At 40.1% G+C, this 246104-nt stretch overlaps 10 protein-coding genes, 2 long non-coding RNA genes and 1 other non-coding gene across 13 annotated transcripts; 9 read left to right on the top strand and 4 right to left on the bottom strand.

Moving 5' to 3' along the window:
* Positions 1-438: 438 nt before the first annotated feature.
* On the top strand, positions 439-997 carry LOC148591903 (uncharacterized). Its single transcript, XR_015913986.1, has 2 exons — positions 439-752; positions 819-997. It is a non-coding gene; the product is annotated as an uncharacterized LOC148591903 (long non-coding RNA).
* Positions 998-5086: 4089 nt separating this feature from the next.
* On the top strand, positions 5087-8254 carry NUDT19 (nudix hydrolase 19). Its single transcript, XM_088536483.1, has 3 exons — positions 5087-5790; positions 6448-6655; positions 7728-8254. The coding sequence occupies exons 1-3, from the start codon at positions 5089-5091 to the stop codon at positions 7949-7951; spliced, it is 1134 nt and encodes a 377-aa protein (XP_088392609.1). The 5' UTR covers positions 5087-5088; the 3' UTR covers positions 7952-8254.
* A 3594-nt stretch (positions 8255-11848) lies between these two features.
* On the top strand, positions 11849-36428 carry TDRD12 (tudor domain containing 12). Its single transcript, XM_088536472.1, has 28 exons — positions 11849-11893; positions 12509-12670; positions 13284-13420; positions 14776-14895; positions 16308-16363; positions 17763-17848; positions 18941-19142; positions 19713-19801; positions 22070-22173; positions 22544-22730; positions 23457-23613; positions 24831-24958; positions 25344-25535; positions 26639-26767; positions 28134-28239; positions 28736-28875; positions 28998-29218; positions 29991-30082; positions 30682-30865; positions 31141-31348; positions 32141-32233; positions 32656-32825; positions 33267-33379; positions 33995-34049; positions 35396-35509; positions 35602-35755; positions 35849-35915; positions 36273-36428. The coding sequence occupies exons 1-28, from the start codon at positions 11870-11872 to the stop codon at positions 36353-36355; spliced, it is 3573 nt and encodes a 1190-aa protein (XP_088392598.1). The 5' UTR covers positions 11849-11869; the 3' UTR covers positions 36356-36428.
* A 2553-nt stretch (positions 36429-38981) lies between these two features.
* Positions 38982-48622, bottom strand: SLC7A9 (solute carrier family 7 member 9). The gene is made up of 13 exons (XM_010213984.2): positions 48314-48622; positions 47076-47201; positions 46531-46678; positions 45571-45813; positions 44849-44974; positions 44334-44433; positions 43564-43608; positions 43131-43254; positions 42687-42790; positions 41803-41899; positions 40747-40896; positions 39945-40119; positions 38982-39141 (listed from the first exon to the last, which is right to left on the bottom strand). The coding sequence occupies exons 2-13, from the start codon at positions 47178-47180 to the stop codon at positions 39077-39079; spliced, it is 1482 nt and encodes a 493-aa protein (XP_010212286.1). The 5' UTR covers positions 47181-47201; positions 48314-48622; the 3' UTR covers positions 38982-39076.
* A 10076-nt stretch (positions 48623-58698) lies between these two features.
* CEP89 (centrosomal protein 89) lies at positions 58699-78638 on the bottom strand. Its single transcript, XM_088536442.1, has 19 exons — positions 78600-78638; positions 77497-77603; positions 76176-76331; positions 75341-75539; positions 74940-75045; positions 74792-74820; positions 73934-73988; positions 73490-73705; positions 72931-73073; positions 72647-72697; positions 70852-70935; positions 70134-70237; positions 68318-68433; positions 67363-67543; positions 66368-66535; positions 65540-65681; positions 64678-64767; positions 62879-63048; positions 58699-58995 (listed from the first exon to the last, which is right to left on the bottom strand). The coding sequence occupies exons 1-19, from the start codon at positions 78636-78638 to the stop codon at positions 58758-58760; spliced, it is 2394 nt and encodes a 797-aa protein (XP_088392568.1). The 3' UTR covers positions 58699-58757.
* Positions 78639-78922: 284 nt separating this feature from the next.
* Positions 78923-80992, top strand: FAAP24 (FA core complex associated protein 24). Its single transcript, XM_088536441.1, is given in 6 exon segments — positions 78923-78936; positions 79141-79283; positions 79655-79794; positions 80080-80169; positions 80171-80233; positions 80740-80992. Coding segments are annotated over 5 exon segments (654 nt in total). The 5' UTR covers positions 78923-78936; positions 79141-79171; the 3' UTR covers positions 80989-80992.
* A 1437-nt stretch (positions 80993-82429) lies between these two features.
* On the bottom strand, positions 82430-105692 carry RHPN2 (rhophilin Rho GTPase binding protein 2). Its single transcript, XM_010216299.2, has 15 exons — positions 105624-105692; positions 98419-98534; positions 95730-95858; positions 94917-94992; positions 94099-94176; positions 93286-93410; positions 92005-92171; positions 89601-89788; positions 88209-88365; positions 87653-87772; positions 87360-87554; positions 86902-86978; positions 86057-86203; positions 85007-85162; positions 82430-83817 (listed from the first exon to the last, which is right to left on the bottom strand). The coding sequence occupies exons 1-15, from the start codon at positions 105690-105692 to the stop codon at positions 83566-83568; spliced, it is 2052 nt and encodes a 683-aa protein (XP_010214601.2). The 3' UTR covers positions 82430-83565.
* On the top strand, positions 96857-97177 carry LOC148591902 (uncharacterized). The gene is made up of 2 exons (XR_015913987.1): positions 96857-96910; positions 96992-97177. It is a non-coding gene; the product is annotated as an uncharacterized LOC148591902 (long non-coding RNA).
* Positions 105693-110112: 4420 nt separating the features above from the next.
* On the top strand, positions 110113-121629 carry GPATCH1 (G-patch domain containing 1). The gene is made up of 20 exons (XM_088536512.1): positions 110113-110192; positions 111235-111369; positions 111636-111721; positions 111909-112069; positions 112389-112486; positions 112661-112719; positions 113039-113284; positions 113774-113921; positions 114642-114721; positions 115786-115990; positions 116367-116654; positions 116980-117161; positions 117424-117551; positions 117854-117987; positions 118318-118487; positions 118886-119090; positions 120031-120141; positions 120579-120703; positions 120991-121136; positions 121319-121629. Exons 1-20 carry the CDS (start codon positions 110123-110125, stop codon positions 121338-121340), a joined length of 2799 nt encoding a protein of 932 aa, XP_088392638.1. The 5' UTR covers positions 110113-110122; the 3' UTR covers positions 121341-121629.
* Positions 121630-121882: 253 nt separating this feature from the next.
* WDR88 (WD repeat domain 88) lies at positions 121883-135168 on the top strand. The gene is made up of 11 exons (XM_088536491.1): positions 121883-122035; positions 122675-122785; positions 125535-125623; positions 127346-127409; positions 127894-128032; positions 129011-129140; positions 130489-130673; positions 131805-131887; positions 132948-133016; positions 133399-133491; positions 134930-135168. Exons 1-11 carry the CDS (start codon positions 121883-121885, stop codon positions 135065-135067), a joined length of 1254 nt encoding a protein of 417 aa, XP_088392617.1. The 3' UTR covers positions 135068-135168.
* Positions 135169-136144: 976 nt separating this feature from the next.
* On the top strand, positions 136145-136218 carry TRNAT-AGU (transfer RNA threonine (anticodon AGU)). The gene has a single exon. It is a non-coding gene; the product is annotated as a tRNA-Thr (tRNA).
* A 10662-nt stretch (positions 136219-146880) lies between these two features.
* LRP3 (LDL receptor related protein 3) lies at positions 146881-168476 on the top strand. Its single transcript, XM_088536490.1, has 7 exons — positions 146881-146947; positions 151364-151411; positions 157022-157160; positions 164465-164673; positions 164950-166036; positions 166969-167101; positions 167620-168476. The coding sequence occupies exons 1-7, from the start codon at positions 146881-146883 to the stop codon at positions 168451-168453; spliced, it is 2517 nt and encodes an 838-aa protein (XP_088392616.1). The 3' UTR covers positions 168454-168476.
* Positions 168477-175894: 7418 nt separating this feature from the next.
* Positions 175895-212134, bottom strand: SLC7A10 (solute carrier family 7 member 10). Its single transcript, XM_088536489.1, has 11 exons — positions 212025-212134; positions 188330-188534; positions 182708-182859; positions 181887-182012; positions 180772-180925; positions 179035-179158; positions 178836-178939; positions 177639-177735; positions 176904-177053; positions 176261-176438; positions 175895-175998 (listed from the first exon to the last, which is right to left on the bottom strand). The coding sequence occupies exons 1-11, from the start codon at positions 212125-212127 to the stop codon at positions 175895-175897; spliced, it is 1497 nt and encodes a 498-aa protein (XP_088392615.1). The 5' UTR covers positions 212128-212134.
* Between the last annotated feature and the right edge of the window lie 33970 nt (positions 212135-246104).

The raw sequence follows: 246104 nt of genomic DNA, 5'->3' as shown, positions 1-246104 counted from the left end.
ACCTCAGGACTTCATGCAAGTAGCCTATAATTATGTAAATTGTACTTCATTATGAGTATGCATACACATTAGTATTTAAAGGACCAGACTTTGAAAAAATACATTCTTAATCTTCAAAGATGGCTGCAAATATATTCATCTTTGATTTGTTCCTAAGAATCTGTACCATCTTACATCCAGGCTATCTGAAATTAAAAGATTAATCAAAATTCTAACAGAGGATTGGCACCATCTCAATGGATAATGTTCCCGACACTAATCTCCTAAAAAAAACACTTGAAACAAGTGTACACTCAATGTGACAGAGCTCAGACACAGCAGTGAACAAATTCAAAATAACATGAAACCACCATTGCCCAGCAGTACTTTCCCTTGAATTAATTTTATTTTACTCTACTATAGTGACATGTCCCTTCTAAAGCGCACAGTTTTTGTTTTTGTTTTTCAAAATAAATAATTGCTAAGTATGATTCATGGCTACATTTTGGGCTACGCCGGGCGTGACGTGCTTTCTACCAAATGAAGTTTGTCTGTGCTTGAAGTGAGAGCAAAAACTGTCCTTACCTATTTTTCGCTATTATTGTTAGATAGATTTGAATCATTTCAGAATATTCTATTAAAAAGAATGCCATGAGGATGATGAGGCCTCCAAAATAAAAAGGATTAAATGTCTTTATCAATTTAGCTATGAAAACATTGCAATTGGCAATGAAACTCTCTTTCATGTGTTAGAAACTGCTGCTTCTTTTAAAGTAAGACATAAATAAATGTGCTAGATCTGCAGCTAAATATTTTTTATCACTGGAATGCATCAAGAGATTGTAAGCACTATTTTTGCAAGTGAAAAAATGTAAAAGTCATGCATCAAAATATTCTGTATTTACACTGTGTAATAAAAGTACCAATACTCTGATGCTGATCAGTGACTAAGAATATCACTGTCCTTTTCACTACAAGAGAAAATTCTCATCGCTTAATTTCAATCTTGTTCTGCTTCTATTCTTTTGTCTTTATTTCTGTTATAAATTAAATCTTACCACTGATTTATATCACAGACCCCTTTCAAACTACCAAACCAAACTACCAAACTTGAATGGAGTATATGTTGATATATACTGTAAGTAACTCAGTGGTCTTGACAAATCAAGAAATATTTGCCTTAGGAAACTGCTACCACTAGAATTCAGGAGAACGTATATGATGCCTTCAGCGCTGCTTGTTCAGTGTTGTTGCCTGGGGAAAAGGGGGTGTCTGCTTTGGAGAGTGAAAGCTGGACCAATGTACCAGCTTCTCACTGCGTCCAAACTCTCTACTCTTTCATTGAGCAAATATTCCATTCACTGCAACTAAAGATGTGCACAGTGTAAGGACTGTGAAACTTGGTTCTGTGATATTGATAGCAACAACTATCAATAGTTATATCAAGCAATCAAAACTGTTTCTGTTACATGCAACAATCTGCAATTTTATTCTGGGACTTCCAGAGTATGAGTATACATTTGTAGACTCATTTTTAATTTACTAACAAAACACAGAACTGGAATTAAAATTACTTTCCTCATCTTGTAAATTGAATGTAACATGAAGCTCACAGCACTATGAATATGAAATAAAAGTTTCAAAATTCTTCATGTAAACTTGTGACGTGTTTTTACATGAAAAAAATGAATAAACTGGCTGATGTGATTAACTTTTTGGATTAACAGTTAAACAAGTGCTTATTGCTTAGAGTCTGAAAGGATTGGTTATGGGCTTTTTTTTTTCCCTCTCATATAAGGTGTGTTTTGTTTGTACACATTTTCCAGAGAGAAAAAAAAGTGTTAATGGAACTCCTAGCCAGCATATTTACCCTTCACAGATTTTCATTATGTAAAAAGTCATTCAGGAAGACCAATGGATTATGCATCTCTAAATGCTTTCTCTCAATACGATTATGTAAGTCTTTTAATGCGGGAACAGATCGGGACAAAATAGTGTCCATGTGAGCAGCATTTGCTATGGTAAGCATACAGTAAAAGTGGGATTAGGCAAGAGTGCCTTTTTTCTCATACAGAATTATCAGCCTTCAGAGAAGAACAAGAAAAGCAAAGTCGACGTATGCACATGTGTACATACAAAGATGTATGCAGATATATCTAAATCTTATACCAGAGTATGCTTTTTATCAAATACAGAACACCAGTACCAGAATGTTAGGCTATGGCTTCCCAGTAAGACATAGTGTCTTATATCCAGTGTGACAAAGAATATAGCATCTCTGAAACTGTCTACCTAAGAGTAAAAATATCTTGACTTATCACAAGTTAAGTCAATGTTATTTGAAAGGCAACTCTTTTCTCTCTATTTTCACAGCACAAGATACTTTCTATTAGAAGAAGGTGGTCCCAGACGGCTAGATTCTATCATCCATTCTGACACCTTGTTTGTGGAATATTGTGAGGCAGATGGAAATGTAATTTAATCAGTTACCATTGATTAAGCCTTTCGAAAGGTGAAAAGTCACATGGCCTCTAACTGATGTAACTGTTCTTCATCTCCGTACTAAGCCAAGCACAAACAACACAAGCTTTTTTTTTATAAAAGCAGCAACCATAAGGTCATACTGCTACATTAGGAAAAAATAATATTTCAAATGTAATTTCTTTACATGATCTTGAAGCAGCTATATATAGACAGCATAATCCTTTGAGGAAAAAAATCTAGTATATTAACTGCCTTGTAACTATATACATACATATATTTGAGAGAGACAGAGAGAGATACACAAGAGAGACAGTCAGACATATTTCTGAGTGCTGGATCCTAAAGGAAACAGTCTGAATCTTTATTCATACAAACCATTGCTCAGTATAGCAGGAAATTAAATGTGTAAAGACTAGTCATGTAATTAAAGGCTGCCGAATTAGTACCATAATTTCAGTTTGCATGAAAGCTGTAATCCACTATGCGTCTGTTGGAAGCAGAAATTTCCACTGTTGTTAATACTATCTGTAACCTAGTTTTCTGATCTGCTTTGATCTCTTGCAATGTTATTTTATATGAAGGTGGCTATAAATTTATTTCGTTTTAGTCAGTCTTGATGCTATAATTAAAACCTGCATTTTCTAGAGTTTACATTTTGGAAACAATACTTGATAGAATGTACAATGAGTACAATGAATTTGTTTTGCTTTATTTTCTTCTAGTTTTTTTTTTTGCTATTTGCTTTTTATTATTCATTACCTCTGGCTATTTATTGTATGACATGAGCTAATCAATCTAAAAGCTTTAAATCTGCTATTTTGAAACAAGCCAGTTTAAGAAATAGTATATATGCTCATTAAACTGTTCCTTTTTGATACTTGATAGTTGTGGCGATAACATTTTGTTAGTAGGCACTATATCTGCATGGAGATGGAAAGAGATGCAAACAAATTAAAACCAAGAACTGACCTACCATAACTGTGTGCAATTCACAGAAAACCATTTAAGCCAAATTAAATTGTGAAATAATGGTGGATCTTGTTTTTCATCTAAAATTAATTATTACAATGGTATGATCTGGATTGATCTGTCACGCAGCAGACATACACGATAATTTATGCAGTGATACACCATAAATTAAGTGGTTTAACTGCTATGTATTCTAGACGTGAAGAAAAACAAAACAAAAACCAGAAAGCTAGTTTTATAATCATTTCTACACCTCTAGTGACCCGAATCCTTTTTCTTTAAAGGAATCGATGTTTTTCATTTTTCAAAAGTCTCACAAGCAGTAGTTGACATGGAGAGAAAAACACTTAGGTAATCCACATTGCTGAAATATGATCCCACAAAGAATCATTATCAGTTAAATAATCTTACAGTGTTTCATCTGATATAATTTTTGCATAGCTGCAGTGTGCTTTGCTTTTCAATACAGCACTGTCTGGTTTTGAAAACAACCAACTGAAACACAAACTTATTCAGGGTCCACTGACCTGAGGCAATTGTGTGCTCTGGCATAAAGGTACAAGAAAGACAGTTTGAATTCTTATTTTTTAGCAAAAACACTTTTTAAAAATGATTTGTATCTAACAAAACTGACTCTCCAGCCTTCTTTTATCTCTTACTAAGTGTTAGGAGTAGTTATTAATATCTCTAATTAACTCTTGCTATGGGGAGACTTTTCTCCAAGGTAGTCTCCCATATTCCTGGTCTACACACAGGCACTTGAGGTACAGTGCAGAAGAGCCCAAATGAATACAGAACGCCCTTGTGCTGGCATATTTATGCCGCAGTGATGGAATAGACCAGTATTCTTTTTTTAAGGTCAACATTCCTGAGGAATAGAGCATCTGACATTTTCCAGTCCTCCTGAAATCACTCTTGACACTATACAAGTTTTAAGCAATCTTAAAAAATAAATATAAATAAGAATTTAAGATCTGCATTTTAGCAGAATAAATTTAAGGAAGTTTGAAATTGAAAAGTCTTCTGTTGAGCATTTAATTATACTCTTCACATTATGTAGTAGGAAAAGGTACATGACTTCTCTTACTACATGACTACTTTTTTGAGATTTGCATCAAACACCTTCCGGACAAGAATTAAAAAATCTTCAACTTGTTTAATTGAATTAGGAAGAATAATTATATTTGTTATTAACATTGTGTTCATTTGGAATTGAAGTAAACATTCTGTGCCCAGCCCGTGGGTCAAAGGAGCTGCCTATATTGGCACAGCAAATCCGAGCTCCTGGCCCTGCCTGCATTTTTGGGGCACAATCCTGCAGTGCTAGCTGTGAAGACTTTGAAGTCATTTGACATTTACATCTCTTCTATTGCACCATAGCAAACTTGGTGCTTGGAAACCTTGGGAAGTGTCAAGTGGCTTCGGGAGTGACAGCGACTGCCATGCAGAAGTTGAGCGCCTGTAAACCCCGTGCGATCACCTTAGCTTTTGCCCTCTAGGACACCGTTTAGGGGATTACGGGTACTGCCGCGATTGGGGCATTACGGCCTGTTCCTGATACGCCTCCGCGGCGCCGAGGCCAAGCCCCTCTGCGGCGCCTGCAGTGGCTCCTCCGGGAGCGCAGGCGGCGGTGGCGCCGGGGCGGCCCCGGCCGCGATGAACCCGCGGCTGCGGCACTGGCGGGAGGCGGCGACGCTGCTGCTGGCGGCGGGGGCGCCGCCGCGGCCGCCGCGCTCCGCGCTCGGCGCCTTCAACTACGAGCTGCTGCTGCTGCAGCGCGGGCCGCGCAGCGGCTTCCTGCCCGGCGCGCACGTCTTCCCGGGGGGGCTGCTGGAGCCGGCCGACTTCTCGGCCGAGTGGCTGGAGCTGCTGCCCGCCGCGCCGCAATGCGGCCTGGGCCTCGTGAAGCCTCCGCCGCCGGGCAGCAGCCGGGCGCCGCTCTTCGCCACCGACCGGCAGTGCCTGGGCTCGCCGCTGCCGGCGGAGGTCGCCTTCCGCATCTGCGCCATCCGCGAGACCTTCGAGGAGGCGGGGATCCTGCTGGCGGTGCCGGGGCGCGGGCCGCCGCCGGGGGCCGGCCCGGCGCGCCCGCTGTCCGCGGAGCGGCTGCCGCCGCCGGCCGAGCTGGACGCGTGGCGGCGGCGCGTGCAGCGGGACGCGAGCTGCTTCGCGCGGCTCTGCCGCCACCTCGGCTGCGCCCCCGACATCTGGGCGCTGCACGAGTGGAGCAACTGGCTCACGCCCGCGGGCAACGCGGCCCGCGGCGGCCGCCGCTACGACACGGCCTTCTACGTGTGCTGCCTGGAGCGGCGCCCGCCGCGCGCCGCGCACGACGGCTGCGAGGTGACGGCCTCGCAGGTAGCGGCGCCACCCGCTCCCGGGTTGGCCCCTCGGGGAGCTAGGGGGATGTCTGAGGGTTTCAAGGCCCCTGAGATCCGGCCTTCGAAGTGCACGTGCTCCTTATTTGTTGGTAACGGCAGAAATCCACGGTGTTTATTCACACTTTTCACATCATCGAAGTCATCGTATGAGATGAGAGCAAGATTAGGAATAGCTTAAACACCTAAAAGAGCTCCAAGTTTATTTATGATAAGTTGGATATTCTTGATCTAAAAACTGTGTGTAGGAAGCAGCCATTAAGAGATAATATTAAGTTAATTAATTGCTGAAGTATTGGCAGCAAAGTGTTAACTGAGTTTACACTGAGGTTCTGCTTTTTCTGTTTATTACAATAGCTGGAATGCCTACATGTAAAATGAAGGAAAAAAATGTTACGTTAACAGGTTTTATTACATTTTTCAATCTTTTTTTTTTTTTGTTTGAAATCACTTTTTGTTATTTTGTTGCTTTTATTTTGGTATAGTTTATGGGTGGCTTTTGTATTCAGAAAACATAGGCTGTTTCATGCTCTTACTCTGTGAAGGCTTTCTTGTTAAGGCTGAGGACTTTAAAGTTACTTTCAGTAACTGCTGATGAAGCTATTATTTCAAGGTATGTTTTCCTTTCCTTTTACAGTGGTTATCACCTCCAGAAGCCATTGAACACTTTAAATCTCAGGAAATACGGTTTGCTCCTCCTCAGTTCTACGAATTGTGTAGGTTATGCAACTTTTCTTCACTTCAAGAGCTGCATAAGTTCAGCTCTGAGCGTGCTTTAGAGGGATGTGAACGTTGGATGCCAGTGATTTTAACTGCCTCAGATGGCTACATGCAGCTATTACCAGGTAAGAAAGCAAGTGAAAGGTGTTTTTTTAAAAAATATAATAGAAGCTTAGGTTTATGCCACATGGTATAAATAACCGTGAAGAAAAACTAGGAATCAAGCTATCTCTGCTGTTTGTCTTTCTTTTCTGATACACTTCGTGTTGGCCAGTCAGAGATAAGTTGTTGGACCATCTAGAAAGCTGTTACTTCTACACTTAATCATAATCTCGTTTAAACCTCAGCCATAATATTATGGATACTAATATCTTAATTCATAAAGAAATTTTGTCATTTCAACTTCCATTTTTATCTGCAGAATATCAGAGGTATTTGGTCCTTTATAATTGGAGTTCTCATTGAATTTCAGTTGTCCATTTGCCTGTAAGGGCAAGTAATGGAAGCATAGATGCAGCAGCAGTTTTCACAATTGTAGCAATTAATTCCTTTTTTTCCCACCCTTCCTATTACTTACACCTTCATTTCATTAATCAAATGCATTTTTGCCCTCTTTTCCTTCAATGTTCCAGCTTCTGCTGCAGCTTCAATAGTTTGCTTTTTTAAAAAAAAATACTTTCTCCTGGCCTCTTTTTTATTATTAGAATTGCTCTTTAAAGTTTTTGTCCTGTACTGCTATACTGGTTGTCATGTCGAGTCACATACATTTATATGGCAAAACACAATTCTTCAACTAAATGGAGTGAAATAACAGTTTCTATTCTTAATTCTAGTGTAGGTTACCTTTTATATATTTGGAGAAGTCTTTGTCTTGCTTTGTCCTGTAACAAATATTCCTATCTCACAAGACTGTGATTAAGGCATGTTAGTGTTAGTGAGAGCACTGGAGCATTTATTGTAACACCTAAAATGTACTGTGCGGTGTCACTGACAGATACCTTAGAAATCTGTGGCTGCATCATTAAATATGGACAAATTTGGAAGCAATTTACATTTATATTGTAAAATCTGTTCCCACTGAGTTTCATGTACTCATAAAGATTTTAAAATTGCTAGTACCATTCAGTCCAAAGGCTGAAAACTGGGCAATGCATATCTAAACTTGTTTTTTTTTAATATATTTTTTTTCTTCCCCAGGAGATGAGCTGTATCCAGAAGATCCAGATTATACCGGGGAGAAGAAGATAACTTTGTCAATAGATAAGAAAGTTGAAGATCTAATGAAAGAGGGCAGTATATTTCATAGGATTGTAAGAAAAAACAATGATCTTGCTGTTTATGTTAATGTTCAAGTAAAACATAAACATATAAATCCAGTGATGATAAACTCTAATAATTCAGATTTCCATAGCAGATTATAGTATGCATTTGGTTTGAAGTTATAATGTATTTACTTATATATGTATTCACTGTTAGTGTTTCTGGTACTTTCTACCAGTTACCAAATCGTCAGTTTTAATCAGGCACTAATGTATTTCATTGCCCCACCAAAGCATTTTATTTGGATATAGCTTTGAGATTTATTTGTATTTAATTCTTTGATTCTCTGAAACTGCACAGTTGTGCCAGTTACAATATACGTGACTACTGAAAACTTGACAAAACCATCAACTTTGTTACTTGATTAAACTTAGAAGTGATTAGATGGTAACTGAATGAAACCATTATTACTCACATACTGGTAGTAGTAGAATAAGCAGTAACACTGGTCCTTCGGGTCACACCTTTTTTTCTCACTGAAAATTAAACAGAACAAATATGTTTGTAATTCAGTATTTTACTGTGCTTTCCAGAGTTATCTTTTGAACAACTGTAATGTGTGTTTAGAAATACATAAAATACTTATTCTATTTTTCTTGAAGTCTTCCAGTCTCGATGGTCTCTCATGTTGGGGAAAGCCTATATATATGTGTATATATAATTCTGTTAGCTAAAATTAAATCTGTTTTCTGATCTTGATTTTTAAAGTTAATGTTTATATTTGATATACTTGTTTCTGCTAATGCTAATCTATGCAAAACTTGATGAATTTTCAGAAGTAGGAATGATTTGCACATAATCTAAGTCAGCTATCAGGTTGAGTGCAAGAATTCTCTCTGTTATCATAGTTATTTTAAAGTAAGTACGGCAATTTAAAAACAGGAAAAATAAATTGTTTAGCTGTGAGAAAGAAACCAAGAGCGTTAGGGTTACATCATGGAAACACCTGCTTGCGTATTTCAACATCCCACATTCTGCCTTGTAACTATTTTCCTAAATAAATCTTTTTATGAGGCTTGGAGACTTCCGAGGAAGTATTGGTGCTTGTTGGAGTCAGTATTTTTGATCTGTTTTATTTCTTTGCTGTTACAAATGGAACAAATGGGGGCAGTGATGTGGAATCTCTTCTATGTGGAAGAAGAATGAACGATTATATGAGCCAGCAGTTGGCCAGAAAGCTTTGTGTTCTGTTATTTCAGTTAAAATAAAATTTTCTACAAAGTTTTCATTATATTGAGTTGCTTTGCAGCATTCATTTCAACTGGAAAAGTGTTTCTATCTTCTTATGTCTGAAAAGGCTCAGACCATTCTTGGTATTGCAGACCCCCATTGACACTTCTATATCTCTGATAAATATTCCTGATCCAATGAAATAGTTTATTATGTGGTGTTCTACTAGTTCACTACTGCAGTAGAAAGTGGCTATTGGGAGAAAATCCTTTTAGAAAAGAAATGAGTCAGACACGTAAATAGAGGATATTTTCTTATGCAAGTTTTTACCCACCAACATGCTTTAAAATATTTCTCTATTAGCCTTTAACTCTTAAGTTAGCTTGTTCTATGTGTCAAAAAGTACAATAACAAATCTGTAATTTCTAAGTGAATATTCTACCTCTTTATCTTCATATTTTAATTTAAAATGTGTTCATTTTGCACTAATAAAGGCAACATGATCCACTAGAAGGAGCATCATGGTCAAAAGACAAAAAATAATGAAAAAGATGCTATATCTATGCAGAAAATGAAGGGAATCATTTAAGGGAACAAATATCTGGGTATATACATACAGTAAGCATCCTGGGGTCCTAAGTTAAACATACTGATACAGGCTGAAGTTTCAAAATACTGAGTCAGTTTCCACATAAGGGCTACTGACAGGATGGGTGTCTTTTACTTTCTCGGGCTTGGCGTGGTGTTTGCCTAGCAGTAGAAAGCAAGTTGAACTGAAAAAAAAAAAGCCCAAGCCAGAATAAGAAGGGGGATAGAAAACAGGGGAATGAGTAAACAGAGAGCTGCCTAACACAGAGAGCTCGCAATGGGGGAATTGAGATAACCTTTTTTCTAAAGCCTAGGTGTTAGAAGGCACTCACAGCAGATACTTTCTCTTGTAGTTGTTTTTTTTTTTTTTTTAAAGATCACCGTTGAACTTTAGCAGAAGAGTGCCAGCTGTTTTCTCACTGCCCAAGGACTGCAGCTCACCTCTGCGCTGTAACGGCCGCCGTGGCGGGCACTACCTTGTTGGTACTGAGACACCACCGGCACCGCACAGACACCTGTCCCCACGACAGCCGGGGACAGCAGGGACAACGCGACCTCGAGGCTCGCTCTCCTCTACGGCCCCTCCGAAGCGCTGAAGCGGCGCCAGGATGCAGCGCCCACCCCTCCCCACCGCTCCGCCCTCAGTGGCGCATGCGCCGCAGCGCGGGCAGCGCCTGCTCCCGGTGTGCGCCTGCGCGCTGCGCGGGGCGGGGTCGCGCGCGGGAAAATTGGCTGCTTCTGGAAACTTCTCGGGGACGGTGTGGGTTGGCTTGTGGTTGTGGCGGTGGTTAAAGGTTGAGGGATTTTTTTTTTTATTTTCTCTAAGGAGGCGTGTTGAGCAAAGGCAAGGAGTGAGGAAAGCTTGGGAGGTGAGAGCAATAAAGCAGGTTTTTTCCTTTTTTTTTTTTTTTAAGCTTCTCTTTCCTCCATCTGTTTGCTTTTCCCTTTGCCCTTTTTGAGATTTCCATTAGATGGTGTGAGGTTACGAGGAGAGAGAGGGAGATTGGGAAAAGAAGCCAGTTCTCTTTTCAGGTGTGTTTTTATCAGCATTACGTTATTATGGAGGTGAGCCTCCACGCAGGCCCACCCAGGTCTTGTGTTGAAGCAGTGGTATGGGGCACAGGGTGTAGTGAGTTCTTTTTGGAGTAAATACCCTTTATAGCATGGGGATGGTCCTGAAATTTCTGCAGACACTTTTTTTTTTAATTTCTTTCTTAGTACTGAGGTGGTTCCTACAGGTAGAACAGATAGCATTTGTTGTGGGTGTGCTTCATCTGAGATGCACCAATATTTCGTTTATATCTTCCGTGCTTCTCAGGCTAAGAGGATGAAAGAGAATTTTTGTGTCTCGTCTAATTCTTGAAATTAAAAACTCTATGGATGCCCAAGGGAGGGATACGTGTCTTCATATCACTATATTAAAGTGCTACAGATGTTGCTATACTTGTGCTATACTTGCTCCTCTGTTGTAGTGTTAAACTTAAGTCATTAGCACCATCTCAGCACAGGTCATGGATAATACAACCACAGTGCGACTGTATTGCTTTTGGTTCAGCAGTAATTTGTTCAATGCCAGCTTTGGAAGTGGATGCCTAATGTCTCGGCTTACTTCTCTCTAAATGTCTTAATAAGCTCCTGCTTCTAGCATAAATTCTGCTAAGTGGTAGGATAAATGTTGATCTGGTTGTGATGGGCAAATTGCTGTCTGTAGCCAGTTGAATTATACCTAGGAATTAAAAAAGAAGGATGTATTCTTTACAAACTAACTTGCATTTCATTTTGTCAATGTCAAATGTCAGTAAATTTTCCCTCGTGTTAAAATTAAGTTTGCAACTCCCTCATTTTTAGTGATGTAAGCACCTCCCTGCAGTCCGTTTAGTGAGATACCTAGAGTATTTCAATCCTATTTTCAATTGTAATATTTTTGTGGGCCCTCACGTGTTAGACAGCAACCTATATACTGAAAGTAGGCTGAAGATAATAAATAAGTTCTGGTTCACTGACAATTGGTGTGATTGTGAGTAAATGTGGTGACTCTTAATTAGACTTCAAAATAGGATCTTATCAAGAAAGCAGGTGTAAACCTTTTAATGTGTGTAAATTAGCTGTATTAGTATCTCATTCAAAAGTACCAAAAATATTTGGGCTTGGTGTATATATACGCTAATCTGATATATTTCAAAACTAATGGCAGCTTTCAAAATGATTAATCAAATGCTTATCAATTTCTTGCAGCAATGTTGAAGAAGACTCAGCTACAAATGGTGGAAGTCTTGATACTAGAGGTATACTGGTATTTTTAAATGTGGAAAGAACTGCTCTTTGCTTCAGCAGAACTGTGCAAGACATTTAGAAATAAGATGATGTTTCTGCGTTTCTATTTAGCAGGCATTTCTTATACATGCAAGGTCAAATATAGCATGTATGTTTTTCTCATTTTTCATAGAGGTTTATCTTGGTTTCATTTCAAAAGAGATCAGTAGCAGCTTTACATTACGCAGCAAATAGTTTTAAGTAATCTCAAATATAGCATGATACTAGTTTCTGTTGAGTTCTGTGGAACACTGGGAGTGGAGGTTAACTGAAATACTGGGATATAAATGTTTAGAAAACCTGAGCAGGAACCTATGACCACATTTTTTTTTTAAAAAAAAACGTTTTTTAAGCCTTCTGAAATAATTTATTGAACTACTGATCTGAAACTGAAAGATGTTTTGCTTGTTAACATCCTATTTGCCAAGTGTCAGTTGCCTAAATTTTTAAGGTGCCTATCTGTAAGCATTATTTTACTTTTTACTGCTCAGATGTTCTTAACAAAGTCTTATCATTTCAGTGGATGATAATACTATTTGTTATTTTAATTGACTTTTAATTCCTCGTGTGTTTCACTTTTTGATTAGGTTGAAGATCCGGGTTGCTTTTGGGTTACTTTAAAAGGAAGTGGGCCTTATGTAGCCAATGACATAGAATATATAAACATGAATGCTGAAATGAATCAGTTCTATAACAAATCTGGTCGAGATGCAGATGAAATAAAACCACTAATGTTAGAAGAAGGCCAGGTAAAATCATTGTTTTATTATGCACACAGTGACGGGACAAGGGATAATGGGTGCAAGTTGAAACCCAGGCAGTTCCACCTCCATGTGAGGAAGAACTTCTTCACTGTGAGGGTGACAGAGCCCTGGACCAGGCTGCCCAGAGAGGCTGTGGAGTCTCCTCTGGAGATCTTCAAACCCGCCTAGATGCCACCTTGTGCCACGTGCTCTGGGTGTCCCTGCTTGAGCAGGGAGGTTAGACTAGATGATTTCTAGAGGTCCCTTCCAACCTCAGCCATTCTGTGGTTCTGTGAGAGCAATTGCATTATGTACAAGAAATAATTGGCATTTCCATTGGTTTGGTAGTGAAGTATCCTGGATATGTGTTAATCTTTTTTTTTGAATATTGGCATGTAGTAAGGTAGAGAATGGCTTTCATGTAGCTATGAAACTTGCATTTAAGCATGTATAATGTATATCAGTCACAATGTTTGCAGATTTGAAAAAAAAAAAAAAAAAAAAAGTCTGTATAATAAAAAGTACATTCTTGCCTCTGGCAGGGGGGAAAAAAACAGGATAAAAAGCTGTATTTACAAGAAGTTACTGTCTTGGGGTTTTTTTTTTTTTTTCCTTTCAGATTTGTGTGGTTTTTAGCAAGGAACTAAAATGCTGGTGTAGAGCAATTATTAAGTCAATCATGTCCTGCACAGATTATTATCTAGTGGAATGTTTTCTTGTGGATTATGCCAAATATATCTACGTTAAATCAAAAGAGTAAGTGTTAGTCGTTTTTTTGATTCTGTCACTGTAATATATTTCTTCGTAATGTGCACAAAGTTTAGCTGACTTGGTTCAATTAAGGTATGGGTTGGGTCTATAAAAGACTGTTAGGTGTGTGATGGGCTGTTGTCTGGGTGGATGAAAATTCTTTGCTCTGCACTTTCCTATTGCAGTTTTTTCCTTGACAAACAAAATAAGGAGGCTGAGAAAATGGCAATTTATGTGCAAAATGTACGATTGCCTGTTACATTGTTTAGATATGTTTCTCTTTCTTATTAAGAGATTATAAACTACTGAAATTAAGAATGATAACCAGTGAAGATCACTGGCAAAAAATATGGAGATGAGGCTTTCAGTTGCTGAACATCTTTATGGCATCCACATATGGCAATGTTTTGTTGTTGTTTTTCAAATTCAATTTGTTAGCTTGTTTACTTTATTAAGTGCTTACAGTCTGACTTGGCATGATGCCAAAAGATGAGTTTTCCTTTTTCTGTTTCTGAATAAAGCAGTATGGAACCTACTGTTTCTAGACTCTTGAAATAAAACAGACAAGCCTGTTTCAGTTCTCAGTTTCAGATAGAGTTGATGTGTTTAAGATACACAGCTTTGAGTACTATTAGTTTGAATAATTGTCTTTCACAGTATTCATAAAATGAAGAAGGCTTATCTTAAGGAAAAGAAAAACTTATGAGTTAAATGATGGTTAGTACTGGATGTCCTTTTATGAAAGAGCAGCTTGACATTGCTGTGAGTTTAAAAGTGTGTTTTGATAGAGGAAGTTTATTGCTTTATTTACTGCTTAAAATGAAATGCAGATCTTAAAAACATGTTATATACGGTATCTTGCTGTTTGTTAAAAACCTCCCAGCAAACTGAGTCAAGAGATAATTACTTATCAATGAACATTTAACTGATAGCTTCACCAAGAGTGGTGTTTTTAGGAAAACAAATACAAATGAAGGAAGATGATTGTTTTAATACACTTATAGATCTTACTGAAATCTGGTTTCTCACTTGGAAGCAAGAATTTCCAAATGGTGTATGCGATATCAACATGATAGTGTGAGGGCTAAATATCATGAAAAGACAAAAATGTTGAGAATAAGTATCAGAAAACTTCCCAGCAAATGGAAAGTTACTGATATCCAGAGCAAAAGTATTCACTGATTGCTGCTGGTAGTACCTCTCTTGGAGAGAAGAAAAGAACAATGGTTTCAGGAAGTGCTCCAGTAGGAGCCAAAACCCTGCAAGAACAGGGTAATGGATAATGGAAAGAGGTGCATGAGGGATGTGACAAGAGTGAAATTTGCTCTGTAGAATGATGTTATTTCTGCTTTGTTTTTAAGCATTCGAATTGCAGAGGACAAATTTATGCAAATTCCATATAGAGCAAAGCAATGTGGACTGTATCGCACAAAGCCGGTGACTTTACATATCAACTTTTGTGAAGATACTGCAAAAATAATGTAAGTAGAGTTTAAGATAAAGTGTGCTATAATCATAAATCTTTTAGTTGCGATCTTTTATTCTGTTGCAGAATTTTCTTAGGCTTTGTTTTAGGAAGAATAAGAGATCCAATTTGGGAAACATGTTCTATTTCAGATGGTTGGTTCATTAACAAAACAAGCCCCACTTTGAAAAAACTGGATGAGCTTTCCTCAGTACCTGACTGGAGGGTCCCAGGATCTTTTAATGTTGATGGTTAGAATCATGTAACATTTTATAATTATATGATGCTCATTCTTGTGCCAGCAGTGTTGTTTAACATATTTCTTCTTTTCCTTTCCTTAGGATACTAAGAGGAACAATTTAGCCTTTATTTTGTTGAATCAAAACATTCCTAATTTTTGCCTCTGTAGTGCTTTTCTTCTTTCTTGTAATTGTTTTTCTATCACTTTTACAACTTGGTGAAATTTGAATTACTATTTTCCTGAACATGGGTGACTGGAACTGCTTGTGCAATTCAGAACTCTTCATAAAGGTCTGATATTATCTAGAAGTCTGAGAAGGGATCTGTCATCTTCCCCGTAGCTAAAATAATCGGTTACTAAAAGAAGTAGGAGGTTATGTTCAGCTTTCCATTTTTCTTCCTTTTTCTTCATGTTTTTAATGCATTCTTTCTTTCAAAACAAACAAGTATCTGTTCAATTGACATGGAGTCAAAGAAGTTTATAAACCTTCCAATTTATATTCCAGTTTCATCATCTCATGAATTTTGACTTTTTTTTAAACAAGTTGATATTTGCTGTTTCAGAATTTTGATATGCACCTTGTCTCCTTATTCCAGTTCGATTGCAGTAAGTTAATTAAGGATTGTGCAAGTTGTTTAATTCCTTATTGACTTGGGCTTTAGCATTGAGTGGTGTGAGCCTTTTAATGTTTATTTAGACACCGGAAAATTTTGACAAGCTTCTGTCAGTTTTCTTGTCCTTGCTCTGACATCTGGCTGAACTGATATCTAGCACAATATTAGCACATGAGTTTCTTTATCAGTCCATCCTTTTGTGCTATTTTTGCATGTAGGGGTTGTATTGTGTGTGGGGGCAGGGAGGATAGTAATTCTACTTGAGTTCTGCAATTGATTCCCCCCCCCACCACCACCACCAAATTGCTCAATGTAACATAGTAAAAATATGCGGGGAATAAAACAGGGCTCGATTAGAGTTGATTTTTAGTGATAAACTATGAGCGTGATTATAAAGACTTAACTTACACAATAAGTGATAAGTCTGCTGATACTGTTCTACTGCATGCAGTCTTTAAGACTTCTTACCATTTTGAGACAAATCATTTCTAATATGTGTCAATTTTCATAATACCATTTTAATTGTTGATGTTTTGGGGTAACTGGTTATGTTTATTACGTTTATTTTCTTAGACCAGCTAAAAGATGGGATTGTGCTGCTGCTCAATATTTTCAAAGCCTTCTCAAAGGTAAATAAAATATCCTCTCAGAATCATAATTGCCACTTTTCCTGCCAGAGCACTAGGTACTTGGCTTTATGTATTTGATTAATCGTCACAACATTCATGAGTATACAAATTAAAAATGAAGAGTAATGTACCCGTAATTTTTTTTCTTTTTTTTGATTGACTAAGCCAAAATTATGAATAGTCAGTCATCAGCTATGAACGAGTACAGACCTTCAGTGTGGTGGGCTTCCACACCATGGAAAGTTCAGTAGTTGGATAGATGGTGTCTGATTTGGGTGTTTCAGCCTGAATAATGTAGCACTGATTATACCACTGCTTTGGAGAGTGGGGCTTTTTTGTGCCTTAACCTCGACCTTTGATTCAGCATTACAGCCCTCTTAGCTATCTGCTTTTGTTGTTTAATCTTTTTATAGAAATGGGAGGGTCTGCCTTACCAGCTTAACCCTTCAGGTGTGTAACTTGATCATAGATATGTTGTTTAATAGATTGTACTTCAACTACATATTTAGTGAACTAGAACTACGTGTTTTCCAGTCTGTTCTTGTCCTTTTCCACATTTGATGTTTCAGTAATTCATCCAGTCTTTCTCATATCTAGCCTTTATTCTGGTATGAGATAGCTCTTAGTCTTTTTATAAAAAGACTTTTATACTAAAAGTGTCTTTCATCTTCTTAATAATGAGCTTCTAGCTGGAAAAAAACACCTGTTTTTTCTTATATGGAGTTTGTTCTACTTGTGAGTAAGCAGGTCATTGAATGGTAGAGGATGAATGTGAAAGTAATAAGGAGTCTTTACGTTGATAATGTTGCATACTGACTGGAACATAGTGCTTTTCATGATTTATACTATTTCTTCACACATCTTAATTATTACAGGTAATTATAAAAGTAAAGGTTAGAAGGGAGAAAGGGTAACATGAAACTTAATTTCAGAGATATCCCGAGACCCAACTGTTAAGAAATAATATAAACTTTTTTTTATTGGTACCTCATTAACATATGCTGAAGAACATTTCAGAATTTCCTCACAAGCATGATTTAATAGGAAAATTTACTGTTCAAATACACAGCATAACCCAAGTATATACAAATATGTCTTCTGTAAAGAAGAACAAATTTTGTATTTGGAAATCATACATTTTTATCAAAGATTATCTGAGGATAAAAAGTAAACTAAAACTTTTAATGTAGAAGTGAGTCTAGTTTGTGTTCTTGTTTTTTTTTATTGCTTTGTTAGACTCCTACTTCCTTAAAAAGTACTATATTTGTGCTAGTTTATCTTCAAAGAATTATGTTATTTAATTTTTTGTCGTAAAATTTTTGTCACAAGCAAAAATACTAATAATTTGGTAAGAGCTTAATATTTTCCTTGTTTTTGTGCTTTTTGTTACTACATTTAGCAACTACTGAAATCAAAGCCCAGTTATGTGCTGTCGAAGGTAACAAATTTGATGTTCTACTTTATGTGACAATAAAAAATGAAAAGGTAAGAATTTTTTTTTCGATCTACAGCACCTCACTATATAAAATAAAAAATTCTGGTGAAGTTAAGACCAAAGAAGAATTACTTCTAAATGAATATTTTTAATTTCTGTCAGGTACAATAGCAGCTAAATCATTTACTTAATAAAGGTTTGGCTTTGTGTTGGCATTGCTCTTAACCTTCTATACCTGTACCTGTTTTTAAGCACTGGAGTCTTTTTTTTTATTTTATTATTACTTTTTGTTTTTGTTGTTAGTGAAATACTGTCTGGAGAGTTTAAAGAAAGTTTTACAATTTTAACATTGAATTAGTCTACACCTCACATTAATATGTCACTTTAAAAATATGCAGTAATTCAAATGAAGAGCTATTGTGAATTATTTTTGCACAGCTTGTGTGGTGTCTTTCTCATTTTTATATTATGCAATTGTCTTAATGAAACATCTTTAAATATTCCACACTCTTTCTCTACATAAGACTGTGTCCTTTGGAAAAACTTGGCCCACATAAAACGAGTAACTTGACATAGAGCAACTACAGCAGAGATTTAACAAATGACTTGAGCAGTTCCTCAGTATATTTCAGTTAATTTCTTTAAACATAGCTTCTGAATTGAGATATATCAAGGCTTTTAATACTGAAACTGTGCAGACTGTGCTATAGACAATAACTTTGAAGGTACGTACTAATTCTAATCTCTGATCAGTTTAGAATCCCAAATGGCAGTAGTGTCATTGATCTTGCTTGAGTCGACAGGTTTTAGAGTTTAGGTATAGCAACACTTCGTCCTGATTTTTTTTCTGTTTTTACACTTATGCGGAATGAAAAAGATTTAAATTAGCTTGACTTCTTAAAAGTTTTAATTTTTTTAAGGGGTCACAGAAAGAGTTAATGAAATATAGAATTTCAGTGAGAAGAAGCTAAAGTTGCTTTAGAGAAGATGCATAAAGACAGTACTTCATTTTTTATTCTTCAGAAAGCATTCGCAGGCACCTTTTCAGTCTTGTTATTCAAAACTTCAAATACATCCTAAAAATGTATGTGATATAAGTTTATTGCCTGTAGATACTAGATAAGAAATATCTTCTTTTGTAGGTATGTGTTAATGATGATCTAGTCTCAAAGAATTTTGCTCATTTTGAAGAAAGTAAAGAGATTGCAGAGTGTCCTGCAAATGATGAAGAGAGCGAGACATCGTTAAATGCCAAGTATCCTCTTCCACTGAAAATTACTCATCCTTCACTTGCTTTCAACCCAGTACTATTTCAGGAGGAGGTAGCCAAGAACGTTGAAACAGGTGAGTAGCCTGTATATCAGGAAGTCATATATGCAATGTGTCATATATGTTTAATTGGATATATTGAACCTCGGCCTGGTGTCGTGGTTTGAGTCCAACAATTGGATAAAATGGTTTCCCCTTAACAAAAGATATTTATATATCAGAAGAGCAGTCAAATAATCAGATGAAGGAATAGTGTAATGTAGGAAAGCTAAGGATGAATTGATGTAAGCATTTGTTGATATGCCTAATATTATTAGATGTTGTTATTAAAATCACTCAGCTTTGATAAATAGTAGGTTGTTTTTTTTGAGTTTGGAGGGTTTGATTTGAATAGAGGTGCTTTTAAAACTATAAGTTGCTTATTGATTCATTTTTTTAAAAAAAAATGCAACTTTTCTGGTTTGATAAATATTTTAGTTGTCTGCTCAGTTATCTTTTAGAACTGTAAAGCTAACTATGTTTTTTGAGTAGAAAATTGCAAGAAGCTTGATGACAAAACAGGAGCAGCCCACTGTAAATAATACTGGAATGTTGGTTCTGTATGTGCTCAGATAGCTTAAACTCACACACTTACTTTCTTCCTAGGTCATACTGTCTCCAGTTCCTTTCCTTTCAAGAAAGGACTGAATAATCACCAAATGTCAAGCAGAGATCTAAATGGAAGCACCGAATCTGTAAGTATTATATTTCAGATTATATTATCAAAGTTGGATAATGACTACTGTAGTCATCTGTCTTGTTCCTCTGTGTAACCTAGGTGTCTGGGACTGCATGAATTCCTAGTGTATTTCAGAATTTTCTAGTGCACTTTCTTTAATTACAGAGGATAAAAATGCACTACGCCTTTCAAGAGTTACCCCTTCTTATCCAGTCCTTTCTTTATAATTTTATGAAGATGGTAGCTACCATATTAGGATTTTCAATTATTTGAATATATAGTGAGGTAATTTTGTAATGTTTTCCTGTAAGCAGATTAGTCCTTACATTATATTTTGGTAAATGCTCCTGGAGTCTCTTATTTGCCATGTCTTACAGCACATAAGTTTGGATGTTTAATCTTTTAATACTGGTGTATCCAGTTTTTCTCAAAGATCTTGTGGGCTGTCCTATGTCCTCTTCTGCAAAAGATTTAAAGGAAAGATTTGCCTTTTTTGATAGCAGCGGTACTAGCTCTTTCCTCAGCAACGAGGAAAAGATGTTTTACAGAAATTAATTTCTAGCTCTGCTGAGAATTGGGAGATGGCAACTGTTTTTGAAATTACCCTGGAATATCAAAAGATTTTGAAGACAGTCATGGTGAAAATGAATTATTACTGGAGCAGAGCAAGATTCCTGTTACACCCTTCCAAAAAGAGCTAGCGGAATTACCTTTTAAGGTACTTGGCGGATGCAGGTCTTTCTGCTCAAGTTGTACTTAATCAAGTTGCACCTATTTGATTGTTTGTGCTGTGTGATGAATGAAAGTAAATCCTCTTTTCCGTAACTAAAGATCTTTGAGGTGGTTGGGGGTTTAATACTTGCTTGTTTCCTTGAGGAGTTGCTCTGTCATGCAGCTTAATTCCATGAGCATTTACTTTGTAAATATGCATGTGGATGTCATTGCTGGATTTCAGAACAGGTTAACTTGTTCTATTTTTCTTGAGTTTGTGGTGTGCAAGCTTTTTTGTTTTTCTTTTGTTTTAAAGATACACTATATGTGTAAGAACTAATTAGTATATGTTCATACTGTAAGTCGTGCTGTTTTGGCTCCTCATTTACAGCAGTAGCCAGAGATATGGTCATAAACTGATTTTAACTTCGTGTGGGTAGTGGTCTTATATTGTTCTTGATTCTTAATAAAGATTTTACAACTTCCATGGAACAAATTAGACTTTTTTACCTGAAGATTTTCGTTCAAATTTTTGTTATAATCAAGCTTGCAGTTTTGTACAAAGAGATATCTAAATAGTTAGAGAATCCTGCAGTATGGTAAGAAATCCAGTTTAAACTCTGTACTTAACCTTTTTTCAAAAATGTTGGTCTTGAGGAGTATTTCAGTGTTTAAGTATTTGTTTGTATTTTTTTGTTAGATTGTCAAAGGAATGCCAGGTTTGCCTTTTGACGAAAACACAGCTATTCATGTTCACACAGACATGAATATGGTTCACACGGACAGGTATGGTTCGATGTGTAGAATATTTAAAATAGCAATGTAAGCAAATTTGCAGAAGCTGTAGTATGTTTTTGGTTATTGTTCTGAGGAAGAGGGGAATTTGAAATTGCAGACGTTCATCCATACTACACCAAAAATAACAATTCCTTCCTTTAATAAAAAAAAAAAAAGTCTAAAAAGCGTATTTTTAGGAAGTACTACCCTGTCTATTAAACATGTTGAGTTGCTCCTGTTGATTCTAGGCTTAAGCTATAATGTTTTCTAACATAAGGAAATGAGAGCATGAATTGATTTGTGCCATCGTTCGTTGCCCTGTGACATCTGACAGTTGAGTGAATTCTTGGGTGAGAAGATTTTGAAATACTAGTGGTATTAATCATTTATATTTTACTCTTTCATTTATATTGTTTCTCATGTCTGGACACTTCAGACTTCTGCAGTTCTTAAATTCTAATCCTCTGAAGACTCACCTCATTAAAGATGACCAACAGGTATTATACACATTAACTTTCATTTAATTTGTGCTATTAGACTGGTCGATTATTTTCTTTCTGTCTTGATGCTGTAGTTGAGAGCTAACTGCACACAGAACATACAATACATTCTTTTGAGAAGTCTGAGGCGTTGTTGTGTTATCACAGTCTTTAAATCTTTTTGAGAGAAAAGGATGCTAATTTGACATGCCAATTTCTTCAAAATACAAGAAATGCTATTGTGTCAATGTATACACTAAAATCTTTTTATTATGTATTGCCCTTAAAACTGTCTTCTGCTTGTCATACAGTTTCAGAATTTTCAAAATGTTAGTGCAGAAGGAAAGTTTGTTTTTCTTAGCAACAAAATTGAGCCATCTACAATTCTGGAAACAGCACCACTTTTTGATGAACTGAAAAAGGTAATACTAGTCTTTATAATTACACTGAATAAGGATAGTATTGTGTATCGTGCCCCAACATAGGTCTCGGATAACTCATCATTGTGGTAGTATGTGATCTTGAGTGTTTAGGAAGCTGTTTATATAACTGAATAATTAAAGAACTTTAGAAGGATTAGTTAGATTTTGGTACAGTTTCCCTTCTGGTAGATCAGCTACTGTCACACATCATAGGATTTGAATCTAATTTTAGTTTGTTAATTTTCATGGATGCTAAGGATGTTTATGAAAGTAGATCAACAGTCTAGAACATGCTTATTGTTTATCTTGTTTGTAAGTATTAACATTTAAATACCTCCTTTTCATGTGCAACTCTCCTTCTCTTTTTGTAGAACTTATTCGGAAAAACTTTTTAGGCCCTAACTTCACAGAATCTTATTGTTGGCCACCAATAGCTCGGGGATGTGATGTACTTGCCATCTCACATCAGGGAAATGATCCTCTGTTATATATTCCACCACTTCTTACGTTTTTGCAATCAGAAAGTTGCTACAAATCCTTGCCAAATAGGAGTGGAGTATGTATATATTAAAGAATGGTATCAGGTTTTCTGCTTTACAGTGCAGATGTAGAAGTACATGGTTAGAAAAGTCATCCAAAAAAGGCTGAATGTTTCATCCTAGACAGTCTTTGTATAGCTCTATAATGTTTAGCAGTTGATATACAAAATCCACTGCTTAAAGGGTTACAAACCGCATGAATCTGGAGGTCTAAAGCTCAGTTATCAAGTAATGTCTTAGAAGCGATTAATGTCATCACTCAGATATTCCATGAAGTTTTGTTCTCAAGGTGATAGTCTGTCCTCATTAAATTCAAATTTGTAATAACTGTTCAAAACAGCTGTTTAAAACATCTTTTAGCTGTTCCAAATATATGAATTTCTTCTGTAACTTTCATCAGATCATAGAAACATAGAATCATTGAGCCTGGAAGTGACCTCTGGAAATTCTCATACAACCTTAATAAAATAAGACACTGCAATTTCTATGTTCAAATTATTTTTGGACACTTTACTTATTGGTGCTTTATGCATCCTTCCTTATGTTTTCAGGTATCCTGACCTATGATTCCTTGCATCTAAAATATCTGCATTTAGGATATATTACAGTACTAAAAGCTTCAGTTTTAAAGTATTAAAACTCCTGTTTTGCCTATTTTATTTGCCTTAAATACTGACATAGCATGACTTAAGATTCTCGACTGTTGTCTAATACTGTATAAAATTGTCTGTGCATGAATGTAGCCACTGGCATTAATTGTATGTCCTGGATGGAAGAAGGCGCAACTTGTGTTTGAATTATTGAAAATATACAGCAGATTTTCCAGACCACTTCATCCCATGTTGATAATAGTTGGGCAAAAAAAAGAAGAAGCTAGGGACGTTAGAATTCATCGAGAATGTAAGAAACTTTTTTATATTTTCAGTTTTTTACTTAAATATTTTTGAAAACTGTATGGGTTGTCTTTTTTTAGGAAATGGTGAAAGAAGCATTTAGTAGTTTGTAGGTCTTTTATTCTATAAATTGATAGTTCTGTGTATTTGACGCTAATTTTGTATGGAGTTCTAGTAATGCTATTTAACTGTAAATGTTATTAAGCTAGTCTCTATGCTGTTCTGCCTCTGAATCTTAGCACCTGTACCCTCGATATTTTTGTTTTAAGCTCCATGACTATTAGTCTTGAGTCGGATTAATTTTAGAGATATGCTAAAGATAATGCTGAAGTAGGATTAATCCTGGCATTCATTGGTTTTGAACCAGATTTTGTAATAGCTTTGGTTGGTGTGTAAGTATCCATTCCTAACAAGGAAATGTATGTACACAAACAAACCCCCATGTATGTGAGGGTGTTCAGAAATTTATTGATAATTATTTGGGAGACTGGTCTGATGCTGCTTTACAGCACACAAACTGAATGCAGTTCTGCGCTATCCTTCGTACAAAAGGAAAAGAGAAGGTAAAAGGATGCTGAAAGAGGAAATGATTTAAAAGGAGATAATAGTTCACTGAAGACAACTGCATAAATTAGTAATCCTATATTCTTAGAAGCTGTTTTTATGACAGTTTCCTCCTTTTACTGCAGTATGCTTATTACAGTAACTTCCAAATAACTTGTGTATTTAACTGTAGTAGCATGAGGAGAATATAGTGAAGAGGTAGCATAAAGAGGCCAAGAAAAAAGCTATTGACTTGTCCTACTAAATCTTCATTTATTAAAAACATGTTATTTACTTTGGCTGTTCTTATGTGGACTTTCTGTTAAACCTTGACCAGCTCAGCTCTGAGATCAGATATGTTGCTCAGGGCTTTAATTGATCAGGTCTGGAAAATCTCTGAGGGTGGAGATGCACTAGAAAACCAAAATACTTACCAACAACACGTCAGACAATTGGGTCAGAGTGTATCTGCATATATGCACATGCACACGCGTGCGTGTGTATTTTTTAAACACCCCATGTGTGTACAGGTACACATATGTTTGAGTATATAAATAATCAAGATAATGCATCAGAAATGTGGATATGCCCTTTTTAATAAATGAGTATGGTTTGTTGCATTTTTCTGTGTTCTTTCAAGTTATGAGTTAAGAACATAACAATTTTTCTTCTAACATGTAGGTGAAGTTATCGTGACTACACCATACAGCCTCTTGAGACTGTTTGAACATCACAGTTTATTATTTCTTAGACTTTGCCATCTTATTTTTGATGAGATTGAGGTACTGTTCTCTGAAGCTAGTGAACAGGTAAATGGGCTCTACATTCAGATGGTGATGTGCTCTTTCTGTTCCGTGCCCGTAACAGTCTTAAAGGTGCAGGAAGATACTCAGAGAAACAACCCTTCTCAACTCCATTGCAGAGTATAAGTTGGGAAGAGAGTTATAAAACTAGTGTTTTTTTTTTTTTTTTAATTAGAAAACTAAGTTCTAGCAGAGTGAAATCCAGAGGTATGTGATTTGTTTATTTAATGGAATTAATTGCTCTGTTTTGTCCTGTTTCATGCTTCGATGGCTGCCTTTGACCTCCTAGGTCTGTTTTCACCTTGTTTGATCAGACAGTGTCCATTATGGTAATATATTTGCTGGGATAGAATAAAAGGATAGGAAAAAAAGTCCTTCTCTCTTTTGATAGGTTTTTACCATACTAGATTATTATAAGAAAACTATAACTATAGAAGAACGTCTGTATTCACCACATCAGATTGTTGCTGTTGGAACTTGTTGGAATAAACATATAACAGAATTACTGAAGGAATTCATGAATGATCCTTATATTGTAATAACTTCTATGGAGGAAGCTTCCATATATGGAAATGTCCAACAGGTAGGAGTTTGGGAATGCTGCAGCTGTTACATATTAACATATCTTACAGTTCAAGTGCTGATTAAGTTCATAATGCAAGTCTGCCGGTTGGTTGGTTTGCATTAAGTTTGATAATGCTGAACTCTGTTCATAATGCAGAACTCTGTTCAGATTTGTATCGGCTTGAGCTGATTCTTAGAAAACCCGTATAATATTAGTTGCTCAATGAATGGAAGGTCTTTTAATTTGGTTTGCAGAACCAAATTTGGTTTGCTATTTCATTATTAGTGAAAAGAGGTTTGGTTTTGGTGTGAAGCACTTTAAGTGGTATAGTTTGCAACAAAAAAAATATATTGGAGCATGTTTGGAGTCGTTAACTGTGAATGGTAGAACAAAAAGTAAGTTATTCCAAGACAGTGCTTGAAAATTTTGTGGCTCATTTTATGGCTCTGTGAAGCTTGTGCTGTGCAACGTGGAACCTTTTTTGTGGAAATGTTAGATCAAAGTCAAAAATGTTATTTCTCACTTAATTTCCAGGTAATATGCCTTAGTCCATAAGAATAGCACAAAATGTTGTAACTGTGACTTCTGTTATTTGTGTCATAAATTGGAACTTAAAATGTTGGGAAATCTGTATGACTTGAAGCATTGCACAGGCCTGAAAAAAATACCGGTCTTGTGATAAGTTGAATTTGTTGTTCGACAAGATTGAAAGATGTTAGCGTTTTAATGCGTCACTCATTAGCAGAGTATTTCAGACAGTGTGGGGTTTCTTTGCGTGTGTGTTTTTGGGGTGTTATTTTGGAATGATACTTGAAAACGTCAAGCTTGCATTGGTAGATTTTGATTTAAAAATAAATGAAAAAGATTGTTGGCAACTTTAACAGTTTTATTTAGGTGCTTAAATATGGGAGTTGGTTATGTTAAGTGAATATATGCTTTTGGAAACCATTCTAAATTGATGTCCTTTCTAAGAAGTGTATCTTAGCTAGCAAAAGAGCTAGGGTGTTTTTTATTTAGGTGATATTCTATAACAATGTGTAGTGCTTAGTAAAAAGAAGAATTACGTAGCAAAATCGGGTAATTACATGAGTTATCAGTCTTGTGCTTGTACTGACTTCTAGGTTGTGCAGCTTTGCTTGAACAGTGAGAGGATTGCCGTGTTGCTCAGAATACTGGATTTAACACCTAAGCATGTTGAAAAGACGCTCATATTCACTAGCACAACAAGTGAAACAGAAATGGTTCATCAGGTAACAGTTTACAGAGCTACATGCTATTTAAAATGTTAACATGACAAGTTAAATATCTTGGTCTCTATGAAGAAAGGGCTATGCATCTAGAAGGTGGCTATTTCTCTCTGTTAAGAGGTCCCAACGCCACCTTTTTGCCAGCTCTAGAAAAGCTTAGCTATGTAGGCATGTCCTACATGGAAAGCACCTGTTACTGAGTATATAACCAATACCTGACTGTTAAATGGAAACTTTTGATTTGGATCAAGGTGACTTTTTCTTTGTAAAAATTCTGATAGTGTGAGGATGTGTGCTTTTGTGTGTGGGGGGGGCGGTTTAACTGTTTAAAGAAGTGATTTGGGGAAAAAAAACAAGCCATGACGTTATGAAATGTTGTTCTGTTGCCTTTCTACTTTCGGAAGACTAAACTTGTAGAAGGCTATTGCCCTCATTTGCCCTCATAATTAAGCCAGGTTTGAAGTCCTGAGGATTTGAGAGGATAGCATGCTTGGTAGAAGTTTTCTTAGAAACTGACAGAAAATTTCTTCAAAAATTTTCCCAATAAATACTTTCCCATAGAACTTATTCTTAATTGGATTGTGTACTAAGTATTTAAGAGAGGAAGATTAAGGACTTGTCACTGCCCTTAGTCTTTCTGCAATGAACGATGGATAGTAATAGAGAATAGAAAGTAGCACAGAGAATAGAATAGAAAGAATAGGATACTAATAGAGAATAGAGATAAATCTTTGCTGCACTTAATTGGCTCTTTCCTGGTTCTCTGAAGGTATGAAGCAAGAATCATGTACAGTCTGATTTGGTGGTTAAGCAGGAAATGGGGAGCAGTGCTGTTAAGCCTGGACAGCGAGGTGTGTGCTAAGTGGGGCAGGCTGTGAGGATATTAAAATTAAAATCTCAAGAAATCTTGGAGATGGCTTCAAGGATGAGAGATTGAAAGGATGTATGGCTAACTGCTCAGGTGTAATAGGAATAGATGGTCAGAGATGCTGAAAAATGGGAATATATTGATTTAAAAATGCTGTAGTATATCATTAAGGATGCTTATAGTGTCAGTGTTAATGTATCTGGAATAAGTGTTAATTTAGTTCATTAGGCACTTGAGTTTTTAATGTACCCAGTGCTTTTGTATTTCACTTCTGATTTATGAGCCTTGAACTTGACAGAGGTGTAGAGCCTTTTGATGTAGGAAACGAATAAGTTTATTCTTAAGTAGATTTCACACAAACAACCTAAGAATTGCATAACCTCTTTATTGGCTCTCCTTTTATAGTAACTAGGGGCAGCTAGAGGCTAACAAGACATACTAAAACTAGAAGTATTAGAGCAGTTATTGTAGTATGTTAATGACACTTTCTTTTATCATCAGGCACTGAGAAGCAATTCGGTATTTTCTGTGGAAATACATAAAGAAAAAGAGTTTAGTTTTGAATATGCTTTACAGCACTGGAGTTCTGGCACTCGTGTTGTGTTAGGTGAGTATTTTCTGTTTTGTTATCAGTTTGCAATTGCTGCTTCTTGGTGAATTACTTTGTACCAGCTTATTTAGCTGTTGCAATCTTCAGAAAGTGTTAGGGAAAAGTCTGTTTTGTCAAATGTTAGCAGATGAGGTTCATCTGCTTCATTGAATTTATACTTGAATTTGACTTATTCCTAGCTAAATAATTACCAAGTAGTTTGCAGTAGCTATTTCTGGTTTTGTCTTGATACTGATTCAAGATACAGGATTACACAGGAGGAGACTAATGTATATTCCTGTATATCTGTATATCATGTATATCTGCCATAGGGCTATGAAATTTGACTGAAGAAACGTAATACTTTATGTGAGTGTATTTTAAAAAGATCTTTTTGTTGTTGTTCTTATAGCAATGAATGGGTAAAAGGAGACAGGTGTGACAAATATGATGTAATACTTAAGATAATTGTAGTACTACTTAAATACATTGTATGTATGAAACATGTTTTTAGTCTTAACAGATGACTGCATGCAGTCTTTGGGAATTACGGATGCAACTTGTGTGATACATTTCAGTTTTCCTTCTTCTCCAAGAATCTTTGGTCAACGACTACAGAACATGTCTGACAACTTCCATAATGTGATAGAGAAGGTTTGATCAAATCATGAGCAAGTTAATACTAACATTTGATACTTATGCAGCGGATAAGCAAATTTTGTGGGTTTTTTGTTTTTTTTTTTTGTTTGTTTGTTTGTTTGTTTGTTTGTTTTTAGGGTTCTTGTGTAGATCAGGAGCATACAAAGGCAAGGTCAGTCTTATTCTTGACAGAAAATGATGCTTGCCGTGCTCTTGGGGTCCTGCGCTATTTGGAGCGTGCTGAAACTGAAATCCCACGAGAACTTTATGATTTTACTGCCAGGGTGCTAGAAGCTGAAGAAGAGAAGAAGTTTGCAAGGCCACTTTGCACCTATCTTAAAACACTTGGGATTTGCAAGTAAGGAAATAATGCCTTGTTCTGGAAGTATGGGTATTGGGAAAACTTACTTCCTCTGAATTATTACTAGTATTTGATACTTGATCAGTTTTCCTGTGGAATACTCTCATTTGGGTCAGATTTTGCTCGTGGTTCGTTCTTTGCTGCTTTGCTTGTGCCATTTTTTATATACTTCTATAAAAACAAAAAACAAAACATTTTTCTGGAGATTAGTATGTAGCCTGGTGCCGTAATTGGTCCTAACACTTATTCAGATATACTTCAGCAAGCTTCAAGGCATCGATTGATTGTTACTCTAGGCATAGCTTCAAGCCACTGATAGATTATTATTCCAGGCATGGTTTCACTTGGCTGGTACATGCCTTTTCTCCCCTGTCCTCTCCTGTCCCTCAGAGGTGGGCAGGTAGATGGTAACTTATCTATGAGCTGTGTACAAATGGGCCATAAGTTGTGCCTGACAGAGGAAGCTAACATGTCAAGTATGGCTTCAGGGAAGATATTGTTAACGAGGAATGAAAAAAGTTAATTTTTAGTGTTTGTTTTTGTCTAAATTAAGGTGACATGTTTATTACAAACTTCACTCATTAAGATAGGCAGACAAAACCATCAAAACTATCTCCTTCAGTCATTGTTACTGTTCAGTAATCAATTTCTGTCCCATTTGGGACTCATGCAAACTTCTAGTTGTTAAAGTGTTTCAAATTGCATCAAAATATCTTACCACTGAAAATAAAGGGTTCTCTTCTAAACTGTTTTTTCTCCTAATATGTAGGAATAGGAGGGTGTGTGCAGATCGTCATCATATTAATGTACAAACAGATATGCCAGATAAAATTATACCAACGCTTGGGTGTGTGACAGTAAGTTATTAGTATTCATCTTGTTTTCAGGTACAGAGAACAGATCATAGGTAGCTATATTTGGCATGTTAATATTTTTCCTTTTAGATCTCACTAATATTGTATTATTTATCTCTGGGATGTTTTTCTTTTTTTTCTTTTTTTTTTTTTCTCTCCATCTTGGACTGGCAGGGGTTGCAGCATAAATAAGCAGTATAAAATATTTTCCTTATTACTTCTTACTAGGAGCTGAAAACGTTTTGCTGGTGATAAAGTTGCACTCTGACTATCTTCTGCCTTAATAATGAAGATTTTTCTAGCCTAGCTTTCTGTGGGCAGGAGACACATGTTCCATTTATTCCCTCATGTAAACTGAGACCATTGACCAAAATTAACAAAGGTTAGCAAGTTCCTATAGATTTTCATGATTAAAATACATTGCACAAGAGACGAGAATTAACATTCTAAAGGGGGAGAAGTTTATTTGGGAAAAAATGCATATTTTTTAGAAGTAAGGATTGAAAGACCTAGGTGATACTGAATATGGCAATTAACCTCAGAAATCAAATCATTTGGTCTCCCCCCCCCATTTTTTTTCCCTAATATATTCTGTGTTGCAGGTAGTGCCTCTCCATATTATAAATGCAACAAACTACTTTGGTCGCATAATAGATAAACAAAAGGACCAATATGCGATTCTTGCTGAAGAAATCAATGATTATTTTAAGAAACCAAGTAATAAGGTCTCTGTTGAAAAGGTGGAGAGGCTAGCATTATATGGATTGTATGAAGAAGCACTTTTTCACAGGTAAAAATGTTCAATTTTTTTTGACTTGTTTAATACAAAATAACTTGGTATTTAAGAAAGAAATTTCGAAGTATCCATATGGAAGCTAGAGTGAATAAGTGCATATGTGCATACATGCATTTCTATGTAATTTTATAATTGTAATGTTTTAATATGAAATACACTTTGTTTTGCTTACTGTGAAAATTACATTTCTGAAAGATTGAAAAAAGTAGATTAAAAAAGCTTTTTTACAATTGATGTTATAAATAATTTATTTTTTCCTCCTCATGAAGGGTTCAGGTAGTAGAGTTTTCCCCAAAAGAGGAAGAAAAATTCTTTAATGTTACAATTAAATACATAGATGAAGGCAGAATAAGTCAAGTTGAGAGCCATCAATTGCTTCAGTTACCTGCAAGATTTCAGTGTCTGCCACCTCAGGCTGTGGAATTCATAGTTTGTAGCGTGAAGCCCATTGATAATGAAATTGAATGGAACCCAAGGGTAATGTTAATCTTTTTTTCTTCCTCCTCCTTCCCCCCCATTTCCTTTTTTGTTTTGTTTTTTTCTTTGTTTTTTGGGTCAGTTTTCTTGGTTTCTTATCTCTTATGAAAAAACAGTTATCAAAGTGTAAACTTAGTTTTCAGTTTTCATTGCTTATTAATGCTACCAACAGATAGGCCCAGATAATTTGAAGTTAATTTTCTAGATTTTTATGCCTACAAAATAATGAAGTGAGATTATAGGATTTTTCTTCCTAATGATTTAATAAATGATATATTAGTCACACAACCATTCATATTTTCTTCAAATTGAAACTAAACTATGATCTTTAATACTCTGCCTTATCAGCTTCTTTGTCAGTAGGCAACTTTGGGCATTTCAGGAAGTGATGCTTGAGTCAGTACTGTTCAAGTGATAAATTTCATACTGTTTCTTTGGGAAAAGTCAGAGAAGGCAGAAAACATTTTTCCTTGTTTCTTCAGAAGTTACTCCAAGTGGAGGAAGAGCGCATATGGCCTTCCAAAATAAGTTATTGGTAGTCTTGAGTCTTTGGGGGGATATTCTCTGTGAAAGAATCTGTTTAAGTATCTTTCTGTTAAGGAAGCTCCTTCCTCAAGGAGAATACTGTTCGAATCTGTTAATACTTGGAGCATTTCATCAGTCAATTAAAAAATAATAATAATTTACTGAATACTCTTATCATTAACTTTAATGAAACAAGGTTCAGATCTTAAAATAACGGCAAAATTATTGTTGCACTTCTAAAACAGACTGAAAATTGTTTTTCTCTAGGTTACTAGCCACATTTATCACAAAATTAAAGGAAATCCCCATGAGGCAAAAATAGTGCTTACTTTGGGAAATACAGTTTGGGTTGAACCAATGGTAAGTATAAAATTATGGCATTAGGAGTTTAGATTAAAAAAATTAAAATATATAATTTCTTCTTTTCTTACTACTTATTTACTGTTTTGTTCTGCCCAGCATCTGCATAACACTACTTATCAATATTAATTTTTGAGTGGACAAAGTTTGTGATTGAGTGTATCTCGAACTGCAGAGTTGAATTTGAACCAGTAACAGTAGCAGATTAATTCATGATGTCATTCAGAGTATTCCAAAAACAGTTAATAACAAAAAATGTGTTTTGGAAATGGTGCCTTCCCCTCCTTCCCCTCACACATATGAGGATATGTTTCACATAAATGAATGGGATGTGTTTAATGTTTAATTTGAAGAACAGCCTAGAGGTGGTGAGAGACAGTCTATGAACTATTGTCTTCATGTATCATGTCCTGCAATTCAAGGTCCGGGTTACCAGGCTTTCAAATTTGAAGACGTCTGTCAATGAATACAATGTTCGATCTGAGATTTTGTCCATGGGGCTAGGAACAGACAATCCGGAACACATAGAACAACTTCAGAAGTTGTGCAGACGTGTGAAAGTACCAACTCATGAGAAGAACCTGGAGACTTTGTAAGTGTCTACAATTATTCTACAATCATACCCTTTTTAAAGCATGTATTTTAGTACAGGAAAAAAAATCATTGAATTACATATTTAGAAATGTAAATATTACTGAATATTAATATCAACTTTTCATTTAGACACAAAAATAATGGTACTTGTGATGTCTGCTTTTCTCTATGTTCTTTAGCGACAAAACTAGCCTTTGAGATAGGTAGTTTTGAGTTTGAACTCACTTTCTATTGTCTTTTTTAAGACCAGTTAGGTCTCTTTGGGTGCTTATCAGTCATTACATAACTCCAATAAAGTGCATGGTTTTTGTATGTACAATTGAGGTATTCAAGCTAAAAAAAAAAATTTAGTTAGAATTTCCAAATATGACTAGGAATACTTTAACTATTAAATGCATTTAAAACTTTTCTTTTAAAAGTATGCTTTTATGTCCAAAAGATTAAAGGAGGAAATGGCCAGTCCACAAAGTGTGTCCAGCTTGGAGAATATACAAGAAAACTCGATTGAAAGCTGTAGCTCTTCCAAAGTGACTATGGAGAATCATTCATATGGTAAATGTATTTTCTTTTACTGAGGAGGATTTGGGTGTTCTTCAGTAAAGAAACTTCAGAAAAATAATAGAGAAGTCTTTAATATTTAAAAAGGATGAAATTGCTCTGCCCTTAGCTTAAAAGGGGGATAGGTTATGTTATATCACCAATGTTTGACAGAATTCAGTTAAATACTCTCTACAGTCTCTTTCATTACTGAAAAAGAGCTTCAAAAGCACATAATTACATAGACTCTAACTCCTTTGCAATGTTGTATATCACTTTCAGACTGAAATGTAGCAATTAAAAGAATTTAAATGCTACCTATCAATTAAGTCTCAGACTGGCAAAACTTTTCCTGACAGAATAACATAATGGAAGGCATGAGTTGTTTTGTTTTAAATACCAAGTATAATAGAAATACCAAGTATAATAGTCACTTTTTAGTTAAATTTTTCAGACAACTTAGTAACTTTATGAAATAAGGTAGAATGGGGAGTACCCAGAATAATTACAAGTATATGCTTGCACTACTACTCTTGATGCTTACAAGTTATTTTTATCTACTATGATATTCTGAAACTGTCTGGTTTCTACAGTAGAGATAAGAAACAAAAAATATTTATTTATTTTCAGACAGCGTAGCAGAAATTAAGGAAGCAGAAGATTCTACCCTTCATCAGCGTAAATGGTACAAAAATTCAGAACGAGTAATTACTAAGTTTTTACTTTACCTTTTTGACCTATTTCTGTTTATTTCCATTTTTATTATACTTATCTTCCTATCTCTGAATATTGATACTTAATGACATGAAGTGTTCTTTTGTGTCTATCCGAGTTGTGATTTTCTTAAAAGAACAAAAAATCTGGTTTTATTTTGAAAGGGAGTGCTTGCAACATGGAATTATGATCCATTTTCTTTTTGTAATGTGGATCAAATAAATGTAGATTTGCAACTGTTGAAGATGCCTTTCAGAAAGAAAATGTAAGGTGGTTTGTGGATAAGGCAATCTGGGGAGTGTACAGTAGAAAGGAGTGCTAAGTGTTTTTCCTTTCTAGGCCAGACTGTTTGTCTTTATGAATATGCTGAAGGATATCTTACTTGCAGTTTGTAGGAAAGCTGGCACACAGTGGATTGTCGAACGTTCTTAAATTTCTTGCAGACTTTGGGAGCAGACAGAGCTGCTCTTGGATGGCTTTTTTTTCTGTTCTACCTATTATACTAGCTATGGATGATTAACATTTTTTTGTGCGTGTACTTGAATATTCATGTTGTATTTTAGCCTATTGAGAAAGTTCTTGGGGATAGGGGGAGGAAACAAAACAAAAAGGGTAATTGAAGATTGAATGTGCATTTATCTCCTTCTGCAGCTTTGCTGCCACATGGAGCAGAGTCTTTACCAGTAGTAAAGACCAGTAGTAACTTAAATTGAGGTGTGGCTCATCAGTTAGTTTTCTGAGGGCTTGCATGGGACTCAAGGTATCATAAGAGAAGCAGCTTGAATGAACTGCTGTCACATTCTTCTCATAATGGGGTTTATCTTCTGTCAGTTACAATATTTTAGAGTTGGGGAGAAATTTGAGATTAAACAGCAGTTGAGTATGCAGTTGAAAACCTTGTTGAGAAATGTGTGTCTGGCTTTTTAAAAAGTTTGCTCCCTTTTTAGAGGTTGGTCTTGTTACCATTACCTTTTCCATTGTCATTTCAAGATTAGACTATGGTAATATACTAAAATGAGGCAATATACTTAGAGTTTATGGATGCTCTGTGTTTTTTCTCACTTTAGTTAATAGATGTGCTCTTCCAAAGACTGAGACTGTAGTGCCTTTGTGGCAAGTTTGGCTGTCAGAATATCATGTGCTTTTCTGACATTGTACAGTGCAAAATTATTATGTCTGAGTACTTAATTCAAATGCTCAAGCTCAGTGGCTTGTCCCAGCTTACTGGGAGAGTTATGATTGTATTCAGGAGAACCTGTCTAGAAAGTAAATGAGTTTTGTTTTGGCTTAAGTTGTGTTTAATTTTGTTTATTTTAGCTTTTATCCAGAAATAAAATGGTTTCAAAATGAAGAGACTGTTACAGTGAAAGTTAAAATAGCAAGTATATCAGACTATAAATGCGAGTTCTCTAAAGAGAAGGTGGTTTTCAGGTAGGTTTAAGAAATACGAGTTCAATAAGCATTGAATTTGACTGTCAGCTTTTATTTAACTCTTTAATTTTTTTTTTTTTTTGATGACGTAGTGCTTGTTCAGGAGACAGATCTTATTTGGCTGACCTGGAACTGCAACAGCATATACTTGCAGAAAAATCTGCGTGTGTGATTAAGGATAAAGAGGCTGTTATTGTCCTTGCCAAAGAAGAGAGCGAGCTGTGGTGCAAGCTGCTGAAAAACAAGGTGAAATGAAAATGAATTTGGAAATTATTGAATATCCTGAACTTACTCATTATGAGGCACAGTTAATATTTCAAACGATGTTTTTGTTAATAGAATCCTCATGTGTCTTTTGATTTTGAACACTGGGAAGATTTTGAGGATGAAGGCCCATTTCCGACTGGTAAGAAATGAACCAAATGTTGGTGTTCATCATGCTTAAAATAAGCATACTAATTTTGTTTTGCATAGACTTTATCTGAAATACTCAGTTATTTCAGATATGTGGCAGTCCTAGCTGATTAACTGAAGTCTTCTGAAAGCAAAAGAAGGTATCTCAATTACATGGCTACATATAGGAAGGAATTTTTCTTTTAGAGAAGCATGTACAAAAAAAAATTGATCAAGTAGTTCATAGTGTTTTGGTCTGGTTTGTAGTTTACACAAGTCTATAGTGCATTTTTACATTTCTGCATATTATTTGTTGTGAAACTATTGATATTCTCACTTTATAATGTTATATTTCTGTCCTTACTTGTAGGTATTAAAAAATTGCATTATATTAATGTGGTAACAGAATGCATGGACTCTTCAGAAGACAGTGGAACAGAAAGTGATGATTAATTTGGAGATAAATTTCTTTCCTGTGTTAAGATCAATGCCTCAAAATACCATTTCTGTTCTATGAGAACTTCCAGTCAAGTTTGTAGAACTAATTACACAGGTTTCAGAACTGCCCTTAGTTAGGTAGGAGATAAATAGTAAATGAAGTTCTTGCCATTTGGCTTTCAAAATCTGAAGAAATGTTTCACAGAACAACACTATGTATATTTTTCAATGCCTTCACCTTAAAATACCATTTATTGATGGTGTGCATATATGTAAATGTGTGACTTCCAAACAGTAAAAATAAATGCAAACATTAAACTTAGTTTCTGAAGCATTTGTTTTGTTTGTACTTACAGAGCTTTTACTTTACTTACTTGAATGAATTTGCGGTATTAGCAATGGTTACGCTTTTTCTTTCCTTTTTAGATAAATTCTGGTGACCAATTGTTTCTGCTATGTCCCTTTCATGCTTACAATGTCACTTCTGTTAGTGATCATCACATTTGTCAGTTCTGCATCAAGGTGTCTCTTCAAGTGTTGATGCGGCCCGGTTTTTGTTACTTGGAGATGCATTGACGTGGTGCAAAATGCTGAACCCTGGAGCTTTCATGGAATGAGCACTGTGGAGGATTCAGTGTTCATCTCGGTGCCTTCACTTTTTGTGAATGCTCTTGCTTAAGTCATTCCATCTCAATTTATCTAAACCTCTTTTCTTATCTAGATAATTCTCATCTGACTAGCCCTGTCATATATCATCATCAGGACATTATGCTTTGCTGTTAGATTTGTACTCATCAAGAATATTTTATGGTGAATTTAAAAGCCATTCATAATACATGAACCTGGTATCAATCTCTCTGCATCCATAGATCTCAGTGCATTTTACAGTCCTCCCAACATAGTGATTTAGAATAGAAGTTTAAACTTGTCTTTTTAACAAGAGTGGGTGTACTTGTTTGGAAAGGATTATTCTTTCAAGAAATGCTGCATTTCTTTACTCGAAGAATGGGTGCAATATGTAGTAGTATGTTTGTGATGTTTTATATTTTTTGTAGTGTTCATAAATAAAGATTTTCTGTTCTTTGTGGGTATTTAAGAATATTGCTGATGCTGGTGGAAAACTGCAGTGCAATAGAAAAGCTTGCAATAGGTATTAATGTGTAGTTAAAGATTAATATTCACTACTGTGATCCTGATTATAGCTTTGCTTAATTATAATCTTCACTTGGGTATAGATATTTGCAAAGTTTAAATTGCTTTAGAAGTACTTTAATGGAAATTAACTAGATTTTGATCATGTTGTACCCTGTCATGCAAACTGAGAGCTGACCAGCATTGAATGACCAGCTTAAAAACTCTAGTGGAGCAGGATGTTTTCATGCCATGCGCATTTTGCCCTTCTTTGATTTGTCTGGTGCCTAAATACAATATCAAGTGCTTTGTCTGCCAGTAGATAAATCCAGTGGGATATTTAGCAGGCGTATAAAATTACTTTTGTTTGGAAGTAAGACTTCATATATGAGATGAAAGCAAAAACTCCCTCAACATTCTTAGCAGCTGCCAAGAGCCACTGTATAAAGAACAATGAAGAACAAGCTATAGCCAGAAAATATCCTTTAGCTGAATTGGATGCATCATTTTATATGTACCTTTGGGAGTGCTTTTCCATGTAGATAAATCAAGAGTGAAGTATATAGAAACATGTGGTTTTAGTTCTGTGTAGCTTTGGAAAAATAGAAAAAGCTCCTGTAACTGAGCTGTTAGGCTAGAGTCAGTGTGATCTTGGGATCTTGAGTTGCTTAATATTTTGTTTTGAAATGAATATACTTACAACTTGGTGTTGAAAGGACAGGTGTCTTCAGTACTCCAGACAGTCTTTCTCTAATTGGTTTAAAATTTTGGTAGGTGTCTTGAAGGTTTTGAGGTTTTTTTGTTGTTTGTTTTGTTTTTTATCCTTTTGCAGTGAGGGAGTATAAAAGTGAAAGATGTTACCCAGAATCTGTCTGTTTTTTGACAGGGAAAGCAGCAATTTATGCTTGGGGAGAACAAAAGCTGCTTACATTTGCCTGCAAGTCTACAAGCCAACTTTTTTATATTCAGCTACCACATGGAGCATATTTAGGATGTGCATTTACCTCTGTAAAGTCTCATGTGTGTTAAGGATAATTCATTACACTTTATGTAACTTAAATGGCATTTGAACAAATACATGAGAAGTTAGTCTTTTACTTATTACCTTGTAAGACTTTTTTTCTGTCTATTCCTGTCAGCTGGGCTCTTCATTTTTGCTTAATCGCCCTTTCCTCAATCTTGATTTACGACATCTGATATAAGAGAACAGAGTCACTTTGTCTTTATGTTATAATTATATGGCCTGTTGTAGATAATGTTGTGAATAGGGGCTACTCAGTTCTTTCAGCAGCAGAACACAAGGGGCATCTCGACAAAGTATTGGTGGTAAGTGTCTTCATAATTGAAAACATTCTGGTGTTTTTTTCTAAGTAATTTTAATGCAGAAAATGAGGTACCTTTTTGTATTAACAATAATAAAAAAAGCTCTGGCATCCACTGTAATCTGGTATATGAATCTTTGCATTTCTTGAATATATTTCAAATGCCAAATCCTGTTGCAAAAGGTGTCCACCAGGATGAACATACTAATTCAGAAAGCATAAATGTTGAAATTGAAACTCCTTCAACCAATATAGTACTTCATAGGAAACTAGTCAAATTATTTTATTCAGAAACTTGCTCTGCTGGAACAACTTCCAAAAGCATCTGAAGGTGCATAGTGACAGGTTCTGAGAAGAAGAAGTTATTGTTAAAGGTGTTATTTTATACTATTATAATATTTTTCTAAATGAGAAAGTTATTTTCCTTTTCTGTACTAATGCTGAAAACTTTAAGAAAAAGGGAAGAGGCAGCTTAAAATGATACTAAGATCCAAGCTGTCAAATTCTCTTTTTTTTCTTGATTTCCTACACTACACTGCTTCAAACTCTTAATTGCATAGTATGTAAAAACTGCAGGGGCTGAAGGGTAATGATAGATGACAGTATTTAATGTCATTAAAACTGCTAATTCTGTCAATTCTGTCTAGGCAGTTCTTTAATGGTATCTGTATCCTCTTAGTTCCCTGAGCAAATGGTTAATGTTTTTTAAGGTTATACAAAATGATTTTTATGAGTAGTCACATTTTTTTATTTTTCTTCTTTTGCTTCCCTCTGCAGCAATGTGATCATTTTTTGCCCTTAATGCTGTTAACATTCTCTGTATTAAAAATTAATAATTTGAGCTGACAGCAGAGTAGTTAGTGACATAAAATATCCATGCATGTCTGCTGATCTGTATTACTTCTCAAAACTTTTTGTAAAAACTTTTTTTTCTTTAGTCAGATGCAAATATGTTTTCAAAGGACAAAAATCAAGTCTATAATAAAGCTTACTGTGTGTTCTTGTGTTACCTGGAAAATTGCTTCTCTCCCTTCCCCTCATGCAGTCTAGATGGGATGGACCCATATAATGAGCTTTTATTAGGCTAAGGACTCTTTTCTCTTGCTTAATTATGTTCTATTGAATCTGTGGACTGGGTGTAGTATACTTACTTGATATTTTTTGAGCCCAGTGGAATTTAAAGTGAACAAAAAGTACATAAAATATAAGTCCACTAAGTATAAATAAGACACAGTATAAATATGCCAATTCAGGTGCAGTGATGATTGGTGCCAATACCAGCAAAAGGGAGATTAATGTCACTATGACTGGAATGACAATGGGTACCTGCAAGATAGAAAGCATAAAAATTCTTAGCAAATTCTTAAACTGTTTTTATTAATGTTATATGTGAAAGACATTCCATAACAAAAGCTAGTAGAAAGCTATTGTCATTGCATTTCTTTTCTTTCTTTGAAACATCTCTGGAATTAGATGAGGCAGTTGGAAGAAGCAAGAATATGGATAGGAAAAAAAGGCAAAATCAACATCCATTTGCCTATATTCCTAATAGTAGTGTAACACTGTACAGTTCGGTGACTGCAGGACTGGATTTGAGTGCAGTGAACCTTGGGGCTTATTTCAGATGCTCTTTCAGTATTAGTTCTCTGGCTGCAGATTTCCAGACCTTAGAATCTGCACCTACATTTCTGCCTGTGATCTGTAAAGTGAAAAACAGCACCGTCTGGCCCTTCCCCAGCCACCAAGAGCTTGTGTTGATGCGCCAGTGAAAAACTTGAGTAAAAAGTGGAGGCTCCAATGAATGGTTAGGTTTCCTGCTTCCCTTTTCCCATTTATTTATTCATTTTTAATCTAAAGATACAAGGTAAGATGGCTGCCTCACGTGCAAACTTTTAGGTTAAATGCATGCTTTGCATTTATGGAACTAGAGGAAAAAACAAATGTTGAACTTACCCTGATGGGTCTCTTGAGTTCTTTCCGTGTAAACCTCATAACAATGAGTGCAAATACAGTTAAACCATAAAATATCCAGACCGCGAAACTAAAATAGTTTATGAGAGTTTCAATGTCACCAGGGATAATATAAATAATAGCAATGGCTCCCTAAAATGAAAACAAAAATTAGTATAGCTATTATAAAAGAGGGTTGAACTTCACTGGTGTAGGTGTGGATGTATGTTTATAGTGTTCCCGAATGTGATCTGTGGGTGAGCCTCACTTACGCGTAGGTATGGATGTGTGTTTACGTTGCTATGTGATCTGTGCCTCCTTTTCTTTGCCTTTCAAATTTTGGGTGTGAGCCAATTGTAGCATCTTTAGTTGTAGTACCTGTATCCTGCTAAACGTGTTTTATTTAAGTCAAGCCACTTGCAAGTATGTGTGCATTAAAAGTATTAATGTTATGTTGATCTGTTTTGTTGTTGACTGACAATCTGCTCAACATAAGCAAGAGTTCATGCCTTGGGAAAGGGGGAAGTTAAGGTTATTATGGGCTGGGAGAGAAATTGATTTCTGAATTTTCCAAAATCGGAATTACTTTGTTTTATCCTGAAGACTAATAATAAATTATAAATAATTAACAAACAAGATATCGAAACATTTTCTACATTTAGTTTAAAATAAATATACTAAGGTGATTTTGTTTGCTTGTTTTTGTTAGGAGAAATATAAATGCATTCTTACAAGGAAGAAATAATAGTGATAACTTTCAACCACATCCTGGAGAATAAAGGTTTGCCCAGTATTAACAGTTCATTTAGTATTTGTTTTAATTTTGTTGTTGTGTTGTGAATAATTCTGGACTTTGAACTATATATCTTAAGTATATATTATTCTTTCCTAATACGTATTTGGAATTTTTTCTGTTTAGATATTCGTACATAGATCATAATCCTGCAGAGATACAGGGAGTTCTATATCAGCACTATGGTAAGCAAGTCTGAAAAGCATGTATCACTTCAGATTTGTTGTTGTCGTTGACAATTTTCTATACTTAGAATGCATACTTACATAAAATATGATAGCAGGTGCTGGTGTTAAACGCTTAACACTAATGTAAGATAGCACCTTTAGCATGTGCCCTTCACGACCTGCTACATAAACAAGTCTGACAAAACAAAAACAAGGTAATCTAGTTAGTGTGGTACTTAAAAGCTTAGCTGCCATTACTTTAAAAAGAAAAAAAAATCAGAAAATTTTAGTATTTTGAGTACTACTACTTTTCATATTTGTTTTAGTATGTGGCTACAATTGACTAGAATTTCTTGTGTGTACATTGGGCTTGCTTTGGAACACATTGGGTTTTAAGGAACAGCATAGCAATCAGCTGGAAACTGGATCTGTTTTTAGAATCATTAGTGTGTACATTTCTTTTCACCAAAAATATTTAGGAAAAATGTATTAGCTCCTCTTTTAACTGAGTATTTCCTTTTTAGCTTACTTCACATCAAAGCTCAGCAATCTTCTCTATCTTCTTATTTCAAAATAGTAGTTGGAAATGTTGGAACAATTGATCTTAAATAGCTTGTTTTCAATTCTGATCTTGACCATTGGTTATATAATCATGTTCTTACTGTTAAAATTTTTTTTCTTCTACTTTTGAGAGAGACTACTTCTACTACTTTTGAGAGACTTTTGCACCATGCATGCTCAGAGTTAAATTAGAAAATAAGGTCTCTGATTCTGAACTTGCATAGCCACTGCTTCCTTTTGAAGGTTAAACCAATAGAATTTGCAAGTTCTTTTTAACTAGTTTGCACATTTAGATTGGAAGAATGTATAAATCCATGTGTGTAGAGGTAGATAGATAAATGTACATATAGATATTTTTAGCTGTGTCTTTTTAAAAAATATATGTGTGTGTGTATATATATATATTTAGAATGGAAGCTTACCTGCCTGCAGTAAAACAGGTTCCATTGGCAGATCCAATTGTAGAAAAGGCAACAAAGAGAGGAACTAGCCAGGAGGCTGGATAAAGGACTCTATCCCCAAATGTCTGAGATATGGGATTAAAATGAGTTATTTTTACTACTAATAGACATCTTCAGTAATGCTGGAGGTTGTTAAAAACAAATACATAAATGCATAAGTAAATGCTTCACTTTTTATTATTAAATCTGTATGTGTTGTACATTTTGTTCTCCAAAAATACTTTGCTAAATGAACACCTGAGTTGATTCATGCATCACTTAAAAGGGGAATATTATTGTTTTGGTGTTTCAGATGCAGTATGTGTTGAAACCATTCATTGGAAGAGAGATTTTACTTGTACTGTTGCTGGAGATAAGTCAATGCTCAGTCTTTTACTAGATGCTTTATTACAAAAGAAAGCTTACCACAGCAACGGCCTGGGACTGCAGGAGTTCTGTTGAAGTCATTACGGTGAAATAGGAAATGTTCATCAGAACATAACAAACTGTAACCAAGGGGATTCCAATAATTATAGATAGTGGAAGATTTCTAAAGAATGCAAAAGTAATACAAAATCAGCATTACTATTTCAGTGGGAGCTTTAGGATAGTAAACAGGGTTCTAACTTTCTGTTCTCAATATGCTCCTTAGATAGATTTACAGTTTTTATTGCAGAGCCATGAAAATTGAGACAAAAAATAAAACACACAAGTGAAGAGATGCAAATAGCTCTTCCGTCTGCTACTGCTGAAAGCTTGGGAGTAACCATTGCTTTAAAAGGTAAGACAAGCATACTTGTATTAAACAAAACCTAAATGCTTGACTCATTACAAATACTGCTTTCCTAGATATTTTTACCTGTAAGGGTTTTTAAGCTCTTCCGTGATGTAATTAAGTTGATTCCTGGAAGGAAAGAAATCATACTGTTACTAGTAGTCAGATATTGAAATATTTTAAACTCAGGTTATTTCTGGTTGTGGTAATACTGCTACTTCAATTCTTTAAAAACAGAAGACTAGGTGAGGTCTTTGGTAAAGTGGCAAGGCTGAAACTATTTATTTTCATCCAGCTGTCAGCCTCTTGATTTACTATATGGCCCTTTTCCTCTGCCTTTGTAATTTGAAGTTTAAATGTCATCTAGAATTTGGCAGACATTTAACTGAAATTCATGAAGTTGCCTTTAAACTTTGTGTTTGAGTCCTCAATCAACATCACTAGCATATCTATTGCCAGAACTCAAGCAAGTCTGCAGACACTTCACGGTAATCTTGTAACTTGTATTGTCTATGAGGTGCACCTATGAGAACTATAAATTTCATGTCCTGTTTTTTGCTAGACTGTGTAGACCAGTTTGACCCCCCCTCCTTTTTTTAACACTCTTCCAGTTCCTCTAATATGTGTAGTAGTAGTTACAGTTCTGCAGGTTAGTTGCCAAATTTCAATGCCAGATAAATATTTCAAACAGCATCAGCTGTGGCTCCCTCCCACCCCAGGGTTCATTTAAGAGATTCTCAATAACAAGTCCGATGTTATTTTTTTCAGATCACATCTTTTTAGTACTACAGGGAGAGAATAAACCAGTTAAGATTGTTGAAGTGTGGCTGGTAACATTCAAAAAGATACCTTACCATCCATCGTATGCCCAGAGTCCATTATAAAATGCCAGAGAGATAGAACCAACAGAAACTTTACTGCCCTTGAAAGCATCTTTAAAATTATCAGTTTTTCCTGCAAGTAAAACAGACTGGTTATTGATCAGTGTTGAAATTATTATGTTTTTCTTAACCCTGGATAAAAAAAAAAAGAAAAAAAAAATTGAAACATCTTATTCTGAACGACTATTATTTACACTTTTTAACATTCTGATTTATAGTGTTGAACTCCCACTGGACATGCACACATACATCTGTATGTGCACACACAGAGAATGCTTTGTAACTTGAATTGTTTTTTCAGTCTCTGATCTTAAGAATTGAAAGCCCTTTGCAGAAGAAAATGCAGTGGTCTTAGCACAAAATCTAGCACTAAAATAGTGATTAAAAAAATAGCATTGTTCATGTGGTATTTCTGTCGGTGAAAGACCTTCTAAATAATCAGAGCAGAAACTAAAGTAACTGTTGCAACTTATTGTGTGTTTAATTACCTTGTGCAAGAAGAACAATTCCACTTACAATAATGATTGTGACAATGATCATTTTAGCAGCTGTGAGAAAGTTCTGAAGGTAGCTTCCCAGCTTCACACTCAGTGAATTCACTGTTGTAATTATCACTATAAGTAATAAATTCACATTTCTCACATTAGTTTGTCATAATTTAAACAAATCTTGCATTTAAAACCTTTTTTCCTTATTTACTGCACTGCTTTTTGCTTCCAGTCTGTTAATAATTACTCTTACAATATTTTTACCAAACTGACTTTGGAGAACTTGGAAAAAGTAGTGAGGAAAAACCTTTTCTAAAAGACATACATGCTTTGAGAATAATTTAAGCAGGACAAAAAAAGGGGCTAATGGTAAATATAGGAATTACAGAAATAACATCTCCACACCCGTAGCTTTTTCTGCTACAGGGAAGCATTTATCATGTGTTTGTGTTATTCTTAGTAAAATAAATACAGGCTAAATACAACCAGTTTTGAAATGTATGGTTTTTATATGTTGCTGAGCTGGCTATTATGGGGAAGACTCACTGTATTGTATTAGGAAGCTTCCTGACTTTTTCACTCTAAGGCTGCATATTGATATTGTCATAATGATTCATTCACAGAAGTCTCGTATACTGAAATGCATTTACTGGTGGAACTAAACAGAAATTACTCTGCAATTAGTGAACTTGTTGCTTCTTATAAAGCAGTGTAAATCTTACCAATGGCAGCTGCTGCAAGGCATTTGATGACAACTTGGGGTGGATCACAGCCAGGGTAAAAAGGAGCTGATGCATATTCCGCAAAGCTGAGACAAATGATTGCGAAAGAGCTGGGTTTTGTGACCAGTAGGCTGGTCCAAGAAAACAGGTATGCTGGAATCGGGCCAAATGCCTCCATAAGGTAAGGATATTCTCCCCCAGATTTTGTAATCATTGTGCCAAGCTCGGCAAAACAAAGTGCACCTGAACAACAAGAAACACAGTAATTACTGGTTATTTAGTTTATACGCTTTTTTAAAGAAACATCCAAATGACAATTGTGCAGTTGGAATCACAAAAGGGGGAAGAAAAAAGAAAAAAAGATCTTGCTGCACCATAATCAAAGTCAAATGTCTACAAAAGTCTGCTCAAAAGAGCAATGGCATTTTTGAATTTATTACTGTAGCTGGCATCTTGTCAAAGTGCTGTGTACCTGACATGATGCATAAAGAACTTCTTGTTTTATTTTCTGAAGTACTTGAAGAGGCTACTTAGCTGTAAATTTTAAGGTACTACAGTGGCTTGTACTTGAAAAGGTTTATGCAATTATATAGGTGGGAAACCAGCAGAAGTCTAGCCCACTGCTAGTAAATTTTGTACTATTTTGCCAGTGATTTAAGTGGAAATACATTCTATTTATTACGGTCAGCAGATGGAATAGTAAAACTAAAACCTCGTTCACAAATTAAATGAAAAAGAGCTTTACTATTTCAGAATTGAATTTATCTTCTATAAACAGCATTATGTATCTTAAATTTTTGTCTAAGCATTGTGTTGTTAGTGTATGATGGATTTGGGTCTCGGTACCATTATGTAATTTGTGAAATCAGAATGGTACATAAAAATGGCAAAAACAAAAACTTAAAGATTCAAAATCATTGCTGATTTTTTTTTATTATTATTATTTTTATTTTTATTTACCTAATGTTGCAAGAACTCCACAGGCTGCCCAGATGGTTAAACAAGGACCCACAGTTCCAACATTGGCAAGTACTGATTTTGGAGAAATAAAGATACCTGAGCCAATAATTGTACCAACAATCATACAGATTCCACTGATCAGGCCCACCTTTAAATAAAAGGAGACATTTTGATAATATGTAATAATTTAATAATTACTTTTGATTTAACGTAATGAGAGTAGTTGTCATTACAGATTCTCTTTCAGGCTTTCACATATAACTTCCACTAATAGATTAAACTGTTCTTCTTCCAGTATCATATTCTATGGCACAGTTACTTGAACTTCCCCTGCTTGAATGTATAGCTTGATTAAACCGTCTTTTGGATTACTTGGGTCTCAAAGGTAAGTTTGTACAGTGGAAATACCCTTCCATCAGTGCCAAATGGGGCATAAGTGCAATTTCTGTAAGATGATGCATGTGCACAGGCACTGCCCCTGCTGCCTCCCGCCTCAGCCCCATGCACCCGCGCACAGAGGAAAAGGGAGAAATGAAAAACTTTGCCTGTTTCTGTAGGTTCATAGTTTGGGGTTCATTGCTCTGGACAGATTGTCCATCCTCTTCTCTGGTCTCCTTGCCTTTTCTTTTCCTCACGTTTTCTTCATCCATTTGGGTTATTCGTTGAAATCTCTAAGAAAAAGAAAACCAAATTTCAGCTAGCTTATTTTGTTGGTGTTTTTGAAGGTTTGCTGATATATATGGCCCGTAACAAACAGTATGTTTTAGTATTACCAGAAGGTTGAAAGATGAATTGCAGAGGACCTGCACCTATCCTACTTACTTGAGATTTAAGCTGAAGAGGAGTAGTCTCTTGTTTACTTCATCAATCAGATGTGTGTAGATATTCCTGATGTACACCTAGTATTGATTCTGTGTATCAGGTTGCATTCATTGCAGAAAAACTTGCTAGGTTCGTTTACCAAGGCTGCTTTTAAACCCTCAGGCACAGGGGGTCCCAACAGATCTAATCTTTCTCCCAGAAAATGGTTTGTTTTCTTAATCAGGAGGCAATCTGTCTGATCTTGACTAAAGTAGGCCTCATCTCAATTCTTTGGAGATGCAAGTATCTGTTAGACCAAGTGTCATCTCCTGTAGCAGACTAATTAACAGCTCCTTGTAGCAGAAATGGGTATCACTCTTCCCAGTGTTGACTCAAGCTGAATCTCTACTCAACTTTGCATTCCAATTCTAACTGAAATGCAAAAGACGTTTGAAATTTAAATTCAGACTTCTGAATTCTCTTTTTGTCCTCAGCCCGTTGCTTGTTTCCCACAATCCTGGAATAAAGTACAGCTTGAGATAGTGAGGGAAGTTCAATTTAGTTCAGGTTAGTTCCCAGTTCTGATTCATTCAGAAGCCTCCTCTCTGCTCAGATGCTGTTCTTATGTTTCCTAGAATCAGAATATTGAAGATCCTTTTTGCAGTTACAGACAGTCACTGAGGAATGCTTTGTATTTAAGCAACTTCAGAAGCATTTAATAACTCAGCTTTAGTATGGCATTTTAAGTTAACAGGACATTTACCTTATCTTTAGAAATGTTTAGTCTATAAACACAACTGGTTTATGTTTTGTATTAAAGAGGGAAAAATCCATCGTGATTCAATAGAAATTTGTGCATATAAGGAATGCAGGGCTTGGGTCACTGAATTCTGCTAAAGCTTGGTGCCCAGCTTCTCTCCCAAAAATTCTCTATTCAGAATGTTTTAATCATTATCTTTCAGCAATTCGTACTTTTACTTACCTTGTTTGTTTATTTTGTTTGGTGCAAATCAGGATCCAGGAATCTTTGTACAGTGTATTTCTTTATTTCTCCATCCAGGTTTACCAGGCAGTTAGACAGTAAGACATGACCATGTCTGAAGCCAGAATACGCAGAAGCAACTTAAGTACAGAGGTTATAAAAGGTAATTATTAAACCCATTCTCAGTCAAGAAGCTTTGAGATAGGAACCACAGGTAAACCAACAGTCCAATTAGTTTATCTTTAAAAAAAAAAAAAAAAAGGCTTTTTTCCATTTGTGAGAATGTTTATCCAGAACCTAAGTATTATATTACAAGTGAGAGTGAACCTTAATTTGAAGAATTTATTCTGATGATTTTATGTTGCATTATTTCACATTCAGAATGGGAAGATATCTTGTGGGAAGATAACCTTGAAGAAACTACTGCATTGTTGTGGATGCATTAAAGAAGCTATCCAGATTTTAGTTGCATCCTATAGAAATAGCTGGTTTGTTTTTATGTTAAGAATGTAGAGAACTGTGAGCCGAAATCCTTGGCTTTGTTTTACATTAACCTGAAAGCGGCTGAGTAGGCGGGCTGTGTGCCCTCTACTTGCAGTTTCAATTGATTTTTCAGTTTTGTAGTGTTTAAAATCTTGCTTCAATGAAAAATGTCACCCTCTCTTTTTATAGCGTTGTGTATGTATATCTGTAGTGTTATCCTGAATGCTTCAGACTTCATTCATTCTTGGGAGTCATCTCTAAAATACTTAACAAATAGATGCCGTAGCCTGACAAGAGCCTTCCCTGCTCAGCAGACACCTGAAAACGTGCTCATGCACCTTGCTTGCTGTTAGTGCTCACGTAACATTCTAAACAGCCTTAAAAAGCAAAATCCACCTCTTAACTTTCCTGAACTCATCCATTTTAACTTTTCTTGTGCGAAAAATGTTACTGCCATCTGAATAATGGTTAGTCAGAAGTTTTTATTTTCCTACAGATAAAGGAAAAGAATACAGGATGCTAAAATGATAGTCTTATTTAAAGCATACTAAAAAGTAAAGTATTAAGTTTTTTCCTTTTTCTCTGACTCTTTGACAAGGGCTTTAGAATCAGAAATCAACTGTGGATATTTATAGAGTTTAGTATCATAAATGCTATATTTTTTATATATCTTACAGTCTCTAGGCCTGATTGTTTTGATGGTAGAAAGTTACAATTTTGTGATCACTCCTGTGATTTTTACTGAAGTGTCACAGATGCTATTACAATAGCTAATACAAAAAAGAAAATGTGAGGTGGGGAAAAAAGCATTGCAACTTCTTAGGTAACATTGGTGAAAAGGTAATGGGCTGTGTCATTTTTAATTTTGTATTAAGGAAGGTTTTGCATAGGAATTTTCTTAGATTAAGAAGAAAAATCTAAAATCTTTAGAGATGAGGGTTCATGTAATCTAGGATGCCTACAGTGATTTAGACAAGCTACAGTGATGAGTTTTTTGAGTGTTCCTCTAAATATAGGTGTTAGATCTCTGCCACTGGTTTGACCTCAACTAGCCCATTTCCTTATAGAAAAGTGTATTCATTTCTTGTCTAGTTTTGTTTTAGGGGTTAATCTTCTTGGGATGCTATAAGCTTGTTAAAGGATTTGCACTTCTACCAGCAATCCATCCTTTCCTAAGCCACTTAAGCAAAAGGTAAACAATGAGTTCAAGGATTCCCCTGCTGTGTTTTTGGTGAACAAGGGAATTCATGTTTCACAGCTGTGGAAGAATTCTCTCCTCTCAAATATATAGGTGGAGATCAAGGAGTTCAAATTCCAACGGGCTGCAGAAACAAACATTCTGTAGGTTGGTCCTGTCTAAGCAGTGTTAGTTTAAACCTTTTCAAATGTTATTTACCAATTAAATCATAAAAAGTAATTTTCAACTTTAATTCAGGAAATAACTAAGATGCTGTATAAATACAGCTTTTATTAGCATTAGTCACTAATAATAAAGGTTAATGTTTGTTAAGGTTGGTATTTATTGCTTGCTGTAATGCATGTATTCTGCTTTGCATTAACAAAACTTAAGCAAATTGTAACAACTCTTCGAACTTGTAGATTTTATTTCTAGTCTGAAGAATGTGTCTCAAAATGGGCACTTTCCATCCTAATCTTGCCACTTAACAGATGACTTAATTTTAACTGAGAGGATAACTTGTTTATTTGCACTTGGTCTACTCTGAATGCTAACAGTAATAGACAAGCGTTATGAAATTGTTTCTCTGCTGAGGTGGAATATGAGAACATAATCATCTTGAATAGCTGTACAAATTAGGTCATGGTTATAGCTTGCAAGATCTCTGACATCTTGTGGGCATTCAGTAGGAAAGATGGGGTAGCAATATAGCTCTAAATGTCCATAGCGTATGTTCTTCAGATACCTGCATTTATTTTCCTAGTTAAATTTTGGTTAAAATGTTGCCCCCTTAACAACAACAATAAACTAAAAAAAAAAAAAAAAAAAAAAAAAAGAGGAGGGAGGAATAAGGCTGTGGAAACATTCTCAGAGCTTGGGTAAAGTGTATATCATAGGAGGAATATAATGGATGTAGTTTCTTGTTTGATACACTTGTTCTTGCTGTAGCAAAGGCTCTCTTCCATGTTTGTTTTCATTCTTAAAGACACCATTTTACTAGTGTTATATTGACCACATGGGATGCTTAAAACATTACAACATGAATCTGCCAAGGCAACATTTCAAAGCAAGCAAGCAAAAAAAAAAAAAAAAATTTGCATTTTTACCAGTAGTTTTTTTTAGGTATCTTGCAGAATTAAGCAGTACATTTGTTAAAGGCTTTCTGCTCTGTTACAAAATAGGTAAATAAAGATGAGCAACATCTTTTTAGAGCAAGTAAAATGCTTAGAAGGTGTTACAACACAGTAAAGATAGTTTAAGACTAGCTGGAAGCAGTATCTCCTGAGTGTTATGTAATTGCTTATATAAATTTGAGTGTGGTGGTGTTTTATATTCTTTGGGGCCTGGGGATTTTTCATTTTTGTTAGTCTGATCCTCTTCTGATGCAGCCTTGCAGGATGGAGCTTTTCTTGCCAGCAGAATTTCTGGTAAATTTCAAAATAAGAGTTTAAAAGTTCTTGTACATAATGAAGTTTTTTATGAATCTGTGCTGCAATTCAGAATGTATTTAACCACCAACACCAATAAGTAGTAACGTATATTCTGTTTAGGAACTAAAATTATTTTCTGACATTTTGAGTATTTAACTTTTGAATTTAATTTTAAATTTACCAGTGCCAAATGCTTGATACTTAAATAAGATTAAAGTGCTACCATAGTATTTCAGCGCATGTAAACATGCTGAAATTAATTTAGCTGCAGAAAGAAAGAGCTAAAGAAACCTGGAGATGCTCAGCTTTTTAGAAACCACATTTTTACAAGTGAGGCCTTCAAAGTGCATCTGCTCTTTTAGATTTAAGCTGACGAATACCGTAGAAATTTTGTTGTATGTAATGCTGTTAGATTTGCAGGGTAGGATAAATGTTCAGAGCTCCTCTAAATGGAAGAATTGTGTCTGTCTATTTGGGGAGTTGCAGTCCCAGAGGAAAAGCTTGTAGAGCTCCTGCCAGTGCAGCAGCATTAAATTTTCATGGTTAAAAAACTGAGGAGTCTTTTCTCTTTGAGCTGATGAAGAGGAGTGTTCTGGCTAGAAAGTCACAGCATTCTCCTAGCTTAAAAACAAAAGAGGAGAAAAAGAAAATACCTCTTTTAAAATGACTGTCGCATATGTACAGTTATTCCAGGTATTCTTTGCTCTTGTTACATTGTTTACAAGATGTTTTCTGGTAATCATTACAAAAACACATAAAATATCTTCTCTTTCACCTTGATTTTCATGATAGGCATTTTAGAGCATCTGCAATCAACTCTGTAGATAATTTCTCTTATCTCTCTTTTTTTTTTTTGTTAAGCTAGAATTAGAGAAAACTGCTGACCCTCAATTCACAGTTCATTGTAGGACATCTAGTGTTTCTGAATAACAGAATCTTCCTGCTGTCTATGCAATAACTGAAGCTCAAAGTATGCGGCATTCTGCTCCAACAACACCCTAAGAGGTAATGCCAAGGTACTTTAACAGCAGTTGCAAAATACACCTGAATTACTGAGTTAATTCCAGAGTTCCCTTTCATTTCTCTTTCCTCTTCTTTTTCTGTTTCTCAGTTTCAAGTCACTCTCAATATATGCTGTAAATTGAATGATAAAACTAATTAGAACAAGTACATTTGTAACAATTCTAAATTGTTTTTCTGTTTCCTGATACGAGTTGAAACCCTTCCCCTGTTTTTAGGTTGTTTTGTGAAAGGAAGCTGTAACAGAATCTCATTGGTTCAGCTTACAGACTGGGAAATACTGTAAAAGGAGGAATCTGCCAAAAATTACCCTTTCATTGATGGTTGAATTAGAATTGTTGCAAATGTCAAATGAATAATGGAAAAAGGACAGATTGGCATGGATAAAGTTTTTGTAGCAGAATGAAACAATGAAATGCAGATGCATGATGGGAGAAGACATTCAATATTTCACCAAAAATGAATGATTATTATCACTGTGTTTTGTGAAAAAGATTAATACACTGTTACATGCGAATAGGAGTGGACTCTGCAAACACACACACACACACATACACACACACACACAAAAAATATTTATCTTTTGCCAGTTAGGGCTTCTAGTGGTAAACTGGGTTTAGTTTTGTACAAAAGTCAGCATTGTTTTAGCTACTTGAAACTTCTAGTTGGGAATACTCTGCTGGGTAGTAAGAGTGATCCCTGGTTTGCAAAGCTTGCGATCCAAAACTGTTAGATTGAAGCACTTTAGCTTAAAGAATACACTGAGTGGGTCCCTGGAGAAGATCAGTTGGACAAAAAAGGAAGTAATCATTTCTCCCTGTCCATGGTGGATAAGACTAAGAGTTCTTGCACCTGAATTGAAACAAGAAGTATTTAAGATAAACGCTTACGAGAACCATCCCAGTGGTAGGAATGGCAAAGACCTAGACTCTGACCAAAGGCATTAAAGAAATTCTATTGCAGAATGTGTTTAATGAAGAATTAAACTAACCCCAGCCAGCAGTGGCCCAGTTAATCCTCCTTCCGGAGACATTTTTCTGTGGTTCTAGAGCCTGCGCTGGAAACGACACCAAGTGTGAGAGTGGTTGAAACTCCTGCTGTGTCAGTGCTGCCTGATGAAGCTTCAGAGGTTCCCGGGCTGAATCAGGGCAAATTTGCTTGCTGGTGAGCCAGTGAGTGCAGAAAATATCTCTAAAGGTTTAAGTTCAGGCTTGTGGATATTGAGCAGGTTTCACAGCATGTGCTTTGGTATGTACAAAGTGATTTCTATGCAAATTATGCCAGCTGGAGAGAGAAAAACAGACCTTAGTTTGTCTATTTGGTTACTGCAGGTTCTGGGGTTCTCAATGGTTTATAATATCCATGTAATGATAATACTTAAAATTTAGGAAAAAATTACATGAATGTGCTGTGTAGCCTCTTATCAGCTTCAGGATTTTGACTTTCCGTAGCGGTTTATTTTTGAGCTTTTTTGTTTGCTTTTTCTTCAGAGTTCAAAAGATTTTTGCCTTTGATACTTCTTCCCAATGCAATATCCTTTTGGGAACTTCATCCCATTAGCTTAAAGGGACTTGGTTCAAAGATTACTTCAAGTAATTTACTTTGATCCTTGATGTTAACAGAAATGTGAAGAATGATTACAAATTTTGTCTTCCTTAGTTCTCACATGCTAATTAGAAATCTGTAACTTTGTGTTTTCCTGAAGCTCCCTCCAAAGCTGAACCTACCCTGAATCACAGAATCCTTAAGGTTGGAAGGGACCTCTAGGGATCATCTAGTCCAACCCCTGCACACGCAGGGTCACCCAGAGCACATGGCACAGGACTGTGTCTAGGCGGCCCTTGGAGATGTCCAAGACGGAGACTCCACAGCCTCTCTGGGCAGCCTGTTCCCGTGCTCCGTCCCCCTCACTGCTAATATGTTTTTCCTTAAGTTACTTGCTTGTGCTTTAGTGTCTTTGCACTTAATATTATCAGTGGAAAAAGAACTAACTTATCAATAGATAGTATTGTATAATTTTAGGTTGTTAAAGTAATAAATCATCAGGTTGAGAATCCTATTTCGCTCTGTGGTAAAAAGGTAAGATAACCAGACACTGGTAGTTAATTAAGTCATGTGTAGTTCTAATCTCTTCCAATTTCATAATTCTTCTAAGAATTATGTATAGTACAGTGTGTGATTTGTTTGCTTTTCACTGTTACCTACTTGTTTATTTAACTACTTGCTCTGCTGAAATAAGATGTTTGCAGAGTTTTCTATACTGCTGGTACAAGGCAGTTGATAGCTTCTAAGAGGTGCTAGCAGGATTTTTCCCACATATCAGTTATGGCCTGATAAATAACATAAATGAAAAGGGGATGAGTAGCAGGTGTCAGGTGCTCTGTGAGCACGTTCTCCCCAGGTAAAAGTGCATCATCCTCTCGTCACCAAGCAAGTTCAGTGTGCAAAGACAGTAAGCTCAGATTGCAAACAGCTCCTTCTTGATGTTGTAACTCTTACTCGTTTTCTGTGCTTTCTTGTGCTCATTTTCTCAGACTAGAAACTGTTCATATCTTGTAAGCTTATCATGTTGTAAAGAGAGAACCTGAGTGTACTGGGAAGTAATGGACTCGATCTTAAAGACCATTTAATGAATTACGATTACAGTTACTCAGGATCATTACAGTAGACTCGTCATTTTTATGCACTGTGCAACTAGCCATCCTGCTTTGATATCTCATTGCCCAAGCAGTCGACATTAGGAAAGTGCTGGTTTTCCTCGGAGCTCCAGCTGCGGTTGACGTTAATGCCTTAATGATATTTTTGTGTCGTTTGAACAGCGAGTGGTTGGGGGCACTGCATTCTGTCATTGCATTTCATTGCTGCATTTGGAAAGGCTCAGGAATTAATGTGAGCAAAATTTTACTGGACACTTTTCCATTTATAACCCCCGTTTTTAAATAGTACATGACTACATACCGATTTAAGTGTCATGATAAGTCCAAAGTGTTCGTGCTTGTTAAGCACATCTTGTGCTAGCATTAAGAGTTTCTTACTTATCTTGGGTGGCGTTTTCAGGTAACTGACTCCTGTACTGTTGGGGGAAGGGAGGGATTAATTAAAAATGCATGACATTTTTGAGCATTTTTGTGAAGTAGAGGTACTAATAAAGCAGTGTTGAATCCATATGTTTTTTACCACTTAAATAATACAATGAAAGTACTCCTAAATTGTACATTTTACAATTCCTTGTTTTCAGAATTCTGAAGCTAGGAAGACCTAGTAAATACTGAAACAGAAAGTATCTCTTAACTGAGTTTTAGTGCTTCGTTTTCATTTTTTAGTACTCAAAAAAGTGTGGTTTCTTTTAGTTTTCTTTTTGATCAGTTAAGCACAAAAATGGTAGTACGCTTAAACACTAGATAGCTATCTTCTAGATAGCTTTTGAGACGTGATTCTGTTTATTTTTTTAGTAGTAGTATTGCTTACAAGCTAATCTTAACACCTGTTATCAACTTTTTCTTCTGGATTTATATACCAATTTTAGATGTTCTATGACTGTTTTAATGAATAAATTAGTATTTGTGTTTTTTTTAAAGGATATAGTTATGTGTAACACCTGTCTTATACTTTTTCTAATACTAAGTGGTCTGTCAAAAATGTTATTTAGTGTACTTTTTCTACATAGAAAAATACTGGAAGTGTTTTAAAGGAAGTGTTTTAAAATGCAAGATGAAAAACGTGGAGCCTAATATTTATTTTTTATCTGAAAGAAAGTTAGGGGGAAGTCAGCTCTTTGGCTGTAGGCAGAGAAGAAAATGTGTTTCTCCTAACTCTCAGAAGGAAATGGAAAATAGTACTGTCAATCATTAATTCTATTTTTATAATACTTCACATGGTTGGAAATGTGTTTACTTTTGTTAATCTGAAACAATTCAGCATTTTACTTTCTAGAATGGCCAAATGGGAGATTTTAGTAAGCAAAAAAGAAAGGTTGAGCCACAAAAGGAAGACTTCATCCCTGTTTTCCCTCAATTTCCTTGCAAGTGCTATGCAAACAGAGTATGGATAACGTCCTAGTGATTTTGTTAAATGCTATCTTAAAGTTTAACACAGTGTTCTAATGATATGCAAATAAGGAAGCACGTGTAGCATTTCTGAGCGTGTTCAGTGTTAAAGTTCCCTTGTCAAGGTTCCTCTGAATCTGCTCTAAAAAGAGCTGTGAAAACAGAGTGGATGTAGAAGAAATGTAAGATAAAAATTTCCAATTTACTCTAGCTGGAGGAAGAGTGAAGCTAATATTGAGTGAATTTTTGAAAATCTCATTTCTGTTTCCAAGGATTTATGCACAAAAAGTTTTCCCTGCATATTTTTTTCTGTCTTGAAAATCCTGAGACCTATTCAAAAGGACAGTTAAGAACAGATACGTAAACCATTTTCATACGTAGATCCCGGGTTGCATTTGCACATCAGAAAGATACCAAGCTTAAAAATGAAGTCTATGTCATATTTTCAAATTTGATGTTGAAAACCATGAAAAACAATATGGGTACAACTGTGTTTCCCTGATGTTCTTTCAGGTTTACTGCCTCGGTATACATGGAAGCTGTAAATATTAAGATGGCGCTTGATGGAAACGGGCTGTAAGTGTCTATATTGTCTGCATGTGAGTTACCTTTTTATAGGTATTTCGGACCTCCCATTTCAGATTTAGTTGGGAGGATGACAGGAGGCAGGACTGGCTTAGCTAGAGGACTCGGTATACAAAATGAAAACAAAAAAGACACCCTGCACATATTGTTTGAATGGAAAGTGGTTTCTGATGTTTTATTTGCTGTTGTGAGGTGCTGAGTTCTAAAGTGATGAAGTTAAACCCAGGAGCACTAAATGAGTTAAAAGATCTGCTACTCATTAAGTACCTGGGAGAGGACAGTTCCAACTGTCCAACAGTTCCAATAGTTCCAACATTGTTAGAAAAAGTTTTCATGTGGCTGGTTGAAGATTTATTGTTCCTGAGCTAGTAAGACTGTTACACCTGTTTTATTCCCAGATCAGGAAATCAAAATGTGTGTTAAGCATGCACTGATTTCACAAGTGACATGTATTTATGACTTAGCTACGTTAGTGTTTTGTTTTGTCTTGTCTCCTATCAAGGTGAAACTTGAGTGCATTCCAGGTAAAACCCTGGATTTTGCAACTGCTGTGAGGTTTTGTAGATTCTTTGACTTTCCCCTGAATTGAGGAAGGTTGCTATAAAAGTACTTACACACAAACAGTTATTAAAAATGGTCACGTGGGGCAAGGTACTCTCTCCACCCTCAGCTCTGTAATACTGTTGTGCTGATTCATGACTGTGCTGGGAGGGGAACTGCCTCAGGAGAGCAGTAAACTTTCTAGTCCCCACCAGTAAGAGTATATAGTGGAATTTAAACTGTATTTTCTGCTCTCTTTTTGTTAACTTTTATCAAAGCAAAGGAGATGCTTCATTATTTCTAATATTATACAGCTGCTGTAGTGTTATAGATACTTTTATAACAATGTTTTTTCTGCTACTATTTACTTTGTGTTGTGGAAACAAAGCAACAATCAAAAAGCTGATTCAACAAATGAAAAGTTAACTCCAAAAAAAGCCCTTTATTTCATACTGATACATACTACTTCAACATTGAGATGCAATATTGTGCAAAATCATTGGTTATAACAGATACACATTGTGTTAATCTGAAGGCTGGCACTGCTGCAGGAAATGCCATGGGGAATTAAAAACAACCTTTCAGGTTTCCGGCAACGCAGTTGAATCTGAAGAGGGAAGGCCCCCTCAGTCTGGAGGGCTGCGTAATCTGCTGCCATCTTGTCCTGCGGTAGAGAACATGCTGACCGTTGCGCTCCCGTAAGTCTGCTTGCTGGACAGTTGTGCATTCAGCCAGCACCAGCTGTCATTAAGGCACTTGGTTTCAGGGAAGATCAAACTGAAACGTTTTTGTCCTGTTACACTATCAAAATTTTCCTCTATCCCTAAAACGGTAAGAAGAGGTTTTGGCAGGTAAGCCCATGTGAGGGTATTCTTGCATCACAGGCTGTCATGATACTTCATCACCAGCAAAGAACAAAGGACAGATTGTTGTGGTGGTGTTGTTTTCCCCTCAAAATTTCATCACACTTTGGTCATACTTTATTTGATAATTTTCTTGGATTTCTTGATATTAGGCCTTAGAATTCAGATATATAAGAGACTTTTGAAGAGAGTACATGCCATTCCATTGCATTTGTGGTGTTGAGAAAACAAAATTGAGCCATAGAATTCTTTCTCCAGAATAATCTTTTCTTGGATGAGATGCATAAGGCACACTTGTTCTTATCCCTGACATTCTTGTTGAGCTCCATTTGTAAGTGGTGATGGTTTCACATCACAATAACTAAAATCCTGTCCATAAACTAGCTCTTTCTGAGAGTTCTCATCAAAGTATGGCTCATGAACTCTGACAGTGCTCCACATGTTGTTTTTCTCCAGAGATTTATGCAAGAGTTCTCTCATTCTCCTGTTTTCTTTGGATGTAGATTCCCAGATGACTTCCAGTTCACCTTCCACTTGCCTAGGAAAAAAAGAAATTCTATTTTTAAAAACATTTTTCAGCAGTATGTAATTACAGTTTATTTCTTAGCAAATTATACAATGTACATATTCAAATACTTGTAAAGTTCTGAATTAAATAGTAATAATTCTTATTATATTTTTAAAATTCCAGTAAGTACCAAGTCAGAGAGGATACGAGGAGAAAATGGATGCATCTAGTAAGTTGGATTACATCTGCACCAAAAAAACCACTGCACACGAGATCTAAATATTGTGAATGCCACAGCCCCCTGAATCTGGATCTGTCATGACTGCAGCTCTGCTTCCTGTCCCAGGTAGGTCTCTAATACACATCCCCCCTTTTGGGAGTTTGGCCTCCATCCACTGAGAGGCTAAACAAGTTTGGTCCCACTGAATGTGGGTGTTGGCTGTGCCCAGCTAAAGCCTCTTTGGAGAGGGCTGAGGCCAAACTGAGAGGGGTTGTGTCAGGCTGGGAGGAAGATGAAGGACCCTTCTGACTGCCTTCTAACTTATTTCATGGGCTGATTTTCCTGACTGCGTAAACATAAGTGAATTCGTTGCTTGAATTTCTCTTAAGAAACAGGTTATTTTTCCAATGTAGCAGTTAACATCACTTAATGATGCAGTGTACTCCAGCTGCACACTTTTTAGTACATTATTTTTCACCAAGGTCAAACTCTTGTGTTTCTTTTAACTCATTTCTAGTATATACCAGGCTACTCAGAAATCTAAGATCATTTGATATGGAAAGTAAAGCCACTAAGCATGTAGAGAAATCTGTAGTCACATGATTTTGTGTAACACAGTAATTTCAGGGCATGACCTGAAGCACTTGCTAGAGCTGGTCCTTTATACAGATTCTCTGAAATACCACTTTCTAAAAATGGGGAGACCATTCAGTGCAAAACATAACAGTATTTAATCGCCAAACATTTATACTACACTTGTTGCAAAAGGTGGGAACTAGGAAATGTATCATCAGCACTTTTTGGTTGGTTGTGATCAATAACACTTCCTACTGAGAAAGAAGTGGTGAAAAGTATCCCTGACCTAGAAAACAAACAACAAGCTTAACGTTGTGATTGGATGTGCAGATGGAAGACAGGAACTTGGTCATTTATCTTCCTTAGAACATACAAGAATTATTTTAGGGCTGTTTGGAATGAACTTTTGGTGGAGGGAGGAGATCATTACATGGAATTACAGCCAGCAAAGACAGGTGAAAGCAGTACAGGTCTCAGAAGGACCTGCCAAGAACATGAAGCCACATTAATGAGTTTGTCCCTTTTTCATTCTGCTAAATTAAAAAAAAAAAAAAGTGAAGATTCCTTGCATTTTTGAAACACCAAAACTGTAGATGAAAAGACTTTGTTCCCATAAAGTATAATATGTCTCACTGAGGCAATGATAAGAATGACTGGTACTACCTGTTACTTAGTGTATGCTTCAAAATGCTTTACAAAGACCATTAGCGTTATCCTAGCTTACATCTTGGGAGACTAAAATGACATTATTGAATTCTCCTAAGAAGCGATCCTGAGATTCACCTACAAGGCCACTCTGCCTTGTGTCTTGTGATCTTGGAGCATTTACATTTTTTTTTTTTTAATTAACCTTCTTTTCTTGATAAACTCCTGTTCTTTACTGCCACTTCTTTCCAACTGGAGTCTGCATGCATACTCATGCATCCATATTCAAGTGTTACCCCTAATCAAGCAATTTAAAAAAAAAAAAAAAAAAAAAAAGTTTTATGTCTCATTGAGTGATAAACATGACCTGAATGAAGTGTTTTTTTCAGGATCAGGAAGTTAACAGGAGGAGAAAGTCTGAACCAGATTCTTCACAAAAGTCTCATCTATTTCATCTATTTGTTAAAATAAGCTTGTTATCAGGAAGAAAAACAATTTCCATTACTGTTGCATATATAGAGATTCTTCTACTGCTGTGTCTCTTCTAAGGTCAATATAAGGCAATTTTATTACTAAGGCTTTCAAAATGATATATAGCGTGCAAAGTACAGCAGCTGTAACTAGACTTAAATGATAAAACAGTTTGTGACCTAGAAAACAAACCAAGTGTTCTGTGACATAAATATGACATGATGGCACTTACAAATCTGATTTTCTACCCTGGAATCATATTAACTTTGTTTATATCTGAAACATGCAATGTGTTTCATTTAAGGAAGGTATGTGAAAGTGCTGATTCATTAGATTATTCTGTAAGCAATAAAAATATTATGATTATCACCTCTCTGAGAGCAGAAAATTATATCATTTTCTCACAAGCCCATCTGGAGGAAAGGTTGCTGTGGATTTCCAGTGTTCTTAAAAGGCATCCGTACTTAAGAGGTCTCAAAATGGCAACTCAAGGAAGGTGGAATTGAACAAAACTTTAGTATTACTGACTCTCCCAAAACTACAGGGTTGATTTTTTTTCTACTGCCTTGCATTTAGCGCTGTTACAAGAAGAAACAGTTATTCATGTTTCACAGATTTAACAAATGCACAGTGGAAAGAAGTGCAGTGGTGTCCTCCTGGGGGTCACCTAGTAAATGCTTCAGGTGAGGGACCAACTGAAGAAACAAGCTAGGAAACATAAGAGGGATGTCAGGAGTCCAGCAAGCCTGGTAATATGCTAGGACCTCCCACTGCTGCTGAATTCCTCCATGATGTGATGGGAGACCCTGGGAAAAACGATGGGCATTAAGCTGGAATTTGGGGGGGGGGCAGATAGGAAGACCACCCTAAAAACTACCCAAAAAAAAAAAAAAACCCTGAGGACACTTTTACAGAACTGTTTCCTACCAACAAACGTACATACACAATAAAGAACAAGACATAAAGAATCTCAGGGTCATAGCTAAGTCTGAACTGGTATGATTTTTTTTAACTCTGCTATTATAAAACTTAAAAGCAAAGGCCAAATACATGAAAAAAGTTTGCCCTCTTGACCTAAATACTAGGCTTTTGACTAGATTGATTATGGTCGATGCCTTTAAAATAGATTAACTTGTTTTATAGTCTTTTTGAAGTGAAATTATAACACTGATTTAAAAAAAAAAAAAAAAAAAAAAAGGAAACCATCCAAACAGTCAATATATACATTTAATGAAATATGCATATGATACTAAGTCCTGTTAAAGTCATTTTCTCACAAATGGCAGAGATTACTGGCAAAATGAGTGTTTAATTTAGCTCTTTTCAGGTTTAGTGGAAAGAGGTAATTATTTTTATGTATGCTGGTAAGTGCAATATGCTATGAAGTCTTTTATCACAAGTGGGAAAATTAAAGGATGTTTTATATTAAAAGATGTTATCAAATGACAGTGATCTTGTTTAAAAAAAAAAAAAAAAAAAGTTATCTCTCCTATTCAGCCTGTAGCCATCTATGTCACTCTTTAAAAGAACAGTAAAGTAACCTCAAAAGGAAACCCATCATATGTGTATTTATTAGATTCCTTTAAATTCCTACTAGTCTGAAAGCTGTGGGGGAAGGGGATTCTTCAGCCTTTAGCAAGAGATGCTATTAAATAATTAATGTATTGTGATGATTTATAGATCCCGAGATGATCAGAGACAAGGCTCAGGTTGGTATTTGTGAATTGATTCTTTCCTGAACTTTAGAAACTGTACAGATTCTACTGCAGTAGTCACCCAGAACAAATTCTTCCTTTGAAAGATGTTTTTCTGAAGGTGGGAAGGATGGAGTTAAGAAGAGTATTTACCATGTAGCTAAATATGGGAGAGCAGAGAGAAGTGGCATATACCAAAGGGGGCTGTGGTGGAAAGTGAGAGCCTGCAGCCGCTGTGCGCAGTTGCTTCCCGCCACCCCTTTCACCATCCAGTCTAATGGGATTCCTTCTCCTGTGCCTGATTCACCTTTTCTGCTGCAGCACTTCATCAAGGGTTTCCTGTTTGTCCTGCAGCAGCTGCTGAAGGTGTTTCATTTCTTGCTGGTACTGAGCAGTCTTCCCAGCAAATTCTCTCTTCTGCTCAGTCATCTTAAGACTGATGTCTCCCAGCTTTTCAGATGCTTTCTTTTTATATACCTTTAGAAGTTAAGGATCATAGAAAAAGTATGGTTATGGCAAAAATAAGACAATTGCAGGAAAAAGAAAAAACAGCTAAAGATGTTGGTTTGCTGCTCCATCTATACATCAGTGATTCCTTGCTTGTGGCAGTTAGGTTGTATTCAATACAGTCTTTTCTTAATATTTTCAAGTTAAGTTAGGTTATGCTTGTACTTTGTTCTATATAGACAAGGTGTATGGTGAATGCCATACAGTATGTTTGTCTTGTGACTGAAAAGAATTAGCGGCAAAATATTTTTCTTATTTTCCATGATGTAGAGCTATACTGTACAGCATATATTACATACCACTTGTCCAACAGTCAAATTTAACAACATACCATGCAAAAGTAATGATCATTTCTTAATTCTGTAGTTGTATTACTAAAAAAAAAAAAAAATAGTTTCACATTTTAAAGTATTTTGCTCCTGCATGTAGTTCCTTCAGTGACATGCTGAAATGACTTCTGCTCATTGACATAATAACCAAATGCATTGGTTTCCTCTTAAAAATGGATAAAAATTCTTTGTACAAAGTATCTTTGCTCTCTGAACTAACTCTTCAATTAAATTATGTAAGAATACAAGTAACTGAAAAATAGGGCTTGTCAGCATTTTACACATTTCTACCTGCTTGTTTTTATAAGAGCAGACAATATGCAGTCTTGGTTTTTTTTCCCACTCATTATTACAAAAAAAGTTTAAACTCTTCTCATATCTGTGCGGTGTGATGTTCGACGTAGGCTACAGATAGATTATTTTGAAGCATTAGAATTGGAAAGAAATAGAAGCCAATAAATTAGCTTTTAGGCTCCCAGAGAAGTCTCAAAACCCACTGCTAGATACTTATACACTTATAATGCTATGCACAAAGATGAACATGTTCCTCCAGAGCAGAAAGGCATCCAGAGCTAGCTGTAATTATTTACAAGAACTAGAGGACTTTCTCTTTTTTTCACCATACAAAATGCTGCAGGAAAAAAAATTAAAAAACACACATGGTTTTTGTTAAAATCCACCAAGACCCTACACAAGAAATACCTTCATGCCATTAGTGCAAAAAATTATATTTACAAAATGTAAGACTGAGATCTGTATGCATATTGTGTACTAGTCTGCCCTCTGAGAGCTTTTTTTTTTTTTCCTGTTTCATTCACATTATAGCCCTGTCCTAAATTCCACTAGTAACAGGGGAAAATCAATAAAAGCATTTAGTTTGTATGACTGAGTAGCACCGTATGAATTAAAATATTCTTAAAAGCGTTTGCAGGTGTATGTGTGTATATATATGAGATACAAACTAAATGTTAACTGTTTAAATGTTAATTGTAAATGGATGTCACTGAAACTAGAATAGCTCACGCTAAATACTGTCCTGCTTTCTCACTGCAGTTATTACTGTGTTCCTTGCAGATAGCAGAGGGGCTGCTTCCGATAGATGATTCTATATACTGAGACAACTCGGGAAAGAGTCTGAACTAATTTTGCTCTACTGCTGACTTTTTTTTTTTTTTTTAAACAGATAGAAACACAGACACAGATTACTGATTTTTCTAATTCAAGAGTAAGTGGTGTTTTATGTAATACTTAGCTTAGAAATACTGCTTACCTTGACTTTTTCTTCTAATCTTCCTAAGCGCAGACTGCCTTCAACTATTTTGTTGAGAACACCATGATTCTCACTTTCCAAACACTTGGCCTGCAAACATGCAGTATACATAGCTGAACCTAATCATTACTTTAGGGGGACAAAATATAAACACCAAAGAAGATTTAAATAATAAAAAAAAAGCCTCTGGGTCTCCAGTAGTCTTTAGAACCAAGACGGAGAAAGAGTCCTGAAAATGATTCTCATAAAGGCTAATAACTACTTTATCAATAGTTGGTGAATGCTAGTGGGCCAAAAAAACAACATTACATGAAGGAAATTCAAGTATGAGTGAATTATCTTTTCTGCATCTTGGGACAAGAGACAGATAAGTAACGATACAGATGCAAGACAGCTGCACAGGAGAAATTTTGAGTATCCGGGAAACGGAATTGTTCTGCACAGGCGAAGCCTACAGACTTCAAAATTGTCAGCTTCTGCTCAGTCTTGAGAAAGATGGGGAATTGTAATGGCTATACAGCAGGGATGGATTAACCTCAAGTAAAATATTTTACTTTATAATTTTTTTTTTGTCCTCTACTGATGAGAGATTATTTTGTTTGGAGTTTGCTTGGTTATTTCATTTGGGTATCTACAAGTAGGTGGACCAATCCTATCCTAAATAATACATAAGATCAAACATGCAATTTGGTACCATCTAACCTGGCAAAGTTCTGCTAGGTAATTCCAGTGCATGGAGACGGATTACATTTCAGAAGACAAGCAGCCAGAATAGGAGACGATTACAATACGATTGGAAGGGAACTTGATGAGTGGTTTGGGAATGGAAATGCAGCCACATTAAGTAATTAAAGGTAATTACCAAATATATAAGATGGTCACGTTCCTGAGCTGTCCTTTCCACCAAACCAATAAGGTTTTCTAGGTAGTGATGGGCTGCAACTTCTTTTTCTATAGCTTCTTCTAACTCTTGTTTCAAAAAACCTACCTTCTTCCTTAATTGCCTAAAAAACAATATAAAAAGAAAGATCTTCGGAATTAATAGTTGTATTATGTGTACAAATCAACTTGCACAACTCTCAAATGTAAATAATATTGCTGTCAAATCAAATATAATGTCAAAGATTTACTGCTTTCAGTATTTGCAATCCTGAAAGTATCACTGCCCATCAGTGGGCTTTTTTGATATTTTTTTTGTTGCACGCAGTGTGAATAACAATAATTCATAAGAACAATTTGTGTAATAGTTAAAAGCTCCTGTTTCTTAAATACTGTAACAATAACAGTGGTTTTAGTTTTTAAAATGCTTTGGGTCTACCTCTGAACCACATGGGTGCATGAGAAGGTCTGCAGGTACTGGAAAGCCATTTTTCAGGTCAGTATGCAAATTAATAATTACAATACTTAATTATCATTACAGATACAGTCTTACTTTGCCTCTGAAAGTGGAGAAGAGTATGAAAATACATCAAACTAAAGTTACTTAACAACGAGCACTGTTAGAGAGGTGTCTAAGGAGTAAGGAGGTGGTTAAGGAGATGTGTTTACTTTTTGGAGAGTAACTGCATTTCTTTAGAAATTGCACACTTGGGATGTGAAACAATAGTTTTACACATACTTTTGCTCTATTATTATTAGAAATGTAAGTACTGAGACACTGAGATATTATTAAGAAGTAGAAAAGAAAAACCTGCTTGTCTTTTGTTTCATTTCCAGTTCACTTTCTAGGATCTTGTTGTCAGCCATGAAGTTATTTTTCTCTAAAAGCAGTTTCTTGTTTTGAGCTTGTAATGATGTTATCTTTTCCATTAGATCTTTCATCTCGCAATGCTTTTTCTCCTGTTCCTGTTTTAAATGACTGCAAAGAAGTACAATGTTAAATATATACTTCACTAAAAGGACAAGCTTGGCAAGATATTCATGTGAAGATTAAACAAAAAAAAAGTTGGGAGGTTGGTAATTCTCAGTGGTGTCATAAAGAGGTACTGTAATAGGATTACACAAAAAATGGCGAAGCATAATATAAACAGTTATTCAGATAATTCTTTTTTCATCTTTTTTTAAAGATATTCCATGCAGTCCAAATATACTCCTTTTCTCCCCAAAGAAATTATTAGCAACACCCAAAAGAAGTCTGAGAATTTTTCAGGAAGATATTGCACCAAGAAACAAGCAATTCTGCTATTCTAGACTTGAAAACAAATTTACTGAATATTCTAAAACCTTTACTTTACAGAATATGCTGCATGATAGCATTTAGTAGCTTTTATCCATGTTACTCAGAATAAAGAAACTCCTCTTTTTAAATAAAAATTGGAGGATCATTCAGACCTTCTCCTAAAGGTGGGAGCAAAAGAATGAGACCTTTTCAGGTGCATCAGTGTTTCTGGAGTAATTAGTTTGATAAAAAGAATGTTTTAGTGCCTACTCCTTTAGGTATTCAAGAGCTACATATAGTATGTAGTCTACGGTAGAAACAATTCTACAGATCTCTCTAGAGGTGGGATTTGTTTCTATAACTGTTTATAAAAGCAAGATAACTTTTTTGAAATATTTCTTTATTGTTCTTTGTACTTTGCTACTTGGAAAAAATTGTGGTCACTTTCTACAAAACACTGTGTAAGCATGTAAGGATCTAAATGATCTGCAGAATTATGCCTCTGTAGAGCATATGCAGACACATACCTTTTTAAATCATTCACCAAAGCAAAGTGCTCCTCTGCTGCTACTCTACTATCCAGCTTGGCTTTCAGCTCTTCACAAGTGGTGCGCAAAGCTTCCAACTGCTTCTGGTACTCTGCTATTTCTTCATCTTGACTCCGTTTCTTATCTTCTAGGATTATCATCTGTTTAGTCAATTTTGAGACTTTTGGGGGGGCAGGAGAGAAGGAGGAAAATAAAAGAACAACATGACTAATTCAATTACCTAGTATAATTCCATCTTACCAGTAAGAACTTGTTTCATAGCTGTTCATAGTGTTACAAATGATTTGTCAGTTTTAAGTTTTATGCTTTTGCACAGTTTAGATCTTGCCACCAAGCACTTAGCTCAAGAGATAAAAAGAAGCAACCAGTTAAAAAAAAATAATAATAACTAGGGAAATAAATATTTGTCAAGAAATAATCTTCTCTAGGGTTCTGAATTCAAGCTTTAGTCAGTAAATACAAACCTCTGATGAAACAACAACAGATTATATATTTGACAGATACATGTAGTTTTAAGCAGTATCAGATTATAAGGAATAAAGTTAAATGCTGTCATCGATGTAAAATGATCTGTAAGCAATAAACAGTGACTGTAAGGTAGTAAATAAAGCCCTGCAAATTCTAAATTGAACACTTAAACACATACTACTTGACAAATAACAACTTCAAAGTATTCTTATATTATAAAAATGCTTTTATGTTTATTATTAGCAATTCTGGTTACTTTTTCCTGAAGAAACAAGTTAAAACAGAGTAGGCTATATAGTGTCAGTAAGTGATACTGATAATTGTTAGTGTCAGTTGATATCCAGAGCCCGATTTCATAATAGTGTTAGCTGTATTCAGAAGTGTTTTATGAGCACATATTCAGATGCAAGAACCCTGCAGTACCATCTATGGCCTACTTGAGTAACTAGCAACTCAGGCACCTCACCTTCCTGAATATGTTGTTTGTGACTAGCTTTTGCTTTCGCTTGTTGAATTTCAAGTTGCTCCATCAACAATTTGTTTTCTTCCAGCACTAACTTGGCCTGCGATTGCAGCTGGTGCCTGCAATTATGATTAGTTTATAAGTAAAATACCACTCAAATGTGAAGTTTGTTCCAAGAAGAAAAACAATCTCCAATGGTCTAAACTTATAAAACACCTGAAGCTCTCCTTCAAAAAAAGGGAAACAAAAACCGAAAGACTTGACAGAAAACAATGTATGAAACCACGGTAAGATTATTATAGACACAAAATCACAACCCTCACTGTAAATATCTATTTGAAATAATGATTTAATTGTTTGACTAAAGCAGGAACACCATAAAAAAAGAGGGAAAGCTATCTAACTCAATTGAGCCAGGTGACCTAGAGATAGCTCTGTAACTAGGCACCCAAACTATTACAATTTTCAAAACATTTAGTGGATTTTTGCATCTGTTTAGTTAGAGTTTACATCTGTTCAGCTTCAATATCCAGAAGAATACTGCCAGAGTGATTTATGGTTCAGGAAAGGGACATTTAAACAGAACTCTTGAGCAAAGAACTTACTGCTTTATAATGAACGTTAACTCTGCTTTCAAAGAAACCAATACCAGTCTTTTTAATAATAATGAAAGATTAAGAAATTATTTTTTTCTTCTAGCCAGAAAAGTTGAGAGATACTACCCAAAGGGAAGTATAAATGCAGTTTCCTTGAAAACTTCTGCAGGTGGGAGCTGGTAAGTTTAACCTATTTCATTTATTGTGAGGTTTCCTGCAGTAGGCATAGAAGAGGGAACAAATGTCCATCAGTCGACCACTAACTTAAATTTTTATTGATTTTTTTTTTTTTTATGTTGTATAACCACCTGAGACTACATCTCCTCATCTTGAAGTATATAAACATTAAGTGAAATTGAGTTGCAATATCCATTCATTATTCATGATGGGAAGGTCAGGGCTGATATGTTTCACGTTACAAACTGAAAAAAATCATGTTGTTTTTTTTTCTCAAGCAAAAATATCTAGCGTGAATTTAAGGTTGAAGAATGGATCATGAATTTTACTGGACAAGTCTCTGAAGTATAACACTTTTGATTAAAAGCAAACAAAGTGCTTTTTCTACATGAAATTGCAGTTTTCAAATGGATATAAAACAGATCATATTTCATCAGTAGGGTTAAGCATAGGGAGTGCCTCCCATCCTATGTTCTAGTGTACCACAGACCTATACTGATGGTTTTGTTTTTGTTTGTGGTGGTGTTGCTTTACAGCTCCTCTTCTAAGAGCTCATAATCATCTTGTGATAAACCAGTACAACCAGTTTTTTGCACATCTCAGGTCCCAACTACTGAATGCTTGGCAAAGGTAAATTATTACTAATCCCCATATATATTAACTTCACTATTTGTTGTTTTAATTCTTTAATCCCTATAAAATTCTTCTAATGTTATATTCCTGTATCATTTTGTATTAACATAAAAGTTATGTCATTGGCACACTTGTATTAGAAGTATGTAAGTTCACTATGTAATCTGCAAGGTTTTGAACAGAGTTGCATGGACTTCAGGTGCAAAACTGCACTTTGAGAAGTTTACCTTTACTACACATTATTTCAGGCATTTGAAATTTTTACTCTTTCAACAAGACAAAATCCTTATCCTATTAACTCTTCAGAAGAAACTTAATTCCCTTACAGGGTACAGAACTTTTCCTTAAGATAGATGGTTTTAAAAGTTTGTGTACAACAATAAATAACTAATAATTTTTCATTAGTCACTTGCCATTCTGTAGCAGTAATAAAATTATTTTTATTTAATTGTTCATGTAGATCTTCATTCTCCTTCACCAGTTCTTCAACACGCATTTTAAAGTTCTTCATATCCTCCTGGAAGACAAAATAAAAATCTTTAAAGGTAAATATTTGTTTTAATTTTTATTGATATAAAAATACTAGGATATATGCCTGCCTGGTTGCCCTTCTAGTTCTCATGCAACAATGTATTGTCTCGCTACTCCTCTTTGATTCAGACATGCATATTTAACTCCTGAACTGCTTCATTAATGTAGTAGTATTTGGTTAAAAACACTATGGGTATTTGAATTGTGTTATACTTTTGCTAAGTGTCATTTGTAGTGAGCAAGCTACAGATCCCTTAAGTACGGATTCAAGAAATTCAGGAGACTCGAGTATTTATCAAATGATACTCTACACTTTTAGTATGAAATAAGATTTAATAAGAGAGGACAATGAAGAGGATTTGCAGCAACAAAACTGGGTACTTTTATTATTTTATAGCTTATTTTTTCCAAGAAGATCAAGCACTTCAAAAAGATACAGCAGTTCTGCTATAAAGCTCATGTAGTAGCTCATCCAAATTTGGTTATGTGCAGGCATAAATGAGAACAGCAACTTTTGTTCACTGTGTTGAGTCTCATGGAACTGATGACCATTTTCAGAGTTAGTGAAGTAAAAGTATTTGGTTTTAAGTGGTAACTTGCCTCATGTGCAAGACTTAAATCATCCTTTTCTCTCAGCCTATCTTCATATGCCAACAGGAGTGGTGACAGATACTTCATATCCAACTGGGGGAAGAAAAAAAAAAAAAAAAAAAAAAACTTCCTATAAATCAATTCCAAACAATAATGTCAATGTTTTAATGACCTCTTCTGCTATATATTGCTAGTGTTACAGGCTATTAAGGATTTTTAGTTGCTATTAACTTAAAGCGTAGATGAAACTGAAATCACCAGCTCAAGACTTCTTTAAAACACAGACAAGGTAATTCTAGTAGACTCATACAATTCATAATATCATTACTTTCAAAGGGATGCCAGAGTTCTTGGTATGTTCACTTAGTGCAACATAGGTTCAGTCTAAACAAATTTCCTCTCATGGGAAATGCATACTGAAAAAAATCTACATCTAAAAGGAAATTAGCTAATATAACCTGCCATTTTAACTGAGAGTCATTTTTACACATTGCAGATCTATATCATTTGGCCTGGGAAGGAGATGCCTGATATGGATATCAACTAAAGTTAAGTGAAAAATCCTTCTTTTCACTTAAATTACTTAATTACTACTCATGATATATAAATTTGCTTGTCTGAGTACTCAAATCACCTTACATGCAAAGATACTTAAGCAAATACTCATGCAAAATGATGCTGCAGAAACACTTGAGCACTGTCTCAGGAAAAAGCATTGGTAAGAACAAAGATGGAACTTACAGGGTTCACTAAAAGCAGCTATTATTTATCAGTGTACATAAGAAGAATGTGGTAACTAATGAATGAGGCCAAATTAAAACATGACAGTGAATGTTATTAAGAATAATCAAACATAGACAAGATCACTTGTTGGGTGGGGAAGTAATTTTTACATTTTCAAGAGTCAGAAACTTTAGGTATTTCATGCTTCAGGTAGCATATTTCTCAAATTTTATTTGAGAGTTTCTAAAGAAACTTTGAAATGTTTATTATAAGTCATCCTCCTTAATTTATAAGATCAAATATTATCATCTATAAGGTTTATGTAGCTGAGTCTTTTGTTTCCTAGATTTCAACTCAGGTGTCTGTCCAGGTCAGGTCCTAGAGAACTGGGATTCAGGGCCTATAATTATCAGATTCCACATTTTCCCTTTGCTACCTATTTCAGTTTTATACCTTCAGTTTATACCTTATTATTACACTGGTGTATCTTTCTTAGCATAAAGCTGTATATTTAAAATTAAGCAAATATGTATGCTAGTCTTGGATATTAAAACTTGTAAGATGGAGCAAAGAGGATATTTCTATTTCTGTATGGTTTTAGTCTGACTAACAACAGGGAAGGAAAATTTAAGATCAGGTTAGCATATGAAGGAGAAGTTGTTTCACATGTTGCAAAGACAGTGCATTTCACAGATTATAACAACATAAATAATCGCAGTATAAAACTAGCAATTAAGCAACAGACCTTGAAACAAATTATATGCCAGGTACTATTTAAAGTGAAGGTGGTCTTTATGATCCCCAGTGTTAACTATACTTATTTCACATTAATAAAATTTGCCAACTGTATGCAGTGTGTAACTTACCATACACTCATATTTGACCTACATCCATTCCTTGTAAAGTTTTGCCTTGTATCTTACTGTGGAACAAACATAAATGTTTACTATATTCTATCAGAGTGATATTTCAGAGTAACTAAATAATATCCTGTAAATCTTGGTATATTAGTGCCTGTAGGTAAATCGCTTCTTTGCTTAAAAAAGAATCAATGCATAAATGAAAACTGTATTTTACTTACCAGCCATGGGGGTGGTGGTCCTTTCATAGGTAAACATTTTAGTTTTACATGCTAAAAGAGAATTTTTAAAGAAGTTGAAATTATTTTCTACTTTTGAAGCACCAATCACTGCCCACTGCAAAAGTGGATTACTTGCAGCTTTTACCCCAGTTGAGCTTACGTTTCTAATTACATGTTTATATATGCAACAGACACTCACAAAGTCAACAGCACTAATAGAGGGGAAGAGCGTGTCTTAATGCAACTTTAAGATAAATGCACCTTTTAAAGTTGAACATTCTCACCTCTTCTTGGGACAATGGCCTGAATTTTGTTTGATAGCGACTTAGCTCTACATTCAAACGATGGACAGTCATTTTCAAAGCATCGTTCTCATCCACCAGTTCTTGTGCTTGTTCTCTTAAAGAAAGCAATTCTGCAGCCTCCTCTAGTTAAAAAGTATACAGATAGGAAGATATATTTAACAAGAGCCCAATCAAAACTCAGGAAAAACTAATATTTATGTTAATTTTAATGGGAAAAAAATCTCTCAGGTGGAATCATGGAAAGAGAATCTCTCTCCAAATACTATAATGTAATAAATGCATAAAAAATTGCTAATTAAATTAATAAATTTTGAAACAAGCAAGTAACAAGTAATCAATCTACCTCATCTCATCTATGAAATAACTTTTCCTTCATGATTATGTAATTATTTTGATAAAATTTCTACAAATATAGAAAATATTTATTCTTCAAATGTCTGCTAAGAAGAAAACTGCTAATATAGAATAGGTTGTCAGAGCTTCTAAAAATACAACACAACTTTGAAAGAGTTTATCTGGAAAAAAGAATGTTCCTTACCTTCTCTTTGTGTCTCTGAAGCTTCTCTAAGTCTTCTGTTTTCTTTTTCCAGACTTTTTAGCTTTAATAGCAATTCTTCTATTTGTTGTTTTGCTTCCTCAGCTCTTTGGGCTAAAGCCTGACATGCACTGTTTAGAGACCAGTTTTCTTGTTTTAGTTCTCTGAATTTTTCTTTTGTCATAGTTCCCCAAGCTTTTCTTGACCAAACAGATATATCTGTAGATGCCATAGCGCAATGATCTTAGACAGAACTCAGACTTCAATACAGCAATATTTGTCAGCAAATTATAATTCATTTTTCTAATTTTAGCACTTTTCATTAGAGAGACTATATACTTTTTTCTCCAAATTAGACGTAGTGAGTAAATGTTTTTTTATATACATACATGCATTCCTTAAAAGTGAAGAATGTACAGTAACATCACAAGAGAAATCTTGAAATACCTGGTGATGGTGGAGGCTTCTCACTTAACAGATGTTCAGCTGATGATTTTTCTTTCTAGCAGACAAAGAATGAGAAAATTTGCTCTAACAATTATCCTTTCCAAAATACACTGAATAGCATCACTGTTGGAGAACCTAAAAAACGGAGCTTTTGAAACAATTCAACTCCCCTTTAGGTCCTTTATTATTATTTTTTTTCTTTTTCCTAAAACCTTTTATTGACCTGAAAGAAGTAAAGGTTTAAAGATTAGAGATTTTAACTCAAGGTATGTGACTGGTCATTTACCTATCTCAATGTTATGTTGTCACTTAGCAGTATCACTAGCCGATTAAAATAAGAGGGGCACTTAAAATACTTACAGATTTCCCCAAGGGGAAAAAAAAGTAGTTGTCATAGATGTACAGTTCTCATGACTGATGTAAAAGCTATAGCCATACAACTTCATAACCTGACAGGATGGATCTTGTTCCCTGTCTAGTTTGTATAAAATATGACTCTAGCATAGTCAATTATGGCATGAACCATACTTGTCCATAATTAGGAGAGAAGCTGTATCCTAATGAAAATCAGAAAGTGAAAATTACCACTGAGAGCTCTTGTGCTGTAATATGCTGTCTTTAGTTTCTTCACTTAATTTCTTGCTTAAATGAGGAAGCCCCAGAAGATACAACATAATCATTTATATACCCACTATGTCGTGGGATTTTCAAAATGAATAATTTAGCTGTTCTTATACTCTCAAGGAAGAGTTTGTTGCCACAGAGAACTACTTTTCTTGCAAGTGATGGCACAGTAGCTCATTATAAGACCTTTTTTTTTTTCTCAAAATGCATCATAAATTTTCATAGCAGTCTTACCTTTAAATTCAAACCAAGCCGTTCATTTTCTGTTTAAAAAAAAACAGATATTTGAATCAATTAAAAGCTGAAGTACTTGTAGATCCATAATTAAAGGTTACATATGAACATGTGAATTTCTGAACTTTTTGACTTAGAATTTATTTACCTTCTAGTTGCACATTTGACTTGTCCACGGGCATCTTAAATTCAGTTTCATGAGAAGATGCTTCTTTCTCGTCAACTTTAGTACTACAGGGTAGTGGAAACTCTTCCTGTGTAAAATAAGTCATGACATCTAAATAATTACAAGGTTGTTAAATACACCATGCCCAAGTGTCTTGACATCTGCCTGAAAACTTCTGCATCTGACTGGGACATTACAAAATAGTACTGCACTAGTTTAAGATATTCTTTTTGGCTGTAGAGTTTTACGTAAATAAAGACCTAACCCTTACCATAATTAACAGGAGATAAGGAACTAGGCAAGCATTACACACTTTCACCAAAATAAAATTCCTACTGCTTTTAACACACATTTTAAAAGATTAAATTATGTACTTTCTTTACCTTTTTATTTTTGCAAGGAACAGCATAAATGGCATGTGTGCTATCACCTTCTCCCTTCTTCTCAGTACTTGGACAGCTAAACTCTGCCTCTTTATCTGAAAGATAGGTATCCATGTCCTCCTCATCCTCACAGTAATTGCCTGATATTTCCAGGGACTGTACATGAGATTCTTCACTACCATCAAGCTTCCACTTGGGCCTGCAAGTTGAAAGCATTTTAAAGCATGTTTTGTGGTCACTTATTCTTAGAAGAAGGAGAAAAAGAAAAAAAAAAAAGGCAACAAAGCAAAACATGGTAGTAAGCAGAACCATCAGTCTAAGAATATACATTACAGATTAACAGCAGACATAAACAGACAACTAAGCAAGGAATTGACCGATGTGTATGCTTTAAATTAGAGAATTAACATCTGAGCTACATTTTTCTATATAGTTTGAGAATGTCAGGCTTGAGATAGAAAGCTGCTAATTCTACAGCACATAGTCTGAAATAATAATTTAGCACAAAGGAAATGCCCAGTAGGTAATTCAGATGATTCCTCAGTGATAAACTGCTTGTCTAAGTGATAGTTATTTAGGAGAAAAAGTACATGCCACATGCTGTGTACAATCCAGATCTCTCCCTCTGACAACTACATGCATGACATAATTTTATGAGAAATTAAATTCAGTTGGAAGTCTCTCTGATCCTTATTCTTTATTTGTACAGGAAAAAAAAAGTTTGAATAAGTGGCAGTAACACCAGGAATTGAATGAGTTTGCTGTAATTCTTATGTAAAATAATATCACTATATTATGTCCAGTGTGAGACACCAAAACAGAAAGTACACACTACCCCATTCTGAGCTCTGCGAATGTCGCATACGGCTCAAAGCATTCTTGTTCCACACAGGTGGAATCACTTTCAGAAAGTGATCGTTGACGAGGCTGAGGAATAGCAACAGTGCGTCCTGTTAGTGTTGTCGCAAGGATAGCTGCTGCTAGAGCAGATCTGGAAGAAAATAGAATGCAACCGTGAAACAAAACTAATGTCTTCTGTGCGTCATATTTCACATATTTATTTTGCAAAATACCTTCACTATTTTAGCAAAGGGAGAAGTTCAAAATTAATAATCATCAATTTAAAATTATTAGCTCCCACGGTAAAGCATAAAACAGGGCATATTTTCATAATGTAGATACATAAGAGTAAAATAATACCTCTCTTTTTTCCAGGTTAAAAGCATGACAAAAACTGAGTTACATGCCTGAAACTGGCATTGATAGTTTACAGCATTTAGCAGTCAATTTAATTGTAACAGTAAAGATGATGTGTTGGGGAGAGAAAAAAAAAAAATGTTGTTGCATGTTCTGCTGTCTGCCCCCGAAGCTGTTAATAAATGCCAGAGCACTGCAACACAGCACAAGCAGAACTGCACAGAAGTGCCTATTTGACGGATGCTACATAAGGGTAAGATGAAGAGGAAGAAAATCAAAGGACTAAAAAAGAGAATGGGTGAAGACTGTAACAGGAATGACAACAACTGGGATCAAAAAAGGAAGAAGTGAACTAGTATCAAGTAGGAATGTTACAGGCACTAGAAAACCACCAGAATTGAGTTAGATGTAGAGAAAGTATAAAGGAAAACCCGTAAGAAACTAAAAATAGAAGGGAAAATAAATTTGTTTTTATTTTATATAGCTTGACTGTATAGCTAATTCAAAGCTTATCAAACATTTTTAAATGCAGGCTTTTAACTATGTTTTACTTTATAGAATATTTACAGTGACACATGGTTAATTTCTGCTTTGTAAATGGGTTATTAAATTTCCTCACTGAAGGTGCTAGTACTGCTAGTCTTCCGCTCTACTCTAGTAGCCAAATGACCCCAACGAGTGTATTTCTTTATAAATGACCCAGATTTGTAATAAGTTACATATCCAGAAAAGTTATTAATCCAAAGTGTTGAGCATTCCTACGAAAGGGAGGCAGGTATGTATTTTACAGTCCAAAGAAGGAAAATGATCCAATTAAAAAAAAATATGAAGTGTCTTCATAAATAGAATATAAGTACCACAGTTAGGACATGCAATTTTTCTAATCATGCTTTTCTACTATGCTAGTGTAATAAAATGAAAATAAGGAAGTAAAAATTTTAAAATAACTCAAAACCTACCTGGGCCTTTCTGGAGAAGGGTTTGGGCTACGAGGGGGAGGGGTGCGAGGAACTGCAGGTTTAGGAGCTATGGTAGCAGCAGGGACCAGGCCATGAGCTATGTGTTTCTAAACAATTTAAAATAAAATTAGTTGACAATGACTTTAAGGATAACAATAAAAAAAAAAACACACACACACACACGGAACTGAACATGCACAAAAATAACCGTGTAAACTAATATAAAAGGGGAAACAAATACATGCAATTAATGTAAACAAATGAAATGGCTCTAAGTATAACTTTTTGATATGGATTAACCATATGAATGTTAGAAATACAATTTACAACAAAAAGTTCTCCATTTGCCATAGCTGCAAATGTACAATTTTACTGTACTGAATCTAAGGTTCTTTATAATACATATATACACACACATCCCCCCCCCCACAAAAAAAAAAAAAAAAACAGTTGAACACTGCATGACAAGAGCAACTCAGCCCTCCTCGTAGAAAAGGATTCTTTGCTCAATCAGAGGTAATCCTTAGACAAGGTACTAGGAGATGCACTAAACATATCTCAAAGTCATAAGGATTTAGTCTGAAAAAAAAATCCAAATGATTTTTTTTAATGAGAAAGCTCCATGAAGACGGCTGAGAGGCTAACGTGAAGTCCCAGCTCAGAAGCCCTCTGCTCTGCTGCCCCCCCAGCCGCTGTCGCGGGGGGCCCTGCGGAGCCGCCTCCCTCCCCGCTCCAGGCGGGCGCCGCTCCCGGGGCCTCTCCCCGTCGTCTCCGCTCAGGTTTCCGGCCTCCCCTCGCAGCGAAGGCGCCTCGTGTCTAAAAGGGGCTTCCCGCAGCGGAGCCCGTGCCCGCTGCCCTCCTGCCGTGGGACGGGCGCTGTGGCTGCCAGGGAGCGAGGCGGGGGTTGCACTTCAGCTGCTGCAGGGCGCTTTTCCCTCACCACTCCTGAAGCGCTCCATGCCTGTCCCGGGAGCGAGCACCGACTCCGCAGCGCGCGCTATTAAATAACGGAACGAAGCGGCCGTGCGGAGACCGCCGCGAACACCCGCGCGGGAGCGGCCGCAGGCGGCGCGGGGGGGAGGCCGCCGGCGGGCGATACTCACGAAGGGGCCGCGGCGGCCTCTGCGCAGGCTGAGCGCCATGAGCGCCATGGGCAGCCGACACGGCGGGACGCGCCACGGCCTCCGCGACGCCGCCAGCCCGGCAAAGAGGGCGCCGCGGATTTGCTGCGGCGGGGCGCGCCCGCCAATCAACGCGCGCCTTACTCAGCCCCTCCTCCGGCCATAGCAACCTAACAGCGGCGGAGGAGCGGGCGGCGGCGGCCGCGCTGAGGCGGCCCCGGCCTCCCTCGCCCGGCGGGGAGCGGGCGGTGCCTCCGAAGGCAGCAGCCGGGCTGGCCTCCTCAGGGCTGGGCGCTCACCACTGACCTCGGATGTGTCTGTGAGTTGGGCTCGTTCCCAAGCCGGCTGTGGCTGGAACTCGCAAAGTTCCGGTTTGTATCTTAGCGAACAAGATTTCCGAGCAATTTCTGTGTGTTAACCGTAGCTGCGAAGTAAGCCGGGGGGCTAAGATGCCACCTACCCCATCCGGGACACATTCCAGAACGTGCTAACGCTCCGCTTGCCTCTCTCACTTTTCCTTTAGGCTGCGAGTGCCCTGAGACAAAACAGACCCAATGACAGCAAAAGGGCAGCCTCCTGTGACAGGAGGCTCCATCGTTGTCCCTTACGGACACGCGATTGGAAACGAGAAATGGAGAGGGTCGGAAATATCCCAGAGGCTACAAGGTGAGTGCCAGCGACTGGGAGAAGGGCAAGTACCTCCCAGTCGGCATTTCCCAGTATTGCTGGATTGGCCAGGATACACCGTGGCCGTGTGGGGACTGCGCCTCCGTTCGGGATGGATCCAGTGTTACTGCACTGAGCGCTCCTGCGTGTCGGTTTTGTACCCGCGCTCGCCCCTGTCGCACCTGCCTCCTGCTCCTGCCGCGGAGGAGACCAGAGCCGCCCGTCCCGGGAACCGGCCGCGGCAGAGGGGCTACCAGGGGCTGCCACTGGCTGTCGAGGTTTACGTCACTAGAGCTATTGACACACGTTAAAAAAATTTAGAGCAATTACTACCATTTTTAATGACCTTTTTTTGTCTTTTAACTCTTAAGGGAAAATTAAGCTCATTTTTGAAGACAGCTTGGGACTTGTGGATTTCCATCTTCCAAACAAAACCTGCATTTTATATATTTCTGAAGCAGATTTGGTTGCAGGGGATGAATTCAAACGAAGATTGGTTCGGTTTAGGAACGTAAGTAGTGCATAAAGGGAAGGTGAAAAGTTTCTGATGGCAATTTCTTTTCCAGTGTTTTGGAACATGTTTTTCAGATTCTAGTGGAGATAAATATGCATGAGGTATTCCAGCTAAAAACTAATAAAAATGAATAATGACTTTATGTGATAATGCTGTATTAAACTTCAGTACTATTGCCACTTCCATTCTTCCTTGGATTTGTTCCCAGACAGCTCAGAAGTTTCCTCTTATTTGCACTGAATCTTATCATTGACAGTGTCTTGTCTTTTCCTTTCAATAAAGGCAAGCAGCCTTGGTGGAATTGTAATTGTGGAGAGAACGTCCATAAGTGAGCAGTACTTCTTAGCCGTGCAGAAGCTTGTGGTGCTCGAAACTTGGCATGGTGCTGCTTCCTGTGGCAAATCAAGGAGAAGCTGCTCAGCTTATTACTCAACTCGTAAGTGTCTCTGTTAGTAGACATGTATTTTTTAAAATACCAAAGCCTGTTCCAAAAGAGTACCTGTGATCCTAAAGGAATTCAGTAGTTTGTTGGCTGAATGTAAGGAATAAGCTTGCAACAATAGTGTGGTCTAATTTGGGAGCCAAGAGGAAATGTGCAGTTGATACTGGATTTATTTTTATGTTCTCTTGCATTGGTTACCACTGCCTAGCATTAAGCTATCCTCAGTTAAGTAAGTAAGTTCTCTGTTAAAACTGATGATTGGTGATTTTGCTTTGTCTCAGGTTGGGAAAAGTATATTCTTTTTGCCATGTTTATTTTTGCCTTTAGCTTGTTTCTGATTGCATCAGAAAGAGATTGGTGTTAAGAAAACTGTTATTAAGGGCACATGGTTAAGGGGAAGAGGCTGTTTCTGAAACCTCCTAGTGATATCCTTGACCTCTTTGAGATGCATGAAACTATTTTAAGCACTGGGTATCACTTAAGATCTTGATTTACTTCAGGTCCGTGAGCAAAGTAAGGATCGCAGTAGTAACCCCTTTCTTCGGAAGCAGTGTTCTCAGCTAGCGGAGGCTTCGGTGTTCCGGACGGTGCAGCAAATTCCAGGAGTTGGAAAAACAAAAGCTCTGCTTCTGCTGCAGCAGTTTGGGAGCATCCACAGACTTTGTAATGCATCTGTCAAAGAACTGGAGACAGTAGTTGGACAAACAGTAGCACAACAAATTTATACTTTCTTTACCAACAGTTCCTGACATACGTGTGTTCTTTTGGAACATGAAGTTTTTTCTTCCCTTTTTCCTTGTAAGCTCTTAAGATTTTGTTTTTAATAATTCTGACAAAAACTGAAAGGAGTTGACTGTGTCTAGAGGTTACTTTTCTGCTTTCTCTCTATAGCTTCTCTGCTCGTGTATACAGAACTGTTTTACCTTAGCTGGAAACAAGGGCTGTAAAGTGTTTTATATGTGTCTTGTATGAAAAATGGGGAGAAATCTCTCGGTTTTTCAGTGGTTAGAGATAAAAAACATTTTCTGTACTTTTTTTCTTTCAGAATAAACATTTCGTTAATATGTAGGTGGTGTTTCTTAAGAGTGTACTCAGCAATTTACTGGTGTTCAAGCAGAATAGATTATCTTCTCAGTAAGCAAAAATGTGAGGGAGTTGCAGTATTTAAAGATTGGCCTCTGTGTTTCACTTGTTATTTTTCCCCTCTCCTTACAGAGTTCATCTGTTGGTAGAGCTGAAACCTATCATATAACATGACTGTGTTATAGGGTTAGCATGGTTATTGATAACTGTAAAAATATTTTAGGTAGGTGTCTTTTTTGATTAAACTTTTAAAGTATATATATATTTTTTAATTACATCATTAATTTATTTAAAACTGCCTTTTCAGAGTTTTATAGCAGTCTCAGATATTCCTTGTGGATAGAAACTTGTTACAATTGTCTTTGCCTTCAACAAACTTTAGCAGTTTAACTTGCTGTGAAATTAGTATTTGTGCTAAATTTTGATTATTTTAGTTAATTGGAGAATAAGTCTTCAAATGTGCTCACAGAAAATGGTTTTATGTATTTATACAATATTTGGGAAGTCCAAACGGACTTGAGGGAAAAAGGGGTACTCCCCATCCTCAACCATTCCTCAAGGATGGGTGAGTGCAAGGGGAATGGAAAGGCAACTAACCATGCAGCTAGAAACCAGGGGACAAGATATTTGCAGGGAAAAATGTCCTGGTAGGCTAAGAGAAATGAGGTGAAAGGAGTTTCATGGGGCACTGCTAAGGGTATCATTAGCTGCATCTTAGCAAGTAGAGCTCTGCTGCAAGAAGCATCAGACTGCAGGCTCTTGCTTGCCACTATCGGCCTGCTGCTTGTGCATGTAATATAAATATAACATGAAGTGCTAATATGAATATGCATGGACAAATATTAACACTATGGATAGGTGAGGGAACTCATTTACAACATTTTGGGGTAACGTAGATAGGGACACTCTAGAAATGTGTGTTAAGCAGACTTAAGAGGCCTGCCAACAGTAAATAATGAAAACCTGTAAACTGTATCATCCAACCTGGAGCACAATCAAGAAACCACTAAGAAATGGCAGGATCTGATTTTTTTTTATTCTTAAATAAGTGTCATTAACACATTTACACCTGTTATATAAGAAACTAAAAATATATGGTTTATATCCAGGCACAAACTTTCCCATAATTTTAAGTTTTGAGTATCAAACAGCATATATCTACTCTGTAGATAGCATCTTTAACTAACACTACAGTGTTAGCAATTTTCAATTAATCAGAAAATAGAATCTCAAAAAAAGGAGTACCTGTATAACTAGCCCTTTGATGCCTTTTTTTTCCTCTCACTTTTTAATGGACATAGTCCATAATTCCTCATAAATTGTTCCAAGGGGAGAATTTTGTGTCCCTAAGGGTTTTACTGGGCGCTATACTAAGTACTCTTCCACTTAGAGATTTCCAGGCACCTCTTTCTCATGTTCTGAGAGTATCACCACTTTATGTACTTCGGATTAATACTTCAGAACAAGAATACTTCAGTTTTGAGATTTGTTCTACATTATCAATTTTATCCAGACTAATGGAGTACAATTTTGCATTAAGTAGGTCAAATAATTTCAAGTTTGGAATTAAAGCCTGTTTTTAACAATGGAGTAAGCAGACATGAGAATTATAACCTAGATCAGGAAGAGAGCAGGGTCAAAGTTTTTTTGTAGTTTAAAAGGTCTTTTGACTTTTAAGCTTTCTAATTCTTTTCCAGGGTGAAATTAACTACTATTTAGCAGAATCCATTCAGTAATCTCAGAAATGTCTGTGCACAGACCCTGTCACATCATACTCCCCTTGGCAAAAGGCTAGTTTCTCTGAATATTATTCTCTCTCCAGTGCAGTTTCTCATTAGATAATTATTTAAAGTAGTTTCAAATGATTTATTACAATTTCTAAACTTTTACAGTCCTTCAAATCATCCTTCAAAATGTCCCATATTCTGCATGCAGCATCAAAGTTTGTAATAAATAACTCATCTATAATAGCCATAAAAATCAGAGTATGTTGAAATTCCAAAGGAATCCAGTCCCTATCTTAAGTAAATTATTCAGTACCTCCCAAACCACTTTTTTGGATCTTCAAGCTTTAAATGCAAGTTTTAACAATTTTTGACAGCCTCTGACCTTTATAGTGGTTCAAATACACAGTAAAGGAAGTCAACAGTTGTCTGAATTTACAAATGTGTGTATAAAGATGATATCAATATATTTTATATACATTTTAAAAACTTCATGTTAAATGGATCCTTCTGAAAGTTTCAATACAATGAACTTTCTGTATTCAGGAGTGTGAAGGGAGAAAACTTTTTCTTAATTGGAGAACTTCCAGCCACAGCTGAAGGGAGGCAGAGAGTACTTGCAGCTTTCTGTCTATTTTTAGTTCCCCAGCTTAGAAAAGGCAGTTTTGGTGGGGCTTTCTTGGTCCGATCAATCTTATCTTCTTCCATGGCTAAGCAGATTAGGGAGTACGTCTTCTGCATTCCCACAGAATAAGTTGCACTCTTGTTATGCTGCAAAAGGGAAAAGAAGAAAGAAAAATAAGTCAGCAGAATGCAAAAGATTACTACTCCAAGACAGACTATAGGAAGTTTTTTTTTGTGCTAGTAACTGATACTGATAGAACAGAAGACCCTTCAGAGTGCTGAAATGTTGGTGTTTTGCCCATCTAGGCATCTTTGCCTATGGTAAGCAAATTATAAGTGAACTTGTGAAAATCCCTTGCATGTGTTTTGTTGTTCCAGCTAGTTATTCCGGCAGCCAGTAAGCACTATCAAGTATACACAGAAACCTCTGTGACAGCTCAAGTGCATAGACCTTGCTGAAGGGGACTCTTTCTTGTTTCCAGGGTCCAGCAAGTTTCTGATTTGCTTTGGTTTCATGTTAGCTGTAGCTATCCCAAGAGCTACCCTAGGACATTCCCTGGGGATACGTGGAAGGCACAGCTTTCTCTGTCTTGTCTTAGTGCTGTCCTGAAGCAATTTGCTCATATTCGAAGCTTTTGTGTCTAGTAAGGCCTTTGGTTTCAGAAGGGGAGAAAGGCAATTCCTTATTTTCAGTAATGCCTTTTTTTTTTGAGAGAGAGAGAGAGAGAGAACTTCGATCACTTCTAAGGCAACCATATTTCAGTGTGTAAGTTTGCCAGGGAATGCTAAAACCATGAAGCATTGGATTTAGCTGAACTACAGGTTCTCTCTCAGTACAAAAAAAATTTAAATTATGTAGAGCTTAACATTTTTCTTATCTTGTGATCATTTTCCCTTAGTCTAAAGCTTCTACAGCAACTTAGTACAGCGAGAGTCTATTAAAATAAAAAGTTACATTAATCTCCAAATACCAACTGCAAAAGTCAAGGATGATTATGTAAATGATGAATGGAAAATAAGCACGTAATCTCGGATGCTGATTGTTTCACTGTGACTTTTCTATGCTAGAAGGATTCTTTTCTCACCCTCCGAGACAAGTTAGGGGAAAATAAGTTATGTCCTGGAATCTATAATACAATTAATCAAAGTAATTACACTACAAACACCTCCTCTCCACCCGCAGTCATTCTTATGTACGCAGGCTGCATTTTATCTTGATAAATAATAATGTAATAATGTAGTTCATTTAAATCTGCAGTTTAAAACTGAGCACATGCCTGTTTTATAGCAAGTTTTCTCACTTTCCTGACCCAAATATATTTGCCTCATTACATACCATAGAAGCAGTTGTGTCTTGGCAACTGATAACCTCAATCTCAATGGGCTGCTCTCCCAGGCTTTTGATTTTTTCCAGTACGTCATTCACTCCAAGCCATTTGCAATCCACACCACCAACTGAAACAATGTAGTCTCCTTCTTTTAGGCCCATCAACTGTTGAAAAATTTTGCACAGATTATTCTCTGGCAGTATAAAGATGCATAATATGCGTTGTCATCAGAACATATGTTTTGTCATCAGAAAGGTATTTCCCTCTTAGAAGTCATAAAATCACTGTCTAGCCAGACAGGTGGAATAAAAGTGTATAAATAGCATAAAAGTAATAAATATAGTTTTTTTAATCACATAAATTACCTCCTTGTTGAACTGTTGATAATTATGATTACAGTCTAAGTACTTGGGTATCAGCTTATTATACATCTTTTTCACTTTCCTCCTAAAATAAAATCTGGTTTTAGCTACCCTATCATCTTCCAAGCAACATTTTCTCCCATTCTTACTTCTGTTTCTGCAAGATTTTTATTTGTACTTAAGTGATTGTTTCTGCCTTTAATCTACTTAAGCTGTTGTCTTCTTTGCATATTGCTTTATGCTTTTGTTTCTTTCCCAGAACAACAACAATATATTAGAAGCCAGTTACATGTTCTTTCCCCCATCTTCTACGGGGGCGTTCCACCTTCCCTTCCTGACCTTTATCCTGATGCTTTTTCTTGTTGCTACCTTTCAGAATCTTTATCCCTTCTAATTGCCTGAATTAGAAGGGGAATAACATGCTTGTGTTATTTGGATTGTTATCTATGAAGTATGAACAGAGGAAGAAATCTATTCTACTTCAAGGTGTTATCAAGAACACAGATACACAGATACTCTAACATCTAAGGCAAATATAGCACTGAAAACCTGTACAGATAATATGAATGAACTATGTTGATATATGCTAGAAATCAAGAAATCCTCCATGCACCCATATAAGCAAATTAAAATTATACTTAAATTGTAATGCTAGTCTCTGGAGAAAAATAGCTAATATAGCCGTGCTTTACTTACCGCTGCAGAACAAACTGGATCGAGACAGTAGGTCTGGACGGGCGAGCCCCCCTTCAGGCTGAATCCCAGCTCTCCTGCTTCGCAGCGGAGGCGGATGGTGCGCGGCGCCGTCCAGCGCTGCTTGGCACAGAACACGGACAGCGGGCCCTGCGGGGCCACGGCCGGTTAGTGCCCTTTGTAAGCACGCGTTCTTAAGTTAGTTAATTAAATGCAATGCTTTAAGCTCATCCTATTTTACTCAGTTACCTCCAGGCTACTTCCATAGATACAGAACAGTGAGGTTTACCCCAGAAGTTTAAGGTGCCCCATGACTATTTGCAGAGTGCTTCAAGAGGAGTAGGATAACAGCAACACCGCCAGCCTGTTCTGAAATCTCTGTTAAAGCCTGCTGCAGGCTCCAAGGTCCTGTGCCACTCCATTTTTGAGAAGATAAATTGATTCATGAAACATAAGGTATTCTGACCTTAACCTGAATTCCTATTTCCCTTTGACCAGTGATACACAGGAAGCTACCTGAAAATTGGCTTTGTTTATCTCCTAGTACCCCATTTCTCCCCTCATACGAGGTAAATGAGGTCTCTATCAAAACTTTATAGGACTTTTATCAAGCTCTACAAGAATGAATGTTGTGTAATGCCATATACAAACATTTTTATTCTTGGCGTCTCAAGCTGACTTACAACTCTGAAGCTGGGAATGGTCTGACAAATAACTTCTGGAAAAAAAACAGTCTGGTAAAATAACATTTTCAGGCTAAGATACTTGTGTCATTTCTCTCACGTTAGAATGAACATACACTCATTAGCAGAGTGATAAAGCTTGTCAAACATCCATGTTTTACATACCAGCCTGTGAAATAAGTCCTTAATTTTCACCTTGGAAAACTGGGGAGCGACTGCTTCTACTTTATGTTCTGTTTTAGCTAAAACAAAACAAAAAAAGGAAAAATAAATTAGTTTACTCTTAAGCGTTAATTACATGACTATCCCAAGAAACGAAGAATTAATATACAAACCATTTTTCTTAAACTGCAGCTAGGATGTTATATAATGTTATATGAACACCATTTCATAGAAATACTTACACTGGGTAATCTAAGGAGGGAAAAAGCAGTTTTAGATGCACAGGAAAAGCTTCTTCATTTAGCAATAAATGCTGCATTGCTATTAAAAGGCTGCATCTTTCATACGGGAAGAGAAAGAAGGGTAGCTCAAGACTTTCTGAAAATGAGACCCTTAACCAAATTAGCTTCAGCATCTCATTATTTGTTATAGACCCTTGATTTCTAGCCATGAATACTTACGAAGGATATCTGGAGCTTGGATTAGACTGAGGAAGTCATCTTCCTTGTCCTGCTGAGCATATTTGAGAAGTGAGCGCTTGTGTGCAGCTGTCAGGACCTCTTGGAGAATATCGATATTTCGAAGCTTTTTGCACAGACCACAGACCCTTAGGGCTTCCTCATGATAAACGATGGCTTTGCGTAAATGTGCTTTCCCTGAATAAATTAGAAACTGTTAGTTGTCCTCCATGAACAAAGAAAATACCAAGTAGTTTTCAACTGTCCTCCCTTAGCTGGATGAAACTGGCAGTTACCTAATTGTTTTCTTTGTGCTTTGTCCTTTAAAATGGTGAGAACCATCAGTCCTTCTGGCATGTAGTCATACAACTGGGACAAGGCTTTCTCCTGCTGATCTTCATCATCACTGGACTGCACTGTAATGATTGACATCAAATATCAGTCATTACACATTTCTTGATGCACCTTCCTTTAGGGTTACTGTGCAATAGTTGCTACTTTCTCTCCAAATGTGCCAAAATAGTCTTACAAGTCCATGCTGACGGGAATCTCAAGTTCTTTGGACTTATATCAATTTTAACATCTGCAATACGTAAGTAATGCTTATACGCCAAAATATATACGAGTAAGAACTGAACAACTTAGTAGCATACAGTAGACACAGCATAAAAGTTAGTGCATCAAACTTCCCCATTCTACTGCACAGTGTGCAACAAAGCATTGCCTCATATCCGAAGGGGAAAATGGCTATAAAATAACATCTGTTGAAACCCCAAAGTTCCTAGCTGCTAGTCTTACTCATTAAAGTAATAATCGTTTATGTGAATGTATAGAAAACCTCATTATTCTTACACTCATGGTCACACAGGATGGTGGCAATGAAGTAATGCGCTAGAGCCTTGTAATGGTCTGATTTTATTTGTGCCAGCTTAGACCAGGAATAAGGAATGTTCTCCTTGACTGGTTCTTGATTCATTGCAGTGTTCACCAGCATGTAAACCTCTCCAACCTAAAATAAAGCACAGAAAGTACAAAAACTTTTAATTGCAATTAGGAGCTCAGTTACTCAAGTAAAATACATAATTCAGCCTTGGGATATGTAATGTGCACCATGTCAAAGAAGGCGGGGCGGAAACAGAGTGCTACAGGGCAGGTATACAGATGAAACAGTTTGGGGAAAATGTGAAATTATGTATTAACTTCTCCCTGCCCTAGTCCCAGAAATTAATTTTGTACAAGAATAGATGAACTAAATCAGCCCATCTATTTATATGGCTTCAGAGAGTTCAATAAAAATACAATACAATGAACAGTTCTTTGAAGATAAATCTTGTCATATTAATTCAGCTGAGAAAGGCTTAAGCGTGTTGATTTTGATTTGCCCTTAAATTCTGAAACTGTGGAGTCCTTATCTAACTGTAAGCTTGTGTGGTCTGGTTAAATTTGGCTACTCTCTTATTCAGAGTGGATAAAAGAGCTTTTCAAGCAGTGAACACTGCTTTAGTGGATTACCCAACTCCAGCTGACAGAATCCAAAAGTCTCTCCCCAGCAGCCAGTCACAGCTTACAATAAGTCAGGGTGGCTTTGCCAGGTTGGTAGGAAAGGCTTTGCCCACTTTAGTTAGTGTGGAAGTAATCACATATCCGCTATTCTGAAATGGCTCAGAAAGCATCTTTGCATCATGTGTTTTTGATGTCACTGACATCACCGACTCCACCAAGTCTGAACACTCCCTTCCAGGCCACAGTCCATCTGTCTTTTTTAATGCAGGTCTCAAGATAATACTCCAACTAGCAGCCTGAAGCCCCAGCTGGCTCTGCTCGTCTGGACAACCTCCTCCCCACACGTTACCATATAGTTATTCTTTTGGACTTCAGCTCTTTAGATCTGCATACCCTCCAGCTGCTGGGAAATTACACCCAGGTAAGTGTTCAGCAGTTACCGAGAACAGCTCTGTCCTTTTGAATGCTAATCCGAGAACAAGATGTGTATTGTTTGAAAGAGCAGTATGGTAAATAGATTGTAAAAAAAAAAAAACTTGGATAAATCTGCAGCTGAACTGCTCTAGCATGTTTGTATTAAGGTTCAATTTAAAAAAAAAATCTAATGAAGTAATTCTAATACATAATTGTTGTTGACACTTAGATTTAATAAAACCTGTTAGCATTTACTGCAGGCTTAGCTAGTAACGCAGCACTGGAAGCAGCTATTTTAAAGAGGAAATATTAAGTCTCTCTGGTTACCTTTGCAACTTCCTGCGTCATCTTCACTAGTGTGAAAAACTCATTGCGTATTCCCGGGAGACTGATCTGCTCAAAGACGCACTCGTGAGCTTGAGCGAGCAGCATTTTGACTAGCACATTGAGCATAGCTGGGCTCATGTCGTAACTTGGGGTGTGAGTGAAGGTCTCCTTTAAGTAGCTCAGCACTCCTGTAATTATCAAATAATTTAGTATTATTAATAGAGAAATAGGCAAACTTAATTCATCAACAATAAAGTTGATCTTTAATTAGAGTCTAGCAAACAGAATAAGAAATTTGAAAACCTACTTATCCAAATTAACTGTATCTACCATATCTGCCCAAAGGCATTCTTGGTAAACATGAAATCAAACTGACCTCCTAGTTTTCCTTTGCATTCCCAAATGTCCTTGGGCAAAGTTCTCAAAATTGTAGTTTAGAGGATCAACAGAAGCTGCAAGTTTTAAGGGCAGTATCTTCAGATTTGCTTGTAACTTTTTCTTTTAAAGCTGTGCTCAACTGAATATGACTTTTATATGGAGCCAGTAGGATAAGGCTTGTATGTAGGTCAAAAAATGATATCTACAGCACTGTAAGAAGGCAAAGGTAGATCCTTTGGGTGGAGAAAAAAAAAAACAACCCAAAAAACTCTATTATCTTATTAATTATGAATATCCTGTTCAGATACTGCAAAATTCATGTCCCAATGAAAGCTCTGTTCCATCCCTATAAGTGACTAGAATAATATATTTAATGGAGCAGGTTCTGCTCCAAATATTTGGTTCCACTAACATGTTAATTGCTTCTAGCATTTATCAAATTAAAAGCAAACACTAACTGTAGTGCAAACATTAAGTAACAGTTACAGGGATGGAAATGTAACCTCAGGCATACACGTCATCCAACTGGTTTAGTGAGTTCTGCTAGCTTGCTAATTGCTGATAGTGCTGCACCAGTGTAAGGATAAGACCTCTGCTTTACAAGTGTCCCACCTTCTGCAATCTCATTTCTTGTTGCTGCTTTCAGTTCTGGCCCTGCTGTGCTGCATTTCCTTACTAGCAGGTTTTGAGATTTTTCACTATCTATCTCTCTATATTTTTTTACTTTATAAAAATGTTCTTACACAAACTTTAGTTATATCCATCTGCATGCAGCTTTGCAGTGTACAAGAACTTGTCAGAGACATCTGAACTGCAAATACTGAAAGAGAATCTTTTTCTTAAGTCTGAACGTATTTCTACATATCTGGCAAGCACATATGCACCGAGAGCTTTGCTGAAGACAAACTCCATGCAACAACTTCCATCCAGTACTAAGAAACAGCCAATACATGTTCTACGTCATGTCTAAAGCAACACTACAGATGCTGTTAGGAATCCACACACAGGTACAACAAAACGCCTCTTGCAGTGCATCGGTGTGAGGACCTGCAGAGGTTCTGTAGTGGTAGATTGTGTACTTCTATATGTGAATTAATACAGTTCGTAGTGAACAGTAGTGATTTTATTTGTAAAATGGAAGAAGCAAAAAGGAGAAGTACTCAAGAAGTTCTCAAGTACTGACATTTCTTTTAAATGAAATGTAAGCATAGAAAAAGAAAGCCTATTTAAAAATGCATGAAGAAATATCAAGGTTTCTTGATAGTTTTCTGAGGGGGTTTATGACAATCCCACTCTGTGGTCCACATTTTGCAACTATTAAAGCTATATTTGCAGTAGAAGCCAATAGTCACAGATTGTTAATGCAGCAGCAAATCTTATGGACCATGTTGATTACATGGATAATATCTATAAGCTGTTTTGTGGCATTACTGACTTTTCCAAAATTTAGAAAATCTGAAGGAAATTAAAACCTTCTCTAGTATATTAGCCTAAGGGAGACAATTTCCTTTACTAGAATTTGTATTTTTCTCAGTTTGGGTTGGAGAGTTGTGTAATATTTTGACTCTGCCTTTGAAATCTATGAAAAACATGTAAGCAGCATCAAACAAATCACTAATTCCATATGAGAATATTGTAAGGTTCATTTTGAAGATACCATATGAAAAACTGTATTTTAAGCCCTTTATTAACCCTTCAATTATTTCTTGTACAGATTTTACACCACTGTAATATCATGGAGGTCATGTTGGCAAAATGAAGTATGAAACAGTTAATACTATACCTATTGCTCAGATGTTTGAACTACAATTGATTAATCATTAACCAAGACATTCATTCTCTTTATCAGCATATTCAGACTGCAGCTCCAGGCTTTGAAATAAAGCTTTGTCTCAGCTCTTCATTAGGCTTCCCTATCCCTCCTTTTTTTGTGTAAGGAAGTTGGTGGGAAATGCAGAGATCTGCAGGAAGTCAGACTATTTGGAGCACTTACATTAAGACTTTCCTGATACTTCTAAGTTTTTACCTGCTGCTCTCTGAAAAGCGTCAACTGCATTTTCAAGTCCACTCTTTGTCTGACGATTGCATCTTGTGCCAATTTGGGTATACAGGGCTCCAATATTGAATAAAATACTTGCTTTTTCAAGCAACAGATTTTGCTGGCACACCGGGACACCTGTGAAGGAGTCATACCTTTAAAGGAAATTAAATAAAAAGTGTTAAGATAAGTATAGCCCATGGAAATGATATTTTCATTCTGTTCTTTTGGTTAGCTTTCTTTTTTGTTTGTTTGTGGGGTTTTTTTGTTGTTTGTTGGTTGCTTTTTTGTTTTGTTCTTTCTTCCAAAAGAGCAACAAAATTCTTAATGACTGTTTTGATACACTGAAAATAATGGTAATTCTGATTACCTTTATGTACCCTGAGTATAATCCCTGGGCTGTGTCACAAACTAGAACAAACTAGACAATTATTTTATTGAACGCTTAGTTTCCAGGGGAGTTTAAACCAACATCTCTGTAAGCACATCATATCCAATTCAAAGTCCCTATAAAACAGACACCAGAGACTGACAGAATACAGGGGAAGTATCCATGTGTGCTTGTCATGTTCTTATACTTTTTATTGGGCGTGCGCTATTAGATGCTGCCAAAGATCAACTATTGGCATGGTTAGACACTCTATAACTCATATTTTAAAGATCTTCTTGCAGTTTTGACTAAAAACCTGGCAAGTCTTCTTGGCTGCATGGCAGTTGCCATCTTTTCCCATCGGAAAAAAATCAAGACTTTAAATTGAGAGTGTAACTTTGCTAATAGCTGTAGTAAACCCACCACTGCAGTAACAAATGACATTACTTCCATTTCCTGGCCCAGTGCTCCCCTCAGCAAACTGAATTAAAGTCTGATTCTTTCCAAATCTGCTTCATGTACCAAGGTTCAGAGTCCAGGAAACATCTATAGTTGTCTAAAATGAAGACATATTTCCCCTTTTGCTTGTGCAAGCTGTCGCTCAGATCATAATCTAATCAATGACTTTGCCCTATGCATGGAAAAGGCTTTACAGTACTATTCAGTACTGAAAACTGAAAAGTATTCGGTAAATACTTTTACTGAGTATTTACTGAATATTCAGTGAAACTGAATATTCCATTTTACTCCTAATGCCAAGAAAACATTGCCAACACACACTGGGGGCGGGGGGAACACAATGACACTGACATTCTTCAAACAGAAGACAGATAAAGATTAACAACATTCTGCAAAAACAAAACCAAACAAAAAGGAACAAACATGGACTCCACACTTACCATGTAAATAAAATCCCCATGTACCTGGTGGGTGGAAAAAATCTGTTTTCTACATAACCAAGCTGAAGAAAATAGCTGATCAGCATCTCAGCACCAGCTTCATCTCGACTGGGAGTACGGCAGGCCTTAAAGTACAACAGATTAAAAGCACATTCTGTTGAGCTACAGGATGAATATTGAAACACCAAGAGTAAAGCTCTACTTCCTTTCAACTTGTGCATATCACACAGCTGCATGGAATCTGAAACACTTAGCTTGAAGCCTTATGGATGCACTCCAAATAAGAGTTTCCCACCTACACGGAGAGTAGCAGATAACTTTTAAGAAAGCACATGGAAGACACATTTAGCAAGACTCAGATTCACTTAAACAAAGACTGTAGGTGTTTTATGAAAGCTAGAAAGAAATCTGATTTCTTTCTTCCAGTATAATATTGGAAACAAAGAGTAATTAGAAATAACCATCATTCTGTTACAGCCCTTTGCCAGATGCACTTGATTCCAAACTCATCCTGCTAATTTTAAACTACTTAAAATAAGATTCTGGGTTTATAAAGTTTTTTCGGGAGCTCAATAACTTTGCATCTTTTTTCATTCATCCTTTTCTTCACTTGTTCTTTATTCAGACCGTACAGCTGTTTGATGGAGATTCATGTTCCATATCACAGAACTGAAGTCAATACAAATATGGTAAGTTACAAGTAAAAGTTGTATAATCTGATTCCATAAAAATGCTGTTATTTACAGTTTTATTGGAGATTCAAACTTGATATGATGTAACACTCCTCCTCCATTACTCCATACTGGAACTTACTTGTCTCAGATCCATGAGATCTGCTATTTCATCTTCATACTCAGAACTGTCTTCGCTATAATGTTCCTGAATGAAGTCCTAGAAAAAGTAATAGCTAGAATTACCCTAAAATTAACCCAAGCCATTCATTAATTTTTTTGTAGTTATGGACAGTAAAAAATTGTTTCAGTTATGAGCTGCATACTTTCTACTGTCTTCCTGCCAATAAAATATAAATAATGACATTACAAAAAGGCAACTGAATTAATAATTTCATCTGCTGTGAGAGATAAGAAATTCCAATTTAATGTAAAAAAATCCAAGTATTACATCAGCTCCACTGTGTCTTAAAACAACAGCACTTAATGCTTTTAAAAAAGGATAAATGAATCCTCTTAACTATAAACTAACAAGGGAATCAAGTGACCATGAAAGCTCATTAGCAGAAAGAGACTCTGCCAAATTCTTATCAACTATATTAGTGCAATTTCTCCGAGATTAACAAAACTGCAGTGTCACAAAAGGTAGCAGAATCTGGCCACTGAGAGTAACTACAGATGTAAAAGCAGAAACAAATTCTATGGCAGTGCAGGAGGCAGTTTACAAGGAGGCACCCTGGTGCACGGCAGTACAGACACACAGATGGTGGCTCAGATAGGCAGCAAGGTAAACTGGCCTGCAAAAAATGGTGCTAATGTTGCAATGCTGCTTTGAAACCGAGTTAGAGCTGGGTGAGCACAAGCGGGAGTATCACTGCGGTAGAAACCTTTCTACTTCCTTTCACAAGTTATTTCTCTTCATTTTAGCTATTTTTTTCTGAAACGTATTTCTGAAATTACCTTCAGGGCAACTGTAAAGTCTACTTCTTTGGTTTCTTTCAGGCCGAGAGGTACCAAGGGAATGCTGAAAGTCTCTCTGTAGGGAAAAAAAACAAAAGCAAAACAATCGAAGCCACAGAAATCTTTGTTCTCTGTTTGTCTGCAGGTAAGAGATTTACTTTTATTTCTTGTGAAAAAAGTTACTATGCTGATAGGTGTTGAGGTAAAAGCTACATAGTTTATGACAGTCTCTTCCCACCCAAGACAGTCTGCTTAATGTCCCGTGACTCCCAGAGGGGAGACAGGAAGGCTACTTGCATGCATCTTTGCCATCTGAGCCAGTTTTTTCCTCCAAGGAAAGGAGACTCTCAAAGCCTGGTTATTGCCACAGAACTCAACACAGAACACACACCTTAAAGGTTACCTCAAGTCCTGCTTAGGCCTCCAAAGGGAAGACTGTTGAATGCATTGCATTGGAGAACAGATGCTATATTGCTGGATTTCTTCATGTAATAATAAACTGACCTAGTTACCCAGCCTGGCACTGGAAATTCTTCCAAGTGCCATGCATCACAAGCTTTCAATCCTGACAATGCTCACCTCCACGAAGGAACCCGGTGTCTAAGGATTAGTGCAACATACCTTTCCCAAGAGAAAGACAAATATGCAGACTAACCCTTAGTCAACAAATCTACCACCGAATGTGTTCTCTAGCAAGTTCTCTGTTCTTTCAGCTAGTTATTGTGCTACATTCACATTTACCTAGCAACAATTTTATTTCCAGTGACAAATAGAAGATTTGCCGATAATGGAGTAACTTAGCTTTTCACTTACTCTGTATTTTGATAAACCTCTACTGAGATATTAAGTCCTTCCAATTCCTCCTTTAAGATCTGCAGGTCAGAGTTTACAAAACTTAGTTCCAGTAGTACCTGTTCTCGTACTTTGTTGTTGGTGGTAGCTCTGCAGAGAGAAAGACAATTTTTTCAGTGCCAGGAGCTGTGTATCAGCTTTGTTGACCGCCTCGCTTGCATTCTCAGCATTTTTAAGATTATTTTTTCCCCTTAAGAGACAACGCAAATCTCACATTTCAGAATCTGTCAACAGAACCTGTGATAGTTTCCAGAAAATGGCCTGCAAACAAAGTAAGTTTTCCTAAAAGAGTTATTCCAGAATACTCTATAACCACGTACGTGGGTTTTAAAAATAGTAATATTTTTTTTTAAATCATACAATTTCCTCTATAATTCTATTTTTCTGACACAAAAAAAAAAGATTTTGTTTCCTTTGCCACTCATATGCCGAGTATATAGATGACACTTTTTGGACTGCCACCACACTGGATAGTATTTAACACAGCCCCAGAGCATTTCTGTGTGATTTCTTATTTGTGTATTTCACGGTGCATGTATTTATATATACATTTATCTCACTAATTCTAATGTGATTCTCCATAAGATATTGCTGTTTTCAAGAGAGTTAAACAGTTACCTATAGTCACAGATATGAGTTTAATATCAAAAGCACTGATCCACATCCATGCATAAGATATTGTATCCCTATATTAGGGCAACCAAGACAAAAAATACTTTCTTTTTATATGTATACAATTTGCAGTATTTTGTCTATACTTTTGTCCTATTTCCTGTTAAAGTTAAACTTTGTGAGTACTTAGGAACACACTTTTTACAGCTGCTCTCCGCTTGCACATCCTCTCATCTTACAGGATGTTGAAAACTGAACTGGCTGTTATTCCAAGGCTACAACTCTAGGCTATGTGTTTTGTATTATAAATGTGGTACTGTGCGTTTTCTATGCTGTACTTTATTAGGCACCTGTCATTGTCTAGATGAAGCACTGCTAACATCTGAGTGAGGTTCTAGAAAGTATTTGCACAATGTGGATTGTTTGTTTCCAACCTAACTCACTTTGTTCACGTTTACTTGCATTTCAGCCAAAAGTAAAGGAACCTGCATTTCCAGTTTTTCTTCAAGCCCTACTGCAGGAGGCTCTTGGTAGGTAATGATTAGTTTACTGCTTTTGAAACCTGATAAAATCCAGGTCAAATCTGAAAGTTTCGTTTATGCTTTTCTTAGGAGACAGTAAATATATCTAGTCATGTGAGGTCTCATCTAGTAGTCAGATAACTTTTGAAATGTCTTACTTCAAAGAACTTGCAACTAGCAAGTCTAACAAGTATAATTTCATTTTAGATTTTTAATAGTTTAGAAATAAGTCTGACCCTTTACTTTGAAAAGTGGTGTAGCTCCCACTCTAGTCAATAGCAACCTTGGTATGTTAGCAGTTAATACTGATTTCAGGAGCCCAGCTTTAGGATACCATTCAGCTGAATGTCAGAGTGTTTGATTTAGATACCACTGGCCTCTGCAGCTTTTCTGAAACACCCGCAAGTTGACATGCGGAATGCTCTGCTGATTGACTGGTGTTCGCCTTCAAAAGCAGATATAAGGATTTTGCATGAATTCAAAAGGTAAGGAGCTAAAGCCTTACTCCTCAGTCAGTTACCAGCAAACAAAGCAAAATTAAATCCCTCACAGAGGCTTAAACTGCCAGTGATTTACACAAGCTTTGAATCTACCACCTCTTTTGCCAAGCGTGTAGATAAAGTCAGATGACAGGGAAGTAGCAGCCTATCAATTAATGTTAAGCCTAAGAAAATAAAACTTTAACTGAGCAGTTTTCACCTCTCTAGGGAAAGCATATCAACTGGACTTCATTCTGGAGCCTGAAAATCTCCATAAGGCCATTATTCCTTTAGTGGCAGATACACAGTGACTATAGGAGACTACTGCAGATGGGGATTTGGGAATTTTCACAGTTCTGGGTAACAGAGGGGATGGACTGTTAGAAAACTACATGACTGTTTGCTAGGCAGTTCATCACAGGGTGTAATAGTCTCAAGACAAGGTCAATATATGGTTATTTCTATGGGGACAGCTATGTAAGAAAATGCATGATAAATAAGACCTTGTTTTTCTGGACAAAACATAATGGAAAAAGGACAAAGTCTCTTCAAGATGCCTCAAACAGTGTGAGAATGTGGTGCCAGCAGCTCAAATCCTGCTGCTCCTATATCACTAGCACAAGGAACAGCAGAAGTGATTTTTCTTTCCCACTGCTGAGCACAAATCTAAAGAAATTTGGAAAGGGCAACAGGGTAGTGATTAGACTGTTACCTGATTTAACGCGGAAAAGGACCCCTAACTATGCTCAGTAAGGTTCACTTTCCATTATCACTAACAATAAAACTGATCAAACAAGGCAGTGTAACATGGTCTGCTCTGCCCCTTTGCTACAACAGAGTGGCTTTGAAAGTGCACTTTAAAGCAGGTAATGATTCTGTGGCTTAAAAGCTTCAAGGATTTTCACAAAGCATCCAGCAGCAATTTATTTAGCACATTATGGGAGCAGTTAGACAGACTGAGCAAAAAACAATAGCCAAGAGACTAAAACAAAAAGTTTTGTTGCTCTAGCTAGACAACTAGGAAGTGATGGCACGTACCGTAAAAGATTTTCAGCACCAGCTCTCAGTCTCACTGCTTTTAAGATCTGTTGATTTAGAACAGCTCTTTGATTTTGTAGTTTGCTCCGACCCGTCTCAGCAAGAGGATTACATCCCTAGAAGTAAGGAAAAATATTTGTTGTTGTTCTTGGAAGATTCTGAAAAGTGAGTAACATTAAATCTGAATGAACTTTAAAGACACGGATTCTATATGTGTAGACACTGTTTGTTCTTTTTCTCCTCTTTTATTTAAATGCTTCTGTCTTCACACGTTGAATAGACACTCATACCAGCACATGCCTACAGCCTTGACTGATTCTGAAGCGACTAAGACCACTCTGTTTTAAGACTTGCTCTTACATGAAGCATATTCTCTTGAATGGCCTTCCTAGGTATCCTGTTGCCCAGCCTGTCTGGTTCCTACAGGATTATGCATAATACGAGAGAGGCTCAGATCTCTCTGGCATGAGTTTTCCCTCAGATACTGCAGCCACTAGATTATTCACTGCTCTTGCATCTCTTCCTAGGTTCTGACTAGAAGTATTTGGTTTTGACAATAACAGCATTTAGAAGTTTCTCAACAAGCTCTAATTAGGAGCGGTCAGGCAATGACACACTCGCAGAGCTGAAGCATGTATCCAAATAGAACACGAAGTTCTAATCATCTGCTTGAAGTTTAGGTCTTGTTTGGGTTGGCAAGTAAAGGCAAATTGATTAGGCATTAACAAAGTGAGCTGATCTGGCCAGATTCCACTAGTTTAACTGAGAAAGCACAGAGTACAACATTACTTTGAAAAGTTTGTAGTAAGTAGGTAAAATGACAGGAAGCTCATATAAGTGTATTCAGAGGCACTCTCCACCAGATAGCTTGAAAACACACGTCACTTTGAATTACTCTCACCACGGAGATATCTCTGCGCTGAGGCACCAATTACCGCGGCAGCCGGGCGCCCGGGCGCGCGCGGGCCCCAGACAGACCCACAGCAGCAGAGCTGCTCACCGTAGAGCACACGCACGTGTCGCAAAATCGTTTGTTCGTCTCAGATTAGGAGGAGTCTTTTAACTATTAAAAAAAAAATAGATGCACCTTTATACACATTCAAAGACATAAAACGGGCATAATTAAAAGTACAGCATGGTGTTAACACCTGCAAATCACTTTCCCCTCTTAGCCTCTTTCTTTGAGCTGCCACTGTTCCTCCTACTTTGTTTTTTCGTTATTTTGTCTTGTATAACTTTTCTCTCGCGTTGAAATTGTTCCCTCCTCTCACTTTGAACCTTGCCAAAGTTTCCTTTTGATTTTCACGCCGAGCTCAAATACCTAATTCTCACCTTGGCCTTTCCTTCTCTATACCCCTGTACAGGTCTGCAACGCTTTCTTCCAACTTGCTTCCCTTCAGCTTAGGCCAAGCAGCCTTCCTCAACGTACCCTTCCCCTGCCATTGTCTTCATTTGCCCTGCAAAGCTGCTGCTTTCTGGCACTCCCTGCCCGTCCTGCATTCCAAGCAAGCCTCATGACATCATTCAAATATTTCCTTACAGCTCCATTTCTGAGAAAAAATCAGGAAAATCAAGCACCTGACTCTGACACCACCAAGCTCAGTACACCAATTTTGTTTACTTCAGTGGACTTTTGATCAAGACTCAGTCCAAAAGTCTTTGCGTTCACTTCTCAAGGAGGCCTATAAGGCCTTTATTGCCTTCTGGAAAACTTTGCAGTTATTTAGGAGAACATGTCTACATAGTAGCTTAATTTTGTTTGTCCTGTATAGATTTTGTTTTCTTCGCTTTCCTAGGCAGCACTTTGCGCTTAGTTCCATGTTTAGACAGTGCCAAGAAAGGTAGAGTTCAGTGCTAGAGCATCAGACAGCCAGACTTCACAGCAGCTTCCACACCTCCTGTCTTCATTTCTTGTCAACAGGATGTTAGATGTTTCATTTAATTACTGTTTATTTCTCTGCAGAGCCGAGACAATTTGGAGTGAGCTGGATTTAAACCTGGCTTAATAATTTTACTGATAATGTATAGTACAACAAAAGAATCTTTGTTACTAATGAATGTAACACACAGGACATTTAGTTACTAAAAATGACCAAGAACAGAATGTGACTAAGCGTACATTGCATGTAATTTGGAGAAAAAAAAGAAAACACACAGGAGTTAACTGAGAAACCTTGCTGTGAAGATAAATAGTAAACTTGGAGCTACGAGTTTTAGAGCCTTTCTTCCCTCTAAAAGTGTAGCTCTGTTCTGTGAAGTGTTTAAAGAGTAAATACTACTATTCTTAACTCCCAAGCCCATAAAAAACTCTTACAGAAACTAGAGTCTGGTTAACTAGTTGCCTTATTTCTTCCTGCTTTGTTGAATAACATTGTTGAAACTACAGACTGGGGAAGCTGCTGTGTTTTAATAGGTATCAAAGGCAAACCCATGCAACAAGAGCTATAGATTTGCAGCATATGTTATTTATGTACCTAGTTAAATATTTTCTTGGCAGAAACCGAGAACTGATGTTAGAAACAGACACACATCTCCTGGTCAAGGCTGGCAACGTGTTTGGTAGCAGTCCTCTGGTTAGCGTCACGTGCTACCAATTCCAATAGGATTCCTGCTCATCTCTTGCTAGAATTAATGCCAGAGCTCAGGTGGCTGGCGACCTCCCTGCTTTTAAGTCTATCAGCATTATCCCACAGATGCTAATTTGGCCAACAGCTGTAGCCCGAATGCCCGTGGGATCTCAGCGTGACACCCCTCGGGCCACAGGGGCCGAGTGGCCCTATCCTGACCCAGGTCCCACCCGGGCGGGATGCGGAGAGACGTCGCTCTGCACATTACATGGAGGCACAGAGGGTGTCTAGGCAAGCGACTTGTCTGGGACTCCAGGTTGGCTTTGTGGGCAGTACCTTGCCAGGAAGTTCTTATTCAAAGCATAAGTATTTTTAGTGTCAGAAAGCGTCAGAAATCCAGTTCTGATGCATAGAAAAATCATGACTGTTTGCCAAGTAATGAGCAATCACGGGAGGTATTTGAAGTTAACATAAATGTGATGTATGCAGCAGTGGTTCGAACTTCTCGAATGAGCCACACACTGTCTGGAGGTGAGACAGAGTTGAAACTGGGTGCGTCTCCTTGCCCAAAACAGGGCATTCCCTCCCAGCCGCCAGACCTGCTCCGGCCGGCCGCGCTCTGCGCAAATGGCCGTGCCCTCTAGATACTGAAAGGCACGCAGCAAATGAGGAGGGAGCTTCTGCTACAGCCGAGGAAGTTGTAAACAGCATGATTCATGCCAGCATTTCTAGAACTTAGGGCAAGTCCTACTAATTCAGTTTATTTCCTTACCTTCTCTACCAGGTTAAAGTTTCCTGTATGTTTCTCTTAGGCGTTGAAAACTAACAGAAATAGTTTCAATAGTAGATGCTTTATATGGAGCTACAAAGGAGTTCGGGGAGGAAAGCCCAGAGGAAGCTCTGGTTTTCCAGAGGCTGGTCTAACTGTGCCCTGAACAAGTATTCTACAGGTCTAAGTGCCTGGTCATAAAGATTAATGCAAACTTTTAGAACTGTTCCATTAAATTTAAAATACATATTTTATGTACAATAATCAGTCTTGTCACACTGCTTATTTAGCAAAATTACGATTGTGTCAGAGGAATCTATTTTTTGATGAATCAAGTTTCAGGTGATTCCCAGTCTCACATGAAATCCTGCTTTCGGTTTTAGGACTTTCTGAATTTGTCTATAATGAGCAGATAGAGCATGACGTGGAGCATGAATCATCACAACACTGTTTCGTGCTAGCTAGACAATTGGAAAGACAGCAAATAGGCAAATAAATATTCCTGTGCAAATGCTAATGGTGATGGTTGCCTGGTGACTAATGACTGAAGAGAGCCACATTAGCGAAACCCCAGTGGGAGCACAGGTGTAGCAGGTTAGTGAACTGATACATTAACCACAGCTGGGAAACCCTGCAGAACAAATCCCAAAAGCTAAGGCGGGAAGGAGAGGGGGTTAATTAGGGAAGTGCTGATTCACGGGCTGGTTACAATACCTATTATCATCCCCTTTTTGAGGCTGGTGCTGCTCTGTTTAGAGAGCTGTTTGTTTTCTGTTTTTAGCCTTTTCCTCTGGCAGGGAGGACTAATATATGCTGTCTTTCTGTCTAAAAGATGTAGAGCCTTCTTTTCTTCATTCAGTGATTCATCAGCTTGGTCTATATGATAAATACCTAGTCTCAGATATCAAGCTAAAGCTTTAAGAATGTGAAAAAGAAAGAAAATAAGCACCCTCATTAACCTGACCAGCTTTAGATTTATTAAGATAAAGATTTATTAAGCTGCTACCCAAAGGAACGGAGGGAAGGACCAGCTGTGTAGCACCCCCAAACATCAGCGAATGCCTGGGAGCTACAGGAAGGGCGAGCTCGGGACATGGACCAAAGCTTTTTATCATCTGCTGCACTTTCTGGCTGGTTCAGGAACTTAAAGGGTTATAGTGTACATAAGGAGTCCCAAGGCAATAAACTACGGTGGGAAAGACATACCAGACAGCAGTTGATAGAAGTCTCTTTCCTCTTTGCTCAGCCCTTCCCTGCCCACCCCAAATATCCCAGCTCTCTTGCAGGGCACACGCAGCCCTAACGCACTGTGCAAGCTGGGGAGCTGGGCATCAAACAAGCACAGGTTTGTAAGTGTCTGTTTATGTCTCCTGGCTCATTTACTGGGATGTTTACTCTGTGAGAATGTTTGTGGAATGTGTGCAGTAATAAAAAAAACAGAAGTAATAAAAAAAAAATGAAGTAGCATTGAGAAAAAAAGTCCTTTTTTTCTTTGGCTTAGTAACTCAAAAGCTACTAAAAAAAAAAAAAAAGTGTCAGAGAGCCGAAACAATCCAAAAGGCCGTGGCTGGCTTAAAGAATAACTTCCTTAGAGGTGGAAGAAGCACCTCGGGTAAGCGAAACAGCACGTGAGGGTAGATACTACTTCAAGTACAGACTTCAGTACCAGACTGTTAAAACACTTTTCTAAATGCCTTGTTCTACTTTTAAGACAAAAAAAAATTATTTAATTTCTATCCTCAGCTTTGTCATGACTGAGCCAGAAAGAAGTGGGAGTCTTCCCAGAAGAGGCGGGGGAGGAGGCCGGTGCTGCAGGAGCACACGCAGCACCCAGGAGCCGCGGTGCAGTTTGCCCTGGTGCTGCACCAGGAATACACTGAATTAAGCTATCAGCCCCAGATGGCCGAGATAAACAGAGCACTAGCAGAGGCTGTTTCCTGGGGCACTACTTTCCCAGCGCATCAGAAGTTCCAGACAGAATCTCCTTCTGCTCCGCGATGGAAAGCCGTAAGAAGGTGTTTCTTCCACCTTGCCAAAGCCTCCTCAGGAAACGTGCGAGAAGGGTTTTCTCTTTTAAAGAAGAAACAAATCCTTACAGGGTTGGTTGTAGCTAATCAGAAAGTTCAAAAGCAGTTGGAAGGTAAGGAGGGAACATAGTGGGAAAGGAATGGGGCCAGACTGATAGAGATACATATACCATATGTGGCTGCATAAGTAGTTTTCTTAAAAAAAAAAAAAAAAAACGGTTAAAATAAAAAACTTTTGGCTAGTTAGTATATTTGAGGCTTAAGAAAAACTGCATTTTGCCTGTGCAAAGATGGTGGGCCCTTGTCACAGGGAGAAAGGGGAGAACAGACATGGGGCGAGGGAGAAGGGAGGAAGCGGCTCCTGCAGACGCTGCTGGGAAGGGGCAGAGGGGGGCGAGGGGACAGTGCCAGGACAGCGAGAGCTGCCGCCCATCGCACCCGGGACTGCCCGGGGCAGCGACAGCCGTAAAACAGGAAACAGGATCCTGTCTCTGTTCCCCTGTTTCTGACCATTGCCCTTTACCTAGGGCTAGGCAGGATTTTACAGGGGCTCCTCCTTAGGGGAAAGGGAAAAAAAAATAGTATAGATGTTGCACCTGGGGATAATGAGGCTCACTCTCCAATAAATGGTATTAAAGACTTAGAAGAGCTCATGACACAAAAGGGCACTATATAAACTTTGTGCATATTTCCATAGCGACCCATCCATCATAAGAAACCGTCAAAAGTCTAAAGCAAATAGATTTGTACAAACTGTTAGATTTCAGCAATACTGAATTTCACCACCTGCTCTCAGAACATTCTTGCACAGTCTGGAAAACAGCCCCCTTGAGTGAGGGTGCCTTGGAGCCCTGTTGGGAGCAGTGCTGGTGCAAAGTGCGTGTTTTCACCCCGCTCCCAGCCTGGGGAACAAAAAGGTCAATTAAGCAACTATCTTTTGATCTCAAAACACAGAGAATAGCCTTGGAAACGTATGGGATTCTGGACAAACAAGACTGGTAAATCAAGCCTCAGATCCTTTCAGGGGAAACGAACAGCATGATTTAAGGAGGGAGGGGAGCAGGATACAAAGGAATCCTTTGGGAAGAAACGAAAAGCCCCTGGACACACACCAACAGTTCAAGCACCAGTTTCAGCTACTTGAAGTCATCCAGTATGGTCTAAACTAAAAATATCCATCCAGGGGACTTCCTCGGGTTCCCTTCTTGTTTAAGTCTGTTCCAGGCTCCAGAAGATGTTGGTGGGTTCCCCCCCCCTCCCTGGAACTACTTAATGCGAAGGCAAGCTCTGATCTCTGAAACCATAGAGCCAATGTATAACAAGGCATACTGGTTTCCTGATTACGTATAACTTTCAGGGACAGTAGACTTTAAACATCTAGGCTAATTTGAAGTTTACGATTTCGTTAAGAGACATTTACGAAGCAGATGAATCTTCTAAAGGTCTCCCAAGAGCTTCACTGCGAGCACAGCCCACCTGGCTATGGATTTCTTGTGCTGAATACCAACTTTGTTTCACCTTTGCACAGATTTAAGAAATCGGTGATTCAAGAGTGGGAAAGACGCTCAGAACTGGGTGTAAAAGTGGATGTTGGATGTAGTTCCCGTATGGGGAACGCGCTTCGTCCCGTTCCAGCACGCGGAGCTTGGCCGATGCGACACCCGCGGACCCGCGGGGAAGCCTCGTCCTGCAAGGCTGAGCGAGGGCGGCGTGTTCCTCGCTTTTAGAGCGCCCTGTAAGCTCAGAACGCTCCCGGGGATGGAGAGAAAGGCTTTTCCCAGGCTCGCCCGACCCCGGGAAGGCGGCGGAGCCTCGGCACGCTGCGCGGGGACCCCGTCCTACCTTACGAAAGTAGCTGTCCCCGGCCGGCTCGGCCGCCGCGCAGCCGCGAGCAGGCAGCGCCTCTGTCATCGCGGCCGAGCGCCCCGCTCCGCGCACGGCGCCGCTGCCTCCCGCTCCGCGGCCGGGCGCCCCGCTCCGCTCCCGCCGGTGCCGCCGCCTCCCGCTCCGCGGCCGGGCGCCCCGCTCCGCTCCCGCCGGTGCCGCTGCCTCCCGCTCCGCGGCCGGGCGCACACGGCGGCGCTGCCCCAGGGCGGCGCGCGGCTCCGCCCGCGGGAGGAGCCTCCTCCCCGCGCCGCCAGGGGGGCGGCCGCGGCCCTTCCCGCCCCGCCGCCTCACGGAGCGGCGGCCGCGGCCCTTCCCGCCCCGCCGCTGCCCCCGGGCCCCTGAGGGCGCCGGCCTCGCCGAAACGTCTCGCCAGGGCCGCGGGCACCATTAAAGGCAGGAGCGGGGCTGCCTCGCGTGTCCGCGTCCCGCTGCGTGCCCTGGCAGTGCCCCGGGGAGGAACGTGCCTGCCATGGGCGGGCGTGGGGAGAGAACGCAGAGGCAGCTGCTCCTTATCGAGACATTTATCCCGGCTTTGGCGTTGTGTCTGTGACTTGCTTTGAAAGTGCCGGTGTCTCCGGGGAGCTACGCGCAGCAGCCGGCTTAAAGCCCGTGTCTGCAAGGAAGGAAACCAGAGCCAGCAGCTCAGAAACTGGATCCGAAAATCCACCCTGCCTCCCTTGAAGTCAGATTAACTTTTGTTAGGATTTAAATATTTTGCTTAAATTAAAAATTTGTTTACTCTCATTGCAACCTTTTTTTATCCTTAATAACCTTAAAAATATTAGAGGTATATACCAAACATATGTTAAGAGATACAGGCAAAAGTGTAGCTTCTTCACCTGCTCCAATTTCTATTTAGTGGGTATAAAGTTATGCTTTAAATTTAATCTTCCTGGTATTGGTGAAGGTACTGACTTCCCCTCACCAAAGATTTCAAGATGAGTCTTGCAAAATCAGTGCAAATTTCCAATGTACTGCACTAAATTAAGTTACAGTGAGAGTTAAAATAGTAACTTGCTGGTGCAGGCTGTGTTGATACAATCTGTTAATTAAAACAGTATTTCTGTGTCAGTGTGAAGAATCTGCACTGCTTTCAGTGGATTTATTGAAAACCGGTTTTGTTAAAAGGCTACAGGTTTTTCTGCTCGAGATGTAAGATTCTGTAGTCTGGTCAAAGGACCGGAGCAGGGACTGCCCTCCTGGTGTGTGTAGGTGACAGACCCGCCTAAGTCTCTGCAGTGTGACAGCAGGGATGACAGCCTTTTAGCACGTCCTGGTGACACAGCGCAGCATTTCTCAGTTGCTGATGGACACGCTGAGTAAAAGAAAGGCAGCAGTGCAACGCAGCAAATTCCTGCAGCCCAGAGAGCTCCCCGAGGCTCCCTCCTCAGCGCGCAGCCTGCCTCCCAAGCCGTGGGCCTGCCAGGCTGCACCGCGCCTTTCCCTCCCTTCGATAAGGGCCGCTTCATCGCGACTACGCAGCCGCCGTCACGTATTTCTTAAGTAAGTCAGCATAACTTTTGTCTGCATAAAGAGGACTCATGTTCTTAGTTATTTTTTTTTTCCTTTGTGAAAAGCACATGATGTCTGCGTGCTCTCGGTAGCTGCAGCTGAGCTGTATAATGACTGGCTAGGAGTCCTCCCTGACCATGGAATGTAAATCACAGCTTACAACTTTCCAAAAATTGATTTACCCTCAAAGAAAAGCATGTTCTTAACCTTATAACCAGATGGTTAAACATCTTGTCTCCAGTAGCTGTTGGTTTCTGTTAGATTTCTTAAATAGAGATGGGTTCCTGCCACAGGCTTTCTCAGTTTCTCAAGATCACATTGATCAGAGGGTTTGCTGCAGTGTGAAGATGGGGGAATAACAGTCTAGGACTCTGGAATGCACATGCCCTCCGAAAAAGGGCTGCTTAGGTTGGATTCATGTTGAACGTTATGAGAGAGTAAATGATCTGTACTGCACATGGTGCTACCTCCAAGAAAGCATCTCTTCTTGGATCCTTGGATCGGGACTGCATCCAAGATCAGCATGTTGTGCTTAAAATATTAATCTGGAAAGCAATGAAGCTAACTCTGGTACCCTGTTTGTTTTACAGAGCTCCGTGCTGACTTTCTGCATGCTCACAGGTGAGCAGTGGCCACAGCCAAAGCGGCAACGGGCCCAGCTCTAGTTCTGTAGCAAGGGAAGAGGGCCCGGCGTTCGGGTCGCCTCGTCGCAGGCACACAGTGGCATGTATGGTATGAACGACATGTGCGTACACATACACATCATGTGCCAGATTTCTATTATGACTGTGTCACATCAGTTGCTCAGAAATATGTGAATATATGAAATTCCAGGCTTTATTCCTTGCTTTGGCCAATAGGAGATGATCTCGGGTTGGGGAGCTCATTTCCTGCTAGGACCTGTGTTGAAGCACTGTTACATCCTGAAGATATGAATTTGGTTTGACTTAATAACTGGCAGCTGCTGCTCTCTGGGAAGGGAATGTTTCTTTTTGTGTGTGTTTGTCTTAGCAGATATTGTGGCTACAGAATGGAAACAGGTGCTTCAAAGATGGCTTTTATCCCAGAGACACAGCCTTGCAGCAAAAGCACATCACCACGAGGCTGTATGGAGCGGAAAGCACGCGTCAAACTCGTGACCTTCGGCAGGGCAGATTCTCGAATTCTGGAGCAGACACACCGTTACGTTTCTCTTCCAGGCCCTGGTGGCTTTGCATATTAGACTTTGATTCTGATAGAGAAGAGAAAAAGACTTTGTCAGTATCACTGATGACTTGTAACGTTATGGATGATGAGTGCGACTGCGGCTAGAAGTTTTCATTTGAAGAACTAGTTTTAAAGAACACAGAATATAAAGAAGGATATAGTCAGAAACTTCAAATCTTCAAGATTTGATTACACTCTCTCTTTGAATATGATAGACAAGACACCTGAAAGATTTTCTCTTTGTGCAAAAAAAAAGCTAAGGTCTATGTTTTACATCAGTTTCACCTACACTTGCCTATTCAGGAACAATTATTTCCTAAACAAAGAGAAACAGCTACCATTTTAACAGCTAACGGCTCATTTTGCCACTTTATGTTCTAGCGAACTGCCTACTAATTAGTAAAGATTAGAAAAGATAACACATGTAGATAAATGACTGTGGCTTCGTCTGTATTGTTTTTAAGTGAAGTAGAGTCTAAATTAAACAGACTACTCCCTGTTTGCATTGAACTCTGTAAATATTTCCTATGGAAACCTGAAACCACATGAAACTCAGGTAGTTTCAGTCTGAAAGAAACCAGTTCTGTGTATACAAACAAACACAAATGGTGGATTAGAGATAAACCATTAAATTTGCAAAACATCTGCTGTTGAGTGTAGGAGTCCCTCAAGGTGTTTTTTTTTTTTTTTTTTCCTTCTAAATCAAAGATTTCAAGGCCTTGGGGATATTGCTTATAGAATTTCTGGACTGATAGAATCTCCCAGAATTCATCCTCAGCACAAAATGAAGTGCCTTTGTTGGTGATGGTGTTTTACTTGTAGTACATTTGGGGGTTAATGAATCTGAATCTTAAAATGTAAGTTTGAGAAATCCAAGTGACATGAGTTTCTCATGGGTAATATTGGGGAAAGCCGAAAAAAAATAAAAAGGAAAGCTTGAACATTATGTGTTTATTCATCTACACTTACTTGTTCTTACATGATCACTATAGAATCCCAGGGAGTTCTAGAGCAACTCAGGGACGTTAATCGGGATTTAAGAAATAGGGTTAGTCAGAAAAGCGAATCACGTTGCTCAATTCACAGACATCGTAGCAGACAGACTGTCATTTCTATAGCGTTTGACTTCCTTTCCCTAGCTAGTTTGTGATTAGGTAGGCGATAGTGCCGTGCATCTTTGATCAGTGATTGGCACCTTTGGGTCAGAAGGGAAGTGAAGAGCAACTGAAATGACCAAAAGCCGGTCCCCGACAGAAAGGGCCGCGCGGCGCTTGTTGCTGTGCAGCAGCGGGAGCAGGAAGCAGCCGTGTCCCGTGCGGGATTCCCGGTGCAGCGGGAAGGAGAGGTGGGAGCCGGAAGCAGCCGTGTCCCGTGCGGGATTCCCGGTGCAGCGGGAAGGAGCCCTGTCCCGTGCGCGATTCCCGGTGCAGCGGGAAGCAGCCGTGTCCCGTGCGCGATTCCCGGTGCAGCGGGAAGCAGCCGTGTCCCGTGCGGGATTCCCGGTGCAGCGGGAAGGAGCCCTGTCCCGTGCGCGATTCCCGGTGCAGCGGGAAGCAGCCGTGTCCCGTGCGCGATTCCCGGTGCAGCGGGAAGGAGAGGTGGGAGCAGGAAGCAGCCGTGTCCCGTGCGCGATTCCCGGTGCAGCGGGAAGGAGAGGCCGCCGCGCCCGGCCCTCACGGAGGCCCCGCCCCCTCACGTGACGCGGGCCCGGCCCGCGCGAGCCGCCGCCGCGCAAGATGGCGGCGAGCAGCGACGAGGAGGAGGACCTGGCGAGCTACGGGCGGGCGCTGCCGGCGCTGCACGAGGGTAAGGCGGGCCGGCCGCCCTCCCCGAGCCCCCGGGAGCCGCGCCCGGCCGCGCCGCGGCCCCCTCGCTGCGCAAGCAGCGCTGCAGCGAGCGGAGCCGGCCGGGGGCCCTGCCCGGGAGGCGCCTCCTGGGCCCACGGCGCGCGCCGGGGTCCCCGCGCCGCTGCGGCCTCCAGGCTGCTGCTGGAGCTGCCCAGGCCTGGCGTTTGTTTTCGTTGCTCTCAGAAGGCTTGAGAGAATGATGATGCTTCATGGAAGCAGAGGGGGGCTGTTGAGCATCCTCAGATAGAACATTCGTTTTCCTTTAAATACTTCATGGTTGGTAATCATAGCAAATAACAAAAACACAGCAAATGCTTGCTCTAATTTACAGAGTATGATAGATGTTAATTACTTAGTCATAATGTTTGCTGACATTAAACGCGGTATAAAAATCTTCCTGTTCTTTGTAGCATACTCTACCAAAGTGTTAAACATGATGTTGTTCTCTTTAATGATATTTAAATTCCTGTTTAAAAGTTGTAGATACATTTTTTCCCCCTATACAGCTAGGTGTAAATAAGTGCCCCGTCATAATGAGCATTGCAATTTTTTAGTTTGTATTGCTGTTTGCCTGTGTATTTTTGTGTTTCTTCTGCTGAAGACTTTGCCAAGAGTTGTGCCTTGGGGTTGGGGATTGCCCATCACTGGCGTCAGTGTTTGGTGTTGAGGGTACCTTTGGTTAGTGTTTGGTGTTGGGGTTATTAAGCAGGCAGATACTTTATGGTTGTTTGACCATGGAAAGAAATACTGTCAGAAATAGTTAGGATATAGGATTTCTTTGAACACATTATGTTTTTGCTCTGGCAGTATGGATTAATAGAACATACAAATACTTAAAGAAGGATGGGAAGAAGTGCAAACTGCTGATTATTTCCACTTGGAGGTGGCTACTATTTGAGTCAGTTGTTAGTTGCAAGAAAGAGAAGGTGTCTGGAAGAAGCGGAGGTTCCATTCTTCATGCATGTTGTGACTTATTTTCTACGTTGTTTATCTGATTGTAGGTGAACGACTTAAAAAGCCGGTTCCTCTTCAGGAGCAGACTGTTAAAGATGCCAAGGGACGATACCAACGTTTTCATGGAGCATTTACTGGTGGTTTCTCTGCTGGTTACTTCAACACTGTTGGCACAAAGGAAGGTTAGGTGTTTTGGTGTCTTCTTGGAAGCATTATTTGATTAGCATAATATATCATTTGTGAAAACAAACTAACTGTCATGAAGTAAATTTTCTGTGTGCTTCACTATCCTATAAATGGTTGAAACAGTGTTGTTTATTTCCCACTGCTTTTTCTGATTACAGTTTTGTAAATCTTAAGTAATGTTGAAAAGCTGAAATATTAGAGTTGTTTTCAAATATTACATTGACATTTACTTTTCCTTATTTTGATATTCCTTTCTTTAAAGGATGGACTCCTTCAAGTTTTGTATCATCACGGCAGAAGAGAGCGGACAAAACCATTCTTGGGCCAGAAGACTTCATGGATGAAGAGGTAAGTTTAGAAAGGAAAAAAAAACCCTTTGGAAATAGTTACCATGACTGTAGGGTTTGACCTGGTCATATCTTGTTTTTGTTGTTTTGTTCATTTGTTTTTGTTTTCCTTTGCCATTACTGTAAGTGTGCGTTTGAGGAAGATTATTTTAAATATATATTTTTTCCATTGTGTATGTATCTTTCAGGATCTTAGTGAATTTGGGATAGCACCAAAAGATATTACGACTACAGAAGATTTTGCATCCAAATCCAAAGACAGAATAAAAGAGAAAGCTAGGCAGCTTGCAGGAGTAGTTGCTGCCATTCCAGGAACAACTGCATTTGATGATTTAATAGGACCATCAAAGTAAGTAAATTAAAAGCTAGCCGAGCAACTCCTCTCCCTTAGAAGTGTTGTGGTAAGAAAAGGAGTGAAAGAAATGGGAGATCTGCAGTATTAAATCCAGGTGAAAACCAGTTTTAAAATATATGTTCTATATGTGCAGATTTGTGCCAGATAAAAAAATACAAAGCAGGATGTAGTATGTACAAAAATGCTGATATGTTCAGATTTGCTTTTTAAAAAGTGTGTTGTGAAAGCATAACATTAAATGACATAAGCATATATTATTTTTCAACGAATATTAAATGTGTTTGAGAGTTTTCTTTTGTTGTTTTTCTCTTAGAATAACAATTGGGGTTGAGCTGTTGAGAAAAATGGGCTGGAAAGAAGGGCAAGGAATTGGACCTCGAATTAAAAGAAAGCCCCGTAGGCAGAAACCTGGTATGTTCAGAAAACTTCCTTAATTGAGTAATGGAAAGTGCTTTCACAGGCATACTAAGAGGTTCACTTTCAAACTTCCTTTTTACACCTCCCCTTGTTTGATCTGTTTCTTTAATCTAAGAGGAATTGAATAAAGAGTTGTAAGTTACTGTAATGCTATTATGTCTTTCACAGATCCTCAAGTGAAAGTATATGGTTGTGCATTACCACCTGGACTGTCTGAGGGTTCTGAGGTATTGTATGGGCAAAAATAGTTTGTTGATTCTTGTAAAAATGAAAAAGGATGTTAACACACCCAACTAAAACTTTTAAAATATATTTTTAAACATTTTTAAACACATGGCTTTAGACTTTTTTTAAAAAATCACAGAAACTTATGCTTACTCTGAAAAAGGGTTAATGTATCTAAATTTAGCCTTGTTGCTTATACATACTTTTATAAATGTTCTAGGGAATATAAACTTGTGTAGTCTTATATTAACTGAATATTACAGAAACTCAAATACAAAACCCTTTATAGATTTATTGTTACTTTCTCCTTTCCTGTATAAGGATGAAGAGGATGAATACCAGCCAGAGAATGTGACATTTGCACCAAAAGATGTCATGCCTGTGGATTTGACTCCCAAAGAGAATGTCCATGGACTCGGCTATAAGGGTTTGGACCCCACGCAGGCTTTGTGTGGTGTACCTGGAAGGGAGCACCTTAATCTGTTCCCGGGTAGTTCTGAAAAGACAAGTGATCTGCTTGGCGATCTGAGACACACTAAGGGAAGAAAACTAGGTATCACAGGCCAGGTAAAGAGTCTATTTAATGTACATTATTATTATTAGCATAATCTCATTACATTTCTGTTTCCTTCTGTGGAAGGCACTGAGACATAAAGTTACGGTAAGAAACTTCAAAAGGTTTGAGAAAGAGGGGTTAGGAGTCTACCTTTTTTCTGGGGTTTAACTTGCTAAGTAAGAAGATCTGGACAGACCCTAGAGTAGTTTATATAATTTTGTGGACCTTGTTTATTTGCTTCATGCCCTCAGCACCCCCACTCCAGTTGGTAGCACTTTTCTGTGTGAAGGAGTAAACTGTTCCTAGTATGTATGTATATAGCATGTATACATATAGGGCATTCTGTCTGTGTGTGTATGTATGTGTGTATGTATATATGTGTATATATATATATATGAAGATAAATAAGGTATGCATATATAGGTGCCTTGTGGCATGTGACTTCAAGGTGGTATTTTCAGGTTTTGAATTCTCATTATTTCAAATGAAATATATTTTAGGCTTTTGGTGTTGGAGCTTTAGAGGAGGAAGATGACGATATTTATGCAACTGAAACACTGTCAAAATACGATACAGTTTTAAAAGACGAGGAGCCTGGAGATGGTTTATATGGTTGGACAGCACCTAAGCAGTATAAATCCAGAAAAAGTAAGAATTCTAGTTCTTTCTAAAGAGATGAAAAAAATACTGTATAACTATAGTCTACTCTTCAAACCTTTCAATTTTAAATCAACTGGTATTTTCTAGCCCTGATACTGATAATTTATTTTTTTCTGTATTGATTATCCAAATCCTGAAGGTAATTTGTCCTTCACTAGATTAAATCCCAAATTTATATTTTAAACAGGACACCATGCGTTGCTTTTGAAATATAACATTCAATCCCAGTGACAGGAATAGAAATATTTTGAAGTGATAGTTGCAAAAGAAGTCCCAAGACATGCAAAGAAGTTTTTAGATATAATTACATATTTTCAAAGAATAACAGTTTTACATTTTATTCTGTTATAATTTTATTTTAGTGCAGGTTTTAAAATACATGAAATAATGATTTCTAAAGTATTTGTTGATGTTAGTTGTGCACAGTTAATGGTACTTGTAGTGCTAGCTGTGCACAATAAATGGCAGTGTTGTCTAACCATTAGTGATACTCATCCTACAGCATTTGTTCTGGTGGTAGTTTTTAGGTGTGTAATCCTAATCCAAATTCAGGTCCTTTCAATTTAAATGGTAAGCAATGAAAACAAACATATTTTAAGTGGCCTAGTTGTATACAATAGGAAATGGGAAATACTGGGGCTGTGGGAGGGAGAGTGTTTTGCCAAATATACATCTCTTGAATATTGACCATCTCTTCTCCCCCACCAGGGTTTGAAACGGAAGTTAAATATATAGGCAAAATCTTAGATGGTTTTTCCCTGGCATCAAAGGCATCAACTCCAAACAAGGTAAGAAAATGTTGACATTCTTGTAATAAGAATCGCATCTGAAAGAAGTAAATCTCAAAAGCAAATCGGCATGTAAACTATATGGATATTGTTGTTTTGATTTTTTTGCTTATTTGTTTGTTTGCATTCTTAGCAATAAAAGTGCCGGTTAGTATTAAAAGACTGCTGAGTAATCAAAAATACTGTTGCAGGCTATTCAAAATAAATGTTAAATTTGTTGGACTAGTAGACTGGTAGATGAACTTTTCCCATATACAGGCTTTAAGCATATACTTTTGACTACCTACTGTTACTTGACATAAGGTTGGAGGAATGGTTTGATTTATCTTTGAAATGAAAAATGTACATATTCTGCTTTATAGGTATTCAGATGCAACATCAAATGTTCTGTAATAACCAGGCTCCATGTTTTGCCCATTCCAGTGTTTAGATTATAAATTAAATTGTTAGCTCTGTTCTTATGACTGCCTCTTGCATGCCATATATTTGCATAAATTAGAATGAGATATCATAAAACCGTGTGACACACTCCTTTTTTTGAATGAGGAGAGAGGAAGAAAATTTGTATGGTGTTGGGATTATTTTGTAGTAATAGATTGAATGAAGAATGTATGTGGGAGGCAGGATTTTGAAATACATTAGCCATACTTTTAAGTGCTTCCCCTATGCTTATCATATTTTATCTTATGTGACTTCTGTGGTTTTTTAAAATTAGTTAATAGGCAGCATCCAGAACATTTTCTCAAGTAAAAGCAATTTTTGTTGCTGCTTGATACGCATATTTTTTCCTATTTCTCATAACTTTTATGCATTAACAAATTTTGTTGTCCAAATTTGCATTATAATTCCACTGACTTACTGCCTCAGTCTAAAAGACACAGTAACTTACCATATAATTTTCTATTATTAAGTTATATAATTTGAGGAATTTTTAGTATGCATATGTCTAAGAAGACTAACTTACAGAGAAAGAAATATGATGTTTGTTAAATACAAAGCTATCTCTTTCTCCGTATTTTTCTATTTGATTATTTGGTTGTTTTGTTTTGTTTTCCATCCGGAAGACTTACCCACCACCTGACTTGCCACGAAATTACAGGCCAGTCCATTACTTTCGACCTGTGATAGCAGCTGGAAGTGAAAACTGCCATTTACGGAAAGCATTAGAGGAATCAACTGGAAAACTTGAGAATGACACAACACCACAAAGCAGGCATGCACTGAATGCATCTCAGAGGGGGGAACGGCTAGGAGAAACTGCTCTAAAAGGTACTGGTATATACAACCCTGCTTTTGATTGTGCTTCAGACCCTCAGTGTGTTTTATGTAAGAATTTTATAATTTTAGTTGAGACATGACCACTGTTTTTTTGATTTTAAAATATTAAATCTAATCAATATAGCTAGAATACTTGGCATTTTCCAACTTCATTTCTTACACAACAAGTATTGACATATCTGTCTACGTTTTCACTTACGTTTTTTCATCTTTGTGTTGTTTATGTTTGTTCAGAGGCATTTTCTCCAGATGTATGTGCTTTAATATATAATAGTATTTTTTTTTTTTTTATCTTCCATGAAGTGGCAGAACTATTTGCAGTAATTTTTCGTTTCAATTTATTTATTATTGCTTTCTTTGGTTTTAGGTCCTGCTCCTTCTGTTTTGGAGTATCTGTCTGAGAAAGATAGAGAAAGACTGAAAGAAGTGCGAAAAGCCTCAGAACAACAAATGAAAGCGAAAATGTTGCCTCAACAGTCCCAAAGCAGCAGATTCCAACCAGCCTCTGCAAATGATGCTCCTCACAAGTGGCAAATGTTTTGGGGTGGTCAATTAGAAAATGCAGGTTCTAGTGACTTCAAACCTTTCGCAAAAAATCCAGAAAAACAAAAAAGATATGAAAGCTTTGTGCAGAGTCTTAAACAAGGGCAAAAAGGTAACTAAAGAGATGAATCCTCACATTTTTAACCTTCTCTGTAAATTGTTTATTCTCTTTTTTTCTGCATTTAATTTATGTTCAGTATGTTTGCTCTTGAAAATGTCTCATGTTTGACAAATACTATCATTTTTGCCCTGTTGAAAAATTACGTCCACTTATCAGGGAATAATTCACCTCTGGGTAAATTATATAATCATTAAATACTTGCAGCAGTGGTTGCTTTTTATCTAACATTTGCTTGAAAGAATCTCAATGATTTGTACCTGCTTGTCACTTCAGTAAACTTTAAGCTCTGCTAAGCATTTCTCTCCTTAACTTACAGCAGATTCACTGCAGCATTGTTTGGACCCGAGTATGACGGAATGGGAACGAGGAAGAGAACAAGAGGAGTTTTTCCGTGCAGCCATGTTCTACAAGTCATCAAACTCAGCACTGTCATCCAGATTTACTCGTGCCAAATATGAAGATGATGTTGATAAAGTGGAAGTTCCTCGGGACCAAGAGGTGTGTTTACAGATACAGTTTTCCTGGAACTGCAGTTGTTGCTTTAATACAGAGACTTTTCGAATGCTTTTTCTACAAAATATCTTTGGAGTAATGTGAATAGTGTTTTATTTCTCTTCTGTCCAGTAAACCTTTGAAAAAGATCATTGCATACAAAAAACAGTGATTTATTTTAAATGTTCTTTTCTCAGTATTACAACAGTAATATTCAGTTCAGTAGGTTGCTGCTCATCTTGTGATGTAAATATTTGGCTTTTTTCAGAATGATATTGATGACAAGGAATCTGCTGTGAAGATGAAGATGTTTGGCAAACTCACAAGAGACAAGTTTGAATGGCACCCTGAAAAGCTATTATGTAAAAGATTTAATGTTGCTGATCCATACCCTGAGTAAGATAATTGATTGAAAGATAAAATATTCGTATCTTCTTAAAAAATACTTTTTAAAACAGATGGTATTTTCAAAAATGCTTAAATGTTTGTGGAAAAGTTGGGCTGCTGTGTGTGTATATATTTTTTTAATAACATATATAGCATGGTACCTGATAATGCTTTAACTGGTTAAACGGGTGAAAACCCCTGTCAAAATAGTGTGTGTGTTAAGGATTGCTTTAGCTGTTTGATAACTTAAGGCCTTTTTTTTTTTTTTTCTATCGAAATAATAATCAACAAACATTTTTTTTTCTCTCTAGTTCTTCCATTGTTGGTTTACCAAAAGTGAAACGAGACAAGTATTCTGTATTCAATTTCCTAACCCTGACTGAGCCCACCACGTCTGTAACTCAAGCAACAAATGAAAGAATTCAACAGAAAAACACTCCTGACAGTAAGTTGTCATTATTTTATTCATCTAGCTATAAGAGTTAAGGGAGTAGAAAATACTGTAGGCTGTGTCATACAGAATGAATTACCTGCCCAGTTTTTAATTTAAAAGGACAAAAAATTAAAAGTAAATTCAGTGACATAAAATGGAAGTTCATAAGACTGAGCTACTTTCTTCCCCCTAAAATATCATTTAGCTTAGCTATTCAGTTAAAAGGATTTTGAGAAGTGACTGACCGTACTGAAGAAGCAGAGTAACTTAAAATCATTCTTAGATTATGAAATGCGGTATAATATAGACCGTAACTGATTTCAATGTTTGGAACTTTCTTAGAACCGAAGAAACCTTCAAGATGGGATGTATCAGATAAAGAGAAAGAGCAAAAAGATTCTATCAGTGAATTAATTAGTCTTGCTAGGTCAAAAGCTGATGCTCAGCAACAGCCACCAGCACCGACGACAGAGGAATGCAGAACTGAGACAAATGAAACTCTTCCCAGCAAGGTGGGTTCACGGCTGTGTTTGAACTTGAAGGGGAATGGCTACAAATTTTGCTAACCTTGAACTAATGGTAGGTAGCATATGAACTGGGTTAATAGAGAGTGGTTTACAGGAGGATCAACTTGAAATGAACGATGAGAAGGTGGAATTTGCTCTTAAGAATTACCATGTTTATAACTGTGAGGTGCACAAGTATAAGTGGAAGGAACATCTTAAGGAAAGACAAAACGTAACTTGATACTCTGGCAGTTAATTCAGTCCCTTAGAGCCACTGAGCTCACAGGTTCAGAGTATATTTTTTTGTTTTTCCCTCCTAAATGGAGGAGAGTGTATACTATGTGGAGAAGGATGAGGGATTTTTGGTTTGGTTGTTTTTAAATATTACTTCTGTTGCTTTGCAGACAGCTAATGAAGACAAAGATCAGGAGGAAGAAAGCAGACCGTCCATGGACTTATTTAAGGCCATCTTTGTGAGTTCCTCAGATGAAAAATCGTCTTCCTCTGAGGAAGAGAGTGATGAAGAGCCAGAACCAACTGTTCCTGTAATAAATTCAGAAACTACCAAGCAGGCTGATCTACCAGATAGTTCCTCATCTAATATGCAAGGTAATACTTAATGGATGTTTCTTTTTGTATCTTTTAAAAAAAATCTTTTAAAAAGTTTTTATTTAGAAGGGAATAGTAGTTTTATAAGGAGTTCAAGCACTGTCAGACTAGCAGGGCAGTCTGTCAGCACTGGATATTCCTAGCATGTTGCAGCATTATTTATGTTGCTGTGAGTGTTGTTGGGTAGCTTCCACAAGCAAGCTGCCCAATGGAATTTGCTAATTGAACTGGGATGGGGATCAACACATACGACATGGAAGCATTGTAGAAAAATACAAGAGAGCTTTTACACCTGTAATAAGTCTAAGGTAGATGATAAATTACAGCTCTTGTGGCTTTTTGCAAGTTTAGAAATAAATAAATTGTCTCTATTTGTTAAGTAAATGCACTTTCTAAATACTGACATTCCATGAAAGCATAATGTTGAAATAACTTTAAGTTACATTTTATTTGTTTTCTAGTTATAGTAATTGCGAGAATACCTCTACGGATGTTCAGTGTTTTCAGGATGTCATTAAATAAACAAAACCTTATACTTAGTAAATTACAGTAGAAATACTTTTTCTACTTATTTAGTTCTATTAACTTTTTTTAGTCTTTCTGAATGTTGTAGATGCTGTTGAGCTTGTCACTAATTTGGAATAACAGAGAAGTGGCACAACATTACTAAATGAAAGTGAACCTATGCATCAAAGTTAACTAATGTGTAATTGTAGAGTACAAAGGTCAATTTTGATCAAAGAAAAAAGACAGTATGTTGAAATGTTTGCGAATGTTGTTTAGTCAGATGGCCATGGAAGTCCTCACAGAGATAGGAAGCTGATCTATTTGCTTTCTTAGAGGTTTTTAGAAACTCTGCTTCAACTTTCTTCAGCATTTCTTGGAAGAAGTGTTTCCTTATTTTCCTTTCAAATAAAGAAGTCTTTTTTTAATTTGATAGAGAATGTGGCTACTAAAGCTGAGCCTGGCCTTCCTTTGCTGCCTGTTTTGAAGAAGGAACTGGATGTGGCAGAGGAATTTGGACCAAGGTTGCCTCCAGCTTTCTTTTCTGGTAGGTCCTGCAGACTTTCAGTGCATTAAGTTCTCTATGTTGAAGGTGTATGCAAGATGCATGATATTTTTCTTTAGAAAAACATTTGGGAACACTTCTTAAACACTGATGCTATGTTAAATTGGCACTGGCAAGCACTTTGTTACCATACTGGGATCTACTATCAGGGACCTCTGCCTGTGTAACAACTTGGGTGTAGCTCTACAGTGGCACTGTTATTAAACTGTCACGTTGTAGGATCGGCATTGCATTTTTTAATTGTATGTAACAAAGTATTGAAATAGGAAAGTAACAATTGGAAAATTTAGTCATTCTGTTTGTATTCGAAGGCTAAGATTTTTAAAACTCTTCATTGGTTTAAAATTTATATGAAATTTAGTTTTTTGTTGCCTTTATTTTGTCATGTTTTTAGTTTCTGCATTTGCTTTATACTTCAGGCACTATTCATCAACAAGGACCCGTAGTGCCAGCAAGCTTTCCTGGACCTAGTAGGAAAGAAAAACATAAAAAGAACAGAGAAAAACACAGGACTAAGAGAGACCACAAGCATAAAAAGGAAAAGGTATTTGTATGTTGAATTTGTTTGTTGAAGATGAGGCATATTCTCAAAACTCTATGTAATTTTGCCATGTAGATATACAAAAAATAAAAAACTTTTTTTTTTTTTGACTCTGTAGGAGTATGATAGAGATGTCACTGTTTAGTGTGTCAGTTAAGCTTGGAGTTTACACTGAAATTGTCTTTTCAGGACTTGTTTCATTTTGGTGCTCTTACCTTTCAGAATTTCCCAGATCTTTCAAAATAAAGTAGTATGATAAAGGATTGTTTCTTTTCTTCTTTTTTTTACAGAAAAAGAAACAGAAGAAGCACAAAACAAAAGGAAAGCATAAAAATAAAAAATCAGAAAAAGATAGCAGCTCAGACACTGAAGACAGTAGTGACAGCTCTAGTGATATAGATACCACAGGCTTGTCACCCAAAGAGCTTCTAAGAAGGTAAATAGAATATTTGCTGAAACACTTGAAAATTTTACAGTGGTTAACTTTTTCTTTTTATCGCTGAGGTAAAATGTGGTTACCTCAGACTAAGGCTTAAGAAATGCTAAAGTAATTAAATATTTGTGATTTTATTCAGCAGCTTTTCAGTTTGACCTCTTTTCTATTTGTCTTCCTCTTAGACTGAAACAACTTCAGCACTGAAGAGGTAGCTCGCTTTCCTGTGATGTGTGAATTTATCTCAAAATTTTGATCTCCTCCATGATGGTAGATCAGTAATGTATTGTGTACTTTAAAGTGCTGTAGATAATGTATTCATATTGAATTTGTTTGCAAGTACTAAAATATTTGTTTTGTTATGCTTCATAAATTCAAATTTATGGATTATGGAAGGTTGAAAAGATGTCTTATGCAGTATACTCTAAAATACTGCAGGCTCTGTTTTGATTAAATTAAACTTAGGATATTTTAATAAACTAAGTATTACCAAACACTTTTGGTGCAGTAAGTCATTGACTAAGAGCTCTAGAAAGCTGATAAGTAAAGTAGGTTTTCATCCACAGTTACGTTAGGAAGTTAAATCTAAATCAGTGTGAAAATGTGCCGGTCGCCCTGCAAGCCCCAAGGGACAGCACTGGGGAGCAGCCGCGGCCCTCCCTGCGCCCTGGGAGCGGAGCCGGGGCCGGGGCTGCGCTGGGGAGGAGCACGGGGAGCAGCAGTGGGGCCTGCGCTGCCACGTGGAGCCCATGGCAGCGGGTGGCTCCCGAGGGGATCCCTTAGCCCTGGGGCCGGAGCCAGAGCCTGCGGCCTCCCCTCCCGAGAGCCGCTGGGGCGACCAGGAGCCGGCAGCAGAGGTGGGCGACGGTGACAGCAGGGCCATGGGACGGCCTGGGAAGCCTGTGGGAGCCCGGCCACACCGCTAGTTTTCTCTTTTTCTTCCTTATTTTTGGTGTTTCTCTGTGTCTCGGGGTGGGGAATGGGCGTGAAAAGCTCCTCCTCAACACACACGTGCGGTGAGACGCGGATGCCTTGGGTTCTGCACCACTGGGGGTTTTGTGCCAGCTCATGACATGTATTCTGGACAGGACTGGGCAGGCACTGCTGTTAATGTGGAAGAGCCTTTTTAAAAATACCTGTTTGGACAATGTATGAAGTGCAGGGGACTTGGCTAAAGAGTATAACCCCAGACTTTAAAGTACTGGTGTGTAGCGATCCAAGAGCTAGCCACAATAGGTAATGCAGGTTTTTTGTAGGACATGAGGGATGTGAATGAGGTTTAAATCTTACTTTGATGGAGCAAAGTAAGAATTGGGGAGGCGAGGGGAAACAAAGCCTGGAACAACTACTTCCCCGCAGAAAATCAAACTGCAGGAGAACCTTTCTTTCTGGAAATTTACCTCATGGGCTCCAGCCTGCTACCAGAAACGCTGCCCTCACCTCTGTGTGGATTATTGCTTTCCTGCTCCCCCTTGTGGACTTTCCTTCAAACTAGTTTTTGACAGCTAAAATACTCGAAAAAGTGTTTTGTTCCTTTACAGATCCAATTTAAAATCTTAAGAGGACACAGCGATACTGTGAGCTCCTGCCATTTTTGCTTTGAAGACACAAAAATACTTTCATGCTCTTACGATAAAACAGTGAAGCTCTGGGTATGTTATAAATGCAGCAAAGATGCTTTCCAAATGCAGGATATCTTAAAGCTGAAATCAAGCAAGTAATATCATATAAATAATATCATAGAGGGATGGAGACTGACTGACTCAACTAGAGGCCTTCTAAAGATAACTTACAGATGTTTAAAAATTTGGTCTATAAAATTTTTAAATTACCATATAAAAAAAAAACTCCTATTTTGTACTTTTAACATTTTTCAACATTAAACCAGCCTAGTTTGCTCCTCTACAGGAACAGCTGGAGCCACTGGAGTTCAGGGGAGCGCAGCCTTGGCCGCAGGGGCCTGCGGTAATTTCATTCTGGAGTTTCATTTTTTTTTTCCCTTGCAAGAGAAAGTATCAAATGATTGAGTGTAAAGAGAAAGCATTGGAAGTAACTCTTGGGAACATGAAGTGTATTACTCATAGTGCACACACATCCTATAGAAAATAAAGATGAGTAAGGGGCACAGTAGATACAGTAGGTAAGACTAGAAGTGCAATTCTAACTGCCAGGCTCTCTGACTCAGAAGAGCAGAACAAGAACATGGTAAGTTTGATCTATCTTTTCTTTTTCTTTTTTTTTTTTTTTTAATTTCCATTATAGAGGCATACCTATTTTTAATGGCAATTCTTAGACTCCTAGGACATTGACACATATACAGAGAATAAGGGAAAAAGTGAAAAAATAATTCACTTAAGTCTTCTGCGTTGCTGAGAGCTGCCAACTTGGCAGGATAGCTCCCTCAAATGGAAGTCCCTGTGAAGAAGCAACTGCTGTAGAGCTGAGATTTTACAGTTCATACTAAAAGCAGGAAGAGGAGGCAGAGGTGCAAAATTTTCTTCACATATTGAAAACAGGTGAAAGAACACATACGCAGTGAGGGCAGTTACCTGATTACAGACAGATTCTGAAAACTCTTAGTACTTATTTTAGCAAAGAGTTAGTTGAAATAATCAGAATAATCACAGAGGATTATTTACCTGCATGAAGGTATGATTCTTGATATGGTATGATGGATAATCTTGTGATGTTTTGATCTTTGAGTTATTCTGCATGTCAACAGCCCTCTGTTTATTTTCTGTGTATATGTTGACGCACAGTGATCCATTTGTAAAACTCGATCCACTTTTATTTGTGTTACTGCAGAATCTCGAGGCTTTAGTCACTGCACTATACTTAGGACTTTACATAAATTAGCAAAAAATGGCTGTATCCTGAAAACACTTACAACTCCGTGTGACAGATAACAGTAATGGGAAGGAGATAGTAGCGCTCTGGGTGTGATAGATCAAGATGTCTGTTTCATTTATGTCAGTCTTGAGATGATGAGGATGATGAGATCTTTATATGGGTAGAAGGAACTGTAAGTAGAGGTAGATCTGTGAGTTGTCAGTTCGGGGATGGCAAATGAGCTTATGTTTGAATAGGAAAGGCTGTGCAGAAGTGAGACGCACAGCAAGTAAGAGATAGGAATTAGGGACAGACTGTGAAACGGGCAGAGAAATTTAGAGGAGAGGACCATCTTCATGGAATTCTTGCAGAGTAGGTGGGAAAGGAGATGAGAAACAGTTATGGGAAATAAATCAAGATTTTAGAAGGTTAAACATCATCTTCACTGTACAAAGGAGCTTTCAAGAAGGATGACGAGAGTATTTTTCTGAGTTTTGAGCAGGAATAAATGGCTACTGATTTTGTGAGTGGTTTCAGCAATGCCCAATGTTCAAGCCAGTTTAAAGAGGTTTCATGCTGAAGCTGGAAGAACAAACTCCAGGCAGCACCTACGGTCCTCTGGTTTGATAGCGTTAGCGATGATGGTTAGTATGTGGATGGTTTGACTGAACACTAGTTTTATTTGCTTGTTTTTAGAGTGGAAGGCAATAAAATGTGCCTTGATTATGAAAAATGAGAGGTGACGGAGAAGATCAGAGGATACATCGTTGAATCCAGTGAGAGGATAGTGGAAAGGAGGACACATGAATTCCTGCGTTTTTGCTGGGCAAGACAGCAGTGTAGTAAATGAAAGGCCAACAGGACAATCTGTTCTGGGGGAGCATCACGCATTATGTTGGTTTTCGTGTGAACGAAGCAGGTGGAATGAAGCAGGAAGGGAAGAGCAAATCAGAGATGATGAATGGGTGACTTGGATCGTTGGTGTGAGATTCATTTCCTCTCGAGAAATACAGTTTACCCAGGAAGATGACATACATAAAGGAGAGCAGGAATGATTTGTTGTGGGAGAAGCCCACTTGATCGTAGCGGTTTCACTTGAGCTGCAAAACCAGGATAGGAACAGAGGTGACAGTTTGCTGGGTATGAGCTAGAACTCATCTATGCTTCCCTTATGTATTACTAGTTCTATAATCTTTGCAGTATCAATCTTTATCTGCGTTGCGGTAATACCTAGGTCAATTAAGGAGTTCTGGGTTAGTTTGTGCAAACGGAATAAAAAGACAGTTTTGACATGGACACCCAGTCACAGCTGGTGCAGAAGCAGGTGGCACAGGCAGGGTGGGAATCCAAGCACGCAGCCGGCCTGGTGGCCTTGGTGAGAATGACCAGCAGTGTTTGTGACCCATGTTGGGGAGGTGCAATTTGGCAAGAGCAAATTCTCATTTATGTTTTCAGATTAGATGATATTGATGAGACTAACGTCACAGATAACTTCATTTTTTTGTGGAGCTTTGGATTTTTTCATAGAATAGCAAAATATTTCCTAACCAAATTCCTTTGGATCTATTTAAGGATGTTGCCAAAGGTTTTCTTATCCAAGTTTTTGAAGAAGAACACAAAGCCCCAATATCTGAGTGCAACGTGAGTCCTGATGATAAAAGGTGACCTTTCTGCTACAACTTTATAAAAGGGGAGAGGTGGTGTTTTGTGTGATTTAAGGTTCGATTTTACTGCATGTCCAAACATACTGGAAAAAAAATGGAACCAAACAGTTACTTTTCCAATTCTTTCATTGTTTTCCTAACTCTTGTTTATCTCACATGTTACATGCCCATACCCTTGTAGCATCTATTTGCTGCCGGAGTCTTCACCTACACATGCTGCCGTTAGTCTCACCTTGTTGTTACCAACAGTTTGTACTGGAACTCTTAAATCTTTTCTACCTATGCTTTGTATTTGATGTTTTTATTTCCTTAAATGTATGTTGAAATACTCTAATAGATTATAGCCTATTTTGGGGCCAAAAAAAAAAAGAAAAAGAAAAAAAAAGGAAAAAAAAAAAAAGGAAGTCTAATACAGCTGGTGAATTATGCAGGGCTCTTGCCAAAAGAATAGCATTGAATTAGCCTCGGTTCAGAGGTCCTTCTGTCAGTGATATTTAGACCTTAGTAAAAGTTCTCTTCTCTCTGTGTTGCATATTAATATTCTACAGCCTTTCCATTAAGCCTGTCCTGTCAGCTCAAGAAGAAGTGCATTTTATCTGGTGTCAATCTGTGCACATAATAATTAAAGGGACTGCAGCATTAACATTTGGTTAAGTAGGTCATGCAGTGCCTCCAGGGGTACTAGCTGGCATATTTTATCTTAAAGTCATAATTTAAATAGTTTTTTCTCAGGTTGGAAAGTTGACTTTTTTGGTCAATGAATAGTGGGTATGCTGAGCTGCCTGTTGCAATTGTGTATGTTTTTGAAATTGCTGAACAGCAAGTAGAATATCACTGTGTGGTGCTCTGCAGGCTGCTCCCCAAGCCAAAATACTCTCAGCTCACAGAGTGAATGTCTCCTTTTGTGTTATATATGCCCATTTAGGAGCAGAGGTTGTTGACTGTAGAAAGAATATACAGATATGGAGGAAATAAGAGTTTTAAATAATGTAATTATATATAATATAGATTTTTTTTTATTTGTGAGAGTATTAGTGCATTAAGCATCTTAGGCAAAGTGTATAAAAATGACAGTTTATGAACTTGGTCAAGAACTTGAAAACAAAAAGCCACGATGATACTAAAAATGTTCATTATATCCTGTGACATTCAGAATAAATGTTACTTTAGATATTTGGGGATATTTTAATAGCACTGTGGGAGACACATTTATTTTGACCTCCCGTTTCATGGAGACCTGCCAGGTTCTGGTAAACTTGACTGAATGGCTTTGTTGTGTAATGTGGCTTTGTGTCTGTGCAGAGCAGTGTCTGCGGCAGAGGGTCAGTTACCCAGCAACATAACCACTAAAAATGCAAAAAGGGCTGTAGTGACGAGAGCACTTCACTTTCATTGCAGAAAAGACCTCATAATGGCTTTAAAATACTCTAAAGTTAGGAATGATTAAACATCTTATAATAGTGTGAGGTAAAAATGAGTGGATAGCTTGCCCTGCAAATTAAATAAGTGATTATTTTTAGTATTAGCTTCTACCTGAAGTATAAATAATCATTTTTTTAAACTAAGCTAGGCAATATTTTCAGCTGCAGTGTTTAAAAAATAATATTAAATTGGTCAATGTGTGGATGTCAAATGATCGTCAGAATTAAATGTGTGTTTTTTGAATACATGCTTTTAAGTTAAAATACTGATTGCTATTTTCATTAACATAATTTTTAGAGTGATAACATCATCATATGACAACACTGTCAAGGCTTGGGATATGGAAACAGGAAAAATGCTTGTATGTATCCTTTTGAGTATGTTTTGCAGGAGGTATGATTAAAAAATTCCGCTTCATTGCTTTGTTACTGAGAAAGAAATAACAAAACATTTTTTTTTAGCACAATATAATGTAGTTGTGGTATATGGGCTTGACGCTGATTAATTGCTTGATCTTGGGTAAGTCACTTAAACAAACCCCAGGTACTGCAGATGCAAATGGGTATAGTAATAACAACCTGCCTTATAAAATATTTTTATGATTGATTAACATCTTAGGGTTTGGACAGGGAAGCCCTAATAATTTTAAGTTTATTGCTAGTCCAGAAATAAAAGTTGACTGAAAAATAGAGTATAAATGCATTACCAGCACATAAAAATATCAAGTCATGTAATAACAAAAGCCTTCCTTCTGAGTTTGCTTGCAGATAATAAGTGTTTACAGTAAGGCAGTTGTATTTCTAACCCCCAAACATGTTTCTGAAACCTTTTATTTTCTTCTTTAGTGGACGATAGAACATGAAGGCATTGTAACTTCTTGTAATATTTCTTGGGATAGTAAATATGTGGTTTCTGGTTCCGATAGAGAAAATGCCATACATATTATTGATGCAGTGAGTGCCACAGTAATGGCACGCGTCCAAGGTAAGATTTACAACTTCTACATCTTGTTTGTGTACTTCTTGAATTTTTTTAATTACAAAAAAGTTAGAAAGGCCAGTCAATTCAAAGTCAGATTCACATATCCTTCCTTGGGAAAGGCAAAATGAGGTTATTTTTTCTTGTCTTTTAAGGCATTAAAACGAGAATTTTTCAGAGTAGACTTATAAAACTGAGATTTTGGGTCAAAATTAGATCAGTACTGATTCTTTTTTTGAAGCGTAATTCTCCTTTGGAGATAATTTCACTAATAAGACCTCAGTTCAGCCATATTCCTATAGAGGACTGTAGGTCAGGGAGTTCGGCACGCCTCCAGTATCAGCCCTAAATACACGAGCCATCTTATGAATGTAAGATCAGAATATGCTGAGCGTGCTTCTGAATGAATCAGTGTGAATCAGAGCCTGAGAGTCACGTTATTGGGGGTTAAAAATAAAATGTGCAGCAAAAGGCTCATAATAGCTCCATTAGAACTTCCTCTTTAAAATGACACTGTTAGAACATATTTTGTTTACATTATTGTAATAGGACTATTTGTATAAATGTAATTAGCTGCTTAAGTGCTCCCAAAGAGGCTAAGTAGTTAAGTGCCACTGCCATTTTGGTGTCACATGTAGGGACTTATTCTGGGGAGAGGAGCTGATAAGCAAATTACTACAGAGCAGCATGTATATTAGATGTGTATGTTAGCTGCCTGGGTACATGTTCTTAATTCAGACTATCTGCAGTAAATGGGAAGCACCTTCTTCCTTCTTTCATTGAGAGTTCATTGAGGAGAGCCCTAGCCAGTGCAAACAGAATTTTGCAATTACAGTGCTTGGGAGATAGAGAATGATGCCTAGATACTGGCCAAATGGTATTTCTGCCTCGCAGACCTGCGCTCTGAGGTACAGAGGTAATTATTCAAAACAGAGAAGCAGCTTTGCAAACAGGTACTAATCTCGTTTAATATTATTTGTACAGGTCATCACAAGAGTACGATCACGAGATGCTGCTTTGATCCTGATAACCGAAGAGTGACTACGGTATCGTATGATAAGGCAATAAAGCTGTGGGATATGAAAACACAATCCACCTCCATTACAATTAAAGAGTAAGGAACAATACTGTAGTTCATTATGCACAGGATTATTTGCATCTTCTACTATTATCAGTCAAGGTGATTTCTGAGAAGATTTGTAGAAGAGAAAATAGACAGCAGTTGTTTAATTCTATAAATAATTTTAAAATTATATTTTGCTACCTGCAAGCATTTCTAATGCTAATTTTCAGAACTTCTAGCTTCTTAGATATAAGTACCGTGAAAGGCCCAAGATAGTATGTGCAAGTGTAGGAAGATGGCATGTGAATTGTAAACTTCCAGTATTATTTTCTACTAATTAGGAAAAAAGGATAATCATTAACAAATGAGAATATAATATTTCTCAATAATATTAAAAGTTTTTTAAGCTTTATGAAGTGGAGCAAAGAGCAATGCGGAGGTAAAGGAAAACATATCTCCATGTTGAGAAAGGATGATTTATCACATGTTCTTATGTCACTCGTGGTGCCAAAAGCCTTGCTGAACCTGAGCTCCCGAACCTTCCCAGGCCAGGCCCTTACAGCTCTCATAGAAGTCAATATTACATTAAAACATTATGTCTATTTAAGCTGTTGTTATCATTTTAAGAAGAGAAGAATGCAGCAATGGAGATAACATCAGCTGTTACAAATATTAGCAGTGGCTTTAACAATCTTAACCAATTTAGCTTTGAATTATAAAGCAGTAATTAGAAAGAGTCTGCCCTTAAAGTAATAAATTTGTCTTTTAAAAGATGAGGAATTACTTTGGATGAAAAATTCAATCTGGAACATTGCAATAATGTTTCTTTTAAACTGCAGGGACTACAGCATTGTTTCCTGTAAGAAATGCTCACGATCTTTTCCCCACTGCAGATTTCAGATTTTTTTTCTGACAGATTTCACTGCTTCCAAAGTTAAAATTTAATATAGAATTGATTATTATTTTCCTTTGAGTGATTTAAAATTTAGCAAGAGATATATAGCAAGAGATGCATACTGCTCATTTAATGAATACTGTGTGACTTCATCAGTAACTTTTAATAAAATACAGATGTACTGCAGCTATTGTTTTTTTTTTTTTGAGCTGCATTCAACAGCAGTAGTAAACATCAACAACACCAGCAGTAAAAGGTGCTCACTTCTCCTTGAACAGCTAGGGTTAAATCCTGCAAAGTGACCTAAACCAAGAAGACGTTTAAAGTCCATGCCAGCTTTGGGCTTGTTAGTAGTTCCAGAGACTTCAGTCTTGTTGTGGTTAAAATTCAGTGTGTGCTCAGAGTGCTTTACTGGGTGGAGACAGATGCTCGCAGGAGGATGTCCGAGGGATTTATAACAGCTACAAAAACTCCCCAGTCCAGTGTTTTTCATCTGTATTTCAGAGGCCACACTAACGCTATCTCAGATTGCTGCTTCACCTCAGACGGTCGTTACCTGTGCACAGCATCCTGGGACAGAACCTTAAAACTATGGGATGTAAAGACAGGGGAGTTTCGATGTCGTGGACCTACTTCCTTGAACCAAGGACATGAGGGTTCTGTTAGTTCTTGTCTTTTTAGCCAAGATGGTGAGTTATCTTATAGAACACATGAGATGAAACACAAGTGACTACTCTCATTTTCAAGATAACATGTTTTAATTATGAAAAAATATGTACATCTAATTAGTAAATTAAAAGTGTTCAGCCTAATCAGACAACTGGAATTCTGCTTGACTGATACACCCATGAAGAGGTATAATCAACGATAACAAAAAAGTAAAAACACAGTGCTCTGCTACGAGATTAACAAGGCACTTGCCAGTATTCTCTTAATATTTAAGATTAGTTAAATGCTTGTTCAGTAAAAACTCACTGGGCTGTTCTGTTTAGGAAAATGGGTACATCTCTCATTGTACCTCCAGAAATAGAGCTACTCATAACTCAAACAGCGTTTGGCCAAAATGTGGAACTTCTGAAAAACCTTGTGGTATGTTGGCCGGTACACTGATAGAGCACAAAGGCATGTCCTGGGTTCAAAGTAGTTGATATTTATGAGTTATTGCAAGACAATTTGTCACCTGGAACTTGCTGCCTCCTCACTGTTTCGAGGGACAGGGGGAAGAGAGGGTCTTTCCAGGTTACCTGTATTTGGCTGGAGGGAGCTATTTCCTATGTATTTTCTTTCAGGAGTTAACAGACAAATGCTGGTCCCTTCACAAACATTAAATCAGTGTTACTGCAGGTTGCTTTATACTGAAACAGCTTTTCTCCTCTTTACTGGGATGGACCAATAAGAATTTCCATACATTGTCATTTAAAATTGGCTGTTTCCTTCTGCAAATTCCTGTCTGACTACTGCGGTAAGGATGACTCTTGGCATGCTGATGCCTGGTTAACCTGCAGTCCTACCCAAACAGAGCCTTGTGAGGTAGGAACCTCAAATTCATAAACAAACAGCAAATTTTATAAGTCCACAAAATTTTTGCTCATTTGTCCTCACTCGTTTTTGTCTTTGCTAGATTTACATTTAGTAGTCACAAAAACAGAGACCAATAAAAAAAAAGCAGAAAGGAACTTCTAGTATCCTATTAAGGCAGGACTAGTGGTTCATTATTTAAATTTTATTAATAAGTCTGACTCACTGTTGGAAGGAGCCTCTATTATTCGTTTGCATGACAGAGCAAACAAATAACACAATATTCTCATTTTATATTTCAGCATCACTTCTTGTATCTGGAGCATATGACAAAACTGTAGCTATATGGGATACAGATGCAGGCTGTAAAAAACTAAGCTTGAAGGTACTAAGTTCCTATTTGGTTGCTAATTTGATGAGAAGGTACAAAACAAGGTACTGATTAAACCCTCTGAGCAGTCATGCTGCATGCTTTCCAGCACAGGTGTTTGCACCTGTACAACCCCGTGGACTTTCCCAGTTCCCAGCAGCCAGTATAACTCCTGTAAAATGAGAAGGCATCTGTTTAAATGGTAGTATCTTTGCAACTGTGGAGACTGGAGTTTAGTATCTATGTCTTGGCGTAAATATATTCTGTGCTCACAACTAAATTTAAAAGCTCTAATTTTAGAGCATTCTGCTCTAAAAAAGGCACTTACATTTCATGTATGCATGTTTGCCTTTTTCTCTGTTGGAAAAATGGTATGTTTATCCTTTATAATGTATTTCTCAGGTGTGGCATTTCTCTATAAGATGGTGCTAAGCTTTCTTAAGCTCTAGGGATTTTAGGCATTAGTTCCATTAGCTGGAGTAAATACTTTCTTTGTACTGTGATTTATATCCTCTTCCTATTCTTATGGTAACTCAGTGCTGTTAACCCCCAATCAGCTCTGCAGCTGGTACCAGGACCAGGCCATGGGAGGGAGCTGCAAGGCTCGGCCTGCTTTCTAAATTGGTCCCCTTCTGCAGAAATGCTGGTTTTCCTCACAGCTCTTCTCTCTACTAGCACATGATAAACAGTCTTCTCTGTTTTTTTTTTTTTTTTTTTAGATTGCGAGCGCTAGAAACCAATTTTCTCTCATAATTATTTAGCAAACAGATTTGAAAAACAAAAGGAAACTATGCAGAAATGGGGCTTTAACTCATGGCAGCTGCATAGATTCAGGATTTAGGATTGCTACAAGTGGTAATCTGCTTTCCGGAGATTAGAGCAGTCACTTTTTCAGGTGTATATATAAGAAAACATGAGCTTCATGGCAATATCTTTTTCATATCCAGACATGAAGCAGCATGGATAAGAATTTTCTCACTGCATGTTGACATGGGCTTACAGTACAGATAGTTGTTTTTACTATCATAAAAGCAATAAAGTTTTTTCTTTGGGTCTTGCTATTGCTTTACTGTAGGGTCATTGGGACTGGGTGACAGATGTTGCAATCAGCAAAGACAAGAAATGGATTATTTCTGCCTCAAAGGTATTTACTCATTTCTTAATACGTGCTGTAGAGTTATACTATAAATGGGTTTGAAGGTTTCAACCCTCGTGTTCAGTATTTGTTAGAAAAAAAGATAAAGTTCCTCATAAAAGTAAGTTGTAATCAGCGATCATCTTCAGTAATTACAGAAATTCCTAAAAGAATGGGTAACTGTAGTTTTTTACATACACATATGCAGTGTTAAGATTGCTAAAATTGTTTCCAAAATAATGATAGTTAAAACCAAACCTCTAACCTGAGTTTTACTTCAGCATGTGTTTAATAACTCAAATTACATAGGTGATAAGATTTCATTAAAATGTTGTAAATTACTGTTTTGGCAGGACGCAAACATACCAAAACAAGTGATGTTTTTTCTTAGGATTCTACTTTGAGGCTGTGGAATGTGGAAAAGGTGGATCGTCTTCCTTCAGTGATGGAGAGCAGAAAAGCAAGAGGCTCAAAAATAGCTCAGGTTCTGTCGTTTTATTGTCTAAGAATAGCTTATATTTTTCATATTTAGACATTAAAATTGAATGTTAGAGGGAAGCTATCAGATTTGCCAGTTGAAAACAGATATATTTTGTTTGTTCTCTCTTTGCAAAGATCTTTGAATCCTTTATTATGGGAAGGATGTGATAGTAGCAGCTCCTTTCTTTCTTAGCACTAATCTTGGTAAAGAAACCAATTTTCATATGCAAGTGTATTTTTGTTGTTAGAAAACGCAGTAAGCCATTCATGTGTAATTTTAAAACACATTTTGACTTTTTACACTGGATATGTCTGCAAATAGACCTATTTAGGAGTGTTGTCCATGGCAGCAACCTTCGTGTGCTCATGAACAAAATCGACTTACACAATTTCTGAAGGATTTCTTTTCAAAACCCAGACTGTGTGTCCTGGATTCTAAGATATGAATTATAAGGTAGATTGATGTTAGGAAAAAGAAGCATTAAAAAGCTTAATGCTATTGAAACATGCTTTTTATTATAACCCTCTTAATTGTTTTTGGTACTAGATTTGAGAGATAATTATGTATGTTTTCCTCTCTGTCAACAACCATTAGGTGAAATTGAATGAGAAATAACATTGTATGTGTTTTATTTTTAGTATGAATCTAGTATTTTATCAGACTTTTTAGATGTTTAAATAAGTTTTGGAAAGGTGACAGCAGTGAAAATATGATGTACGTTCCTGAAATTATCATTTGATAAGACAATTTAGTACCAAAACAAAAAAAAAGTTATTGGAGATATTTTAACATATAGAAATGTTAGAAAAATATGTCTTGTTATCTTCTTTGAAAATAGTTTTACAAGTAGTGAATTGGTAACCAATGTAGTGTTGAATCTCAGAGAAATTGATTCAAATGTCCTCAGTAGCATTTAACCAATAGCAAGGTGTCTTACCCACAACTACAGTGGGTTAATATTTTGCTCAAAATGTTTGTATTATATGGTAGTTCCTCCCCCCCCACTTTTTTTAAATTTGTCCCACTACATATACTTTTATTCAAAATTATTAAGTCAGATAAAGGAGATAAGGGCCAGGAGAAAAAGAAGAGCAAACAAAGACACTGTTCTGGCCCCCAGGCATTAACACCAAGGCAGAAGGGTTAAAAACAGGATACTCATCAGATTGCTCCCAAAATAAAGCAAGATACTGCATTAGTTAAAGCATTATCACAGTCCACATCAAATACAGCTTTAGTCGGGAAAACATGTGCACCATGGTAGTAAATTCTGCGCAGCACTAGCTCTATATCAAGTTTATGAAAGCTGTAAGTGTGGGTGCATCTGAGAAATCAGGCCTGCATCCAGGTGTGTATAAATGACTGAGCTTCGGCGAGTGAACTAATGCATTGCTGACACCAGTGATCAACCGAAATATCATTTCTGTTATATTTGCACTAGTGTGAAGAATGTGAAAAACCTTTCTCCTACCTGCATTGCAGTGGCTCTGAAATGACAAACAAGTGCGTGTTCTGTCGTCTCTCTTCTCCGGTGAGAAATGTTTTGCCCTTGCCACCTTCTGTTTCTCCTGATCTTTAAACTCATCTGGCAGGCCCAAGATGTTAACACAATTACATACATAAGTGGAGTGCTTACATCTTTATGTTCTGCTTGTATAAAGCTATGGGTTTCTTCTGAACTTGCTCTGCTTTGGTGCTGTGTATATAGAGAAATAAAATATGTTGTACTAATCCATGGATAGTAGTGACATATCCTTACAATACAACAGGTGAAGAATGAAACCCCTAGGAGCTGAAATCTGTTTGCACTGCTAGAATATAAAATTACTTCCTTGTCCTTTGTTAAACTTTAAATGATTGCCAACTATTTAAATAACTTAAGTCATTCTTTTTCTACTGCGGAACACAAGGAATCTCTGCTCTCAATGGCGATCGGAAAGGCTTTTGTGAATAAAACCAAGAGTAAGACCATAAGCTTTGCACTAAGTTATTGCCATACCCCTTATAGAAGTGATGCAGAGGAGCGTTCAGTCTTGAGAGCAAGTTGTAGCTCATGTCTGACACGAGGCAGGACACGTTCCTTCTGTGTGAGAAAGGCTCGTCCCAGGAAGGAACGTGGCTTTTTTACCTCCTTTCTTAGCGGCATCCCGAGCGGATTATATCTACGGTTACACGTGAAAATTGGCAACCTTTTCGACGTTTTTGTTTGTTTGTTTGTTTTTCCTAAAAGGAACTTAGAATGGGGAAAATACTTGGGACTTGGCATGTCCCTGCCTGAACACAGTTAAGCTGTGGAATAGAAAGAAATCTGTTGTAAGTAGGTGGATTTTTTACTATTTATTTAATTATGTGGCTGTGTAGCAGCAATTGCATTTGAATCTGAGGTTAAATGAGAAGCATTTCTAAGGCATGGTGTATTTTACACAGTTTTACAACTTCTCATAAACATTAGGTGATAAGTTGCGTTACTTGACAACATTCTCCCCCCTTTACTGAATGAAACGTCACCGTTTCGACACGGAAGCTTGGCGAGGGGGTCTCCTGATGCTGCTGTTTGCGGAACACACCGAGCGGGCAGGTTTTCCCGCGGGAGCGGCGGCGGCGCGGGCGGCCGGGCCGATGTGGTGGCGCCGCGCGGCGGCTCAGGCCAGCGCGGGGCGCCGTGGCTTAGTTGGTTAAAGCGCCTGTCTAGTAAACAGGAGATCCTGGGTTCGAATCCCAGCGGTGCCTTTTTTTTTTTTTCCCTCCGCCCGCGCTGCGGATTTTTTGCAGCCGTTTCCCCAGGGGGGCGGCGCTGCCCCCCGCGCATCGCGCAGCTCCCGCTCTGGGCCCTGGCGGTGCCGCTTCCCATAGGACGAGGACGCGGCGCAGGGAGCTTCAGCTTTTCGGCACGGTTGCTGCTCTTCTGAGATTTTCATTCATAAAGAACAAAGACGATTCCGATTTTCCTTGTTTCCTCTCTCTAACCTTCACCAGGCTGTCAGCTGGGTAAATGAAGCCAGTACTTCCATTCCCTCTTCCTCTTCCCATGGTCTCAGTCGATACTGGCTATGTGCTGGATGGAATTTGTCACCTGTCATTGCTGAGACTTTTCTTCTGCTTCTATCCAGCGGTTTTACCTCTGATTTGGTCTTCTCCACTAGAAGTCTCTCTAGTAACGTCTCTGTGTAGTTTTCCATAAAATGAGTGAGGCAGGAGACTAACAGCAAGTTTTTCTAGAGATTTTTAAAAATGAAAGGCCCAAACCTGCAGATAGGCTCGTGAGGTGTGGTACTCACACCCCCTCACTCACCTTGAGAAAAGTAAGTACAGCAGGTAGTTATAATGGATATTTAGAAAACACTTTTGGAATTTTCTGTCTCCTTATCTTCTGTGGCTGTGTGATTTTTAGCCCAACTGTGGGCACAAAGCTGACCAGTTTTGGTGAATTCAGCTGCCGAGCCTCAATCAATGTACTGAAGAGCCCGCGTGTGAAGTGACACCGCATCACTTGGCCTTTATGCACAGACAGTGAAAACATTAAAATGCAGTGTCCACACTTTAGAAGCTGCAGGGATTGCTCCAAGCCACCCTTAGCTCCTGCACTGTGGTGACCAAGGATTTTCCTGAGACCTTCAAACTCGTACACGGGGTTCATCACCATCACCACGCTCCGAGCTGCCGCCGCAGCGAGGTCGTGCGGGTCCAGCAGCTCCCGAGCGAGCGCTCTGCCGGCCGCCGCGGCTCCGCGCTCGGCGAGCCCAGCCCTCCCACGCAGAGCCCATCAAATCGAGTTCCTCACTCGCCGCCCGCGAGCAGGCAGGCGCCGCGCGGCTCCGCGGGCTCCCTGCGCGGGAGGGACGCGTCGCGGGCGGCGGATGCGTCGCGCCGCTGTCTGCAGCAGAGCCCCTGGGTGCTGGGAAGCCCTTTGCCGATGGCACTGGCGTCGCCACGCATGAGGATTCGGGTGAAGACACTTGATGTGAATATCAAGTGAAGCCGCGCGGCCCGTTAACCCCGGTTGGCAGGAGCGCCCCACGGCGCTGCTTCGCGCTGCCGCCCCGGCACGCGCGCCAGGATGTCGTGGATCAGCCCTCGGCGTCGGGAGCACTGCCATGGGCCGCTGCGGTCTGCGTGTTTGGAAGCAAATTCTGTTTGTGTTTTTGAGAGCTTGGCTGTTTCAGCTCAGAATGAAAACCAAGATCCTTCAAGCAGGGAGACAGGTCACCTACAAAGCGAGGCTAAAATCTTTAGCTAGAAAACTTGGGGATCTGCAGGACCAGAGAGATAAGTGAGGTGGCTATACCTTTTGGAGATGTTCTTTGCTCTGAAGAGTATCACTTCCTCCATTATCCTTGGTTCACGTTATACAGGTTTCTCTCTTAAAGGTGTCCTAGCTTCTTGTGCGGGACCTGGCCTTTTCCTTCTCCTCTTTTGTGTGTGCACTGACTATTTTGGTGATTTGGATTTATTAGGTTATGGAGCCATGATGATGGAATTTATTTTCAACTTAAGCTTATATTTCTGTTCCAATAGGATATGAATAAATGGAATAATAAACATGTGTGTATACATAAGCACAGATTTTAATATCCTGTTTTTGCAGAGGAGTGGTAACAGGCTGGAAACCATTGCAGCCTCCCCTCACAGGAGACTCACGCTCTAGGTGCATTGGGCCATGGCTGGTGAGGAGGTGGACTTCGCCGTTAAAGAGCAATTAACTCTAGCAACAGCCACTGCCAAATTGTCGTGTTTGGCACTACCGGCACTACCAGCAAAGCCAAGAGCCTGTCCCTGCTTGAAGCCACTGGAAAGGTAACGTCTGAGCTGCTGGGGAGAGGGAAGTGTCTCATTCTTCTTGTAATAGGTCCTTCCTTTCCTTCAAGCAGCCCTAGTTAGGTTATGATTAAGGTTTAAGTGTACATGGGTATTTTTAATTTCAACTGGTGAGGTAATCGAGGACTGACCTCACTGATGCCGACGGCAAAACTCCCACTGTCGATGCTGAAGTCAGGTTTTCATTCAATAAAAAGCAGATAATAAAGAATGTGATTCATTGTGAATGGAAGAAAAGATGAATCAACCCAGGCCGTGTGGGCAGAATTTTTTCCTGTGCTATTAACTGTAGACTGGCATCAAGAAAAGGTCTGTCTCACTCCACTGTGATGTTTGTAGCTGCTCTTTGCTTCCTTAGGACTCAGGACAAGGATCCCTCACACAGACCCGGCCCAAGAGGCAGCAGAGCTGAGCTGTCACCTAGGGAAGCTGCCCAGCTCTTCTGATAATGTTTTACCACAACTAATATTGAAAATTCTTATCTGAATTATGACAAAGGTTAGGGTCATGCAGCTTCTTCAGGTACCATGATCATGTTATTTTTCATTCCTTTAACCAAGGAAATTTATTCCAGATACGTCTAGCAAAATCCTTAAATGAAACTGGTAGCCCTGGCCAAAGCCTGCCCTGATCCAAGATAGCAGGGACAGAGTGACCTTCATGTTCTCCTCTGCTATTCTTTCCCATGTGAGATCCCCTGCCATTTCTTCTTGCTGTCAGTCTGGCAGAGGTCCGAGGAAACACAATCTGGAAGGTTTGGGAGGATTTATGAACCAGGAGTTGCAAATGCAGGTTTTGGCTGGGCTCTTGAGAGCCTAAAGCTGCACCGAGTTAGCACCGTGCTTAGAAACATGCTAGTAAGACCCGTGACACTGCAGTTTGATGTAGCAGCCCAGTTCAGTTCTCCTCCTGTAGAAATAAGAGAAGGATGTAGCCATTTCTATTGATACCAGCATGTCGAATCTCTGATTTAATAATTTCCAAGTGATTTCACATAAATTGATTAGACGGCTGCTGCTGGTTTCTGTATTTCAGCAGCTCTGAATATGGGGCCCTCAGGACAGCATAAAAGTAGATTTGGGACTGTTTTGGCACCACTGGCCTCAGGCCTGCCACTGATCACAGCTAATTTGGCCGGAGAGCTGTTGGTGGGCGCTCTACAGTCTGAAATGGATCCAAATCTCCTAGCTCTGTATTTGTTCTTTCCTCTGAAGAACTTAAGGAAAAGTACCCAGCAATGGTCACTGGAGTGAAACTTGTCCCTGAGGAAGAGGGCATACTTTATTTGGGAAATACAAATATTTCTGAAACAAGGTTAGGTTGTGGTGGCGTTAAAGTTATGAACACTGGCACATCAATATTCATACGTCACTGATTTTTTTTTTTTTTTTGCTTTATCACTTTGTCCAGTGACCCCTGTGGCGCAGAGCCTTGTGCCAAGGGGCAGGAGCCCTGTTGGGGTGGAGCGCAGCAAGCGCGTGGCCTGCAGATGCAAATGCATGGAGCTCAATGGGCACCCTGCAGCGAGCCCGTGGAATTTCCAGCTGGGATTGCTAGAGTTCCAGCTGATCTGTAGACATGGGATGATATATTTAAAAATGCATGGCAGTTAGATATTTCCTCACGTGCCTCAATTTTGAGAAATAGGAAACATTTGTGATTTATACCGCTGTATCATTAAAGCAAAGGGGCACTTTGCCATTAAGTTCAGTGAATGCAGGATTGAGAATAACAGAACTAAGAGTGCAAAACAGAGTGCAAAAGTTCCCTGCACTAATAGAAACAAGAAGAGATGAAGTTGTGATTGCTGCACCTTTGGCTATGGGAACAGATCAATGTCATGTTAGCTAAATTCAAACAACAGTATTAAATCTTATCTTTTTGAATCACTACTACTAAGCTAGTATAAGGCCACTTTTATGGACATAACTGGTAGGAATTTGTTTTTCTTATAATTAGAACAGAATAATTTTGTATAAGAAAAATGAAAAATCTACAATTGTCATAATAATTACTTTTGCTTTCAAAAATGGTCAAATTACTGTAACAGAATAATATATTACAATATATAGATTTTCCTAAAATATACATCAATGATATATGGGCTGGTATAATTTCTAGTACTCAACAACACAGCTATGAGTGCATAAAAATATTTTTGCTCTTTTGTTTTAACATGGTCTGTGAATAATGATAGAGATTCATAAAAGCTAATTAGAGTGAACTCCCAAAGCAACTGGTTGGTTGAATTAGTAACTGAAGAAAACAACGTAATCTGCTTCTAAGTACTTCTGACAAGGTAAATTAAAATTTAAGTATAAATAATAATTTTTCTTCTATTTGATTTTTTTAAAAAAAACACCTTAATCTTCACAGCAGCTCCCCAGACACTGACAAACCAACGAGCAAGCTGCCATGGGAAAATAGGTTGTAATGAAGGATATTTGAACACTGATAGCTGGATATGCATATGTCAAGTGGGATATCGCAAGAATTTCTGTGGTAGGTATATTGCATTATCCTGAGCTGCTAAGATCAAAGCACTTGTCTGTTACATACTTTAAATTTAGAATTTGTGATGTGGCTGGTTCTTTCTACTCGCTTGATTGTTTTCTGCCTAAGAAAATTCATTAAAAATTAATGTGTAAGAGTAGGGAAAAAGCACTATATTTAAAGATTCCATTATTATTGTTGTCTGTTGCAGTATTCTTTATTTTTTCATTGAATCTTCTGCTTACTGTTTAGCTTTTCCAGACCAAGAACTCTGTACAGACACGATATATTTATTAAGAGTAAAATTACCTGCATGTCAGTGTGATTTTAAGTCAGCACTGTTTTGTAACTTTGTCACTCACCTGCCTATTTCTCTATTGACTTCTAATTTTTCAAGTTGATCTTTTTTTATTTATTTCATTTCCTTATTTCTGTTAAAATAACGCTTTTCCTTAACGTAGTCGGCTTCTCTGTGTGGCAGCTTTGTCTCCCCCTCAGTTAAGGGAACAGCCGGGATGTTCTGACAGGCGCACGGATACGCGGGGCCGGGCTGACATGTGTGGGCAGCAGCGCATGCAGCCACCGCTGCCCTCGAGGGTAAATAAACAAACGTCAGCTCAGGGGAGCTCCGCAGGCCCCGCGCGGGGTGTTGATGCATATGAGAGGGGATCTGAGAAGACTCTACCTTAATGAAAAGGGAAATACAAGCGCAGGCATTTTCTCAGTATTTCCTTGACTTCATCTTTTTATTTTTTGACAGATGTTTTACCTCGTCTGCTTAGAAAGCTCTTCCTTCACTAAAGCATCATATCTACACACGATGTTGTCTTACAGCAATATACACTGTTACATGGTGTAGGTCTCAAAAGTCTTTTGGAGAATTTTCCCCAAATTGGAAAACTTTGTGAAAGCAAGTTGGGATTTCTCTCCAGCTGCTTTAAAATTGCTTCTGCTTTGGGCTGCCTTTCTGTAAGTTATTCTTCAAATTAGTTGCCTGATTGTTGTCCCAATGAGCCTACACAGTCACCCATATGTCCTTGCTCATATATGTACTATAAGTCTCGCTATATGATCTGTGTGGAAAAGCGTGGGGAATTCTGTAAGCAAGTCCATGCCCTCTTTTGTATCGTTTTTCATCCCTCCTGAGGAATGGCCTCACGGATGCCTAACTCAAAATTTTTGCCATATTCTCTGTCTGTGCATATTAAGAGCAGCTTTGCAATCATTTGGGAAATAAGCTGTAATTTGTGCTTTTATGAACCCCCAAATTACTGTGCCATTAATATATATTGAGAACGTACATACAAATGTGGAGTAAGGGCTAGTAATAATGATTTCAGCTGATTCAAAGGACGTGCTCATAGTGTAAAATCATTAGACTTTTAAAAATATACTGGCTATTGCAAAGAATAAGAAACACAGAGCTCTGTGCAAAATGGGTCTAGCAGAACTTTACACTCAAACCCCAAGCACTGGAACACTACAAAAATATAACTCTATAGGAGACAAATGAAGGAAACAAAGTTGTAAATCAGTGATAGCTGCAATCCATAGAGCAGGTGAAACACCAGCTAAGATCCTCTTTTTAGGACCAAACATAGGCTTAGGACCAAACATGGTCCAAATTTAATGAAAAAGAGCAGCCATATCAGTTAAACTTTAAGTATCGGTAACACAGTGAGTAGAAGAAATAACACAAAATAATTTGCATGTCAGTGAGGAAGGGGGAGCCTGGTTATGCTTGTTCCTCTCGGGCTCTTCCTGCTGACCTGGTGATGGGATGCAAATTCTCATTTCAAATCACCACATGGCACCGCGGTGTTGGCCGCCAAGCTGACGTGACAGGGAAGCTGCTCTGCACCTGCTTCAGCCCTCCTACAGACAGGGTAAAAGGCAGTCACTGAGCACGTTTTGAGGTGTCTCTTCAGCCCTATTACATGTTTTGCTTTTCCCTGCATGCTGTATTTTATGTGTGCCTGGCTGCGCGCAACGCCTCCTAATTTCTCTTTTCTGTTTGATTTCCCTCACAATGTTGGGGTCTGGAAGCAGGAGGCTGGCAACAACCCAGTGTGCTATTCTCAGCTGCCCTGCTAGCAACGCACGTCCGGAGCAAGGACAGGAGGGCCCTTCCCCAGGACGCAGAGCCAGTGCGCGGGCGCCGCGTTCATCCCGAGCGAGAGGATTCCCGATTCCAGTGCCAAGCTCCGGCCGACACGAGCTCGCTCGTTGCCAGCTAGGTCTGCAGTCAGGCTGCCCTTGGTTAAGCAGATACTGACAGTGTTTGTGACATTGTGTGACAGTCTCTCACGTGGAGCAGGAGTAAAATAACCATGGGTTTGATCAGATGTGAAGCTGGTGAAAGTTGTCTTTGTTCTCCTGAATTTTTGTATATGAAGCGAATCTGAGGACACATCCATGCACCTGAAACACACTTCAGCCTTATTCTGACCTTGTTCCTCTAGTGTTTACAAGAGTCTTGCTTTGGAGTTTTAGCCTCATTTACCAAAGATTTTGTATGTCAAGTAGAATAGTAAATCCTTTAATGATTGCAACTACCAGCCAGAATAAGCTGCTAACATAATCAAAGCATAAAAGGCTTTATCATAAATTAAAATAAAATGTCCAAAATCTGCTCATCAACAGATATGAAGGAACAGACAGAAGCAATAAATCAGCTTAGCATCTTTAGTAGACCAGGGTTTCTACTATGGCCATACAGTGCCTTTCCAGGACGTAGATGATAAAAACTAACATCATGACCACTTAAACGGATCCAAATACATTTACTAAATGATAAAAGTCACCAAGGGAAGTAGGAGGCCTATTTCGCTTTTGCTGTGGCGTCACAAGTCAACTCAGTTTAGAGGAGCGCATCCCACTTACCAACCTGCAGAGCCTGCGCGCGCTGAGTGTGACTGAGAAGCGCTGGGGAACCACTGTGCATTTTGACAGGGGCAGTGACCGAGTGCTGTGCCTGGCCTGCCTCCTCCCCTCTTTTTGTGGCCCAGAATAAGTTGCTGTCCAGTGGAACTTACTTATAAAGTGAAGTTTAACGGATTTTGATAAGCAACCTTGATAAACTTCCTCAAATTTTTTTTGCAACCAAGGCAGTTCTGTTCCTCACTTGTAAATATACCACTATTTGCTTCTAAGTCCTGACCTATAGATCTTCAGATTTGTTAGGATAAAGTAAGTACAAAAAAAGAAAAAAAAAAAAGAAAGAAAAAAGGCTGCAATCAGTGCTGGCTTGTTAGACAACTAGACCTTTTCGAGAGAAAATTATTTTATTTTTCAAGCAATTGTATAATCTACTCATAATCTGGTGTGCTTGATTAAAAATTCAAGATCATATTGAGCATTCAGGATATCGCAGAAGAACATCACAGCTCTGTACTGTCTTGGGGAAAAAAATGCATGTTACTGTATTTCCCTGTCAGACAACTTGTTCTCTGGATTTGCTTTCCTGTGATGCCACCTTGCTAGCATTTACCCCATCACCAACATCTCACAAAACGCACACCAGCCACCAAGGGCTTTTTTTTTTTCTGGTCTTCATCGAATACGTGAACAGCAACTTCTTAAGGAAGAACAAGAAAAAAAGTTCATTTTTAAGTTTGACCAATGATCTATATAAATGGATCAAGACAACTAGTGTGAGGATGGTGCAGCAAAGTACCCTTTCAGTCGTATATACTCTACTATTTTCCAGAGAGATGCAAGGATCTTATGTAATGGAAATGAGAGATGCTCTTTAGTGGTAATTTTCATAAAAAGGGTTAATGCAGAATGTGGAGGTGACAAGATACGTTATTTTATTACAATAATAGACTCAGTGAGGAAAAACTCTTTTATGACATGTTCCATTATTGCTGTTACAGACCCATAATTTGAAGATTACTGCTCAAAAAACCCAGACAGAAATGATTTTACAATCATGGGCCCATTAAAGGCTTAAGAATTGTCTGGTTAGATTAGGAAGAATTCAGTTGTTGAATGTTTTGCAATTTATTATGCTGCTTATAAAGTGCAGAGACACATGCACTTGTAAACCAGGCTAAATTGGCAGAACATCCCGGTCCCCTGCACGCTGCTTGCAAGGCCTCCTTGCCTCCCGACAAACCTCGTTTGTATTGATCTGTGTATTATTTCTGCATCTTTAGCACAGCCGAAATATTTATTTTAGGATTTGGTTCTGCCATCCCAAAGAGACAAGATGTGATACTATTGATCCTCTGGCCACTCGTCCATTAGGCACCCATTAAGCCACAGACTGGTGGACGAATATAAAATAATGACCATTATTTTAACGCCGTCACAGGGTGGCTGAGACCACGCACACATCCACAGCCCAGTGAGGATCACCTGAATGCCCAAGGTGTTGCTGCAGCCACGCTTTATATGCTCTGTTTCCCCGGCCAAATCCCGATTTGTGCTGAGTGGGTGAATTTTAAGCAGGATGCAGTACCATGGAGTAGCTTTAGAGAGGAAATGGCCACGGAACAGCTTTATTGTAGACACTCCTGAATGTATTTGTTTAACTGTGCCCTGTGCTTAGCAGCTCTTGGGCAAATTAAGATCTTTGTTCTTTTTCTAATTAATACTTTTAAACTGAGCATCACCCCCGGCAAATTAAATCTGCTTCTCTCTCATGTTTTAACTATTTAAACAGTCTTTGAGACTGGTCAAGATTATTTTTTGTGGATGCGGCACACCTAATTAACAAATACATGAAATATGTGGCTGAACGTATGCTTGGGGATAAACCCAACAGGTCTCTGGTGCGAGGAAGTCCACGACTCGCACATCCGCATGTGTGAGCTGTGCACCAGGTTGTAGAAACCTGGCTCTTCCCACACCTGGCACGTCCCTGGCAGCACACACATGTTATTAATCCAGGTTACTACCGTTCTTGAACGTGTATTTATTTTTAACCTGTATTTTGTACAGTGCATGATCTAGAGCTGACACTTAGCTGTCAACTGAAAATGGAGAGCGCACAAAACTCCACGTATCTGGTACAGGCATTATTGCTTATTTAGCTGCATCTTTTTCCCGAGGATCTTTATCGGTGTGCAGTGCGGAAAGCCCGTGCTTGCTGCAAGCAAACACCTGGGCTGTAGTTCTGCACCCATGTCCTGGTCCTGCTGCTCCTCGCGTTGTGTTATTCCTTGTGCTTATTCCCCAGGAGTGTCACCCAGGCTGCGTTCACCCTGCCAAATCCAGGGATCCCGAGGGAGGCGCTCGCCTTGGCTGCCCACCCGAGAGCTGCAGCTTGGCCCACGCACATGCACAGCATTCCTGCGCTTAGGCCCTGCTGCGGATGGACAACCCTTAAATGTTAATTTTACTTAAAAATTAGAATGTTTTCACGAGAAAGAAGGTGCAATAATGGATTTTATGGATTGTTCCATGACGTCAACTCTAGGGATCGATAGTTAACGTGGTGAGAGTTGGTGTATTAAACACGAGCCTTGCACACTGCAAGTCCGCTGGCTCTCACGTGGCGGAGCGGCGCAGAAACGCTCGGCTTTTAAAGCAGGTGGAGGGATCTCCTCGTGTTGGCGCTCGGAGGCGCCGAGCGCCCGAGCGTGGAGCGCCGCGACGGGCCGGGCCCAGCGCGGCCTCCCCGCGCCGCGAACCGGCCCGGCCCGGCCGGCGGGAGGCGCCCGCGGCGCCGGGGCTCCGAGGGGCGGCCCCTGCCCCGCCATGGCGGCGGCGGCGGCGGGAGCGTGACGGGGGCCGCGCGCGGCGGCGCCCGCTCAGGTGCGCGGGCCCGGGGCGGCGCTGCCCCCGCGCGCTCCGGAGCGGCGCGGCTCGGCTCGGCTCGGCTCGGCCCGGCGCGGGGCGGCGCGGCGGGCCGGTCACGTGGGGCGGCGGCGGCGCCGCGCTCCGTGCTGCTCCACCTGCCCCGCGAGCGCGGCGCGGCCATGGGGCCGCGGCCGGCGGATGCGGCAGCGCCGCTCGCGGCGCCCCGGCCTGCGGCGGCAGCGCGGGGTGGCCGCGCCGCCGGCCCCGGGCGCGCCGCGTAGAGCAGCGGCGGCGGCGGCTTCCCCCGCGCGGCAGGGCGGGCGGCGGCGCCCGGCCATGGAGGCGGCAGCGGCCGCGGAGCTCCGGCAGGGCGCGCTGGGGCCGCTCGCCGCGCTCTGCCTGGGTGAGTGGCGGCCGCGGCGGCGGGGCACGGCCGGGGCGGCGGCACCTGCGCGGGCCTGCGGGGCTCGGCCGGGCCGGGCGCGCGGCGGCAGCGCGGGCGGCCGCCCGGCGCGGGCTGCGCTGCCTGCGGCCCCGGCGGCAGCGGGCAGAGACACCCGCCCTCTCGCTGCTGCCCCTGCCGCGATCCGCGCTGCCTCCCGCGCGCGGCCGCTGCTGCCCGCGCCGCTCCGAGGCAGGTGCCGGGTGCCGGTGTCGCCCCGGGGACCTTCCCGGCGCGCGGGGGAAACGCCGCAGCCTTGGGCTGAGCTGGCCGGGAGCCCGCGGGGTGCGCGGCGGCCGCCGAGGCTGGAAGTTGCCGAAAGTTGCCTCGGCGGCACCGCGGAGAGGTGGCGAGGGAGCAGCCCGGGCCGCAGCGCCCGCGGGCCCCTGTGCGGGCCGGGTCGGTGGCCGGGAGCTGCCGGGGCTCCTCGGGGCCGCGTGCGCCAAGGCAGCTGCTCTGCTGGAGCCGCAGGCGAGTTCGTTCCCGATAACCCCCTACAGCCAACAGCCTTCCTTACATAAACTATCAGAAATACGTGTTTGAATGTTGGCTGCAGCCTGCGTGACCCTTTGCGGAGCCCTGCACCGTGTCAGAGTTGTGCCCAGCCAGGGTCTGCTGCGCTGTCTGTGCAGAGCTCCAGATCCAGCTTTCAGCCAGGTCTCCAATTCCTGGACATTTTCCTTGGGGCCAAGTCCGACCTTGTTAAAGGTCTTGCCTATTTAAGGGACAGAGCACAATTGTTCTTAAAATGACTAATATCATATTCAAGGATTATATAAACTCTAGCGTTGAAGACAGAATATTTCTTGTATTTCACCTTGGGTAACGGGAAGTTGAGAGTTGTACAGACTTCTGCTTTCTGTGACGTCTGGAATTTCCTTGCCTGTCCCCTCCTTTCAGCTGAGAAGTTTCACCCCATTTCTTGCAGCCCCACGAGGGGGTGGGGAGCCCTGGGGAGCAGCGCTGCTCGCTGCCTGTTGTTGTGTTTCTCTTCATGCTTGTCCTTTTGGCTCTATTTTCAGTTCCTGCTCTTTGCCTTTTTACGCTGCTTGTTTTCCTGTAGCTCTTTGTGGTGTTTGGTGTCTGCATGGGCGCAATGCCACTCTACGTGACTTTGACTACAAACCGCTGTTCCGGAGACCGGGACTGGGCTTGTTTCCTTGGCGAAGCCATTTTGTGTCTCATTTTTGAGAATTACGAGTGAGTTCGGGACATTATCAGATAGGAAAAACATCAGAATAGTGAAGTTTGCAGCTTCTGGCCCAGGGGCAAGACTGGCAGTTGTCCTTTGTCTCCAGGAGGAAAAAAATGTGAATTGCCCTTTTGCTGCAAACTGCCCGCTTTCCTCCTCGGAAAGCTCTCCCTGAGGGAGTGAAGGACACGCGAGTTCCCTGCACTGGGTGTGAGCCAGCGGAGCTGCCTCTGGTTTCTGTGGCTGTCCCGTAAGTGCCCTCAACTGCTAAGAGCAAGAGTTTCTGGAGAACTTTCTAATGTATCCCTGGACTTCTACCTTATTTTGACAAGGGACAAGAAAACTAACAGGCTGTAGTTGTTATTTCTTCTGGGCTTTGACACTTTTGAGAGCTGAGTGCTTCAGAAAATGTTAGTTTAGAGATCTCTCACATTTTGATCTGAGGGTCTTGAGTTGAGGGGGAAAGAAGATGCTCCGCAAACCATGTGGTTATTTGTCAGGGAAAGGACCTGACGTGAACTTGGGCTGTATTGAGAGAGCCCTTCTTGACTGCTGCCTTAGTGTAAAAGAATTTGAAATGAGAGCAAAGCCACTCGCGCGCAGCAGCCAACACGTGTTTTGCTTTTGTGTGGCTGTAATAACATTTTCAGCGTGTGGGTGTATGTTGGCGGGGGGGATCTTTCAGTATCTGCCAGGCCCTCTGTGCAAAGCTGCCTATTGCGCTTTATCTTCCACTACCAAACCAAGAGTGCTGGAGCGTCCTCCAGAGAAAGTAACGTGACTCTGAGTCAGCTCGTTCCTTGCTCGCTCCCCTTGTCTTGGTGCTGCGAGTGCCTTCCAGGGGACACACGGGGCTCCAGGCGGGTGCTGGAGCCAGCACGCTGTGCCGGGCACTCCGAGGGTGTCCGGTGGGAAATGGGGAGCAGCGTGCCAGGAAAAGACCCGGGTGTTTCCATGCAGCGCACCTGCAAACAAGCCTTTTGAGTTATGTGGAATATATTCGTGTACTTTCCTTTGGAGCCAAACAAAATGTTTTAATTTTCCTAAAATCCAATTTGTGGCAATCACTAGTTAACTTCCTTTTAGTCTTTATGACTCGATTGCCATGGTTACAGGAACAGCGGCGCTTGGATGTTGCGTGAGAAGATCCCGTGCAGCCGTGTTGCTGCGGCGGGGAGCGGCGCGGCGCTGCACAGAAACGGTTAAGGGTTTGCAGGGGAGCGTTTCCTGCGGCAGGACGCGCCGTGCTGCTCTTAGTCACGCTCCGACCCGCGCCGGGCTGCGGGGGAGCAGCTCTGGAGCGTGCTGCTATTGCAGGACAGCAGCAGTGCCGGTGTTCTCCGGGCCCTTTGAAGGTGGTGTTGATGCTCCTTAACGCAGCTCTGCACATCAAGGCTGCTGCTTCTCAAGCCGCAGTGTACGCACGCTGCCATTCGGTTGCCCTCCTTCCTTTGTACGTTACTAAAAAGTTCAACCCTGCAACCGTTTTCCCTGCTTGAGCAGGGGTTTGGACTAGATGATCTCTAGAGCTCCCTTCCAACCTCAAACATCCTGTGATTTAAAGGGAGCCAAAGTTTTTCCCCCTCCCATCTGTGGTAACATCCTCAAGTCACTAATTTGAATTTTCTGTAATTAGTGATGTTGAGAACAGTGTCCACTTTGGAGAACCTGGTCTCAGCCTGAGCTTCTTAGCTCTGTGTGTGTGTGTGTGTGTGTGTGTGTGTGTGTTGAAATCAAGTCTGTATTTAGCCCTTGGACATCTGGGATCAGGAAGGAAGGAGTCCAAACCGGCGTGAGTCACTGAAAGATCGCTGAAGGTGTGTGAGTGCTAGGATTTGGTAAAAGTTCAGATCCGTAAGAAACTGAAAACTGTGATTGGCCTCAAACTATCACAGTAGAAAAAGAAGAGAGAGAAAAAAAAAAAGAGCCAGGGAATTGTTTTTAGCTGTTCTGTTCCCGCCCCCGTTAGCGCCAGGTCCTGCGTTTGTGTGCGCTGGCTCGAGCGCCCGCAGGAGCGGCTGGCGCAGGGTGGCCGCGTTGCAGCGTCTGGAGCGCGTCCCAGCGCGGCGGCCTGCGCGCGCCGCGGCGCTGGATGAATAGTGCTAATTGTGAGCAGCTTCCCGGCGACCGCTGCGCGCGGGGACAGCTTCCCTTCTTCTTCTATTGCTCGTTTCTGATGATGTTTTTTATTAAACGCTTGCTGACAGAGGTACTATAAAAAGATTTAGGATTTAACACATGCAAAATTAAGCCAAAGTGGGTGTTTGCCTGGGATGTTGTAAATTAAGTTTTGGTAACTTTTTAGACCTTTTATATTTGTTTTAACATTTCTCATGTTGTTGTTATTCAGCTGTCTGTGTAGATTATAAAAACATTGCAGAAGTGTGAGCAGTTGGTGAAGCACACTTCAGCCATTAGAGAAGTGCCTCAAAGAGGAAACCAATATGCAACTACACATTACGCTGGCCTCTGAAGTAACCATGGCCTAGGAGAGAGATTTTTTAGGCAATAGCAACTTTTTTTGGTTCACTCCACTGGGTATACACTGTGAGTAGAGAGAAAAAATTCTGAGAAAAAATAAGAGTGGAGGGTAATTTGTAAATGTTTTGCAGCATCTTCTTGTCCTGGTGTGATTTTGTCAGTGTACCCCTTTGAAAACATCATTGCTTTTGATTAGCCAAGTTAATCCGCTTAGCTTTTACAGTTTATTTTCAAGGTGACATTTACCTGAGAGAAACAAACTTTGTTTTATTCAGCGAAATTTGGAGATAGTAATCTTAGTAATTATTTTCCAGTGTTTAAGGTAAAGTGACTGGCAGTGATTATGAGTGTTTTAGTGTAATTGGTCTTCTGTCTTCCCCAGTTAGGAGGAAAAAAAATAAAAAAATAATAAAAAAAAAAAAAAGAAAAACCCACAGAAGACAATTGAGAGCAGATTGGCAGCCAGTCCTCTTGGTACCATATTTGGTGGATATTGAAGCAATATTCTGTGTTGGCTTTTTCATAACTACAGCAAAGGATAATAGTTGATGATGTGAATTGTCAATGTGGTTAAGCAAGGTTTTTGTTGGAAGAATGCAAATAATTTATATTAGCACTGCAGCAATTGTTTAGGAATGGTTAGCTACTAACCCTCCTTATATCTATGCAACCTGTATGAGCATTATTCTTCTGTCTTTACACAGTGAATCTCTTCCTAACTGGGAAAATAGAAAGTGCTGTCACCTCATTAGGTAAGACATATTTTTCTTATTTATGTTTATTGTTCTTTTAAAGTTGTTGCTTCTTTCTCACCTGAAGACATCTCTAAACAATACCATGTGACCTTTGCTTGACAAAAAGAGTAACAATGACATTTTAGGAAGTGCAGAACTTTAAATCTTCCTGGGGTTACTACATGCCAATACATCCGGGGGAAAAATCTTTGTGTAGGAAATGTGCCTGGGAATGTCAAGCTGAGGAAAGTGTCCCATTCCCAGGGGGAACTAAAACTGGAATGTCAAAAATGTCTCATGAATGTCAAAGTGGAAATGTAACCAGAATTGCAGCACTTAGTGCAATTTCCTCGTCTACAGCCCTGCCATTACTTGCTTGCTCCCCTTGTGCCTGTCAGTCGACAGTCACGTTGATGGACATGTTTTCTGCCCAAAGAGGTTGCAACTGTTAAATTAAAACGGAATATCCAAATGTGGAAAACAGCAGAAAAGGAGTTGGGCAAACACAAAAATAATTGTAAGTCAATGGGTTGATTGATGTGGGACTTTGAGCTTTCAAGTCAACACGGGGTTTTGAAAGCAGATTTAAATCAGCAAAGGGTAGTCATTTTATGATTAGGTAACACCGTAAATTTAGGTTAGGGGAAATTTGGATGAACTACTTAATGACACGTGCTGTTTTTAACATTGTCTTTCAATTCCTTTACTGGAAAAAATCCAGACTGAAATCTATCTCCTAGTCAATGTTCTGTCTGGATGATTCTTTGGCTTTTGATAGAGCCTGGCATCCGTAGGCTGTATGGTAAATGAGTGTACTAAGTGTAACCTGAGTAATTATGCAGTGACTGGCTTAGGTTGGTGATACAACTTCAGTTTGAAATACATAACACTCCATCCAGTCGGCTCTGCTGCCTTCTAGTGCTGTTTTTTTCTTGCTAGAAATCGGTAGAGATAGATGAAACGTTTTGCCTTTATTCTTTCAAATCTGTGGAAAACCTTGGAGTACAGCAGCCTTCATGTTCTCGTGTCTTGGTACAGCTTTGAGTGGCTCTGTTTCCCGGCAGTGTAACTAGAACGGCGGGGGCAGTGATGATAGAAGGTCATAGCAGAAGGGTGGCTCATGTAGCTTCTCTTGTCTCTGTATTGCAGGTTAGGATCACGCTTTCCTAAGGCAGATGACCCCGGCAGGAATCGTTTTGCAGGTGGTCCGACTGAAAGAAAGAGCCCTGATAAAGAGTTGGGAGGAATGCTTGCTCTGCTGAACACATCCTGGCAGAGCAGCTCGTTACAGAGTTGATCTTTCCTGTAGGGTAGAGCATGGTTTCTTTGCAGAAATAATGAGCCCTGGGGATCGCAGGGAGAGCTGCCACCTTCTCTGTGCTTGTGCACGTCCTTCCAGCTGGAGAAGCTGCAGCTGCAAGGGAGCCCTGCTCGCAGCGTGTGCCCTTGCTCTCAGCGAGCCGGTTCAGCCTGTCGGTCTGGCGGAGCGCTCTGCTGCCAACGCCGATGAGCGGGTCGGGTCGAGCCCTGGGGCTGGGCGTTCGCTGCCTGTGAGGGCGGGCAGCAGCGCCTGCTGGGCTAGATAACGTGAGGGAGCCCTCAGAGAGGCCTTCTTCTCCGCTGGAGGCAGCGCGTGCGCTGATGGAGCATCTTAAGGAACTAGGAAGGGTTTCCTGCCTAGCCTGAGATAACTGCAGAGAAAATATATGGGAAAAAAGTTCCTTGTGGCAGGTGCAAACCATCCCTCATCCTGGAGCAGATGGTTGAGATGTGTCCCTTGTGCCTGGAACAGACCCTGGCACCCTGCACAACGGTGCAAAACTGCAGCATTTATGCTGGGATCATCTTAACAGTTACTCCTGTGCAGTTCAGTGCCCTTCGTGCAAACTGTCCTGCCCTTTGGTGGAGCGGAATCTCTTGCAAAAATAGCAGTAATACTGTTTAGACACCTTTTTGAAGATTTCCTTGCAAGTTCCTAGTAGCAAGTATTTGGTATGCGTTCAACTGGAGGAGGGATTGACTGCTCTTCACAGTAGAAGGAACCCACCAGACTTGATTATTACAGAAAGTCTCATTAAGATTTATGTCTGCTTGACAGAAACACTCTGAACTCAAGCCTTTTTTGGCATTTGTTTAAAGAGTTTTTATCTTTTTAGCTATAAAGTAATCATTACTAATCTGTTGTCAGGATTTATCTGTTTTTAAGTAAGCCATCTCTGAAAATAAGATATTTTTTTTTGGTTTATTTGTCAGTTTGCCAAGTTGGGACTGGCATACTCTTATGTTACAGTTCTGCAATAATCCTAACTGTAAAAACATTAGGCTGTTTGGGGCTTGTAGGAAGTTGTGTTTTCCCTCTTTGCGCAGAAAGGCTGCAGGAAAAACAGTTGTAGAACAATCCAGATAGAAAAGGTTGTCGAGTTGTCTCTGATGGGGCCTTGTGAGGAATCCAGGATCGCGCCTTTTGCTTCGAGATTCCCCTGCGGTGTCTCGGTGGCTCGAGAGGCCTTTGGAGTGTTTCTGTGAGGAATGGCTGTGCGCTGAGGCGCCGCGCGGCGCTGCCCGCGTGCCGCTCCGGCCTGCGTCCCCCTGTGCCTCCCCGAGGCAGCGAGCGCGGCCCGGAAGGCGCTGCCGTGGCGGCCGCGGCTTCGCGGTGCCGAGCGCTGCCTCTCGCAGCCGCTGCAGCGGGGCCGGGGGAAGCGTCTTCCCCTCCGTGGGAGGCGGCGCTCACCGCACTCGCCGCTGACCCAGTTGGCGGCCCCATCACGGGGCCCTGTTGAGACCCCGGCGACGTGAAGTCCCTCGTGTCGTTCTCCTGTTTGCTCCCAGCGCTGAGAGGGAGCTGCTCGGTGTAGGCTTTTCTTCCAGAAAAGTCGTTTGAGTAGGTGGAAGAGCAGCGCTCGAGCACTTCACCTTGTCTAGCACCAGCAGTTGTGGGAGGATGAAGAGGAGAGCGCTGAGGAGGAAGCCGATCTGTTGATGTGCAGATACCATAGTGAGGAGCACTGGTGGGAAATGGAAGGTGTCAAAAGCGTATGGCAAATAAGTGAGGTTTAGGTAAACACAGCAGCAGTTTCCTTCCTCTGCCCTCCTCCCCGACAGTTTGTCACAATCGTTTAGAGGGCTGTGGACATGCTCTTAACAGTGTGTGGGTTAACAGCGTGCTCTTAACAGTGTGTTTTAGTAATGTGAGTGAAGATTTAGGAGCCTTTGTAACAGCAGAGCAGTTGCCCTTTTAATTTTGGCTGGGCTAAGTCAGAAATGCGTGTTGTGTGCCAGAAGCGTAAGGCCACCAAATAGTGGTGAAAACAGCTAACGCTGCAAAATGAGCTGCCTGAAATGGCAAGCAGTGTCAGCATAGGCCGTACATCGCTTATGCCCTTTAGTAGGGTTTCACAACTCCTCCTCTGCTGTTAAAGTGGAAAATCCTTTCTTTTGTCTATTCCTCTCCGTGTAGTATAGATGCTAATAGCAGATGTGCAATGTTAATAAGAAATAATATTTCTCCCTGAGAAACTGAACTGTCATGTTATGTCGGATCTACTGCTTACAAGCTAGCAGCTATATATTATTGCAGAAGAAAAACTGCTAGCGATCTTGCTTCAAAAAAGCTCAAATATTTCAAATAACTGTTGCTCAGGATTTTTGTAAACACTTCCTCAGGTTTATGTAAATACTTGTTTTTCAGGTTTTTGTAAAACCCGAAATTTGGGTATTTGGGAAAATATTTTTTGTTTAACTACACCAATGAATGTGAGTAAAAGTGATGATGTGCAGACTTGGTTCTGAGAAAGTCACATTGATGCACTGATAGCTAAAATAAGCTTTGCATAATTATCATTTTGCTTTCTATTTTAATACCTGTACCTTCAAGAAGGTATTTTTAATTCAGAGCAGTAGTTGATGCAAAGGGAACAGAAATAGTTGTTGTGCTGTTGGTGGAAGCCTCCGGATAGTGCTGTATAGTGTGTTTGCTCAGTTTGCTTTGTGCCTGCTGCTTTTCCATGGGAAACTTTTAGTGCTCTGGCAGTTACAAAATACAGTCTTACCAGGTTCCTTTTTTGTGTAGTTACTGTAGTTAGCGATGGTGCAAAAGAAGTCTGTATAATGAAATAAAAAAAGGAGAATTATAGGTGAAAAGTCCTGTGGGTCTGTCTTTTTCTTTTATAAGTGTAATTGTTTCTGTAGTCCAGGGTTTTGCTAGTGTCCAGTGTGAAGCCTGTCTTTTTCCAAGCATGACCATGAAAATCTTGGTGTTTTGTAACTTCCTTGCTGCAAAATACATGTTTGAAAAATAGATACATTCTGCACTTTTTTTTGTGGTGTTTGAAAGTAGTAGGAATTATGTATATATATTTCAGTGGAATGCCCTGTTTGGAGGGTGAAAATAATGGCTTTTTATATGCTTAGCCTCAGGTAAGTTACTCGTCTAACGCAGTTTATATTGCTGTGGCTCCGGCTTCGGAAGCGCACGCCGGGAGCAAGCGGAGCAGCGGCGCGTGGCCGCGGGGACCTCGGCAGGGCGGCCGAGCCCCGTCCGGGCCGCGTCTGACAACGATGCCTCTGCGTTCAGCAGCACTCGGAGCCTGCCATTTGCAGCGCATTGTACCTGGGTGTAGATACACATGTGAAAAACCTGGGATACAAGGCTCTGTGTTTTTCTCTTTGCCACTTTTTGAAGCTAGGAGAAATTAATAATTTATGAAAAAAAAGAAAATTCTGCTGTTATTCACAAGTCAGGCTCTAAATAGTCATTTGTCTTAAAAATAGGTTTTAAAATATTTTTGGAGAATGTTCAGAATAGCTATTACATTACAGAGAATTTCCCCTCTTGTAATCTACTGAGAGTATATTTTCCCATCAGAACAGCTTTCCCATTTGTCCTTGGAACATTTCACTTTCATTTTCAAATTGGCTAATTGCAAATTATAAGTATTTTGATTTGGCTTTAATTACCCTTCTGTTGTCCGTAGGAAGATCTGAAAGTGCTTTGAAAATACGAAGCTTTACTTTGCCTTTTTTTTGTTTTGTTTTTTTTTTGGACTCCTTTCCCTATCTGGAAAATATATCTGTGGAATTTAGAAGGAATTTAGGACACTTAATTTTAGTGAAAACATTTGACATTGAAGTCCAGCTTACTTTTGCTCCTTTTTTTGTTATTGTTGAGATCTTTTTCTTAAAACCATTTAAAAACTCTTCAGGTTTGTGATATGGTTAGGAGAATGAACAACTACACAGGAATGTATTATAGCAAAATAAGCTTCTAGATACCTTACAGTGAGTATGGATCCCCTCCATTTGCTGAATGACATACCCAGGCTTTGGGAAGCTGGTAAGAAGGATTTTTGTATTACACCCACTTGGCAGATCTGTGCACTATTATTGATTATAGCCTTTGGTGGATTCACGCAAGGTTATTGATTGCTCCTGCATTGAAATGCAGGTTGTGCTTACCTACACTTAAAGCAGGTGTCTTAATTAAAAACCAGGGCAGGAAAGAAAGTGATAAGAGGATAAAATTATTGACTCTCATTTGTCTGCAATCCCCAGAAATTGGTGCTTGTAGCTAATATGAATTGTTGATTAGGTAAAGCATTAACAATAATAATTTTCCCTCCTCATTAACAGCTGCTTGCAGTGGAGAACTGGAACAGCACACAGAGAGAAGGGGAGTCATCTACAGCCCTTCCTGGCCACTAAACTATCCCCCAGCTGTAAACTGCAGCTGGTACATTCAAGGAGATCGTGGAGACATGATAACAATTAGGTATGGTTCGTGATGTTCTGTGGAGATAAAGGGTTGCCTTGCTGAAATGACACAAAATGTGAGTTGTTATCTGATACACTCGTATGAAGCCGCCTGGCAGAGCTACTCCAAGGTAGCCTGGTTGAACACAGGAAGCTGAAGCTGGTTGTGCTGAAGCGTGATTGCAGGGCAGGCACCACTCTCATTTTAGAAATGTTCCAGCTTGTTTGTAGGTTACTTCTGACATCCATTATTATACATGTAAATCACTTGTAGTCTTTTAATATGTTTATCTTCACATTACTTAAGTGAGATCTCATGCAGCTCTGATAGATGAGGAGTTGGGAAACAGTGATGTATTTACTCACATTAAATAGACTTCATTCTCTTAATTGCCTGTAAACAGGGGTAGGTGAAGGCCATAAAACCTGAAGTAGCCCATATTCAGTTGGGCTACTTAAGATTCTTACAGCAAAAACAGCTTGGTCTGTAATCTCTTGAAATGGTGGTATGCTTAATTGCTACAGGAAGATAATCATTGCTTATTGTTACTTGTCAACCAAAACACATGCTTTTTCGCTAAATTTTTCATTTCCACAGAATTAGATAATAGCTATAATTTGTGGCACAGATTCAGCCCTTTCCATGAATCCATGAAAATATAATTCAGAAAAGACTATAATATATTCCGAAAGGTTTTATTAAGATTTCAGGCTATAATATCAACATTCTATGAACGTGCATGATGTCTCTGGGCTAATCATAGCATCCTCGGACCAAGAATTGCTTATTAAAAAAAAAAAGAAAAGAAAACTAGGAGGGTTTTTTGTTTTGTTTTTAGCACTGTTGTATTTGACACCATCTGCTCATTCTTTGCTCAGCTGCTTAAAAAGACTGCAAACCTCTTCAGCTGCAGATGCTCTGCAATTAAAAACAAATCTGCCACAGATGGAATAATAGGAGGGCTCCTTTGTCCATTGTTCAAAATAGGAACTACTCATCAAGAGTAAGGAAGCAGATACCTGCCAGCACTTGAGATCCAAAAATAGAAAGGTGCTTTTAAACTCCATTAAACCGTATTGGGCTTGGGGAATTTGTTTCAAAGCAGAGATTGTCGGAAACTCTGAGGAGGCACATAAATGAGATGCAGAGCTCTGCTCTTGAAAATAACACTGCAATTTATGTCGTGAAACCATCTCGGAGCTTCTAGTTAGAACTGAGATTCTCCTCTGCGAACAGAGTGTAACTGAGCCTCAAGAAATGGGGAAAGCAGGATGAGGAAACTGGTAATAGCACATGGAGTCATATCCTGCTCTCACAGACACGTGCAGACAATGGGAGTTACGTGTTTACATCCGAGGGAGCTGTTTGTGGGTAGCAGATGTGTTGCAGTGTTGCAGTTCTGACTATAGATGGAATGACTCACTGCAGTGATATATGAAATGCAAAGCGTTAACAGCATCTGAGAATTTCTCTAGATGTTTAACGCTGTTTAGAGGGTTGTAGCCCTTGTAAAGCCGGTGACGTAAGGAAGGCAGCTGCCTTGCCCAGGCCAACATGATACAGGCAGACTGGGAGATGGGGTCCAAATACAAGCACTTTTTCCTCTTGACTTGGGGATGCCAGCAATTTGCTGATAGGGGCAAAAAAAAGTAGCCTGTCTCTTTTTTTTTTTTCCTCTCCTTTTCCCTAGGAAAGTCAGACAAAATTAGTTCTTATGATAAGATCTGGATTTTGGAAGGTAAAAAAAAAAATTGTGTAATGCATTTCCTTTGATCTTGAATTTTCATTGACAATAAGACAGCAACATTATGTAAGTCGCATATTTGGGATACAGGAAGAAGAATCATTAAGAGATGAAGTTTCAGTTGCAGCTAGTTTTGATTTCTAGATAAACTGCAGTTGGTAGTGAATTTTTAAAAACCTGTTATTCAGCAGCTTTCTGTGGAACAGTACCCAGATCTACATTTGGATGAAAGATACTGTCTCCTGTGGGCATGTCCTTTAGAAGTTTTATTTTAGTATCTACCTCTCATATGTTTGTATAGATTTTCATCATGTTCTTGCATTTCCATGCTTACTGTTTTGCATTATAATTTACTTCCCAAATCACTGGGGAGGACTTCACAATAACAAATAAACACATTTTCTTCTTGCCTATGCGTCTCTGCGAGCGAAGCAGGTGTCAGTACTTCTCCCCTAAGTTGGTCTGTTTGCCAGAATCTTACTGTTAAGACCTGGAAGCAAATTGCTAGGTACTGGGCATGAGTTATCCAGGATTATGTTGTGTCATTCTGCATTCAGGTTGTCAGTCTGTTGTTACAGAAGTTTCTCTCATTTCTCTCATTCCCTCTGCTTTTATACCTGTTCTCAGAGGGCTAAGTAAGAAATCCTGTAAGATTAGATAAAGATGGATTGTGCGGTAACTGCCTGTATTGGCTGTATATGAGTATGTTTCCTTAAGTGAGAGAAAAAGATCTTTTTGTTTAGCAGTTATTACTATACCTGCTAAACAGGGCAGACCGCTAAACCGTGGGCAGAATTATTATAGGAAATTATGGAAGTGAGAGTAAAATGTTCTGCATTTTTGGAACTGAGGATAGAGTAGTGAAAGTGATTACTGCTTCCCTAGTGCCCCTCTCAAGCTGTTTCTTAAGAATCCAGCATGGGGGAAGTGCCTTCATTGACTTTATTTCAGTGAAGTGACAGGTTGTTGGCTTTAAAGTTTATCAGATACCATCTGAGCTTAAAATTCTGCACAAAACTGCAGACTGTTCAGGTAAAGGCTTGCTGGTATGTTATCTGACAAACTAAAGAGACTGCTTCAAATTATTTTTTTTTGCTGAACTTGGAGTATTTCAAACCCTTACGTTGATTGGAAAAACCTCCTGACAACCATTTATCTTATTAGAGCTGCAGTGCTCAGCTTTTGCAGAATGGGCCGTGTCCCTTCCCTAAGGTTACTGAGTTTGTTGGTGCTCAGGAGCTGGGAATAGAATAGATCCTGACTTGCAGGTCCTTGTGCTTCAGTGGTTAAGCAGAAGTTTTTAATGAGCCAATTAAGTCATCAGTTGTTCACAGCCTGCACTTGTGGTAACAGGCTGGCAAATAGCAGTGACTTCTCTTGCTTAATTGGCTGGTCTGTTTTATTTTGGGGCTGTGCTCTACTGATTTACCCATAATATTTGTTCTCCAATTTTTTTTAATGAGTTTAGAGGGCCAAATTGGACACTTATTTATTTATTTACTTCCTTTCATTCAGCTTTTACATCTGCTGGGCCTAACAGTTTACCAATTCTTGTGTGTTTTCGTGATCATCTCGTGTTCTGTTCCAGTTATTAAGAATGCATTTTTTGTGCTTTAATCTGTAGTTGTTTGTGCCTAAATTAGTTAGGAGGGTTGTGGGGAATTCCCAACACTATTTATAAAGCTAACTTCTAGCTGCTGTTGCTCCTCCCAGTGCAGATGGCAAGAAGCTCAGCTCTGCTAAGCAGGGGTGCTGCAGGTAGGGTGGGTTTTGTTTTGGATTTGCAGCAGATCTGAGTGTTTATGACAAGCTGGTCTAAGGAAGTTCTTTCCAGCAATGTGCAAACACCAGCCAGCTGGTAGGAAAGTGTTGTTGTGCGGTGCTGCTGCTTCATTAGAGCAGTTTGACCAGCAGGATATGGTGCATAGCCAAGCCTGTAATCCACAGGGAGCTCTCCAGAGTCCGTCTCGGTACTGGAAGTAACTTTTTTTCCGGGATCATATCATTAGGTGAATTACCAGAATTTTGTAAGAACAGATCCAGTGCTGTGTTTTTCAGCTCCCATTTAGTTATTTTGATCCTCAAAATGTAAATGTTCCTCGTACCTAGTACACTAGTGTATTTTTGTATACTCAATATTTTTTTAAAAAAAAAGAATTGGCTGACAGAGATATTTCTGAAGGATGATAATGAGTTAATGCTTCTGAATACAGCAGAGGTTGAACAGACTGTCCTGAACTCCTGGGTAAAATAAAACAGGGGTTATTTAAGGTCATATTTATATAAGAAATAGTTCTGCCATGTTAAACTTTGCTTTCAAAAATACATTAGCAAACAATAATTATGTATTTGTATATGCACACCTACGTATACATGTTGTTTAATATTTTGTTATAAAGGAGTGTTTTGTGTGGTGAAGATGCTCGACACTTTGTTCCAATGTATCACATTTTTGTTCTGGAGAGAAATTGCTATCAGTTTATAAGGAGCAAAACTCGCTTCTGCTGGAGACAATGTCATGTAGCAGGAAGACTCAGGAAGAATTGCTGTGGAGTGACAGTGCCTTAAAGCAGAACTTTTAAATATGTCTGTTGCTTATAGTTTGCACAAGAGAACGGAATTACTTTGGTTTTGCCCTTACAAGAAGAAGTGCTTATAACTGCTATGTTATCTATTGCGCGCATATATATATATAAAAATATCAAAACGAGGGCATCCATACTTCAGAGAAATTTTGTTTATTCAGTGGCATTTCAACTTCCAGGCACTAGTATGTGATTAAGATGCTTATTAAGAAAGGAGTTCATTCCTGTGGATGTTCTCTCTTGCCTTTTGCTAATACGAGGGCATTTGTTTCAGGAAAGGCATCCTCGTGAGGCCTTGTGTGTTAGTGCTTGCAGGGAGGCTTTTAATGATGATGCTTCCTTGCAAGTAGATGCTGTTTTGCAGCCATGTACTTGGCTTGTGACTGAAGCGTGGAGTTTTGTGCTGAGCAGTTTGGGATGTCTGCTCCAGATCTGCAAGGGACCCAGGGGAAAATCCGTCGTTCTCTCTGTGTCTGTGCTTCTGCTTTGGAAAGTAGGACTAAAGCTTCTTTGTCATCCAAACCCTTCATAATGCCCCCCAAACCCCTTATTAGTGAGGTGCTGTGAGAAGTTCTCAATGTGCAGGTAGAAGATGCTGTTAATTATATGCATGTGCAGGCTCTGCATATCTAGCCCTGTTATCTGCAGAGGAGTTTGAAAGTGAATGTAGCCAACTTCTCTGTACTGTGTGCATCTTAAATTCACTTTTTTTTTTTTCTAGAAATAAATGCATTTTAATATAAGGTGCAGCCAGCTTATTAGAGGGAGAACTTTTCCCCTTAGATGTCTCCAGGCTGTGTTAAGTAGCAGTACTGATGTGCAAGTTATTTACGTGAGAGACGGGAGCAGCTTTTTTCCACAGAGTGTGAAAAGTGAGTGGCCTGTGACGCTGCTGGCAGCTGGGAAGGGCAAGAGGATGTTTAGTTCTTTAAGGTTGTTCCTGGTATATGCAAAATAACAGAAGAAGGAAGAGATGCAAAGATCTAGCAAATGATCTCATCTGTCTCTCACAGATTTCCTTCTCCCTCTCATTGCAAAAGGGCAACTATTCCCTTTTCTTACAAAACTTGTTTCTGGGCAGGAATATAATTCTAATGCTTATCCAAAAAGTCTTTATGGCAAGAAAACCCTGCACACAGTCTCCAAGCTGATGATAGAAACCTTTTTGATTCTGGTACCAAAGTGAGTTACAGAAAGCAAACCCGATGTGGTAGCTTAGTAAAGCTGCCTCAGATCGCTTGTGCCAATAGTCTATTACTGCTGCTTTATATAATTCCTTTTCCTTTTTAGTGGTTGCTCATACATTTTACTGGTCATTAAAAGATTTTTTTTTTTTTTTTTTTTTTTTTTGCAGAACACTTAGGACAGGAAAACTTTGGTTTAACTCTTTATGCTTTAATGCTTTATATGCTTTAATTTTTCATGCTGATTGTGAAATCACCTGGAGCTTCTTGGCAGAATCCGTTTGTTCCAGAAGCTTCATGAGATCTGAGTGATCTCCCTCATTCTCACGTATATCACCATAGGGTGATTCTTCCTGGTTGGTGAGATACATACAGCATGATGGGAGAGAGGCATAAAAGAGAAATGACTTCTTTTGGGTGTTATGTTATTGACATTTCTCAATTTTCATTTTAACTTAACACTTTTAGTGCCCTGTTACTATTTAAGAGAGAGTTTGTATGCTAGTATATGGTGTACGTACGCGTATATGTAGGTTAGAGCTCCTGCCTAGATGAATTGGCTAGTTTACTTGGTGGCGGCTCTTTCCCTTTCACCTTCAAAGGGAAAGATCTGGCAGGCTTTTACAGCCTTTTGTAGCTCTACTGTGATAACAGAAGATTATCTTTCCATTTATCTTTTCCATTGAATTCTTTTCTTCTGTTTGTGTAAGGTTCTTTGTGGAAGGTGGCCTCTATTTTGTAGGAGTATTTCAGCCTTTCTGAAAGTCCTTTCCAAGTGTTTGCATGAAGTACATAGGAAGAAAAAAGGGGGGGCTTGTTTTTATAGGTGCATTATGTGCAAAAGGACCAAAATGTATTTCTAAGTGTCCTTTCACAGTGAGACATGCCTCTGTGTGTGGCTGTTGTCATTGCAGATTACTGAATGCAAATCTAATCTATGTAATCAGACTGAGCAAATATGCTATATGGTTCCTGAGCTGCGGTTTACAGGTATCATTTGGTTGTGTTCAGTGTCCTGCAAACAATTTGGCACCTCTTTGCCCTACGTAATCTACTATTGAGTTGCTGTTGGGTTGGAGCCAGTGGAAAGGCTGGTTGCCTGACTGTAAAAGGTTGCAGATTTTTTTTTTTTCACTCTGCACTTGCATTCCGAGCAAGGGAATATTTTTGCCTTTCAATTAAAACATAATAGTGTTTGAGAGATTTTGCAGTTCCATTTTTACGCCTTGATGTCCTGATCTTCTCTTGTCCTCTCCACTCCTATCTATCCATAGTTTGAAGAACCAATTTTATCTTACTTTTTCATCTCCTGAGGAATCTTTGTACTGTTCCCTACTGCTTTCTGTTGTCATCCCTCCCCGCAAAGACAGTAGTCTCCCCTCCTCTTCCATAGATTCATAGTTGTTGTTTTTTTTTTTTTTTTTTTTTTTTTTTTTTTTTTTAAGGCCGGAAAGGAAATAATTCGCCTTCTGCATAATGTGTACTGGAATTTGTGCTTTCCTTGCGTCTGTGTTTTGGGAAGCAGGTCGTTTAAGAGCTTCCAGTGAAAGAGATCATCTCTTCAACTTTTGGAGTTGTTTGGCATATTGTGTATGCCTGTGAGATTATGTACTTTTCCAAACTGGGGAAACTTGACTGCTGTGTTTACATGTACTCAACATACTGTAGGTGTTTCATTATCTTTGAATATAATTGCTTTATGTCAGTACTGCTTGGTGCAGAAAGTCAGCTATTACAGCCTGTTTTTCTCTCATGTTTGGCATGGTTTCAGTTTTCTCTTCTACTTGTGTTTTTGTTTGTTCCTAACAGTTTTAAGAACTTTGACTTGGAAGACTCTCAGAAATGCACAGTAGACTGGTTGATGATTGGCCCTTCTTCCAAGAGGGAGGAATACAAAGTGTGTGGATCTTCCATACCTCCATCTTTCATTTCTTCAAGGGATCACGTTTGGATATTTTTTCACTCCGATGCATCAAGCTCAGGACAGGCTCAGGGATTTCGCCTTTCTTATATTAGAGGTAAAATCTTGCAGTTTCACTGGCTTCTCTAATATGCTCTCTGGCAAAACCAGAAGACAGTATTTATTGACAAGGGTCTTGTGCTGGTCTTAATGACTGTAAAATGTTGGCCATGGTAACAGTGGTATTTTTTCCACTTGGCTTTATTTCAATATTCCTGAAGTGTGCTGGCCTGGGAGACTGAATTGTGACGCACTGGGAAGTAGACTTTTAAAATGTGTCATTGGATGTTTCTGGAAGTTTCATCACTGACTAGTCTCTCCTCCTCTTTCACAGGAAAAATAGGTCAGGCTGTTTGTCAGTCAGACGAATTCCGCTGTGCAAATGGAAAGTGTATTCCCAGCACTTGGAAGTGTAATTCCATGGATGAGTGTGGGGATAACTCAGATGAGAGAAACTGCACTGTCCCTCCAACAGAGCCTCAATCCAGCATCTGTCCCTCAGGAACATTCCAGTGTAGCGTAGTCCATTCCACCAAGTGCTTGACAAACGAGCTGAGATGTAATTCAGTAAAAGACTGCAGTGATGGGTCAGACGAGGATAATTGTCCTGATCTTTCATGTGGTAAAAGGCTGGGTAATTTTTATGGGTCTTTTGCTTCCCCAGATTTATTCCGTGCTGATCACAGCAGATCAGACCTTCGCTGCACATGGTACGTGGACACACAGGATAATCGACACGTTCTGTTGCAGCTTGATTTACAGTTGGGCTACAATGACTATGTAAAGGTGTATGATGGCATTGGGGAAAGAGGTGATAAATTAATGCAAACGTTTTCATATCACAACAACAGGCACTCGGTGAGTGTGGAGTCTTCAAAGGGCCAACTCACTGTCTCGTATCATGCCCGTCCCAAGAGTATTGGCCATGGGTTCAATGCAACATATCAGGTGAAAGGATATTGCCTTCCTTGGGAACACCCTTGCGGAAGTGACGAGGAGTGTTTCACAGACAAGCAGCATTGCGATGGCTGGTGGCACTGTCCAAATGGCAAGGACGAGGAGAACTGTCCCGCTTGCCAGAAGAATGAGTACCCATGTGAAGGAAACAGTGGGCTTTGCTACTCAATACTTGACCGATGTAATAACCAGAAGAACTGCCCGGATGGCTCGGATGAAAAGAACTGCTTTACTTGCCAGCCAGGAAACTTCCATTGTGGTACAAATCTGTGCATCTTTGAGACTTGGCGTTGTGATGGCCAAGAAGACTGCCAGGATGGAAGCGATGAACATAACTGCCTGGTGATCGTGCCCAGGAAGGTCATCACAGCCGCTCTCATCGGGAGTCTCGTGTGTGGCTTGCTGCTGGTGATAGCACTGGGCTGTGCATTTAAGTTATATTCTCTAAGGACCAGGGAATACAGGTGAACATCTTCCTTCTGTGATGCTGTAATAGGTTGAGGCTTTTGTTTATTTAGATAGATTATAAAAGAGAATTTGGGTAATACAGTGCAATTAATTAGAGGAATTGATGATAATTAAGCAGTCACTGCACTGGACTTAGAGCAGTTTAGTTTTTCAGAAGCAGAGGGACGTCAGCTCCTGTGTGTGTCACTGCTCATGCTGTGTGGTATTTGCTGAGCAGTCAGTGTGAGCGCTAACCTCACTGTCCCCCAGCCCCGTTGCACTTGCTGTGTAGCCCGTGTGTGTTTCTCTGGCTGTGTTTGAATGTTTGTGCAAGTGTGGTTTTGCCCTGTGGGAGAAAGAGGTACGGGACTTCGACACCCATCGCGTGCCCTGGCTCCCTGCCGTGCTGCTGGTTCTGTTTCCAGCACAGTGTGCTTTACGTCCTCTCCTGGATCAAATCTGACTAAGGAGCTGGAAAAGCTGCAGTGCTCTGCTGGGAACTGTGATGGTGCCTGGCTCCTGGCGGGAACGGCAGAGCTCTCTGCAGCTGCAAGCCTGCCCCTGTTATGTGATTCTTTCCAGTTCTTAATGTTGTATTTTCCAAAAATAATCTTTGGATCCTTGCTGAGCAAGTTAGTGCTGTTACTGGCGTAAGATGGAACCAGACTGGAAAAACTTTCCTAACCACACAATCCAAGTTGGAACTGCACCAAAGGTTTCTGCTGGTTTGACTCCTTGACTTTTACCCTTTTACTCTTATCCTTTTTACATATTTTAGCATCTTTGCGATAAGATTTTTCACTGGGCCTACTTGAGAGTGTGTCTTTTTCTTCTTGTTACTGTGAATTCCTCCACCCTGCTTTTGTTACATTAATGCGGGGGATGTAGGACAAAATGACAGTTATTTCTCTCTCTCTCTTTCTCTTTTTAACTTTCCTTTTGATTCCAGAGCGTTTGAGACCCAGATGACACGACTAGAGGCAGAGTTTGTGCGGCGGGAAGCTCCACCTTCCTATGGGCAGCTGATCGCACAAGGACTTATCCCACCAGTTGAGGACTTCCCTGTGTACAACGCGTCGCAAGTATGGAGACAGCACAGATGAACCTATGGGCAGCCAAAGTACCATAAATTAGATGAAGTCAATCTGGATCTGTATTCTTTCAGCAGTGAAATTGTAGTGGAAGTGCTATTAAAATTGTTTGTTTTCCTTTGTGGTGAAGAACCACAGTTGTCTATCTTAGTCTTGTGGCTGCTTTTGAACACATTGGCTGTATTGCTGATGTTAGCCTTGGTGCTCTGTAGTCTGATTCTTTAGTGGTGGTCAGATAGGACAAATGGGACATCTTGCTGGACAGACAAGTAGAGGTAAAACTCAAAGAAAACCCTGAAGATTAGAGGTATGTGTGGGGAATGGGTAGGGACAGAGTGTGATTGGCAGCTTATTTATTAGAAAATTTTCATTTTAACAAGGAAGTTAATGGATTAAGGTTAAGAATTCTGGTAGAATGGAGAGATTAGTGGATTAATGGAAAGGGTTGGCTTTAGGGGAAGTCATTTAAATTTTTATGAAATTATAGTTTGAATTTATCTGTATAACAGGCTTCTGTGCTGCAGAATATTCGCACAGCCATGAGGAGGCAGATGAGGCGTCACTCGTCGAGACGGAGCTCCTCTCGGAGGCGCTTGGGCAGGCTCTGGAGCAGACTCTTCCACAGGCCGCGGGCGCGAGGACAGATCCCACTCCTGACTCCGGCCCGCGCTTCCCAGACGACGCTGGGTGACGGGATCATCAACCATGCCGAGGGGACCATCAGCCGTGCTGACGGGGCCGTTCGGAGCCCTCCACCTTCCCCCGAAAGACCTAATTTAGAGGCAGATGCTCTTGGCCAGGCCAGGGACCTCCAAGAAGCTGAATGTAGCAGCTTGCAGACAGAGACTGAAACTGCAGAACTGTCTCCCTCCGATGTCTTATCTAGTACTTGCACAGCTGCATATGCAGAGCCTGAGACTGGACACACTGATAAATCTTTAGGTGCTGAGAGCTCTACTAGTGAGCTTAAACAGTCCAGCAAAGTGGATTCAGGAAAGGCTTTCAGAGATCCTTTGTCTGAAAGTGTTACAGAAACGACCCATGGAGGGTCAGCATCCAGAAGGACTGTCACAGAGGGCAGTAGTTCGAGTAGAAGTCATCCATTGAGTGAAGAGCCATGTAGGTTACCCTTAAAAGCGTGGGGGTCTGCTTATTCAGACAGCCCTGTGAATGTTCATATTCCAGTGGATGGACAAAACCGATGCTGCCCTAACGCATATCGGGAGGAGCCTTTGGGTATTCGTGCGGCTGGTTGCCATTCTGTAGAAGTGCCAATGTTAGAGTCCTCTACTCCCCTCTCAGAAATCAGTACCAGTGATGATGAATCTTTACTTGTTTGCTAATAAAATTTTGTTCCAGCCCTGTAGATTTTGTAACTTCATTGTTTATATGACAGTGCACTTTGATTATTGGTGGTAAGTCTGTGCTCTCGACTTCGTCTGTTGAAACCAGTGTGCTTTAATTCCCCAGGGAGTATAAGACTTAAACAGGACAAGCTTTTGTCTTTGTTGCTATTCCTGAAACTCCAGTGGGGCAGAAATAGGCCAGTACGTGATATCAGGGGCTAGGAGAGCAAGAATGTGTTATTGCAGTTTGGAGGTGTCTCCATCCTCTGTTACTACTTCTGTGCATTTATTCACCTTGCATTCAGGGAATTTGTGTTTCTTTGCTTTTCAAAGTGGTCTTACTGAAAGCGGAGCTCTGTTGGAACCTGGGGTAGGCAGCAGTTGTTGACTGTGTGTAATACGCTAGAAAAAAAAAGTCATCTTTTCAGACATCATAATTCAATTAAAATTCAATATTTTTAGTTAAGAAGAAATTAGAAGAAAATAAAATCCTTATAGCTTCCTTGTTCTTTTAAGGAAATTGCTCCATTCCTTTCATTCCCCCAGAAATACTACAGTGGACATATGTACCTTGAAGCATCACCAAAGTTTCTTTATAGAATATGCAGAATGAAATCAGGTTTCTTATCTGCTCGAGCTTTGTGATAAGAGGTTATCTGTGTGCAGTATAAGTGAAGTGCATTGAACCCCATTTGCTGCAATATTTCTTTTCTGTGTTGTCATTTGTTATATTATTTTCATGGTGATGCTGTGAAGATTGAGGTATTACTTTCTCTCTACCCTTTTTCCCCTCTTCACTTCTTTTTTCAGGGACTTTTATGATTATACCACTTGGTGATTGTCCCAAAGGATACTGAGGCTTCACAGCTCCCATTGACAGGAAGCACTGAGCACTTGGTAACGGTCAGGATCAGACTCCTACTTTGTTTTAAATATAATCTACTGTCTGGGTGCAGATCTATAAATCTTTTTTTTTTTTTTTTTTTTGAATAGCTTTTTTAACTGAAATCAGTGCGACTCAGTGTGTATTTTCTTTCCTTTTTTATTATTTTTCCTTTAAGCTGACACTGTGTGGACTTTGCAACACATTGATGTGGACAGGTGCCTTTTAGTTTTTTAGAGTGTAATTAATGCACGTGAGTTATTTAGCGGGAAGGAAGATGACGTTGCTTAAGCAGGAGTGACTCGGTGCAGAGTGACAGTGTTGCTGTGTGACGCTTGGCCCTGTTGCTGCGGACGGGGCTCTGCCATTAACTCGCTTTTGGCCATGTTCTGATGGGCTCTGATTCAATTTCCCTGTGATGCAGTGACAAACCCAACTGCTTTATAGAGAAAGGGAGAAGGAAGTTAATGACATTGCTGCCCTGTCAGGTGCTCGGTGCCCTGGAGCCAGCCCGCTCTGGTGCTGCAGGAATTCGGGTGCCTCAAGCTCTTAGCGGAGTTTGTGGAGCAGAGGGGACTTGGTCATCAGCAGAGCCGGGCGCTGCGAGCGCGGTGGGAAGCTGGCTTGTGCAACCAGCAGTGTGTTAGCGTCATCAGAGATGTTCTTCCTTTCAATGGGTTGTATTTTTGTCCTGCATCTTTTTCCTGGCTCTCCCTTTGGGAGTTCCTTACAGAGAGCAAGGAATAGGCCTTCGGCTCTACCAAAACATAATCCAGAAGAATTACATGTGTGGTGTGTGTGTGTTTTTTTTTTTTTTTTTTTTTTCTTCTTCTTCTTCAGATACAAATTACTTTCATAGGGTGTGTTCCAGCAGCAGAAGATTCAAATTCTTTAAGAGCATTAATGGCAGGAAGAGGTTGTGTGGCAAAATGTGTAGTGAGTAAGAATCATAGTTACATGAAATAACTACTGCTCACGCTTCTCTTTTCCAAGTGTTTTTGTGATCAGGATTCTTTTCATCAAAGCAAATGTAGTTTTAAGAGATTTTACTTTTATAACATTTATAAACATTTAGGTGCATTCCACCTTTGAAAGGTCAAGTACTGTAGTCATTACACTGCCAGTGCTGTTTGTGTCTAAGGCTACAGGTTTTAGTGCTGGGGGATTTTTTTTTCTTCTTTTTGTGCTCTAAGGGTAATTTTAAATGCATAGAATTGTATTTATGAAATAGTAAACTTAATTGGAAGGAAGATTATATTTCAAGGTTAATATTGTACGGACATGAAGGACCTTATAAATAAGTGTATATTTAGTTCTGTTGCAGAAATGTATTTCTATAATAAAATCATTTTGATCATGCTATGCCTTAAATTATTATCACCACTGTAAGGCTCTTAAAATGAAATATGTGCTCCAAAATACTGTTATATTTTGGGTACAGCTCTAAATAGCTAACACTGTATTTTACTTTAAAATGTGTAATTTCACATAATTTCTTACATATACATATTTTGTGTACAGATCCATTTGTTAACGCAATGGAAATTCCAGTGAGGAGGTTTTGTTTTAGAGACTTATCCGGGTTAATGAAAATTTGATGCTTGTGTACAGAAATGTTCACAACCCTCACTATTGAAATTTATAGCCCTGCAAAATGAGATATGTCTAATGCTTTTTGTAAGCACATAACTTTTGTATTCTGCAATAAAATACTCTTTCCTGCTTTCCCAAGCCTGTTCCTTAAAGTGAGGAGTCACACACTTACTGTTAATTTTGCAGAAGAAGTCTGCGTGTGTGCTGGGGCACAGACAAATTGTGCATTGCGGTGTCTCGTCCTGGAGATACCAGAAAGAAACCACGGACTCTGCCTTACTATGTCTGCCCTTTCTGCAGCCTTTAAGCATTATACAGTGAACTCTCCTTCCCTGGAGGTCACCTCAGCTCCATTTCATGTTAGTCGTCTCCTTATATTCACAACTTCTAAAAAATACTGGGGAAAGCTGCTGCTGGGCCAGGAATGTAAACAGGAAAATTTCATTGCTAGGATTTCGTTCTTCAGCTTGAGTGTGCAAAAGAAATTATCCCATTTTAATGGCTATATGACTTAAAGTGTATCAGCTACTCAAATACAACACTTTAGTGGGTTATTTTTGCTGCTTTAGTAATACTTTTGTGGTTTTTAAAGTTTTTCGTGGACAGAAGAAAAAAATCCTGAAATATTTATCTTGTGTGTGTAAGTGTGTGTGTATGTGTATATATATACACACATGTATATACATAGATACATGCTGCAAAACTCTTCTGTGAAAATAATCTGAAAAACCTGCCAAAAAAAAGGAATAAAGAAGAATCCCTAAACTTTTCCTTAATTTTAGAAAAACAGAAGCTCCTAGGCAGCATCAAGGGAAAACACTTTGGGATATTTCTGTGTGTGAGATGATCATTTTCCAGTTTGTGTGTGACTCTGTAATGTTCCTTAGATGAAAACCTTTTTCCTTCTGTCTTCTGCTTTGCTTTTTATTTACATGTTGTGTGTGTATATATATATATAAAAAAATACAACCTTTTGCCATAATGTATGTACAGATATATCGTTCGGGTATGGCATAATGGTTACTAGTGTTTTCTGGTTCCTGGACAGCAAGTAAGATGCTGGGCATCGTCATACTTTGCTCTTGATCTCATTGATTTTTAATAAAATTTCACATGCCTGGAGGTCACTGTCACCCTGCAGTCCGAGCCCCGTGTGCGCTGCCCTCGCATGTTTCCTGGAAACGTGGAAGATGTTCCTGCCTGTCTGGGCTTTTTGCTGGGAGCTCGGGTTCTGTATGGATTCACACGTGTGCCTGGGGATACCTGGAATACCTGTAGTTACTTTTCTTTACAGCGGATAGGAAATCTTACCCCTAGCACTGTGCTCTCTGCCTTAAGGCATGCGTGCGTTTACCCAAGTAGCAAAGAGAAGCTTTAGAGGGCTCGGTGCTTTAGAGGGCTTCGCTCTAGACTTGCGACCCAACCACAGCTGATTCCTGAGGCGTAGCCCCCGCTCCTCGCGCTGGGGACGCCTCTGGCTTCGCTGCCGCCTGCTCTGAGGCGCTGGCGTGGCGGGGGAGCCGCGGGGCCGCAGGGCCCTCGCTCCGTGTGGGCCTCGCGGGCAGCAGGCCCGGCGCGCGCCGCCTCGCGCTCCGGTGGCATCGCCGCTGCTCTTCGGTCCGTCGTTCGTCCACTGCCGGGTTGTGGCCATTGTGTTCTTGGCCGCGGAGAGCAAATGATCACGAAGGCAGCTGTGAGTGGAAGAAGTTTCTGTTTTATTCCCTTCTTTCTTTTTTCTCTCCCCCACATTTTCTGCTTCATGCATCTTCTTTTGCTGATTCTTGTCTTAGGTCTTAACAAAAAAAGTCATTGGAACCTCCATTACCAAGCATCTCTCCTGGCCTATTGTGAATGAATCTTTTTTTACGGGATTTACCTTTCTTGTTTATCCAAGTCACAAAAGATCATTTCGCAAGTAGTCGATGCTAGAGCCCTGACTCAGATGTGGTAGAAAGTGTTTCAGCTGCTTCAGAAAAAGGCAATTTCTGAACAAAGGTAACTTTTTTTTTGGGGGGGGGGTGGTGGAGGGTGTTTTTACTTTTGACGTGCTTCAGCATCTCTTAAAAACCTCCTCAGCAGCTCAACAGCTGATAACTTCTTGTCATTTTGTGGTTGGAGCAAAAGAGCCAGCAAGCAAATGTGTTTCGTTTTCAAGGTTTCAAACATTGACAAATGAGAGAGTGAAAAATGAGAAACGCTTTACAACATTGCCGGTAAGGTAAGAAGTTAATGCATTTGTTGCAGCTGAGGCACAGACCATGCATCATCCTCTCTGCCTTAAGGTTTCTTCTTCAGAGCTTAAGAATTTATATGCAGGCTATTGTGATTTATATGTCAATAAAATGAAAGCTAAAATCTTTCAGGAAGAAAAATCAAGGAGGGTTTTAATCACTGCAGCAAGTCCATCAAAATTGCAGGTTCTCAAAGAGCACAACCTTTCTTCTGGAAGCTACTTGCTTTTCACTATCAAGTAGCACAAGGTTCTTGACATTTTTGTCACATCAACTGTTGAGCTTTTCTTTCATTCAGTGAGCTTTAAAATGATGGTAAGTATGTCTCCTTTGGGCTTTTTGCTTCATCTTTCAGAATAATTGTACATATGCAGATTTGAGCATGCTACTACATTTCATTTAGCATATCAAATTATCTGTCTGGTTTTGCACACAGATTTCTACGATTAGAAATCATATATGTTAGGAACTAACTTTTGCAAAGCCCTTTAAAAATAATTTATGTGATGCTGGAAGCAAAGATGGAACTGCTTCTAAAAATGAAATAAGACATCTTGGAGCAGCTTTCAGGGAAGTGTAGCTAGTGCAGAGCTGAGCTCTGCGAAACCAGTCTGCTCTAAATTCTGCCTTCTGATTTCTAAGGCTGGATGTTGATTATTTCAAAGCATGAAAGTACAATAATGGAAAACTTGACCCCAAACCAGTTAACAGCTATGAAGCAATTGGTCCTTTAATCCTCTTTTTGATTTTCTTAAATAAAACCCAAGGAAAGTCATAGTAGCAGTTACAGTATATCTTTAATATTGTTGTTATTATTATTATTACTACTTTTCTCATTACTGATGTGCTGTCTCAAGAAAAATTCTCAGTGCTGGTTGATTTCCATAGTGTAGTTGTTTAAACAAACAGAACCAAAACCACACCAAAGTTTGGCAATTCTGAAAATAATTGTTATTGCTGGTGTTATGCTAAATGTAATGCACTACCTAATAAAGCCATAAAATAAGCTATTAGAAATCATACTGCAGGAAATTTGAAATTATCAAGTAGATTTGAAACTATCACGTAAGAAACTTGTCCGTGAGAGCCTTGGACATGGGTCCTGTTTGGGTAAAGGTATAAATGTGATGGGTGTGCAGGCAATTAAAAAAAATGATAGAACGTTTGTGACTTTCATTAGCAAACTTTGCAAGTTCATAGCATTATTTAAAATGTGGAGTCTCTCTTTAAATGTGTGTGTATGTGCACCCAAACAAGACACTTTTTTCTTTAGCTAAATACATATTTGAATCTCATGATTAGTATCTTTATACTATGATATTGTGCTTCTTTTTAGTATGTACCTTCTGAGAGATTGAAGAGAGATGAATAGATATTGAATTCTATTGGAAAGATGCTTTCCTTGACCTGGCACCATGTTTTGAATCTAATCTTAAATGTATTGTCAAGAATATAGTACTTGACAAACAAAGAGATTAATGAACCCTTAATTTTTGTACATAGGCCTGTAATATACAGAAAAATAGTTTTAAAATTAAATTCATATGGCTGTTGCCAAGGTTACTGAATTTGTTAGTCTGTACTTTCAGAAGTTGCAGCAGAAGAGCAGTTATTCAGAATATTGCCTAGAGCTAGTCTATGATTTTATATTTTCAAAGGATTCTTTGGTATGAAAATGGCCATATTGCTACAACAGCAGATCTCTGTGAATTAGCTAAATAGTGAACTAGATTTTTTTTTATTGGTTTGCCACAAATAAAATATGCAAAACAGCTTCTAAAGAGCATCTGATGTGAGAATGATTTAGGCTTGTTACTTCACTGAACATACTTGAAATGCGAGATTTGTCTTCAAAGAAATGTGAAGCGTCACCTGACACATTAGTAAAAGAGAGAAATATGTCAGGCTTGGCTCCTTTTTTCCTTCCAGTTCTCACTGCTCCAGCCTCTACAAAACCCTGGACATTTCCTTCCTTCGTCCCGTTGGCAACAGCGCTGTACTGAGCTTCGAAGAAACAGTTCTCATTATTCCAATGAGGTTGTTTGAAATTCTCTATACAGACACCCAGCTCCTTGTCTGCAAAAATGTCGAAAATGAGGTTTCCTGAGTCTTTGCCACTATTTTTTTTTTTTAATGTCACCAGGTGATGTCTGGACAGAACGGTGACGTTGCGCATTTTGCTCCCAACGTGTGCTCAGGTGCCCCCCGCCCACAGCACGAGCTCAGCCGCAGCAGCGCAGCCCGGCTGCCGTTTGCTCTTTGCGACGTGTGGGCTCGACCCTTGCAACTAGACCCGTGAACCTGCCCGTGCTGGGGTTCATCCCGCCCGGGCAGCCCGGCGCCCAGCCTCTCCCGCGCGTCTCCGTTGGGATTGCCGGGGGAGGCTGCCCTAGTTGCGAAGCGCCCGGCTTTGTGTCTCTGGCAGACCCTGCTGGCAGCTAGGGCAGCGTTTCAGAGCTGAATCTGTGGTGCTTTTCCCTGCCGAGCAAGTACGTTGTCAGAAAAAAAACACCAGTGCCTTATTTTGTCTTTTTTTTTTTCTTTTTTTTTTTAGGGAAAAACTAAAAGCTACACATACCAAAAAGGATGTAGCTCATTTTACGGGCTTCACTACTGGATCTCTAAAAACATTTTTTTTTTCCAGAAAATCTTTTTTTTTTCCTTTTTTTTTTTCTTTTTTGCAAAAATCAGCATGTAAACAAGAAGCTCCTCGGGCCTCGGAGCTGCTTCGTTACTTCCCGGCGGCCGCCCCGCTGCGCAGGTCGTCCTCCTCCGCGCCTCCCCGCTGCGGGTAGACCACAAAGCACAGCTTCTGGCCCCAGCATGTCACGGACTCTGCGAAGAGCAAACGTGCGGGTGGTTAATGCCAGTCCCGGAGCTCTCCTGAGCCTCCACGCGGCGCCGGAGAACCCGGGCTTGGGTCAAGTCAGAGCATGGGCAGGATGAAATTGGGCAGCCCTAGCACAGCAAGGGCGCCTGCCCAAAGGATTGTGATGGAAAAACCAAGCTCCCCATTCCCAGGAAGGGCTCGGCTGAGGCACAGGAGGCTAAGATGAGCCCCTGCCTACCTGTGGTGAGGAGCACGGTGTGCGCTTACCTATTAGCCTATTTACACACTTTGGTTTGTTCTTCCAGTAGACTCCGAGGAAAAACACTGGCACTCCAGTTAAAATGATAATGAGTCCAACGCCACAGACGACGGGCTCTGAGTATAAGCTGAAGATCAACAGAAATGCCCAAAACGCCAGGTAAGTGACCGGGATGAGGAGGTTCACCTGAGAGGAGAGAGCAGAGAGGAGCTGAATAGGTGGTTGCCGTGGCCGGTCAACAGCTGAGGATGGGATGGGATGGGACAGGATGGGATGTGCGGCAGCAGCCTTGCACCACCACAGCTCTCGCCTATTGGAAAGCATTGGCCTTAAACCACCACAATTAAGAGCAGAACATGAACAACTTGAAGGCCTTGCACCCAGTCTTAACCCTGGGTCTCCCTGCACTCCTCACATCACCTCGGTCTTTCTTCCATTAGTCCCAGCAATCTTTCAGCTAGGGTCTCTCTTGGCATCCTGCTTTTATACTGATGGCACTTGGGGTTGTTGCTTGAGACCTTAAAACATCACTGCTACGTGCTAAACTAGAGAGTTCCTCAAAGCTGAACAGGGGACGTGGTGTGAGTGTCCCACCCTTGGCACTGCTCCTGCAGCCAGGACGTTCAGCAAGAAAGGCTGATGCCTTTTCACCTTGATAGGTCTGAAGATCTTGGGCTTCTTCCAGCGTAACACGATCAGGCCTATAATGGTCACCCCGTAGCAGAGGTAGTTAATAAATGAAACGTAGTTAATCAGCGTGTACGTGTCCCCAACAAGCATGATGATGAGCGTGGCCATGCACTGTGGAGAGAGAAGCACATCCTCACTGAATCCTCAGTAGAAAGGGCAGCTGAGAAGCAATAAAACCAACCCAAACCAAGGCAAAAGGCAGCTAAATGCCTGTCATTTATGGGCCCTGCTGCGTGTGTCTGTCTTTTCTTTTTTGAGAGAGGATTAGTAAAAATACAGGCTTCTCTGGACATGCTGAGGAAGCCCTTCTTCCTGCACAAAAACTCCCTTTTTCCTGCAAAAGCAGGATGTGATTCATTAGAAACCCCAAAATAACCAAGTATATTAATTAGGTTTCCCTAAAACCTGAACCTATTTACCATTTCATCTGCCTTCAGAGTGTTTTTATATTTCTATTTGTTCAGAAACTAGTATTTCTTAGCCGCGCTCCTTATGCCAAGATGCCTTAAAATACCTCCAAGTGAGTAATCTCCATGTTGTGTTGTCTCTGTAACTTGCACTGTAATTAAGGAATCGTTCTGAGCAGCCGAGGAGGCTGGAGCACAGCAGATGCGTCAGGGCTGCCTGGTGTGGGGCCAGAGCCAGGGGCACAGGGTCCCTACAGCACCGGTCCCCACGGGGCGCGCGGGCACTTACGCAGACGAGCAGGGCCGGGATGGGTGTGCAGTGCTCCACGTGGATCATGGCGAGCAGGCTGGGCAGGTGGCCTTCGCGCGCGCCGGAGAAACACAGCCTGCAAGGAGGAGCGCGAGCGCTGAGCGCACCACGGGCGGCAGCCCCACCGCCAGCTAGCTGTGCACGGCCTCTAGCCTTCATCTTCCAAAGACGCCAAGGAGCACCTTGGAAGATGCAGTCACTACATGCTGGTATGAGCCTGGGGACACCACAATTCATTTCATATTTCCGCTAGAGACTTCCTAGGAAACCTGGAGTAAGTTATTTAAACTAGGCCCTTGAACCAGCCAGGCCTCTAACTGCTAAGGTAATTGGTGAAGCCTGCTGGTCTTTAACCCCGATCACCTCTGCGGCTGCGGATGGAAACCTGTCCCATCCCTGCCATGGGAACATCCTCCTTGACCGGGGCAAGGTGAGCACCGCAAGGCTGTGAAGTGGCCAACCCTGCACAGCTAGGGCATGAAGATCTTACTGAAACTATTTCCAGGAGTTTTGGCTAAGGCTTAACACGCCTTACGTTTTTATCTTTAAATGCATAGCCTGTTATGTGGGCACTCAGATTTGCTGTGTCTCACAACACTTGTGAAAGAACAAAGATAAAAAACTTTTCCAAGGTGCTAGGAGTTGGTTGGTTTCCTTACAAAAACATAGAACTTTTTCATTAAGTCCAGACACGTCAATTAATATGAATAGAGTTTATAGCTTCTAGTCACACTATCAGCAGCGTGCACTCAGAACATCTTGCCTGAGAGGGGATTTTCCAATGCTGGAATGATGTGTCTGTAATTGGGAACAGAATCCGGCCCTGTAACTCCTTTCTGAGCTAAGCATAGCTCAGCTTGTAGCTACTACAACTTTATTGATGTGGAATTACTTTAGTTCCATTTTAAAGCAGCATTTGACTCTCACTCTGAATTATTCCACATCTGCAGACACTTTCAGGAGCTCATAAGGGTTATTTGCAAGAGATTCTGCAATTCAATATGACATTTGCTGATTGACACAGAGCAATTCATAACCAAATGTATCCAACATGCCCAACCATGATCTCATGCTCTATAACATCCAAAATGTCTAGCTAGCATTTCTTTAGCAAATTAAATTAAAACAGCCCCTCCCCAAATTAGATAATGTTCATAAAATTGTACTCCATCTAACCTTGATGAGGTAAAAAGGTATCCATTTATTCCTCCAAATGTAGATAGGGCCACTGAGACTGGCATAACCCAGGAAAAATAGCCCAGTAACTTTTCACCAAATGTCTAAAGCAACAGAAGGCAGAGAAACTGAAATATACTGCAAAGCACAGAACTGAAATCAAAGTGCATTTTAGACATCCAGGGAATGGTTTACTTACTACCGCCACAGCGTTGGAGGACAAGAGCTCTTGGGGTGACATGGCAGTGAAATATGCAATGTTGGTGAACGTATACACAAATGTCACCAATGGGATGGATATGAATATGGCACGAGGTAGGTTCCTAATAAAAGAATTAGGAGGGTAGATAAGAACTTACAGTCAAACACAGCTAGAGCACAACAACCTGGCACAGCCCCCTGGGTAGTTTCATCGGCCGTTTCTCACACAGCTGCCAACCGAGAGCATCGCTTCTGTCTGCTGCAGGCGGCAGTTCGGCTCAGAGCAGTTTGGGGAGGACTAAAACTGTCCAGAACTTCATGTCTGGAGAGCGTTGCTCCGTAGGACAAAAGATACCGCCTGCTCACACTGGGTTGGGAATTCGGATTCAGGTGGTATGTTAGTTAAAACTGAAAAGGCTATTTCTCAGTTGTGCTATGGGTGGACGCCAGCTGTGGAGTGAAATGCCACGTTTGGCTTCATCTCTATCTGCTCTGCAAGGGACTTGGCTCCTGCCACCCAAGCCACTGCCTTGGCTGGTCAGGGACCGTCAACATCATTCAGTCCCAAGGAGCTACTTAATTGACATTGCAGAGATTGTTTTTAGAGGTGGATGCTTGGAGTACAGTTTTTTTTTTAAATGTATGTCAGATAAAGAAAACATATTTAAATATGTATTATAGACTGTTTGATTTTGAAGTGATTAAGTAAAAATAGGATTATTTTTGGTTATGTAATTACCTTTATATATCTTTACGCTCAAAAGCTGAAATAATAGAAGTCTATTAATCCTTTTTTCTTATTATTTCTCAATTAAGGTAGCCTGTGCCTTATTTAAGTCGTAATTTTTCATAATTCGGCTTTGAAATTATTGGCAGTCCATTAAAAAACTGGTGCTTTATTGAGAGAACACATTACCACGCTTTCCTAACTCCAGCATTTCTGGGCACCAACATTTTACCATATGTGAAGGCACATGTAGCACTGCTTGGAAGACTGCAACTTTAATGTATTTCCATCCAGGCTCTTTAACATCTTAAATTTCTCCTGTTTAATTGCTGTGTGCATTGAACGCCCGTCAGTCACTGAAGCTCCAGGAGCTGCTCATGGCTTTCATCATTCCCCTTTATCAGCTATGAAATGCTGAAACATTTGAGCTTTGCTTTACTAACCTAAAAATCGCTCTCCCCCAGGCTTTTCCAGCCTGCTGGTGATAAATCACTGCAGAGCCCATTGCCGGGTGTGTTATCGCCCCGGCGGAGGGAGGCCGGCGGCCGCACTGCGGGCGGCAGCGACGGCAAAGGCAGCTTCAAAACTCTGCCCCAAAGCGGGACGTGGCCGGGAGGGCACCTGCCGCTGCGCAGGGACCCTCTCATCTGCTCTTTCAGGTGCAAGATTCCCTCTGGGCGAAAAAACAAAAACACTTCCAGGCTAATTCAATATTATTCTAATAGCAGCCAGTGGCTCTCCCTGTAGATATTTGGATGGTATCTCATCACATTTTCTACTATAGTGCCATAAGGATGAAGCTCAGTACATAGGTTGCTCTGGTGCAGGTAGTGCAATTTGTACAATACCTTCTTAGTTTTAGTGTTTCTTTAAGTTAACTGTTACCTGGTCTAAATAACAGCTTATTAAATGAATATTAAAATTCATATAAATATTAACAGATGGCTCCAGTGCCTCGGTGCCTCGGTGCCTCGGAAGGGTTCAGAACACACAGAAATGGATACTTGCCTGCGGGGATCAACTAATTCTTCTGTCACGTAGTTCAAGAAGTTCCAGCCGCTGAAGGCGAAAGAGCCTTGGAGGAAAGCTAGGGCTAAATGCCCCACGGATGGAGTCATCCAAAAATTGAAGGCGTTGCTTGGTGCCAGTTCCTCGTAGTTTCCTGCGCGCAGAGCACAAGCGAGAGGTTAAGCCTGAGAGCCCCGCGACCTAGGAGGGATGACGGGACCTGCGACAGGAAACCTCTCTCTTTTGGCATGATGCTAAAGTAGTTATTGACGAGTCTCCCAGCCCGGCCCCTGCACCAACAGTCACCGTTGCAAAACAGCTCCTTGAAGCTGTCAAGTCCTGGCTGCTTTTAATGCAGTTTTCCTTTACAGGACTTTTGTGTCATTTAGCAGAAATACTGAAAAATAAAATATCTGCAGGGCTGGGTGATTTGTCAAAACTGTGGGACTATTACCATTGAGAAAACAAGTTTTCTGCTTTCCTATAAATGTCATATTTCTTTTTTTTTATGTGACTCATCATCTACATGATGAAAACATCATAAGCCTTTTGTGTTTTGTGCTTTTCATTAAGTTGATGATTCAGCAAGACATTTTTGGCCTATCTTTAATTTCCAAATTTATTCATTTATTTATTTATCATTTATTCAATGCACACCCAGAGAACTTCAAAATTTGAAGACATACATTGTGACTGCTTATGAATTTTCTGAAAACCTACTGCAATATCCCCGACTTGTTGGTGCAGCCTTGTATTTGATCCAAGCAGCAATGCAGCCCAGAAATGCAGCTCGTACGAGGAGGATACGGCTGATGTCTCTATTGCCTCCTGCCTTTCCTGACTCCTCATCCTGTAGTCACCTTTGGGATACAGCTTGATTGCTCCCACACTTATCCTTTCCTAGTGTGCTTCAGGTGGCTTGTGTGCACCAGTGTGGGTAGCAGTGGCTTTTTGGGGGCTGCAGGAGCCAGCTCCCTGCAAGCTCCCAGCTAGAAATTCTGCGTTCATCTCGGTTTATATAGGTGGAAAACAGCGTGGCCAGTGCGCTGGGTCTGGCAAAGACAAGCAAGTCAACAGCACCACAGCAGTGTTAAGGTGTCCACGCTGTGGATTACCTTTGAAGATCTGTATGAAGCCCACGGTAATGATAAGAGCCAGGGCTAGCAGTTTTCCTGCAGTGAATATATCCTGAATGCGAGTTGCCCATCGCACGCTGGAGCCGTTCACCCAGGTCAGCAGCACTGCAGAGCAAAGGCTGAGGTCAGCAGCATGAAACTGTGTTTATTCCAGAACACGCATTAAAAGCACTAAGAAACATTGACACATACATTTCTACAGGGAGCATTTCTACAGGCTGGCCATGACCAAGGGTGAGGGGGAAAATGCCTTTTTCCAGAAAAATTTGCATCTGCGGAGAGGGATCCCTTGCAGCCAGCAGCTTTTCCTGTCTCCGTGCTCTGCTGTTCAGGGCTTCCCCCTGGGTCTATTAAATGTGCCTGATTAATGTTAAAAGTGCCAGCTGCATGAAGGGATTTCTGGCTTCTTGAGGGAAATGGTGAATGTCTTAATTCCTGTTAGTTCTGATCTAGCTCTCCAAGTAATTAACTTGGAGCCGGTGGCGTGTTGTGCTTCCTATGCACTCCCACTTGCGAATATCTTGGGAAGAGCTAAATTGCCGGGCAGTGACCACGTGAGGTCACTGCCCGGACACGTGAGTGTGCAGGGAGAGGGCAGGGGGTCCCTTGTCCCCATGTGCCCATGAGGAGCTGTGCTCCAGCCCCGGGGTTTCCTTGGCTTGGGAACCTGGTAGAGAAATCAGCACTGGCAGCTTCCTGCTGGGATCATGTCTGCCTGTCCCGTGGGGGAATCTGTCCCAGCTCATGGCTCCCAGGCAAAACCAGGCCAGGCTTTGCATGCCCAAGGAGTAAATACTCACATAAACACGCCATGGAGAGGATCCTGGAGGCGTTGTAGGGCGGGATGCAGTTCGGGAACACGGGCTGCAGGACGTAGTTTGAAAACGTCAGGGAAATGACAGCCAGGCTGGTGGGGTACATGATGAGCACCGCGCTCCAGAGCAGCAAGAACCTGGGGACACAGGAGAAGCAGAAGAGAGCAGTGTGGAGGTGACGTGGGGATGTGCCAGGGTGACACACAGCTGGGCAGCAGGTGACACACAGATGTGCCATGGCTGACAAACAAATGTGCCATGGGTGACACACAGATGTGCTGCAGCCCTGTCCCAGGCCAGAGCTGTCCTCCAGGTCACCTCTGAGCCATCTCTTCCTGTCCTTCTCCTCATCCTTTTTCTTCTATTCCCAGCACAACTTGGATTTTAAATCAAATGATTTTGAGGCAAGCTCGATTTAGCACTGTCTGGCACAGCGGGCTGATCACCGTTGGGAGCATCTCGACGCAGCTTTGCTGCCACGCTGCAATGTCCCCGCGGGGCGGCGGAGCGCGGGTTGCACGGCTGGGCGCCGCGCAAGGGCGCTCACGGCGCTGCCGGCCGCGGCACCGGCGCCTCCCGTCCACCCCGGCCCTGCCGCCGGCTCCAGGCTCAGCCCGGCCTCCAGCTGCGCCTCAGACAAAGGAAGAACAAAGCGGGGGTTTTCTTGGGTCCTCACTTGGTGAAAAGGGGGAACACCTCTGTTAAGTGTAGCAATGGAGTCTGTGTTTTAAAATACTCTGGTTTCCTTCTAAAATATTATTATTCCTGTGGTGAGAAGTAGTTATTTCAAGACAGTGAAACACTTCCTGTCGAACACACGTACACACAGACATGTGTCTATGCATGTACACGCACACATGCGTATGCACCCCTCTTCATCCGTACCTGTGCACAAGCGCAGCGTGCAGGTGCGCAGCACTAGCAACACGGCCAGGTGGAACAACAGAACCCCCAAGTTACGCTCAGCCGCCTCCATCCCGGGCCACCCATCCCAGGGTGCCCGTGGCCACTGCCTCTCTTGGGGCCGGCCCCTTAAATTCGGGTGATGGAGGGAGTGTGCTCCTTGGCTGGGGTGCTGCTGGGTGCCTGCTCCTCTTTCCTGCCTGGTGAGTGTTTTCCAGCCTCTTATTTTGCTTGCATTTGTTGTTGCTGAGAAATAAGGGGAAATATGATGCTTTCTTTTGCTTTTTAATTACCCTAGTGTTAATTGGTTGAACTCTTTGGCATGATGCAAAAGCTGGTTACCTTCCCAAATAACACAATATATTATAAATGTATGTATATTTTTAAATGCAATGTTTTCTCCTTTTAATTTCTGAGTGGTGCTTTTCTTTGGTTTCTAACAGCTTCATTTATGGTTCAGCAAAGTTTCTTTGGGTAACTGCTGCTTTGCTGTTTATTGCTCACACTTCTGGTAGCTCTGGAGACGCTGGTTGCAGGGGGGAGTCAGTGAGTCGGAGGCGTCGAGTACAAAACACGGGGTCCTGCTTTGTTCAGGCTTCAGTTTGTTGATGCCTCATGTAACCAAAAGACCAAAATGATTCTTTTTTTTGGCAGAGTTCAGACTTAGTGGTGGTTTGTGGCTTTAAGTTCAGACCTTGCTGTCCTTGAACAGCCCCAGCTGTGGGGACCCTGTTTGATTGCAGCCACCTGGGGCAATTGTGGTGGACCCACCTCCATGTGTGAGGTGGAGATGGTGCCTGTGGACCTTGTTAGTCCTCTCTGGTGAGTTTTATCCACTTCCCACAGAGGTTCTGCAGCTCAGAGAAATGCAGCAAGGTAAAAACATCCAGTCAGAGAGTGATTCTGAAAGGATTATTTCAGGCAAAGTTGGCCCTTGCTTCTATGTTCTAAAGTAAGGTGCATTAAAGTTAGTATTTGGTACAATACAGTTTAATGGAAATGTGAATAATTCAGTAGACTTTTGACAGTCAATTTGCTACATGCTGAGCAGGAATCTGTGCAGGATTGATAATGCCAATTAAAGTAAATGCAGGATTTTAGCAGAGGGTAGCAGAGTTCAAATAAGAGGTCCCATTAAATTGGGAAGGAGAGTGTGCCTAAGACCTAAGCTTTTCTTAAGGGAAGGTGTAGCTGGAGCCTAGTTCTGCGAGGAAGACCCTGGTCATGGGGATCACTGTTGCTGGTTGGAGGGGAGCTGCCCCTGCCTGTCCCCAGCCCCAGGGTCTTGCAGATGGTGTCTGACCACAGCTGCGAAGCCACTGTTGAGTTTGAAGGGTTGGTGGTGCCGTGCACGTAGTTCCTGGCCCAGCTACTTAGGTGGAAAGTGATGGCCTTGGTCTCCTGGGGGACCAGGACCTGCGTAGTGGAGGCAGGTGTGCTCTGGATCTTGAGAAGAGTCTGATGGACTTGGTGAAAGCAGTTTTCCAATCTGTATTTGGGTTGCTCTTGTGCTCCAAAGAGCGTCTTGCATTATATATAAGCTAACATGGAATCAAAGGGGCTGTAAAAATAGAAAGTCAGTGTGTGCTCTGCTTGGGCACCATTAACAAAAGCAAACAGTTTGAAATAGACTGCACTGCAGTTCATCTTATGGCAGAAAAGGCTGAACTACTTCAAAGAAATTACACTGTTATTAACATTATCCCACATTGCTGAAAGAATTATTGTTTCTGAAAACTGAGATTTTGCAGCAATGAGAAAATGGGAATGTACAAGTACATTTGAAGTGTGTGTTACTTGTAGTCTGGGGTGACATTTATCAAAGCTTTGGATTAGAGCTCTCTGTTGACTTCAGTACTTATGATTTATGTTAAGAACATGATACATCCAGTCATCAATCACTACTGGGGAAAAAAGCTATATTAGTTGCAGTGTTATTGCTGAGCATTTGAAAGAAAGTTGTATTTATCAGAAATGCACTAACGCGTCTTTCATGCAGCTAAATTTATTCATTGTCTTCTGCAAGGTCACATATTAAGCCTATTATTTACTATTTTGGGTAATGTACTTTTTATGACCTGTAGAAACATGAAAATCCATATGTATGCAAATGCACCATGTCCCCTAACTCTGCTCCAGCAATACAGGACATGATAAATTCCCTGCAGTTAGTCTGCTCATATACAAATGCTATTTCAAACCCAGGTGATTGCTAAATGAAAATAAAAGCTAAGGGTCTGCTGTTGGGTATGAGATCTGTCCCTGTGAATTGGCTCCGGGAGCTGCAGGGATCTCCTTCCCTGGGCAAGGTCTGTGCTGGAGGCAGGCGCAGCCTCGGTGCTGCCTGATGTGTTTGTCCTCAGCACCTCTGCTGCTCTTGGGGGTGGTTTTGGGCACCCCGTTAAGGTCCCCAGTGCGGTTGCTGGTCCCTGGCCTTGGGCAGAGGAAGTTAGAGAGGAAGTGTCTGAGTCTGGGTAGGCGCCTTACCTGCTCCTGTAATAAAAAAACCTTCTGTGTTGATAGACCAAACTATTCTCCTTTGCCATTGGCAGAACTTTTCAGAAAATGGTTTGACATGTTAAATTTGATAAGTCTTTGCTGTAGTGAGGATAAATCAGAAGAGAAAATTCAACTTCGGGAGGATGGGGTGTTTCCTTTGTATTAGGGGAGGTTTCACAAGCTGCTTCTGCTCAAAGACCTGAGTACCAAGGTGCTGATGGAGGAGCATGCATGTTTGAAGTAGAAAATTGAAAATACTTGTAAATGTTCCCAAAAGTCTGTAATGTCCCAGACTTTAGGTGGTGGGTTCAGCAAAGAGCAGCAGGATGTAATTCCAGACCTGTTTTATTGAAACCTTCTCTAAGAAAGTCATTGATAACTCCCTGCCCCAAAAAAGCTTTCTGAATTACTTTTAAATTGAGTTACCCAAAAACATACCTGAAAGCTTTTTGTCTAAGGCAACCCTTTGTCCTACTTATGACATGATTTTATTCTCTTGGGAGTAAAGATAAAGTCAATTTGGAAGTAGAGAACTAGTGTTGTTTGTCTTCAGATGGCAAGGTGGTACTTTTCAGACACTGCTTGTGCAATATAAGTCTCTTTTTTAAAAAAAACAAACAAACAAAAACCCCAAAAACCTGCTGTCAGGCAAGACAGAGCCTTCTGCTTAGGGAGATGACATAGCTGTTCTGTCACCAGATAAGCAGCGTGCAGTGATCACTTTGTGAGTGATCAAAAAGTGTATTTTTCATAGTAAACATATAGTCTGACACGGGTGCAATGCAAATTATCTGCATTCAGCAAAGAGTGGTCTGAGGAACAACTAAATCCAGGGTTCACTTTACTTGACTTTTCATTTGTGTCTTTCTGTCCCAGAAAGCAAAATTAATTTGCTTTCGTGAAACCAATGGCAAAAACTGTTTTTTCTGGGTTCCTTTGCAGCAAGGCTGCAGAGCTTTGGTGCTGCATGGCTGCTCTGTGCCACGGAGGTGCCGCTGCAGCCCGCAGGGAAAGCCAAGGCTCGGGCAAGGCGAGCCCCCGTTTTGGTGAAGTCAGCGGAGTCGATGTGTTATTCCCTCAGTCTCTGCTGTGAAAGCACAGCAATTATTTTATGCAAAGTGGTACGGAGCTTAGGAGAGCGACTCCTTTGTAGAAACACAAACTCTTATGAAAGCAAATGTAATGTAACGGCCTGAGTTTGGTGCGTGTCAGAAAGGCTCCTCGCCATCCAGCGTGCCCTCCGGCGGGGCCCATGGGCACAGGAGGGCTGCTGGGGGGCCCTGATGAGACCCAGCGAGCACAAGGAAGGTGGTGGGGCACGGGAGCACTGCTGGAGGGGAGCGTGGATGTTCTCCCTGACCCTGGTCTTCGTGAACTGTGTTTTCATTTGTTTATTTATTTCCCTCACAAAGAAAAGATCAGCACATTGCACAGCCTCTTTACTTTCAAGTGATTGCGTTGGCCAAAGTGTCTAGGTGCTTCTCTACTTAGTTATGAATAGATTTCATTTTTCTTCCTGTCAAACATAGAACAAAAAGTGCTCTAAAGTATAAAATGGAAACCTCCTCTTACTTGTCCACTCTCCCTTTGCCATGCTGGTGTTAGCTGTATTCTCAAAGATGAGTTGTTTCTTGGGTTAGCATTTCCTTGGCTTTGTGTTTATGCTACAATGTTATTTTATACCATTGTGGTAAATGAAGCAGTGCTCCAAGATGACATCCTAAACCCAGCACACTTACATGGGCAAATCTGGCTTGATCTTACTACAGGAACGTGCATAAAGTTGTTCTAGGCTGTGTATTGCCAGAGAAATATTTGCTGCCTTTTGGTGGTTAAAGGATGGCTTTGGTTTATGTGGAATAGCTACAATCTCGCTTCCCTGATGCATGAGGGTTCTCAAATACCAGGTACTAATAATTCATGGCACACACGCAAGAGCATCACCATTTCTAGCACTGTTGTTTCCTATCGTTGATTTTTGAGTCAGAGCAGTAAGAGAAAATGTCTGTTGTCTTCACTGAAAAGGCAGATTCAGGATTCTCACATAGAGACAGCTGGGTATTTTTAGTGTGCCTAGATATAATGACTTTATGAAAGCATTTTTTGACAAGTATTCTCTTTCATTTCAGGATTATATGTCTTTTCCTCATTAAATATTTAGTAGAAACATGTTTTCAAGTGACTGTAAAGAGATATGGCACTTACCCAGCTAACCCACCGAAAATCTCTGTGACATAGGAATAATCCCCTCCTGATTTAGGGATAGTTACTCCTAGTTCAGCATAACATAGCGATCCAAGAGCAGCGATCCCTCCTCCGAGTACCCAAATAATGAGCGCAAGTCCCACCGAGCCGGTGTGCTCCAAAACTCCTTTGGGGGAAATAAAGATTCCAGAACCAATAATGTTACCTGGAATACAAAAAAGTTTGGCAGTGAGGTAAAAGAAAGCAAGAAATGCATTTTATATATATATATTTAAGCTCTTTGAGGCTTTGTGGTGTTGCATTTTATCTGAGGAAGTCCTAGGGAAAATATTTCGGTTTATCAGAAATCAAACGACTCAAGTGTGTTCTCAGATTTGTGGAAGCATCTCAAGAGGCTGTTGAAGGTCTGTGTCAATAACGTTGGCGTTCATAAGAAGTGGCTCTGTGTCATGAACAGAACTACCTGTCACCTGACAGACCATGTATGGTGTTAGAAATGTTGTGTTTATAATGCAGATTTAATTCTTCCCAAGAGGAATCCGAACAAGACCCGGCTCATCCTCAGGGAGGAGGGGAATCCAAAAGAATGAAGCGTCATCTGTAACATAGTGGCTGTGAGGAGCTCTGGCCACAAGGGCAGATGTAAGATTGCGTTTGCAGGGGGAAGAAGAGCGGCCATAGGGGCGGTTTCGTGCAGGTGCTGTGTGTTTGCAGCAGGTACGCGCTGGCAGCTGCTCTAGCTGTGATCTGAAGTGAAACTTGGGTGGCAGATGACCCCCGAAGCAGCCTGTTCCCGGGGGCTGTGGCCACGCGTGACCCTTTCCCTGTGGACGTGGGAGGCTGCCCCGCGCCGCAGCGGCGAACGGAGGCATCCCGCCGTGGGATGCAGCGGGGACGCGTCACCGCGACGAGCGGCCGCGCGCGGGGCTCTGCTCCCCCTGTTCGCTGAGCTGCCCGCGAGGGACAGGGCCCTGCCCCGTGCTGCTCCTGCATCAGGGACTGCGGTATAAAAACAGTCTGTTTGATACCACAGTTCAATGGAGTCGCAAAGTGCTCCCCCAGGCACTTTAATTGGACAGGTAACAGTTCAAAGTAATGTTGCCCAAGCTCAGCAAGGAGGAAATATTGATAGAGATTAAAGAAACTGGAAGATACCCCCATGAGTTGTGGAAAAAAAATGTGGCACTAAAAAAAACAAAACAAAACTCTTTTTTTAAACTTTTTATTTTAACTATTAAGCTTTCAGGATAGCTACATTCATCTTTTTAAGGTGAACAACTGTCAGAAAAAGGTCAGAATTGATTTCTTTTTAGATGAAAGCAGAGATTCAAGCTGCAATTTTAAGAAACATGCTAACTATTAGAGGAATCGTGATAACGCCTTTAAAGAGGGATTGTTAAATCATATACAGTGCCTGAAAGCCGTGTAAAAAGAAAAAAAAATCTCTCCAGTGTATTGTTAAAGGACCCAGCAAGCAATTGCTATAACTGACTGTTTTTTATCCGTGACAATATTGAACCTGCTGTCAGGCGCTGTCTCCGCAGCCCCGGGGTGTCTTTGTGCAGGTGAGGGACCGGGCCCTCGCGCTGCGTGTGGCACCGCTCACCGCAGCTGCCACCCTGTCAGGAGAGCAAATCTCACACTATCTCATCTGAAAAGTAGCAAAATCCAAGGCAGGAACACGCCTGTATTCAGGAAGGGGCTGTGTGTGCAGAGAATCAAAGTAGAGAGGTGAGGAAATGTAATGCAAGGGGCTCCTTTAGCTTTATCCCCAGGCATGATTTCCACGGGGCTGTGTTTCTTCTGAGAGAAGCAGCAGCATGTTGAGTTCTTTCTCTTAAGAATGTTTTTTTTTGTGAGGGGGAGAGGTAAATAAATATGCAGACAATAAGAACACAGATTATTGAAGGCAGAATCTCATTGCTTATTTAAAAACTTGAACTTTTGATCATGATCTTGCAAAAAGCACCATGTCGTAGCACCAGAACGGGTTGGCCAACGGAGTTGATACTATGGAGAAATCTCAAAGCATCTGGCTGACTTTAGCCCAGGACAGCAGGTACCTAATGAACTTTCAAAGTCTCTTTCTGGAGCAGAGGATCTGCCAGGAGAGTCAGGCAGGAGGGGACAGCCCTGCAAACAACCTCTTTGAGCAAGATCAAGCCCTCCCCAATGCCTGGATCCAGTTTTTTTTTTTTTTTTTTTAAAAAAAAAAAGTGGTGGGGGGGAACAAATAAGATAACATAGGTAGAAACAGGGAAATTTGCAGAGGAAATGCAAAAACAAACAAACAATGAAAAACTAGGCCTTCCTGGCCTCAATTTTGCTTCCACTTCCCCTCCAAAGCAGGAGGATTGTACTAGAGGAGGTTACGTCAGCAGCCTTGCAACAGTGGTGGTCTAGGCTAGATGTGGGATGAACAAAAGAAGACAAGTCTCCAAATATACAGAAAATATTTGCAAAGAGGGGAGATTTTCAAGGGATTAAACTTTTTTACTTTTTTTTGCGTGTCCTTGCTGCAGAGATCAGATTAAGCCAGAAATAACTGGTTTCTGCTGACACAGGAGATGGAGGGTAGAGCTGAGGGAAGTCTCTGGTGGTGAGCCCTGGTGAGCCGTTGCTGGGGCACCTGTGGGATGCTCAGGGAGTCTCCAGCCTGGAGACGTTGTGGTTAAGGCTGGATTAGGGCACGCTGGGACAGCTGCAGGCACATCTGATCTCGTGCTGAGCAGGCCTTTGCGTTTGGCCATCCTTCCCAGCCCAGTTTTCCTGCATCTGAGCTTCAGTGGAGGTTTTGGAATCCAGCATTAGTTAATTCTGAGCTTCCTGTGATGCGTGCAAGGAAATGGCCTCCTTTTCTCTGTTGATCTTATCTTTTTCCTTGCCTGACAAGCAATACTTCCCCTACCATGTCCTGTGCAAGGGAGGCACCAGCCGTTTGCCTCTCCCTGCTGAGCTCTTCTGGCCAGTGGATGGGCTGGAGGAGGGGAATGGGGAGAGGAGCAGCAGCGGTTGCAGAGCAGTGCAGTGGAGCCTTGGCACAGCAGCCAGGGAGCAAGAGCCAAAGTCCAGGGGTTGGTGCAGTGTTTAGGCACCTCCATAGGATTTGAGGCCCCTAAGCTCCGCAGGCTTCAGGTCTGCATCCACAGAGAAGGGCACCTGTCATCATGGAGTGCCCAGTCAATAGTGGAGAGCTCTCAGTGCAGGATATGGGTGTTCCTCTCGCAACCCCAAAGAACGGTGGGGAGGGACATTTGTGGGCACGTGGTGCGGTGTGTCTTGGAATAACAACCTCCTGTTACAGCGCGACTGCCAAACCCGTCCTTGTCACGTGCAAGACCTTATTAAACTGGAAATCGCTAGCCATGACTTATAATTACACCCAGAAAGAATTATTCTTAACTAACAAGCTGAGGGGCATGGCAAGAGTTGAGCAGGCAGTTTTCTGGATATTGCTTCCACACAAATACTCATAGAATTCCTTGCTTAAGTGAAATATTCCATCATATTTAAATGCTCATGTCCTTCATTAGTGAGAATGTTGCAATGCAAAACTCTCCTTCAAGCTCATTATACGTTTCCTCCTATTTTTCTCTTGCAACATGTGCACAAGCCATATCAGCAGGAGTGGAAGTCCTACGCCCATTCTGACAACAAAATGTTCTTATGGAAGCGTGCCATGAATGTGGCAATGTGCCTGGGAAGTACCTTCACTTCACTCTGTGTACGACACACTTAAAATAGATATGGTGGAGAGACCGAGATAGTCAGAAAATTGGATGTCAAAAACATCCTGATGAGCAGCAGAATCTTAGAGGTGCTGCATTTCTTAGTGTGAGTTCTTAGGTAGAAGCACCAGCAGCAAGGCAAATGCTTTACTTATAAATTGGTATTTTAAAGCCAACCCTGCTTAGCAGGCACTGGAGGGAATCTGAAGAACAGCTCTACAGTACAAAAGAAATTGGCATGGGGAGATTTTCATTCTTGTGCTTGCTATGTGGCAAATAATTTGTTTCAGCTTTATTAATGCTGGTACTTTCAATACTCACTAAACTTTCTTTTTCTTGCCAAATGTGAATATATGGAAAATGTTAATTCCTTCTTGTAAATGGTCACTTTCGCTATTCTTTCATGGCCATGATAAGCAGTTCCGTAGCAAGAAACTCTAATTTGAACTGAAACTACTACTTGAATCGTGCATCTTCAGGCCATGGCCATGTTTTATAAAGATAATATTGAATGGGCTCTTGGGAACAATTGTGTAAATTCTTGTTTGTAATAAACTGACCCTCCTGGGAGATGTGAACTGTTGTGAGATGCTTTGGGTACTCAATGTGCTACAGTATCTACAAAAGTAGAGGACAGATAAGTTGAGCAGCATGAAAATGGGATGGTATAAAATAATGTTTGACATGTCTGGCATCTGTTTTGGATACTCAACACGATACTGGGGTGCTTGCTTTAACATCTGCGGCATCTAGTTGTCCACTGTGACTGGCAGTATCTGTTTAAGGTAAGAGAGGAGCAGAGGCTTGGTCTTGGCTGCAAAACAAAAGTGTGCTCTTACCTCTCTCTAGTTAAGAATGTTATTGGGACTGAGGGAGCTCATAATTCTTGCATAAATCAGACCAAGTCCTTTACTGGACCTGCTCCCTCTTGTGATAATTGCCTTGGCTTTCTTAGGATTTTTACCTTGGCTTGAACAGTATTCTTAAAGTGGAAGATAGACTGTGCAGGTCAGCTGGGCTCTGGACCAGCATTTAGAGCCTGACTGCTTGTGTGCTCTTCCTCTGCTTTTCCTGGGGCAGGGTGGAACAATCTGGGGTTAATTCCAAAGCCCCTTTGGACCATTTCCAAAAACAAAATGGCTTACTTAGCCTTTAGTGGCGTTATCAACCTCTTGTGCACTATTGAGAATGGGCAGCCTTTTTTTTTTTTTTTTTTTTTTTGAGGAAAAGAGCATGGTGATTTGTGAGAAAGTATTTGCTAAAAGGTGTGTACCTGCTGAACCCTCTCAAATTCTTGACATTAAACAATTACCAATTTTCAATAGGTCAGAAACAGTCCTTGAAACAACGATATGTTCTGTGGTATCCAAAAGTTTTGAGGAAAAGATGCTGTAAGAAACACCAATCTTGGGAATGAAATCCTCATTCTGTTCTATTCAAATGAGAATTTGTAAATGAGGTATTGGTGAGCCCCGACCTTGACAAATTCAGTGACTTTGGGTTTATTCACAATGACAATGCCCTCTGAGGGGGAGAGGAGAAAGGTAGAGAACTCGCAGCTATGCCTGCCTGCTGTTAGAGAGAGCCTTTTTGTTCTTAATAACTTGGAGAAATTGGTCTATAAAATTGCTCAAGAGCTGTTCATTCATGTGAAAAGATGACCTCTGTAGCGCTGCCAAAGTCAGTGAGACCTTGGGTGATCTGCTCTAGAAACTTTCATTGCACAAATTTGCTCTGCCCCTGGGGTGTCTTCATTCGCACCACAGAGCTTCCAAGATGTGTTAGGAGACTGGAGGGGTGAAAAGACATAGCTTTTTTTGTGCGTTCTTTTTATTTTTCCCTCTCATTCTCCTTTCTCATTATTCTGGGATATCAAAACCACTCTCAACACTGTCAAAAAAAGCCATGACATAGGGTTGAAAATCATAAGATCTTCAAAATGGTGTATTACAGGCTATTTTACTTGACTTTTGTGTTGTAATTTTTTAAAGCTGTCATTCTTCATATCTTGAAGACTTTCCAAAGGACTGTGAAGGTTGAATGTACTTTTCTCCTTGAACAAGCTGAGATTCTCATGGAATATTACAACTTAAAGAATTATCATGAAAGAAAAGGGAAGAAAAAAGGAACAGACACATAGATGACATAGGAGATGATAAAATGATGTTACCTAGGGGAAAGTGCATATTGCCACACTGGCAGTGAAGAGAATATTGGATCATAGGATGCAGATGAAAAATATTCCAAAATGAAGGAATTTGCCAGATCTGTTTTAAATATGTAAGAGATCTTCATTAGCTATGCTTTGTATGCAGTGCTGTTATCTACTATAGGAGATTTTTCTCTACACTGATGTTTAGGTTGTGTAAACGGATTCAATACGTGCTCAGGCCAGAGCATGTTAATGCTTCTGGTGCCCTGTGGCTTTGGCAGTATTTGCCTGTGTGCAGGAGGGCATTTTACCCGCGTTCATCACGGGCTGATATCTGCACTATGTCTTGTGTTACTACCACAGGAGAAAGCTGGAGCTGGCCCCCAGCTTTGCAGCTAGCTCAGGCCCTGGTGCCAGCCGAGCTCTGTCTCCAGTGGGGCGGCACGTGGATCTTGTGGCAAACTTTGCTGCTGAGCTGAATGCTGGAAAGCTTGTGCTTCCACATTTTCTTCCTTGATTCCAACAGCCATCTGTTCCATTTGGGCCCTTTGCTTGCAGCTTTGACACCGAGACCTGACTCGGTTGGGTTTCCCCCAACAGCCTTGCCCACATGTGCTGTGTTCACTTGTGCTGTTAGGTAAATGCTTCTTGCAAGCCTGAAGCAGTCAAGAAACATGATCCAGGCTTGAAAATTAGGGCATGTGATTTTTATTGAAAAATGGTGTTTTTAATTTGTTTCTGGCTTTTGAGCCATTAGAAAGTACATTTGAGGCCAGGATTTGAGGTTTTTAAAAGCAACTATGGGGGCTGAGATTCATTCTTTTTAAACAAAAAGTGAATTCTCATTAAAGCACATAAAGAACTCTATTTTGAAGGAAAATGCAAAATATGGTGCTTCTGATAAAAGATTTGGTAATACTTTATGCATTCAGTTAGAGTACAGAGTCCTTAGGGTGTCTCTTGCTTATCTATAGCACACACTCCATATAGACTGTAAAAGAAAAAATACTGAACCTTGCAGGCTGTTGAAAACATTCAAAATTCTTTAGGAATGGGCTCACCGATTGTACTTGGAGACCATATTTCCGATAAAACTAAGCAATTTCCTGTATGGTTAGCAAAAAAAATATTACTTGTTCCTTTTTACTGTTTGTGCTTTTCATTGAAGATACTATACATGGGTCTGTAATATGGACTAGAAATTTGTATAAGCAATCCTTTCCCCTAAAACGTGCAATATTAACAGATAGGAACTTCTGCCCTGTGTTCTTGCTGCTGTCACGGAAAGCAGTGTGGGACTGGTTGTTCTGTGAAGGAGTGCAGCAGGCAGTGTTCTTTGAAAGCTGTGTACAATATGCTCGCAAGCACGGATTGTGCCAGGCTTGTCCTTTTGCTGAGGCCTGTTCCTGATCACAGGAGGATCTGTGCCAAGCTAGACATGAGAACTGCAGCGCTTGGGGTCACTGCAGGCTCTGGAGTGGAGGTGTAGGACGGCATGACCTGGTGGGTGGCTCTGCTGTGGCCCAAAGCCCCGTTATCCTGGTGTGAAGCTTCCTTGGCTTTCATTGCCAAGGTGCGTCCCATGTTTATTCAGTCTGAATGGGAATTTCTCCTCAAATATAATAGTTAACACAATTAAGAATCATATTCCCTGACCACCTATTTTGTGCTACATTCCTAGAGTTGTAAGGGATGGTGCAAGTGTCTGTGTTAGTATTTTCTGCTACAGAAGGTTTGTCTAACATCCTTTCTCTGTGCTTTTATGGAATCCCAAAATATTAGATTCTCTAAAAATGTTTGAGACTAATCCACTTTGTCAATTCAGGTTCAAACTTTTTGCTGTGTTGGTATGCTCCATTCCTAACAGTATGTGGAGATGGTTTTCATGGATAGCTGTAAACCGAGGAAAGCTTCCTCATCTTCTCAGGACTCCAGCATCTAAATGGACATTGTGCAGTCCAACAGAAAGACAGCCTAGGCCATTGCTTGAAATAGCAATGACCTTTGCATTATTCCTGTGAATTAATGAATAAATATATTTTATGTGAATATGCAATGCTGTAAAGATTTTGGATTTCTACTTAGTCCTAGCTGAGAGGAATTGTGCTTTACAAATTGTTTAAATTCAAGTTAAATAAGAAGCAAACTATGTTAGCAATGTCAACGATGAAACTTAAGGTAAATATTTCTTTATTTGCTTAGCAGAAAGTTGCTGAACTAAGCTGCCTTCAGGCCGGCTAATTATGCCAGTTCTTAATTGGCCTTCAGGAGTTAAGCACTCATCATGGAGGAAAACCAGTGACCAGTTGTGACCGTCGGTGGCTGCTTGCAGGCTTGGGACGTGACACCTGCAAACCAGCCAAGAAGCAACGCACACAGCTCATGGTTTTGGTGCTGCCTGGAAGGGCTGGCCCAGCACGAGCAGTTGCACTGTCTGTATTAACTGCTGTAAATAACAGCTAGAAAGGGTTAAATAGGGACACGTGCCGGGGTACCGCGTGTTGGCACTGCTACTGCCCGCTCCTTCCTTGGGCTGCTTGTGTGGGTTGCGCTTGCCCGAGCTTGAGTTGGAGTCAACTAAGCATTTGGGCTTACAAACTTACTGGCATCCAGGGACTCTGATGGGTTAAAAATAGGCTGAGTGAACACTGCTGCATTGAGGCCTGGCTAGGGGTGATATGGTGAAGTTCTAGATATTTGATGCAGGGGCCTTGAACGTCTCTGCTTTGAAATAGCATTCACAAAACTCTTAATTAAGACCGGATGAAGGACAAAAGAATCCGTGGAACTTGTCATTAAAATAATAGCCATTTAATTTCATAAGCGAGTAAAAATATGACCAGCATGAGATAAATTATGGTTCCTCTGCTAATGCTTGTACAGGAAAAAAAGACAAATGGCTATAAAAATAACAATGATAATTTAACGTCTCCCAGGATTAGTGTTTAACAAAATTAAATGATCTTAAAATCTGACTTCAGTTCAAATATTTATGTTAAAATTCTTAGCAAGTAAGAACATGACCGATCACTATAAACCGTAATTCCAGCATTCCAAATGGATTTTACTAGGATAAGAATTTATAATCTGATTATGCTATGCCCAGTCCTGAATGTTTAAGTGTGTGTGTGTGTTTTTTTTTTTTTTTAATTAGACTACTTAGAATAAAGACAAAAGTGCTTTCTTTGATGTATTACTGATTTATAGAGAAGATACCTGCCTTTTAAGCACAAAAATATTGGTCTAGTCAATGAGGATTTTGAGAACCATTTTTTTAATTTTAACCACACCTTCATTCATAGAAAAAAAAGTTTTGAAAGACAAGTAAATATTTCAGCTATAACTTTAGTAATACTTGATGTAGACTTCTGTACAGCGTGATGATCTGTTTTAGTGCTAAGGTTAGATTTTGGTATTGCACAAGATACTATGAAGACTTATCAATATACTTCAATTCTTATATTTGAGGATGCTTGGTGATGATTATAGTATGACATTTTCCCTTTGTCAAAGCAGCAATGGCAATTTTTTCGTTAAATCAGGCTCAGTTTTCTTGGAAGACTTTTTCACTTGAGAAAAGAAACAAAAATCCCTTAATGAATGTAAAAACCATAAGAACGTTGTTGTATATTAATCTAGCTAAGAATAAAGCCTATTTAAGAGGATCATTTCTGTGTCTCATTGCAACCTCTTGCCCAGCCTTTTAACAGTAATTCCTATGCCCATTGGTACCACAGCAAGAAGAGATGACTGGCTTGTGTGAGAAAAAAGTCTGGAAAAAAAAAGCTTCAAGAAAAAGCAAAAGTCTGTTAAGGCCCAGACCACTCCAAGGGGAACACTGGGAACGTGCAGGTTGCATTACCGGCCACTGGTGAAGGAATGGAGGCCTTGAGACAAGTTTGGGATCTAAATCACTCAAATAATAATCTGGGCTGGAGATTACCTTTCCTGTTAGATGGTAGCCCCATGGCCAGTGCAATGCTAGCAAGGATAGTCCCTTGCTAGCCTCAGAATAGTCATTTGGTGCTTTCTAAAGTGGGTCAGCCCCCCAAAGAAGGGCTTGAGGAGTGGGAGTGATGGCCAGCGAGGAGCTGGGTGCCACAGCAAGGTCTCCTGGCCAGCTGGAAGCAGAGATGTTTGGCCTGGCTGCTGAGGCAGGTCTGCGTGCAGGTGCTCTGGAGCCCTAATTTCTCCTTATTCCCCTTTTCTCCCCTAAAACAGAGGGGGTTGCATCCCACAGCTCGGGCCCTGGCAGCCCCAGCTCTGTGCTCTGGACCTGAGGGCCCCCCAGCTGTCCTCTCCCAGCACCGTGTGCCCGTCTCCCAGCCAAAACTGCCCTCTTCAGGCTTGCAAATGCATAACCCTATTTCTGTACAGACTGAGATGCACGTCTGCGCTGCTAGCTAGCTCTCAAAGGAGCTCACAGATGGAGGTAAAAAAGAGAGTCAGACTGTGACCCTTGTAGGGAAAAACTGGGGAATTAAAAGCATTTTAATGCATGGAATTATTTAGATAATTCCTGGAGTAGCAGTGTGGCTAGAATATCATTCTTAACTTGAATTTTAATGAAGATTATCATCTTAGTGGCTGTCATGTTTTTGGTTTATTGTTTTTCCAAGTGTTGTTAGAACCAGCCTGTTTGCAAGATCATTGTATGTATCTTTTCCCTAGAGGGAAGAACCTCTATCCTTGTTTTCTTTTTTTTTATTTAAAAAAAGACTGATTTATTGCAAAGAGATGACTGCTCGGCAGAAGTAGCAAGTGGGTGCTACCTGCATGTGAAGATTGTGTTGTGGTGATTTTATTGCACCTAGAGAAACGTGTTGCAATTGGACACAAAGCTCACACTCTAGAAAAGGGCCATCAAAGCAAACTTGTGAAAAATTTGTGAGAACTCTTAACCTCAGTTTTTCAAACAGTGTGCTCAGGGTTGTGTTGCCCTGAAAAAGGGCTCTGAGGCAGGATGGATCCTGGGTGCTGCCAAGCACCTCCATATCCCTTGCACGTGCAAGTGCCTGGTTGCCTTTAGTACATGTGGGGAATCTGAAAGCTGCTTGGAAGTAGGAAGCTGCTGGTTGGGCTCTGGCTAAAGCCATATTGGGAGCTCTGCTGTTATATAGGGCAGCATAAGAAACTCTTTGAAGACTACTGGTTTGGAGCTATTCTCTGCTAGCGGTGGAAAGAAGCCTTAGAAAAGCAATAGGTGCACGTGTGGGTTCATGTGCTCTTTATGTGAAGCTCTTGATCATACAAAGCTGACTACTGCTTAGGCCACTAATAATTCAACCTCTGCCACAGTACCAAATAACTTAGAGAATTTGGCTGGTTAAAATGCTCAGCTTTCTGGAAGAGAATGCTCTTTTATCTTCTCTCTGCAAAAAAATTAGTAATAATTTGTCTTCTTTTTTAATAGAATAGAAAGCTAAATAAAAGCTTCCTTGATGAAGTTTGTCTTGAACTTCTCTTTTGATAACATAATGTTATGCATTGCAGATTATTTTAAGATCAAAAGGAGGCTAGAATGACAGAAACTGACTTCACTATAGGAAGGATGTATCAGTACTGTAAGTGACTTCCTGGCAAAAAATGTGATGTTGGATGTTATTAATACATAAAAAGGCAAATGGTCTCCATCAAAAACACTATTGAAAACCTCTGGTTTGCAAGGATTGTCTGAGATATCTCATGCCCACGTGTGTGGGCATATACACATTTGATATATTAATGTACAAATCTGCATGCTCTGCATGCAGGATCAAGGTTGCCTGACTGGGAACATGCTTTTGTCAGTGCCACTGCCCGTCTGCATTAATGCTATCCTGGCTTCTCTGCACAGACGCCAAACGCTTATGTGACTCTTTGTAGAGAACAGACCTCCACTAATGTAGATGGATGGTGAGGTGAACCTGGAGACAGTGCCTCTAAGGGCCATGTGAAATAATAAAGAAGATGGATGCAGAGCTAACACACGGTTTTATTCAGTTTTGAGTAACACAACTGCAGTGCGCTTATGTCAAAGGAGAAGTTAAGTCTATGATATGATTTCTTGTTGTTCTAAACTGGGAACTCCTTTTGTTCTCCTAATCCTTTCACCAGCTGCAAAAAGCTGCTCTTTTCAGGCATGCAGCCCACAGCTTTATTTCCTGCTCCTCTGTTCTGACTCTTGTACTCGGTCCGATTGCTCTACTTCCTTAACTTTTGACTTGCTCTCCCTCTGCTCTTGCCAGTGTTAGGTTATGCAGGCTGCATTTCATTACCATGGAGAGCAAACCTCAGCCTCCTGTAGCCTTTCCTATGCGCTGCAGCGAGTACCACAGATAAGGCAGAGAGTGGAGTAAGCTTTCTCCTGTGGGCTAAGAGGTATTTGCCTTGGTATTTTCTCAGTGGAGTAACCCTGAGTCACCCCAGGCCAGCTTTGCTGGGACTTGTTTTGCACCTTCCCTTTCCAGTTTCTTCCCTGGGAGCAGGCACCTTGGGCAGTGCTGCGGGTGGTGAGAAGGGGGTCTCTGCAGGGCACTCTGGTGGGTATCGCCACTGACAGCTTGGGTACAGGGAGGACTGAGGGCACCAGGGCTTGAACCTCCCTGTTGGCTGCATCCTTTGAGTGCATAAAGGAGCCAGTGGCACCCTCCAAGGAAAGCCTTCCCATGGCAACAGGGAAGGCTTCCTCCTTTCCAGTAATTTCCAGGCAGAAAGTGAATGCCAAGCCTGCATGTCACTGCTATGAATGGAGCGTGTGGGAACCCTCTCTAGTGCTCTGACAAATCCCTGTTTTGGAGCATGCGGTGCTGTGCTCTTACCTGTGCGTGGTAGGAAACAGCACAGCTTTAAGCCCTCTTTTCTAGAAGAACGATGCTATTAGGTCTTGCCAATACAGAAGTTCATATTTCCTAATGCTCTCCCTGCAAGCATGCTGGAGGAGGCAGGGGTCTTGTCCAGGACACTGTTGGAGTGATTGCTATCAGACAAATCCTGGTTTTCAAGGAAAGCAATTGATAGTGGAGTGAGGTCCTCCTAGAGATGCCTAAGGGGCAGACACCAGCCCATAAAACTGATACAGGCTTCTCCTCAGCTGGGGAATTCTGCAAGTGACAGCACTGCCCCTGGAAGCTCTCATGGTGCCTGCTACACCTGCATTGGCTTTCAGTATTTATCAAGTAGAAAAGTAATTGTAAAAAGCTGCTCTAAAATTCACCAAACTGTTTTTAATAACTTAAAGATTTTGGCTGTGATGGGGAATCTATAGGTCAGACAAGCACAATATGACAAATACAGCTTTTTGTCAGCTCAAATTCTTTAGTACTACACAGTTCAGGGGCAAGGTTACCTGCACCATCTTTGAAGCATAATTTGTCATGAAAAATGCTGACTTTTCCTATCTGTTCTTCTTGCTTGCTGTGAATGAGCAGGGCAAAAAGATTAACTGAACGGTCTGAAAAACTTATCAGCAATTATTGCACAGCACAAAAGCATCATCATGTCTGTTCCCAAAAGCTTGGCCCTCATGGTACCCCTTGGTACCTCATGGAAGTACCATCATTTGCCTAACTAGAAGGGTGCAATGAAATGGCAGGATGCAGTTTCATGAATTTCAAGAGTACCCCTGGTGCAAGCGTACAGAAGGGACAGGCAAATCCAGGGGAGAGACAGAGAGAAGAAAAATCCAGCCTGGAAGCTGTTCTGATGCCCAGTCCTGCTGAGGTACCTCCAGAATGGAAGAGTGTCCTTCTAGAGCTCTTTGAATGGAAAAATGTTCCTCCTTTAATGTAATATTTAACAAAAGATTAATTAAAAGGATTAAAAGCTTTAGCTTTGCATACATTTGGGCCTTTTTAACCTTTAGCCATGGAAGGCACAGTGCCCTGCCTTTTTCACCCCAGGGCCCTGCAACCAAGGTGTGATGGATGACACCATCCATGGCAGGACATTACAAGAACAAACAACTTGAATTGACTTGCTCAGGCTTAAATGAGAAATGGATCCCCCTTCTCCCCCCTCCATTAAAGTAGCAGGTTTTATTCCTCCTCCTCAGACCCCACAAAGATGAGCCCTGCAAAAGCACGCTCTGGATTTAGAGGCCTGTTCTTGAATTTCGGGCAATGCTTGTGCAAACCTAAACTTGGTATGACACTATAACCTGGGATTCACTAAGAGGATCTCTAATCTAGACATGACTCAATCACCAATCTCTGAGGGTGTATCATGGGAATTTAATCATGTTTAAAGCGAAGCCTAGTCTGCAATACTGTCTGGAACAGCAAAAAGTTACATAATGAAGGTCCTCTCTAAATCAAAATTTCAGGCAACAAGTAATTAAAACAATCTAAAAATAACAGCAATAATAGACTCATCCAAACACAACACACAACAGTTGGCGCATCTCAGCTTGCATTACTGGGATGAGAGGACGAACCAAGAATCTCCTTTAAGCTCTGCTGCTATTGCCCAGGACCTTACAGGAACCTCATTTTGGATGTGGATGTGAACACGACATGGGCTTTTTGCTATAGCAGTTTCCACTTGCAGGTTTCACGGATTCTTGATCAGGAATCACTCAGCCCTCCGCTTCCTGAAGAAGGTTCATTACTTTTCATTCATTAGTTTTCATTCAAAACTTTTCAGAAGTTTTGTCATTGTTTTGGGGGTTACTTAATTTTGGTGCTTTTGAGCACCTACACTTTAATGAATGCTTCTACCTGAGAAGGCTGTGAGACCACAAAGTGATTGGATTTCAAAACATGATGTTTTTGCAGTCAGGTGCCTTCAGGTAGGGCTTATGAGTTGGTGGCTGGAGGTGCCACCTTTGCGTCTCAAGGCACATCAGGGTCCTTGTCTTTGGAGCAGAGGGAACAGTGGCTGCTGCTGCAAAGGGCAGCCTGCCTGGCTCAACTTCTCGTGTCCCTGGATGCATTTTATCAATGGCAAGCATTATTGTTGTTAGATTTGTGGTAGAAGGGCTGTGTGAGACAAGCCCCTTAAACTTAAATAGTGAGAAGAGATGCCGTGCAACCACAACAGTGCAGTCTATTCACACAGACCTTCACTGAAATATGACTGCCATCCTGCATTCACTTATTTGGGTAATAAAGGATTAATGTGCTTTATACATAGCTGCTTTAATTTTAGGGCCTGATCCTACAAAGCAGTGAAGTTTTTGGCTCTACTGAACTTCAGTAGGACTTGAGGGACTCGGCACACATTACAAAAAGGGTCTTTAATCTTCCTTTGGGGGCTGGGCATGCTAACGGAGAGGCAATTCTTCTGTACATTCTTATAATATGTATGGGATTTGGGTACTTTTTGTTGCAGTCTACTTAAACCTTAATGCGTTGCTAGGGAACTAGCCGTATCCACAGTGAACAAACATGTCAATGTTGTGTCCTACTGGTCTCTGGCAGAGTTTAGCCTGAGAAGTTGCTTTATTTCTGTAAAATCTCCTATTTTTTTTTTCTGTAAAATCTCCTATTTGTCAACTTTATTCCAAATAGTTTAATTCTATCATGAAAATAGATATCCCTTCCAAGCTGAAGGCTAGTGTGTGAAGACACCACCCAGAATCAATTATTCCTTTTCCTGTTCTTTAAAAACGCTGATTCAGCTATTTTAATAGACTTGGGTCTAAGTACAGTGTTTGGACGCTTAACAAGCTTGGATACTTTCTGCTCTCTTGTACTACATAATGCTATTACTATTTTCATGACACTTATAAAGAGAGCTCATTATTTAGGTCTTTACAGTGTATGGCTTTTTAAGTTTTCAGACTGAGTATCGGAAACAATGAGACTTAAAAGCATTTACCAGAGTCCAAGTTCAGCACTATTAGTTCTGAAAACAAAACTAAAGCAAAAACCTCCTCCCCCAAGCCATCCACAGTTAGGAGGATTATCAGCTATCAATACACTATTTATCTCCAGAATTATTAATTCATTTTGTTCTTTAGTGTTTATGGAGCCCTTGAACACCCTTTCTGAAAAGGTTTGGTCTCTCTTTCATGGACTGTGTAGGAAGTTTTAAACAATAAATGAAACAAAACTTGAACTTGCAAGAAAAAGGCTGTTACCAAAACAGGACAAAATCTGGGCAGAGAAAAAACAACTTCGGAGGGAAGGGAAATGAAATATAGTTTGAGATGACCCTCCATTCTAAATAAGTAAACACTTCCCTGTCCGTTAAGCTCTCAGGAGAGCTATTAAGGAATTCTGAATATAATTCAAAAAGGCAACTTGGCCCTTTCTTTTCTTCTTGGTCCATTCCTTGCTACTCCCTAAGAAAAATGGATCCCTTGGGCCTTATGCACACAAGGATTTTTTTTTTTTATGATATAAAAGCGTACAACTTAAAGCCATAAGTTGTCTTATTCCTTGACAGTTATTATCCCCAGTCTTATGGGGAAGTGCATATTGATCCTTACCAAGGCATGGGTATGCAAGGAATATTCTTCTGGATTCACAAACCTCCTCATGGGGCCATAGCAGGAGTGAGAGATCTCACTGCAAAACATAAGACTATTAAAAGCCCATCACATAGACTAATAGTTGTGCCTCACTGCCATGATGATTGTGCAATATAACAGCAAAAAGAGGGAAGACACTTAGGAACCAAGAGATTCACCAACTAATGATGCTTTTTCTTGTCAAACCAGTAGTTTATTGTATCATGCATGCAGGCAAGTGTCCAAGTGCCATGACCTTTTTGGAAAACTGCTTAACTCGCAAAGAAAATGTTTAGTGTTAGAGCTCATGTTCTGTGTTCTGTTGTCTGAATGCATCTTGATACTGACTACAGTGATCTAGAAAAGAAACTTTTCTTCCAGTTTGATCGTTCATCCCTGTGTGACTACCTGACCCAAGCTTCATGCAGTTTCATTAACGTGTCTGGAGCTGATCTGGTGTCACAGGTGAACTGGAGGTCTCGTGATGGACAACCTTGTACTGCGAATTGTCATAGATCATATGATATTATGGATTTTAGTTCTCTGACCTAGTGTATTCAATCAAAGAATGAGATTTCTTCCTTAATTTGATTTTCCTATCTTTTGTGAGTCTAAATAAGGTCCTCATATTATTTAAATATAATTTTTGTGGTTTATTACTTCATCATGTTTGGTCTGATCTAGATAATGTGGCTCCATGTAAGTGCTGAAAGGGCTATTGTTCTTCAAAGCAGAAAAACTGCCACTCATCCAGATCAAGTGACCTATTTCTTGGAGTCATAAATAACCTTTCTGAGGTTTTACTGATTTATAATGCTATGTTTTACGCTATTCATATGAGGCCCCATGTCTGACATGCAATTATAACAGTATTTACAAATGAACACCACCAAAAACCCAACCTTTTTGTTTATATATCTGAAAATTGTAATTTATTAATTTTATTTTTTTCCATACATTTGGTACTATTCTAGTGTTACATGAATTGGGCCAATTAAGCTCTGTCACTTATTCTACTACCGAATGATGCAGATCTTCCTCAGGCTTAAACACTACCAGTATATTCCTCTCCACCTTCCTTACTTTGGGATCCAGTGGAATTCTTGTCTCCTGACCGAAAGAGATGAAGGACCCATGTTCAGAGCAGGAACTTTGAACTCTCACTAAATCTTGACTGGGCCATCTGTTACCCTGAAATCAGAAAAACGAAACCTACCAGTTTCTGAAATGGCACCGATTTTTGTAGACAACAGCTCATCTAATCTTGCTTTCCTACCCTGACTTGCAGAGGCCCGTGTCAGAACAACACTTTGGGAACATAAGCCAATAATGCATGAAGAGGTTCTGCTGAGGCTGAGATGTGGAAAAGATCTATCTGCCATTGCACACAGCTCTACCCTGCATGAGAGCAGGGTATGTTCTCTACCCCTTCTTGTTATACAGAGAGGAATACAGGATCTAAAAAGGAAATAGGATGTTGAGATGTTCACTCCATACTACGTTGTTGGCTCCTTGTTCTTCGTTGTGGAACAGCTGCTGAAAAATTCTTTGGAAGACCTTTTTTTGAGTTAAAAAAAAAAAAATCCCAGGATCAGCAGAAAAAAGAAAAAAAAGGAAAAAAAAAAAACACCGCTAGGATGTTTTATATTTGGGACACTTTGGTTCTGACAAATGCTGTCTCATTTTATCGTGCTGCAATCAGGATGACAAAAAAGTGTGGCAGCTAGTTGAAAATGCTCCCCCCACCAACCCCAACAGAAAGGGGGGCTTGAAAGGAAAAGTTTGGCACACAAAAAGGTCTAAACACAAAAAAGCTAAACCTCTACCAAACCACTTCTGTTTGCTGCGAGCCGGCCAAAGCAGAAAAGACTTTCTCAACAGAAAAGGCTACATTGTGCTAGAAGGAAATGAGCTGCAAGGCACAGGAAAAGAGAGCACGAGTGGAGATTTATGGCGCTGCTGAAAGCAGACTCTGTACTGCCAGATCAGAGTGAGGCTCTACCAAAGGATGCGCCCCTCTCTTCTCCATCTATCAGGGAAGAAGGGGAGTTCGTTTCGGGATATCTGAGCTGCTGATGACCACAGTAGAAAGTCCATTACTTCAGACTTCTCAGAGTGGTTTTGTTCATATAATTAAATTTTTCTACGTTTTAAAAAGAAGAAAAAAACCGCACACAAATCAAACCATACCTGCCAATTAATAACCTGAAAAGAAATTGTATTACAATGTTGCAAATTTTACTTAAGTATCACCAATTTTATAAAACACAAACTGAACTCTACATTGAGTTTGTGAGAACAGGGATGCCTGAATGTAACTTGCCCATTTTGGATGGGCATTCCTAGACTTTTCTTTCAAAATATAGGACCTGATTCTTGTTCAGCAAGAATGCCTTTTTCAAAATGGGTATTGTGCCGAACTACAGGTATCTATCATCTTTTTCTGAACATTAAATACCCATATTTCTTATACAAAAAAAGTGAACATGAAACTGCCTCTGGATTGTATGAAAAAAATTCTTTACAAAAGCCACAACGTGTCTACATGCTTTCTCACTGCTAAAGAAGACACAGTGTTTTCTCCAACAAAAATTGACTACTGCCTTTATTTGAACATAATTTGAAAAGAGGAAATGTTGAATTATTTTTCTCTGCGTACCAAAATTGGATCTGTCCTGTTGTCCTGAAAAAATGTAATCATGTTTGTGAAAATACACTGTGTGCTACACCAGCAAAAGCCTTGTAGGATAGAGTGCTCGGAAGAGTAGTTAGCCAGGTGCACAGTGGAGATAAGGAAGGCTCTCTTCAGAAATTATTTTTTTTTTCTTCTTTGAGAGAAATACTGAGGAAATCTATATTACTGTTACTAATCAGCAAATAGAAGTTACTGCTGGCTATACAAGCAAAATGCTCAGACACAGATCAGAGAAAGAACAGATTCTTGCTGCACCGTCATTGTTTTCCATGATCTTGAGTAATAATAGGAAGAATTCATCTAAGAGTGGTGGTTTCCTCTTTCTTTCCTATTTATCTTTTTTTCTGCTACGGTTCTGTAACATGTATCCTACTCCAGTAATGTCCATTTGGCCTGTCTGGGAATGAGCTCCTCCTCATTTAGTCAACTGACAAAGTGGTGAACCTGACAGCACGTCAGCTGATTAACTCATCAGTAATCACTCTCTTTAAGCATTTGGAGTATATGGAAGATGATGGGGTGACTCTGCAATAGCTGGTGTCAATACACATCCACTTTTCACTTGAGCACTTGACTTTTTATGAGCAGTATGAGTGTGAAAGCTGTTCTCGATCCACGTGCTGCTCCTCAGTAGTGTTTTGTTGAAAATAGCAGGCTAAGCAATCCTGTAGCAGGCTTCGGTTTTAAGGACTGTGTGTGGGACACGGGGTGTGTTAGGATGAGAAAAGACAGAGTTGCAAGAAGGGAGTGAATCCACACACAAGGAGGCTGGTGGAAGAGTTTTTTTGCGGATGGGGAAGAGGGGAAAAAAATCCTGTCTTGTGCACTTATGCCTCTGAACTTGGTGGTGTGTCAGAAGTGCTGCCTTGGAAGCGATACTACTCAGGCAAATGAAGACTTCCCTGTGACCTCCCTGTCTGTAAATGTTAGGTTGGGCAGCTATAATAATAACCAATGGAATAATTTGCTTATTCAGGTAATGATAATCCTGGAAAGGAACAATGTTTGCACTATGTATAAGGAGAATTCTACCATAAGGAGCTGTTCCCAACATGAAGGAGCTTTTGAGGTTTCACTCTTTCTGCTGAGACCATCAATAAGGAGTCTGACTAATGTTAGCTAATGCTGTGGAAGAAAGTATGTGTGATGTTTTGTGGATGACTTGGACATGTGCAGTGTGGAAAGTACATAGCAATAATTGAACATAGTGTCTACAGGCAATCTGATAATTTGATATTATCACTATGAGAGGACTTTGAATTGGGGACTTGCTTCTAAGGGGGTTTTGTGCCAAGCTTACATGTGAATAGAATAGGTCCTCTAAGCGTGTTTTTTTTTTTTTTTTTTTTAAAGCAACTCAGAATCAGTCGAGACAAATAACTTGATAGCCTGTGCTCAGCAATAGGAGGTTTATTTAGTTTTAGCTGATGCACTTTGTTATGGCTTGATTTGTAGATCTTCTACTGGGCATAACACAGCCTGACATAAAATCATTCCCATGTCTACAACAGACACTACCAAAATGTAAGTGTGGCTCTAGCTACTTTATGGGTGGGAAGGTGAGTGAACAAACGTTTTGAGATGTTTATATTTTGCTTGTTTCATGTAAAACTTCTCAACTTGTACAAGTTATATATGCGATTTATGCAAAAATGTTGCTTGCACATTTCTAATGCAAGAATGAATTTTGTTGTTCAGACTGAAAGTATCAGGCTGGTATCAGACGTTAATCAGGTTGGCGTTTCTAATTCTTGTACTTTCCTAAAGAACAGTGGAATGTGGTAGAAATTGCACAGAGCCAAGTTAGAGCTTCTTATTTGGCTTCCAGTCTACACAGGCAAAGCTCTCATTGAAGGCACTAAATAAGATTTTTTTTGTAAGGCTTGTGCTTATAGAAAAGATGTGTAATTATGGTCACTGCATATGGAACTCTTACAGAAGATATATATAAGCAGCTATATAGTCCGTGCATAAAATAACCCTTAAATTAAACACCGTACTTAGAGTAGTGAGTATTGGCAAGCTTAATTTTTGGCATAATTAGAAAGTTATTGATAGTTGGATTTTGTAAGAAATTGGTTCTCCCTGTATGTGACCACATTTAAGAATGAACTGTTCGAGTGCTCCTAAAATGAGAATGAGGCACTTTCCAAAACTCTGTAGCAGTCAGAAACTGCTGGAAAGACTTGTTACTATCACTAAACCCAGTGTTCAGCTTTACTCCTTAAGCATCAGAACAGAAAGGTTATGAAAGATGATCATAAGAAACATAAGAAAGGACATAAGAAAACTAGGGAAGTAGGTGGGGAAATAGGGAAGCTGTTCTGTAGGGTGAAACTAGGACAGGCAGCCATATATTTCTAATTTGATGCATTGTATACTTTTATTTTTGAGTATTATTTGAACTGGTATTTCTTAGGGCAAAGCCTTGTGAGAACTTGTGATTAAATGATGATGATATTTGTTAGTGCAATGAAGATTTTTATATCTCAGTTGTAGAAGTTGTAGGAAGAAAGCAGAATAGGAACTGCTGTTTTTCAGGGATTTAGCACAGGACTTGGGTGTTGGAGTAGCTGGCAGGAGGGGTGTCTGCCTCTTGTCACATTGTGGTCGGAGCTGATCCCCAAAGTGGTGCCTGTCCCCAGCTCAAGAGCGACTTCCTTAGCTCAGACAGCAGTGTTTAAGCTGGGTCAAGTGATATATTTGCATGTAGATAATTCTATTTCCCTCAAATGCAATTGAGAAATTTCATGGGGCTATAATAGTCGATGAAACGTTGTGAGACATGGAATTATTGGTATACTCTCACGGGTATCGGATAACAAGGATCACACCTCAAAGATCACCCCTCTTCTGCCTCATTTCATCATGCTAGGGAGCTCTCAGAAAGCAATCTGATTTTTTTCTCCCTCCAATTGCAAATCACGTAATCCTTTATTTTAAACAAGCAGAATTAGCATATTGAAGGTAACGACAAGCTTATTAATCACATATTTATAGTGTCATATTCACATATTTTCCAAAATACTCCTTGATGTTCCCTCCGCCTGTTACTAATTACTAGCAGATTATTACAGTATATACTGTACATCTATCTTGTAATTATTGGAATAATGTCAGCTAGAACATAAAATTTAGTGTAATGATTACAGATTAATATATCAAACTAAATTTATTTGATAAACAATGCAAAAAACCCTCTTACATTTTCTGCACCTGCAGCACTTTTATACACTATTTGAACAAAGACAATATCCAAGAAAATTCAATGAAAAATGGAAGACATTCTCCAATTAACTCATGTGCAGAGTAATAGGAGTTTTCCTTCAAAGGTGGCTCTTTTTGTTAATGCTTTCAAGCAACATGACTTTGACATGGAGCACACCGGCATTTGATATATTAACATTTGAAGGGAAATATAGTAGATACAAACAGTCGATGCATCATGAGAATCCTGTCGTTGGTGCAAAACTGTACCCTTCCCCCCCACATTCAATTTGGGGAAAAAAAATCTTCCACTTAGATATTAGAATTAACATACAGAAAACTTGCAAGTGAGCTTGTTGCCTAATATTAGTTCAAGTTAACAGGTAGTTAAGTTTTCTGCTGAGAGTCTTTTTTAAAATTCTCATTTAACTTGTTCAATAGTGGCTCACAAGCCAATCTTGTCTATGTCAGTGTCCTCAATCCACAGGCTGCCACCTTCTAGGTAGTGGTGTCATCTACAAAGCCACTGCCATTGCTACTTGTTGCTTTTTGCAAGATTTTGTGATATGTGATGTAATTTCATGTACCTATCCCCATGTGCATACACAAAAACCAAACCCAGACGCAACAGGATGTTAGGGTGGTTTTTCAAGTGACTTTTACCAAAATGTAAGGGAATTTGCAGCCAAATACCCAGTCTTTTTTTTTTTTTTTTTTGTCCTCAATGCAGGTATTCTTAAATGGTTTGACAGGACCAGAGGTTCTTGTAAATGTCAGCATTTTTTGCTACTTGGTATCTGTCTTTGACTAGATGAGAGGATGCTTTACGGGATTTATCTTATGTAATAGAGTATATATAACATTTTTATATTTACTCTGCATGCAACCTGTTGCAAATACCATGCTGCAAGCCTAGCTCGCTGGCTGATGTGGGAAAGGACCTGAAAAAAGCTGGGTTCCTGTTTTAAGCTGTAGTTACCTAACACTGGAACTAGCAGGGGATGGAGATGTCGCCTCCCAAGGAAAGCTTTTGTCAGGAGAAGCACTCGTGGGAGCGGGGAGCCAGGGACAGGGGCGTCTTGCCAACTTGTCCCGCGATATCAAGGCTTTGTGGGGACCTAAGCTCTGCTTCCCTCAGAGGAGCCCCAGCGCAAATAAAGGAACAAATTTCAGCCTGCAGCAATGAGGGGGAAAACCTTGGAAATAGAAAAGCTTGAATGAGCCTTAGGAGCGCAGAGCGGGGCCCAGCACGGGACAAATCCCCTTGCAGGGCATCCCGCGACCCGGCGCTCGCCCGCAGGGGCTCGGGGGCCCTCGTGTGCGCGGCAGCCCCGGCGCTGCCCCGCGGCGAGGCAGGGGCAGGTGCCCGCGCGCAGGTGCCGCCGCAGCCGCTTCGCCTCGCGTGGGGCGCCGCTCCACCCCGGCGCGCGGCAGCCCCGCGCTGGGCTCCGGGCGCCCCCCCGCTCCCGCGCCGCCCTTACCGATGATGATGGCGCAGGCGCTGACCAGCCCGATCTCCTTCTTGAGCGCCACGCGCGCGGGGCGGCCGGGCGCGCCGCGCTGCTCGCCGTCCCCGCCGGCCATCGCTGCCGCCGCTCTGCCCGCCGCGCCGCCCCGCGCCGCCCCCGCCCCCGCGCACGCGCCGCCCCCGGGGCCGCCCCGCGAGGCGCGAGGCGCCGCTCAGGGCGGGACCCTCTGGGACCGTTGGGGACCGTTAAACGGAAAGCGAGGCCCCGCGCAACGGCGGCGTCGAGGGTAGCGCGTGCCCGCGGCTGGCGTGGGGTGCCCGGGCTCCAGCCCGCACGGTGACCCGGGCCCGCGTGTCTCACCACGGGTAGCATCGCAGTCATTCGAGGGCAGGTTGTGTTTTTATGTGCCAGGCGTTGCCTGCACGTGGTCGGATCAGGAGGGTTGTGCTAGAAGCTGCTGAACGCCTCGGTTCTGCCTTGGGTCTTCTTGCCCCGTGTGTGCAGGAGCCTCAGGGCACCTTCTGCGGGTGGTGACGGTCCCCGCAGCCCACTCCTGTGTGCCTGCCCCGCGGGCCCCGGGCTGCTGGGCACTGGTGAGCTTCAGTCGTAGCCCCAAACCCAAGGAAACCCTCATTTCCCTTTCTCACACAGGAATTGAAGGTAAATGTCTGAATACCAGCTCCTCCATGCCAGCATGAGCCTAGGAAGGCCAAGGTAAAGGTAAGGAATTAACATAGTGTGTTTGCAAATTCACACATCTATTTGCTCCATGAACATCTCGTGCTCTCCGAGCGTTCATGGCTGATGTCCTTCCGGCACTCAGATAAAAGTGGCAAGTTAAATGCCACCTGGGGAGCCTGTTCTACGTAACCGTCTGTTTTTGCATAAATTGCATGAAGGATTTAGCAGTGAAATCTCTGGCCGAGGTGGGTGGTTGCCCTCAGCAAAAGCATCCAACTCTGGGCAATGGGAAGTAGTCAGTGCGCAGCAGTGGGGCAGCCAGTCCGGTAGGCATTGGATGCTGGGTGGTGATGGCAGTGCAAAAAGGAAATTCTTGGATGGAGGACCCCGTTAAAAAAGGTGGAAGCTTCTGTGGTGACTTTGGTCTGGTTTTGTTTGACTCTAGAATGACAATGTGACCTGAAAACTGATGCGTCATGTGAAGAAATCAGTGGACTGATCTGCAAAGCAAATAATCGTAAGTGATTTGACTTTACAAAGTTGCTTTGGACTGCTGCAATAGGAAGGCTTATTGATTTTTCAGAGGTTGAGACTTGTTTTCTAAATTGATCTATTGCTCTGTAGAACGGTAGTTTTCAAATGAGCTGCCCCACTAACTACCTCTAAACTGTGCTTTGCTGGAACTTTCATGTGTTTTTTTTTTTTTAACGAAGCATTTTTCAAGAAGAACCACGTTCTCAGCTTGGTAAACAGTATTACTGTTCTCCTTTCGTTGATGGGGAAATGCAAACTCTGGAAATGAAGGTTCAGATGTTCTATAGCAAGTTGTTGTTTAGGCATTTTTTCTAGGTGGTATAAATGATCATTTCAGAGCTGTAGTTTCTACAGTTAGCAACTAAAATCATTTCCGGTGCCTATGCCATGTATAAAGGCAGTTTATACATGGCATGCTTATGTACACACTACATTAATCCTGTGCAAATTCAGCTGTAACAGTCGATTAGTTTTTTTAAAGCTAAGAACTAAAAATGATGTTCATCAAAGAAAGTCTGAAAGTCAAGAACTGCCTGAGCTATGTGGTATTACTCACTCTAATACTGTGTTCTAGGAGCCTAGTGAAAGTTAGGATCAATTTACCAGGACAGAACAACAACCACAAAATCTGTTAAATGAATGACTGTGTAGAAGGGTAGCACTTCACTGAGTTGTTTCTTTTACTGTGGTTGGAATGTTGGTTTGCTCTAAAGTGTGTGTATAAACTTTGTGGCTTTGTGTGGTAGATATAAATCATGGTCAGCCACCTTATTTTGATGAGCAGGAAACAGTGGATGATGCTTGTGAGATGATGAAAATGAATACTAGAATTCAGTTAACTAATAATCTTTCTCAGCTCCTCTTTAGCTGCATTTTTTTTAAATTATATGTTCAAGTTAATTCAGGAGCTCTTGAAAAAGAAAAGGATAAATATACCTACGTGTGTGCATGCACCCTGCTGACATAAATACCTTGTTCCTCCTTGCTAAAAGCTATGAGACACAACTGTATGATTCTTGATTTCAACTGTTTTGCTAATAATAGCAATAAAAACCATCAGAAAAACCCTAGAAATGTCTCTGAAGGAGAAGTGTTTAGTAAGCACACTAACCCTTAGAAGCAGAGGAACCCTAAGAGCGTTCTGTCCTCCCGTCTGTTTTTGCATATGGTGTGTTTGAACCTGCCGAAAGAGCAGCGGTGGTGAAATTGCAGCATGGTTCCAGGGAAACTTTCTGGAGCAGAAATGTTAATGAATTGGCACAGCAGTTGTGTTATAGCCTGGATACTCTGTGTCACACCTTCCAGCTTCAGCATCACCTCTTGTGTTGGGGTGTCACCCTCACCCCCATCTCCTTGCCTTTGTGCAAGGCTCTCTGCAGCAACAAGAGGGGCCGTAGCGTGGGCAGTGCTCCCTTGGCAGTGCTGTGTCCCTGGGCCTGGATGGGACCCAGAAATGTGAAGATGTCCTCTTCTTAGTGTGCACAACATGTTTCATTTGTTTTTTTTTCTTACTCTTATAGGTGCTTATTTCTGGTATCTACCAGAACGTACTTCCTAGTGTAGACAATAAGACAGTAAGAAGTTTAGCTTAATCATTAAATAGCCCAGATAGTAATTGGAATAAGGTGGCTGGGCTGGGTGTAGCTGTGTTGGTGGCAGTTTAGGAGGACCGTTGTGCAGCAGCAGTGCAACCCTTTCCTGCCATGTGAAGCTGAGTATATGGTGTACGGGGTAGTGGCTATAGGTGAGCAGATGCAGCTAGGAAATCCGTGCTGGTAACTGCTATCCAAGCTGAAATGGTTGGTTTTGGAGGGTTACACTCAAAATTACTCTTTCACATCTTAAACTGTGTGGCATACCAAAGGTTAACTTTGGAGTGTAGTCTTGAACCTTGGCAGAATACTTCGTTTTCTTATTATCCAGGAAAAAGGATAAATTCTTTACCTAAATTCATATTAAGATAATTAGTTTAACACTACTTTTCCCCAAGTCTGCGTAGGAAATGACTTGCCTTTCCAAAATGTCAGCTGTTCCTGTTTTTGCTTAAGGAGAAAGCAGGTGGTAGTCTACAAGTAGTTTACGACATGAGCTTTCGATATACACATATCCATAGCAAAACACGTGAGTGTAAAACAGCTGTGGGTCTGAAACGTGTGGGTAAAGACCACAGTGACAACGGATTGCCCATGTTAGCTGCCAAAAATAAGTTTTTGTTTGTTTTTTGTTGTTTTTTTTTTTTGCATGAGGGTAAAGAGAAGATATTTTTCCTCTGTTTTTGTGGTAGTATTGGCAACTTATTTAGGTTACACATTCTGTCCTATGGTCAATATAGCTCCAAAAGGGGCAAGTCAGAGAGCATGTACATTCTAATTAGTAGTTATCTGAGACAGTTCCTCAGACCAAAGACTCCTTTTAAATCGTTTTGGATCTGAACATACTGTATCTACTTGAATGACGAAATGTTAGTAAGCAAAAAAGCCAAAGTTCTTTGTAGGAAGGCAATTGCTGCATAGCAACTGCACAGAGAAGATGCAATGAAGCTTGTATGTGTTCTCTTTTGTTGCTATTTTTGTCCTCATTTTCTCAATGGTCTGAAACGTACAGAAATTAATAAAGTTATTGGAAACAGATAGTTCATTCATTGCTACTTCTGCTCTCTTAAAAAGGCAAACAGTGCCAGTTTTGTTACTGCATTTTGGAAAGATATTATAATAAAGGACATTTAATATGCCAGTCAGAGGGATGTTGCTACTGAGTTTTCAAATGAATATGGTCATTAATATTTAATATATATGAAGCACATGGAAATATAGACAAGTTAAAGGAATGTAAAGGCTGCCCGTGACTGTAGAGATCTTTGCAGATTTTCTCCATCACTTCCCCTCACAAAAAGGCTGTTTTCTTAAAATAAAGCAACCCTGAAAAATAAAATAGACCAGGACTGTTGCTGAAAATAGTTGCTAAAGAAACATATTTCAACTTTAATTTTAATGAGATCAGTGTAAACAAGAGTTGGGAAATAAATACTTGAAGAATAAATTTTATACCGTATCTTTCAACAAAGTGCAGTAGACTGGCTGATTTAGTAAAAGGCAATTTGAGGAGTGATGGGACTGTTGGTGTTATAATGTGAATGGTATTGTAAAGTGAATTTTAATTGATAATAAACTTGAAGGAAAAGTTTTCCATCTTGAACAGTGTAGCTGTTACGTCCCTACCAAGTGCAGGAGCCACGTCCTGTTGGAGGGGTCTGGCCAGCCCTGCTGCTGATGGCTGGGCTGGGACTGCAGGATCCCGTTGCTCCCACCTTGTGCCTCAGTGTCTGTGTGTCCTAGGGCGGTGAGTCGTACTTCGTGAGGATTAAGAGCAGTACTACAAGCAGGAAGAAAGGCCTTGTATTGGGAGACAAGTGGCGGCATCAGTGGGAGGAACCATGAGCCTTTCCTATTAATTTGGATTAATGTAAGTGAGTCCCAATGGGCAACCCTAAATATAGTCAGGTGCAGGAGGGACAGGTACTTGGTGAAAAAATCCCATTCTTCATCAGCTGGTTTCATCATGTTCAGTGTGTATGTGATAAAGGGAAGGGGAGGAAACGGTGTGTTTCGTGTTTCTGGTAGTGGATGATGCTGCACCTCTGTGTTCTCAGAAAGCTGCAACAAAGGAAGCTGCATGAGTGGGAGGCTCCTGTGTGTCTCCCCAGTAACTAAACAAGGAAATGGGGGACACGGGGACTTGAGGAGGAGAGACAGAATCATTTCTTCTAGTCCAGTAGAGGAGTAAATTGTCCCAAGTATGATCTGATCACCTGCTGCAAAAAGGGCAATAGGAAAGAGTTCCCTCCAAGTGTGTTTCAGTGCTGGAATAGTTTAAAGGAGCTAATTAACTTGTGCAGACTATCCAAGCATCTCATGCAGGTAAGAAAACTTCCAATGGCTAAATATAAGCTTATTAATATATTTGCCTGCTTTTGTTTTTATCATTCTCCTCAATTATTACAAATTTATTTATAAAAATAAATGGCATTCTCTTATCTTTGTACGTTTTTACATAATAGAAGGGGCTGAGTAACCCGAATGCATGGGATGTTCTCTGGAGGCAGGTATAAAGATAGCTCACACCTGGCACTGCCTGGCCCTCGCCAAGCAGCGCTCTCCAGGCCGTTCAGACACGGTGCCAGGAGAAAGCGGAGCCTTCCACAAGGGTTAGGGAACACAGGGCTTTACATGGTAATCTAGCAACCCCCTTGAACCAAAGCATCCCTTAGGGTGTGGTAAGGCAGAAGGAGGTCTGTGTTTGTATTAAAACACTCGTGTCTTCCTTTTGTTTGATCTTTCTAGGAGAGCCACTTCCCTTCAGTTAAAGGCAGGACTATAATTGCGAGCTGAAGTTAGCAGCTACATGGTGGTCCTTGGGCTCGCAAGAGCGGCTTGTAAGTGGGTTGAGCTTTAAGAGTGTGTCCAGTAGCTTGCTGAACAGGGCCTGGGCATGATCCAGGGAAAAGCAAGCTAAGAATCAGGCCTTGTGCATGGCCCTCTCATCTGTGTGGATTTGACAAGTCTATTTTCTGACTTTTGCAAGGTATTGCATTCCTTGAGCGTCAGGAAGAGCCTTAGTAGATCTCCTGTTTGGGCTGATTGGTTGCACTCTTTCATGGTCCTCTGCAAGATTTAGAAGCTTGAATCCCATAATTTAGGAACTTCAGGCAATATCATATAATATCTTATTTGGAACTCTAAGAGGGATGTGGGCCTGTACCCAGTGAAGGGTCACCTGGTGTAAATAACCCCCGTGACAGACCCACAACAGGAGAGTGTTTTAGCAATGCAGAGAGGAATCGGGGCCAGACAGATACTTCACTGTGCCAACCAAACCTATGTGGCACAGTAGGATTTCATGTTTACATTTTGGTGACCAGAGTATTTATTGTCTTTAGGGGAATTATACATCAAGTATGCCCTGCTGGACGCTTAGATATTTGTGTGAAATCTCCACATTTCTAAACCTGCAGCTACGTGAAATGGGCTATTGGTATGTTCAGATTGTAATGCTCCTTCAAAAGATATTCATGGCAGCTCATAAGGAGCTGAGTATAAGTAGATTATGTAAAGAGCTGTTTCTACCTTGTGGATGAATGAAGTTTGTAGAGCCAGGATTACTGAAAGAAACTGCTATCAGTTAAGTACCTGCACAGTCAGTATGTGTTCTGGAATTGACAGGCAGGGGTGAAAGAAACCTTGAAAGATAACCAAGTTCAGAGCAAGCGCATGCCCTGAGTGTATTGTTTGTTTTGTTTGTTTGTTTTTAACATTTCACAACTGTAACAACTACAAAGCTTTTCTTACTAGCTGGTCTAAATTGTTTGTTGCAGTTAACATCATCTTGGCTTGTCTTCCTTAGTGGTCTCTGGGAAATTGGCCTTTATTTTTTTCTGATTTTTTTTCTAGTTTTCCAGAACACTTATTTTCATCTTATATTTTAAAGATTCAAAAAGCTTTATTTGTACAATTCTTGCTCAAGAGATATGCTTTCTAAGTCTTGTTCTTGCAGCTTTTACCTAGACTGGCTTCAAAGATGGTGTTTTAAGCTGTGCCTAATCTGAACCTGATGGATCACAACTGCTAACTAGGTCAAAATAAGCACTTCCAGTTCTTGAAAGTTATATTTCTCCCAACATGGAACCTGCCTTTTGAAAACACTCTTGTGCTTTCAGTTTGATGTTCACTGTGGCCTGCGCACATCCTTTGCAGAAGGAAAAGTCCCTTCAAATTCTTTTCCATCTGCACTGCTACCAACCCTGCCCTTCTCCACTGTGCATCTGTGTTTGGATTTTTTCTTCCTTCATGGACCACTTATTTGGATGAATTTAGACTTCTTATCTTACATCGGTCAGTTGAGATCATTCTCATTCCTCCCTGCTCCTGTGTTTACAATTACCCTGAGACGAGGTACATCACAAATTCTTAGTCTCTGATTACTCAAAATACTCTGCCAGGCCCCGAATAAATGCAAGGGAACTACTTTTTGAGAGGGATTTATTTTAAATGTATCTTATGGTAATTATCACTTGGCTCTGATTTCCTTATCTTTGTTTTGAGCATGACCCTGCGTGTGCAGGGGCATTGGACTAGATGACCTCTAGAGGTCCTTTCCAACCTTAAGCGTTCTGTGATTCTGTGATGCATTAAGCACAGTCATATCTCTAGTTTCTAAAGGAAATTAGATCATGTCTAACACTTTCCCTTTATCCACTGGAACAATTTCTCTATCAGTTTCTAAAACTATCATCCCTTATTTCTGACAACTCTTGTCATTCTCTGAGAAGCCCAGTAGATGGCAATCTGGTCCTTTAACTCGATATTTTTAAGTCAGAGTACTCTCAGTTGCCTCCTATGCTGATTATTTTAAATACATGTTTCTTAAAGTTTGGCCTATTAGCTTAAAATTACACTAGCAGTAAAAAGGCTTCATGATGAAGACTGAAGTTTTGATGAGATATGTTTGAGTTCACATAATATCTTAAAAAAAAAAATCTATAAACCCGTTGGTTTATTTCTGCAAAACACAGTTTTACAGAGTATGCTGTCAAGGGAGTCATTTCTCCCTGGTTGTGTAGTTCACTTGTGTATCTGTAGCTGATGAATGAAAGGGCAGGATAGGAGGAGGAAGAGCAGAGGACTGGGCATCTTTCTGCCATATGGTCTCCCAGTCTGAGTATGGTCAAACTATAATTTAGACGAAGGCTGTTCTCAGGAGGTCAGGCTGGAGGTATAGATAGAAATATCCATAGAAAGGATTATTTCTTTAAAGGCTTTGAGTATCTTTAGTTCTGCTAATGACAGCAGCTCTAGAATTCTGTTTCTGATTGCATTTTGGTTGCTTGAAGTTGTACATGTTGGTACTACGTGCAAACACGCGTTGTTTTGCCCACGTTAGGAAACGAGGATGGCAGCGGGTGGGCTCTGGCGGCCCTGTTCTCGCAGGGGGCTCCTTGGGCAGCGTAGCCTGGCCTTGGCCAGCAGCGCGGGGCTGCGGTGATGAGGCAGCTGCCGGGGGAAGTCGCGCAGAGCTCCGGCTGTTAGTCTGAGGCTCAGCACTGGGACACGTAGAGCAGACCATGGCCTCCTGTTTCTTCGGTATCAGGCTTTGACCTCAGAAAGACTAATGCTTGAGGTCCTTTCATCCACGTCTGGAGCTCCCTCTCAACTCTTCCTGACCTGTGAGCACTCCTGATGCTTCCAGGACAAAATCAAACAAGTTCACTGAACCACCTGGCAGTGGTTTGAACCAACTTGTTTGGCTTTGCCCTAGAACTGACTAGAAGTGCTTACACAGCCATTTACTGGGTCTCAGCTGGAAGGTGTTAACTAACAGCTGAGAAACAGTAAGGAACAACTTTCTAAATAGCTTCTGAACTGCGTGCCCTGGGTGAGAGTCTTTACATTAGCCTGTTGGCTTTTCCTCAGAAGGACAAGGTGCTCTCCTGTAGCCTGTTCCACTGCGGGAGTGACAAGAAGCTGGCACTTCTCCTACCACTGGGTTAGTGTCCTCTTGCAAAGGCATCTTCCCTGCCCATTTGGCTTGCGGGGCATGAATGCACGTGGATGTGTCTGATGGAGACACAGCGTGCTTCGCCCGAGTGCTATGAGTGGCTTGGGGTTGAAAGAATCTTATTTTGTTCTGTACTTCAGAGAATGAGGAAACCAATCGGGCATACCAGGCTAGATAACAGTCTTCAAAATACAAAGTATTTTTTTTTAACTTTCTTGCTAATAAGGTGGTGTATCTATTGTATCAAGGACTCGTAAGAAAAGAGTAGCATTTCTTATCTTACAGTACAGTAGTTTTTAAGAAGAGCAACAAAGTTCAAACACATCATAATCTTAATTTAATGCATGAGCAAATGGTTGAACTGAGGACCACAAATAAAATTATCCTCAGTCTTAGCCAATAGCTCATCTACACACAAGATGGAGAGCTGTCTTAGAGACAGAAATGCTTGTTTGGTTTAAGCAATAACCAGTGCATTGTGCTTAGAGTTCATACACATCCCCTCCAGTACTTACCTATTAAAAGAGTTCACAGAAACTACACCGTAAACCCGCTGGAATAATTTTTATTAAATAATGCTCCTTGGTAAACAGGGAAAACTCAGAGCTGCAAGGAGGTTAAAATCTGGGCTTGGCTTCGCCACTAATGACAAACTCAGGCCCCAAAATTTGCTGAGACAGAGATGACAGGCTCTCGCAAGCACATCATGTCATCCAGCCAGCCCTGCTTTCTGCTCGCTGCAGGGTATGGCTGCTCTCAGAACAGCACTGGGTTCTTTCAGGCTTTGCTCGCGCACACGGCAGAGCAGGAGGGAGGGGTGGATTCTGCTGTGTGCCTGTCCCACTTGCAGGCACTAGACCAGCTCCACCAAATCCTCCTTGCCCTGCACTGCTCCAAGAACAGGCACTTTCCGAGCACTGCATCAGTACTGGTGGTTTTCTTTCAGTGCTGGGTGGCCATTTGCAACCTGTCAGCCTTGGATGGTTTCCAGTCAAAATAATTTTTGTTTGAGGGAAAGCTGTATGGGAGCAGGGGTGCTAGACATATGCAGAGCTGTCAGTGAGCCTAGTTGCTCACGGGTGCTATGTGCCCCAGATCAGGATGCAGTCAGTGACACTCAGACACTGGTGCTTGCTGTAGTCCTGGACAACTTTCTTACCTCTCTGGACATGGTTGCCCCTCTAAAAAACGTGTTTCCTTCCCACTGCGATCTGCCCTGGGACTTACAGCTCATTATGTATTGTATTATACTTTGGTGTTATCACCCATGAGCCTTTTCAAATGAGGAGGGGTAGGAGGCTGTTTAATTATATTAGTCTTTGACAATCTCATCGCGGGTAGGGGATTTGCTGTGCACTGCATCATCCCAAACATTTTTGATGATAGCATCACATTTTTCTCCTACTTACCCTTTTGCCGAGAAAGGGGTTAGGCTCTTGGGGTGTTGCCTGACAAAATTCAGGAGGCGGGTGGGTGCGGTGCGAGTTTCTGGCTGCACCTCTCCATAGGGTTACCGAGAGTGCAGCGGGCCCTCAGTGCAGATGGAGCAGCCTGCACAAAGGCAAGGAGAAGCAGAAGCTTCTTATAGGCAGCAGGTTTCTTCTTTCTGCAGCAACTTGCCAATAGAGGAGCAGAAAATGTTGGAAAGCAGCTGGGCTTCCCTGTGTGTGTGTTTGTGTGTGTGTGTATTTGGCCAGTCATCCTTCACGTGAATGCGTCAGCCTCTTGGAAAGATGCGGTTTAAGCCAGGTGTTGGTATTCACTTGCTGTCTGGACATCATGTTTAAGGAAATGTCAAGGGAATTTGAAAGCTAATGAAAGTCTGTGTCTGTAACAGAGAGGGGGACCAGAATCTGGAGCTCCCCCTCTGCTCATATTTGCACTTGCCTCCCTTCCAGTAGTATTTGCAGCTGCTACACAGCAAAACTGTGTTGGTGCAGGATGCTTTTGTGTCCTTTTGCTTTTAATTCAGGTTCCTTCTTTCGGTGTCTGTCCATGACCTTCTGCATTTGTGCTTCATCAGGCAAAATATGGGAATACTTCTTAGCTTTGCAGATGTCATGCTGGCCTGTCCCCAGAAAAGAGCAAGAAGTCTTTCCTCAGTCACTAGGAGATAGAAGATGAGATGGTAGAAAAAAAAACAAAGAAAGCAGAGAGGGATGGACTTGTTTATGTTTGCTAATTAGAAAAATAAATTACGCTGTTTTAAAAAGGAATCATTTGCAAGATCAATATTTAAGATCTGTAGATTAGGAGTGGACGGAGCCATTTTCTTCCTAGTATTTGGTGAAGGGATGTGTTGGTTCTTGCTTAATACTTGGGAAATCGCTTTCCTATTTAGTTTTGGGTATACTCCTTGACCAAACCCTGGCAGGATTCCTGTCACTGCCCGCAGAACAGCTCGTCGCCTGTGCCGCCATCTCCGGCCCTGCAGGGGAGCTGCCTGTGGACAGGCTTCACTGCGAGCCCGGAATCGGAGCCGCGCCGCGGCTGGGCCTCGCACACAAACAACGTGACTCCAACAGCTTCCAAAGCCTTTTCTTTCATCTCTGCTTTCCTGGGGACTGTCATGATCTGTAGCCCACACTCTGGGACTAATCTGACAGCTGAGGTTTTCCTGCTATTGCAGGGTCTGCTTCTTTCTCCTGTTCTTGTCCAGCACTTCTGTAGCTCATCTGAGTCTCTTAGAAGAGCAGATGCTTCTGAGCCAGGAGCCTGAAGTTCTGACGGAGCAAGTCAGTCAGAAGATGGTTTCCCAGTTCCTCTGTGGGGAGAGTGTGGTAAAGTCTTCATTATCTCCTTGGCTCTCTTCTGATACTTCTCATACAGATACTAGTCATGATAATAATAATATTTTTTCTGTGATCTGACCTTCTTCTGTTCATCTAAAAACATGCTACTGACAAAATAACAGTTGATAGGGCAACAAGCAACTGTCTGGTATTGAGGACACATGGCGATGAATGACTGCTCCATTCTTTCCCAGTAGTTCTTTTTATGTTATCTACTTACATCTGTTTCTGGATGGTGTACAAAATAATTCTCCTACATCAGAAATGTGTTAAATGTTCCCTGACCGACCATTCACAAATCATTTAAATAGCATTCTTCTGGTTTGTTGAATGTCTTTTATGACATGTATTATTCTCTGCTTAATAAACCATGCAGGTTCTAAAACTACGGCAGGTCCACTTGATCTCTGAGGAAAGCATGTATTTAAAATGATTTTTAGCCATAGACTCATTAAATTATGAAGCATTTTCTGGTTCACTGCTGGAAAATAAATAAGAGTTTCTGTCAGGTAATGAAATACCCAACAGACCGAAAGAAAGGTTCTTAAAAGATGCAATAGATCACCAGGATAGCCCCATGTGGACCAAATGCCTGAAATTTCAGCATCATTTAAAAATAATACATCAAATGGTTTGAAACCTCTGGGTACAGGTGGGCAATCCTTGCAGGTATTTCATTCATGTTCCTGAATAAGTCAGGTGGCTTTCTAAGGCTAATGCCTAGAGAGCTCCCATGGAAACAGAAAGTAATTGACAGTAGTTATAGTGCTGAAGAAAAATAGGGAAATGGAGAAGCTCACAGCTTCATCTGTGAGATCTAGCATCTGCTATTAAGAATATGCAATAATGAGTTTGCTTGCTCTAGAGATAAAAAACCTTGTTCTAGGTACATTTCACTAGCTGTGACATTCAGAAACTATTCATCTTTTTGGGCTTTGAATTACTGTACTAGGATATACTATCAAACTGAAATACTGACTGTTACTCTCTTTCTATTTCTGTGGTTTGTCAATGCTTCTGCATTTCTGAAAAGTAGTGTGGTGTGTTTTTCTTCCCTTAAAAAAAAAAATATATATATATATATATATATATTTGAACCTGGGTGTTTCTCTCCAGAGTAGCTGTTCATGGTCCTTTTGGTTCTGTGAATAATTAGTCTGGGTCCTGGGCTCTCAATATCTAACATTCTGCATACGATGAGTGAGTGAATGACTTATGTCCATGGCAGTGGTGCCTGCAGGTAGGTAGAGAAACTGGGAAATTCTGTTCTTATAAAATCCATAAAAATAGCTAAGAGGTGTAATGCACTATAAAGCTGCCACGTTAACGCGCACTGGGCTGTCTTTCCATTGTTTTGATATGCAGCAACAGTTTTGCAGCTGTCTCAGAAGGTGTTATAAAGCTTTATTGCAACAGAACTAATATTCTAAATCCAAATTTTGCTTCATTTTTATGTGGTTTCAGAAAACATTTTAGTTTTCTAAGTAGTGTGCATTTGCATTTATCCTGCTTGTCACAATTACAAGGCAGGTGCAGAAATAATGAGAGTTGGTTTCATTTAATAGGAAAGATTAATTTAATAGGAAAGATTCAGCAGTGTTTGCCCTGTCCAACTATTTTTTTTTCCTTGTACGTGGATTGAGAACAGGAGCTTGAGTTTGAGATGTGCAGTCACTAGCTTCAGTCCTTCTATTGCTTGGCATTTCGTTGCGTTTCTCACCCGTCTGTTCAGGAAGGCTAGTGCAAATCCCCCAGGAAAGAAGCCCAAGTGTAAAAGTGTGTCCATCACCAAAGCAAATGGGAGCAAGGAGGCCCAGGGTGGTGGAGGGTGGCAGGCACCAAAGCTGCTGTGCTCCTGGAGGAGCAGTGCGAGAGGGTTTTACACCCTGCCACATGTGCACATTTACTGCCCCATGCAAAGCTCTCAGGCTGTCCCTTCTGCTCCCAGGCTGTCCTTTCCTTCAGCCCATGTAATGGAAAGGGCCCATTCATTGATTTGATAACATTAGTTTGTTGTCTCTTTCTCATGCTTTCTTCTCTCTCTCAGCCAGCCTTGCCAATAGGGAGAGGAAGAACAGGAACAAAAACCTTGAGGGGACTGAAGACATGAAAAGCTCAGCCTTATTGTCAGGAGACCCATGGCCTTACCGCGATGGCAGCAATAGCAGGGCTGGAGGTGCCTTTCCTGTGTTGCTTCCCCTTTCCCCTGGATTGAGACAGGCTTCTCTTTGCAACAGTTCCTGGGGTAGACCTAGCTCAGAGTCCTGCCTGCCTGTTGATTGTCGCACATGTTGCTGGTGCTTAGAAATAATCTCAAATTTATCCTTCAGGTAGAAAATCCCTTCTGAGATTCGGATATCGTATGACTGATGTTATATGAGAGCAAAATAAATGTCCAAAACAAATCATGTTCAGTGTCTGAGTTCTGAAATGGCAAATGCTTAGGTGTGTTTAGCCTGCACTGTACCTTATTAGACAAATAAAGCTGAGAGGTTTTGGATCCACATATGGTTGTTCCTTACTGGGAGTTGCTCTAGTGCTAGTAGTGGAGGCCAGAAATGGTTCATTTGCTCTCGGGTCATTGGAAAGTCTCTCAGCTCTCCTTGCAGCTCTAGACTGGGGATTTTGCTGTCCTTCTCTTCTTGTGGGGAAGACTCTTCTTGTGTCTGGTCCAAGGTAATTCTAGAAAGACAGTTGAAAATGCAGTTAAACCACCGTGGAAATTAGCACCTTGAGTATGATGTGAATAATGGCTGTTATGTGTGTCTGCACTGTAAGAGCTTGATATATTGGAAAATACTAATGAAATATTTCTGAGGTTGATAGAGAAGACAACATAATCTTAATCCTTTTACCTCTGTGCTTTATATGCATGTACAGTATGTAGTATATACCATATAGCTGATACTTTTGCTCTTGCACTGTACCAGCAGACTGCAGCTGTGACTGAGAATTATCCAACCTGCATTCACACACAGAGAGGGGTGAACTCTGAATGGAGATTTTAAGTGACAGGCATTAGAATTGAGTCTGAAATTCTTTCATGGTATAAATAATCCTAAACAAATAAATGTGTTTCAAGCAGATAACTCTAATTATGTCAAGTGACAATGCAGTGATGGAACTGTGATGGTAGGGACCATAAAAGAGTCTTTGTAGGTTGAGTGTTGTCTCTATATGTTAGATTCTGACCCCTCTAATGTTTCTGTGCTGGAAGGATGGTGGGAGAGGGTTTGGCATTTTCCTCTCTTCCGTCTGGCTCTACCACAGCCTGGGGATGAAGCAGGAGCAGCCAAGGGGCCATCGCACACGTTCCTTTGGCTTTGCTCAGCGCTGAGCTGACGTCAGTGGTTTGCTCCATGGGACAGATCACGTCCTTTCCTTGGGCTCTTCCAAAGTGGTGTTTTTTTTTTTTTTTTTTTTTTTTTTTTTTTTTATCTCATTTGCTTAAGGTAGGCCTGTTTCTATAATTGTTGATAATACAGACAAATAGAGTCTGTCTGGTTCTTACTGGGGTAAAAAAGTATTTATTCCTTTCCGGAAACCCATAATCCTAGTAGGTTTTTGTCTACCTTTTTGCCACTCCTCACCACTAGTGACTCTTCCAAATTAACCTTTTGCCTGTGTTTCTGGAGGAGGGGATCAGGCACCAGCTTTCCTGGACAGAGAGGATCAGAAAGTAGCTGCAGCACTTGTATTTTACATTATTTTTCATCTTTTTTTTTCTCCCCCAAACATTTTGTCCAATTTGAATCTCATACAGGAAGAAATAGTCTGGGAAAATCTGTCTAGCTTTAAAAAGCAAATGGAGGTAAAGTTTGGTTGTAGGAGAGCCACATTAACTCTGCTAGTGTTGGCCATATTGCAAGATTTATGAAGGAGACTCTTCAGTGTCTAAATTCCTCAAAGCTTTAGTATTTAATAGTTACGAAGATTTTCACTCACTGGCTTTGCTTGAATGAACTTTGAGATTTCTTGGTTCTTGTGGATTACAGGCGCTAATGAAGCCTTTTTTTGCCTGTCAGCAACACCTCTGAATGGAAAATTCATCTTATAATAAGTGTTAAATGCTCAATGATATTCCAATAAAGAATCAGTATATGAACATAAACTTGAATGGAACAGTAATTACCTAAAATTTTAAAGTATTAACGAAGCTAGACATGGTTAACTTGAAACTGTTTTGAGACCAATAAATGCAAATGAAGGATCTCAGTCTGCAAACACAGTGCTTAATGCAATGGGATGCTGGCCAGCTAAGCACTGAGCTCAAGAAGATGCATTTGGAGGATTGGGCCCCAAATGTGATTCTTTGGTTTCACCTGGAGCTGTGGGTGAGTAGGTGTACACTGTATGACAGCAAGGTTGCTGTAGTAATTATTCATTAGCTTTAAATAACAGAGTAATTATGAAGGTAAAATTCATATACCCCGACACACCCTTTTTTTGCTAGCTTTTCAATTTCTAAAGAATGCCTACAGCCCTCTGCTTTGTGTTGTAAAACAGGGCACTGCCCCTAGTTGTACATGGTTGTTTCTTGCAAGAATGTGAGCGGGGTGAAAAGGTAATATGAATCAGGGAGGCAAGCACTTCAGAGAATCAAAGCCCAGTTTCTCCTATGCCTTCAAGGATTTGGAAGGTTACTCTGGTGCCTACAAACACCTGTATACCGCATGCAGGATTGGTCTATTTTTTCCCTGAAAATTCTTGAACTTTGTTTTCTAAATGTCTGCTCATTTCTCATTCTTTTCTCCTCGCTGCTCTGAGTTCCTCACTAAGGTTGTTCAGTTTTCTGTGCAGTGGCAGGTACTTGGGGGAAGCCACCTGAGGGCCGTGACCAGGGGCTAGCAGCTCGTTCTGTGTCTCGCACTATGAGCATGGCTCACCCGCAGCACCATACCTGGCTTCAAGGCCCGGTCTGGCCCCTGTGCTCTGCGATCTTGCAGTGAGCTTTCCAAATGACACCAGCAAGAGGATGCTGAGTTTGTACTGCCAGGTATATCTTAGGTGTGGGACAGATCTACACTTAGTGCTCTTGCAAATGAGATTTTTTCACCTCTTGGCAGTATTTGAGCCCTCCCAGGGCTCAGTAGCAATGTGGGGAGAAAGAAGTGTGATTATGATGCAAATTCTGGACCCAGTCATTTGATTAATTAGTTAAGTACCAAAGATCTCTTGTGGAAATGGCATTTCATATTTTTCTGTTTTAGTGGAGAGGATGTGACCAAAGAATTAACCCTAAAAAAAACCCTGTAGATGGTTCTGATGTTCACATATTTTTGATGTGTTCTGCACTTGAGAGCAGAAAAAGCTTTCATACAGCTGATGCAGTTTCCGTGGTGGCTAAAGTACTGAGGAAACTGGAGAGGAGATGGAGTTGTGGAAAGGGAAGAAATCGTCAGAAACCTTAAATAGCTCAAAGTATTTGGAAGAAAATTGCCCTTATCTTGGGGTGCAGGCCTGCGGGACTAACAGTGGGAAGCCATTTGAAAACAAAAAGGTTATTAGAAAGCTAATTCTTGGGGAGGGGACCTTGTATTAGTCTGAAATATCCTGTCATGTTGTAAAACATGTTTTTAGGAAAAGAAAAACTGGAGGAAAAAAAATATGTGAGCTGCTGCATATCTTTATGGCCAAATATGGACAAAACAAACCTTTGCTTGATCACTAAATTATAAGCTGGAGAGTAAGTCTAGGCCTACCAGAGAAAGGAGAGCACCCTCCGCAGCCTGCCCTGTCAACTCCTTATGTCCTGAGCATTGCACAGAGCTGTGCCCTTGTCTGCTTCTATACTTCCCCTTGCTCCCTGTCCGCAAACCAGTGCTGTTATTTTTACCCACCTTTGCAGTTTGGCCAAACTGCCTTCTTAGGCTGTTGTGTTAAGCATCCTTCCTCCTCCGTTTACCTTTGGAGGAATCCTTGTGCCCTGCAGCCGCACCGGCCCCTGTTTAGGGGCTGCTGCTCTCAGAGACATTAGAGCAGCTCAGCTGGGAGCGCTGAGGGGCAGGGACGCGTGAGACCCCTGTGTGCTGGAGCTGCCAGGCAGGACCGCAGCAACTGCCCGCGCGGGTGCCCCAGCCTGGTGCACAGCTGTGCGTGAAGGCCCGGCAGCTGCCCGGGGCTGGGCGCTGAGTGATTTGCACCTTATTGAAATCAGCTTGGAATCTCTGTAAGGCATACGATAAACAAACAGCTTTGAAACAAGAGGCAAGTGAAAACTGATGGAGGAATAATTAGTAAAAAATAATGTGTGGTAGCATGGTAGTTTGCATTAGACCAGGTGTAGAAAGCAAGCTGTGCTAAAAATGAGGAAAAGTAAAAGGCTAAAAACACAAATACTCTTTTACTGAAAAATAGTGTAAGCTGCAGGAACAGTTGATATCTATATATGTGCTGTACACTTATGCATATTCCTTGAACTTCACACAGTTGTATCATTTCATAACTAGACTCTGTAAGTGCCTATTGTACAAAGCCTTACATTATTTTTATTTCATAATACTAACACTTTGTTCTTCAATAGTATTAATCTGAGAGCTGAGCAGCTCTTTAAAGGAAGCGTGTTTGCCTGTAGTAGTGGATTACTTAACCAATGGTCTCTGGTCCCATCACAGCTCAACCATTTCAAGAAACATGTGAACACTTCTGTTAAACACAACTTTTGAGTCCTAGAGACAGAAGCCTTTGTTCTCAAAGTGGGTCTTCAAGCTTTGGATGTCCAGGACATGACTCTGCTGGACAATTCACAAATGTGGTTGTGACTCAAAGGAACCACTGGTGCTCAGTCCTTCTGAAAGGCTGAACGAGGTGACGTTTCTCAGGCAGGATACCCTGAGCTAGCTCAGGTTTCTGTGAATCTTGGCCTCAATTCGTATCGATCAAATTTAGGCCTGATCTTGCAGGCTGCTAGTGTAACGGGTAGGAACAGAATCTTTTCTCATTACCTTTCAGTGCTCTGTGTTAACCACAGGGTCATCCCTCTTGTGTTGCTCTCATGAAGTGGTTGGCATGTCAATCCATTACTTAGGAGTGAATGGCTGTATGAAGAGTGATACTGCAGGCCCTGTGGCAATACAAACCCGATCATGCACTTTCCTTGCGGATTCCCTCAGTTGTGTTACAGAGAAAAAAAATGCTATTTGTATCTTGAAATCTCTCAACAGCATTTGTCAGTGAACGTAGGATTTCCTCAGTGGAATGAATCTTCTTCTTTTTTTTTTTTTTCTCCTCCTTTTTTTTTTTCCCCTGCTTTTGCTGAACAGCAGTGGATTTTTAACAGTGTGGCTTTTTAAACTAGGTGATTGAGACTGGTCTTTTCATTCTATAAAATGAATCAGCTTGTGAAATTTTTTACATATTTTGTAGAAGGAAGTGAATAAAACTTGCATTGCAGACTCTGAGAAAACCAGGATTGTAAAAGCAGGACTCCCATAAAAGCAGTGCCTGCCTATTAAACAGGATTATCTCTGTCATACAAGTGCTCAGGTGTAGCGAATACAGGCAGAAAACAAGCAATTTTCTCACCTTTAGAGAGTGACATCCTGTCCTTTGCTTTAGGGTGTCCTGCACCAGCATAACATTACAGTTTCAGTTAAAAGATCTACACTTAAAAAAAAAAATTCAGTGTGAAGACTGGTCAAAATTGCAAAATGCCTTAAACAGGAAAAGGTGCTGCTGCAGCAAAGAAGAAGGTTTTATTGCTAAATTAGGAAGTGGAAGTTGATATGAAAAAACGTTTTCCTCAGGAAAAAGACTGGTAAATATGAGGCAAGGTGATCTGCGATTGCAATAGAGAAGTTCTCTGCTGTGTCTCTCTGCAACACACAGTTCTGCCAGTTCCAGGCTTCATCTGTGTAAATCATGTACTCAATTCTCAAACAATAAAAGCATAGAATGAGATTCTAGAGGATAGTCTGGATAGTAAATGAGGATTCTGCGGTAGCAGTGTATTTGGCATTAGTGACTGCTAAGGATTATTGGCTATTTTTAATTTTTTTTTTTTTTAAACTAGAGACAAGAAACAACATACAGGAATCTGCAGTACATTTTGTGGTTGAGATATTTTCTATGCAGATAATAATTTCACATAAATATGCCCATGTTCATTCAAAAAGATAATCTGGAACACTTTAGGGGTGAACAGCAATGATGTAAAATCTTATTTCACATTCTGATTCCCTATCATTTCCCAATGTGGCATAGAGTTATTAAAGCATGTTTTCTGAAACCAGGATTTATATGTTTATCAGAAAGCTTAAGAACTAATTGGTTAAGTAGTTTGTCATCTACTTGCTGTTCATTAGTTTGCTTATTCATTCCAGGGTGTTTGCTAAGGGTTTTCAGTTGCTGATTCCAGCTACCCAGTTTAATTACAGTTTGCTCAAAACCCACACTAAATGGACAGTCTCCAACCCCCAAAAATCTTAGAAAAAGAAAAAGGAAACATCCTTATGTTTGTGGGATCCAGGAATTCAGATAGCAAGTGTTGTTAATAAATAAATAATCCTTTGTGGCAAAGGAGATTCAATAAGGAAATATTTAATAGTTTTGCATTCATTTTTCTCAGAGGCACCCATGGAGGTATCAGAACCTGAGGGGACGCAGTCCTGAGCAACCTGCTGTAGCTGGCCTTGCTACAAGCAGGAGAGTTGGACGCGAGGCCTCCAAAGGCCCCTGCTGCCAGCTGGGGCTGCTCTGTGGTTCTTATGGGTCTGTATGTCTTATTTCAAAAAGTAACTTACAGGCTAGGTTTTCTCAATACTGTAACACAGAAGTAGGAAATGTGTTCTCTGCTCATTAGGGTAGGTCATCCCTCTATGGAAAAATGTGTGAATTCAGCATATGTACTTTTAAAGTATGTATACTTGTTAGTAAATATCTTGTGTTTATGTGTTTCAGTAATTTTAAGCATAATGATTTAACATGTCTGTTGTCCTTCCCTTCATCTTGTCCATTTGTAGATGATTATAATCAGATTTATAATTTTCTTGTGACATGAAGGCTATTTGCCTTCATACACCTAAAACCAGCAATGTTAATGAATTGTATTTATACGCTATCAGTTTTACAGAATCATTTGACCAAAGAGAATTATGTATGCTATAGTACTATGAAATTTGAATTTTCTTTATGAATTGATAACATTTCCACACACATTTCAATTTCTTTGTAAAAATAATTATATTTTGGATGATATTCTTGAAGCCAGGGTATCTGCGCTCAGAATGGTTAACTCTTGTAGTCCAAGAACCTTTTCTGTTATGGTCTGCATATAATTGTGATTATTACATTTATTTATAGTTTTAAAGTAATACTTTTGAGGCATTTTTAATAAGTTTAACTGGTTGGAAAAGCCTTTTTTCCTATGTTATAATTAAAAAAGACTGAAAGAAACTTCAGCTCTTTTGCAGATGTTACATCTCTTCTAATGTGAAACATTATTCTAATGTTTTAAAAGGTGTTTATCTTTGGTCTCAGCAATTATCTGATGGTCACCTTCTTTCTTTCTCACCTCCCACTATCTCTTCCTTTGTCTGGCTTTTACAGTTTTCTTCCCTCTTTCCTGAGTACTGAAAAAAAGTCTCATTAAAATCGTGTTAGTTAAACACATGTATATTAACAATTATTTCTAATGGAAAACTTCAGTTGTGATGGCTGCTATTATTATTTATGTTTTGAAATCATTCTAGATTTGGAAAGTCTTGCATCTTGCATGGACAGACAAAACCTTCCTTTCCATGGGTAATTTCTCTCTTGACAGTGCTTGATTCAACATGCTTAGGCTATATATGAGATGAAAACCTGGAGAACAGAAAAGGAGCATATGTAGAGCCTGAAGAAAATAGTCAGTTATTAAAACAATTTAGCAAGCCATTAAATCTCACAAATTTTGAATATAAATAGGTTGCTCTTCATTTTCCTCATCTGTCCTTCCATTATATGAGAAAACTTGGTGCTGAACAAAAAAGGCGAGGTAGCCTAACAGTTAAAATGGAAAAGCAAAAACCAGGATCTTGATTTTTGGTCTGATTCCACCAATGACAAACTGTATCATCCTGTGCAGCTTACCAAACCTCTCTGAGTCTCACTTACCACTCTATAAATGTCATGTAACTACATAGGATGCAGAGAGGTTTAATTAGAATTAATTTTAGTCTTTCAAGTACTGTGTGTTTCTCAGATGAAACGTGCTGTGCAAGTGTGAAGGATAATTATTATGTTGCGTCTGTGTTTTTCTGATACATTATTGCTATTCTTTTATTAACTGTGTTTTGAAAAAAAAAACCTCATGGTACTTACTGGTTTTTGGTTTTGTTTGCATGGTTAAAGTTAGTTGCTATGAGCGCAGTAGGTAATTAAACTAATATTAGCATTGAGATGTGGGTTTTTTCATTTAAGAATGTAATGGCTGTTAGATTGTCACAAAATGTCTGGCTGTTTTGATATTTTGAGTTGGAGCACCTTGAATCAAGCACTTAGTGTAAGATGGGTCGTGTTCCTTTTGAATGTAGTGAAGTGGCCAAGCAATAACAGCTTGCAAAGGCTGTGTGGATAGTTTCCCTGTAGCTGGTCAGACTTGCCCCAGATAGCACATTCAGAGCAATCATTCAGAAACTCGTCCTGGCCATCGGCGCTTGGGGCCTCCTTAACTCTTTGCCAGCCTTGCCAGGAGCTCAGCGTACCTTGAACACTGGTCAATAGGCCCCAGCCTCTTTCTTTTCGGCTGAAGCCTTCAAGTGCAGAGAAAGTGGAGGTGGCAGTGGATGACACGTAGCACATGGAAGCGCGCTGCCTCGTTGGAGAGGAGATAATTGTGCTGTTTCCAGATGGAATCTCAGCTATAAGAGAAATAAAAATAACTGATTGTAGCAGAACTCCATGTCCCAAGGACATAATAATTCAGAAAGTGTTGAGTTATAAACTGTGCTTGTCTTTAACATGGATTTGAGCATGTGATTGGGCTTTTCTTCTAGCTCAGCGTTCATGAGCCTTAAATAGTAAGGCAGTATTAACAAATAAGATCAGATCGTTCTGGGATAATGAACTTCTTTCAATCAAGTTATTGTTTTATAGGCATGTCACACTCATTTTGTCCTCGATTGCCATTTCTTATTAAATGCGACTATGCAATTACTTTAACACACAGGACTTTTGTGGTAATTTTTGTGAAACAAATGTATCCAGAGAATCTGTGTTTTCCTGCAGTCAAGGCCGCAGATGTGATGAAGGAGACTTCTCTTGCTGTTGACACATTATCTGGAAAACTGCTTGAGCTGCTTCAGTGTTCTCTTCCAAAGGAGGTTGCAGCATAAAAATGAAAAGGAAGTGAATAGGTTAATACCATTATTTTACTTATTGAGTACAGTGTGCAAATAGGTTGGAGGTATACCAGGATGCTACGCAGGCAAAATACAGACCCAACTCATCTCCTGAAGCTGCATTTTGTGCTATGCCAGTATAACCACTCTTGAACATAGCCTTTAAGAGTAGCAGTCTGCATCTCCAATCTCCATCCTGTGTATTAAGCAGGGATGGTTCCTTATCAAGATTCTGACAGACATAGCATAGAGCTGGGCACAACAGAGCTGTGAGTACAGGTCTGGCCAATGTAAGCTTTATTACCTTTATGAAATGCACTTCTTCACTAGCATATACCAGATATTAACTTCAGGTTTCCAAACTCAAACACAAACACACACCGAAGAGTGTTTGTTAAATGCACATCCAACTCTGATTAAGCCTGGGGAACTCCAGCCTAACAGCAGAGTGCTGCACATTTGCTGTCTGCTCTTTTGCAAGGGGGCATCTTGTCTTTGGCATATCTAGAAACCTGTGTATTTGTAGGATAGCATGCCAGATAAAACACAGCGCACATTCTTTAAGCCCAGGAATGTTACTTGCTGTACCTTCAGCACCACTGAAGAGTAGCACTGTACATGCAGCGTTTCAAGGGCAGGAAATAGGTGCGGGTACGTTTGCTGAGCCCCGCAGTCCCTTGTCCTTCTCCCCTGCTTTCCGGGCCAGCCTGCAGTGCCTGCGTTATCAGGGGGTCGAGGCCTGAAGTCAGGTCACAAGCAGAACGCTGACTCTGCTGCAATAGCTGATGAGCTCTTGGATGCCTGGGGCCTGGTGGTTCTGGCACCACGCTGGGCAGACAGCAGTTTGCTGTCTGGCACATGTCTGTTGCCTTTTGAGAAATAGCTGATCGTGGATATGAATTTAGCTGAACCAACGACAAAGAGACTACCAGGCCTATGAAGGGACTGCCAGACTGAAGGGGAATGCAGATGGGTACTGCACATTTGCAAGTGTTTATTATTTAAAGTCTGTGACTGGGAAATATATTGAATGAAAGGGTCAGAAAAAGACAGTATGCCTTGCTGACTTTGCCTTTCAGACTTTAGGATCAAAAAGAAAGAAGGAGGAATATGTCACATTGCAGGTAATTAAGGATTCATCAGGAAATAAGGAACACTCGGTCCTTCTCATAGTTTTGAGGACAAAAGGTGAAGGGTATCTACTATAATATCTTCCATATGTGGCATGCTAATCGGAGGGATAGAAGTGAGGTATTTGGAAATCTGAATATAAGTTCTTATAAATGGAAATTGCTTTTTCTTAATAAGTTTGCTTGTAGGCTCAGTGCTTTACATTTTGGAAATAAAAGATTTTTGGTGATAAATGTGCTAAACTACTTGTCAGTTGAACCATAAAGATTAAATAACCTATGTGCATTTTTTTTTCTTTTCCCTTAATGGTTTGGTATTAGAATGCTGATTATTACGCACTGCAGTGTCTTTTCATTGCTAATGCCTGAGAGATGCTGTAAATGCACCCTACGCTGTTGATGTCTTAGTCTGTCTTTCAAGAGCTTTGAAACCCACAGATTTGGAATGGGGTATGGAAATTCTTTGTTTTCTGGACCTCAGAAAAAAAAGCGTGGAGCTTATTGCAATTAGGTGTAGCTTTGTTTCTGAGGATGGAAAGGAGTCTCTACCTTTTGGATTTGATGGACATTCCCTGGTGCTGATGAAATAGATCACTGTGTCCAGGGGAGTGTAGCCGGAATAAACACCTGTGCAACTATGTCTTGCAAATTTGTAGGTCTGTTGGGGTGGACTGGACATGATTTAGTAGTTAAAGGCTGTGAGAAGCACGAAGAAGAGGAGTTAAGTATTATTACCACTAGATGGCAATTAAAACACACCGGATAAAATGGGCTGGTAAAGCAAGCCAAAAACTTTCAGCTCATGTAGCTTATTTCAAAGTGTTAAAAACTCAGCTTTTGAGTAAGACTTTGGGATATCTGTATTTTCGTTGGAGCAGATCACACAATAATTTCCATATGACAAAGGAAATATTGTTAAAGCTGAACCAAATTTTGGATTGCACATTTGGATTCATGCATGTCTTGGCAGTTTTGGGAAGGATGTATTTGGTTTCTGTGCTGTAGAACCCCCACCTCCTTGGGGAGGGGGAGTAGTAGAGTCAGCAGCAAGTAGGAGAGGTCCTGGCAGGGTGGCCTCTTGGAAAGCTGCTGCCAGGAAGCCAAAAGAGCCCTAATTAGGCAGGCAAATAGAGCCTGATCCAAAGGCTGCTGAAGTTAGTGGGAGTATCTTGGGTTTGTGCATTTTTTTTTCCTTTTTCCAGGTAAATCTACCAAATGAGACAGTCATCTTTAAGATATTGCTTTATATGCATTACATCATCTATTGCAATTGTTGGCAGTGGTATAAATAGATGTATGTATTACTTGTAATGAAGATATGGCATTCGCATACTCTGTATGAATAATTTACAGGAATACATGTGAGGTAATTGAATTGTTTTTCTATTTTTTCCTAATTAGGGTTTGAGACAATATAATTTTCTCACGCGTGTGTTGGAGAGTATAATTTCTTCTGAATAAAGGGGAGGGGCACCTTTTATTCTGACTTTTGCTTCAATATATTTTGGTTGAAGTTCTAATTAAATACAGAATGTCACATGTCAGGCTGCCCTAGCATACACCCAGGGACCATAATCATAGCTGGTCTGGACTTAAAAAATGTCATAGCTGGCAAAATTCAAGCAAAAGCTACAATGGAGTTAATCCTGCTTCTCCATTTAAAGTTGCTTCAGTACTGGCAATGCTCATCTCGGAGATAACTGATGTGAAATACTGGAAATGATTCTGGGCTCCATAATCAGGAAAAAAAAATCCCCGTAGATTCAGTGGGAATTCTGCCTGGGTAAACCCGCAGGTATTGTGCGATTGCATGCATAGGAAGATATTTGCTATAAACTAACTTTATAGCCTGATTAAAAAAAAAAATCTAAATAAAGATTAATGGTAGTAGCTTCTCTGATTACACCACTACTTTATGCTTATTTGAGCAACTTTAAATAGATAAGGAAATATGAGTTTCAATCTGTGCCTGGTGCCCCAGAGTAATTGAAACTCCCCTTTGTTGCAGAAGTGCTGGCTAGAACCACTGCAAAGCAGTAAAACTTCTGACAGATATTCTTGCAGAATTCTGGTTTTGTCTGTCAAAGTTTATTCTCCAGATCTGCACACTATTGATGTATTTTTGATACTCAGTTTAAAAGATGCCCTTAATCCTTTCATTTAAGAAACACAACATATGGAAAATGGAAGATTAGCAATTTCAGGATTTTCATATTTGTAAGTCACAATTGGATTCAAATAGCTTTACACATACTAAGGTTTGTACAGAGCTTTGCAGGCTTGAGTTCCCCCCTTAACGTTTCAATTCTCTCATCTTTTGACTGAATCTCCTGCCGTGACAGCATTTTCAGCATAGTGGATGGGATCAAGGGTTGGATCAATTTGCTGGATCCATATCTGGATTCATTTGTGAGGGAAATGCAAGCTCCTGTGGGTAAAATGGAGGAAACGGTTGGTTTGTGTCCTTTGGCCAGATCTTCCGGGCTGAGGGGCAGACTGAGGTAAGAACTTAGTTCTTAGACAGTGACAGCTTAAAGCCCCATGTGGAGCAATGCAGGGCTGTGCTGTGGCACCAAGGCGATGGCCAAAGGAGCTAGCTTGGACTCAAGAAGCAGTGTTAGTGCCTTTGTGCCTTGCTCCTGTGGGCCCAGCCTGCCTCTCTCATGAGGCTAAACCAGCCAGGGCAGTTCACATGTTCCTGCCATCTCTGGTACCAGAGCTCTGTCACTGAGAGCTTGCTCTGGTCTCTCCAGGTGGCTTTATGCCATGTCCTGTAGGTGCATACTGTGGTGTTTGGCCTGTGGAGAGCCCTTCACCTGCTGCCATGGAGGGCTGTGGCCTCCAGCACGAGGTGGTTCGCATGGCAGGTGGATCTGAGAGCCCACATAGAGCAGATGTGCGTCTAGCTCACACCCTCCTCCTGAGAATGGGCAGTGGCTCCTATCCTTTCAAAGAAGTAAGTGGAAGTCCATTTCTTTAAAAGATTATTTCACCCACCTTTGTACAGATGTATATAATAGTCTAGCAGTTTAAGGAGGGAGCCAATGCTCAGAGTCTCCTCATGTAGGAGGGCTCCAACCAGCATCTTCCCCATACGTGGAGAACTCACTTGCTCCATTCTGATGGTGACTACTCTCTGCCAAAAGGAATGCAAGGCTGTGTGAGAGAGAGAGTGCAAGGGAAGGAACAAAACTGTCAGTGACTAATGAATTTACCAAAACACAGTGTCTAATCCAAGTTCCAAACACATTCCATTTATTTTATGCAGCAGTCGCAGGGTAAAATAATAATTGAAGCAAGGGCAGGAAGCCCTGACTTCTCCCAGGTGAATGTCCTGAGCACTTGGCTAAGGAAGAATGTTCATGTTTGCCTCTTTCTTTCTCTGGTCTGGTGAGTCCCTTTCTGTGCATGAGCATGCTTCAGCAGTGTGTACATTGCTCTCCAGTTGCCTTTTCTAAGAGTGTGGGCACAGAGGTGAAGTGCTGAATTCCTGATTCAGGTTAGCCATGGCATAGGTACTAAGCAGAATTAAAGGAACAAGAAAATGAGATAAAAAGGGTTTCGCTGAAATTGCCTGTAATTAAGGCCTATCCAGGTGTCAAGTTCGTCAAAAAGTTTTCTACTAAGACATCTCTTTTCCACATAGGTTCTACTTGAAGCACCTGCATCACTTATTAAAGTTAACCATTGGTGTCCTATGCAAACCAGTGTATATGGAAGTGGCTTGATTTTCAGAATGCACATATCTAGTGTCTGTTTAGATACTTTCACATGAGTTACTGCTAAGCCTTGAGTGACATGGCAGCATATTGGTAGATTGTCCAATGTCAAAAGTGGAATATGAAAAAAAAAAAAAAAATCAAGGTGATGTCACTGCAGTGAGTGAACATGTCAGAGCCCCAAGAGTTGTATGTGTTCAATTACTGTCCATGACAGCACGTTAACTTTATTTCATTGGTGGTTAGGGATAAATTTTAAAGGATTTCTTGCAGTGTCTAAGCTGATTTGAGAGACTCTACAGATCTGAAATTTGCAGAATAAGTTTCTTCTTTACCCGGAATGAGGTGCTATGAGCGATCCTACAAATAAAACAGGGAAGGTTTCGTTTAGTTGGCAACGAGATATTTGAGTAGAACAAAGGCCTTGCAGAATAGTGCAATAACCGCTGGAGACTCCTTGGTCGGAGAGGACCAATGTGCTGATTCATGCTCTGGCACTCGGAGTGATTGGGCTGCTTGTTGGGAGTCACTTCATTGTATCAGTGGAACTGAGGTGGAAAAAATCTAGGAATTCATTCTGACTCTTCATTAGACTTCATGACTCCTGGCTGTGTTTTACATTGCAGTATCTTTTGCTGCCAGAGGAGCTTTGAAAGAACCATGTGGCAATGTTCCCTGCCAGGAGTGAGCCTGATATTAGTTTGCTGGTGGGCTTCTATCCCATCTCCTCACACACAGAGATGACCTTCAGTTCCCCTTTCTTTAGTAATTCCAGGCAAGTTAATGGTTGCTACTGGAGGTTAATTAAAAGGTGGAAAGATGCCCAGAGAATGGAAGGAATGTAGTCCCAGGGAAAAAGTCATGGAGCAGGAAATGTGAGAAGACTGGGGTTCCAGTACCAGTTCTTCTGCAGTGCTGATGTCTGTTTGCTTGCCCGTGACCTAAAACTAAAATTTTGCCTCTGCTTTGGAGTATTTGTAGTTTATGAATGAAAATGTCTATGTTCCTGCTAAGTTAATCTCACAAAGTAGGCCCATTTTGGGCCCATTTCATGTCAGATGTAAGCTCTGAAAGTATCTCAGAAGACCTCGACTGTTTAAGTGGAGTTATTTGGGCATGAGCAGTAGGATTTCAGATGCAGTAAAACTATAACAATATTACAGTGCTATAGTGTTTCGGTGCCTCAATCTCTGGGTGAAGAGAGGACGTAATTTTAAAAATTGCCAGGGATTGCCAGACAGCAGAAACAAATGAAAACATTATTACAATTAGTGGAGGTAACATTATTAAAAGTAATGGGGAATAGAATGGTATAACTAGTATTTATGTATTTATCCCAAGTTGTGCCTTTTTTGCTAAAGGGTGGTAAGGGAAGGCATAATGGCTCAGCAGCTAGTTAGAAAGGTGCTTTTCTGAGAATTTTGTTTTACAACAGAAGCAAAAAACACATGTAACGCCCAGAGTGCCAGAGGATGAGTTCCAAGCCGGTCGGCTCCATTGCTGTGTTCTAACAGCCGGTTTAAGGGACATCTGCTATAGTTCTGCTAGGAAAGAGTCCCAGCTCTGCTCAAAATGCATGTATAAAGCATGAAGATATATTTTAGTAAGCTCATCTTCTGTTTATTTAACCATAAAGATATGGGTTGGTTTTGCTTGACAGCTGTTAGCTATCTTTACTGACATAGGCTATTCCATTCAAGATGCACTTTTTCTTAGTATAGTTTCAGTTTAGCTTGAAAGTCTTTTATCCCCAAGTTACCCTGAGGAAAGCCACAAAACAGCAAGCAAATAAATCCCAAGAGCTGTGAATACTGTGATGTGTTCTCCAAATCCCAGATGGGAATGTGTCAGGAGGAAGGGGGTCAGCCATGAGTGTTTGCATATGAGCAATCAAAAAAACATCATGCAAGTGTCTCTCCCATCAACCTTGTTTTGTGCCTATTAAGGATTTTCTGACTGGTGTCATGCTACAGAAAAGGAGTAAGGGCGCTAGTTCTCAAGCCAGGTACGCGGAGCCCTGGTTTTGCGGTGGAGGTCCTCACTCCGGTGGAGATCCAGCGATCTCCTGGCGCTGCTCTGGCAGGCCGAGCTGCTGGGGCTCTTTGCAGCAGCTCTGGCAGCCTGGCCTATGACTGCTGGTGCCAGGAAGAGGATCTAGAGTTCTGAAACTAGTGTGTCCCAAGTGCTGTTTTTCTTTTTCCCTTTGATGTGACATTTTTCCATCGCTCCTGATGCAGCATGAACCTGTTGAGAATAAAAGTCAATGTAGGACAATATCCACTGAGACCCATGCTGCTCAATCCTTGCTGATCCCAATCTGTACTGCCGATTCTCCTTTGTCCCAGTTCAAAGCATCTACAGCAAGGCAGTCTGGCTTGTCTTGAACTATGTTTCCTAGGACAGCTGCAAGTTGGTGTGACTTCTTGGCATCCTGCATCTCCAGCTTGAAAAAAGTATGTGTCAGTGTTTTGTTTTTTAGCTTGAGACTTCCATAAATTGAAAAGTGATAATAACTGAGTGTTGCTAGGATAATTTCCCTTGTTTTAACTACTCATTTTCCTCTTTCATGGTAAGTTTTGTTTGATACTAGAGCAAAGAAATGTGTAAAAATCGGTAGTAAATTAGTACGTGCAATAAATTAATGCAGATCTACTTCTGAATTTTGTATGTAGACATTGTGTGACAGAGTACAAACTGGCCATCATATATCTTTGTATACCTGCCTATACAGGTACTCATATGGTACTTGTCTCTGCAAGTATCATTATCCATACGCAATATTTGCATAAACCAGTTTGTTTTTTGCATGAAAGATATTCTTCACTGTCTGAAAATTGTGCCCAAATTGTAGTTTGGCTCCTAATACTTTTACTGAGGACTGGATAAGAGTGGAAGGTAAAGGATCACGCCAATAATTCACATGCAGTAAATGCATTAAAATACAAGCAAGGTATGAATGTTTATGGACATGTCACAGCAGAAAAGAAAAGCTCAGCTGTGAAAGTTTCAAGGCAAGAAGCATTATGTATTCAGGAGGATAATGCTGGTCTGCTGTGGAAGATACACATCTAGCCAGCTGGAGAATGAAACTGTAGCCAGCGCCAGGAGTGTGAGGACAGGGGACAGATTTCAGCTAGCAGAGCTGCACTGTTCTAACATGTTGGGCATGTCTGCACCTCCTGCAGTAAAACAGCACTTGCCTTCACTGGCCTCCCTCTCTGCAGGATACCCTCCAGGCCGGGCCCTGCCAGACAGACAGCCAGACTCAACCGGACTGTCAGCTGCAGAAAGTGTCAACAAAATGGTTCTGATCCTGCAGAACAGACAACAGCAATTCCCATGTTGCAGCAGATGACCCTAATGTGTTCTATGACTTCTGTGCTCAGGAGATTCATCTACCCTTATTTACAAATCGCTAATGATAAAATCCCAAGCAGAGGATGACAAGAATCAGATGGCTGGTGTTTTCTCAGGGGTTATGTATGACCTGATTGACTTGCACAGAACATGTCTTGCTTTCTTGCTTACAGCAAAATGACTGATTTCACAGTACAGGAAAGAAGGGTTAATGTCACTCTTTGGCAATGATAGGATCCTTAAATCCCACCTAAGGCCTGTTTAGAGAGTTTCAGTGAGACTTCAGCAGTGAGTAGGACCTGCCAAGGGTTTTTGCACTGGAGGAGTATGGATTGGCAGGATCAGCCCTAACACGTTAAGTGCTGTTTATGATATTATTATTGCTTTGTGAATTCATTTCCCACAGAGAGAGGCGGGAGATGCAGCGCTCAGATTCAAGCTTCCTCTAAGCTCTGCTGGAGTGTCAGCTCCATGCTTTAGGTTTGGGCCCATTTCAAATGCCTAGTCATTAACAGCTAGTCTCAACGTTGTGTTTATAGGCTATACTATAAACTGTATGAAGAATGCATACTGTTGCTTTTAATGAAAAGGCTAAAAAGATTTTATTTTCAAGAATAAAAGGAACATAATCACCCTTCATAGGTAAGATGTTATTTACACTATGGGGATTCATGTCAGTACATTTTAAGTAAGTTGCTTGGCTGAACTTGTTATCTAGCTGCCAAGAACGGAAGTGAGAGAGAAGAGCCAGTGAGAATTATTGGACTCCACACTCCAAACTTACATCATGTAAACATTTATAACATGACTTTTATTTTCAGCATCGACCATTCCGGTGAGGGCCCCATTGTTGCTTTATAGGTGGCGACTACTTTTGATGGCACTTTTTGGCTTATTTGTTGCTGTTGCCAGCAAGGCAAATGACCTGAAACTACGGAATATTTGCAACATGAACAATGAAAACTGCTTCTCGGCCCTTTCTCTCCCCATGTTCCCATTTGTTTGGGTTTAAGCGCTTCCTTGTGCCCCTGCCCTTAATGCAGACTTGCAGTGACCAGTGCTCCCACCCTGCTCCCTCAGCATATAGAAGGGAAATCCATAATCATGCATGAGGGAGAGAAAGAGGTTGATTTTTCCACTTTCAGTAAAGTCCAGCCTTGCTGCAAGTGTCAGTAGTGCTTTTTTCTTGTGTAGTATTAAGATATTTTCTTCCAAAGTCACTTTTGTTCATATTAAGAATCAAATGCATAATTCAGGCAAGAGATTAATTGCTTTTAGATGCGTGTTGTCTGTGAAACAAAGAAATGCAGTACAGTGGTGGAAAGGTGAACAAATTGGGTTTCTTCCTTTAGGTAGTTTTCAGATTTCTATGATGCTATGAGTATCTGCCCCAGTACAGTTGTATGGGTGACCTCTGTAAGGTTTTCGTAGTGTTTGTTGCGATTTAGCACCATGTAGCATTCAGGCTATAGCCACAACTTAGTTTATACATGGGTTTTGTTTGTTGTTGTTGCTTTCAGAGCCTCTCAGTGCTTCTCACTGACCCTTTAACAAGCTTTAACTTTTACTCACACTCCATAAGTCACTGAATCTTTAGTGAAAGAGCCTATCAAGAGGAAGAAAAAAAAAAAAAAAAAAAAAGGATCCTTTCCAGGGAAAGGCATGTATAATAGAGAAGTCTGGCAGTTTTTCATCTGGCACTAATTTATTATTTCAAACTGGCTTGCTCTTTAGACTATAATAAACAGTATTTTACATCTAACAAATCACTTTTAATATCTCTGACCTTGACAATGTGCATCTACTATGGGTTTAAAAGAAAAAAAAAAACTATCCAGAAAGACAGTGGGTCACAAACTGATGTAATCCTGATTCTTCTTTAAGTATCAGCATTTCTAGGTAAATGAAACATAGATGGAAGAATAGGTTGTGTTTCTATCTCCAGCTCTGCTATATATTCTAAGTTTTGGAGAAAACAGTCTTTATGTTTAGTCTGAAAGGATTTAAAGGACATAATCATGGAAGATGATGTTGGATTTAACAAAGTGAAGGCAGCATTTTGCAGAAGCCAGGAAGCTGCTGTTCCTGCTCTGTTGAGAGTTCAAACAAATGTAGTATCAACACAGTCCAACTGTGTTTAAATGGAAGCGGCATTCTTTCTTATCTTCCTTTTAAGGTCAAGGAGAAATAGATTGTTCTTGCTGTTATTAAAAAGCACATATAAACCCGCAAAAGCAACATCAAAAGGCTCTCTGCCATCGGGACATGCTGGCTTTCTTGCAATACAAATGGCAGCTCAGGAGTTTCTCACCAGGTCTCTGAATGGGAGAAAGGATGAGAAGCTGGGATACATCTGGATCAAAGAGCGGCAGAAGGCTGCTTGTTTCATGATCCAAGCAACAGATTGACTCCTTCCTGTTCTCTACTATTTCTAGGTGTGCAGACAGAATGTGTTAGATCTAGTGAAACAGGAAACTGGCCACTAGGCAGAAATTTTTCTTCCTTTTTTCCAAATACATTACCTGCATTTCAAGTGCTAAACCAAATAGAGTAAGCATAAAACATATAGACACTTTGCATAATCTAAAAGCAATCACTACACATGCACATGTGTGCAGAGCCAAGTATGAAGTGTGGCAGTTTGATTTGAATTACCTTGATCACTTATTGGTGAAATAAAGCTCTGAGCCTTGGCTGGTTTTGACGAGTCAAGTTGTAAAGAAATGGCTTCAGATTGGTGTAATATTTTTAGCAGACGTGCTCCCAGGAATGCCAACCTGCTGTTTCTCCTAATAGCCTGCATGTGACTTCAAAGTGCCCTGAAATTAAGCTTATTAGTTTTACTCATGTTGTCATTATACAGACACCTGTTCAATAGTAGGCCTCATAGTCTTCTTTTTTTCTTTCTTTTCTTCAACCTTTAGTTAAGGTGAGACTTGACTCTCCTGAGGACTTTGTTCTTCATTTCAATGTTAGTTCTGTTTTTCTCTGCTAGTATTTTCAAAGGCAT

This window comes from Tinamus guttatus, unplaced genomic scaffold (assembly GCF_059628265.1).
Source record: "Tinamus guttatus ecotype Peru unplaced genomic scaffold, ASM5962826v1 Tinamus_guttatus_pri_ptg000674l, whole genome shotgun sequence".
Taxonomy (NCBI): Eukaryota; Metazoa; Chordata; class Aves; order Tinamiformes; family Tinamidae; genus Tinamus; species Tinamus guttatus.
The sequence above is the reverse complement of the archived record's forward strand: the minus strand, read 5'-3'. Positions and strand labels throughout refer to the sequence as shown.

What these genes read in the sequence shown, in the direction of transcription:
- WDR88 (XM_088536491.1), top strand. Translation starts at nt 121,883, where the DNA reads ATGGCAGCGGGTGGCTCCCGAGGGGATCCCTTAGCCCTGGGGCCGGAG. An exon ending in ACCTCCATTACAATTAAAGA is followed by an intron (nt 129,141 to 130,488) that starts GTAAGGAACAAT and finishes TCTGTATTTCAG; the next exon opens with AGGCCACACTAACGCTATCT. An exon ending in GAGGCTCAAAAATAGCTCAG is followed by an intron (nt 133,492 to 134,929) that starts GTTCTGTCGTTT and finishes TATTTGCACTAG; the next exon opens with TGTGAAGAATGTGAAAAACC.
- NUDT19 (XM_088536483.1), top strand. Translation starts at nt 5,089, where the DNA reads ATGAACCCGCGGCTGCGGCACTGGCGGGAGGCGGCGACGCTGCTGCTG. An exon ending in GCGAGGTGACGGCCTCGCAG is followed by an intron (nt 5,791 to 6,447) that starts GTAGCGGCGCCA and finishes TTCCTTTTACAG; the next exon opens with TGGTTATCACCTCCAGAAGC. An exon ending in CTACATGCAGCTATTACCAG is followed by an intron (nt 6,656 to 7,727) that starts GTAAGAAAGCAA and finishes TTTCTTCCCCAG; the next exon opens with GAGATGAGCTGTATCCAGAA.
- SLC7A10 (XM_088536489.1), bottom strand. Translation starts at nt 212,127, where the DNA reads ATGGCCGGCGGGGACGGCGAGCAGCGCGGCGCGCCCGGCCGCCCCGCG. An exon ending in CCTCCAACGCTGTGGCGGTA is followed by an intron (nt 178,940 to 179,034) that starts GTAAGTAAACCA and finishes CTGTTGCTTTAG; the next exon opens with ACATTTGGTGAAAAGTTACT. An exon ending in GTGTGTAAATAGGCTAATAG is followed by an intron (nt 175,999 to 176,260) that starts GTAAGCGCACAC and finishes TGCTCTTCGCAG; the next exon opens with AGTCCGTGACATGCTGGGGC.
- GPATCH1 (XM_088536512.1), top strand. Translation starts at nt 110,123, where the DNA reads ATGGCGGCGAGCAGCGACGAGGAGGAGGACCTGGCGAGCTACGGGCGG. An exon ending in GCTGCCGGCGCTGCACGAGG is followed by an intron (nt 110,193 to 111,234) that starts GTAAGGCGGGCC and finishes ATCTGATTGTAG; the next exon opens with GTGAACGACTTAAAAAGCCG. An exon ending in ACAGAAAAACACTCCTGACA is followed by an intron (nt 117,988 to 118,317) that starts GTAAGTTGTCAT and finishes GAACTTTCTTAG; the next exon opens with AACCGAAGAAACCTTCAAGA.
- SLC7A9 (XM_010213984.2), bottom strand. Translation starts at nt 47,180, where the DNA reads ATGGATGAAGAAAACGTGAGGAAAAGAAAAGGCAAGGAGACCAGAGAA. An exon ending in TGGAGTTCTTGCAACATTAG is followed by an intron (nt 45,814 to 46,530) that starts GTAAATAAAAAT and finishes CTTGTTGTTCAG; the next exon opens with GTGCACTTTGTTTTGCCGAG. An exon ending in CCTTGCAGCAGCTGCCATTG is followed by an intron (nt 44,975 to 45,570) that starts GTAAGATTTACA and finishes TATTACTTATAG; the next exon opens with TGATAATTACAACAGTGAAT.
- LRP3 (XM_088536490.1), top strand. Translation starts at nt 146,881, where the DNA reads ATGGAGGCGGCAGCGGCCGCGGAGCTCCGGCAGGGCGCGCTGGGGCCG. An exon ending in GCTCGCCGCGCTCTGCCTGG is followed by an intron (nt 146,948 to 151,363) that starts GTGAGTGGCGGC and finishes GTCTTTACACAG; the next exon opens with TGAATCTCTTCCTAACTGGG. An exon ending in CTGTGTACAACGCGTCGCAA is followed by an intron (nt 167,102 to 167,619) that starts GTATGGAGACAG and finishes TCTGTATAACAG; the next exon opens with GCTTCTGTGCTGCAGAATAT.
- RHPN2 (XM_010216299.2), bottom strand. Translation starts at nt 105,692, where the DNA reads ATGACAGAGGCGCTGCCTGCTCGCGGCTGCGCGGCGGCCGAGCCGGCC. An exon ending in GAGGTTTATCAAAATACAGA is followed by an intron (nt 94,993 to 95,729) that starts GTAAGTGAAAAG and finishes TTTTCCCTACAG; the next exon opens with AGAGACTTTCAGCATTCCCT. An exon ending in AGCACAAAGAAAACAATTAG is followed by an intron (nt 87,555 to 87,652) that starts GTAACTGCCAGT and finishes TAATTTATTCAG; the next exon opens with GGAAAGCACATTTACGCAAA.
- TDRD12 (XM_088536472.1), top strand. Translation starts at nt 11,870, where the DNA reads ATGGTGGAAGTCTTGATACTAGAG. An exon ending in AAACAGAAATGGTTCATCAG is followed by an intron (nt 26,768 to 28,133) that starts GTAACAGTTTAC and finishes TTTTATCATCAG; the next exon opens with GCACTGAGAAGCAATTCGGT. An exon ending in GAAGAAGCACTTTTTCACAG is followed by an intron (nt 30,866 to 31,140) that starts GTAAAAATGTTC and finishes CTCCTCATGAAG; the next exon opens with GGTTCAGGTAGTAGAGTTTT.
- CEP89 (XM_088536442.1), bottom strand. Translation starts at nt 78,638, where the DNA reads ATGGCGCTCAGCCTGCGCAGAGGCCGCCGCGGCCCCTTC. An exon ending in TTCAGAGACACAAAGAGAAG is followed by an intron (nt 73,074 to 73,489) that starts GTAAGGAACATT and finishes CTTTTTAACTAG; the next exon opens with AGGAGGCTGCAGAATTGCTT. An exon ending in TTGGTGAATGATTTAAAAAG is followed by an intron (nt 66,536 to 67,362) that starts GTATGTGTCTGC and finishes ACTTCTTTGCAG; the next exon opens with TCATTTAAAACAGGAACAGG.